Source organism: Lagopus muta, chromosome 1 (assembly GCF_023343835.1).
Source record: "Lagopus muta isolate bLagMut1 chromosome 1, bLagMut1 primary, whole genome shotgun sequence".
NCBI lineage: Eukaryota > Metazoa > Chordata > Aves > Galliformes > Phasianidae > Lagopus > Lagopus muta.
In genome coordinates, this window is record NC_064433.1 from 44982537 (window position 1) to 45200845 (window position 218309).

Sequence of the window (218309 nt, forward strand, 5' to 3'; positions counted from 1 at the left end):
TCTTAAGTCTGGTACGTGTTTTTCCCCATATACCTCAGGGAGCAGAACTATAGTGGTATAAAGGTCACTGTCAGCATGGCCCATGGGAACAGCAGACCTGTGTCCAGCTGAATACCACGTGGTGAACAGCACCGTGGCAGCCAGGCTTCCAGCTGAACATTGCTGCAAAGTAAGCTGAAGAAGGACTGTTCACCTGTGGATTTGATATCCCTTGTTAAATACGTTCTTCCCTGTATCATTTAATCCTCAAAATCACCTTTCCCAATGATAAAGAATGATAACAGGTTCTTTTTGGAGTAATTCAGGAAGAACCCATAAAATCACAGGGGAGCTGAAGCGTTTTACATCCACTTCACAGAAGCATGTAAATCCATAAAGTGTCACAAGTATGAACTAGCCCCTTTCTAATTACATATCTTTAACCATCTGTCAAAACAAGTAGTCACTTGCCTTCTGTGAAGCATCATATAAAAGGACCACAGTATCAGTCCATTGCAATCTACAACTGATCAAACAACCTTAAGGATACTTTCAGAAGTAAAATTTGTCAGAAAATACTTCACATTAAGCATGGATATTGTAAACCTTTGCCTGTTGCACATCAAAAAATGGTACAATTTCACATCTAAGCTAGTGTTCATTACATATAACCCAGATTAAATAGATAAGTTTATTAAGTAAAGTTGGTAATGCTGTTATTAAGTTTTCACTGTTTTCCATTCAAAGCTCCTCTTTTTTAGCTGCTTATAACTTTGGCAGATTTGAGCTGTCTGCATAAACATTTACAGGAGTAGATCTCTAGAAAAGCTTTCCTGGAAAGAAGGAAATCTCTGCCCAGCTAATGTTTTTAAAGAAAATTTCAGCCAACAAGGTCACTTCCAAGAAAGGTTCTTGGGAGGAAAAAAGGTGACTTTCTCATTTAAAAAAAAAAAAAAAAAAGAAAGAAAGAAAGAAGCTTTTTTTTTTCTGGAAAACTTTCAAGGAGCTTTGGAGCAGAGACTTGGATATCAGAATAAATGGTCCTTGCTAAGGGTGTGCCTTTGGAGATGCTTGTGAAAATCTGCTGAGATGCAACCACCACGCTAATCCCTGATTGTACTCTTCTCCAAATAATAAGTCTGCACGTGCTGGTGGGAGCGAGCTGGCTCAGATAGCACAGTCTATTTGTTGGCAGAGAGGCAGGCTTATTTCAATTGTTTTGGTTACCCAAACTAGCTTAAGTATCTCTATCCTGCACTGCAGTAAACAGTGCGTTGGGATCTAATCTCCACACTCCCCTGTCCCTGTAAGTGCATCTGCTGCCACACTCCTGTGCAGAAGTGCTGGTTACTTACTGACCATCTCCAAACCCTGCTTACCTCCTGACCCTTCCCATCACCAATGGAGTTAGCTGTCACAGCATGAATGAGCAGCAAGACAGTGACTGAAAAGCAGCTGAAAATGGGCAGGGGATGACTCATACTTGGAGGCAGAAGCAAGAAGCAACAGGAGGATGTCCACCCAAAGTTTTGCTCTGGAGAAGAAAGACACCACATTGAGGTGAATGTCTGCCTCAACTCGATGCTGCTGAGCCCATTTGTGCTCCAGTGTAGGCAGGTGACAGCAGCTGCTAAATGGGCCATAAAAGACTCCCATGTTGTGACTCCCCATGTTCTTCTCCATCCTTTGTGCCATCCGCCTTGTGTGCTAAGTTCTTGTTCTCTGGCCATTCCCACAGCCAACCCCTTATTCCCATGACCCTTCCTATCTTGGGCAGGCAATGTCTCTGGGGTTTGTAGGGTCTGGGAAAAGCTTGCCCACCTACACAAGCTCGGACTCCTGCCAACTGCAGGATGGCAGCAGGGCTCTCAGGCTGTGCTTTCTAGTTTCTCTATGGAAGCTCTTCCTCCACCCTGCTCCATGGGGATGCACACGCAAACATGCCTGGCACTACAGCGGGCCCTCGGCTCTTCCTAACCCAGACAGGCCCTCTCAAAAGCGCCACCAGATTAGTGAAAAGGCAGAAGGCACTGCTCTCAGAGACACAGCAGTCTGTCTTCCAGCTGAGACATGGGCCCTGGGCTCAAGTTCAAGCCAAACACAAAATGCAGACATAGCCTCTGGAATACTTTCAGAGTCTGGGGGGTTGAGGATTTTTTTGTCTACAGCCCCTCCCTGGAAGGCAGCTTTCTGCTGCCCCAGGACCAGCACCAGCTCCCCTGGGAGAGGCACAAGCAGAGGCTCCCATCCCAAATCCCTCTTCCCTTCAGCTATCACAAGAATAGACATATCTGGCCAAATTAATAAAGCCACACATTCAGAGCGTCGCAATGTCATGGAGGTTGTTCAGAACATATTTGTCCCTGAAGCTGCCAGTCCTTCGTGACTCAAAGGTTTCTTTGGACACTGTGTCCTTATTTCTCTGCCTCACTGCTCCAGAACATCGCTTGGGCTCAGAGTTTTCAAAGAAGTTCAGGGATCCTAGATTTGGCTCCTTCTTTTAATCCAGCAGCACTTCTCTAACTTTCTCCTCTAGAGCAGCTTTCCTTCTGCTGTCTCTAATATGTCAAGGGAACCTCTTGTAAAGCATCTTATCTACCTTGACTATTGGCTCCTGGTGACCCACGCGCTCATCCAACAGTCCCATTGCTTAACCTCTCCTCTCCTCTCCTCTATCCCAAGATGTACTGTTAAAGATGGCTTTCCTCTGTTTGTCAGGGTAACTGTTGGTTTGAGAGGGCTTTGGCATGAATAAAAGATTGTCAAGGTTTAGAAACTACTGGTAGCCTTATATCTACATCACAGGAATTTCAGCCATGGATGGAGGTAAAAAGGACAACAGAAGCAGATAAGCTTTCTTCATACAGTCCATCACCAAACACAGAGTCTCCAGCATCAGACACTTTTGCTGATCCCTGCTCAGATTCCTCAAAACACTACGTGATTTGAAGCCAGCTATTAGTTTCTGTTAAGAAGTCTGTGTGAAAGCAGTTTCCAAATTCCTTCTTCACAATGCTTGGTGTCCCCCTCCCCTTTTTTTCCAGTGCACAGGAGAATTCCATTTTATTATTTATACAGATCACTTTGTTTTCCTCAGTACGTAACCTCCAATTCATTAATGTCAAAACATAAAGGAAACAAAAGCACATAAAGCAACAAAAGTTTTCCCCAAACCAGAAGATAACAGCTGATAATTAAGGAAGTCCCATTATTTCTTGGCAAAGGAGCCCGTGTTTTCAGAAGCACATTCTTAAAAGGCCTCCCTTTAATGTAGCTGCATAATTCACATGAATACTATTTTCACAAACAAATAAAGGTTTTCAATATGCATAAAAGAAGGCTTTAATGTTCTCCTAATTCCTGTACAATACCCATTCCATAGCATCCCCAGTACAGTTTGTCCTGGTGAAAGGTTCACAGCACAGCCACACTAGAAATCTCCACATAGAGAGCAACAGATTTTTATGACTCCCCCGACACGGGCTCTTGTTAGTGCACAACCCCAGCCTCTTAGATTCTGGATACCCACCTCTGAAACACAGTTTGGCTTGGTTTTCAGCGATGGGGGGAGAAAGTACAGGGACAATAAGGACAGCAGCACACTCTTGTACTATTTTGTCAGTTTTAAATCAGTCTCAGGTTCATCCATCATGTGCCAGGGTTAGTTCTGTGCTGCCCTAACACACTGAGTTTATTTTGATGCCAACTTCTCCCTGAAGGTGTTGTCTCCAGGTGAAGACAGCATGGGAGCTTCATCCATGGTGTCTTCAATGTGATGGTTGCAATTCCAGTGGACTCGAACTGTCTGGCATCACAAGTTGCTCAGTGTGGGAGAACAGTGCAGCAGAGCAAAACTCTTTTACACAGGCATCAGGAAAAGGTCTGAGATGTTCAGCCAATGTGCAGTTCAGATGTTGGAACCTGGGATAGCTCTGGAACTTTCCTTAAGTAATGTGCTTATGACAGGGAGCACAGGGTTATCGCAGGGAGCTCCTGAATAGCTCTGGACAGCTCAGTTTTCTCTCAGCAATTTGTGAGAACAGGAGCCAGTCCCCTCTGCTGAGTATTCAGGTGATATGGTGTATTAATGATGTCATTGAGCTTTTGCACTTAGATAATGTCTTTTAGGGTATCCTTCCACCAGACATGCTGCTGCTATCAGATGTCCAGCTGCTCAGCGCATTTCCTTAGGAATAAGTGTGGGCAGTCATGCTAAATTCCCAACCAAGCTGTGTAAGAGAATGCTATTCATCCATCCAAGATCTGAGGTTTGTATTAATCTACTACAAAAGCACTTTCCTGTTCATTTCCCGTTGAGCAACATCCTAAATATCCTGAGCCAAAGGCAGAAAAGAATGCAAACTATTACTTCCCCTATTACGTGAGGAAATACAAAGAGGACAAAAGGTGAAATTCACCCCTCTGCTGAAGGCCACAAGAAGACTCACGTAAGCATACCGTCCTCTGACTCAGAATGATTCAGTCAACAAAGTAAACAGCAAATTCCTCACAGGGGGAAAAAAAGAAAAAGCTATTTTGTTTTCCGATTAACCAAGTTATCCAGTTACCTAAACAAGATGTAGTCATGCGTTCTGTGCTTTCAGTACATCTTTCTACCCTACCAGCAGGCAACACCTCATCTGTAGCTGATGAGGTTACTGACACATGCATTCTTGCACTGATTATGAAACCAGAAGCTGAGCACTTCTGCTCTCAACTATGACTCCAATACTGATACCTATGACTCTGAGAAATGCGTCTATTTTCCAGTGATTTTACAACAATATTTAATCATCATATCACAGAATGGCCTCAGTTGGAAAGGACCACAATGATCATCTAACCACCAGACCAGGCCTCCCAGAGCCACATCCAGCCTGGCCTTGAATGCCTCCAGGGATGGGGCATCCACCATCTCCCTGGACAACCTGTTCCAGTGTGTCATCACCCTCCGTGTGAAAAACTTCCTCCTAATATCTAACCTAAGCCTCCCCTGTCTCAGTTTAAAATCATTCCCCCTTGTCCTACCACCATGCACCCTCATAAACAGCCATTTCCTCTCCTGTTTATACACTCTCTTCAAGGACTACAAGGCCACAATGAGGTCACCCTGGAGCCTTCTCTTCTCCAAGCTAAACAAGCCCAGTTCCCTCAGCCTTTCTTCATAGGAGAGGTGCTCCAGCCCTCTGATCATCTTAGCGGCCCTCCTCTGGACCCACTTCAAGAGCTCCACGTCTTTCTTGTACTGGGGGCCCCAGGCCTGGACACAGTACTGCAGATGGGGCCTCACAAGAGCTGAGTAGATGGGGAGAGGGGGACAATCACCTCCCTCTCCCTGCTGACCCATCCTCTTTCAACGCAGCCCAGAACACAGTTGGCCTTCTGGGCTGCAAGCGCACACTGCTGGCTCATGTCCAGCTTCTCATCCACCAGGACCCCCAAGTCCTTCTCCAACTCATATATTAGAGGAACTGAGTGTATTAAGAAATGAATGTAGCTGGTCCTGTATTTCTCGGCCCAGGGAGCACCTTCTCACTCCGTACAAGGAAGGCGTGCAGCAAGCCGCCCGTTTAAGGCACAATCACCTTGCAAGTTCAGCACTGCCATCTCGTGGAAATCCGTCTGGCGGGAAAGAAACATTAAGAGCTGGCCAGGCTGAAAGCAGTCGTCAAAGCTGCTAAATCCGAAAGCGGAAAATAACGGACATCCTGCTGATGCAGATGTAGCTGCACTCCATCGCTCTCCCTGCGCAGCGCTACGTTTCTCCTCAGCCAGCAGAGCAAGCTGGCGGGGCACTCCTGGCACGTTGCAAAGTCTCCGCTGGCTGCACATGGCACAAACCCCGCCCTCCGGGGCCTGCGGGGATCTGGGGGCTAAGGGAGCCCCAGGTGGAGAGGGAAGGCAGGGAGGGAAGGGCGAAGGCCGAAGTGAGCAGTGCGGTGGCACAGGACCGCGCCGGTACCGCGCGGCCACCACAGACGGCACCGCCGCGCGGACGCCGCGCGAGATGGTGGAACGGCTCGCAGCACGGCTATTGGCTGTAGAAGAACGGGGTGGGGAATCCAGCCCAACCAATGAGAGCGAGCTCTCAGCCCCGCCGAACCAATGGACGGCCTCGCTTTTCCCTTCGCGCGCAGTGGCGACGTAGCCAATCGCAAAGGCGGCGCAGCGGGGCGAGAGGTCAGAGATCGGCGCGGCGCCCCGGAAGTGGAAGCCGGCGGTGCGCTGCCTTCCATTCTCTCGCAGCCCGCGGCGCGCACGAGGTGTTCCCGCGTGGGCCTGCGTTTCTCGGGCCGCCGCCGCGCGCCCCGTCGCCATGGTGAGGGTGGCGCTCGCGCGGCGCGGCTCGGCGCGGGGCGGGCAGGGGGCGGCGCGGGCGGCGCGGGGGCGGTGGCCGTTGTTAACGGTTGGGAGGGGCGGGCGGTGCTGACCTGCGTTCTCCCCGCAGAGCCTGCCCCTCAACCCAAAGCCCTTCCTCAACGGGCTGACGGGGAAACCGGTGATGGTGAAACTGAAGTGGGGGATGGAGTACAAGGGCTACCTCGTCTCCGTTGACGGCTACATGAACATGCAGGTGAGGCACGGTGAGAGAGAGGAGAGGGAGGGACCTGGGCCCTGGGCGCTGCTTGCTGGTGGGGGAAAAGCAGGGCGCTTCTGGGCTGCCCTCAGGTCCGTGTGGCCGGAATTGCTGCGAGTCAAAGTGGCCGTGAGGCTCCCGTTGATGTAATCTTTGTGCTGGTTTTCGTTCCAAGCTTGCGAACACAGAAGAGTATATCGATGGTGCGCTGTCTGGACACCTGGGGGAAGTTTTGATAAGGTAAACGTGGTGTCTGAGCAGGGGAGTGGGGTCTTCTAAGTCTTGTGTTACTGCTTCTGTTAAAGCTTGTGGATCTAGGAGCTGTGCTTCTTGTCTGTACTGGAGTGCTAAACGTCACTGTAACTCTTGTGTAAAGGCTATGGGCTGTAACCTTTAAGCTGGGATCCCTTCTCAGGAGAGAAATAGTTTCAGAAAGAAAAAGTATTTAAAGAAGTATTTATGATCCCTTTCTCAAGTAACGAAACACCTTAGTTCTCCAGCTTATTGCAGGTCTGTAAATCCTCTTGGCAGTAGTAGAATGTATTAGGATGCATGAGTTATTGTTGCAGCTGCTGAAAACATTGTGTGCGTGGAAATAACGCTTGACCATGGCTGTTAATCCACATGAAAAACTTTCTTGTACATCACTGTTAACTGCCTACTGCTTTCATAAACTTGTCTTGTATTTGCAGTGAATCTTTATGGAAAAGCTGAACAATGTCAACAGCGGCCATTTTTTGCACAGGTCTTGAGTGTTGCCAGGTTGCAGTCAAGTAGGAAAATGCTTAAAGCAGTGTATTTTTGAGGGAAACGAAGGCATTTCAACTAAGGGAACTCTTGATTCTATTTACAGGTGCAATAATGTTTTGTACATCAGAGGTGTGGAAGAAGAGGAAGAAGATGGAGAAATGAGAGAATGATGTTTTGTATGTCTGCAAATAAAGTTTTTTCTTTTTTTTTTCTTTTCCACAACTTTGTAATCAGGTGTTATTTTTGTTGTTCTTGTATTTTACTATGGGGGAATTTCACTCTTAAAAAGGTCTTACTGATGTCCAGAAAAAAATGCTGGAAGAATAGGTAATGCTGTCAACTTTAAACTGAAAGTCTTTGAGTGAAAACAAAGTATGAAACAAAAAAAAAGAAAAAACACCACACAACTAAAGCTTGTAATTATTAGGCATTTTCTTTCAAGGGAAGCACTGGAATTTAAATGGTTCCCAGAATGAATTAAATCTTTTAAGGTGTGTTCTCTAAGACAAAACAGATGGCTCACTCTCATATCGCCTCAGTGTGGATCAGTGTCAGAACTCTGCTGTTGCATGGCTGTGCTGTGGTGCAGACTCGCCTACAGTAGAAGATAAAGAACTTTGTGTCTTTAGCATGTAACTCACAGCTACAATGACAACAGAAGAGTCCAGGAGTAGACTGAGGGTGCTGCAGGAATAGAATCAAAGGCAGGAGAATCTTGTGTAGTCTTCATGACTAATATCCATACACAAAGACTCTCAGCAGCTATAAAGATTTGTGAATTTCAGTGGCACTCATAGAGTTAAAACACCCTGTGAATTGGGAATGCTTGATCTCAGTCTGCTATATTATGAAAAAAAAACAGAACACCAAAGTAACAACAACCCACTCTTAGTTATCAGGCATCCAGAACACTATAAAGTTTTGGCAGGAACGCAGTAACTTTCTCAAATGTTAAGAGCAATCATTGACATTAACAGAAGCTGTTCCTTGCCTATCAGCATTTCCTGATGACAACCGTTGCTTTGCTAATGCTGCTAGTCAGAGCCTCCCCATGTGAGGAATCTACCTGCAGCTGTAGGTTGGAGAGGCATTCTGCAAGCCAGAACACAAATGGCTATACCTCATGGATTTGCTGTGTGTAACTTTGTCCCTTCTTGTCAATGACTGCTTGCCATATACATCTGTTGTCAAATACAGATGTATATTTTCCATTTTGCAGATGGAGAAAATAGAGCAAAAGCAGGCAGTGACCCAGCTGTGGAGGTAAAACTCCCTGACACAGAACATGAAACCTGCTCCTGTATCAGTGTAGTTCACTGAACTGTGAGCAAGCCACTGCAACTGAGCTTCAGTTTACTAAGAAGTGGAAATGATACTTAATGCCCTTCTCAAGGTTTTGAAGTGAAAAAGGCCCAATTCTGTTGAAGAAATCTCATGTTCCCATTAGGAAAAGAGCTGATTAAGCTAAAGCCAGTACTAGCAGAATAGATCAGTACTTTTAAATTGGAGCTGGGCTTAGGACACCTCAAAACAAGTAGAGCAAATGTATTCTTAAGTATTTTCAGTAGCAGGAATGAGAGGCAAAACAATATCTGGTTTATGATACAGTATGCACAGTTTAACACATACGATGCAGAATGAGGCCTTTCCCATGTTGCCATTGATAATGTCAGCAGTGTAAGTATTAGGAGAGGTTGGGACTCAGCAGCCAGCTGCTTCTCTTACTGAGAGCTGCTCCTCTGCTCGTAGAGTATGTGGGGCTGGGATGAGCTGGGTGAAGTATAATCTTAGCACTTCATCAGCAAGCGATGCCGTCATTGTGATAACATCTGCGTGATAGTGTTAGCTTTTCAGAATAACTGGGAAGCTCTAATGTATGCCGGGCAGGACTGAACTGCTGTGCTGAGCTTCACCACAGTGTGCTGTGCTGCATGCTTGACATGTCGGCTCGTGCTGTTGCTGTTCTTTAATTTCTGTTTTCATACATATGGTGATACTGCTGGGGAAAGCCAAAATAAGCAGCGGGAACTCCTGAAAGCAGTACAGCACCATCTTCCACCTCTCTTGCTCATTTTTTGCACGCCTGGTGAGGGAGAATGCTCTGAAGGAAGACACACATTGCTTTGTGGTTCAGCACTTGAGCCAACATACCCATCTGTTTCTGCTATATGGGAATATGTGTACGCACTTCAGTGTTGCAAGTGTTATACATTGATCCCTTTTCTAAATGAAAAGAGGATATCTAAAGACTACTGCCACAAAGGCAATTGAGGGACCACCTGGTTAGAAATAAATTCCACTTGCCGACGGGGGATTACTGGAGCCCTATTGCTCACTGTGTCTGAAGAGAGAATTATAGAACCACAGAATCACCTGAGTTAAAAGGGACCCACGAGGATCATCAAGTCCAACTCCTGGCTCCACACAGGACCACCCACAAATCACACACTCAGTCTGAGAATGTTGTCCAAATGCTCCTTGAACTCCGGCAGCTTGGAGCCGCGCACTGCCCTGGGCATTCTGTTCTGCGCCCACCGCCTCCTGCTGAAGCACCATTCCCACTCGACCCGCCCCTCCCCTGCACAGCTCCGTGCCGTTCCCTCGGGCCCTGTCGCTGTCACGCAGAGCAGGGCTCAGCGCCTCCCCTCCGCTCCCTGTGAGGAGTTGCAGCCGCCATCAGGCCTCCTCTCAGCTCCTCTGCTCTGCTCTGAGCTAACTAGGGAAGCTCAGCCGCTTTCATGCGCTTTGTCCTCCGTGCCATTCAGCACCTTCGTAGCCCTGCGCTGGACACTATGGAGTATCTAGAAGAAAACTGAACATCCGTATTTGCTCCCTAGTTTTCCCATCCCTAACTCTGCAGGGGGCAGCAGACTCTAACCGACCTTTTGATCACTGATTTGGACAACCAGTGTCTGCTCCGGTAAAGGAACGCCGCCTGGGTGCCTGGAGCACCGCGAGGCATTACGTTCCCGTGGGGCTGGGACGCGGCGTGCTAAGCACACCATTCGGAAATTCTCCATTCCGTTGTGGGGTTTTGCTGCCCACCTCCAGGGCAGCCCCGGCTGGACAGGAGGGCTTACGCCCCGCCCCGGGGGACTTTGAGCTGAGCGGCAGGCTGCCCTCCTCTCCGACCACCATTTGTGCCAGCGGGGGCATCGTGCTGTCTGCGGCCATGGCGGGCGAGTACCGGCTGCTGCTGGCAAATGCCCGGCAACTGGTGCTGGTGTGCGGCCACGGCGAGCAGTACTTGCTGCGGGAGGGCATGGCGAGGCTGGACGTGCTGCACGATGCCAGCCTGGTAGTGGGGCTGTGAGTGCTGGGAGGAGGGCCGGGAGGAAGCAGAGCGTCCCTGGGTCGGCGCTGGGGCTTAGGTCTGGGCTTAGAGGTGCATCGGTGATATTCTCCAGACCCTGCCCTGGGTTGGAGAGCTGGTGCCTCAGGTGCTCTGCCAGCGGCTCGAAGCTTAATTCGATATCATGCTCAGGCCTTTGTGTGTTGCCTCCTGTTTGCAGAGATGGTTATATAAAAGCTGTGGGCCCGGCAGATGCTATCCGCCGCTGCTTTGCAGGAGCAACATTTGAAAGTCAAATTGACTGCACTGGGAAGTGCGTATTGCCAGGTGGGTGTGTTATGCCTTATTGTTGTCATACAGGAGGTCTGCAAGCCTGAGGGGCTTTGTAGGGAGCTTCTGCTTTGTTAAACTTGTTTGCATGCTCCCACAGCTCTGTCATACAGCTAAATAACAGGAGTGTATGTATGCTGTGTTTCCTTTAGGTCTGGTGGATGCACATACACATCCTGTGTGGGCTGGTGATAGGGTGCATGAGTTTGCAATGAAGGTAACAGCGTGCAATCACAGAGCTGGGGTTTACCTTCCCTTCCACCCCCCTGTTTTTAAAAACTGAATGCATGACCCTTTCTTCTTTCCGGTGACATTTCTTCTGTAGAAAATGGTATAATTTCTGTCAGGTAATCTAATAAAGGGAGGAGGAGTGATGTCTGAGGACTGTAGGCTGTGAGAGCACTGTGAATGTAGCTTTTGCAGCCAGCCTGAGTCTTTGTGCCTTGACTCCTGGCACTCCTTGTGCTAGGAGTGTCAGTTTCTGTTACCATTTTCATCTTAAAGTCTTTTTTTTCCTTCTTGTTTTTCCACATAGAAGAGTCTTTAAGAAGTAGGTTTTCCCCTTAGGTTCAGAGGGAAATAAATCTTCAAAGGAATTTTTAATGCAGCTTTTTACATCATTTCTTTGCTCAGGTGGAGGGGACAGATAGAAGAGGAGGGAGGGTGAATTAATGGGGATTTGTTTTTCCTCTTTCTGTCTATCGCTGCAAAGAGACCTCAGGGCACTTTCCAGAATCTCTGGGATAGAAAATTCACATTTAATGGCTAATTTTAGGTGTGTGGTGGGTGTTTTTCTGCCCCTTTTTTTCCCCAAGCTGGCAGGTGCTTCCTATATGGAAATCCACCAGGCTGGAGGAGGAATACATTTCACCGTGGAACACACCCGGAAGGCCACAGAAGAAGAGCTGTTCACTACTTTCAAACACCGACTTGAACGCATGTGCAGAGCAGGATCTACTTTGGTTGAGTGCAAGAGCGGATATGGCTTGAACTTAGAAACAGAACTCAAAATGCTGAGAGTGATTGAACGTGCTAGGCAGGCCATGGATATGGGCATTTCTTCAACTTACTGTGGAGCTCATTCTGTGCCAAAGTAATATAGCTTATTTTTTCTTGCTATCTTTGTTACTGTTTTGCATTGAAATTTGGCTGTTATTTTGAGAAAAACAACTTCTGACTAACCCTCCTAAAATATAACAGAGTATATTCAAAGCTATACATCTGTGTTACCCAGTTTGGGTCTTCTTAAATCCCCTTTTTTTCATTCATGTGGTCATGTCCAGAATATTTTACTTGGATTTTCTATGACCCATCAAACTTAGATTCTGCCTCAGGCGTTTATTCTGACCAGGAGGAATTTTGCAGCTCTTCCCTAATCTGAGACCTGAGTGTTCAGAGCACAGGCCCTCTGCTGGCTCATGAATGTTTGGGAGAGTTACATACTGAGGGAAGCATCATGAATTGGTGAGCTCAAGTTTTCAGATCTTTATTTCCTTCAGCCTTAGTAACAGTGTAGGATCTCAAGAGAGCATGTTGCCCATGGGTTTGGGGCTGGAAAGTGCTCTGTTTAGGGATTCAGATGCAAATAAGATTATGGGTTTGTTCCCCAGAATGTGAGATCAAGACTTAATGTTTCCCTCTGTTTTGTCTTGGCTCTGGTTCTAATCTTTACATTCAAATTACTCCAAAGACTGCTGAGCCTAAATTAAAAGAGGGAGAAGGCTTGACATGAGCTCAAGCAACCCAGACTGTTTCAGTAAGAGATGAACAAAGGAAGGGCAGTGTACCAGGTTTTACTGTGCTTTGTGACTGTGCAACTGTGTTCATAAATCAGAATAGAATGTGAGTTCTTGAATTTACTGCCACTGTAAAACTGAAAACTCACCCACATTGAAGCTCGTCATGATTTTACAGTGCCTGAAATGAGGATAGAGATGTCACCGATATTTAGCTGCAGTATGTCACTTATCTTTAGATCTTAAAATTGCAGAATACTAACTTTAATTTTGGGGTTGTTAATTCTTTCAGAGGCATTTACTCTCCTGGGTTATCTTTGTGTAATTGAGGGTTCATAAATGATTCTGACATTGGCAGATCTAATCTCAGGAGCTCTGTCTGATTTAGAAATGGTTACCTAGTTATTACTCTGAATGATATCATCAGAGGAGGAGATAATGATTTGTGCTACACGTACCCTTTGAGCTTTGATATTTGCATAAAAATACTGCATGAATATCATTTTAAAATTTAAATAATTATTTACATATTTTAAATAGTTATATGTTAGGATACAATATAAGTAGATCAGACTATATGGATAGGAACGCTGAAGTTTTGGTTCGTAAATGTCCCGTGTCTTGTTTAGCATCCAAAGAAATCAGCCTTATAAAAACAAATTGTAATATTATCTTAATATTCTTTAAATGGAAAGTAAGTCATGTTTGGATCTACGTAAGTTACAGTGCTTTTATTTTTTAATTTGAAGGTTGAATGATTTGTATTTGCATTATTTTCTCAATAATTTAGCAGTTGCATGTATGGTTTGAATGTCTGCCAAGCTTCAAAGTTGTTTTTTTTAAGGCTCTGTAACATTTTCTTTCCCTTAGAGGGAAAACTGCTACTGAAGCCACAGATGACATTATTAACAACCAGCTCCCTAAACTGAAAGAACTCCAACAAAGTGGTGAAATACATGTTAACAATATAGATGTGTTCTGTGAGAAGGGAGTGTTTGATCTGGATTCTACCAGGAGAATTCTTCAAGCTGGAAAAGATACAGGTTTACAGATTAACTTCCATGGTGATGAACTCCATCCGATGAAATCTGCAGAGGTACTTCTATCTTAACGTACAGTGAAGCCACTTTTTGGTTTTGCTTTGCTTTTCTGATACTTGAATCTGTGAATTAATTTCAATTTTCACAGCCAGTTTTTTTCCTAAGATTTTGCAAAGTCCATCATTCATAGGTGGTAGGAAAGTGCAGCCGTTGTGCAATTTTGGAGTGAAGGACATGGAGAGAAATATTGACTTCTGTGACTAACATGCACTGCCTAATCAAATATTGACTTTGCTCATCTTCCACATGCGATATGGATGGGGAACCCAGTGGATATATATGAACACAAAGATGACAAAAGCACAGTTTATATACAACTTGGAAAATGCTTTTTCTTTTAGAGTGTGTCTAGCCCTAGCAAGTTGTACAGTAAGCACACTCAGAGCACGGGTTTAGTCTAGTGTGGGATCAAGGTTATTTTTTAAAGACAGTCTGTCTGATTCAATGTTTTGCCATCATTTAAAGAATCCTTCTTTGCTGTGCGATAGCTATTCTTGTCTTTTTTAAAAAAAGATTTTAAAATCTTTTTTTTTCATTATATAAAGCCTTTTTGCTGCTTTCCTACAGAAAGAAGCAGACACATTATTTGTTCAGCAGCCAGTGCCAGACCTATCACTCTATTTCTTCTGCTTACTTTGTGGGCAGGAGTTAGTAATGATTTTATTCATAGCAGTCCCATAGTTTGCAAGTTTGCTGTTAGAAATGCCACTGAAGGTGTACTGCCAGTCTGTACTTCATATCTTAATGAGCTGTGATTAGCTTTTCATGCAGCAAATTAGAAAGTATCTTGTCTGCATTTCATTGGTTCTTTCAGGCATTCTTTATGATCTTTCTATTAGTAAATTTCACATTAATAATGAATTGTCTATTCCAGTTGCTTGATGACAACTGAATTAACTCTTAACAGTGAGTAATGTTGACTATTCTCTCAGCTTGGAGCTGAGCTAGGAGCCCAAGCTATCAGCCACCTAGAAGAAGTTAGTGATGAAGGAATCGCAGCAATGGCAAAAGCTAAGTGTGCAGCTGTCCTTCTGCCAACCACTGCCTACATGCTAAGGTAAGACCACTAGATTGGAGGAATCAAAAAACCCCACGGTCCTTGTTCTGGCCTCTGGTAATACCAAGTGTAAGCGTGTATCTATCCATTGATGAGCAGGATGGATCAGTGAAGACCATCACAAAGAGCTGAACAAACCTCTTCATTTCTTACTTCTGGTACACATCCTTAAAAATGAGGCAACATTGGGTAGTGGTTACTCAGTTGGTCAAGGTACTTTCTAACTGCCAGGTGACATTCATAATGTAAGTGAATGTTTGGAGGTCAGATTGATGAAGCTGAATTGCTGTGCTACCTTGAAGTTACACCACCGCAGTGAGATATGTATATAGATATCAATGGGGGAATGGGCTTTTATGAAGCAGCTCACCATAGCAATTGTTTGCATTAACATTGCTAAGTGAGAGAAATCCAACATATACAAATGAAATTCACAGCCTCAAGTTCCTGTTCTGAATTACCAGCAGAACTGGGATGAGACAGACTATTGCATTGGTTATGCCACTGCTCGTGTTGGCAAGCCTTCCTTCGAAGCTATACAGATCAGAAAATTACTTCTTTGAGAAATGAAGATTTTCACCATGTAAATCCTGAAGTGGCTGAGGCCTGGATAAACACCAGCATTTCATTGGCCTGCAGCCTGGTGCTTGATAGTGTCTTTTGTCACGTGCTGTTACTGCGGAAACAATGGACCACAGTTCCATTTGTGTTATCCATAGGATGATTGGTAGCCAAGAGGAGAATTTGGCCTTTCATTTCCAAATGGATTGATGTAACTGAATGCATTAATTTAGCCAAACTGAGTGATGACTTTCGCTTTTGTAATTCATCATGTAATAACTAAGTGAATGGTACTGACAAGCGTCTTTTGCCCACTAGACTGAAGCAACCTCAAGCCAGAAAAATGTTAGATGAAGGAGTTATTGTTGCTCTTGGCAGTGATTTTAATCCTAACGCATACTGTTTTTCAATGGTAAGCGATCCCTAATACTTACAAGAACATGAAATAACAAAATTTTCTGCTGGTACAGCTTGTGTATAGATCTTACATGCCTAAAACATTCTTCATATCCACAAAGGGAGCTGCATGCCCAGCTTAGACTTTTGGTCCTGCCTGTTTATGTGGGGTGGTACTATTTGCCAGAAGTTCTTGAAATTTGGAGGGGTTTGATTTTTCAAATGCACCAAGAGTCTTAGAAAACAAGCTTGCAAGTTCCCAATTTCACATTTCTCATGTTGGAATTGGCAAGATTTACATCGTGCAGCACAACTCCATTTGTTGCTTGAGGTGGGAGGACAGTGCTTTGGGATTTGAGACATAAACGGTTTTATTTGCATATTGGTAACTCCCATTTTCTCCTTAATTTTCCCATTAGCCTATGGTGATGCATCTGGCTTGTGTAAATATGAAGATGTCAATGAATGAAGCCCTAGCAGCTGCCACCATTAATGCAGCTTACGCTCTGGGAAAATCAGACACACATGGTTCCATAGAGATTGGCAAGCAGGGGGATCTTGTTATTATAAATTCATCAAGGTATGTTTTCTATTGTTGTTTGTAATGTGATTTAACATAAGGGACTTAGGTTTTCACTGTGTCATGGAGAGTGGAGAGGTTAATGTATTCCTTGGGCTTCAGAAGTTACTTTCATCTATAAAAGGGGACACTGATAACATTTTATATCCACTTTCATTTCCTTTAATCATTCCAGTGGAGGATAAGGCCTAAGACTTTTAGGGTTAATATTATAAGCAACATATGCCTAATTACAAATTATTTGAAGATAACGCTTATTTGTGGAAGGAATTCTGCTGTACTGTACTCTACTTGTAGATGACTTATTGTATTCATGCAACAAGTGATCAACATGTAAACATGGAATTCTGAATTGTCATTAACATGGCATAGAGCTTTCCCATGATTAAATCAAATATGTTATAACTGACAGGAATACTAGGTGTGTGACATGCTTCTGTGCAAGTATGGATATTCTTAAACATCTCGTTGTCTTTTTAGGTGGGAGCACTTGATATACCAGTTTGGGGGACATCAAACATTGATCGACTATGTTATAATTAAAGGAAAAGTTGTCTATAAAAATGACAGCTGTGATATGATGAGCAGTTACTGAAAGAAGACAATCATTTACATGGATTATTTCAAAGTGACAGACAAATCAGATTTGTATTTACTAGTAAATTGTTTCACTGCTTATCTTACCACCCATTTTATTCAAATGAACTCTATCAAGCAAAAAAAAACCCCAAACCATCAATTAGATCTATTTGAATTAAGACAGTTTCCTGAATATTTCAATCTGTAAAATTTGAGATAAATAAATAAAACCACAAAACCAATGACTTCTGAATGAAGAAAGAAGTTTGGGTCCAGGTAAGACATGGAAGTGTGATGTTATGTAACCTGTAGCCTAGGGCTGGGGTCTCAGGCATGCATGTTTGGAATGGCTTTGGCAATACTGGGAGACCACAGCACCTTGAAGAAACTTTCATAGCTCCCAGGTCTGCTGAGTCTTGAACTGAGCAGAAAGCAGGAGCCACTGACCTGGTAGGAAGCACAGTGTCTTACCTTTCTGAGAAGTCAAGTCTCTTGGTTTCTGCAAACTTCTGCAGAAAATCAGTGGGGACCAACAAGGTATCTCTTAGCAGCTGAACTGCAACATCCTGCCACATTTAGGATCTCATAGCAGGCATTAGAAACAGGAAGGGAAAATGCAGTGTACAGCACTCACTGCATTGCTGAAAGTTTGAGTGCAGTGTAGGAGGGGGAATGAAATAAGATCCACTAAACCTTAGAGATTACTCCTGTAGGCAGTTAATGCATTGAGGTTATGGTCTGGTGAGTGCAGCCAGGCTCTGAAAATACCAGCCAACTGAAATCTAAAGGTGACCTGCAGTCTCATATAGATGCTCCAACAAACCACCACCTGAGCTCATTTATTTTAGGCTGAATCTGAAGTGACATGAGACTCATTTGTCTGTATGTGCTTGTGATGACCAGTTAAGTATAATAACTCTCACTAAGACCAATTAGGAACTTCAGAGCTTGTTTTTTTTTTCCAAAGCTCTCTCCTCTCCCTCTCTCTCTCCTCTCTCAATTATTACACTTTTTGTGAGCTTGTACCATCCTCTGGGGAGGTGGTATGTGGAAAGAAGATAACACAGCTTTGGAGTTTAACCTGTTACATTGCTCTAAGCAGAGAATCTTGGATAGGGAGGGTCTCTGTGCACACTGGCTGAAGCTCTTCTTCAGCTTTTCAAGTGGAAGGTGGCTATAGAAACAAAAACACTTACCTTTCTTAAGAAAAAAGTCATTAAACTATACTTCATAAGCATGAAGAGCTTTGCATCAAAGAATTGCCGTCAACAATAGCATCTGACCTGGACTGTGGGCAGAGCTATTAGTGAAGCAGACCCTCAATGAAGGACTGTAGTCTCGTTCTGGTAGGAGCTTTATCATGCCCTTCTGATCTCCCTGAGCCATGAGGTTATTAACATACAAAATGTAAGCCACATGTCTTTGTTCACATTTGGTTTTCCTTGCATTCATGCTGCTTGGGTGCTATTTCCCACATCTGAGGTTATAGCAGCAACCACTGGGGAACTGTGGAGGGCCGCTGGTTTTGCTGTTGGAGAAACTGTTATTCAGCCATATGTTGAGGCTGAAGGCAAATGTTATAACAACCAGATTGTTGTATAACAACCAGACTTGTGTGCTGTAGGGGGTCATCATCACAGCTGGTTTTATTTAACAGCTGGCTGGCTGTGAGATGGAAGAGCTTCAGCAGGAGTTTGAGATAAGCTTGTTGCAGAGTCTGTAGCTGGAAGGGTGGAGACAGATTTGGCACATGGGAGAGAAACAGAGGCCAGAGGAGGGACCTTGCACACCATAGTGTTGTCCTAATTCCCAGGTCTGCTTATTGCTGAGCTGTGGACCGATCACCACACTCATGTTTGTAACTTGGAATGACAGGCCAAAAGTCACCTACCTCTCAGTAGGGCAGGACAGGACCTTGCAACCCTGCACAACTTGTGCTTTCTCCTGGCCAGGTTCAAAGTCTCCCTGCTGGCTTGCCAGTGGGTGTGTGTCCCATTCTCAGGGCATACTTCCCACTGCAGACCCCAAAGACACATATGGGTGGACCCATACCAGTAATTTGGCTGCCCCTTGCAGCATAACTGATGGCCTGGAAGGTTTCCAGCCCACGCTGGACCCCCTGTGGCTGTGATCTTCAGGCCAGTATTGCCGAGGTCACTGGTTTTTAACTGGCCCTTAAATGTCGTCACTGTGCTATGATGGGAAGCCTAAGTCCTGACTCTTTCCTTGCAAAACACACAAAGCCTGTGCCAGAGGTCGATGCTGTAACACAGAGCACATTACAACACAAGTTCCAAAGTGGAACAGGGCAGCCAGCAGCCAACTGGATGCCCAATAAGTAGTGGAAGTGCAGGTCTCCAGTGCTGGTTCACATTCACTGCTCCCACAACTCCTCCTCCTGCTCTCCCAGAAACCATCAGTACCTTTTGCAGGTCTCTTTGTCAACTGGGCTGCTTATTTCTAAGCTAAGCCTTTGCTTTTAACACCTTTCATCATGACAGGAAAACACATTGCTGTAGCCGTATGTGGAACCTTTCTGCATTTATTGCAGGTATGAGACCATAAGTCTTGGAAAGCTGCATTAAGTGTAGTCCATCGTCAGAGTGCAGTGTTTTTGTTCTGGAGCAGTAATCACCACAGCACAGAACTCTTTTGATTTGTGAACCACCTGTCTCCAAAATGCTTTTGTTATACAAGAATCTGTATGCTTTACATAAGATGTGCACAGTGCTGGAGGGACAAAGGGGAAAAGGGTTAAGCGCTGAGATAATTTTGCTCATGGCAAATGGAGAGTACTGCAGCAGTTTTCCAAAGGAAAAAAAAAGAAACAAAAAGAAGTGAGAATAACAAGTCTCAGCTGTTCAGTGTCATTGGCAGAGATACAGAGAATACAAGTGAAGACCTGACAAAAATACAGAAGGCACTGAGTAAAATATCCACTGATTTCAGCAGGACTCTGAATGTTTTGTGTTTGAAAGCTCAGGGTGTTTAATGAGATCCATACTATAATGACCAAGCTGTCTATCCCATGGGAAAGAACAGGGCAGCCGTTTCTTTACTGCTGCTATGTGCTCCCAAGTGAGACAAACGGTTCCTTTGGGCCACCTGAAGAAACCACGTTGAATTTTGGTGAAACAGCCACACTCAGGCCAGGCCCTGGGTCTGCTCTGTATCTGAGGAGAGCAATTGTTACAGTTCGTTGTGATGCCTGTGGTTGTGGCCATTGTGTGCTTTCCTTTCCAGCGATCCCAGGGAGAAGGCTGTTGGTGAACCAGGTCTGGATTCGGGGATGTGTTCTCTCCTATATTTTTCAATGTAAGGTTCAGCTACCTCCCACACCTGTGAAATCAGAGAGTGAAACAGGGGAGTGAGAAGCAAATAAATAAATAAATAAAATTCATACTTGGTCAGACATCAGCACACAACTTCAGGAAACCCTGTGGGAAAGTTAGTGGGATGTAGGTGAGAATTACCGACCTGCATGGATTGGTGGCAGGTAGGTGATCAGCAGAAACAGCAGAGCAGCCAGAGTGAGGGTTGGAGAAGAGCATGAGGATGGAGTTGAGAGGGGATAGAGAAAGATACAGCTCTGGGAGGACAAGGTGAAAGGATGTGAGATGAAAAAGTCGCATCATGTCTTGTGGCCAGGTTAATGCTTGGCGTGTAACACCTGGGAGAGGATCACTGCTATTTGTTACCACATCACTGGGTCATGAGAAGGCCAAGGAAACAAATGGCAGCTGACATGGCCAAAGAGAAAGGGAAGGGGGTGGTGGCTGCTGTTCAAGGCAGAAAAGGAGAGAGTTCTACATTTTCCTTTGTCTCGTCTTTCAGGACAGCAAGACAGCTGCAGATCAAAAGCTTTACAGTGGAGAGACTGGGATTTTCTTCCATTTGGTTAGTCTCCAGAATTGTTTTGTTACGTTTTACAAATAAGAGAGATTCTACAGTCCCACAGCTGTGCAAACACTTGGCCTGGGTTAGCACCTTTGGCTGCTGCTGTTCCCTCACCCCTGTCCCTTTACCATGCCCAGGAGCCTCCTGGCTGGGGAGCTCATGCAGCCCCTTTGAATGGGGATCAGCGCCCAGAGAGAGTCCCCCCTTCCCTGGCACAGGAGCACTGCCTCTGGCTCCAGCAGTGAGCGTAGTGAGGGGCATGTCCTGAGCGGAGCTGCAGCTGCCCCTATGGCCAGGCCACACCGACCTGCCAGAAGCCAGCACTCGCCTTCTGCTCCACCAGCAGCCTCTGAGCAGCTTCGATGTCCGGGGCCATGAAACGGTCCTTCATCCAAGGCCTGCAATGAGTTGGCCAAACATTAACCACCAGCAGCGGACCTCTGAAACAGTGGGTGACCCCCACCTGAGGCATTTATCTGATCTTACCTCACCACCGAGCGCACGAGGTCATAGACCTTCTCCAATGGGGTGGTCGTCTTCAGGGGGCGTAAGAATTCAATGCCCTGGCAGGCAGCGAGCAGCTCTATGGCCAGAACTAGAAATCACAGCAGCAGGAGAGACATTTAGCAGGCACAGCTCAAGGCGAGGCTTCCTTCACCAGTCTCTCTGTGGTGTTTGGTGTAGCTGCTGTGATCTGCACAGCCCAGAGCACTCACACGTATGGGCAAATGAGTGTAGTGTTTGTGTGCTGTGTATTACTGTGTACTTCCACTAAGAGTTACAACTCTATCCAAGCACATCTTCTGCCAAATGAATAAATAAAAGAATAAAAAAGCAAGAGAGCAAGCTGTTGTTCCAACCAAGGGAGGAAAGTTTTGCTGAGAAGCCTGTATTAGCAGTTTTCTTTCATAAGAAACACAGCCCTGGTTTACCTCATCTCTGTATAAAGATCCAACTGTTTGTTAAAGTATATACTTAATAAAACATTTTAAAAGTTATTTCTAATGAATTAAGCCTTTTTCTTTTTCTTTTTTCTTTTTTCTTTTTTTTTTCCCTGAACAACATCTGAATAGAATGGCACTACTATCTTGATCTGGTTATGTGCACAAGGTCTATCTGGAAATCAGCATTTTAATGTTACCTTGTTCCACATGCTCAATGACTCTCAGTGCTTTTCTTGCAGACCATCCTCCCATGGACACGTGGTCCTCCGTAGCAGCACTGGTGGACAGAGAATCCACAGAGGAGGGGTGGCACAAGGCTTTGTTCTCCGAAACTGCAAAAACCCCATGAGGAAATGTAGGGCAGAACAGATAATGACACCAGAAGCATTGGCCAGCCTGGAAAAAAGGGCCCATCCACTACCACAGTCTGTAGGAGAGTCCAACCTTCACTTCTTTTCAGAGAATGCATCAATGTTATAGCTGAGTACTTTGTAAGGAACACCTTGCAAACTGCCATTGCTTTTGAAAAAGGCCACCAATACCAGTCTTTGGGTGTAGGTCACTGACTAGTTTTCTGCAAGGTATTTATCTACTCCAGTGACCTCTATTCCTGGTTGTTTGCATTCCCCACTTGCAGTTTACCATCCGCTTACAGCATGTTTGTCTTCATGTGGACTCCCTGTGAACTCTAATGTCCCACAGGCCAGCATGTTTGTTGTTGCTTTAGTCATGAGTACTAGAGGAAAAATGTACTAGTGCTTATTTTTGGCATGTTCCTCCAACACTCTGCCCTGGGAAATCCAATCTCTCCAAGCTGTAGTTTGATACTGCTGTAAACACCTGGCCATTGGTTGGAGACACCAAGCAATTCAGCCTGGCTTTGAGACAAGCGGTGTCCCTGTGAGAATCTAGGCATAAAGGTTCTCCCATTTAGAGACCAGCTCTATTCAGGCAGAGGCTCTGGGTTATGCAGAGTGGCTCGGACAGTTGTATGTGTTACCTGCAGCATTTATTGTGAGTTTTACAGCCCTGTTTGAGCCAATATGCAGGCTGCTGGTTGCATAACTCTCGCTAATTTCAGCTGGAGCTCATGGGTTGGCAACATCAGAGTGCTCTCTGCCAAGCCCATCAAGATGCAAGCACTCCCAAAGTCCACCTCAGAGCAGTAAGTGCTCTCATGGAGCAGTGGAGAACAAAAAAACCCCAAGCTGAAATAATTGCAGCTGCACCGAATGCTCAGACATCACACCCAGCCAGCTCAAAGCATGTGGAAAAGAGAAGGAAAACAGGAGCAGATCCCTTGACAACTGTGAAATTACAACTGCTTCAATATAAACTGGTCTTTGGTTTGCTCTGTTGATATTGCTTAAGCACTCACCCAGGGCAGCTGCTGTGCAGTGAGCAATCATGAAGCCGGAGTTCAGACCTCCTTCGGTGACTAAAAATGCTGGCAGTTCGCTAAGCGAGGGGTTGCAGAGCCTCTCAATTCTTCTCTCACTAATTGCAGCGAGTTCGTGCACGCCGATTGCCAAGTAGTCCAAAGCCTATAAAAGATCTCCTCATTCAATCAGACGACAGGAAAATTAAACAGAAACAAAGATGTCTTTTTTCTCCATATGCTTAATTACCTTTGCAGGGTATTCACCGTGAAAATTTCCTCCAGAAATGGTCTCTGCTCTTTCAGCAAACACCATCTTGAAGGAGAAATTAAGGCACAAACATAAATGAATGGAGCTTACATGACAGATATGCCATCTTCCTTATCTGAAGGAATATTTCTACTAGTAGGCTTTTATTTGCAGATACACTGTATTACCCAGTCTCAGTTCTCCAAACCTGTGGACAGTTTTGACGTGTTTTTTCAAATGGACTGGATGAAGAGAAGCATTCAGTTAGGGAGTGGAATTACTGGGGCTGTATAGAAACATGTATTTGGATCCTAGCAGAGCTGCTTGGTGCATTCTCTCTGAGGCAGGTAGAGTATTAGGTAACAAGCAGCACTGCTTGGCAGCTCACAGTGGGATGTTAGAGCATCTTTATAGTGCTGAGAAGGACCGAGCCTCGCTGAACCATGAGGAGGCCTACTGATCACACACATTTTGTCTGCCTTCCTTGCTGGAGCACAAATCTTGTCCTCGATTGCAGGTCTCACTAATGCTGCACCACCAGATGTTTCATATGGCAAGCCACCATCCATCCAAGTCCATTTGATTGCTAAGCCCCATCATTCTACATATTCAACATAAGCATATAGAGTACTGTCTTGTACATCTTTAATGTGCACTAAGCTGAAATCACAAGTGATTTCCTTGCCTCAACACACACTTGCATGCACTGATGGCAGCTAGTGATAGCTACTGATTGAAGTCTATAGGACTTTCTTTTTTGCCTCATATGCAAATAATTACTTAGGAAAAAGTCAAACAAACAAACAAAACCCAAAGAAACAACCAACAGATAAAAAAGGACAGACAAGAGTGTGCAAAGAAATAAAATCATGTAAAGATACAGGGTTGTCCGTGGCACTATTGATTTCAGTTGTCATGATGTCCTTCACAAAAGCAATTGTATCATTTACTACTCCGTGGACCTGGAAGAAAAGACATAGTATCTGTGCTGAGTGTCTGCACTTATTTCACCTTGGTGGTGGTGCTGACCCAGTTGCAGGTGCTCTCTTTCCCATTGTCCCAGTCTCTACCTCCACACTTCAAGGCAATCTTGGATTTGCTCTTAAAATCAGTGCTGCTGTGGGACACTACCCACCCTAGACACCTGAAGACTTGGTTTTCTGTTATGATGGCAGTAGCACTAAATAAGTCTTCTTTAGTTGTTTGTGTTTGTTCATCCTAACTGGAAGATAAGATACTTCATCAGTGGCGTAAGTGTTATTAGGGGAAAGTTATTTTAAAATCCCCCACAGAAAATGAGAAGTCTTATTAACCAGCTAATTAGCTGGTAATTCCACTGATTTAATAATTTTGCACATGTTAAAACTCGGGGCATTGAGTTCATCCAGCATGTTTTGAGACTCAACAAATACACAAACATTTTGTCTCTCTGTGTCCTACCAGAAACACCTTTCCCCAGTTCAAGATCTTAGCATCAGTGCAAAAGAAATACTACAACAGCTGCACATGGGGAAACCAGCACCTTCCCTCTGCTTCCAGTGCTGGGTCTTTTTCAGATCCAAACACAGATGTGTGCAGGGGATCAGCAAATTACACATCAACTATTAATAGGAACTCTGAAGTAAGGGAGAAGAAAAATAACATCTCTTCCTCTAGCAGAGTCAGACAAAATGCACAGGTGGCCGTGTTTCTGAGGAGGGAACTCTGATATCATTTTTTCTACTGGTAGGAAAGGAAATAAAAGTTGATTTTTACCTGAGGGCAGCAGCGCATTGTGTATGCATCCTGAACTCGGTCACAAAATCGGTGGCTCTCTAGGAAGAACAAGAGGATAAAAACCAAATATTCCTCACACGAAAGCAAATGTACTACAGTTGTAAGACCCAGCCTGCCTATGCAACCTGGCACAGTGAAGGCTGACATTATTTACCTGCTATTTCTGATGGATGATGGTCAGAATCCAGAAGGGACCTGAACCGAAATGCCACTTCAGCCTGCCCTCGGTGTGGACGCACAGCATGGATGTCTAGCAAAACAAATGAGACTGTTTGGCTCTGCCTCTCTCCAGTGTCTGCCGGCAAACAGAGAAAAGCTCAGCACCCACCAGTATCAAAGGCCTTAGTTGTACCCTTCAGGACTTCAAGTGTAAGGGCAGCCACTATGTCTGCTTGCCTAGCAATGGCTCTGGCTCTTTCAACTGCTTCGCAGCCCAGCGAGGTGATCATTTGTGTCCCATTGATGAGAGCCAGACCCTTCAATGAGAGAACAGATGTTAACCAAGTCCACATGCTGCCATCATTCCCCATCTCTAAGATGATTCTCTTTCTCACATAAGTTATTTGAAGACCTTTGCTGAGCTCCCTGGATTGTCCTGAAGAAAATCATAAGAACAGCTTGACCAAGTATCTTTGCTACACAAACTGTCAGTGTTCATGAGCCCGCTAAGTCATTATAGACGCCCTTGGAATTCCAGTGGTTTCAAGAAGGAGGTTTAGTTCATGCTACTTCAAACTTAAAATGAAAAGCCTTTTCCAAGTGCTTTGGAAGTGGATTTTTTTTTTTTTAAATTTTTTTTTTTTTAAGTCATTAAACCAAAGAAGTTAGGATCATGGGGTGTGCAAAAACAGTCATAACAAGGAAATGGAGAGTTGAAACAGAATTAAAAATTTTAACTGCTTTGAAAGATTTGTTGTGTGCCCTTAAAGTACAGCTTTGCTCTAAACAACCATGAGAGTCTTCTGCCTGCCTGTAGGAGATACTGGATTTGGCTTCCTGCTGCTACTGTTCTTGTTATTTTACAACTTGGGGGCTTCTGAGGCCCCATACCAGAGAACTCCACCTCAAATCTGCAGTGTTCCCAGGCAAACTTGTTACTTCAAGTGAGGTTAATCTCACTTGATTTCAACCACCTAGAAGCCACCTTCAGTGTGGTTCAGGTCTGTCACATGAACTTTAGCTTCAGTCCAAGGGCAGAGAGGTGCCTTCAGAGGACTTCTCAGCTGTTCTGGGATGAGATGAAGTGTTTTTTGGAAGATGGCTGTCTCTCTTCAGTCACCACACAGACAATCTAAACACCACATCTGGGACTGATTTCAAGTCAAGTACGGTGACACAAGGAGAGGTAAATCCCATTTGAGACAGTACTTTATCAAGTACAGCATAATCCACTCATGTTACTACTAGTGGCTGCACACTAAACATCATAAGGTATATTTTAAAAGTGAATTTACGCATTTTTTCTAAAGTCATCCATAGCAAAAGCCTTCAGAATTCTATAACCCACTAGAAGGAGTCATCTTCTTTAAGGATGCAATACAAACCTATTGTTACAAATGTGTAAATTCACATTTGTAACAAATCACAAAGCCTAGGCTGTAAAATGAGGACAGATGTGAATACAAGACCTGTAGGTTTTGACAACAAAGTGAACTGCTGGCTGGCAACCAGGACAGATCTGCAGCGGTGCTGCAAGGAATACATCTGCTACAACTATTGGTATTGCTACTGCAATAACTTCCACTGCTGGTCAGGAGCATTGGAAGTACAGACCCATTACAGTTACTGCTTGCAAAAGGACTGGATTCTATCACTGGCAATGAAATGGGGGCAGGAGGCAGGATGGGACTTATCTGTCTGCTGGCCAGAAGCCTTACAGTCACAGTTTAGCTGTGGTTGTACTGAATCCCACACATGGGAGCTGCAATGGAAATGCTGCCATAAGCTCTGCTGGTGAATGGAGCCTCTGGCATCCCTCCCCGTGGCTGACTTTAAATACCTTTCTGAAGCTTCATCTAAAATGACTGTTGGCTCATGTCAGGCTTTAGTTGCAAGTATAAAGCAACTAGTGATTGACTAAACTTGCTTTTCAACAGCTGACATTACCCTTTATTACCTCTTTTGGTTTCAAGGTAATTGGTTTCAGACCATGGGCTTCGAGGACCTGTGAAGGAGTTCAATGAAAAGAGATATGCATATATATATATATATATTTCAGTAATCCAATACCTCAAACTTTGAAAGCTTAACTGTTTCTGTACATTAATACAAAAAATAAAAAAATAAAAAAAATCCCCAAGCGGAGGACAAAAAAAAAGCTTCATATTACAAAAAATTTAGACTAATTTTTCTTCTGAGCTAAATAAGGAACAGCATTTTTGGGCTTCTAAACTAGCACTTCATTTCCCAATATCATTAAAAGAAGGCAGTAGGAACACTACTATGAGATGTTGACACAGCCCATTAACTTCTACTGTGTATTATCTGGTGGGAAAGAGTAATAGGAGAGAAGGCTGGAAACACCTTGTGATGATAGCTCTGCCTGACATAGGTTCATGAAAGAGTGAGTTGAGGTGTCTCTTACTTCAGAAAATGGGAGGTCTAGGACATGCTGGCCTCCTTCCTCCCTATCTTACTACTTCTACAGCCTACTGTGATGATACAGTTATCAATCTACAAATAAATCTGGTGTTCAAATATTTACAGATAGGACTGATGTGTTTGAAAGAGCAAATTACCATGAAAGATATCAGAGAACCTAGCTTTGGAGGTGTTCAACACCAGATCAATCTGCTGATGTACTGTGATAGGATAACAATTAATTAATTAAAAAAAATTCCATTGTAAGGCATCTTGCTTTAAAGGAGGGTACTGTAAAGTTTCCCTGTGACCCTTGTTAATCATTCTAAAATTGAATGTGCAAATCTGTGTATCTGCTTAAAGCCGTTATAAGTGCACTGATGTTACTGATAAATTCCTGCTTTCAATAAATCTCCAGTTACTCCTTGCAGTTTTGAATTGACCTTGGGTTTGTTGGAACAGTGTTGATGTTTATGGAGTTGAAGATGTACTGATAGCTCTTCACAGCTGGTATCACATCCTGCCCACCTCTAAATGGTGTCACTGCAGTATTTCACACGGTGATAACATAACATGGTATTTCTTTGGACATGCTGCGCATTCATTTCTGCTCCAGGGACACAAGCCAGTTGTCCAATTCTCATCGATCCACCCTCCTTAAGGTAGAGGATGAGCTGCTAAACACACCTAGTCCCAATTAAACCCAGTACAGAAAATCCAAATACTCTTAAATCTTACATATTTAGCGTCAGCCCAGCCACTCTTTGGGGACCACATCTTTCCCTCTCCTGCTAATCCCAACGCAAGATGAGAGAGGGGGGCCAAGTCTCCACTGGCTCCAACTGTTCCCTTCTCAGGGATATAAGGCAGGCAGGAAGCTAGAAATAAAACAAATACAGCTCCTGTTAGAGCTTCCCCTTTATGCAGTTATTCCTTGGAAAACAGTGAAGCCAGAAAGTAGGTGGTCACAGTTATACTCTCTAATTAATGGCTGTGGTCAGTGGCACAAATAGGACTACTCTTCTTGCAGAGAGATTTGTTGCCTACTCCCAGACTAGTTGCAGTTTATAAAGAGATTGATTCCCTTTTGAATTCAGCTCTGTTAGGAGTGAGAGGACCATGGCTAGTGGTGATAGCATCTATAAGCACATGGCACCATCAAAATGTCACTCTTCTCAGATCCCCATCACAGCCTTACCACCAGTCAAAGCTCTAAGTTCATTTCTCAGCCCACTAAATATTGAGTAACTTCTAGAAACCATCTCCAAAGCATTTTTCCCTGCCTCAATCACAATGAATGTGTGGATTTAATGACCTTGAAGGTCTTTTCCAGCCTTCATGATTCCAGGATTCTGCTCAAGACATGGCTTAGTGGACATGGTGGTGCTCACGGTTGGACCTGATGATCTTAGAGGTCTTTTCCAACCTTAATGATTCTATGATTATGTGAAATGAAGAGACCCAGGAAATCCAGGGAAAAGGATGGAAGAGACCATCCTATTTCTTTTCTTTTGAAGTGCTAAGCAGTATAAAGCCTTGTATTCTTCAGGCCTCACATTTATAAACATGGTTCTGTTGTCACAGATGTGTCGCAGCATTAGAGCAATCTTCCATTCTACAGGTTTTGCTAAAAAGAAGGGAAGTTGAACTCGTACAGTGCCGAGCCCTCTCAGTAAGAGTCCCTGTTTATCCCAAAGATAAGTCCTACACAGGAAGAGGAGATGCTCTTTGGTCACAACTATCATATTAGAATGCCTCAGCAGGCATTAAAGCTCGGTGTGAACCAGCATTATCTGGTGATTATCTACTATATGTAGTGAATCTACATTATCCAAGTTCAGCTCCTGCTTCTGCGAGAAGCTTTCTGCTTAATCTTGAGCCGATCAGCTTAGTCGCTAACCTTTCCTGACATTTCTGCTCACACCCAAGTTCTTCAATAAAGCCTCTACCCATGAGCTTGTAGAGGTCTGAGCCCTGGTTCCTCACAACTACCAAGTAAGGAGAACAACAGAACAACACCCACAGCTTGACTCATTGAGCCCATCCTTTAAAGAAACGGTTAGAAATAAATGAAGCATACAAGAACATGAAAACAGAAAACATAAACATAACAACAACAAACGATTTTCGTCAGCTTTCTGTAAACATCTTTTTACCATTAAATGCTTCAATAACTTGCTGGAGGGTTTCTAGGGATATTCCACTGTAGCCTTTTGCTAGGACATTGATCCTCAGTCCTAGCAGCATGCGGGACCTCTCTGGGGTTAAAGGTTTCCCCACACCTGAAACAGCAGTGGGCTCAGTTATTGACCTGCTATCAGCTGCACAAAAAGGGAAAATACTGAGCAATTTCCCATTACCTGCAGAATGCGAACGAATCAAGTTCATTTGAAGCTCCCTACAGAAAATAAGAGAGTTACACAAGAAGCTCTTTCAAAGGCAATTTCTGTTTTGCACAAAACAGAAACAGCAAAGCAGCCCCCTCTCGTCTAGCCACAGATGAATAAGCAGTATGCAGTGTGCAACATGCTTCTCTGCAGTGCTTTGTCTTCTTTCTTTCCCCAAAGGAAAGGAGGGACTAAGCTGCATACGTAACTTACATCAGTTTGCTGTTTGGAATGACAGTTCTGGCAAACTTCCCAAACCCTGTGGTGATTCCATAAACAACTGCAAGAACCATACATTTCTGGTTAAGGAGAGAAAGTTTTCAAAGTGACTGACAAAAACAATTAACAGAGATGAGACTCTTCACCTGTCTGTTCCTTTACAATCCTTTCAATCACTTCTCGCGATTGCTTGACTTTGGCTTCAGCTTCAGGGGTGAGCTAGAAAATGTGCATTTTGAACATTAATGTATGTATCCTCATGTAATTTCTTATTGTAGAAAGATAAACATGTAATTTATAGCCACATCTGTTCAGAATTCTTACCTTTATCTTGTAGAGCCCTTTTCCTAAGTTGACCAAGTCCTGTGTTGTTAAGCTGTTGCCATCTAAAGAGATATACTATACCAAGAAACCTTTTAGTTTGTGATACATATACACATAACATTAATGATCAGAGTTCCAGAACAAAAGAAACAGGCAGAGCTCAGCAGTGATGAGAAGCTCGTGCATACTCTCATCCGTAAGACAAGAACATCATAGCAAAAACATAATAAGGAAACTATAATACATGTTTGTAGGCCCAGCAGAACTGACAGGCACCAGTGTCATGAATACTGCAGTGGTTGAACTCTCAACAAGCTCTGATAAGCAGATCATTACTGAGCTGGGCAATCATTGGCCATTCCTACCTGTTCTGGTTCTCGATATTTGCTATATCTGAAAGTTCTGTAAAGGAAAATGAACGGCAAAAGGGTTGTCACATGCAGTAGTGTCTGACTGGAGCTGGCAAGATGTGTTTAGAATGAAGGAACACTTCAAGAATATGGAAATCTAGAAAACTGTGTATCTGGAAATATAAAATATTCAAAGAAGATTCAAAAAAAGGATACAAATGAACTCCTTCTGGCTGAGATGGTATGAAGTCTGGAGACATTATATCTCCTTCTATAACTAGAAGAGATAGATGCAAAGTGAATAGGAACAGAATCTAACCATATTCTACATATAGATGAATATGTTATTAATTACAGTACATAACCTTAAGTAATGTAACTTGCAGTTGTCAGCACCAGACATGTTTGTATGCCTCCATGACAATAATTAGCATTCATGTAGTTTATTTTATGTACTTCAAAGATGAAAACAGGACAGTCCAACGCCTGGACATGCTCCATACCCCAATCATCAACAGTATATGACATCTGACACACAGATTGTACACAGCATCCCGTAACTTCTAAACCTTAAATAGTTCTTACTAACAAAGGTTGCATTTGGTTGTTTTTCCATACAAATCTTTGACACTGTCTTGGATACAACTTTAGATGAATTAGAGCGCAGCAGCCCACTCAGGCAGCAATGCAATCGTTTTCTGTCACACATCTCCTAAGGTTTCGCTTACCAACTTCAACAAACTCGTTGTCCTCCAGGGCATCCTCCACTGTATCATCAAGATCCAGCAAGCCGAGACCCTTGCACCTCCGAACAAAAAACTTCACTTCTTCCACTGAGGTAAATCCACCGTTATCAGGTTTGTTCTTCATGTACCTCCTCACAGCCTCCTTTCCCAGCCATCCAACTGTGTTCGTGCCATGTGGGCATGGCACTGCCAGCCATTCTCCTCGGACATGCACTGTGTATCTTAGCATGGTTCCTCCTCAGATTGTTCCTCGCCTGAAAGCAGCTGCAGTGAAGCAGCCTTACATTCACACACGGCAGCCTGGAGAGCGATGTCTGGCTGGATTGCAGTGTCCCGATCAGATAAAGGCAAAAATCCTCCCCCAGAGTTCCCCACCTTTGTAAATAAGTGAGATCGATGCATTCAGCTAACTTCATCCAATCAAACCAAATCGAGGGAGCACACCCTTTTCCTGGAAAGGGAAAAGGAAGCCACTGCCGCAGGATTTATTTTTGGCCAAAGACCAGGAATATAAAAGTGAAAATGTAGGAGCTGGAGTTAATGTATCAAGAAGAAATAAATCAGAGTAAGAGGAAATGCAGCTGCTCTGAAAAATTAAGGGTTTAATGAGAGTTAACAGAGCTGTCTGTTAACTAAGAGCATGGCATTAGCTGCACTTGAAAACCTTCATGAAGGACAGGGCTGGAAGGTATTCAGCCCATGATGGACTGGTCATGGCTGTTGGAATTGAAGGAAGACTGGACCCTTAGCTCTTAGTGTAAGACTAAGACTACACTCATAGTCCTAGTGTAAGACACTGCTCGCTCCTGCGCTGAAGTTTTAGGACACAATATTCTATTGCAGGTGAGAAGATTCATGAACTTCCCTCCATTACTCTCTCACATGTGCTTGGGATGATATTGTCAGAATGGTAACAACAAATAACGGGCCACACGTGCACACCATCAGGACTGGTGCTGCTATTCCAAATTTCTTCTGCAGATGCAAAGAAAAAACATGCAGAAATACCAATTAGAATGGTGCTATAACAACGTTTAGCAATGACCGTGCCCACACAGAAGACTGGTGGAAGTCAGTGTGTAGGAACCATCACCTGCAGAGCTGGACACTATTGAAAGCTGCATCTGCCACTGCCTTTTTCCTAGCTCTGCCAGCAAGAAGTCAAGATCAGATGTCAGTATGAACTGCTAAATCACTATGCAGGATATGGACTTTTATGACTAAAAACGTTACCCCAAAAAGCAATGAAAACAAAGGGTTTCATTGCAAGAGAATAGCTTGAATGAGTACCAGATACCCCCTCTTCCTATCAAAACCTTTTCTGAGAAGATCTCCATTCATTCAGGCACAACTGTCACAGGAGACTGATTATATTTTGGAGTGAATGGAAGGGACAGAGTAATCTGACCTAGAGAAAAATTCCTTTCAGTGAAGTTTCCCACTAGAAGTTACCACTCAGAGGGGCAGCAACAAAAGTCTCACTAAGTGTCTCACTTAAGTCCTTAAGGCAGGAAAGTCTTAGCAGTTTTAGTAGTTTCTTTGCTATTCATTTAATGCTATTTTGGTTCCAAAAAAGCCAGTACCTTTAATGACTTTGTTAAAAGATGTCTGACAGAACATTAATTAAAAAGTTAAGCTCATTTTAGTTAACAGATATATGTAGATTAGATCAGAATGAAAGGACCCAGTATATCTTGATTTAATAAAATCTAACAAGATGCATTCAGGCCTTAATTTATGTTAGAGCTGCTAACAGGAAAAGATGAATCTCCTGGTGAAATACCTAGCTTCATCTACTGGAAAGCCTAATTAAAACTCAGAGAGAAATAAATTGAATGAGTCTCCATTTCCCTTCTAATTGCAACTATTCACCATAATTTATGTAGTTTTCTTTCTCCTTTAGAATAGCATTTTCCTGCTGTCTGTCACTCCTTGATATGGGGTCATCTCCACGTCAACGAATTAAAATTATGCCAACTGATCATTTCCAGGAAAAGTTCTTCTCAAACTCAGTTCACAGAGTAACCCATAGATGGCAGCATTCGCAACGGCTTCACCTCAATTAACAACAGTGAGGAGAAACACAGCCAGCCCTCTTCCCGCTTTTAGCCTTATCTCTAAATTGTTACATTAGCATAGAGCAGTTCACAGCCAGAGCTGTTTATAAAATGGAAATACGAAACAAATTCAAAACCATGAAAGAATTAGAAAAGTATCACAGAATCAAAGAACATTGTTGGTAGGGATCACAAGGATCATCGAGTCCAACTCCAGGCTCCACACAGGACTATGCAAAATCAAACTCTGCTGAACAAACCTAAGGACCTCAGCTACTCCTCATCTTGCTCTTAGACCCTTCACCATCTTTGTAGCCCTCCTTTGGTCACTCTTCAATAACTTTATGTCCTTCTTGTATTGTGACACCTAAACACGACCAATTAGGTGGGCAATCATGTCATAGAAGGAGAAGTTCATTAAATAAGACTTTTTCTGCATGAACTCATGAGGACTGTTGACCAATGACTGCACTGTCTGCTATTTTACCACAACTCCCAGAATAATCTTCTCCATAACCCTGCCAGGAACCCAAGCGAGACTGACAGGCCCATAATTAGCAGGCTTGTCTTTTTGTATTTCTTGAAAATTACAACAATGTTTGCCAGCTTCCAGTAAATAAGAAAACTATTATTTTGATACAGATCAATACACAGACAAGCGAGCAATAAAAAGATTTATTTTTCAGTTGTCAGATACTTGAAGTTCTAATTGTATATTGCTATGAAAGAGAAAGCTGTGCACAAAGAGCCACACTCTTTCCAGGTTTTTAAATCCCATGACTGACAAATGACAACATCTCAGAATATTTTTTTTTTGTGTTCTACCAATTGCTTGCAAAGAAACCCTTCTCCTAGTTCCAAAGATTTAGTGATTTTTGCAGTATTACACGGAGTTGCAAAATAGAAAGTACCAAATTTGATCTAAGTAGTACCAAAGCAGCAGAACATTTTACACCATCATCAAGCATGCATACAAACAGTTTGCAGAATCAGCAATAAGAAAATTTCAAATGAATCAATAAGTTTGTCACTGCTCCAGCTTCAAGTCTTTGCCCACAAGCATTGATGTGACTGGGTGCATACAGGCTTTATGCTCCAGGAATGTCTTGACAGCAAGATCTCGAGACTTGTCAAAATTGTAAAGGTCCCTATTAAAAAAACAAAAAACAAAAACCACACTTCATATACTGTTATGAGAAAAGAAAAAAAGACTATGGAAGAAACAAATGACAGTACAATGGCTCAATGAATATTTTCTCAAGGCTTTACTTTCCTCTTGACAGCTTCACATTTAGGGACATACTGGGGCATAAACTTTAACCTATTTAAAAAAAAGCCAGAAAGTGGAGAGTGACTCTGAAGATAATCTTGTTTGCAGCATATAGAAAATTCTGTGCTATATCACTATAAAGCATAACATAATGCATATACAATATCTAGAATTACTTATCCTGTTTTACTAAAAATGCCAACAGCGTGAGCTTCCACAACCTGGACATTACTTCTACCTGAACAAGGGTCGAGTAAACTTCATCCTGCCCTGCTCTGTTGCCATTTTTAGAGCCAGAGGAATCGCTTCTTCCCACTTGGACTGGATGCAGAGGCGCAGCCATCTGGAACAAACAGACAAACAGAACTTTCACTTGCTGCAGTTAGTCAGCTTGATTCTGCTCCTGTAAACGCCCCAAGCGGTGCTGCTCATGGGAATGGAATTCTGGCATAATTTCAGTATAAAATATTTAGTGTCTGTATGGCATGGTACAAAAGCAGACTTTTCTATGTTTTATGAATGAAATGCTTCAACTTTTCTCGAAGATGTCTGATGTTTTTTTCCTGAGGCAATGTATTTCTATTATATTACCGCAGCATCCGCTTGCATCACTCTGAACTGAATTACACAGCACTTGTCACATGGGACCTAGTTATGAAAAAATTCAAAAAATAAAATAAAAAACCTGCAAACAAAGCCTCACTACCAGCTGGCACATATTTGCTTTAAGTATGGGAAAACGATATTGCAAGAAACCAGGGAAATACTGGTTGAAAATAATTAGTTTTTTAATAAGGAACAAAGACCTCTAAGTTAGAGGTAAAGCAGAATAACCATCGCTCCTGCAAACGTACCCAGTACACAACAAAGGCAAAATATGTGAGTCATCATGATATTTGAAAATGACTATGACCTCAAAGATACACTGTTTTTAAAAGCAAGTGGCCTGTTTTAACAATATGTAAATATCAAGTAGAAGTGGTAAGAATTGAGACACACAACTAAAGCCTCTCCTACCTGTTTAGATACTTCTTTTGATATTTACACTTATTTTAAGAGACAGAAGCTCTGTAATAGCAGGTGCTTGCTCTACTAGACTACATTTGCCCAACTGGTAAGTAACAATACCACTTTGGTAAGCATGCTTACAAGCACATACAAAACATAGGAACAGCTGTGTCAGTTCAATGAAACACTATGGCTCAAACCATTTATGAAGCAGGGCAATTTGTTTTATGAAAGCATTTAATGGTAGAAAAAGCATCCATACTAGAACAAACCTGAATCGTATTTCAGAATTGCTTATAGCATTGAAGTCATACACTTGCTGCATTCGTTTGACATGTGACAACGGCACAGGAGCCTGAAAAAGGCAATTGCATAGGCAGAATAAGGCAGAGGCACACCTCAAACCACATACTTCAAAAATAAACAGGATCATTCTAGAGAACTGAAGTTACATGGGATTTAAAAACTTTAGCTGATAAACTTGTTCCTTTCACCTTTTCAGAGCATCAGGGAAGGGGCAATGAGTAACCATTAGCAAATTCCCACATTCAGTACTACCAGCCATTTCAAATCTTCAAGTACATTCTGTTTCATTAGCAGCTTTTATAGCTTATTTGCAGGTCACAAACTTCAATTATAGAACAAATTCAAGCAACTTCTAATATTCTTTTTATCTTTCAATCCAAAATAGCCCGTACATCCCCAGTCAGCTGGAGAACCAAACATAATCAGAGAGGCATGGCTGAATGTTTTAGTGACTATGCACAGTGAGAGCAGGTTATTACAGCAAGACTTAAAAAAGAAAAGAAAAGAAAAGAAAAAAAGACAATTTAATTTCAAAGAACATTTGAGCCTCTATGACTGCCTTAGCGATACCAGAAGCAGTACACTCCAGCCATGCATTTACCTCCAGGAGCAACAGTGCCAAGAACTCAATCAACTGATGAGATGATATTCCCTTCAGGTCTGCTGAGCTGAATGAACCCAGATCACTCTCTTTTGCCTAAAAGCAAATAATTTCTTAAGTTTCTAATAGATATTCCTAAACATAAACAGGTGTAAATTCACGTTTGAACATCTGCATATACATGTCACATAGAGCTGGCTGGATGCTTTATTAAAAATGTACTGCACTTCACATACAGAAGCCATAGCAAATTCACAGATTCCACAATGAAAGGCTATTATGCGTAACGCAAAACCTCTGGCAGCAATACTATCATCATTAACAATCTTTCTAAGCAAGTAACAGATTTCAGAAGAGAATGGTTCACCCTGTATAAAGAAGACTATTTCAATGTACAGAGACCTCAGTTAAATTCTTAAACTACTCACTTTGATCCATCTTTGGCTCAAGGCAACACAGGCATTTGTTAGTGTCATATCATACCTGTCAAAGATTATAAAGAAAGGATCACACCCAGGAAGCAAGACGTTTCTGCAATGTTTTTACAAGATGCTTAGGAATTATTTGATCGTGGCTCCACTTCTTTTTTTTCTTCATTGTAGGCTCCAATTCAATATTGGAATACAATTTACAATTCAATACTGGAATACAATTTACAAACATACTATTCTCATAAAATGTATTTTTGCCTTAGTTACAAGCATTCTATGCATAAGCGATGCAATCTATTGATCCCTGCACTCCTAAAATGATTGGTTATTTGAGCACATGATGCTTTATTATTTGCACATTACACAGTGTAGAAGAAAAAAGAATATTGTCACAACAAACTGTCAAAGAAAAAAAAAAAGCAAAATGAATTTCCAGCAGAATTAAGAAGAAAGCAACTTCAATAATGCTTTTTTTTCTTACATAAAACGTGCATCATTTTTTACATAGCACAAGGTCATTTTCTTATAGTACATTTGTAAGAAGACTTTCACCCTGATTACAAACTGTTTTATTATCATTTGGAATATCAGCAGCTTTGGAAGGAATAGACAAACTGTAACAAAAATGCAGCTTACGTGGGTTTCACTGGTGGCATTCCTGGAGCATGCAGCCAAGAGTTCCAGTCTACTTTATCAAGAATATCTACCTATGAACAACACAAGTTCTTAGTGAATTTTAAGAGTCATTTTGAGACAAAAGCATGCCCTATGAAACCAGTTTCAATTTTTTTTTTAAAGTACCTCCAACTACCATGCAAAACATTCCAGAAATAAAATAGAGAGCAAACCGACCCACAAACATCATAATGCAAACCCATCTCTGTAAGATTGCAGACTGCATAATATTAAGACCCTGAGATAAAAAGGAGAAAGAAAAAAACCTGGTCCTTAAAGAATTTAATTCCTGAGTTGTGCCTTAGCTTGACATAATCAAAAGGTTTTAAATACTACCCAACCTTATCCTTGAAGTAGGAGTACAAGAACGTCTTCCAGTCGTCGGTTACTATGCTCTTATAAGCAAACTGCTGTATATAAGCCTTCAAGAAGCCCATGAAGACATCTAAGAATTAAAAAGAAACAACCCTTTCAGTGTTTGAAATTAACATGGAAAAGAATTATCTGTGAAGCCTAACTAACGCTTACCTGGTCCTCCAAGAAGTTGCTCAAGGTAAAAAAGCAAAGCAAAGCCTTTCTCATATGGAACAGATGAATAGGCAACATCAGGATCTACTTCATTCAGATTGGGGACGAGGTTACTGATGGGATTTTTATCTCCAAGCGTATTTATCTGCAACAAAAATTTAAAAAAAAAAAAAAAAAAAAAATCACAGCTAATCCTATTTATAAAGATAACATCCATCCAAAATAGAGACAGCCCAAATCACTGTGTCAATCTTTAAGTTTTTGTAAAGTTTTGAATCTGTGCAGCTTACTGAACTTCTTCTCATTTTGCTCTGAGAATGTCCAACCACGCGTCAAACAAAAAGACATTAGGATCAATTACCTCATGTTCCCAACATTCCTAAGTAGTTAATTACTGTCACGCATGTTGCAATCATGAGAACTCAGGGATTATTTATTATCAAACTACTTGTTTTAAGTAGGTGGCATAAAAGGTTAAAAGCAAAAAAAGAAGTAGAAATATAATAAAATAGGTAAACTGCATTATCAAACAGAGTGAGAGGCAGCTATTTTGACACAGACTGGAAATCTGAAAACCAAAGTTTACCAATGCTACCTAATCTAACAAAATTTATCATCCTTCCTAGATAGTAATAGATTTGCAAAATGTTCAAGTATAATTCAGTATACAGGAGAAAAGAAACAAAAATCTTGTATTTGTATTTGGCACTGGTGATTCTGATGGTCATGCTTGCAGATAAGCTTGAGGCTCTAAGGGACATAATTCAATGATGGGACCCCGTAGGCTGAATGGATGGTTGGATTGGACGATGTTGAAGGTCTCTGCCAACCTACATGACTCTATAGTTCTTCAATTTTGACAAGCTTTCAGCTGCTTACTAGTAAGTGAACAAGTAACACTACAGTTTATCCATACCCAGTTACAACCAAGAGAAGCTAGCAAGAAGTTCATCCTCATAAAATAGCTCAAAACATTGCAAAAAGCTTTATTTATTTTCTAAGCTAATTACCTTGGGAAGATAACATACCTTAGAATCAAAGTTGGGCATCCTTTAGTAAGAAAATGCTAGGAAAGCTCACATATCTAGACAAGTCTTACTCCTGAGAACAGTGAAATCAGCTTTATTTTAATTACAAGGGCCACTCTGAAAGTAATGCTTCCTACATTTATGTTGGCACACAGCATCAGAGGTGGATGTTGGTGGTGCGGCAGCAGAGGTTGAACCTTCCTGCCAACATTCTGTTACATCTTGTTGCCATGAGACAGATGGCAGCAAAGGGGCAGCGTGACAAAACAGCATCTGACAAAGAAGTGCATAGGAAGCAAAGGTGTGGAACTGAATTCCTCCATGCAGAAACAAACACACTCATTGACATTCACTGATGTTTGCTGAGTGTGTATGGAGACCAAACAGTGGATGTGAGCACAGTGAGGCATTTTTTGGGTGATGTGTTTTAGCAGTAGTGACAGTGGGTCACCTCTACTGGTACAGATTTTTAAGAATGCAGCATGCAGGCTCTTGTTTCTTGCTGCCAAAAATGCACAGCTAATGGTGGTGACTATGCTGAAAAACAGTGTTTTCTAGCTGAGAATTTGGTCCATCCAACAGCGTTATTGTGCTTATGGTATCTCTTGCAGTTTCATAGTCTTACTTTCAGAGCAACCTGTGTAGGTGCACACCTAAAGTTAACAAAATCTTGAAGACATTTACCGTATTCTGCAGTTCCCTCCATCCTCCTAAGGCTTTGAAGTGTCTGAACTGCTCACCAAACAACCGACCACCAATCCTGCGTTCCAGATATACAGTATGCCCCTCATTCAGCCTGGAAACATACTGATAATGTCAGCAGTGATAGGATGACAAAATGAATTTCACTATTCTCTTTGCAGATTTTAATATATATTTTGCCTTGTGCTAAACATCATACCTACCAGAAATGCTCCCATGTTTTGTTTGTTACCAAGTTTCCTGTCCAACTGTGAGAGATTTCATGAGCAATAACCTAAAACAGAAAGAGACAGATTTACCTTTTAGACTCTCTTGAAAACAAATCCCAACAGAAAGGAAAAATCCTAGCAGGATTACTGCACTACATTCCCAAGGTCAACAGATAGTCAAAGATCTGTAAGTTTTTCCATATAAACATCAGTTGGAGGACTAACCCTATGCAATCAAACCATCATGAGAAATAATTCTGAATCTGTAGCTTGCAAATCACAGAGCCACACTGATCAACAAAAATAATTCTTCTGATAGAACTGTTCAGGTACTTGTTTGTGAAATCACATTACAGAGCACTGGACACATGTCAAGTAACGGACTAATATTACTTCCTCACAAACCTGTTTGTCTGCTGCAGGGCTGGGATGTTCTAAAGAAGCAAACAAGAAGAAAACAGTTGCCCCCTTGAAGGATAATGAATGAGACATTAAAAAGTACCCATGTCTAATATTTCAGTGCTCTTGGGACAACCATCACATAAGGATCATATTTATTTTTTAAGGCAGTGTATCAGTCTAGTAGAGAGACCTATCAGGTAAAACAGCTTCCAGAGTACTCAACTTACTGGACAAAATTAGAATTTATTCAATTTGTACTCATGATTTTCACTTTGCAAGTAAGTCATACACAGTGCAAGTTCTAACTCATAGAGGCAGGTATACTGAAGAAGTTGCCTACAAACAATTTAGAAGAAAGCAACTTAGTTGTGATTTTTAAATGTATCCACGTTCCTATATAACACAGGACAGGAAAAAAAAAAAGCTAATGAGCAGCTGACTTCAGTCCTCTATATATTAAGGAGGATAAGTCATTTTCATCTGTTCATCATGCATAATGGTTATTTTAGAATTTATTTAGAACTAAAACACACTGTGTGAGACTTTTTGTATCACTGTTAACTTTTAATTCTCCTGATGAACAAGAGACTAAGTTTTCAGATATTCAATACAAAGCTTAGATGCAAATTCAAGCTATATTCTAATTGAAGACATGAACTTATTTTGCACTTACATTTGATAGAGATCGATCACCTGCCTACAAAAGAAGAAAAAAAGGCAACTGTCATTTCAGGTAAAGCTCAAAATATACCACACAAATCTTTCTGGACAAAAGATGGCCTGCAGATAAACATCCATCATATGATGGATGAGTAAACTCTAAGGAAAGCTTGACTTTCACCATTGTTACACTTACCAATAGGGTTGGAGTTACAAAAGTAAGGCAAGGATTCTCCATACCACCATAAGGAAAAGAAGGTGGTAAGACTAACAAATCATATTGTCCCCATACATAAGGTCCTGCTAAATCTTCAGCTGTCTGCAGCATAGCTTCAGTCTGAAAGAAGAATTCACATTAGTTTATGATATGATTTCTAACTACAAACACTAGAGAAGTTATAAGCTACTGACCACACACTGCATTCTCTCTCATCTCGGAATGTCCCACATGATAAACAAGTGAAACACTGTGTGGCAATAATTATATTTAGTAATAGTTCTGTGTTGTGCTAGAACAGCAGCATTTTTGGGGTAGGAAGAGGAGAAAGCAGGGCTACAGATGAACAAAACTCTAAGCTACATCCTGTTCCTTTTTCAATACTAAGTAAAACAATTAGTTTAGAAGACATTTTTGTTAATTACCTACCTCAGCAAATTCATAGGCTGATTTATCCACCAGCTCCTTTTCAGCCCACACCAGTGTCCTTGGACCAATCTTTCTGTTGGAAGTGAAAATGCCAGTGAGAACACTATGAACTGGAAAACCTTCTATGGGAAACTAACACAGAAAGCACACGTTAATGTGCTCATGGGTAATCCATGATGTTCAAGAACTTTGTTACAGAATCTTCCTCTCCTTTTTCTCTCCAATGCTGAAGTGACACTGGAATCGGCTTCAGAAAACAAAACAAACCACAGCCATCTACAGGACAAACAAATAGGGAATGCATTTACAGACATTAAAATGCTGCTAAGCTCTAATTCGCAGGCATTATTACTGGTTGGATTAACACATCCTGAAGCCTTCATTTTCTGCCTTTTGTACAACAGTAGGCTTATTTGTTACTAGAGAAAAAAATACATTTTTCCTTGAGCTAAAAGAAGCTCTCAGTGGCTCCAATCAGCTCTAAAATCTTCATAGTTGATCTTAATGCAAAAGTATACTGAACAGGAAAATGATGCAAGAGTGAATCAAGATTTCAGTAAGGTGAAGTACTGTAGAACAATTCAGTTTCAGGATGAAGAGAAAGTTCACTTCCTCACAGGTTCACTGAACCTCTCAGACTTTTAAAAACTAGAAATTTGATCAAGTGACCAAAGAAAAACTCATAAAAATAACAACAAAAATAAAACCTGTGAATATTTTTTTTCTTAACCGCTATTAATATTTATACTTTGTGCAGATTCACTCACCTGCTTTCTAAATCTCCAACCACTAAAGCAATTAAGTAGGAAGGTATGGGAACCTAAAGGAGAACATTAAAAAAAAAATTACCTTATTTAATGCGAGCTGCCAACATCATTGATTAAAGCAAAATAAAACAGTGGTACATAAGGTAAGTGTACACGTTTCCTCTATAGCTTTTTGCCTTACATTATTACAAAGGTACTGTTATTTCTCTCCAAATGATATTTCTTCATCTACAAGTACTTGTTCCATTCATCTTTCATACAAAGGACACCATTTTTTTTAAGTGTTATTTCTGCTTGAAAAGGAAAAAAAAAAGAAATCTGTAGCTATAAAGGCATACAAAAAAACCATCACTTCTTTGGTAAGCATTCAAAAGAAAGTCAGTTTTCCAAATGAATTCCAGTACCATTAAGTCATATTTGTTTTCATTTCACATATTAACACAACATATTCTGGAAAAGATTTAAGTCCATTGACTTGTGTTATAGAGAGGTTATTAAAAGATTAACAACAAATTCCCACATTTTGATGCCTGATAAGTTAGGATCAAGTTCTGAAATGACTTCAACTCTCAACAGCTTTTGTGTCATAAATCCATTTTACAGAGATTGCTCTCCACTACGCTTCTCCCAGGCCAGGATCAAAGGAACAAAAAAGTGATTCTAGGTAAGCTCAACATATATACATATCCAAGAATTCGATGAATCTGATGTTATAGGTTGTGCAAGTCCACTTGACTTATCAGCAGCGTATTTCTAGATAACGTACAACGAACACCAAAGCCTTATACATTAGACCAAGAGCATAAAATGTTTTTGGCTCTACAGAGCAGGTACAACACTGTACTGAAGCTCACAGATGAGGAAACTATTTGTTTTCCTCTCTTCTCCCAGGTTTCACACAGCAGCCAAATCAGTCCAACAGCAGCTGCAGTTCAGAGGTTCCACTCCTCTCTCCAGCCACCCAAGCCCATCTCACCATGCCCTTACTCAGACCCTCACTCATCCAGATCATTTCCCTTTGCTTAATTGTTTTTCCTGCCTGTTGAGCAATATGAATGAGGCTCACTAGGAGATCCCACAAACACCAGGACTGTAGCCTATAACGTTGTGAGAACAAAAGCCAGGAGAATAAATTGAGACAGCCACGTTAGGAACAGTGGAATCATTGAACTAGCTGCACTACATAACGAATCCACAACCTTTAATTAGTTGGAGATGCTTTCCATAAAAGCAGTAAGACCTCAGGCAGCCCTTTACTTACTAGCCTGCAGCACTTACATTCTGACTGAATCTGAAAATCTTCCGACTGCTGTCCTCTGGGTCAGGCATCTCTCCATCACGACCAGCACTCATAAGAGCCACCAACTCTTTGGGAACAGATATCTGAAAGAAGGCATTGCAGCCATGAGGAACTCAGCTGGCATACAGTGTTACATAATATACTAGAAGCAGCTGGAGCAAAGACAGTAGTCCAGATGTGTCCTATTGGAAAACTTTCCACCTCAAATTGAAAATGTTGCTTCAGGGGCTGGTAATACTGAATTAACCAAAAGGACAACCTTCAACAAGTGTTCAAGGTTTCACTTTCTTTTGGCTGCTGATCATAGTGCACGTCTCCCTTCTTGCTTCTTTAAAGCAACCAGATTATTTACACCAACACTGCAAAGATACCCCAGCTACGTACCAGAACACGCAATTACTTAATGCATACAGGAAAGCCATTTCAAGTTATTTTTTACTTTGCAGCACTTTCTGTTGTTTTGCTCTCAGATTTAAAAAGATTCTTTTTTCTACTCCAACACTTTTTTCTCTTTTTAGAAATAAAGATACACGTGAATGATGAAAAGATGTATATAAATAAAATGGTAAAGCCAGAGAAGTGTCACAGTGAAGACACACAGTTTTTTGCCTCTTATAGTAAGTTAAAAGTCATTATTCTCTGTTTTCATTTCAAGCCACTGATTTTTTTTTTTTGGCAGCTACCACAAATAAGTAAATAAAAACCACACACTGTAATGTTTGTCTTTATTTAGACAAAACTATCTTAGGGTCACCTACCTCAGCATAGTAAGTTAGTTTCACAGCAGGTGTGTCTTGGCAAGGAAGAATGGCTCTGCAATGGTTAGCCTAGACAAAAAAAAAAAAAAAAAAATTTAGCTAAAATGTAACTATTTTCCCCTGCACAAAGGACTGGAAATAAATCAAATTAATGTATTATACTAGAAATCTGTACATCTTCTGCAGAGAATTAACCACAAACCAATACTTGGTGATTTGTAGCCTATGGCAGTTTTCATAATTAAGGATTTTTTAAGGAAATAATGGTAGGTAAGACATCAGAACCACATGTGTTGGTTGCAAAGGACTGGGAAACCCATTCTAAATGTTCCTGTTTACACAGCAGGCTTGAACCAGCTGACATCCAGGGGTCCCTTCCAACCCTACCATTCTGTAACTAGATGTTTTCCAACAAGAATGCTGGAGGGAATAAATCAGTTCTGGACTTAGTAAATTGCAAACATAATAAACTCCCAGCAATATGCTGACTGCAGTGTTTTTGTTCACAGCCTTTGACACACGCAGTTATAGGCTGCTGTACTTTCCCCTATTAGACCTATTCCCCTGCTCAGAAACTGAGGGAATTACAGGAATACATAACAAACAACTAAGAAACACCAACCTGGCACTGGCTGAAGAGAAATGGGTGTTTCTTCCCGGAAGTTTGCTCTGGAGTAAACCACTGGAGAGCTGAAGACTTTGGAGAGCTTTCAAAGGAGATTTCAATAATTGCTTCTTGTCCCCTGTACAGTAGAGAACATTGTCAGTTTTGACATGACTTGCAATCGCTTCTGAAATTCCTCTACAAAGCTTTCAGGAAAACAGTCTGCCATACTGTCTCAGAAGCACTGAGAACAGTAAGAACAAACAACTTCCCTTTTTTAATTATGACAGTGAAAGTCATTTGTTTTATTTCAATTTTAACACCACACGACGCTTCCATTCTCCTTTTCTATAGTTCATGGAGAATTAAGATGACTTCTTTTGACTCCTTAAACCAGCTAAGTTTGTAGTTTCCCCAAAACTATGTAAATATAAAAAACCTCAATGCAATAAGTAAACAAAAAAGCATAGAAAGCCTATATAAGAACATACACACCATAATAATGAAGAATTTGAACATTCTTCAAATGCAACCCTTAAGAAGAAAATTGCTATAATTAGTAATTTCTGCACAGAGAAGTACTTGCATCTGTTACCTGAAAGTTACAGGCTATACAAACTGCTCTTGGGAATTAACAAACCAAACATATCTCAGCACAAAATCCAGGTAATCAGTGCTGTTGAACACCAGATAAACTGACCAGGTACGCATATTTAATTTATAACTAACATTCCAAAGTACGTATCTGAGAGCAAAAGAAAAAGCAATCTGTACAATCATAAGGCACACATGCTCACTGAACAGTCAGCCTTTCAGTTGTAATTCTTCACTTTCCTATCATCGCTTTATTTTGATTTCCAAGGAAGACTATGCCTAACATGAGATTATAAATGCTTACAAGAAAGATTAGTCTCTATTTGTGACTTTATTGTTGCTACAGTGAAAAAAACCAGATGGAAGCCAAACAAAAGAAACAACTCTCTGTATCTCCACTGTCACCTATTTGTTCAAGGACTTAATTCTTTCAGTTTGACATTCATTCACAAGCATTTCCCCAGAAGGGACAGATGCCTTATTACATTCCCTTTTCTTCCACAATACTACAAATTAAAGATGAGTTCATAGAGACAGGAAGCATTTTGTTTCTTACTGTTTTGTATTCAATTTCCTGGACAATTTAATTCAAACGAAAGGACCTCTCCATAACTCACAGCTTTGGGCTCTAGCAGGTGAGATGGTACAGAGTTGTAACAACACAGCAAACTGCCAAAAATGTATCAACTTGGCAATGATTTTTTATTTCATGCTACTTAGAAGAAGTAGATTACAGTTACAAGCCCCTCTTTTCATTGTACTTGGGATAACACAATAAAGATTTCGATATTTGAGAACACACTGGTATCTAATCCCAGGTGTAACCCGTAGTTTTTAGGTAACATGGGGTCAGTCTTTGCATAAAGGAAAGGAAAACATTCTGTATTTCCGCAGGCTTCATCCTGCAGCAACTCATCCAGAGTGCAGACAGCTGAGCAAGGTGGACTCCTGCAGAGGAGAAGCATTAAAACACTCCACCATCCAGTCATTTGAAACCATGGATGTGGGTACAGACTCCTAAAGGTTTGCCTTTCTACTGAAGGCCAGATATGAATCTCACCTACGAGATCACACAGCAATGAAACTCACCACTCCGACACGTCCCTTTGCAAGCTTTACCCAAAGACTCCACAAGCAGAAAAGCAGCTTATGCAGCATGCTTTGGAAAGCATTTGAAAGAGCAGGCACAGGGCATACCTTCGCATCTCAAAGGGGAGCGTGATTTCCAGGGGGGTCCCCTTGAAGCTGTGCTTTTCCCCAAAAGCAAATTTTGCATCCTGTCCGTTTGCAGTCACTTTAAATATCTGGAGGTCTTTTGTATCCAAAACCTGGAAGGAACTGAGTAGCGTTAAGGACTGGCACGGCCTTCCTCGTACCTTTGTACCTTAAACACGAGTCTGCCTGAAGAGGGAAGCATTTACATTTCTCAGGCAGAAATGGGGAGGCAAAGCAAGCACGCTGAGCGCTGGGAACTGGAATCTGAGGACAGCAGTGCTGAGGTTAAAGGCTGGGAGTCTGCAAGGAAACCAAGCATACAAATCCCAGGAGACCCAAACCTGGCTTTGTTCAACACATATAAAGCTCACGAGGCTCGCACTTTTAATTGCATACTCTGCGAAAATAACTGGCAAAGGACAGAGGAAAGAGCCGTAAGCGCAGCGTTCTAATAGCTTATTCCCACTCCTTCGCCATTTTAAGGTGAAAACACCGCGTCCCCTCGGGGATGACACGAAGGGAAGAGCAGGCAGAGCGGCGAGGCGGCGGCCGGGGCTAAGAAACGGAAGAGCCGCGGCGCTCCGAGCTGACCCCGCACCCCCACGCTGGGTCCGCCCGCAGCGCGGCGGTGGTCGCTCCCTCCCGCCCGCCCGCCGTTACCAGGCAACGCAGCGCGTCCCGCTCGGCGCGCGCGGTGAAAGCCGCCGTGCCCCGCAGCGCGTGCGCGCCGAAGTCTACGCGGCAGCGCAGGTGAAGGTGGCGCGTGAGGCAGCAGGAGGGCGACGCGAAGGAACTTGGGTCCGAAGCCGCCATCGCTCGCACGCGCTCTGCGCCCCGAGCGGCAGTAGCGGGCCATGCCGCCGTCACCGCCCCGCCCACCGAGGGCAGGAGCAGGGCGGCGCGCGGGGCTCTGGGAAGCGTGGTTTTGCGGTCGGTTGGAGGGGGCTTCGGCAGCGCGCGCGGAGAACTACAATTCCCATGGAACATCGCGGGAAAAGGGGGAGAGGGGAGGCGAGTGTGGAAACGTAACCGAACCAATGGAAGCAGAGCACAGCATACGGGAAAAGGATGTAGTGGTTGCTGCGAGAACGCCTCTCGTACAGTTCCTCGTTAGTATAGTGGTAAGTATCCCCGCCTGTCACGCGGGAGACCGGGGTTCGATTCCCCGACGGGGAGGTACGAATTTTTTTTTTCCCCTTCGATGTAAAAAGTAATTCTTCGTGAAATCAAGGCTGCGGCTGCTGAAAAAATAAAAGCCTCCTGGAACAGTACCCCAATTTTAGGAAACAGATATGTACAGAAGAAAATTATTCCAGTCCTCTTTGTCCACCTCTGTCAGGACTGGATGGACTGCCTGATTTGTGGTACAGCCTGCTCAGCTACTTATCTGAACTAGTGTGTGGGAGTGTACTTTTGTACTTAAACAGCTCAAACAGCTTTTGCAGGTGAAAGCCCTTCCCCTGAGAATGCATACAAATATTGAATCAGCGGTGTTATAGTTGTATGTAAATGACTAATTAATAGTAGAGAGGATGGACTTGAAAAATTACTAACTGTGCAAGTTTTGTGTACGGGTACAGCATAGATAGGTAGTGCTGTTTGGTGTGCTTGATTTGTGGGAAACCACCAAGCACCCAGGCTTGTGCAAACGTGAGATAAATAATCACACGCTCAGGAGAAGCATTGCTTATTAACCTATTGCACATGAACAGTGAGTCTGCTTTTTGGACATAAATGTGGTAAGACTGAAGATTAGTTCTGACACAAGGTTTGGCAATGCAGGGTGATTGTTCCTGGCAGGACATTGCAGAACCCACGGGTGTGAAATGCAGGCTGCAGAGCATAACCCTCAAACTGTGGTGCACAGCAAGGCAAAGGCCATGGGGCACCTGGAGCACCTCACAGCCTCAGCTGGGTGCAGCCTTGAGAGGACAATGCAAGCAACATGCAAGGAAGAGGCGAGCATCTTCTTCAAGCACACAGGAGCTTCGCACAAACCTGCTCTAGAGCATCCAAGTAGACCGACTGAGATCAGCCCAGCAGGAGAAGAAGGGGATCTCAGCAGGCCTATTGCTTGCGTGTATTGCAGAAGGAACAAAAACTGATCTCTGTTTTGCAATGTCTAAATATTCTTCCATGCCCTCTTCCCTTTCTCAAAATCTGCACACATGCCATTGGAAGCTGAAAAAAAGTGCTTATCTGTTTATTTCAAAGCTGAGAATGGACCACAAAATAAGATCTAAGAAGCATTTAGTAGCTCATATATGTTGGCATCAAGTTAGGCAATTTCAGCTGTCATAAGGCGATAATGGATTAGAAGAGTAATTCCTTACAAACAGAAATATGCTGATAATGCTTTGCAGGCATAAAAAAATCCTGCAAGCACTTCCAGACCTGCTTAGTCAGGGTTCCTGTGTTCACATTATGCAGGGCACATGCAGAGCTACACAAGAGACAAGCTGCTGTACAAGTGCAGCTTCTACAGTCCTAGAGAACCAGTCTCCTTGAAGCATGGGCAAAGGTAAAAGGAAGGGTGCCGTGAAGGATTTTACAAGGCTGGCCCATTTTCACCTTACCAAACGTTCAGTGCACACTGCTGGCTCATGTCCAGCTTCTCATCCACCAGGACCCCCAAGTCCTTCTCCACAGGGCTGCTCTCAAGGAGATCTTCCCCCAGTTTGTAAAAAAAACCCTGGGATTGTCCCGACCCAAGTGCAGCACCCTGCTCTTGGCCTTATTGAACCTCATTAGGTTTCCGTGGGCCCATTTCTCCAGCCTGTCCAGGTCCCTCTGGATGGCTTCCCTTCCTTCCAATGTATCAACTGCATCGCTCAAGTTGGAGTCAACTGCAAACTCGCTGAGGGTGCACTCCATGCCATCGTCTGTGTCACTGATGAAGATGCTGAAGAGCACTGGTCCCAAGACTGCTCCCTGAGGGACACCGCTTGTGACTGGCCTCTGCCCTGGCACAGAACAACCCTTTGGCTGCGTCGAGCCAGCCAATTCCTAATCCATCGAACAGTCCATCCTTCAAATCCACACCTCTCCAATTTAGGAATGAGAAAACACGGGTTCATGAGAACTAGGGAGTTTTATGTTGTTGGTTTCTCCAAGGGACCTTTTAAACTTGAAAATGAGAGTAATATGTTCATGTTTTAAGCCAAGTTGAAAATAAGTTCTGGCAATTAATTGTTCTAAGAGACACATGAACATAATGAGCTGCCAAAAACATGCTAGTTGCTTTGTCACTCAGAAAGAACCTAATCAATAAAGGGAGATCGGTTAAAGCAGAATAAGAAAAGCATTTCTATAAATGCTCTGCAGGACTGACAGAAAGAACAGACCCAGGAAGACATGCACCACATTGGGTGCCGTTGTACTGTGTTGTGTGGGTGTCAGTCAGGAAAGGTTTGTCTGTTGTTACCAAAACTTCCGAATTTTGCAATGGTCAGAGCTGTGGTTGTTCTGTATTTCTTCATATGTGAGCACATTTAAAGCAAGAAACAAGTAACCCTGAAATAATGGCTTGCTGTTTTTGATAAAATTATTTGGCTTTTATTTCTTTTGATTCAAAAAATGGTTGATAATCACAAAGGCAGAAGGGATGACAAAAATGCCATGAAAGGCAGGAGTTTTTTCTGTAGTGAATGCAGAACAACAGGCCTATTTGAAGGGCATTCCACCCTCTCTTAGTGTTATAAGATGTGCAGCAAAAGGGTTTCTCTGAGGCTGTAAAATTCAGTATTTTCAAAGTCTAATGGGCACTGCAGCCTCCTTGAGCACAAAGAGCCCTGTCTGCCCCCCCACCAGCCCTATGATGGGATTAGCCCTGGATCTGCTCCTGGGAAAACATCTGCATAAGGACAACAGCTGGTCTATGGGCACTGCCACCATCTCTGCTTGCCTCACATGGGACTGTGGGGCTGCACCCATTTGTCTCGCTCTAATTAAGATTAAGAAGCAACAGTTCAAATGTTGGTCCAACCAGTTTATTACAAATCTTAATCAGGGAGATGGGGAAGGAAAGGAGGGTGATGGAAAGGATAGGAAAGAAGCAAGAATTGCATAAAGTGGGGATAGTCACCACCAAGATCCAGCAGCAGTCCCATTGCATGCCATCCCAATGGTCCGAGGCAAAAGTGCAGGGGGAGAGCAGCAGCAGCATGACCAGCTTTGGGCAGCGAGCAAGTAGCAGGAAGAAGCCGCAGGGTGAGACTGGGAGGAAGCAGCAGGACTCAGGTAGCAGGCCCAGGAGAGTCCGTCAGCATGCAGGCATTCTGTAGTGAGAGACCTGATGGCAGACAGCTTTGTTCTGCTTCTTCAGCATGCAGGCATCATGTTGTGAGGAACCTGTTGGGGAAGAGCAACAATAGCATGGCCAGCCCCAGGCAGGAAGATGGTGCAGCACAGAGCAATTCCAGCAGGGAGAGAGGCAGGTCTTCCCATGTCAGAAAACCCCTTCTTCTTCATGAGGAATTTGTTGCCAGAAAACCTACTGTCATGGTTGTAGGTCCTCTATTTATCCTTCTTCTTCTTCCAACGTGGCTTTCCTGGGCACTGGGTAAGAGTAATGTGCAGTACCCCCTGAGGGGGCTGTCTCCCTCAAGATAAGCCCACACAGAAGACTGCTTCCCAGCCACTGATCTGCAGTTTATCTCTCTTTTGTTGCCCCGGCCTTGTCCGTCTGTGTCCCTCAGACAAAGGATTTTGCAACCCTTGCCCAGGACTTGTCTATCAGTGTTCTCCAGACACAGGATTTCTCAACCCTGGTCAAGCACTTGCTTGGACTCGTTCATATGTGTCCCCAGCAAGCTTCGAGGCACTGGCATAAAAAAATAATCTCTTACACCATTGGAGGCAGTGGCAGCAGGGCGTCCCCAGCCTCCAGGAGCAGCCATCTCCCACAGAGCATGATGTGGGGTCTGCAAGCACAACGTGCTGCTGAGGAGTGAATGATCGAACCCTTTCGTGTCCGTTTTCCAGGTCTGGATCTCCAGGTGGTGCACGTTGCTGCAGCCCTGTTCAGATCAGCACAGCAACACTAATGGAAGCCAGGTGCAGTGCTCCCATACCCACCAATCAAAAGCCACCCAGGCCAGCATCAGGCATTCAATCCCAACGCATACTGAAGTTTTATGACTCCTCCAGACTCCTTCAGACTAGCCTGGCCTCTTTCTATGTTAGCTTATAATATGGATAAATTAATTGTCCGCTGTTTCTCCATTAGCTCTTAACGTATTGAGTTATCACTATTCAAGCGTAATGATTTGCAGGGAACTTTATGCTTTTTCTACATGGATAATAATGGAGCCTGAGACAGGTGGGAAATATTTTAAACAACGTTTTATTAATAGTTTATCCTTTATTTATTTTTGAGCAGCTTCAGAAGGCCTAGAAGACCTATTTTACTTCTGCTGGATTATTTTTTTCTGAGGAGTGTTTCTCAGTCCTGTTGTCACCACAGAAGACTTCAAACATTTCATACAGCTGCATTTCCACATTTCAGATGGTCTGTTAAACATAATTGCCCTCATCCTTCCTTTCATACAGAAGGAATCTCTTTTGTAATTTTTTCACTTCCTACTCCTTATCTGATTGTTAAATACTTCTGCAGTCTGTTTTTAAAACCTTCCATGTTTCTAGACATGTGCACAGCTGACACCACCAGGATGAGGAGCTTGAGCTTTTGGATACTCTGCTTAAGGTACCATAGAGTGTCTCAGTTATTTCAGAACTTAAGCATCCAAAAGTCATGATGCACATTTGAAGACATTAACCCAAATTTTGGTATATACTATGAAGTAACTAACATTAAAACTGTAATTTAGAGAGCTTTTATTTGCATTTCAACACACAATTCATTTTTACCCACTCAAGGTGAGAAGTTTATTTTCCTCTCTAGAAGCTGTTATTTAGCTGTGTACAGTTTGACATCCTCAGTGTGCCATCGTGCCGCTAACAGTTTCCAACAGCAATCCATGCAATGCAGTTATCTTTTCTTAATTTGCGCCTGCTCAGCATTTTGTTGTTTGCTTTTCAAACGTTTTCCTTGAAAAAGGTTTTGAAATCTCTTGGATGGCAACACTTCCTCTTTGTATCCATGTTATTCACACTTACCAATGGTGGTTACAGCAACCTTCTCCATCTGAGAATTGTAGTGCACACATAGCTTAAGTTAATGTACAGACAGATTGTAGGATGCAAAGAAATTGCCTGTGTTTTCTAGGTATCTACAGCTATTATTGGCTTCATAATCCTTCCATATTATTCCTTTTAAAGCATCTGCTGCTGAGTGTTTGGCCCCTTTCTGTGGTTTGAGATACCAAGGAAACAAGCTCATGCTAAATCTTAAATATTGGAGAATCACCACTGAAACAAAAGGGATGGTATAGATATTTAACACAAAGCACGTTCGTAAGTGCTTTGCTTGAACAGAACCTGGATGCTATCCTCATGCAGAATAAACTCCATAAGCACAAAAGGGGCTTTTATTTCTGTTATTTAGCATCTGGAGGTTTCCAAGAGGTGGTTTCATGTCTGTTTTTATAGGATTCAGCTTTAAGTGACCTTTTCCCTGGCCATCAATACAAACTGACCTCTGGATAAACTCATGGTGTTGTTTTAGGGGTAAGAGCGATGTTTAATTGTTCCTGGATCTGATGCTGGCTCCCACCCACATGCACAGAAATACATCAATCTCCTCCTGCTTCCGTGTGAAGCAATGGCTTCAGTGTAACATGCAGTAACTAGGCCCTGGAGTTTATTGTCAGCCCAATAGTTTACAACTCTAGATTGCTAGATTGGATTTGCTTCCCCATCCTTTTTCTTTTTACCTGAATTTGCTTCTGTGAGCCTTTTTGATTCCTCTGTAAGATGTGCAATCCTTTTGCATGTAATTATCTAGATGTAATTATCCCTTACATCCAATTTCAGAGCAGAAATGCAAACCAGAGGATGAACATAAGCAGAAACTAAGTAATTGTGCAAGAAAATACCATATTACCCAAAGGCTTTGGCAAAAAACAGAAGTCTTTCCATCTCTTCCAGAGGTGCCTTTACTCAAAAGTAGAGCAGAGAAGAAATATTTACTAAATAGCAAAAGCTACCATTAGGGTTTTGGAAGGAAAATGTAATCACGTACTTCCTTCTTCCTGGTCAGTGTGACAGTATCTCTCTGTACCTCATATATTTACAAGGATGCAGAAGGCTAGCTTACTTCTTCTGCCCAGTTTACTACATTCAGATTTTCTGCAGAATTCTCCTATTAACACAGCACCAAGTAGTGGAAATGTTTATAAACCATTTGATTTTATGCTTCTGTCCCCTCTTATGTGTAGACTTTGAGTGTGATCTGAAGACTTAGACGTTGCGTCAGAGCAATGTTTATATTACTGTACTTGCTTACGTGGTGTAATGAGTCCCTCTGAATTTCAAAGACTTTCTGTCTGGCACTGAAGAATCACACTTTTTTTTTTTTTTTTAATCAGAATTTGTTCCTGTGACCCTTGTGTTAGGCTTTGCCTGGCAGCAACATTGGCTTCAATTTCTAGAGGCCAAGCTGTGAAAATTGAGTTATTTCCGTATTGGGTTATGTCTGTAGTTTCCACAGTAAACAGTGAAAGAGATTTAATTACGTGACACTTTGTTATAGAAGGGAAAAGCAAAAAAGAGAGAGAAAAAGAAACCAAAGATTAGTCAAAAGAGACAAGGAGAAAGTCGTTCTTCTAAATCACTGAATGGTGAGTCTTGCATTGCTTCTCTGTGAAGTACTTCAAAGATGTTTCTTCCTACAGCAATCACTTTATTCATACTTTGTTATTCTACATATTTCTCAAACCCAGGTGTGCCTTTGCCTCTCCTTACTTAGGCTGTTGGTTAACGAGTCTCACAGTTTATTTACTTAGCCATGATGAAATGCTCTCCTCAATGCTTTTCATTAGGCATTTTTGCTATTCCTTCTCCTCTGACCTCTCAGCTTCATGGCAGGCACACCACCATAGCCTGCACAACATTCTTATCATAGACTCCTGTATGGGAACTGCTGAGTCACGGCCTGAACCTCTGATTGATCACCTGAGGTGAGCCATGAGTCAGCCAGAGGAGCACAGGTGAAGGCAATTCACCTGTGCTGCCAGAAGGGGTGGAGCCAGGCTCCACCCCTCCTGGACCTATTTAAGAGCTGGCTACCAGAGGGGAAGGATCTCTTCTGGAGATCCTCCTCTTTGGTATCTTCTAGTGAGCTCAACCCAAGGGTAAGCTCTTCTACTTATTCTCTTTTGTGATCCTTGTTTGCTTTGCCTTACTCTTTTGATTATATTGCAATTATAACATCTTGATATCTATTGATTATACACAATTGTATTGTGATTATAACATCTTGGTTATACAACTCCATAAATAGATGTGCCAGCAAACTTCTCTCTTTGTCTGGAGTGGGGATGCCCCAAACCTAAAAACAGCTGGAGGCAATGACCACAGACATGGTCACATAATTTCACAATGCCAGCAGCAACTTCCATGTTTTTCTCACAGTTGTTTTTTCATGGCAGAAGTGCTTCCTGTCTGTTCCCCAGCTTATTGCATAACATGCAGCATGATTAAGTCTGCTCTTCGTGTGGCACTCTCTTCTCTAAAACCCCATGGAGCACATCATCCATCCAGCTTTCCATAGCTGTGGTGCCCCTAGCAGAAGTGTTGGCCCACCATTCATAACCTCAGCAAAGCAAGATTGGTCCACTAAGATACCTGTAATACAGTAATATCTCCAACTTTGTGAAGTAAGACTTCCTGGGGAAAGGCCATGAATCCAGAAGAAAGGGCTTCTTCAGAAGAAAGAGAGTGTTTGTGCAGAGCTATTCAGGGCTATGAACTGCAGACCTCTCCCTTTTGGCTTCCCTGCCAACATAGGTGGGGCACATCCCTCACTCAAGGGAAAACCTTGTGCTGCATCATTACTGCCTCAGGCTGGTTAAGTTCATATGGCTGAAGGCTGACAGATTATTTGCTGACCTCAGCACATGACCAAAAGGAAGGTCTTTACTGATTTGTCTGGGACCATCTTTAGCAGAGAAAAAGGTTCAAGAAAACTCAAGAGATTAGAGCTGAAAATTTTGGCTGTACCAGAAAAGCATGGAAGGGCAGGAAAGCCCTCAGGCATGTTAGGAAATACTGCTTGTAACTGGTGGAATTCCTGCCCTCACCAGGACGCTTGGGCAGGCACTGCATGGCTTGGACTGAAGAAAAAGGATAGATGGCTCCTTTTGGCAGAAGCTCCTGTCATTTGGCTCAGATGGCCTCGCTCAGGGGAAATAATAAATTTGAGAGGCCTCTTCAGAAGACATACTCAGATACATTTGTCTTGTATGTTCATGACTTCGGCACGTCTCTGGCTGAAGTCCCAGGCAGCCCATCTGTGTGTCAGGATCTGGTTTCAGGCACACCAGAGTGGCCAAGGGGGCTGGTGTCCCTTCTGTACCTTTGAGGGGGCCAAGAGATCTGGGAAGTGTCAAGGCTAGCAGATAGATAGACTTTCCTGCACCCATACCTTCTGCAATCCAGGGGAGCAAACAGTCAGCACTGAAGGATTTTGGATGTGGTAAGAATGCAGCATTCACCCCAGCTCCCGAGCCCAGCACCTTTCCCCTTCCTGCTTCCATTAGCCAGCAAGCTAAGTTTTACACCAGCGTGTGGGTTGCCAGAGGGAGGCTAAACATCCACAAAATACACCCTAGAAATGGGCAAACAAGCAAGCACAGAGGTACTGAGTAGTCCCTATTTCCTCTGGGGCCCAAAACATGTATCATAAAAAAAGAAATCCTGCAGATGTCCTTCACACTGCACAGCCTTGCTCTCAAAATTCAGCAGATACAGCAAGCATTCATTTCAGCTTGCCTTTTAATGTATAATTTTGCCCTGCGCCTATTCCAAGGCAACAAATCTCAGAGCTGGCAATTCTGTGGCTCAAATCCCTGTCCACAGATACCCTGAGTATCTGAGAGAGTCTGGTGAGGGGAGTATTCATCCAGGTTTTCTTTTGAATAAATATTTCCTACTAAGCAGTAAAAAAGCAGTATTGAGAGACAAATGCATAAGACAATGCACGAGGCTTGGCTGGACATATTTACTTTTGTTGCTAAAATATGAATCTGGAGAATAGCCATGGCAGGTTTCAACTGAAGTAATATGAAACAGGTTGTAGGTTTACATGAGGACATCGATGAAAGCTCAGGGAATGCATTTTTAAACATTTTTTAATATAGATGTCTATAAAGTCACAAGTGGTCTGGGAAGATGAACTGGGAATGGTTATTTATCACTCCTCATAAAATGAGAATGAGGAAGAACCCAATGAAATCTTTGGCAAGCAGGCAAGCAAAACAAACAAACAAACAAACAAAAAAACCAACAACAAAAAGCTTTTTTTTTTCATGCAATTGTATGTGTATGAATCAGATGCAGCCAAGAGGACTATGAAACTCATTGTCACAGGATGCTGTGGGCATTGGGAGTATAAACAGAGTATAAACAGACTCAAAAGAGTCTAAGACTGATCTAACAGCACTTTTAAAACATTTGCAAGTGGATGCAACTACCAACTCCTGACATCTACAAACTTCAAATTTCTATAACCTGTGTCAATACACCAGGTGGAAAAATTGCCCCACACTTCATCTTTCTTGCCCTGCTCTCTTTAAACAGGGAATAGGTGCTGAGGCCCTTGGCAAGGTTTGCTCCTGGTTGCCCTTAGTCAGCTATATCCCCAGAGCAGCCCCTGGCAGGCTGCAAACCCCGGAGGACACTTGATGGGGCTCAGTGGTGGCTAGAAGAGACTGGTGGTACTCAGAGCAAGGCTTATCCTAGTTGCTGACTCTATACTGGAGAATGGTATTCACATCCATGCTCAGCCCCAGGCTCCCAGTGGGACTTGGGATTTGTGCCTCATTTCCAAATTTTCACAAGATGGCAGATTCTTTTCCCTTTGTCTTGCTGTGCCAATTTTGACTACAAAGCCTTTGTCATAGAATCTTAGAATCACCAAGGTTGGAAAAGACCTCCAAGATCATCCACTCCAACTGTCCACCTACCACCAATATAATCCCATTAAACCACATCCCTTAGTACCATACCTAAATATTTCTTGAACACCTCCAGGGACAGTGATTCAACCACCTCCCTGGGCAGCCCATTTCTCTGCCTGACCACTCAAGGGCGTACGGACTATACAAATTGTAGGGCCTCTGCAGCTTGTTTTGATACAATTCACTGAAGAAACAAGAAGATGCCAAGAGGACAGTGGTCACTTCAGCTTCCATCTGTGGTGGGAGGCAGGTGGTAGGCAGGATAAGACTGCTGCCATGGGGATCTCACACTTGGCCAGACCAGCACAGCACTCCTAGCACCAAGAAGAGGAAGCTGATGGCATGGCCTCAGGCCATCGTGGCCGCAGTTAGCGTGACAGAGAGTGCACCATCAGCAATGAGGGTTAATATTTTTAACGCCACATTGTGACTCATGTTCTGTCTTCAGCTGCTTGTCTGTGTCCCAAAGCAAACACCAGCTACAAGGTGGCTTCTACCACAGATTTCCTGTGAATCCTGGTGTTTTGAAGGTGTTGGATCAACCTGGTGGGATGTTCCCCCTGTGGGCTGGCCTTTACCTTGCTGAGCTGGGTGCAGGGTCTCGCACAGCCAAAAACCAGCTATGAGCCAGCAGTGTGCAGGGCTTGCTGAAGGTTATGTTAAAAACTGGGCTTGTGCTGGTCTGATGCAGATGGTGTGGATGTTTCAGCCACTGTTTTGTATTCATGGTGAAAAATTTTGAATAAAGTGTTGTTTTGGGGCAAATTACTGGCCAGCCCCAGAATGGGGACCAGTTAACAAATATTGCTGTAGTTTCCAAAATCTGTTTTGCTTGTCCCAAAACTGATCTATTACTAAGTGTTTAATCATTCTCTATAGCATAGTCTCTCCTTGTGGGGAAGTCACAGCATTGTTGTACATCACAAAGAGAAGAGAGAGCATAATTATAGCTGCATTTTAGCCACAAACCAAAGCTAGTAGTGCTAGTGCCATTTTCACTTTGGGCTCTGTGAGCCTGCAGGTGGACTAACTCTGGCCTGGTCAGACATATGTGAGCAACATGGAGCCAAACCATACCATGTGCTGGCTGGTTGCCCAGTGGGGACACTAGTAAAGGTTTAGTCCCAGCCATGAATGAAGGATGAACCAAGGAGCAGGGCCATTGAGGCACCTCAAATGTCAGGCCCTTAATGTGTTGCAGCTGAATGTTCCCAGTAGCTGAACCTCAGTCTTATGAGCCACTAAATCAAAACTGTGGGCTCTGCCCAGTCTCATCCAAGACTATTTCTTTCTGGTGCAGTAGCTTATTCTGCTACCCAGGAAGATGCTTTTGTAGGAGTTGCCAAAGAACGTTTCAGAAAGGAATACCACATTTGCAATATTAGGGCAGACCTTCAGGAGTTATTTCCTCAGGAATCTACTGCTGTGGACTGGTGACACCTAATGGCAGGGACACAGTGCAAGACAGCAGTGGTATAACAGAGCTAACAGAACTCTGTCACTCTCCACGGGTACAAAATGAATATCAGGATAACTTATACAACTTACACACCAAACTGCAGGGTTTTTATCCAATGTCTCATTTTCAGTCTCTACTAACTTGACATAACATATTATTAAGACCTGCTTATGGAGACTTTGTTTCATATTATGGTATTATTATTAGTCCTTTCCCAATCCTGTGCTATCCTCTGCTTTGCTCATTCTGGCCTATCTTTTTTATTAAGCCCTGCAATTTGTAGCTTGTCTCAGAGCAGCTTGTTCATATTAGGCTTGCCTAGGGGCTAGTTTAAATTGCTCACATGATTTCTTGTAAGAAACATTACACACATGTTAAATTCATGAGCCAAGTAGGCTTGTGTATGGAGTGCTCTCCATTTCCCTTTGCCCTTTCCAGGTGGGTTTTTCCTCATCTTTCCACATTCTCCTTTGCATTTCTCCACTCCCTTTCAATGCCTTTGCATGGAAACAAAGAGAATCTCATATCTGTTCAACAAGATATAGCACCCCAGTCTGACTATTTAAATATTCAGGAATGGAATCTGTCCCTATAAAACTCATTTGTATGTAATTGTAATACAGTATACAAACACAGCAGAAATGCAGAAAGAGAGCAGAGGGAACCATCAGCATATCCAGTGCATTAATTCCTGAAGGAATCATTTTTTGCCTCTGGTTCTGGAAAGCAGAAGGCAAATGTGGTTGTTCCCACTTGGATTTTGTTTCAGATTGCTCTGAATTGTTCTTAATGCAGAGAATAGCCATAATGAGGCTTTCTGCAATGCTCAGTGTGACCCCAGTGCTGAGAGCAGGACTCCCACTGTTTTGATTACTGGGGTATATTTCCCGCACAGAGCATCCCTAGAGGGTCACAAATACCCTCTTATGGCTCTGTTACTTTGTTGCATGGGGAACACAGCTTTCTAACTGGGTTCTAGCTCTTTGTTGAAAGGCTAACAACAGGTGATAAGGGTGGATATCATGAAAAGGTTCTTCACTGAGAGGATGGTTGGGCAGTGGAACAGGGAAATGGCATGGCACCAAACTGTATGGAGTTCAGGAAGTGTCTGGACAACATGCTCAGACATGTGGTCTGACTTTTGGGTGGTCCTGTGTGGAGCCAGGAGTTTGACTTGATTATCCTTACAGGTCCCTTCCAATTCAGGATATTCTATGCTTTTATGATCAGTGTGCTGGTATGGGCAGGCAAGTATGTCTGGCTTTTCATCAGACATGAACACATCACTCTCAGAGACTAGTCACAAACAGGGAGATAACAAAAAGCTACACATAACCCTGCTACTATGCCCGGAAGAAATGATGCTCAGTAATTGAAAATAAGTAACTACTTGTTCCCCAACTGAAGTGAAGGCTGTGACACTTTGATCTCTTTAGGCATCATGGAGGAGACCATTCTGAACCATTTCTACTCAACTAGAGGAAGATCATCTGCTAGAGTTCATACGTCCTCAGATGCCCAATAATTCAAATGTGAGATGCTACCAGGCCTTCCTAGTTCCACCTCACACAAATCTATCCCTCCTGCTTCTACTTACTTAACAGGATGTGGCTATTTCAAGTACAAGTAAGTGGCAATACGGCAATGCAATTAAGCCAGTCGTCCGTTCCAGCCAGCAGAGCGCAGGCAGGCAGTTGGGAGACTCAGCTGAAGGAATTACACAGCCACGCCACTTCCCCATCTGGATGTAATCTGAGCTGCTAGCTCTATGTAAAATGGTATGGTAAATGCTTTAGAGCCTGTCCTGAAGGACCACGTTTCCCCACACAGACCTCCATGGAAACTCAGACAATTGAAGGCATTTTTCTTGAAAGCCTATAAATGCATGCCCGGGACATGAGTTATTTTCAGAGGAAGGTCATCAGCTGTGCATCCTCCTCCTCCTAGCAGTTGGCCAGACCTTAGTGGTCTGCAGTAATGTTTACCTAGCTGATATCATGCCTTGATTCTCCATCTGAATCAGTTACTTTACAAAGGCTGTGAAGTTGCTGCTTCCCATTGCTTTCCACTTCTAGATCAATTGCTGGGAATTACGGGAAGTTCTCTAACATAAAACTGGCAAGGGACAAACTTGTACCACAACAACTTGCTGACAAAGATTAAGCCCTCTTGGTTCACAGTGACAGAAGTTCTTACAAATTCTTCAGTGCTTTGTTACACTTTTTTGTTTTGTTTTGTTTAAAAACAGAAAAGTTGCAATCGATTCCTTAGATCATGTATCATGTCACGGAGCAGTGGACGCAGGTATGCACACAGTAGGTAACAGTAAATACCTAGTTACCATTAGTGTGCCTTAAAATATACGTTCACATATATGTTCTGGGCACCTTAGCCATGGTAATGACAGCTGAGTGCTGAGTCTGAGCAACGACAACAGTAGATAGAGCTCTACTGGTACTGGTAATTATTTACTTGGGCTGCACAGTGCTGCTACAAAGCTATCTAGAAAAGACCAAATTCTCTGCTGACATAAATCCCATTAGAAGGATATCACTTCCTTATGCCAATACCCTGCCCAGTCCAGCCATAACCAAGTCTTCCTGATGGCAGCCAAGTGATGCCATGTACATATCACAGTTCTGGATGGATGTATTTAGTATTAAGTAGTTGAGTATTTCACAGGAAACTGTGACTGCATTTGCAAACTACAATGGCAGAAAGAGTGTTTTAAGAATATATTTCTCTGGTTACACAAAAAAGATGACTGAGAATTCAGAAAGATAGTAGGTGTCCATAAGAAAAGAAGTCAGCCATAAATCTTGTACTGAAATATGTGCAAAAATATTCCTAGCATCCTCACTGTGTTATTATTAGATGTCCCTTAATTCACATTTGTGGATATGTGCAATGCTGGTTATTTTGTTTGGACTGTTTATCTACTACATAGCTATTGCACAAGTAACAGAAAAAAAAATCCCTACTTTTCCTTATGGATGCCTCTCTGGAGAAACAAACAATTATATTTTCCAATTCAGCACATGTTGTTGTGTACATCCCAAAGATTTATACTCTGGCCATGTTTTTATTGGATGCACTGATTCATTTGGCTTGGATGCTGCTCTCTGTATAGAAAAGCATTTTGTATTTTGATGTCCTGATGGTGGCAGTAGGAGATTTTACAACAGAGTTCACAGAAAACAGTGATCCAGCAGTAAACAGCCTCATTGTGTCTTGCAGAGGAAAAGCTGCCTTGAGACATCGTACTGTTATTTATTTTGTTCTCTCCATCCAAACACGACCCAAGTGACACACGCTTATTTACGCATGCCAGGTAAACAACTGTGAGTCATGAACTACTCAGGAAGCCCTGGTAGAAGTGAACTACTGCCTGAAGCATACAGAAATTTCCCTCTGTAAAGTTTTCTTACAGAGAAAGGAAGGTGCTTAAAGCGTGGGAAGAGCACTGCAGACAGGGAACCCCCATATGTGCTCTCTGTGCTCTGCAGCTCCCTTCAGGCAGCAGAATCCACCAGACAGCAACTCTCCATGAGTACTTCACCACTTATGTAAAGATGTTCACACTGCCCCTTCTTGCGGAACGGTGGGTGTTTCATCCCCGGTGATCAGAGGATGTTTGTAGGTGAAAGCAGCTGGGCACACATGGGATTGCTGTGGGAGGCAGCAGCAAACCTGCACTGCTATGGATGTGCAGCACCAAGTGTGAACTTCCACAATGTCCTTGACTGCATCGCACAGCTATCTGCTGTGAGAATGAAGCCATTTTTCCCTCTGCCTCCTCTTGCCCTGAGTTCTGGCACAGTTTCCAACCTCACTGACTTTCCACCCTGTACTGCTTCCCATTGGGAACAGGAGATGGCTGGGCCAGCCCCATGACCAGGATGGATGTCCCCAGCAGCACAACCAGTGCCTGGCTGTGGTGGTGACCTCAAGTCCTGGCATGCCACCAGTAGAGCAATGAAAGTCTCAGTCATGCAGACCTAGTGGTACAAACATGCCTGTGATGCAATTGAAAATGGATTAAAAGGGCAAAAAAAGCAGGTACAGGTACAAACATGGCATAAAGGGACACAGGTAGGTAGATGTGTGGTTGCTGCTTCTGCTGTCCTCTCCTTCATTGAGTCTGTGTCTCACATAGCAGCTGTGCTAACCAGGGGTGATTAACGAGACACTTAAGCAGCTCAGCAAGTCTGCTAGACTTTTTGTCTTTAAAAATTAAACTGTAGTAATTAAAAGTGGCTATAGGTCTTTAAGAGAGATTAGATAGAAAAAAAAGTCTCTTTCCACTGAATTGCCAGAGACTCCTTAAAAATTATGTTACAGGAAATGAATGCCTGGAAGCCAAGTAGAATGGATATATTCACTGCCTGTGTCGCAGTCTGCTGCACGAATCCTTGGGAAGAGAAGTTATGAATGCTGACAGCCTGATCCTTATCCTGTGCTTGCCCAGTGTAAAGGAGGAGCAGACCCACAGAGAGCTCAGGGAGCTAAACCCACTCTAAAACCAATTTGTGTGAGCCCTGAAGCCCCATCCTGCCCTTACCCAGCCTGCTGAGCTGAAACCAGTAACACTGTTATTGCAGCTCTTGTTAAAAAAGAGGTCTTGGACAAAACTGAGATAGTACCATAAATGACACCAAAAAAAATGTAGCAGGACCGGAATTACTGGGAATACACACCAGCTATTGTTTCACCGACTGAAATCATAAACCCGTATTAAGGCTATCAGAAAATGAATTTGGAGCATTAAAAATGTATAAAGCTTTTTGAGTCCCTAGAAAGATCATTACTAGGCAACATATTGCTGCAGTTCCCGTCACAAGGCGCTGAGAAGGCACAGACCCGGCTCGTATCAGCCGCACTCCCTCCGCCTTCTCAGCGCAGAAGAGGGGGCCCATTGAGCACGGCGGTGCCATAAAGTGCCTTTGTGCGAGGAGCTCTTGGCTGCCTTAAGGAGCATCGAGTCAGCGGGAGGTTGCTGGGGCACACAGGTGGCAGGTCTGAAGTCTGCCGTTGTCGGCATCCCTCTGGTTGAACTGCAGATAGCCCGGTTGTTTGCCACATTTGCTAATAATAGTGCGGCTGTGACCTTGCCCTTAATGTGAGTTAGCACTCTTTCCCTCTGTTTAGCAGGTTGAATCTGACTGAAAGCGCCCCACAGGAACACTTCACGTGAACAGGTTCCATAACAATTCTTTGAATCTGAAACGGGTTAGCATTCATAGGTAATGCTACCTACTCCATGCCGTGTGACTGCCCTTTTTATGGCGCGTGCAGTTTTCTCGTGTTGCTGCTGGGTGTTACTGTGACAAAGGCACCCAAAGGAATAGCGGGCTCCTCCAGGCTCTGCCTTTCTCTTTCAGCCACTACATCGAATGTGACACTTTCTCTGCTACTTCTGTAGTTCTGAATAAGTAGAGTAATACACCACCTCTCAGAAGTATTAAAAGCTCAGTTCCTTGTATTGATGAAGTGCTTCGTGTTTTCAAGAGAAGGTGCAACGTACTGTAAATGCAATTTATTAGGAGCTATTACTTGTGAAAATAAAAGAGGATTTTTATTTGGCAGGTCTCAGATGGAGAGGAACAGTCATGTCAGACGTGTCCTGTGTCAGTAACAGATGGGAGAAAGAAGAACCAAGACCCAAACTGTCAGGATTGCTACCGAATCCACACACAAATGTTCTGGCAGAGGTCAGCATTAGGTCTAAGCTCTGCTAAAAGTTACATAGGATTCATTAAGCTGTTGCCCTTTCAACAAGATTTATTGCCAAATGTCTGTTTTATTTCTAATGTCCTTATATCCTCAGCTTTATATTGCATCAGTTGTTTAAATATTTGAGTGCATTCAGGAGCAGCAATTTCATCTCTCCAGCATAAAAACGCTGCAGCTGGCAGTGGCTCAGGGCCAGTAACAGGATGTTAGCAGCCCTGTGTTCAGTGTTTCTCTGCCCCAGCAATCTGGATTGTGTTTTTCTAAATTTATTTGATCATGGCATTCATGAAAATTACAAATTAGTGTCAGCAAGTAGGAGCTGACATGGCCTCAGCATATCTTTGCCATAGCTCTCTGTTCAGCTCTGTTCTGGTGCTGATGGTGCAGCATAGAAACTACAGAAACTGAGAGCTGAAGGAGGACGACAAACCTTGTGGAGCTTGAGACCAGAATGAAACCCCATGAAGTTTCCTTTAACGGCAGGAATGTGAAACATTAATACTTCAGTGCTGTAGTAACTAACGAACAGATGAGATTTTCATAAAATCCACAAGCATTTAAGAACAAATTTAATTACAGCCCAGCATTGCAATTCGTGTCAGTTTAACCTCCCCAGATTGCCCAAACTTACTGATTGCCTTCATTTATTCTTCATGGCAAGTTACTCTTGAGTGAAACTGTAAGATATGGTCCTTAGATGTATGCAGCGTTAGTGATTGAAGACTGATACACAGCAGCAAAATGATGCTGTTTAAACCTGCAGAACTAATTTCACACAAACACACACCACATCAATCTGTGTTTTTTAACCACTTTAAAAAGTGACTCGCTCCTGCACTGGGGAAAATATTAGTCATCATCATGGCTTTTAGCAACACCAAAAGAAAAGGACAACAAAAAAATTAGCATCGCGCCACGAGCCATCCACAGCCTACTTTTGCTAGGATGGCATCCTAAATGTGCCCCAGGAGGCAGCAGGAAAACGTGAAGTTGCCTCAGTGATGCCATTTACAGGAGCAAATCGCTACCTCAGAGAGTGCAAGTCCAGACGAAGCTCGCATAGCTAACCTGAGGAGAGCAAAAGAGATCAATAGGATTGGCTTTCACCTGCGCTTTCAGCATGAGAGCTTACAGGAAATTAAGTGGAATTTAATGTAACGCCATAATATCATACTGATATTTAATTGCATGGTAATATAAGACATAAAGCATTCCCCAAAGTTTATCTTGTTAGTTAATTTGGTTAATTAGATATTTAGCACTTGCTCGCCCATCTCCCATTTCCTCATCTCTGAAAGAAATGTTGATCAATTTGTTCATTATTGGCTCCTGCTATGGAATAATTCACTCTCCTTTGCCAGTATCAGAGTATATGTCTGGAAAAGAAAAAGGTGAAATAAAAGATTGAAGACACAAAGATTTTAACAGAAAATCACAAGCTAAAATTGTAACACTTGCAGAGACCAGTGCCCTTCACTAGTGTGATGGGCTAAATAAATCCCTCTATTGGTGTGCTGCCCCATCTTTGAACATCTGCTGGGACACCTCGAGCAGTTCTTACCCACACTCATGGGTGCAGGTGCTGCTGCTTCCTCAGCACCTTAAATGCCTTTTAGCCACCCTCTCTCCCCCCCCCCAAGAAGTCACCATCCTCACAGGTGCTTTGCTTTGGGACCAAAAATTTTGAAATGAAAATCCTAGCGAAGTTTGACACAATATTTATTAGAAGTGCAGAAAAATTAGGAAGAATGAGGATTCATACAGTTGGATTTCCTGAAGGAGTTCCTTATCCTGGACAGAAATTCTACCCAAACAGATGCTAAGGTTTTTTTATGCTAATCTCAGATTTCCAGATCTTTGAAAGGTATGGCTGACTGTGCATCACCATCTCACATGGCCTCCGCTACTGGAAGATTTGCCCGTTCTGTGACCAGGCGCAGTGCCACCAATAGCTGATGGGAACTAGACCTGCTGCTTTGCTCTGTATGGTGCTCTTGGTCTCTGTCCCATCAATGCCTCTACTGGGGAAAAGTCACCTGAGGGGATTCAGAGAACCACAGAATAATCGGAGTTGGAAGGGACCCATAATGATCATGAAGTCCAACTCTTGGAGAGACAGAAAATTCACTGTGCTGTTGTGTACTGCACACAGAATCACAGAATTGCAGGGATTAAAAGGGACCTCAAGAGATCATTAAATCGAACCACCTGCTAAAGCAGATTCCCTACAATAGATCTAGATGGGTCTTGAATATCTCTGTAGAAGCACACTCTACAACCTCTGTGGGCAACCTGTTCCAGTGCTCTGTCACCCTTACCATAAAAATAAGTTCTTCCGTGTGTTTATAGAGAACTTCATATGCATAAGATCAGTGCTTCTCAAATGTTGCCCAATAATTCTTGTGAGGGTGGTCACATGGCCATCAGGTGGAAAACGGAAAACACTGCAAAAATCAGTTCAACACCATAATCATTTTTGTAAGTTGTTACAGAATGTAAGGCCTGCAAACAATGTCCACTCAGCTAACAGTGGGCAGCAGATTCTGGAGCTGCAAGCAAAATATTTCTAAAACCTGATCTGGGATTTTGCCTCAAATTTCATCTGCTTGTGTTGCACTAAAAGGCTCATAAAATGGCAGAAAGAAGAGACCGCAGAAACCACAACCAAAGCTGGTAAAGGAGTGCTTGTTGCAGGCAGCAAGTATGGACGTTGTGTGAGCTTCATAAGCACAACGTGCCGCCTGTCTGATCTTCCTTGAGAACACCGGTCCTGCTATCAAGCAAAGACGTGAAAAAGACATTGCTATGTTGTTCCAGTGGCAGCTCAAGCTGTGAACAGCAACACTTTTTTTCCTTAAAAAGAAGCAACACTTCTTTTCCTTAAAAGACCACAATATATTGTTGCTGAAATGTAAAAATCTGTTGTAGCTTAGCTGTGGCCTCTCTAGGGAGTCTTGGAACAAGACAAAAATGACTCCTCTGTCCACACAGGGCTGAGCGAAAACACACGACTGAAAATTTGGAAGCTGATTCTGACCTCAGGGAGGAAACTCCAAGCTGTGTTTAGCTTTGTGCTCGTTTGTGCTCGTTTTCAGTTTTCTCAGTAGGACATCCACATCACAGACTCCTCCTGCAAGAACCCCATTCAGCCATGCTCTACCTCTGCTGTGGGGTGGAGCATCACTGCAGCAGCTGTGGATGGACAGTCCCCAGTGCTGGGTCCGTGGCCCCTTCCATACAATCAAGCAAGAGGAACAGCAACCTCAAAAAGTCTGTCTTCCTTCTCCTCTAGCTCCTGTAACTAAACTTTTGAATAGGCAATGGGATGCTATTGCTTGAGACTGTCTGTATATTCCCAAAGAGCTATTTAAGGAATGCTGAGCTGAAGAAATGAAATTTGTCTTTGGTTTCCACCCGCAAAGCCTGCAGTGGTTCCTGTCTCTTATGTGAGTAAGGAGTATGGTTAAAGTCCCATTCCTGTGGACTTCCTCCTATTGGTAGTAACATCATTACTCAACGAGGATGCAAATAGATGAGAGGCAGTGGCCTCAAGTAGTGCCAGGGGAGGTTCAGGTTGGTTATTAGAAAACATTTCTTCTCAAAAATAGTGGTGCTGCACTGGCACAGGCTGCAGGAGGTGGTGAGGTCACCATCCCTGGAGGTGTTCCAGAACTGTGTGGATGTGGCAATGAGGGACATGGTCAGTGGGCATGGTGGGGATGGTCTGATGGTTGGACTGGATGAACCTTAATGATTCTATGATTCTATGATTCAAATGTTCAAGGAATGTACCATCATAGACAGAAAGCAGTGACCTGCTCCAGGAAGGGCTATCCTGTCTGCGGACCTGGAACTGTATTTTGCTTGGTGACAGGAGCTGAGATGAGCATTGGCATGATGTGGCTGTGCTGCCTTGCTCGAGAAGCAGAGAACCAAGCAAGCAAAATTGCTATGGAGGGGAATGCTTTGGCTATGAAGGGGTATTTTTGCACCTACAACAAACTACAGCTACTGAATGAATTGCTGCTAAATTGTTAAAGATGCTCTGACACTGAGTCCAAAAGTCCAGTCTGCAGGTTTGCAATTTTCTCAGCAGTTACGAAGTGAAGTTAAATTTTAGCAGTCATGAATATTTGGGTTATTCAGAAGCATTTGGGAGACTAAATAGAACAAAAAATAATAAATGTTTAGATCTTACAAGCAGTATTTTTGGAGATGACGTTGGTGTGGGCAGACATTATCAAGAACTGGGAGATAGGGCTGAATTTTTGTGCTGTGTATTCCGTGTTCACTCACTGAGTTCAGGCTAAAGGGAAGGCCATTTCCTGCTCTTTCTCTTCACCTCAGAGTGTCTCACAGAGAACGTATGCCCAGAACTCTTGCGACTTTCTGCAGGATAGGGCTGGATAGAGATGATCTGACAGAGGTTGTCCACCAGCATGTCAAGTGTTGCTTCTGCACCACAACCTGGCTCGCAGGAATCCAGCAGTGAGCACGATGTGCCCGAGGCTGGGTTTTGCCACCGACAGACCTCTTGGTAGCAAGGCCTTTGCACAAGCAGTTGTAAAACAAAAAGGAAACAGATTTTAGATGTCCCTGAAGGAGAGGGTTTTATGGAAACAGCAGAAGCATACAATGCTCTCATTATGTTTAGGCCCTTTTATCTGTGCAAACTTTATTTTGTTTCCCAGTGGTTAGAGATAAAATCTAATCAGAAATGGCCTGCTGCTGTATTTGTTAAAATAAAATTTAGATCTCCAAAAGGTAGTAGACAAAAATATTTTCACTGTCTGTTTCATGAGAGTAAAGTACTCAGAAGTAAGAGGAAGAAACACAATAGACTAAACCAAAGCTGACGACTGGGAGCAAAGAAGCACTGTAAAGACAAAATGTGCTCATGTTCTGCTGTGTTGACTCGTTTGTCTGTCAGAATCCGTGGTTCTCAGATACGAAAATGTCAGATTGAAGGGTTTGTAAATCAAAGTTTAAAGGGTCTCCTTCGTCTGCCGTGTGATGAATCAAATGCTGTTTAAGCACTAGCTTGTGGCAAAAGGTTAAAACTTGCAGCACTCTGACAGCTGTATCATTATATGTATCAAGAGAAAAAAAATGTGCAGAAGAGCACTTACACTGAATCTGACACTTTGGCAGGGGCAGTTCTTCTATCATAAGGAGATGAAATCCTTGCACGTTATTATTTTTGATGTTTGACAGGAGCTGAATTATTCAGGATTAGGAAACATACCACTGAGCAGTTCTGCAGGTCTGAGTGCCTTTTCACAGTTATAATGTCCTAATTGTTCTTCAAAATCTGCTGTTAGGGAGGGTCGCACTGACTGAATGCTCTGTCTAATCTAAAATGGCCCATGCGAACATTTCCTGTAGCTTGCAAACAAAACGAGGAGGGAAAAAAAAAAAGGCCAAGAGGAGAAACAAGGGAGAAGGAGAAAAGAATGAGAGAAATTTGTTTGTATTTTTAATTGACTTGCTGCTTTTGATGATTACTTCTTGAGAAAAAAAAAAAAAAAGTAAAATGGGGATATGATATATCCTCTCGTGCTTATTTCTAATATGCTTCAGAAACATATGCTGAGGATTCAAGCATCTGTTTCTGCAGCAGAGATGTACTATAAAACAAACTGATGATGTCTTTGTGGCAGAAGAGGTTAAGTCAAAGCCTATTAAAATCAATTTTAAAATGCCCATGGTTTTCAGTGGACGAGGTACAAAGTAAGAGATGGGGAACAAGGAGATCTCTCTGCCCATCTCTATCACAGTCCCCGGGTGAGACCATCAACTAATTTACCTTTTGTACCTCAATTTCCCTACTCCCCTAAGTCCTCTAAAGTGCCTACCCAAAGGTAGAATCAAGCTTAATGGCTTATAAGGTGATTGGAAAGCCTTAGAAAGTGCTATAGAACTGCAAGGTATTCCTGGTACCTAGTAAATGTTTTCATTTAAGGCTGGTTAAACACTTAATGTTTAAGATATGAGGGGCTGCTGAATGTAAGTGTTAATAAAAGGTTCCCATAGATTAGGTTTTCTCCTGGGGGTCTACTTTGAACTTCATTCCTGTGTTTATTTAGCTGTGCCTATGTGTGCGTATTGCCCTGCATGTAGCAAAGGGCCAGGAGGACTGAGCCCCTCCCTGAGGAAGCTCTGACAGAGGATCTGTGCAAATGTGCTTCCTCTTCCTTTCACTCCCCAACCTTAAGGTCAGAGGATCTGGAAAATCCTCCTCCACCCTGTGACTTGATCTGACGATTGTAATAGTACCGCGGTTCCCCCTCGCCTTCCGCTCCCCACCCTTCCCTCTCACAGCCTGGTAACCCTTTCAAGCCTTTCCCATGTTGGGAACACAACCCTGGCCCCAAGCAGGGGGGAAGGGGCACTCAGTGCTCGTGTTGATATGACTGAGCAGCCCCAGCGTTGCGCTGTTTCTGTGACCCTTCCAGGCCAAGACAACACGTGAAAACGGCGTCTCAACAACTATGCTGGGGCGTTGCTTCCTGCTGCCAGACAGACAGACAAGCCTCAAAAACACTTGTTATTAACTCAGTTGAAAAGAGTTAACTGCTTATTTATTTATTTATTTTCATGCTTAATCTCTGACATTTGGATTCAGGTCAGCCAAGTCAGGAATTCCTGCCTTTGGCTTCTAGCTCCACCGTAGCGTGAGGGGCCCCTGTGGTGGCTGACGGCACTGGCACCAGTAGCAGCAGCAGGGCTGGGAGGACACTGATGGAGTGCTCCTGTTCTGGGTGGAGCTCTGCCATCTGGAGGATTTTCCACTGTTCCTGGCACTGCCCTTAAACAATCGCTTTGAGGACTCTCAGAAAAGTCTTCAGGGAGGCCAGAGGGGCTCACAGGAAAAAGGGACAGTTGGCTAGAGGAGTGCCTCCATTTCCGCTGCACGTTTTCCGAGCTGGAAGCCAGGTGAAGCCCTGAGTGTTCCCATTGCTTTGAGCATCCATCAGTCCCAACAGGGCAGCCAGCTTTCCATTGCATGTGGCTCTGCCCACTGCCTTGCTGTCTCAGCACGCAGAGTCAGCAGCTGTATTTCTCCTCAGGGAAGGTGAAAGCCACCTCACCCCATGCATGGTTCACAGTGCGGCCCACCTCACTGTTGTAGAAAACATGCATGCATGAGGCTTCCTTGGGTTTTTCCTTGGGCTGGAGATTTCTTAGGGAAGGGAAAAAAAAAAAAAGAAAAAAAAAAAAGCAGTGTCATTTGGAGTTGCTTTGATTTGCCTTCTGGCTCCTGAACCTTTTTAGTCACACCAGAGTAACATTTTGTTGCACTCATCAGAGCAAGAAAGTGACTCTGTTTTCAGTAGAAGATGTGATTTCCACAACAAAGGGCGATGGTGACAACACCCCATCTATGGGCAGGCAGTAAAACCACCAGAGAGATCTGTGTGCTGGCCATGGCCTGTAGGCCCACACTGTGGCTCTAGATGGAGACCGTACCTCTCCAATGGTGTTCTTGGACTTGCTAACAGAGTGAGACTGAAACATGATGTATTCCCCTTCCCACCTCCCCCAAGCTGAACAAGCTTTCAGATCGTGAAATCCCAGCACTTCACTACATCTGAAAAAGACGAGGTGGAAAAAGGATCATGGTGAAGGCCTGGAGCTGTGAGGGAGTCCCTGGGGGATCCTCTCTGCTGGTCCTCCTGCCTCAGTGTTCCCTGCAGGTTCCTTCAGACTGGCAGGCAGTGGCCTCCTGGCATCACCTATAAGGATACTTCTGATTCCCTCGGCTGCCATCTTTAATGCAAAATAGGAAACCCAGCTTTCTTGCAGAGGTGAGAAGGGTCTCACTGTCCCAGTGGCATGGAGATGTCCTGTGCTGGGGGAGGAGAGGAGCAGCCATCAGTGGAGAGAGGGGAAAGCAGCAGCCAAGCCGTCCCTCTTGCCCCAGCTCCCAGACACCTTGCCTCTGGTGGAGTGAGTTGATGTCCCTCCTCTCACTGCATTTGGCTGCAGGAAGAGGTCTTATGGCAGCAATGTGATCCTCACCAAAGGATTCATGCTGCAGATTTGCTGGATGGCCAGGCGGCTTTTCCTGCACGGCTGTTCTGCCAGAAGCTATGGCACAGGAAAGGATGCTGGGGCCAGCATGACATTGGACCCTGCTTGACACATCTCTAATGGCATCTTCTGCAGCTCTGTGGCCCATTTCATCCAGCAGAGTATCATGTAGGAAGAGACAGGAGAGGCCACAGTGCTGTCCCACCTGCTGCTTTGGCCGGTGGGCTGGCAGTCAGCCTGGCAGTCAGCCTGGCAATTTCAGAGTCTCCCAAACTCCCTGTGGACTTGAAAGCACACACAGAGTCCTGACTACTTTATTCCCAAATTATTTTTAAAGAAGCATTTGGGACAGTTAGCATTTGTTGCTTTTGTATGCAATTAGTTATTTCTGGTGTCATGCATAGACTTTACCTCTCTGGAAGGAGCAGAAAGTAATCCCTGAAGAGACCATGCAGCATGAGCTTCCATTTCCCCATTCAGTCTAGACTGAGTAAAACATTTTAGGTTCTATCAGTGTTTGTGGTCTGCAGTTAAAAAAGCTAAGACAGATACAGGTTAGTCAAGTTCTTCTGCAGAATGATTTATTACACACACATAGGCCAGGGGCTGAGCACTGCAGTAATTCGTCTGACCCACAGAATAAGTACTTTCCAACATTAGCATTGGCCCAGGCGAATTACACAGAGATGCCTGCATAATTATGCCTCTTTGAAAGGCCTTTCAGTAAACATACTTGTATGTATAAAGTGCCTTTCATTTAAAGAACACAAAGTGTTTTGGGTCTTATTCCACTCCATTTACTCTAAGGCCCTATTACCCTTCTGTGGAAGGGAAAATACACCGGGCTTCAGCCTCAGGGAAACCACAGATGTTTGTACCCTGCAAAATATGTTTCTGGGTGCCTACACTAACATTTGTGGAGGTAATCACTAAATGAGTTACCATGGGGCCACAAGCTTGGCTATAAATACATGCACAAATTTCATGTTTCCTGGAGCAGGAACTGCTATTTTTTTGTGTACAGCACCTGACACAATGAAGTCTTGACCTGGTTAAGGTTCCTGTGCTGTCCTGCAGAGAAATAGTAAATAAAATTGTAATAATGAAGTTTTCTCCATCCCTTCTGCACTGTGTTATCGCTGAGGTGTTTTTGCTTAGTGGGTCTAATTAGCAAACTTGTGGAGCTGATACTGAAGGAAAAGGATTTGGAAGAATTCATATTTTTGCCACTTATGAATCCTGTCTACTTTAAAACAGATCACATATTTCTTGAAATTTTCTAAGAAACAAAACCATGTTTTTTTAGAATAGTAATGAATTCTGTGCAGTGCAAAAGGTCATATAAAAAGCAGCAGGAGGACAGGATGTTGGGATAAAACGCTGAGCAGATTTACTTCCTAAATTAACGTTTTTTTCCTCTGTTTTTCCCACTCTCCCTGAGACTTTGTGGAATAACAGCGTCTTGTGCTAGACAAAGGAAATGAAAGAGCATTAAGTACAGGTATACTGCAAACATGGTAGGCAAAATACTGGGACATTTCTTAAGAAAACCAACAGAAGAGCTCAACAAGGAATGCAGATTTAAGTGGAAACATGCAATTCAGCTTATCGGCAGCTTTACATTTTATTCATTGCCAAAAGACATATGTATTGGGAAGACATTAAGTAGACAAGTATATGTAAAAGCTGTCAAATATAATCAACAAGAACGAACTCACTGAATTTATGAGAAACTTGTGTACATTTATCCATACAAGTATGAAGCAGGGTTATTATACCTGGCTACATATTTCATGATTCTGAAGAGACCAGACTGACTTCAACCTTACTGCAGTGTCATCACAGCTGAACTTAAATTTGTCTGGTGTATGTGCCTGAAAATGAAAGCTCTGATAACGAGGCAATCCAACGGATGAATGAAAGGTTGGTTTAATAAATGCAAGGCTCACAAGTTCAATCATCTGATATGTTTGGAAGAAGTTCTAATTAAAGGCAAGTGCAGCTCATGATTTGTTTGTATAAGACATTTGACTCATTGAGAGAAATCTGTGGCAAAGCACAAGGTGTCACTTTGAATACCTCACTAAGTTTACAGAAAGGCACTTATATTTGTTTTGTATTACTGGCTGGGCCTTTCTGCCTATTCCGAGGTTTCAAGAGGACTCTGCTCTCAGGTGTCCCAGCCAGCAGGGGTAAAGGGATACCCTGACAGCAAGTCTTCTTGCCCCCATCCTATCCTCTTGACAACTGGCAGTGGTGGGAGTGAGTTGTCTTACTGGCCATCAGTACCTTCTGGGCAACACAGGAGGGGACCAGCACCACTCCTTGCCTTTCTCTGAGGAGATGTATAAAACAAACTCTTGATATCTCTGCTCATTTTTCTCTTTTAGCCTCTTGTTGAAGCTTGTTGTGTGGGAACTACACGGGACTCTGTTTTTAATTTCTTGCCTCACTGTCACACTTGCTGGGCACACCCATTCATCCTCAGGTTCCTGTGGGAAAAAAGGAGGATTATGTTACCTGTTTTCTATTTCAGGCAGAGTTTCAGAGTCCTGTCCTGTTCCTAGTCCCCAGTATCCTGCAGTGCTCTGCAAGGATAATCTCTTGCAGAAGGGGAAATGCAGAGAAGGCTCCGATAGCAGCAGCAGTCTTTCCTTCCGTCTCTCTCCATCTCTCTGTGTCTCTGCCTGCATCCTCTCAATTTTCATCTGCAGAAAGGAAAAAAAGATAAGATTTGCCCTGTTTTCCTTTCCAACAGGAACTGGAAGATTACCAAGAGAGCTGGGAAGATGTAAAAAGAATAAATATAATTAAGAAAAAAAGAGAAAGAGCTGCAAGATAGAGAAGTATGCAGCTAACAAGAATGAGAAAGAGTGAAGAAGAGGGAGGTACAGAAAAGAAATCACAGTGCCAAGTATCTGAGTAGATGAAGCCTCCACTGTCATGTGCATTTCCTGGACTGGCACATCTGTGCAAAAGCATTTTGTGTTCCGAAACACTAATTTCACACAGGAGCTCCTGAAAGCATCACAGAACCTAAGCTTGAGAAAGCCTCTCTATGAAATGTGCTGGAATAGCTATCTCCAAGTTATGATTTAGGAGACAGTGAGAAAAAGTCAGCAGTAGTAGACTACAGTGTTTCCACATTGTACCTCCTAATGGGATAACTTAAAACTTAGAAGATCTATGAGCTGTGCATACAAGTCACCTCCTCCTTTGCTTTTTCTTTATCATCTTCCTTCCAACCTTCCTCTTAGTCCTGTGGGTCAAAAGGGCACAACTTCCTGTCTGCCTCCTAAACCCTCTGTCTCTTCTTTTCTGAAACAGGAATGAGTTGCAGATGAATTTTATTTTGCAGATAGCTGAACATGAAAATATTTGTAATAAATAGGAACAGAATTTGAGTGCTTTTATAAAGGAAAAAAAAAAAAGTAAGCAAAGCGATTCCCTCAGACTACTTGCAAAAAAAGAAACAGATGTGAAAAAAAAAATCTAAGTGTGAATATAAAATAAAATCCAGACCTTTAAAAGCAATTTTATTTTTTGCAAAGAAAGCCAGACTCATTGATATACCCAGATATCTCCTCAAAATATGGAAAACACGCATTTGAAAAGGGAAAAATAAAGGGAAAATACAGCACCATAGGTCTGAGAAGATCAGAGAAAAGGACCAATAGAACTGCAGAAGCCAAAAAAGTGCTAATACAGCTTGAAAAGAACAACTAAAATAATTCTAGCTGGCAAAATGAGATATCTGCATCACAGCTAAAAAAAAGGCAAAGAAGGCACTTTAAAGATGCTCTATTATCTTCCACAAGATTTGCCATGCTAAGTTCTGACGATAATGAGGCTGTAGTATAAATTTTCTTCAGCTGATCATCATGTTACTTAAAAGGATGTTTGTTTGTTTTTTATAAGTCAGAGATGAAGGCCTCTTTGAGGTTTTCAGAGATTAACACCACATACATCTCACCTAAGTATGTTTCTTCCAGGCTGAAAGTTTTAGGAAAATGTGCAGCTGATCTGCTGAGCATCACATTTCTTCTAGTGAGATCTATAAAGTAATCAGTTTAATGTGGATAACAGAAACTGTTCCATTCTTGCTGTTTGGAGGAAGAGCATAATAAAAGCCACACCTGAAAACCCACATGGAGAAAAACATGTGATTAGAGGCCTCATTCATATCTGATGAGCACTTCACACAAACACCTCCAATTTTTATTCCCAGTAGCAAATTAATCTTCACGCTCAGTGAACTTCGATGTTCAAAATGTAGTCTCACTCAAAAAATCCCAAGTATATATCTGGATAAAACCTGTCAGTTGTTATCTGATTTTTCTTCTTCTTCGCAATTGAAAGACTTACAAGAGGTTGTGCTGCTGGAGATTCTAATTCTTCAATGCATTTGGCTTTATAAACACATGAGATGTCAACTGCTGAAATATCGGGATGAAAATGTGGCAGCAGCTTTGATTTTTTTGGCAGTGATTTCACTGGTGTCCTTGACAAAAAAAGGCTGAGTCCTTTGGTTAGGACATCACTGCAAGGTCTTGATGAAATTATTTCAGCAACAACGACAGCCCAAAGCAACGACTTCTAAACTTTCTTCAGTTCACACCTTGAACATCATCAAATTTCAACAACTCCTAATGTTGGCAGCAGAGGCGTACTGTTATCTTACATAACAATAGCACAGTCAGTACACAGCAGTGTTGTACGTAATTGTAAATGTTAGTGAACAGAGTTCCTATTGTCTGTCTAAGGCCATAAGCAGCTGTATTTGAAGGTGTAACTCCTACTTTGGGATATATTAATATAAGATGTAAGTTATCAGATCTAGCTGAACACATTTTTAAATCCTCTGAATATTCTTTTCCCTTTCTCTTCTCTCTTTTCCTTTTGCTTTACAGCCTTTCTGAGCAGACCTTTTTCATGCTACACACAAGAAAACTGGACATATTAAACAGTTTTCGTGCCCTTTCCATCTTTGGCATTTTCTCTTCCATGTCCTGGAAGAATCCCATCTTCCTCTCAGATACCTCTATAAGTCTTGTATGAAGTCACTCAGCTAGTGCATAACTTATGTAGCAGTAGTGTGATGATATCTTACCACCACCAGAGATCGACTCCCCCTCCCCACTCTTCTAAGCAGTGTAATTGGAAAGGTTAGCATATAACCCCAGAAGCCCTAACTTAGTTTCCCAGGACTCCTTCTATTCCTGATGTACGTACAAATACCTATTTTCAGGCTGATGGCCTTTTCCCACAGACCCAAGGAGACTGACAATACAGTAATTTCCAAATCTCTGCAAAATAATAGATCCTCTTGAAAGTAAGAAATATTTTCCCCATTCAGAAAATACCTCGAAATAGCTAAGTTCTCCACTCCTGAATCAGAGGACCATTACCAACAACTCTCACCAGTTCCTGGCACTCCTCCTATGAGACTCACAACATCACACTTCTTTCTTTCACCTCACTCAGTGATTGTGCAGAACTCTGAAGAGAGGTGATGGGGAAAAAAAGCATTTTGGAAATGAGACACATACTCTGTTTTGGTAGAGCTCTATGGAAATTAAAGAGTTTTGTAAGCAGAAAAACTCATTAAAAAAGACAGAAATGCTACAATTCCAGTTTTGTTTTGTGCACAGGGGTCTCCAAATGGGCAAAACCTGCACTTACCTTAAGACAAGCTGGCAAAGCAAGAAGCAAGACAGAAGCAAGACAGAGGTTATTTTTCCTGGGAGAAAGACAGGCATCATAGAAGCTGCTGTTTCCTCTACTATACTACACATCCTCATGGGCATCTGTTTCTAGATTATTAAATTAATCTTCAGCCTGTTACTAATTTTTGTTTCTTCACAAACATAAACTCCCTTGACAGCTGTTCTGCTCAACTGAGGAGACTGTCGGACCCCAAAGGAAGGTTTTTGCATGTGGCAAAGAAATAGAAGTGGAGACTCTGGAACATGCAAGGGTAGATGCAGCCCTGCTCTGAATATGACTGATGGTCATGATTTAGTGATGTGACCTGTGAGAGTGTGCAGTGTATCAGGCTATGATAATTGGGGAAGTACGAGGAAGAGGAAGGAAACCTTTCCAGCATCATGGTAAATGTCCAACTTGGCTTGCTCCCACAGGAGACCCAAGAAATGATTCTAGCTTTGCTGCTTTCAGAATTAGACAGAGCACTCATCTTTTTGATGTGTCTTTCTCCCAGTAAAATCCTCATAGAAACAAAAATGAGGATTTTTAAAAAAACCTTTTCAAATGGAAAAGCAGCTTTAATTTCTGGGACTGAGAAATAATCAAATAAAACCAGCTGCCTACTCATAACTGCACTTGTACTGATGTAAGTTTAGGAGCACAAAGGTTTGTACTTGTCCTAGAGGAAGCAAGGGCTTCCTCTTCCACTGAGCCTTCAGTGTGTAGGTAATGGGGGGAAGCTAGTTCAGAGAGCCCCTGGCCTCAGCACTGTCAGTCTGGCTGTGCAACAAGAGAACCCTCTGGAGACTAGAGCAAGCTGTTCACTAAACTACTTATTTCTCTATTTTGTTTTTTCTGTAAAACTCAGCTGAGACTTTCTTATCTAATAGAGTTGATCAGAAGGGTAACTGATAAATTAGAGAAAAATACACATTTCTTTTGTTTTCAATGAATTTTCACCTTGTTTTTATCAAACGCTGTTCTTGTTAAAATCAGTAGCACGTGTAATTTTACACAGATGTTTTTGAGAAAGGAAGACTCTTGCAACCTCTGGGGGAAGGTATCAAACAGTTCTGCATTGCTTTTGAGGTTAATCCATGGAGTATCACAGAGTTATCTACATCTTCTGAAATAAGGTCTCATGATGCTCCAATAAACAAACTAAGATTATCTAGAGAACCAGAAAGACCAAAGAGGAGAGAGATGAGGAAGAAGAAACAAAAAAGCCTGTTTGATAATCTGTGTTATACTGGATAGTATAACTGGACAATGTAACAGCCCAGTCTTTCCTTGTAGCCTCTTGTGTGTGTTGAACAAGGAGAGAATTTATGTTTCTGCGGTGCTGTGCAAAAAAAGCCCCCAAGTTCTTGTAGAATAGAAGAGCTAATGAAGTCTGGCTTCACACTGCTTTACATATTGTGACTGAATTTTCTGGTTCCTACTAAATGCAAACTACAACTGACTCTAATCTCAGGATTTTTAAAGTTCTTAACAGCTCACCACGTGGACTCATGGGTGTCCGTGGCTTGTTGAGTCCAGTAATGCATCCTCCTAATCTAGCATTGTTTTCTTTCTAGGAGCTGATATTCATGGAATATTCACGGAACTTAGTGTTGGACTTTCAAGATAATTTCTGTCAATTTGGTTGAAATGGGAAAGCTGAATTATTAAGGAGAAATGGCAGGCATTTCCATGCAAACTTGTTAAAACCTATGAATCAACAGAGAGATATTCAGGCCATCAACTTAAGGTGTATGATCACAAAACCTTATTTCTTTCAGAAAATGTACCAAAGTTATTTCTCTCTTTTTGGGATTGGAAAGTCAGCATTTCCTTCTGTAAAACCAATAAGAGTCTGACATTTTTCATAATCAGATCAGTGAAATTTCTGAGTACTACCAATGAGTTCAGCACAAGTCTGTTCATTTAGACATAAGGGAGCTCGAGCAGAACAGGAACTGGAGTCAAATCCATTAACCACAGAAGCAGAATTCTCTAACACAATCATAATTGATTGTCACATGCAAAAGTATAGTTCCCACTGCTATCTGTGATCTTGCCATTTGCTTGGAAAACTATCGCCCTAATAATTTACAGTATCATTATATTAGTTTTAAACATGCAGATTTTTTGAGACCATTCATGGCTGCACACTGACCTTGCACTAAATTATTTGTAATTAAATAAATAGTTTTTATAGAAATAGAGGTCAAGCAAGAACTTTATAATGTAAACAAATAAATGCAATTAAATATAATAAAGGATAAATTAATATATACTTAACCAGTTCGATGATAAGTAAAGGCACAATTTTTAAATAAATAATTTTGTTGACCACATCCCTATTTTGCTCTTCATACTATTAACTTCCTATAGTCTAAACATTTCTCTTTATTCTATTTATCTGTTCTATTTGTCATGAAAGATAAAGAAATCAGTGAAATATATGTTATCAGAAAAGGTGAAGAGGAAATTAAAAAGCTGGTAAGAAACTTTTAACTCAGATATCATCCATGCAGAGGAATAAATTGTGTTGTACTCTGTTTTTCTAAAGATAATTTTTAAACATCTGCTTTCTATTTGCTATTTCAATAAATTGTCTGAAACATCTACAAAAGACCCTGTCTTTTCACATTACTTGAATTTGACATCTCTGTAGATCATTTATTATTTTACATTCTTAACTTCATTTGAAATGAATAATCGGTCATAGCCGACAAGATTACAGAATAATTCTCTTCAGTGCTGACCACCATCATGCCTTGATGCTACTGCAGGAGAAGGACTGCTGAATGGTCTAAACAAGAAGCGTACACATGTATACATATGTATTTATATTCATGGAGGGTTATAAAACAGGCTTTTGACATTCCTTGGTGTAACACAGTGGTGAAAGACTACCCTGACTTGTCAGGAATATGTTCCATTAACATTAACTAAGCTTTTAAAGTTATAATCCTTTTCTTGTTGTAAGTATTGACTTGTTTAGAATGAATTGAGGCATTGGAACTCAGATCAAAGGCCCTTACTAATTTTCTTATTTATTACTGGGAGTCAAGAAATCTATCCTGTACAATTCCTACAAGGATGCAGACAGAGTCGGGACAGACAGGCAAGTGAGAAGTGGGAACTAATGAATATTGCTCTGGTGTCAGACAGGTAAAGTACTCCCCCCTTCCTGTTAATTCAATCTGAACAATGAAGAGAAAAACCCAACCCACCCTTGTCTTGTTTGACTTAGACATGAACCCTTGATAAGGCTCTGGAAAACAAGAAAGTTTGTAGTAGATTTTAGCTACCTTTGGCTGAGTAACTCGTATGTCATAAAAATATGAAAATAGTGGTGTACTTCTGCAACCAGTGTAGACTCAGCTTGATATGCTGTAGATAACAGAGAATGACTGAGATAAAGAATAATACAACATTCTTACTTGAATATTACATACTTTACACTTCTCTACAGAAAGGATATCCCAGCAGGAAGGAGAAAGGTGGAGCACAATCCCTGTAGCATTTCTGGTTCTGCATTGTACAAAACTTTGTAGGGACACAGGAAGAGGATACGGAAGTCTCTACAGGAAAACGGAGAAAAGTTCAAACGTAAACAGCATCCAAAAAATTTACCAACAGTGTAAAAATGTTTAAAGCCACTCACATTATAGTTCTCTATACATCCTCATGTATATGTATTTTTGCAATTTCTTAATAAGATCTTAATGTGAATTAAACAAGCCACATTCTGTGGACTAAAGTAAGCGACAGTCTGTTTGGGAGAATATTCTTCTTGTAGCAGAATAAGCAAGTGTAGGACTAATAAATTTACACTGCAATCTCTATGAGACTTTGAAGAAACTTGGCATTAAGACATCATCCTAAAAACCACTTGCACAATAGATGCTCAATTGAAATCTCCTGAAGTCAAAGGAAACTTGCTGTAACCTCAACACCTTTTGAACATGGATGGGAAGCCTTTAGCAAAGCCCAAGAATGTGCTTAAATCTATTATTGCATGCAGCTGGAATGTGGATGAGAGCAGTCTGGAGCAGCTGTGCTTCACCAGATGATGCAAATGGTGGGCTACAGCCATGTTAGCTATCCTCATAACATCATTGCTCACATTTGTTTTTGTCTTAAGCACAAAAGTGAGAGCCCATGGTTATCTCTTCAGGGTTTGTTTATGAAGGGTGGGCTTAGACTTGTGTTTATGTCTGGATATCAGAAGCCTACTGCTTGTGTCAAAAAAGGTTTTAATGTAAATGTGGCAGCTGTTGATAGCAGCCAGATAACTGCACGTGACAAAAAGACAGGACAATATTTATATAACTCTAGCTTTTGCTGCATATTGGTAGCCTTCTTAGGATGACAGCTATCACTAGTACGTGGTAAAGGGGGAGCATACAGGCAAATACATGTCAGATTTTCAACATACTTGTTGTGTATGCTTAGAGTACGGGCATGAGAGCTGTCCTGAACTAATACATAGCAAACTGGTATAAGAAAGATTCATAAAATCCCACCATAGACATCTTTCCAACCCCATTCCCTGATTTGTTTTGCCCAGCAAGAAGACGGCTGTTATGGCACACTTCACCAACACAGATCAGGTGCTCCAAAACAGCAAGCTGTTGTACATATGATCTACAGTCACATTATTCTAAGTAAACAACGTATCAGCCTATGATTAATCAGTATTCTGGGGTGGGGAGAAGGAGGTGAATAAGGGTAGGTTGGGTAGGGTTATAGAAATTCCAGGAAAGCTAAGTTAGGGTAGGAAAGGTTATATGACCTGCCTTGTCAACGCATCTGTAGTGAGCTGGGGTCACGTGTCCTGGGGATGTCTCCAGGTGGCTGAAGGGAGCTCTGAAAGCTGTCCTCCATTGTCCTGATTTGATAACATTTTTACATGTGATTTGCCATAATGAGCAAGGAGGACCCAACTGTTAGAAAGTATGCAAACTAAGATATGAGCAAGGGTATGAGTAACACAACCTTTGCAGAACAGCAGAGAAAAGTCTGCTGGTTTCTTAAGACCTCATTTACAGTTCCCAAAAGCATGAAGGCTTGTTTGTATGCTAGTTAATCATCACACGGTTTTATGGTCTCCATGTTTTTACCAAAGGCAGTACTTTCTCTTTTCCTTGACGACTTCTGGTCATAGTTTAGGCCCTTGACATCAGCACTAGGATGCATGTGGTTGGGCATAGATAAGGTGAATGGAGGTGCTTGGAGGTGAGTGGAGTGACAGAAGCATTGCTACAGCCTTATCCGACCTGCACTGCACTTGTTTTCAACAAGAGCATGGCTACCAGACCTACACCCCATCCTGTTCTCCAGTCTTGCATGATTTCTCCCCTTCTTCTTGAGCCACACTCCACAACATTAGACAAGAAAATCCATATTTTAGCTGTACTGAAGGAAAAATATGAAGCTAAAGGGGTATCTGTGTCTCCTACCTTGAAGAACCTCTTTGGGAAGCTGCACAAGCTGGGAAGGCTTCCTATGGCTCCTGTGTGGGAAGCAGGGAGATGTGAGCACCTTCAGACTACTCATGGCAGGAACCTAACCACATTCTTTTAAATGTTTTTCTATCCTTTATTGCACATCAAGAAAAATGAGTGTACAAGGACATGTAGGGTAGAAGTATTAACACATATTCATTTTTTAAATTGTTTTGTGTAATGTGACTGAAAAAATTTCACTTGCTTGCAAGCAATATTATGCTTATGCTAATGGAAATCACGTCCCATAAGAAACACATAATGTATATACTTCATGGTCTGCATCAGTGTCTGGCTAGGGGATAATTTTGACTGTAAAAACTCAAAGATATTTGGAAGATTTATTTGCTTTTCTGAAGCGTCTTTTCTATGAGTTTTATAATTGTGGTGATTGAGTATAAGAACAGGGAAGGCTTTAAAACAATGTTGATTACTTTATTAGAAAATGCACATGACCAAGACCATGGATAATTAACTTTGTAACTACAAACATGACAATACAATCATTGGAACATCATCATCAAACACACGGTAATCAAAAGAGAAACAAACACTGTCACTTGCACCTGACTGAACACTGTTGAGGAGAAATGTCTCCCCAGGAATGGGCCGTACAAGGAAACACAAAAGTTTATAAAGTCACATATTGAAGACAAAATCTGCACATCATTTGCCATCAAAAGCTTTCAGAATTAGTGTGGGCTGAACAGAAGCAGCAGTGAGTTGTGTTCCTCTGGATCAAAACCGCTGAAGAACAGTAAAAGCTGTTCAGTTATATTCAGGTGCTATGGTGATACTGGGCAGCAGCAATGCCTTGGTTAAGTTATATTTAGAGATTAAGTTAGAGTAAAATAGACAGATGGAAGACAGAAGAAAAAAAGGGATAAAATACAACTAAACTTTTAGCTCAGACCTTTAGTTAATTAGCCTGGGAAAAAACCTGCAGTAGAACATATTGAAAGATTTAAGAGACACACAGTGACCTCGCAATTAGTTAATCTTTGCAGCCGGATTTGACCATGGGGATATTCAGAGATTCATGGAATCCTCTTTCCCTGTTTTCAGGGACTGCTGACTTAGGTGCCATGGGCTCCTCCAACACACCACGGCATGACATTCCTGAAATGACAAAAAATCATAGGCAATTACATTGCACACAGGAGGTAATTCCATATAAATCTTTCACTAAGAAGGCAAACCTAATGAAATAGCAGATGTGATGCTTTTAATCTAAACATGTTGGGTCATGTGCTCTCTTCCACGGCAACATACAGGGAACACAAAACATTCAGGGAAGAAAAAATGTGCCAGAGGAAAAGGAATGTAAAAGCAGTAATTTCCCCAAACGCTTCTTCCTGATCCAGCACCACAGCCTTCTTGGGCTGGGTAGAGAACAGGACGAACACCTCAGGGTCTCAAAACATCATTCTCTAAAGACCGAATGCAGACTTCTAATTGCAGCCCAGCAGAAATGCTCATTCACAGCCTCTGCCATGAGGGACTGGAAGGTGCTCCCAGAGGAAGCAGAAGTCCCCAGGGACTCCTTGGTCGAGGTCTGCACAGGATATTTGCTTCATTGTGTGAAGAAGCATTTAGCCTGCCTCCTGCCACTGACAGGAAACTTTTTAGGTTGAAACTTGCAGAATTTGCTCCAGAAAATGTGGCACGAGATTTTTGGTGTAGGGAACCTGCTTTGGCAGGGGGGTTGGACTCGATGATCTCTGGAGGTCCCTTCCAACCCCTACAATTCTGTGATTCTGTGATTCTGCGATTTTCAACCATTTGATGCTGACATGCAATTGTGTTTTTTTCCCCTCTAATCAGATCCAATTTTCAACAGCACGCAGTTTTGTCATTGTCTGCTGTTTAACCCTTTTCTAAAGCTTGCAGTTTTACCTAAGACAGCTCAGCAAAGCCCTGGAAGAAAGAACATTTGAAGGGGAACAATGTAAGTCCATTCTTTTGAGTTTCCAAGGGCTTACAGTCAGCATTACACCCTGGAGGTAGCGCTGTACAGTACTGCAGACAGTGCTCTGCTTGCCAGTGAAGCTGTCTGCAAGATGAGATAAAACCGAGGACCTGGCCATTCTGTGAGCAGAATGGATCCTCTGGGACTTTTTGCAGTATTGAAGTTGTTGGCTCTGAAGCCTGTGTTTGTCCAGCTACGGGGAAGTGTGAAAGAGGAAAGCCAAACCTGCAGGAAGAACGTTCATCAATACTGATGCAACATTTGTAAGGCGTATAAACAGAGTGTTGTGAAGGGCAATCTGAAATCCTGCACAAATTAGGCTGTTGTTCCAACTCTGGTGATCCATTTCTGTACACTCGCTTTCCAAAACCCCCTGGGAATCTCCTTGAAACTGGGCAGGTGGTTCCTCAAGCCAGAACTACGAGGAAATAAGCAAGAACGGTCACTACTGTTTCTGCCTCACAACTTGTGGTGCTATCAGAAACACAGATATAAATCTGAAAGCTCTTCACAGAGCCTGCAATCTGGAAAAAAACACAAAGTATTTAGAGAGGGCAATATAATATATACGTGCATTGAATACACTTGTAGTTAAATTAGTAAATGAAATGACCATTATTTCCATCTACTTTCAACTTCATTTTTGATAATTACACACAACTGTAAACACAGATGTACTTTCAAAGAAGAAGGTGCGCTGCAAAGTGACCTTGTAATTACTTAGATTAAACTAATGTGGGCTCAAGACTGAGCGAATTTACACTAAAGCCTTGGCCAACACAGACATGAACCTCAGCCTGAAGAGCTTAAATGGAGCTCTGCAGAGCAGCAAATCTGCCTATATTTTTTTCTTTCTTTGCTTTAGATAGGTTAATTATAGAAGCACATGAGATTTGTGAACAGTGTAAAGATACAGCAGAAATGACCTGAAAGGACCGAAAAAGCCTGGTTTCTTAATTGATGTAATCTAATGAAAATGAGGCAGAATTGCGGTCACTACGCTTAGGAATGCTTTGGGGCATATTTTTTTCTGCAAAAAGCCAGCTTTATAAACAAGGGCTCCTTCACAGACTGTACAATTGCAGGATGAACAGACCACAGGGACAGCTTGGGTCCACATGTTTGTTCAGGGCTGATCTGAACCCATCAAATTAGGACCCTGAGCTGTGGTGCTGTGCCTTCCTAGAGGAAGAAGAGCTATCTCCAGCCACTCCTCACTCCTTCTGAGTGTGACAGCTGTTGTCTGGACCAACTTTGAGTGACAAATAACAGTTGTGATGTTAAACCCCCAAATCTTCACAGCTTGAAGAATTCTAAAGCTCTTCAGGCTTTAGAATTGACAGTTGTAATAAGTGCTGATGGGTGGCATAGGCAGAAACAAGTTGACTGGAGTCCCTACCAAACACATAACTAGCATTTTTATGATTACATCAACCAACAGGCTTCCTGAATGGAACTGCTTTTGTAGAACAAAAGAGCTCCTATACAGTACAAACCTGCAATTTTCTTCATTCATCATCTTGTATTCTCACATCAGCCAATTCTTAAGGACAGCCATAAGTCTGCATTAATTGAGCTAGGCAGGTATCATGGATGAGAGAATTTTAATAGCAACTCTGTAAAACACAGTATTTTTATCAAGTGCATAGATGCAGCTTCAAAAAAATATTTTCCAGATGACATCCATATTACAAGAATCAGTAGCCAAAAAGTTCACATCTTCTTCCACCTTCAGCAGAGCTTTCTGAATTCTTCATGTTTCCAGCATATCCCAGTGGCTTCTTTCAGTTGAACAGCATCCTCACTTTCCTCACCATCCCCCGGGTGGTACGAAGCTCTCAGATGGTTCCTGCCTAGCCCTGAGCATGGCACCTTCATTTGGGTCTCAGCTTCTCTACGTGGACAAAGAGGGACGAGTGCTGCAGACAGATTCCTAGGGCTCACAGTAAATAAAAAGAACATGTTTATTTGTCAGCTTTCTTTTTGGGGACATAACAGTATTTCTGTAAAAGAAAAGAAGTCACTGACTTGGTTTGAAGAAGTAATACCGGCTGTGAGAGTTTATTATCTCGGATCTCCACACCGCCAGTACTGGCCAAAGAAACTTCAAAATGTCTCTGCTTCTTCTCTGATTCACAATATCAGTGAAGGATGAATGCAGAAGATGAAGGTAGGCACCCCCAGCTGTCGGTCCAACACTGAGTTATTGGTGCTGTGAAAGCCTCTCTGGCTGCCTTGCTGATGGAAATCGGGTCTGCAGTTGCACTCCCCAAAGGAAGGTTGATTCCTGTACCCTGATGACCGAAACACCTAATGCAAGGACTTAGTCCATTGCATGTTTTAATCTAGGTAATGTGCTCCCTAAAGTTAAATGTTCTAATGTTTCTTTGTTTGGGAAACCCGAAGTGAGCAGATTCCACATCTGTATTCTAAGATTCAGAGTGACATCTAAAAGGGCATTATTTAAAGAAAATCATAAAGCAACATCATATGGTGTGCTGGTAGGATGCTATGCTTGGTCCCCCATGCCATGCCAAGACAAGAAGGGAGAACCCACCAACTTCCCTAGAGCCCATTTGCTCTCTGCCAGCTGTTGGAGTGCTGTTGACTCATGACTAGTGGCCAACAGTGGCAATCCTTGCTAGTTTCATCAGAACATGGAGCATACTTTTGTTCCCAGTGACACTGTCTGTAACATTGCCACAGGGCAGTAAAAAATCAGCATAGCTTCTGTGTTGTTTCATGTTGAGAACATTTTTGAGCTGTGATTAGTGTTTGAACGATAAATGGTGTAACTGTTAAAGCACAGCGTAGTACTTACTGATGGTAACACATTCTGTATTTAGTAGCATCACTGCATTTTACACCCTGCAGTCAGAAAGCATGTCCCTCATTTGGAGAATTTCCATATAAATTTAGAAACGGACAGTGTAATCATAGAATCAATAAATCTCCTAAGTTTGGAAAAGAGCACTTACATTATCCAGACCAACCATCAGCCCATCCCCACCATGCCCACTAACCATGTCCCTCAATGCCACGTCTACACTGGTCTTGAGCCCCTCCAGGGTCCACCACCCTCCCTGGGCAGCCTATTCCAATCCCTGAACCTTCCCTGATGCAACTTGAGGCCATTCCCTTTTGTTCTATCACTGTTATGTGGCAGAAAAGGCTGACCCCCGCCTCACCATAACCTCCTTTCAGATCACTGTTGAGGGCAATCTGCTCTCCCCTGAGCCTCCTCTTCTCCAGACCAAACTAGTTCCCCAGTTCCCTCAGCCGCTCCCATCAGACTTGTGCTCCAGACACCTCACAGCTGTGTCCCCCTTCTCTGGACAACACTTCAGGGCCTCCTTGTTTTTCTTGCACTGAGGGACCCAGAACTGAGCGCAGTATTCAATAATGCAGATATAAGAGATAGGAGAGAAGCCACATAAAGATATAAATGCCTTGGGCAACGCGTTCATTCTTACAAATCCAAACACACGGTTGAGAACCGAGGTCTGAAAGTCACCGGTCAAAGCTTAAATCCCGCTCAGTGCCTTTCTGCTGGTCTGTGCTATCTGAAGCGGGAACGCTCTGTTCAGATTCGATGATTTGAGCAGCCCTTGACTTTTAGCGCGTACTTTTCCTCGATTTTGCGCCACATCGTTCTGCCGCCTTCTGTACTTCAGTACCAATTTGAGGTCCACCCCGGGGACATCCACGCACGGCCCCGAGCTCCGCATCCAGACACCGCGATGCCACCTGCGGGGCCGCTCCGGGGCCGCCCCCCGCCGCCGGGCCGGGCCGAGGCTCCTCCCCGGGGGTGTAGCACAGGAAGAGGTGGAGGTCGGGGGAGCTCCTCGTGAGTGCTCGGAGTTCCCGTTAGTGCCGTGCTATGTGTGTGTCTTATGTTACAGCCATGCCGCACATCAGTGGCCAGAGCGAGGGGAGAGGGGAGGAAAAGCCTGTTTACACAGACTGCAAACCGCCTGGGGAATAATGCAGGAAAGGAAGTGAGCCGGCTCTCTGTCTGACTGCTCCGACTTCCTGCTCACACAGACACACACACACACAGACACACACACACACACACCCCGACCGAAAAAAAAAAAAAAAAAAAAAAAAAAAAACGGGGAAAAAAATCAGGATCTCATTACAACAGCAACAGAGCGTTTGCAGAAGGCTGTCAGCATGGGAAAGCGGGGGGTTTTACCCGGCTCCCTCTGAACACCGCGAAGCAGCGGGAGGGACCCGCACGCTCTGGGTAGGTACAGCGCCGCAGCGCCGGGACAACAACCGCAAAGTTTCGGGGGTCTGCGGGGAGCGCGCGGGTCCGGGCGGAGGGCGGGAGGGGGCGGCGAGGAGCCCCGCGCGGATCGGGCTGCTGCCCCGGGTCGGGCGCTGTGAGTGAGGGGAGCGGGGAGCGCCGCCTCGGGGGCTCCGCGGAGCCGGAGGCTGTTCCGGGGGTAGGCGAGCCCCGAGCTCCCCGCGGCTCATCGCGTCCCCCCGGCCTCACGGCTCGTCTCCCCCAGGCAGCGTCGCGCTGGCGGCGGCGGGGCGGTGTCACGGCGGATATGGGGCGCCGGAGGGGTCCCCCGGAGCCTCCGTGAGGGCGAAGGAGGCCGGAGGGGGGATTGGGGGGGAAAAGGCTGCAGCGGGAACTGCACGAGGGGCTTTAAAAAAAAAAAAAAAAAAAGTGTCGGGAGAGTTTCTGGCTCGTCTGGAAACAGCAAGACTAATTGCCATGCGCTTCCGGTTTGAAACTGGCAGCAGACAACATCTTGAAAATGAGTCACTGCTGCTCACAAAGAAACTCTGTGGTTTTCTCCCTCTCAGGTTTATGTATTTGCTCTTTTTACAGTTTCCTTTGTAGTCTTCTGCGTTCTGCCGGCCCTCCCCCTCCTGCTCTGTCCCGAGACCCCTTGGCCGCCGTCGGTAGTTTCCACCACCAGCCTAAAAACACTGCTAATGTTTGTGAGGAGAAAGAGAGAGAGAGAGAGAGAGAAAGGGAGAGAAAGTGGAGAGTTGTTTTTGGATCTGGCTGTGCTGAAGGTTAGAGGGACTCTGATGCTGCAGGGGGAAAAAGTTCCCTGAATTTTCCACTGGCTGCAGGAAGAGAGCCCATTTAGTCATGGCTAAGTAATGTCTGCACACACACCAACTAATCTCATTAGGAGTTTCCGTTCCCTAACACAGGAGGGTTTTGTGAAGCCCTGACAGCCCTTCTAGCGTTGCAGTTGAAAGGGAGACAAGTTACATCTTTATTTACTCAGGGGCGCAGTGCTGAGACAAGTATGCACGGTGCGGCGTCTTTTCAGTCATGGGGACTTGAAAAGTCAGTGGTTGCGTCCCATTTCAAGCAGAAGGTCGTGGTTCGTGTTGTGTTTTGCTCTTACAGACTTCCCGATCAGTTTGGATTGGATACGATGCAGTAAATGCTTGCAGAAGGCATAGTGCAAGAAGTGGGATCCATGCAATGCAGCTCAAGGCAGACGCACTCTGCATCCATGACAGTCAGTGTGGCTGCGCTGTGAAAAGACACTCGTGTGCCCAGGTGCTGAGGCCTGAGCACGTCTGAACTGAGCATTCAGTCCTATAAGATCACCCTATCGGCACGTTGCACGTTGCATTGTCAGGCGGTATTTATTTTGTACACATCGCTTTTGAGTCGGTGCTTTGCATAATCAGTTTGTGGTCATTTATTTCCATGGTAGTTATGAAAAAGTGCCTGTGTTCAGAATTAGAAAGGATTTTGCTATGTCCCAGTGGTCTTCAGTTTTAGCCTTTCGGGGGGGTGGGGAATGGTCTGGAGCAAACAGAAAATGGAGTCTCGCTTGTGTTTTTTTTCCTTCATGTCCAAAAAATGTGACTAAAATTGCAAGTAATAGGAAATAGTACTCAACTACTTAATTGAATTATCATGTGATACCATTAAACCTAGCAAGTGTTGTGCGAAGAAGCCATGGCTGGATGGAGAATAATTGCTGTGCACCACGTGTTTACCTTTGAGGATCTTCAGTGTTTCCTGTACTTTCTGTATCCAAGCTGCACAAAACAGTTCTTCATTACTGTTGCTATACGGAGCAGTTCTATTAGTAGATTGGTGTCACAGCCTTCAGACTTGGATGCCTCTTGGTTTCATGGTTAAGCAGGGAAAAATTTAAGAAGAATACATGAAACAGAAAACGCCTAAACTCTTCCAGGTGAATGCAGTCATTGGGTAGTGAGGGCTGTGTTCTGTTTTTTTTTTTGTTTGTTTATTTCTTCTGTAAGGTTTTTGAGAGGGAGAGAGGAGCATTAATAGGCAGAATATTAAAAGCAATTTTGGGATATGTGATGGAGCAGTCAGCAGACAGCACCAAGACTTCTAGTGAAGAGGCTTTCCTTGAAATACTGCCTCTGTAATAGGCACGTTTATTGTCCACTGCTGTGTTAAATGTTGGTGGGATTTCAGTGTGCCGTCTGCTGAATCAGTGTGGATGAACCACTCACATTTGTCCAGACAGATAGGAAATTTATGTAGTGTTCATATACAGTATCACTCAGCATACGTTCTGTTCAGAAGAGAAAAAAGTCCCAATATCCAATAGAGCACGATGGTTTTTGACTCAAATAATTCAAGTGCCGTAGAGGTTTTTCACTAAAAGTATGATTTTATTCTTTCCCTGTTTTAATTTATGAAGTCTATCATGTGTGAAAGGATTACATGCTACTGGCTTAGGGGTGAGATAGGGGTGTCATAATTGCTTATATCTCAGTTTTCTCATCACCTCTGTGAGTTGTTCCTAAGAATAAAAACTGACAGGCCTTTATCGTTTTAGATACCACCAACTCTTATGTGCAGCAGCTAAAACAGGCGCAGGGGGAGAAACTCAGCACAGCTTTCCTTGTAACTGTGTTTACAAAACACAACGCACACGGATGCTTTCATATGCAGGAATAAAACTTTGCCTTTACCTATGATCAATTCTCACTGCTTACTGGTGTCCCTATTACTTAATATTTTGTTCAGCTTAAATCATGAAAACAAATCAAGTGTCTCACTCTGAAGGCCAAAGAATTCCCCTTTGCTGTGTTCTAGGTCTGATGGTCTAAACTTCACTTTCTTATAACGTTGTTCTTGGGACAGAGGCCAACTTCAGGGTGTGTTACAGTCAAGGTATTCCTATAGGAAAGTATTACTGATGGAGTGACAGTGTGACAGAAGCTGAAACCTGCTTTCATTAACAAATCTGTTTCAGAGGACTTGCTGTAGAAGGGAGGTCTCCTGGCAGGTTCACCAAGGTGCACTGGAGCTCAAGGCTTGCCCTGCAGGCCATACTCTTACATGTACTCATAGTGCTTATGGACACAGGGTTTCCGCAGCTGCATAACAAATGTGAATCTTAGCTTTAGGAGTGCAATTACATGACATTAAGTTGCTTCAGCAAATCAAAGGAAAAAAGTAATGTTGAAATGAAAAGACATTTGGCCACTGAAGATTGGAGCGAGTGGAATGGGACTGGGAGAACCAACGTCTGGCTATTTGTGATGTGTGTATGTGGTGCACCATGGTGACGTCGTGCAAAGCCTGTATGTTCGTGTAGTTGCAGTTATCTCTGTTTGGTGGCTCCAGTGTGCAGTGCGTCCAAAGGCAGCTTTTTGCATCCCTCGTAGAGCTGTGAGTCTGATTACAGGAAGGGACACTGATTATAGGATGTGTCGAGCCCGGGCTGGTTTCAAAGGGTGCTGTTGGTTTTGAGCTGCTGTCTTTGTAACCACACCCAATGGTTCCTGCAGAGGCTGTCACTTCTGGGCCCTTGGAAGCCATCCTGTGCCGTACATGCAAGGGGTGATTCGTCACCACTCTCCCCTCCGTGCTGTCCGCAAGAGGGAATCTTGCAGTCTTGAATCATGAGGCAGATGTTTACTTGTGCGGCTTCTGAAGTGAATCAACTAATATTCTGGAAGCTGTTGAGAGCTCTTGAAAGACTGAATGTATCTGTTCTCATGTTGAAGTGTTTTGTTGAGTAAGGAATGATTAAAGAGTTAGTCATGATTTTCAGGAGAATGTCAAGGTGTGGGTACAGGAAGGCCAGCTCACTGCTCTGCAAGGGGCCAGGCCACGTGTCTGCAGACAAAGCAGATGGAGCACGGAGTGCTCCCCGTCACTGCGCTCCATGCAAAGAAAGTGCACCATTGTCTTTACACCTTTTGTAAGCTGCTTGTGCATTTAGATATACCAGCAATCAGACCACAGTTCACGTTCTGAAGGGTTTGCTTTTAAGAGTGGATTTTAACCCGCGAGCTTTTGGAGGGAGAGTTGCTTCCTTTCTAATAGCAAGAACTAAACAAAATCCCTGCTGTAAGCATTGGCACGGAAATATATTGATATGAAAGTATCACATGCCAGTTAATTCAGCACCAATTGGTAACTGCAGGCATTCTGCATGTTTAATTTTACATGGATACTGTGGTGGTTTCTGCAATACCAAAAAGTGCTCTGCCGGTGTGTCTGATCAATGTAATTCATGGTCAGTATCTCACAGGTTACTGAATAACTAAATATTCAGGTCATTATTTCAAGTTGTATTATACTTACGAACACTGCACCGAATTCTGTAATGCCATTAGCAAATGCAGCTCCACTGAAACTTTTTCTCTTCTCTGGCGTTACGGTTAGCAGCACCACCTCTGCCTTTGCCCTGCGGCAACCGTTGTGGTGGTTTGGGCATCCACAGTTGTCTTTGAGCAGTGGTGTGGGGCAGTCTGTAGCAATGCCTTGGTGCCTGCATTCTGCCCCTCCTTTGGGAGGAGTCTGCTGATGCCTACATGCATGAACTGCGTGTTGGAAACTGCTCACCTGCAAGGATCACACCTATGAACTTCCAAGATGAATGTCTCTAAACCATGTGAAGAAAGTTTCCTAAACTCTGTCACATTCTCTTCCTACATGTGGGGAGTTAGATACAGCTTAGACCATTCAGGAGAAGAATTTCTGTAGGAAGCCACAGGCTGTGTTTTGGTTCTTTAAAGCACTTAGATGTGTCTTTATTTTTGAGTATGTCAGTGCTTCCGTGAATGCACGTTGCAAGCACTGATATGCATTGCTAGGCTGGGCCTTGAGTGTCACTAGGGCATTAGCGTTTGGCTCCTGCTAGCTTTGTGCCATTTGCCTGCTCTGAGCAAGTCCTTCTGCTCTGTCATAACCTTGCTTTAAATTTGGCAGTGTCTACATGTACTAAGCATGCAAATGATGCTGCCTGCTCTGTGAGATTTCCCCCAGACTCATTTCAGAATCATTTCAGTCGTGTCTGAGTCTCTGCTTGCCAATTTACTCTGCTGTCATTGAAGACTGAAAATGTAGCTGGGATAATCTTATACTGATTACTACACTTTAACATATTTGCGAACAACACTTAGTTTGTTCAGTTTTAAAGGATACTTTTTATATTTTAAATCTTGTGGATCCTAACTGAATCAATGGTGTGGGGTGCAATTTTTCCTCTTCTCATTCTCTCCCTATTTTAACTGTCTTTAAATTATATAGTGAATCATTTGATTGTAATTTTTTTGATTCTTACCAGTCATTCCAAATTGGTAAGGGCTTTTTAAGCACTAACCTAAGTATAAAATCCTGATAGTGTGATTTTACCAGATGGGTCTTCCTCCAAAAATGCTGGTGAAGCAGCAAAGAAATCCGTGTAAAATAACACTTCTGCAGTTGTACCAATAAGAATAGACTTGTGTTATAGAACTCATGGAATCATAGAATGGCCTGAGTTGAAAAGGACCACAAAGATCATCTAGTTTCAACCCCCTTGCTATATGCAGGGTTGCAAACCAGCAGACCAGGCTGCCCAGAGCCACATCCAGCCTGGCCTTGAATGCCTCCAGGGATGGGGCATCCACAGCCTCCTTGGGCAACCTGTTGCAGTGCTTCTACACATGTAAAGAACTCATCTAAAGAATCAAAATATCTACAGTTGAATGTCCTCCTGTATGTTTCCCACTGCCATCTTGCAGAACAGTTTACAGCTCATCTGGAAAACATTTCTATTACACACCCGTTTGCCTCTAATGTGGTGACAACACCTCTTCACTGTGTCTCTGTCTCCCTCTTTGTCTTTTTTTTTGTAGCAAATTGAGCAGATATATTTTACAGTGAGCTTTTGGGGAAGGATGCTAATGAGAGTTATTGTTGTAAATGCTTATCTTGTGGTAACGTTGAGTGGCCTCTGTTGTATCAAGACATGGTACAGCATAAACAAAAAGTTTAGAGACTCGAGCACTACTATTATCTCTTCTCAGCAATTTACGGTAATTCACGAGAAGAAATAATCTTTAAAAAGCACTTTAAGAGCAGATTCCTATTGGTGCTGTTAGCAATATCTGAAGAAAGTTGTCTATGTTCAGAGCATTTCTTTTGTGATATGCTAATATGGCTGAGATGGGAATTGGGATTAACATAGAAGCCCATGAAGCCTGGTGACTCACCGTGTGGTTTGGTGCACTCTGCAGGTGTCATGTGGGGCTGGTACAGGCAGTGTGTCTGTCCTGCCCTCCTTGCTCCCAACAGTGCTTTCATTTGGAGGCTCGCTGGTGCACATAGTCCACCAAAGAGTATCAAAGCAGGACTGGTTGCTGCTCTTTCCTGGGAGTGGGATGCATTAAAACAGGTGCAGTCTGGTCCAAGTTGAGGAGGGGGGATATCATCTTTATTTAAATGTGAACTCTCATCCTGGAATCAGTGTGCAGGTCAAAATCGTGGCTGTTGTTGGTTCTCCAGAGCAGCAGAGACACAAACAGACCAGTTGGTTTATTGATGTCATTTCTAAACACAGGCAGTCTAGGCTGTCCTTCTGAAGTTTGCTGTAGTTATTGAAATACTCTCTTGTTTCCCTCTCTCCTTCATGGCAGTTAGTTCAGATAGACAGGACATGGACAGTACAGGAGGCCAGCAGCGAAACCTTCTGTTGGCTGACATCTCATGTATTCTAAGGTACATTCTGTTGGGTATTCCAGTGGCTGATGGGTGATGATAGGGGAAGTGTGTGGGTGTGACCTTCAAGTTCTTGCTGGTGTTCTAGACAAGTGAGTAATCTTAGAAGCTAAAATAGTCTTTCAATTGGGTTTCAGTTTAGCTTAGCGCATGGTAAACATGCATAACAGAATTTTGATTAGCACTGAGAAGGGAGGAGAATACCAGATTATTGAGATTTTGACATGTAAGAGAAATTCTTAATTTGTGTTCTCATTATGAGACCTTTCAGAATTAATACCACTTAAAATGAAAAATAATAAGCCTTTACTGGCATTGCAACTAGTTGCTCATTAGTTATGATTAAGGAACTTGCACTGTGGCTCGTGCTCTGTGAACTGTTAAGATAGTGCTATTTGGAAAGGGATTGGGTAAAATGTCTGTATATGCACATATGTTACCATCTGCCCAGTTGCATGACACCACTTTCAGTATAATGCTGTGACTGAATCCTCTTGCAATGTGAGAATGTATGGGCGAGCTGGTTATGTTACTGACTAGTTCAGTGACTCCTTGTGCTAATCCTGTGTGTTCTGACAACTCAGTGCACATAGGAAGGGGAGCTCTGGCTGTAACCTTGCTGAGCTGCGGGTCTTGCAGAGACGGCCAGCTGCCTCAGTGAGCCTGAGCAGAGCTTGCATTTCCTTTCATTTTGACCAGCCTCCCCTGTCAGCACAGCATTATGACATGCTTGTCCAAATGTCAGAAAAATCCATTCACAGGGGAAGATGATTTAAAAAACTGAAATATAAAATCTTTTAAAAGCACCGTTTGATCCAGCTGATAATATTAATACACCATCTAATATGTTACAGCCACTATAACTCACAGAGCATTTGGTCTGCCGTTGCAGCACTGGAAATTTTGGTACTTTGGTTTAAGATAGGAGTACTGACAAGGAAAAAGCATTCAGGAATGATCATGGCTTGGGATGTCAAGTAGACTTCTGGGATAGCCGCTGTTCCCGAAGGCTGCATCATCTTAGGGACATGGTTAGTGGGCATGGTGCTGGTGGGCTGACAGTTGGACGAGGTGCTCTAGTAGTCTTTTCCAGTCTTAGTGATATTATGATTCTGTCAGCCCTCTTGTTTTAGCTGTTTTTTGTTGCTGTTTTTCATTGTTTCTCTGTACGTATTGTCTCTGCATTTATCAAAGAGACTTCAGAAATTTTATATTGGACAGTCCAGTAACCGTGGGCTGCATCCTACCAATTTCAGCTGAAATCTAAGAGGAAGTCCTGTGGGGAAAATAAACACATAGAGCTGGCTTTGGAACCAGAAGTCCCTCTGATTGCAGCGTAGTGTGTTGCCAGCGTGCCACAGATGTGCGCCACATGAGGAGACAGAAAGCAATGCGAGGAGCCTGCACTCATTTTACATCTTTCCCAAGGTGCATGGCTGGGGCCACTGTAGATTTATGTTGTTCTGTTTTTGGCTAGCTTTACAAATAGTTGAGCAGGTTGTTTTTCAAGCCTTTCATAGAGAGGCTGCTAGCCTAGCTGTATTTCCTCCTGCTGTGGGCTTCTGCTCACTCTGATTCAAATAGTTTCTTGCATCCTTATGTAAGGAACTGGAGAACTGCATCCTTGTGGGGACTGCAAACAGCCCTGTTTTAGGGGCAGCATCATCACACCTCCTTGGCAGGCGACCAGTCCTTCCTGGTATTATTGTGTAGGCAGTGGAACTGAACTCCTTTGGATGCCCGCCTCAGCTTCCTTTGATTAATTAAGAAAATGAAAAACTGAAAACACTGTATTTCCAAATATGCCTACTAGAACCATTTCTAGATGTGTGTTACAACACCGGTGCTTTCTTTTCTGCAGTGTCACTTATGTTAGCATGTTGCATTTTGCTGGGTCTCGCCGCTGTCTCTCGTGTTGCTCTTAGCTGCAGGACTCTGTTTATTTTTTTTAAATGTACTGAGGATGTAGCAGTGGGAATTCTTGCTTGAGTAGGAGACCCCATAACTTGCTACACTTTACTGTCAATAATCTCTTAAACTATCACGTAGAAAGGACTATTACACAGGAGTGGTAGAGCAGGCATAGCTTGTATGGCTTTGCTGAGGACATCACCAGCAAAACCCTTTGCTTTTCTGGCACATCTTTAGACCAGTTTGGATTGATGTGGCAGTATTACTGTAGTGCAGATCGGAACTTCTGTGCTGGGGCACTCTCCAACTTTTTCTAACGTTTCCACTGGGTGGTGCTGCAGGAATTCCTATTTTTTTTTTCTTTTTTTTTCTTTTTTTTTCAGTTGAATCTGCATTTCCCAGAAAGACGCCTCTAAAGTATAATAGGAGGAAGTCCTGATTTAGAAAGTTTTTGCAGTTTCAACACAATAGATGAACTTAGAGGATGCTCTGGCAGGAAATGTCCTGGTTGCTGGATGTGGAAAATTGACCAGCGCTCTGTCTCATGCACCCAGCCAGGTCCCTCAAGTGCCTTGGATGCAGATCATACTTTTGGTTTGATTTATTAACCTTTAACAGAGAAAGTTCTGCATCATGTTAAAACAGGTATATTTACACACTTAGATGTGAGCTTATTTTTTCCAGGCCAATTAAATTAGCGGCAGGATCTCCTTGGATGATGAATAGTTGAAAACTTCCTAAGTAAACAAACCGATATTTGTTTTTCCTCCTTTCTGGCAGAATCATCGACTTTTCACCAACCACATCCTATTTATCACTCTGGAGGCATCTCTGTTGAGAAACAAAGTGTGAGGACTGACTCAGGCTTTTGCCTTGTGCTTTCAAATGTTTCTTAGCAGAAGTTTGGACAGACTTGGCAGCGCTCCGTAACCTCCCATGGTATATGTGTTGCTCTGCAGACTGATCTTCAATGGATTCTTGATTTCTTGATTATTCTGGGCTTGTTCAGACTGGAGAAAAGAAAGCTGTGGGGTGACCTAATTGCAGGTACCTTTCAGCACCTAAAGGGAGCCTGTAAAGAGGAGGGGAGTGAACTCTTAGAAAGGGTAGATAGCAGCAGGGCAAGGGGAAATGGTTTTAAATTGAAGGAGGGAAGATTTAGGTTGGATGTCAGGGGGAAGTTCTTTACAGAGAGAGTGGTGAGGTGCTGGAACAGGCTGCCCAGAGAGGTTGTGGGTGCCCCATCCTGGAGGTGTTCAAGGCCGGATTGGATGGGGCCCTGGGCAGCCTGGTCTAGTATGAAATGGGGAGGTTGGTGGCCCTTTTCCTTTCTTTTTTCTTTTTTCTTTTTTCTTTTTTCTTTTTTCTTTTTTCTTTTTTCTTTTTTCTTTTTTCTTTTTTTCTTTTTCTTTTTTTTTTTCTTTTTCTTTTTCTTTTTCTTTTTCTTTTTCTCTTTTTCTTTTCTTTTCTTTTCTTTTCTTTTCTTTTCTTTTCTTTTCTTTTCTTTTCTTTTCTTTTCTTTTCTTTTCTTTTCTTTTCTTTTCTTTTCTTTTCTTTTCTTTTCTTTTCTTTTCTTTTCTTTTCTTTTCTTTTCTTTCCTTTTCTTTCCTTTTCTTTCCTTTTCTTTCCTTTTCTTTCCTTTTCTTTCCTTTTCTCTTCTTTTCTCTTCTTTTCTCTTCTTTTCTTTCTCTCTCTCTTTTTTTTTTTTTTAGAAACTAAAACGTAAAGGGAAAAAGTCAGCGTAGAGCATTTGTAAGGAGTTCAGACTTCCATACAAATATTAATCGTAGAGCAATGTGTAAAATATATATGGCTGAAGCAGCTAGAGGTGGCCTTACTCAGTGGTTTTACTCCCTAAACACATTATTTCATCTTTGATATGCGCCCTTGCGGAATTGAATTATTTTGGTAATTTCTAATGAAGTTTTTTAAAACTCACTTAACTGCTTATAAATATTACCACATTTTAAAAATGAGAATAGATTAGCAACATCTCAATTTCTAATACTGAGAATTAGAAATTGAAAAAGAGAGTGGGCATGTTCTTTCACATGTTGTTGCAGTCCTCTCAAGGGTTAAAACGAACCTGAGACAGTTAGAAAAATAAAACCAGAGCTGCTATTACAAACTGGGACAGATGTAGGAGGCCAGGTTTCCTGTGGCCCATTTTCCAGTTTCCTGGCTGCAACCTGCAGAAATAAAGGAAGCTGAATGCGAACGTGAATGAGAACCTAACAATGCCCCACGTCGCACTGCTCCAAAAAATGTTCTGCTCGCCAGAATTAGGGTACAAAAGCAGTAAATGGATGCACAAAAAATATACACGCGTTTCCTGGACTGGTTGAGAATGAAAAATTCGGCATTTGTTATGGAGAAATGCTGCGTGCTTGCAGGAGCACTGACTTCCCTGTGAGAGCAGTGTAAATGGAGGTGTGTGCCTGCTATGGCCGAGTGTAAGAAAAGGAGCTGGATCTTCCACAGCTGCTTTGGCTGCAGAAGGAAAAGGCTGTGTTTTTCAGACGTCAAGTGACATTCATTTCCGTGCCCTGAGTCTGCGTCTTAATCCTTTTCACATACACGTCTGATCACCAGCTCTCTGTGACTACCTAAAGTGCATAATGCTGGCTGACACCTTCCTCATTTAATTGATCCCCAACTGAATTTTTTCTGCTCCCAGGCTCCCCTTGCCCCCTCCCACCCATCCATCCCCCCTCTACCCCAAGTGCCGTGCCCTGCTTTATGGCTTGGAGCACCAGGTGTATTCTGCAAGCCCTCTGAAGTCCCAAGGAGCTGGTTATGATCCTCATGCTTGGAATGATCTCTGGTTTTAGGCTTCAGAGCTTGTTTGTATAGATTGTCCAGGATCAGCAGAATGTCTCTTAGGCCGCAGAGGAGCTAAATGTTGAGTGGGGATAAAGGATTTCAGTTAGGAGGCCTGGCATGTCTGTGGGGAGTGAAGGACGAGTGTGCAGCTGTAAGGTGCTCTTTCTTCATGTGGAAGCTGAGGAACTGTGCAGGCATCCATAATGCTACAGGGCTGCTTTCTGGCTTCCTTGCCTTCATCTAGCTTTTCTTATGCAATAGTCTTTCAAAACTTAATGCTTCAAAGAGTGTTCTGCTTATCTCACTGCTCATGTCATTAATCTGATAGGGAACTCCTTCTTTAGCTAGCTTTGTCTCTGAGCCTCCTGGTTTTCTGATGCCTGAAGATGGCTTGCATATTTGTTTAACTTTTTCCCAGTAGATAAATGACTTAATTTTGAAGCCTTAATGCCACCTTACTGACATCTTATCCCATAGAATTTGATGTGTATTGTCATGGTCAGGAAGTAGCAACGCAGCCCATCAGCACGCACGTTTCTTTTGTATGTCTGAACCATTTCTAGTGTGACTTAGATAAAGTTTTCACCGTTCTTGCTGGTACTGGTAGAAGCCGGTCTCCTTACACTGAGCAGAGAGGCAGGCTTTGGCTTCCCTCGCTCCCACCTATCACTGTGTAGGAAAATGAGATCTTGGGTAGGATGCCCTGTGGATGCCTGCCCTTCAGGGAGGCCTTTCAGTGCTGACTTTGTTGCTGCTCCAAGTTCATGCATATCAGTCAGGAAACTGAGGAGTTTGTTTGAAACAAACAGGGGCAGTGTTGGCAGCACAGGTATCTCGAGTTGCCTTCTTCACACACCGGTCCTGAACGTAACATCTGACTCACGGAGCTCACGTTGTGTCACACTGGCCATGCAGTTGGTAGGACTCGTACAGGGGTACATTGGAAAGCATGCACCTTAGGAATGCAGACAGGGTGTTAACATGGTTGGCTGTCACCGTGTCCTGAGAAATGGATTTTCAGACCTGAAACATCCTTTGGACGTTGTATGCACTTCCAAGTGTAATTCATTTCAGCTCAGCCTCTGATTTTGTTTGCATCAGTGATAGTGAAACGGATGACAAAGTAAAATTACCATACTATTACAAGTCCAGTAGATTTTGTTTCCTGAGCCTCAAATTCACTGTATAACTATACAAAAAAGAGCAAAGTTGCAAAACCACGGTAAAAATAACATGAAGAAATAAATTCTGACTCTGTTGTCTATATGAGGTTAGTCTTTCCGTGGCACAGAATGTATGTTTCTGTTCCATAGGTTGCCTGTTTCATTCTGTACCATAAATGAACGCCACTAAGTAACTGCTTTTTAAAAACTATTTTTCTTTCAGCCCATGTAAACTCAGTGTATAATTCTGTGTATTATTTTTTTGCCCAGCATTCAAATCCTGTACAGAGCACAGAAGTAAGAGGATTATTTATTGTTACATTTCAATACTAATAGTTGAATGAAATATGAAATACATGCCTCATAGGAAGTGACCACATTCCTATACGCATTATGCATATTAAGGAGAAATACAGGATTCCTTTTCAATCAGTAGAAGTTCAAAAGAAGTAAAAAATATATAAATGATACACAAAGTTTTCTGATGATTTCTGATTCTTCCCAGTTACAATTTATAATAGCTTAGTGGTTAAATTACATGGCCTGTAATGCTTCTTTCAGATAATTGTACTAATCCACCACTCAAATCGGGTGCACGTGCACTGTGGGGCCATGTTGTCCTCCTAGGGGGAGAATTAATAATTTGTGAAACCCCAAAATGGTGCCCAGAAAGAAAGGAGAGCTTCATATTGTGGTTGAGCTGATTGGAAATCAAGAATTTTGGACCATTTGAAGAAGAGGACGAGAGTTTTTATTAATCCCCTACAAATTGTTTTAGGGAATGAAAGCAGGGCACCAACATTAACACCAGTTTACCACCTACAAAGTAGTTCATTTGAAATGCCAAAGCCTCTTTTGTCATAATACTTAAGGTTTTACATCATCATTTATGCTGACCACAAAGTTTCCATTTAAGGTGGTTACAGCTGGGAATATTCAGTGCTCAGCACTTCAGAACTGATGGCATCAAGTTGGATGCTTGGAAGAAAAGGGGCATATGAGTAATGATCATCTGAAAATGTAATTTACCTGATTTGCTTCATGCAGGAATTATGCATATATAGTTGCTGTAAGCTTGTGAGCAATATGGGAAGCTTTACATAGGAACTCTGTAGCAGACAGGGGTTGGAGTGCATTGCTGCACAGAGCTCTTTTAATCTCATTTCAGTATGCACAAGCTTGGCTTGCATCCAAGAGCAGACTTATACAGGTACCAATTACGCACACAGATACCGAATTTTTAGGTGTGCAGGTTCTGTATGAAGTCTACTCAGAGCCATAAGCATGGAGACCTGACTCACAACTTTCACTGGGCAAAAGATAAGTCAAACAGGTTGGTGAGGAGCTGACTAAATTGATGCCCTGGATCATCTGGATGCACCTGGATTGCCCCCAGAGGTCATGCATGCTTCCCAGGTGGTTGAAGAACTGATCAGGACCCACCTTTTCCTTTAACAATGGTTGCAGTCACCTTTTATAGATGTTGCTCATTGGAAGAAGCCTCTCCTTTGTTACCAGGATGGTGGCACTGAGTGGGTGCCTGTGTGGGATGTTCTGCTCACACAGCCTTGTGCTGATCCGCCCACAGCTGAGTCACCCTGAGGCCCACACTTGGTGAATACAGAGGAATCCAAAACTGTTTACATTTGGAGAGGTGATAAGCATCGAGAAATTGGCTCATAATGGTAAGTGTAGTGCAGTGTTAGCTGTAGGTTACCCAGTGAGGTTACCTTCTTAGCCAGAGGTGAGTGGGGATGAGAGAATCTGCAGCAAAGCATGCTTTACTGTGAGATCAGTGCCACCTGAACTCTCTGAAGAGACATGATTGCTGATCATCTGAAAGAAGATGTGATTAATAGTCTGGAAGGGAAGGATCGCATCTCTGAGGACTGTTTTGAGTAATGTCATGGAGGTGGAGCTGTTGGTGATTGTGTAACTCTCCCATCTTTAATTTCCTCAGTAGCAAAAGAGCCTGGGCAGTGACAGGACAAGGGACGATGGACACAAGCTGGTACATGGGAAGTTCCATATGATGCTCAGGAAGAGCCTCTTTCCAGTGAGGGTGACCGAGCGCTGGAACAGACTGCCCAGAGAGCTTGTGGAGGCTCCATCTCTGGAGATACTAAAGACCTGCCTGGATGCTTTCATGTGTAAAGTATTGTAGGGAACTTGCTTCAGTGGGGTGGTTGATGATCTCCAGAGGTCCCTACCATCCCCTTCCATTCTGTGACATTACTTACACAAGTCTGTAGCCTAGGACACTTGTAAGCATTTTTAAAAAAATTTTAAAGGAAGTTATTTACCACTACTAACAATTTTCTGGAGTAAAAAAAGTTCTGTTTACGATTTCTTGTTCAAGTAAGGCAATATGATTCAAGCTGAAATGATGCAAGTATCTCTGTATAATATATAGTGTATAGAAACTGATCGTTTTAGAGTCATGTGTCTGCATATACCTACTGTGTGTGGTAATGTACATATTTTTTATTAATATTTAAAGCTTTATAATGTATGTGTGTGCCAGATGAATAGGGCCACTTCAATAATTATGACGTTAGAGATGAATGATCTATAAAGGATGTTAACACTTGCACAGATGGTGTAATTTAGAAGAACTTAATACTAAAGGTTGTAAAGCAAATATGTAACTTCCAGGTATATTTCTAGCTGAATTCTAGCTGAATATATCTTTCTTGCCTTACCCTGGCTATAAAGTGATAAAAATAATTCAACAAAGCAAATGTAAACCCTTTGAAAGTGCCAAAGCAGCCATAAGAGGCAGTTTTGTTTCAAGAATACCTAACAGCCCTGTGAGGCTTTGCTATCTTGTGAAGGTGCTGTGAAGTTGTGTTACGCAGCTGGCTGTTGTAGATGTTTGTCCTTCTGTCATTCCCACTGCATTCTCAGTCATGTAGAGAAATGAGGCTTTTGTAAAGATAGTAACACCATAATTAATTCTGCAAAACCTTGTTTGGCCAGTGGAAATTGCTTGGAGCAAAACTCCAAATTCTGTTTTTCTGCAACACTGCGACCTTTTCGAGTATCTTTACCTTGTTTTTACCAAGTGAAGCGTATGTCATTTATTTTCCTTTTCAACTAGTGCGTGGTGAAGACAAGCATACAGCAGCATCTAGTGAGTTAGCGAGAGAAATAAAGGGTTTCTGTAGCTCTGGGGCAGACTGAAGAGGGAAAGCAGTCCCCTGCTGCCTGCAGGGATAGCTGGAGGTCTCCTGCCCTCTGGTGGTCAGCACACCAAAGGCAAGGTGAGGCAGGGATCCTGATATGTGAGGGTAATATACTGGGAACCAAAATGAACAGGGAGATTAAAAATCAAGAGTTTGTTTCGATAAAGACAAAAATAGCTGTTGTTACACAAAGTTAAGTAATAACTGACCCCATTCACAGCGGCGTGAATTGACCCAGTAGTGCTGGCATCTCTGAATCTGCATTAGTTAGAGATAATGTAGTGTCATAGAGTGGTTGGAAGGGACCTTAAATATCATCTGGTTCCAGTCCTCTGCCATGAGCAAGGACACCTCCCACCAAGGTCCCATCCACCCCGGCCTTGAGAACCTCCAGGGATGGGGAATCTACGATGTTCCAGTGCCTCACCACCCTTATAGTTAAGAACTTCGTCCTTATACTTGATCAGAACCTGTCCTTTTTCTGTTTAAAACTGTTACTCCTTGTGCTATCACTGTTCTCTCTGATAAAGAGTCCCTCTCCAGCTTTGCTGTAGGCTCTTTAGGTACTGGAAGGCCACAGTGAGGTCTCCTTGGAGTTTTCTATGATTCAGGCTGAGCAACCCCAGCTCTTTCAGCCTGTGTTCATAGGGGTACTCCAGCCCTCTGATCATCCTTATTGCTTTCCTCTGGACCCACTTGAACAAGTCCATGTCCTCCACGTGCTGCAAGCCCCAGAGCTGAACAGTGTTCCCAGTAGGGCTTTATGATGGCAGAGTAAAGGAGGAGAATCAGCACCCCCCACATATCTGAATTAAAAGTCAGAAGCGGACAAGAAAAAATGATTTAAGATAGTATTAAACGTGCTGAGGCTGTCAGTGTTGTTGAAAGTGAGGGGAAATATTTTCTAGTTCTGTAGTTCAAAAAGCCAGTTGCAGCTCTATCTTTATTGCAATAATAAGTTGTCTTCAGTGCTAAGAGGCTTAGGTTCAGTTGTATATGTGCCTGTGCTGAACTAGGATTTATTTATTCTTACATTTATTCTTCTCTTGCAGTGTCTGAAAAAAACTTTCATCATGCCTGCAGAATAGGTTGTAGCTTTAGAGCTGTTTAAATTGGCTGACAGGAACAGCAAGAACCATTTGAGGCACTGCAACAAGCAAAAGGTATAAAGGCTGTATGAAATAGGGAAGGTAGGCTGTGGTGGGAAGGGGAAGTGTGGTTTCTGGTCCTCAAAACAAAGGAACTTCTCCATTTTTTCCTCATCTTTCTGTTCTTCTTGGATGGGGGAACATCCAAGTTTAGTATGCCTGTCATGACAGTAAGTAGCAGTTTTGCAGTTGCTTCCAGCATGGGTTATATAAAATCTGTTTTGTTTGTTTGTTGTGCATTCTTTTCAAAGGTAGCTACATGCACTATGGTGTAGACCTTGACTGAAGATGACCCTGTACCATCTAAACTAAGTGGGCAGTGCTTTGCTGAGTATTTGTTGTATTCTTATATGTCTCATCATAGCAGTGCAAAAAATACCGAAACGGGAGTTTGAGACTTGCTGGTCTTATGGAAGTTTGGTTGTGAACAGTGTGGTTTCCTTTGCTAAATTATGTCAGATGATTCTTACCCAGAGCTTATCACTGAACTGAGTGTTGGCTGAAACACCTGCTCCCAAATGTTTTTCACACCGTTGCTCTCCTTTGTCCCTTGTAGGTATGGAGAGTGCAATCACACTGTGGCAGTTCCTTTTGCAGTTGCTGCTAGACCAGAAACATGAGCACCTGATTTGCTGGACGTCTAATGATGGCGAATTCAAGCTACTCAAGGCAGAAGAAGTGGCTAAGCTGTGGGGACTCAGAAAAAACAAAACTAATATGAACTATGACAAGCTGAGCCGAGCGCTCAGATACTATTATGACAAGGTAAATTTTGTTCTTCTCATGCAGACTAAGAAAGTAGAAACACTACCGTTTAACATTTCAACCCTGTTGTGGATACTTTTTAAAGTTCTCCCAATTAGTTTTTACAGCAGACACTACTTCCAGAGGCAATTGTGGAGGTAAGAAGGCAGCCAAGATGGACAGGAAAGCACTGCATGCCCATTTCTGGGGGCAGGGGTGGGGCGAGGTTTTGATTTAGGCTTACACTTACTGCTGCTTTCGTATGCTTCTGTGTTTGGCTACCTGTTATTTTCTGTAGCTTTTGACAATAATAAAATAACTGTTGATAACAGAGAGCTGTTTGATTATTGCAGCCTGCACAGGATCTTCAGAATGCAGGGAGGTGGTAGAAAGCAGTGATGCTCCAGTGCAGCAGGTAGTGGCAGCTATGCCAGCAGGTACCCCCTATGCTAGAGCAAGGAAAGAACACACAGACAACCCAACAGCATAGAGGGTGGGCATGAGTTTTCAAAGTTTTTGTGGGACACAACTTTTGGAACCTGGATGCTGTTGGCCTGTGCTTTAACTTGCTTGAGCTTTGTAGTAGATTTTCTGTTTTATAATTGTATTGGATCATAATAATGTTAATCTGGGAACACAGCATTGAAAAACTTTTAGAAATATTTTGACAGAGCAGCATTACCTTGCGTGAATCTCTGTGTAGCTCATCAGTTGTTAATGCTAAGCACTTCCACTATATTATTTTAGGACACAATCCACATTAGCTTCCGCAGTAGTCTATTTTATATGTTGTTGTTATTTAATTAGCATTAATATATGTGAATGAGCAGTGATGTGGTGTTTAACTGGATGAAAGTGCAGAGTAAGAGTAGCAAACAGAAAGACAAGCAACCGATCAGATGGTGGGTGTCAGAGCAGGGCAGCGTTTGGGTATATGTGCCAGGTAGCAGTTTCATGCTGAGCTCATTACAGTTGAAGACTATGCTTGCAGTAGGATGTTAGATTTACTCTGACTTGTGAATTTATCTTCAGGATATCTGAACTCAAAATAACGGGGTGTATGCTTTATTGTCTAATTTATTTGCCCTTGCAGAACCTGTTGAATTTTGCCCCTTCTTCATGCTGACAAAAAGGCTCAGAAATACATCTGTGGAGGTTTGATAGAACTAATCAGACCCTAAGGGGTCAGCATTGTTCCAGCAGCAACCTTGTAACTGGCAAGCTGTGTTTATTTGCCCCTCTCAGAAGCTGGTGACAGATGGGTGGTGTAGGCACGTCCATTTTCAACCTGTTTTTAAAAAACTGAAATCTGGAAGAAAAACTTGACCATACTAATCTGGAAGTATTTAGATCAACCAGCTTGCTTCTGATTTTCAGGGATTGTGACCATGCTTGTAATCTAGAAGAAGTCAGTAGAGGGTACTGTTGGCTGGCACGTGTGAAAATCAAACTTGTGCAGAATAGTGGGAGTTGGTAAGATGACTCTCACTCTCTTGAAACCATCCTTCACTTGGACATTAAGTCCTTGATCTTACTCTTTGACAGCAGCATGGTGGCAACAGAATGCAAAGATGAGAACAGGGAATAAGCAGAATTTGTGTTAGATTGCTGCAACAGAAAGATGTTTGAAGGCAGTCTGAGATGTGGCAGGGTAATAAAAAGACAGAATTACAGAGCACAACTTTTGAGCTGGTAAAATAACTAGCATATTCACCTTATGCAATTTCAGATTTTACCAAATTCAAGGAGTTCACAAATTGTTTCCAACCTTTTTTGGATGACATTTTATTGTTTCTATTAATATTAAATCATTTTGGAATTATTTCCCCTTAAATGCATGCTTTTAGCAGTATGTCTGAATTTTTTGTTTTGACTGTTCCTTGTTATTCTTGAAGATTACATTAAAAAGAAGAACCATTAGATTTTGTGTATTAGAAAGGAATACTTCATAGCCATGCTTAGCGGTCTGTTCTCATCTTGGTTTAGAGAAAGGACAGTGAGGTGAGATTATATGGTGAGTAAAACTGATGTTCAACACAGTTATGGCATGTGTGCTACCTGCACGTGGTAGGGGAGCTTGATGCTGCAGGACTGAACTCAGAATACTGTTCTCATGCATTATTTGTAGTGCACTAAATCTTGGAGGCACAGTGTGACTGGGCAGCCAGTCCAACACAGCAACCAAAACCCATGTTGATTGCAAATTAACTTTGTGCAATTTTCTGACCAGCCTTTTTGTTCCTCACATTGGAATTTGAAAGACTGTATGAAACTGTAGGAATTTTTTAGATGCAGATTTAGAGCTCTAAGTATTACAGTAAAATGTTTTTAGTATTCTGTCTGCCAGAAGTCGGATTTTTCCACTTAACATCTTTCAAAGGTGGCCTGGCTTAGAAGGCACAAAGGGATTCAGAGGACACCGCAGCGGCTGTTCCAAGCAGCTGCTATGATGAATTCCCCTTCACAAAGTGCTAAAAAGGCTTCTGCTCAGCATGGGGAAATTCACTTCACTATTTGACTCCAGCCTCTCCAATTATAAACTTAACTGGGATCAGTGGGGACAGAGAGCCTGCTGGTGGATGAGCAGCACATGCAAAGTACAAATACACCATTATTGACTGAGCAGGCACTGCTTGAAAATAGGGGACAAGATATTTGTAGCACTCGTCCTCTAAGATCTCTCTGATCTCTTCAAATCAAAGGAATGTAATGGCTCTTTACTTGAGCCTCCCTTTCTCCTTATTCTGTTTCTGGTTGCTTGCTCGCTGCCACCCCCTTCATGCACACACCTTTGTCATCTCTACTGTCTCCACTACTCACCATCTGCCAGAGAAGTGGCTGTATGGTCTTCAGCATGGTATGGTTGTTGCTCACTGTTCTTACTGCTGCTTTCTTGACCTGTGTGCTCTCCTCCATTTGCTAATTTTATCTAGGTGTAGCACAGGGATTTGGGCCATTTTTTTGAGTTCTGTAGCCCAGTGGAGTTCATAGCTCCTTGGTGGAGAGAAGAATAAGCTCTTCTTTCTCCATATATTATGGCCTTGTGTATCTACAGGGTCTTCTCCACCTTGAACTCCAATGATGTGGCAGCATGTGAGTTTGAGGCAAGTGCATTGATCTTTGAGAGATGATGGTGGCCCATGGGCTGGGCCTTCCTTTCTTGGGCCACCCTCTGCTGCTGTATGCGGCTGACACCAAGTGAGTTTGTCTTTGAAATTATTCACTGTGGAGAAATAAAAGCTGATCACTGGATAAGTGGGGGTTTATAAGCTCTGCCATTGTGCTTGGGGGGAATGCTCGCTTGTTAAAATTCATCATCTGATTCATCTGAAGTTAAAAGTAAATTAATTCCAGTGCTGGAGAAAAATAACACAATTAGGGCAAGTTCCTTAGCTTGGCTTTGAAGCAGATGATGTGCTGTTGAGGCTGATGGCTGGGTTTATGTTAAATTTACATATAAAGCACCCCAGGAAATGTATGGTGTGGCATGTCTCCTTTGCTGCTGAAATTCTGGTTGCTAAAGGTTTGTAGATAATCTGAAGACTTTCCATTTCCTGCTTCATTTGTTACCCAAATTTCCCTTCACTCTTTGTGTTTAATGCATTTCCTGTGTTGCCTTAACAGAGCAATACACAGATGACAAATAGCACTAAGGGGTGAATCCTGCACAACCTACAATCTGAGCATGTTCGGTTCCCAAGCAGAGTACTTTTTCTTGGTGTGTAGAAACAAAATCCCAATTTAAGAAGGATTAGTACTTTTATTATTGTTGAAGTTGCCCAGTTGCTTTCTTTTTTGCTGATAACTGAAATGATGGATACTTTTTGGGATTCTCTGTAGAGGTTTCCAGACTGCTAAAGTTCCCAATGAATATTTCAAGATGACACCATGTGATAAAAGTTTTGAGGGACAAATCCAGGGAACTGCATCCAGATATCCACATCAATAGGATGTTAGAGTTGTGGAAGTCACGTCTTCAGAAGTTAGGCAATGCAGAAGTCATAGTTCCCTGCATAATGTTTGCATGAGTTATGCTGCTTTAATTACACAATCGTATACCATTGCAACAAGCAACTATTCAATATTTTTGAGTCCTCTCTGAAGAGCATGTGCCCTCAGGCTTTACTCAGCGACTGCTATTCAGTCTGTCTTCTAAAGACAGAATAAATCATTTTAACTTCAGTTAATGGCTGCCCTCTTTTTAGTTATAGAAGGCAGCACAATGTGTAGGACATAAATAACATGTGTTCTTGTTTGTGCTTGCTGCAGCAGAGGGGACAGTGCTTCTCAGGTACTCAGAGGCTTCTGAGGTGCCCTCAGCCCTCCCTCCCTGCCTGTAAGAACACGTCAGATACCATACCCTGGTTACCAGTTCTGGTATTTAATGCCCAAGTGTGTGTGGCAGCGTGGAACAATTCTCTTGGGAAAAGGTCCATTGCTTGGTCTGCTTCCAAAATTTCAGGATATAGAGTGAGAGCAGAAATTATTATTCTGCTTTTGTTGAAGTCTTGAGTTTTATTCATGGAAAGATGGAAGACAGCAGTGAAAGTATAGCAGTATGATGGCACTAGGTTACCAGCTGTATGCTTTGTAGTGGTACAGGTGAGAGGGGTCTTAAGGAAGTATTTGAAGGAGCATTAGGAAGTAGCTTTTTGGAGAATTGAAAAGAGCTTCTTTTGAGAGTGGGGAGTGGAAGTCAAGTAATACTTTATCTGAAATAGCATAAAGGTAGTTAGTTGATGTTGTCCTTACTGAAAGATGTGAGTAAAGAGTATGGCACTGAGATAATGGGTAGAGGAGAAAACCCAAGAAACTCACAAAAAACTGTGGTGAACAGTGGCCTGGCCAAAGCCGGCTGGCAAGAGAGCGGTCTGTGTGTCCCTGGTGGAGGTGGGTGAGGAAGGGCGGATGTCCAGCTGCTGAGAGCCTTGCTCTGCCAAAGGTCAGAACAGGTGCATGATTTAGTAATACCTGTGCCTCTGTCACAAACTTTACAGAATTTGGCATGTACACATGCAGCGTAATAAGCACAAAGGCATGAAGTGTGATGTTAACAGTCTGCCTGCCTGCACATGCTGATGTCCTGTGTTTTGGAGCGTTTCAGCCACAGCTGCCTTCTGCCAGCTTACATTCTTCAGACATGGGAGTGTGAATATTTCCTCCTGCCTTGTTTTTGTAAAGGTCACAGTAATTTTACCATTTGGAAAGAGGAGGCGATTATTTCATCTGCAGGTTCTGGTAGAATCCTATTCAAGTGGAAGACAGGGTGGAGAACTCACAGCCAGAGTGTTGCCGTGGATGTTGCATCCCTGGATACTCTCAGAGCTTGGGAACTTGCCACACGTTAAAGTGGGAACAAAGTGCAGCAGCTACAGATCTTGGCCCTTCTTTCCCAAGCAGGGTCCTTTCAGTGCCTAGGGGCAAGTTCGTCCCATTCTGTCACAGGTTTGGGGATTCTAGGCACCCTGATTATAGGCGTTTTCCTGGGGGGGAGGAAAAATGTCCCAGTCTGTCTTCTTGTCCCTTGACCTCCTTCGTCTGAAGTTCTGCTGGGAAGCAGGTCTCAGTTCCAGCTGATGCTCCAAGTGGCTCCTGCATACTTGTGAGCTAACAGGCTTGAGCCAAGCTGCTAAAATCCTGATGTCGTGTTGAGAGATATTTACACCTTAGCTCTAAATGACTCGATCAGGAAGTGTGGACATAAGTCAATGTAAAAACCTCAGACACATTACAGCTTGGTTTCAGGTGCAGGAGGAGCCAGGCCACCAAGCCTTTGGCATCCAGCTCACCTGCTCTGTGGAGGAGGACAATCCCTATCCCTCCAGGTTGGAGCACGTGGGGCCCACCTGCTCTGAACTGGTCTTTGGAGTGCTGTGGGCAGAGTGCCCGAAGCGCTGTGGTGCAGATATGCCTGAGCTCCCAACACACTGGTGGGGGCAGTGCAGCCGTCAGACAGCAGCACCCAGCTGGCATCGGAGCCTTCAAAGAGCGGTGTGATGCCAGGTAGGATACCTAGAAAATCCAACCAACGGCACAAAGGGGCTGGAGGAGCACGTACACCCACTGGCCTGCCACTGAGAGGCCTATTCTGCCTGCAGAAGCAGTCAGTATCAGGAAACCTCCTTTGCTCTTTGAAACTGAGCCCTGCTTGTCATGGTGCCTGTCGCTGTCCTCCCTGGTTGGAACCATCTTCTGCAGCTCAGAATAATTCTGACAGATCACCAAAGTGATGTAAAAATAAGCTGCTTCTTAACCTTCACATCAGTCGTTCATCAAAAAATGCTTGAAGTGACAGCGTCATTTGAGAGGCAGTTAATTAATTTGTGTCCTTATTTTCTCTTAAATGCTGATGGAGATTTCCTGGGGCTCTTCATTTGAGAGAAGCCTGCAAAGTGCTCGAGGGGCCTACACTTGAATCCTTTTCATCTGCAGCCATCATTAAGTAGGCTTGCTGCAGGCATATGGAGACAGAGGAGCTGCACTCAGAGACCTTCTGAAAATATGTTTAATAATGATGGAGGATATATAAACTCTTCGTTTGGCTGCCTCTTATAGCAGTGGTTCCCTGCTTTAAGTCTGCGTCCATCTACAAGTTGCTCTGGTGCTTGGTGGAACAATAACTCTTAAGAGGAGAGATTATTTTGAACTAAAATGTATATATTAAAAGAAAGAGACAAAACAAAATCCAGTTGGGATGTTTCTTCTCATATGTGAATAGTTAGAGGGTTCTGTGTTTATGATAGTACGCAAATGAAACAGTACAGAAGAAGTGCATTCATCTAATGTTTCACCCAATTAACAGAAAAATCTAGGCCAAGGCCAAAGTCATGGGAATTAAAACTATGCAGGTATATTCCATGGGCTAAATATACGTCCTGAACTTTAGGACTGCAAAAATAGGCACTGAGGGATCAGCCAGGTGGGCAGAACATGCATTCAGCTCAGCCTGGGAGAGAGCAGCTCTGTGCTTCCAGCCTGAGCTTGCCAAAGTTGGTTCTCCTCCTGCACCGTGCGTCCGTGCTGCAAACTTGAGAAGAAACTTTCTCTGTGCTGCAGCTCTGAGCTGGGGAACAGATCTCTTCCTGAGATTCATTTTGTATTCAAGAAGGTGTCTGAATGAAGTGCCAGCCAAGGAGCGTTTAGATGTGGTACTGAGGGACGTGATTTGTGGGGAAATACTGGTGGTAGGTGGACAGTTGGACTCGATGGTGTTGGAGGTCTTTTCCAACCTTAGTGATTCTGTGACCCAATACAGAAGTGCATACTCCTCTCTCCCCAGATCAACCCTGCTTTTGTGGCAGAAAAAAGATGTTGTTCAGGCTCTGCGAGCACCCAGGATTGAGCCCTGTCCATATATAAATAGGGAGGACGCTTATGTTCCTTTTTTTTTTTTTTTTTTTTTTTTTAAATGTGTGTTTTCTCAACTGTTCTGAGAATCTGTGCCTGAATGAAAAACAAATAGCATTTTAGGAATAATGTAAATGTTCACATTCCCTTGTGTATAGCAGGGCAGGTCTGGTTGTAGAGTGCAGGCAGGAGAGGCTGCAGGCGTGTGCCCCGCAACAGGATCACTGCCTGGGGAGAGTTTTTAAGAGGAGGCTTCCAGACAAACCCTCTACCAGGGGCTTCAGGAAAAGTGAGATCACTTGAAATCTCAGGAAATAGTGCCCTTTGTTTCTCTGAAGGCCCTGAGCGGGTGGAGGAAGCCTCTGCTCCTTTGCTCTTTGTGTTTGCTGTACTCCGTGCCTCCATGATACTGATCTTCCTAGCGTCTGCTTTTGTATTTGCAGAACATCATCAAGAAGGTGATTGGACAAAAATTTGTGTACAAGTTTGTGTCCTTCCCTGACATTTTAAAGATGGATCCACACGCCGTGGAAATCAGCAGAGAGAGCCTTTTGCTGCAGGACAGCGACTGTAAGATGGCCGCCGAGAGCAGGGACGTGCACAAGCACAGCTTGTCGGCTCTGAAGAGCACAAGCCGCAACGAGTACATCCACTCCGGCCTGTACTCCTCCTTCACCATCAACTCTCTGCAGAACCAGCCAGACCCTTACAAGCCAATCAAAACAGAAAAACCGGAGGAGAAGTCGGAAGGAAGCACGCCGGTCGAGGAAGTGCGGACTGTTATAAGATTTGTGACAAACAAAACAGACAAACAAGTCATGAGGCCCATGGTGTCATTGCCTTCCACCTCCGAAACAGCAGCTGCTTCTGCTTTTCTCAGCTCACCCGTATCAGCCAAAATCTCTTCCTTAATGCTACCCAACAGTGCCAGCATCTCATCTCCATCATCATCCTCCTCCAGGTCGCCGTCGCTGTCTCCCACCTCACCCCTCCCCTCTGAGCACAGGAGCCTCTTCTTTGAGTCCAGTTGCCACGACTCAGATTCCCTCGAGCCGCTGAACCTCTCCTCGGGCTCCAAGGCGAAGTCGCCATCTCTTCCCCCAAAAGCTAAGAAACCCAAAGGCTTGGAAATCTCAGCCCCACCTATGGTTCTTTCCAGCACCGATATCGGTTCCATTGCCCTCAACAGCCCTGCTCTTCCTTCGGGATCTCTGACTCCAGCTTTCTTCACTGCACAGGTATGGCTGGCCAGCCTCACGTGCTCTTTCCATAGCCAGCTCTCTCTCAGTTTGGCCAAGGGTTTTAGTGCTCGGGGCATGTTGTCAGCAACTGCCAGAGCGATGTGAGGACAGAGGGTTCCTTGTGGCACTGCACCACTGGGGTTTCCATGTGGTTGTGGGGAGAATGAAAGAAAGGGAGGACAGGGTTCTTGTAGGTTGGAAACTGAGCATAGGTACTGTGAGGTGCTTGGTCAGAGCTCTGTGCTAGGTGTTGCAGCCCTTGAAACTGTGATATTAGGTTTCAAACAGGGAGTAAGTAAAAAATCTGGTGGATGTCCCACCAGACCAGGCTGTAGGGGCTCTGAGGACCCTGATCAGCTGTAAGTGTCCCTGCTTGCTGCAGGGGTGTAGGACCAGATGGCCCTTAAGAGTCCCAACTCAAACAATTTTATAATTCTGATTGGTGTCTACGACAGGCTTTTAAGCCAGCTTTGATTTGCAAAGTTTTGCAGGTCCAGAAAGTACTTGGCGGAGCTCCCTTTCAGTACAGACCTGAATAACTGGTAGGTTCTTCTGTTCTCTATAAAATAACTGCCAGTTAATCACATCTGTGGTAATGTCGATGTACAGTTCTGATTTTTAAGCAAGTCTGTGGAAAAAAATCTATTTATTCAGAGGTTAAGAGAAAAAATCACATAACAGAAAATGATCCAATGTGTTCATCGGTGAGTTTTGTTCTGTGCTGCCACTGCATCAAAAAAATCCTGGAAGGGAAAAAAAAATATTGAAGAAAGTTGGTGCAAACACTGGCATTGAATGAGACAGTTCAACCAGTCATCTGTCGGGGATCAAACCGTGCCCAGAGGGACCCGCAGGCCTTCCCATGAGGCACGGCCCAGCTGGGATGCCCAGGGCACGTGCTGTGCCTGCTCAGCTTGGAGTCCTCATGGGAACAGGGGAGCAGAACACGTGCTTAGCCAGCATGGTGCTTGCTCTCCCTGTGCCTTTCAGCAGGATGCAGAAGTTTGTGCAAAGCCACTGGGACTCGGGCACACCTGCAGGCCACTGAGATACAGGGCTGTGCCACAAAGAAAGAGGAAATCTGTGGTCTGCTATCAGTCATTTTGTGCACCGTAAAGCCTCTGAGTGATTTGATGAATGGCAGGAAGAACGGGAGTGTGGCAAACCAAAGATGAGGTGCATTGGCAGGCCCATACAGCCTCTATCTGTGCTATAACCACAGTAAGTGTTTTGCTTGTAGGCAGCAAATTTGACAAATCCTATCAGATGCCAGCTAGACAGAATGACAGCGTGAGTTATTACAGGCTTGCTTTAATCTACTGCTGCCACAGAACTCAGGATAAAGAACAATTTCTCTCCTCATTTTGTAATCATTTCTTTGAACACTTCATTTTCTCATTCATCTCTGAATCAGAGTCCTTCCTACCCTGAAAGTCATAGAAGGGAATTAGAGGTGTCCAACCTTTTGGCTTGCCTGGGACATGCTGAGTGAAGAGGAATTGTCTTGGGCCAAGTGAAAAATATACAGGGCACTTGTATGAAAGCTACAAAACCTCATTTTTATTTTTTTCATTAAAATATATATAAAAAAGAGGGCAACAAAATATAAACCTTGCAGGCTGGACATGTGTGACCCCCTTCAGTAGGATGCCTCACTATGGCACTGATGGCCATCATCCAACTGAATGCCATTACACGGCTTTTTTGGCAGGTTGTCCCATCTCAGAGGAGGCAGATGGCACCCTCATAGGGTAGCCCTGGGTCTGTTTATTTTAATGTTTGGTTATGCAGCAGTGTGGCTTTGACTGTCTGTTTCCAGTGTGGATAAGAAGCATCCTGCAACGTAAAGAATTAAATAAAAACTGTACAGCAGCTGTGTGCATCTAACTGTAAAACCTCGGCATGACAGCTGTAACATAGGCTGGAAATGGGCTCAGGTGCTGCCCCTTCCCTGAGCATCACTGCAGTGAGCTGCCCCAGTTCAGACTTGCTGTGCTTAGGTCATAAGGAAGGTTTTTCACATCCAGCACCAGCTGTATAGTGGCGTGAGGGCAGAAAATGAGGATACATGAATTTCCGCATGTAACGTGAGGCCAGCCTACACTGTTTGCACTTAGGTTTCCTCGAGTGGTTCTGATGCTTGTCTGATGGTGATACTGCTCTATTTGCATGAAATAAATATGAAGAGGTTGAGAGGTTTGCTCTGGCTGGCACTTGGCTGTGTCACAGCTCACAGGTACAAGCGCCAGCCATCGGGATGCGAGCTTTGGCTCAGCACTGGCATCGAGCACACATTTGCACACCTGCAGATCTGAATGGAGCGCAGGTCAGCCTCAAATCCTCTCGCTGTGGCTGTACCTATGTATGAAAGAGCACGTCCAGGTTTTCTTTAGTATTTCCTTATTCTTTCCTTATGCTTTACCTCAGCAGAGGTAAAACCACTCTGCATATGACAGAATATTGACCTTTTCTGTCTTGCAGACCCCAAGTGGATTATTGCTGACCCCGAGCCCGCTGCTGTCCAGCATCCATTTCTGGAGCAGCCTCAGCCCCGTTGCTCCTCTGAGTCCTGCCAGGCTGCAGGGACCCAACACTCTGTTCCAGGTAGGTCTGTGTAACACACAGGTTTCACTTCTGGAAGTGCATGTGGAAGCTGTGTCAGGGGAACATCTCATGTTGGACTGGAGCTTTTCAAATGGTTTGAGGAAACACAGGAGTTGATGAGCATTTCTAAGAGAAGTGTGTTTGCCTGCACCACCTTTAGAGCACTGGCAGCACAGCCAGACTCTCCTGGGCAGTATCTGCTCTGAGGTAGAAACATACACATTGCATGAAGGAAATAGAGTAAGTGCTGTGCACTGGTAAGGAATAAGAGAGCCCTCAGAGCTCTGAGGAGAGAGTGCAGAGCAGGAGAGCATGGGAGAACCAAGAGCAGTTCCACACCACCTTGCTATGCAAGGCCCAGCTCATCCTCTCTCAAGAAGGTGCTTCTCACTCAGAAGACAGGATACAGTTGTATTTAACTTAAGGGCACTCTGAAGGTCATGTTTCCAGATCTGCCTGGGTGGTTGCAGACAGGTCGCTTACCCCTCTGAGCACCACCTCTGTATTTACTGGGAGAAAAGCAGCGCTGTCCTCTTGTATGGATACTGGTTGTGAAAATCTGTTTTATGGAGATGTCATAAATATCAAAGGCATGAAGCAAACAGCAATGGCTATGGAGCTCAGGGGCAGTGCTCTGATGGTGGGCATGGCCTGAGCAGCTCCAGCTGCAGTTGACTGAGTGAGTCACAGGAGGAACGAGGCTGAGCAGCTAATTGGCAGCAATCAGAAGAAGCCTACAGTCAGCCAAGCAGCTGAAGAACACAGGGAAAGTCTGGGAGTGAAGGCCCTGAGTGCTGTGGCTGGCACCAACATCGGAGGGTGCTCTGAACCCTCAGGGGGTGGCTGCACTGGGTTGGTTGGCAGTCCTTCCACTTCCAGATGCAAAGCATGGAGCCCCGGGGCTGTTTGGTTTTCACCTGAGTTGAAATGAACGTTTACTTGCTGATAAAGGAGCCAAAACGCTGCCGGCAGCCAGAGGCCAGCACCGCTCTGCGACTGCCTGCCTCATCCCCTTGCCTGCTGACTCACAGGGAGGTGGGAGCAGGCTCTGTACATCATCTTTCAGGCCTGTGCTGCTTTCTCAGCAGTGCTGTGCTCAGCCCTGGCTCTAGCTTTACAGTGTTAGCGTTTTTATAGGACCAGGAATTCATCAACAGAGCGAGACCAGGATGAGCCTATGGGAGTAGTGCAGTCCCTGCTTTGGTGAGCTCGTGGCACAGCTGGGCCTGGCTGTTGGGATGCTCATTACCTGGTGAAAGCTCTCCTTCCATGCCTACGAGTTGAAAGCAGCTCCCACACACCGGCGCCCATGCACCCTCACAGCCTCCTTCCGCACAGATGGCCTCGATACGCGGGCCTACCTGGAAGGTCTTCCCTTTGAAGTCGTGCCGTTGCACAGTTAATTGCAGCAGGGCTGATGTTGTGCAACGGGGGCCTGGTGCCGCAGCCCCACCCTGCTGCTGGCCTGGGCGTGTTAGGAAGGCGTCAGCGCCCGCGTGGCAGGGCGTGGGCATGGGCCGGGCACAGGGCAGCTGGTGAGTAAGCACTCTTTGCACAGCAGTGCAGAAAGCCTTTGTTAGGACAGACTGCCGCAGAAGACCCTGCTTCAAGGACTAAATGATCTGGCATAGCAACTGGGCTGTTTCTTGGATGAACTGTAACTGCTCGAGCGTCCTTTTCCCAGTGCTCTGTGCTCACAGTTGTGCTTTTTCGATCCTAAAACTGCACCCTGACTTTCACTTTTGCGAGGATCTTCCCTGCGCGGTTTTAATCAGATGAAAAGCGTGGGTTGTAATTAATGTTCTGTAGGCTGAGAAAGATATTTGGAAACGGAACGGAGGGCACCCATTTCTCCACGTTGTTCACTTCTCCAGTGTGATTACAGCTGCCGTGTGTCAGCTTTTATATAAAATACAGCCAACAATAGGCTCACCCATCCCCGTACGTTTAGAAGTGATTCAAGGTTTCACCCCTTGCTTCGCATTCCTGGTGTCTGACGCAGGCATGTGGTATCCATCCTACTGCACAGAAATCAGCTCTCAAAAACATCTGGGCTCGGCTGCTAGCGGGAAAGGCGCGTGCTTTGGGGCTGAGCACTGCGAGATAAGAGAGTGATTTTTCCCTTTTGGCCTCTTGCAGTTTCCAACTCTGCTAAATGGTCACATCCCAGTGCCACTCCCCAGTCTGGACGGAGCCTCTTCTCCAGTACTGCTTTCACCGAACGCCCAGAAATCCTGATGGTGCCTCACGCGTTAAGGACGTTTGGTGGATTTAACACTTCATTCCTATGGGCTAGTTTATTCCTGTGTCATGAGAAGGACATCGTGAAACCCTCTATTACTTTGGTTTGCACTTTTCATTACATGGATAGTCTACTTTTATTACGTTAGTGTTTTTAAACAGTGTTTATATATAAAAGTATATATAAATCTGTTTTGCATTAAATGAATTATAATTTTTTTATATCATAGCTCTCAAGTGTTGAACACTTCTGTTGTTGATGAAGTACTTTTCTGTAATGGATTGCAACAATGTATCTAATAAGGATGTGAAGCTTCTTTTTAATACCTTTTTCTGCCTATTACGCATTGTGCTTGTGTAAACTATAACCGGCTGTGCCTTCTTTTGCATAATGTCATGTAAATGATTTATATATTTTCTAGTATTAAGATGAAAAGTTGAAAGACAAAACTAGTATTGAGCAGCCCTACGGTAGGATGTCAGTATTTTCTCCACGGATAGGCCATACGACGCAGCGTATTCATGTAACTTTGTATTAAGTGCTTTCAAGTTGTATAAAAATAGCCTTATAATTTTTCTTTGCTGAAGTGAAAAACGTAATACACGTTACAGTCAGGAGATGTGTTCGGGAGTAACAAAGCCACATTTACACGAGTTCTTCTGTGGAGTTGCAGCAGGGAAGAATCAGGCCGTGTGTACTCGTGAGACGTCGCCAGCATTTGAAAGTCCTTCTGTCGGAAAGGAGACGTGGCTCAGAATCTGTCTGGCCCATATGTCTTACGAAGCATCAGTGCTACGGCTGGAAAGCCTGCAGGTAGTCTCTGTCCTCCCTCAGTAAGGATCACTGCCACCAGTTCCCCGGTGCTTTGTTTCCACGTGCCAAGTGCCTTCTACCACTTCCCTGAAGGATCCTTCTTGCTAACGGCTCAAGGGTCGCACTTCCCCTTCCCCCGCAGCTGAAGAAGTTAGAGGACTGCAAATGTCTGCTGCTTGTTAAGAGGCGTATTATAATACTGCACACGTCTGGCGTGTTTATGTAGAAACATCTCAATTCTGGACGAAGAAAAGCAGCACTGTGTTACCATAGACTTGCAGTTTGAACTTAGTAGGTATGTCCTCTGCCTTGAGGTGATGGCTGAGTCATCTAAATGCCAGGTTAGGATGAGGCCAGACTCCCTGGCACCGCAGATACTAATCTTGGCAGGGCTTGTGCAAATCATCCCGTTTTCTGAGGCGGCTAAATTGGGTTGAATGCTGTTTTGCTACTTGGGTCTTTCAGATGAGACCTCCCGAAACCAAACCAAAATGAGAATCACGTTTGCTCCAGGTCAGTAGAGCCTCTGCCTTATTTCTTGGCCAAGCAGCTGGTTGCAAGCCTGTGCGTTTTGAAACCTATGCAGTGAGTTGTCTGCTGATTCTCTGCTTGGATGCATTTCATTGATGATGTGTGTAGCTAATTGTAAAGTGCTTTTGGATCCTTCAAACTGAAAGGTGCTAAATAAACATTTTATTACTGCAGCTCTGATGTTGAAAAGCCATTTTTGGGGCAGAGGAATTCTGGCAAGAGTAAGCAGGAATTTTCCTGGGGCTCCTCAGTTTCACGCAGAATAATTATGTGAATCAGAAACCTCTGCATCTACATGCAACACCAGTGCTGATAACCAGGGCAATTAGATGCCAGATGTAAGGAAAAAGAACAAAACAACAGCGCTGTCATTTGCTTGATTCAGTGGTGTAAGAGCTCCTAGACGAACCATCCCAAAACCAGAAGATGCAGCATGTATGTGCGAAGGGTGATTTTACACTAACTAAAACCAGAACAGATTGGAAGAAAAGGCAGCGTATAAGTAATGGGGTTGGCTGGTCTAGCACAGATTACATCACAAAGGTTTGCAGATCAGACATTCCCCTTTCAACAGCAGCTAGGTGGAATATTTTGCAGGAACTGAAAGTTACACGGAAGCAGCTGTTCACACTCCAGAGCCAACTCTCTTTCTCAATTTTAGAAAAGCAGAAAAGCCTACTTCAGTACTCTCACCTGACATATACCAGTACAGTTAATAGGTGAGCAAGGCATAAAGATGAAGCTCTTCTCACTGCTCAGTTATTCATGAAATTTTAGTCTTTCAATCAATAAAGATACTGAATACCACACTGAGAAAAAGAAACTGATTAAAAATGAAGAGAAAGTAGGTAACAGAAAAGATTCTTGAAAGATGAAGCATCCAGGTTCTTATTGCTTTACTCCTTCCAAGGTTTTACTGTTAATGAGGCAAAATTATTCTTTCAAAAAAGCTCAACATGAAATGAAACTACATGCAGCACCAGCCCTACTCTCAGCCTGCAGCTCTGTGGCACTGGGGGATGCATCAGGTCTTCCAAGGAGTACTGCCAAGGCAGGGAAAACAGTGATGGGTGCTAAAGTACAGGAAGATTGGAAATGCGTCCGTTACATCAACACAGAACAATTTGTTTTGTCTGAGTAAAAGTAGTTCCATGAGGCAGATGCTTGCCAACCTGGAAACAATCTACAAGATGAGTGTTTAAAGGTGAGACAGCCATTAGAACAAGCAATGGGATTTAAATCGAGTTTCTACATTGAGAGGCTGTGTGATCCTGTGCCTGTAGGAAGTATCTTCCAAAGTCATCGTGGCCAGCAAATAAATGTAGAAAAGGCACAGTAAGTACAGATGTTTTTGTATATAAAGGCATCATTGATCCCTTGTCATCTTGAAGTTGTCTACATATCTTTTATGATACACACAGGTCACTCAGATGTAAGCATACCTCTACAAAGCTACAACGTTTGAAATCCCTTTTTGCCTCTTTTACTTTAATTGTAGCTGCTCTTTCCAACTAATACATAAGTGCTCAGCCTACACAGATGGAGCACAAGCTTATTGCTTGAGGGCAAAGAGATTGACAGCATTAGTGAGGAGGAACATAAATTTATTTAAATGAGAAAAGGAGAATGAACCTGAGGCAGCAGCTCTGGAGCAAGCAGTGCCACAGCTTGCCCAGCGGGGTATCTGCAAACAGCTTCTTACAGGAGAGGTCTCTAGGAGGTACGACTGCAATTTCTTCCCCTGAGAGATTCCCGTCAGTTCATTTTGCGTTCACTCTGCAGTAAGTGCACAGGGATAAATGCAACCTTAATTATTCCTAATCTAGCTCCAGGCCAGCTCCCACCTTTTTCAGATTAAGGAAAAGGACCTGGAAAAGCAGGAAAAAAATTAAGCCTTTGGAAAAATGAGCTTGAGGGGTGAAGAGGAGGAGTGAGCAGCGTTGGCACTGCTGTGCGGGACATGGAGGGAGGTGTTCTGCAAGAGCGGGTTGGAAAGGAGATAGAGAAGTGTATCCTCCCAGGTTTGCAATCCACAGCATCTCCGTCAGCAAGATCCCACTGCAACAATGAAGGAGGAATAATTTGTTTTGAGGTATGGCCTGAGAGCCAAGCAAGACTTGCATTTCATTAGGAGGACCATAAAAGTAATCTGCTTCGGCAGGACTGCTTAACTGATTTTGGAGGATGCAGCCAGGATGAGAAATGGAGCAGTTACTTACATCAGTAAGTCTGTGCACGTGCGTGTATCCACATCTTAAAGTTGGCTCAGAAATCACAGGACTTGAATGAGCTACAGCATTTCAGAGAGCACGTGAAAATAATGGAAAAATGTATGTATGTGCTTTTCCACTGACATCAATCTTCCTGGTTAATGAAGGAAAGGCAGCACAGGCTAGTGAAAAACATGGAAGATTAAAAAAATCTGGAATAGCTGAACTCTAAACCCAGTCCTGCCAACAAAAACTTCCACAGCAGCCTACAACAAGAGATTGGTCTCTGCAACTAAACTGCACAGGCAAGGCCATGCATCTTCCTAGTCTATCAGACTTTCCAAAATCAAACCTGAGCTAATTAGCTAAACACCCGTACAGTGTTTCCATTCTGTTTTACAGCCCGTGCTTGTTCTCATGTCAAGCTATTAAATTAGTTGCTGGTGAGATACAAGTGCTGATCCTTGTGGGCCACAAAGCAGCAGTAGATCTCTATCAGTCCAATCTGTGGAAGGGGGGGAAAAAGTGTAGAAAGGAAACCCAAAGTTAAATTCATACAGATCCTGCATTTGTTTCATAAAGACCCAAACATCACGGAAGGGAAAAAATGGAACTGAAATGCATGAACAAGGTACAAAAAATAATTTAATCTCTGCCTTTCAGTGACCAGACAAAATGAACACATCCGGGACACGTTGTCCAACTAAGGTGTGATTTTTCTCAGTGTTGCCATAGGCTACAGTTCTGCATTTCCATACCCTAATTTATTTGGACTTCTTTTCAAGTCTTACTTGCATTCTGGGTATTTCTTGGCTCTGTAATAGTTAGCTTGTGGATATTTACAACATGCCTTTCATATATTTTGTCCTCAATAACTGAATGTATTCTTAACCTTAATTCCATCTTAACATTGCAAAACAGAAACAGTGTGCTTTTATTGAATCGAAAAACTCACGCAAACAAGCAAGCAGCCCCAAGAATGCTACCTTGCAGCTTTTCAAATGATTTGCAGATACAAAGTACGCTGATTCTTTAATAATTGTTTATTTTAACTTTTATTGCCCAATTCAGGGATACACTCTGGCTACTTAATGCTGTGGTAAAGCAGCACAAAAATAACACAGCTGTGCTGAGATGCATGTTTCACTAGAGCATTGCCGTGCAGCTGGGTTGTTCCCTTCCATTTCTCACTCTTTCCCAGCCTGTAAATCCCCATCCTCCACCCACCCTTTCTCCCCTCACCTGCCATGAGCACACGACCTCCTACCATCTGCTTCTTTCTGGTCTCCACAGCCACCTTCTTCCTACACACCCCTAGACGCACACCTCACCCTTTCTACCTCTGGGTAGATGGGATACAACGGGTATCTTCTACAGATGATTATTTTAGATCAGCGACAACTCGCAGGCCATTTCTCCTTAACCGATCACCCATCTTCAGGCAGAGGATGACACACCAAATCTTGACAGTCAACTACTTTTACAGAGCATCTGCCTGGCTCTCATTGTGGCTGAGGTTCTCCCCAAATGATCAGCACTCCTTGCATTCCCAGCGACAGCGGAACCAAGCCTGTAGTGCCTGATGCTGTCAGACAGAACAAATTACACCAAAACAATGTCAGAGAAGTGCCCAGTGACTTCACACTCACTCACTATTGCCCCAAACAGGCATCTGCCACACAACTGTCTCTGCCGATGCAGGAATTACGGACCACAAATAAAGACTCCAACAAAACTGCCTTGACCGCAGCCACCAAGTTGCATTCTTTAAAGCTACTTCCCAACGAAGCAAACCAATTCACTTGTAGGTCCTTTGAAAAATCTCTATGTATGCAGAATGCTCTAATTTTATGGAATATCTTTTCACCTGCAACAACAAACCTGAATGCCTACTTAAAATGGACACCTCCTTCTGTTAGCTGCAGCTGATCCCCTTCCAAATTTGTTAATGCACTTCATTTTACCAGTTAAACCTTTAAGTCCTTTTCTCATTAGCATCACATTATCGTTGTTCTTTTATGACCTAGAAAATATTATTGTGTTCTAGAAATGCTAAACCCCACATTTATTCACAATGAACATTTACTCTATATCTTCACTACTTCCGTAGAAAAAAAAAGCTGTTTTTCGGACACTTCTTCCTTCAACACCATCACATCTACAGCGTATCTCCTACAAAGTTAATCAGTATAAAATCTAGATCAGATCCGTATCAACTATAAAAAATATATTAACAACTATTTCAGGACAAAGGTTTCTCATTGGTGCCAAATCTGCCTCTGACACACACACACACGACGCTCCCACTGCTATCAGCGAGACCAATCCATGTATCCCAGACACGTATCACCTCCCTAGAGCTAGGCAAGACTTACGAACCCAGGTGACATGCAGGACTTGACTGCTAGTAATTAGACTATGGACCATGATTACGGTACGATCCTGAACGGCCTCAATTGCAGGTGAGTCATGCCACCTTCACTGCCACTGCTTCTTTGTTGCAACAGTTCGTAAGCAGCTCAAGTTAAACCGCTGACTCCCAAAGCACGTGGATCTAGCTGTTTCCAACAATGCCCCAGGAACTGCAAGTTCACTTAGTCTGTATTTTTAACAACGCAGGGCCTTTGTTATTATAAATTTCAAAACAAAACCAAAGAATTCCACATAATATTTATACTTCCAAAAGTACAATATTAATACAGGTCGGTCAGTTAGAAATAACAGCAGTTTGTTAGGTCTACAAGATTTAACGTAAAACCGGTTTACAAATGCTGAAAAGCAGTAGTGGTCCAATAGTCACCATTACACGTGAGTTCCTCTCTTTCAGAAAATAAAAAAATCCCAATTCAAATTTACCAGTATCGATGAAATATTAATAAAACACCCCCAAACATGCCACGATCACTATTCACAAATAAAGTTAAAATGAAATATACAAAAATTCACTTAATACTGTTAAATAACAATAAACTACAAGATTTCCTGAACAGAAATGGTAGGACCCCTGAATGTTTTACAGTGAATGTCAGGAAAAATTAAGTTACCTATGACAATTTTCATGATATACCAGCCAAAGATTTACATGACCATTTCAAAATATACCAATAAAGATTTACAGTCTCTTTAAGATGCACTAAACAAATAGGTTCAGAAAGGTGAACACAAATGCTTAAAAATACTGTAACCATCACCAAGGGTGTACTTATGATACTCACTGAGATGCATAAGCATAGTAGTAACATGTTTACTATCTCTGGTAAACAGATAACACCTAAGATCTGAAAAACTCTCTAAGTTCCCATTTTAAAAGTTTTCTAGCATAGTGAGTTCTTATCAAGTACAAACTTGCATCTTTCCAGTTGATTTCAAGTGAATAATGCACAAATGGGAGAGAAACGAGGTGGGAAAGCATCACACTGTTCCCATATTCTTGTAATTAGTCGTCCCGTTCCTCTGTAATAAAAGATTCAAAATTTCAAAAGTAAGTCAGGGTCCAACATGTATGAATCTTTTTTTTTTTCTTCTTTTTTTTTTCTTCTTTTTTTTTTTTTTTCTACTATTTGTATTCCTAAGTTAAAAACAAGGTAAAAAAAGTCATTGCTTCTGCAAGTCATTGCTCCTGCCAGGCCCAATATGCACAACAACGTGCAAATACCTTATACTGGAGTAAGCCTGACAAAATGTATCATCCAGTCTCCATGCTCTAATTCATCAATAACTAGTATAGGATCTGAGAGCAAATAACAGTTACTTTTCACTTGTTTGAATCAACTTTCACACCGTGTGCTTTTCAAAAACATAATATGCATTATAATTTTTCAACTATTTCAACACATACTTTCAATGTTAAATAAGGAATTAAGTGCCATGAACTCAGAGCATTAAAGATGGTTCACCTATAGCCAAGCAAAGCTATGCTTACATTCCAGGAAACACTGCAGTTTACGAAATACAAAAAAACCCCGCAGCAGTAGAACATTTTATGAAGAGAAACAGATGCATTCACATATTATAAAGCCACTGCAACTTCTTCAGGCATGGAACTGTTGTGTTAACTATACAGACAGTAGTTATTTAGCAGCAATGATTCCGCAATAAATAATGCACTGTGTTTCTCAGTCCTGCACAAAAATTGCAGCTACAGTTACATCAACAGCTGTAACCTACTGGCTCTAGTGGCAGAGGAGACCTTAAAACCAACTGTACAAAAAATTGTCACACTGTGACAACAAATATAAAAACATAATCTGCAGGTTGGAAATAAAAAGACTCCACTGTGAAGAGGACAGTGTAGACAAACTGCGATTCCAAGTCCACCAAAGAGAGCACTGCCTTCAGATCCGAGTCCTTGATTGAGAGGATAGGCTTGGGCTTCGCTCTGGACCGCCCTCTTTAAAAAAGCATGCTCTGCCTTCTGTTCTTCCCATGTCCTACAACAGAACATGGACCATGGTGAGAAACAAATGTTCGCACAGCAGAGTTCAATCACTATTCTTCTGTCTTTCTGTATCAAGACAACAGCCTTTCCTTCTGCCTTGTGCAACCACTGCAGGATCTTTTTTCATTTTTATTTATTTATTTTTCCTCCTACCTGCATTCGTTGAACTAGCAAGCAACTTGCAAGTACGAGAAAATATTCATCTTTCCATACCTGTCTCTGGGTAAGTGGAATTTCGAAAGCCAGGGTCTTTCTGCAGCTGAATCTCTTTTAGACTGAATATTGAAACACCTAGAATGTAAGAAATAAATTAATTTACATTCAAGTGCTTTAACTGAGCAAATTCTATTCTTAATTTAGCAGCTTGTGTGAAAAAAAATCCCTTTTCTATTTGCATATTTAAGTCAATATACACTGGTCATCTGTAACAGATAAGGAGTTTTCCATTAAGTTCTTGTGAGTTAATTCTGATTGATAGCTAGGGTTCATAGAGCTGCTTGCTCAGTTCCCCACACCTCCACTCTGAGGATGAGGAAAGATAAGAAGCAAGAAAACTTGTGGACTGAGGTCAGAATTGTTTAATAAGGGAAGGAGAAGCTGAGGAAGAGGGAAAGAAAGGAGAACAAAACAAGATATGCAAAGGCAATCACTTCCAACTCTCGTGCAGACCATTGCCTGGCCAGTTCCTTTGCAGGAGATGTTTAACTTCCCTAACAACGTTCTATGGCATGGAATATCTCCTTATTGAATTGAAGTAATCTGTCTCTCATGTCTCCTCACTTTTTACCCATCTTCCCAGCCACCAATCATGGAGAAATTAAGAAACAGAAAAGGCCTCAATGCTGTGGAAACATCATTTAGCTACAGGTAAAACACTGGTGTGTTATATGCAATGTTTCTGTGACAAAAACATAAAACATAACACCATACAGGCCGCTGTGATAAAAACTAATTCCACCCCACCAAGATCCAGTACAGTAATACAGGCAGCTTTCACGTACTATCTCAACAATATTCTGCTACTTTACTACTCTTCTTACTTTCAGGCAAAGTGTGTATCCTTGTTCCAAGACTCCTGAAGTATGCATGTTTCATGGCCTCTTCTGCTGAAATTCTCTTCTTTGACTCATACTATTAACATAAAAGGATGTGTGTTGGTTTGCATTAAAGAATTCTTTGCATTAAGTCATTTGACCAAAGGAAGAGTTGAACTTGCTCAAATCTTTCCTACCAACTCACTGGGACACCTTTGTTTTCTTCACTGTTATATCACACATGAAACACCTAGCGTATGCTGTCTACTTTAGAATTGTCAACATGCATGCATGGTTGACAAAATACTTTAAAAAACAAATTGCTATAAATGGATACAAATAATTTTTTTTTATTTTTATATTTATAAAAAAATATGTACAACTTTTTTAGAGTTGTAACACTGATTAGGTTATATATTAAATGGCAGTGAAATGCTATTGCAAGAGATCACAAAAGTTTTCTACTTCAGATGGACTATGCTACAGCATTTTGCATAAGAAGAAACTCTAGACAACATGGTCTTATATGTGCACTGAAACTTTGTGTCTGGCACACTTGGACAAAGATGCAGACATTAAAAAAGGTGCACACAAGTAAGAACAAAGTTCAAGCAGCAACTGCAAGTGCTGTTCAACACAACGTGCAAATAGATGAAGATCTGATATAGAATGGCTGCAAAACAAAGTAACCAAACTCCTAATACACTAATGCTTTTTAACACAGTGAAGATACAGGACTTCTCCAACTACTCAAACACTTAAGAGTCAGTCCTCCATCTTGCTTCCCCTTCTTTTGCTTCAGGCTCTTTTCTAATGCAGATTAAAAGATTAAAGCCACATACTACTTTACCTTTTGAGTACAGACAGTTTGAAAGATCAAAGAGTATCTTTACACCTTAGTATCTGCTTCTCTAGTGGTAAGCTAAATCTGTCTTTACAGAAACATAGCATCTGTATTCGAAAATCCTGTTCAAATGTAAGTTCAAAAGTGCTTCAGTTTTTCAGAGAATGGCTAATACAGAATTATGCAGATTTTATGTTTTTACTAACAGTAATCAGAGAAAAAATTGCCTCTGGCAAAAGCAGAAAAAAATCCCACCACCACCAAAAGCTACAACCAAAATCATCAGCTTTTAAATTCCTGCAACATACATTCCTGCCTAACACTCATTCTTCCCATGTCTGTATCCACCCCAGACTCAGCAGAATGCTTCACTTCAACTTACATCTGTCAGTTGCTATGTTTGCAATACATTTTTTTAAAAATATATTAACATTCTAAACTTGCACATATATAAAGTAAAGTCACAAACACATCTTACTTGAAGGAACTTTGCTATCAATTCAATTCCTTCAGTGTCTAACCTAAAAAGAAAAATATAAAAAAAAACAGATTACAACAGTTGTTGAACTATATTTGCAAAAGCCAATCTGCAAAGTAACTAATTTCATTAAAGGATATTAAAACTAAAATTAAATTTAAACACACGAATGTTTTCATCTGAACAACTTCTTTGCTTGTGAAAATGTATACACACAAGTAGCAGTATCTCAGAAGAAGGCTATCTGGAAAACACTGGGCACAGAAAACTCTTGAGCTCTGCATTGTGGTTTAGTAGGTCAACCCAGGTCATTTACTGGAAGGACACAATGTTAGATCTTTTTCTTCTGAGTCACTAAGAATGTGTTAGGCTTTGTTATACAGTTTATTTATAATCTCTGTGCTGTTAACAATACTGATGCAGACCCTGCAAATTCTTCATAACGTTTTAGAATGATTTCAAGAGACTGCTCAAGGAAACCTTGCCATTCTAACAATGAGCCTATTATATAGCAGAGGAGAATTTGGAAGTGCTGAGTGAATACTCCCACTATGCAGGCATTATTAACGGGATTTTATAGTTCTATAGGTCATTATGGAGCCTTGAATGATATTTGACAAAGTAAGCACAGAGTACCAGCAGTATGCTTTGCATTAATATCTGCCCACAGTAATGCAACTGATGTATCATACTTGGAAATTTGTCCACACATTTAAAAATATTCAAAGACATTGGGATGCATATATTCTGTTAGTAAAACACAAAGTACCTTGGTGCATGGTTGATTAGGGGTTGTGGTTTGTATTTGGGAAAGTTGTAGTTTCTAAATTCATCACTGGAAGAAATGCCTGGCCATGTTTCTTGACACGGGGTTCCTGTATTTAAAAGAAGTAACAAATTCAACTTAGAAAATGAAACACACCAAACTGTAAAAGAAACCCCTTCTACATAAATAAGCACTTAATCCTGTAATCTGAACAGGAAAAGAGAAGGCAATTCTGTACAAGCTCATCTATGCACTCAACTTGATAATTTTCATCAAGAATACAGTCATTCACCTTAAATGCAATGGAACGTAGAATACCATTTTTTTACAGATGTACAGTTCTCACAGAAAGAGCATTTAGAAGAATAAACTTACAGCCCTGACAGTATTGCTAGAAATACATATTTACCCAGAAGCCTGAAAATTAAGTGCAGTTCGTCTTCAACAGTCGAACCTGGGAAGAGAGGCCTTCCTGATGCCATTTCAAAAAATATGCATCCAACACCCCTTTACAGAAACACAAACAAATCAGAAAAAAACAGCAATTTTAGGTTTTTAAAGTCTTCTGTAACTTACATCTTAAATATAAGCAAATTATTAACTAACCACATATTGCTATTAAAAATATAGTTTTGAAAGAAGAGATACATCAACCAAAGAACTGCCAAAGACCAAATATACCTTCAGATGTCAAGTTAGTCAACTGTATTGTAGCTCACAGTAAACACCATGCATTATGTGTGATTTTTTTTCCCTAGAGATGTCAGCCTGATGCATGTTAACTGGAAGTAATAAAAAGTTATTCAGCATTCAGAATTTCTCTGAAACCTAACTTGGTTGTAGGCTTCTAAAATTCAAAGAATTAGTATTTGAATGCTACTATACAGTAATGAAGAGTTGGCATCTTTTCAGCTGGAGTGAGAAGAAAACTTGAAACTTGACAAAATTGCACAAACCACATGTCAATTTGAGTTGAATACTCTGAAGATCCGAGGAGAACATCAGGTGGTCTGTACCATAACGTGACAACTTCGTTGGAATAGGTCTTCGTAGGAACAGATTTCGCTCTAGCCAATCCTTGATAAAAAAGAAAATAAGGGGTAATGTGCTGCTTTTATGCAATGCTGCTTTGCTTAAATCTTATTCCACATGGAATTAACAAAGGATTTTTATGAGAAATCAACCTTAACATACCCGTTAAATACCTTCCGAACTATATTCAATTAAAGAGTCCTAATTTCTATCATTTGTCTCCCACTATGTGCATTAACATAACGGGAAGTGTTTTTAAGCATAGAAGGTAAGTAAGCAGATCAAAACCTGCACTAATTCTATACATTACATCAAAACAACAAAGCATTATATCAACACAGTATCATCCCTCATGATCTGTGAAACCCCTTGTAGCACACAACTTTTTAAGGACTTTCCTGACATAAAAAATAAAAGTGTGAAGGTCATGTTCTACTGCAAGCGCTCACTGGAAATCCCAAAAGAACTTGGTGCCCTACTCAAGTGATAGAGCAACATCTAACAATACTGTATGAAGACAGAGCTTTTCTCTTGCTCACTTTGGTTACTCCTATGCTTTGGAGCTACCATGGAACATGACGAAAAAGAACTTGAGCTCCAACTTAAGGATGTGACTAAGTGACAATTTCAAAGCAGTAACACTAATTTCAAACCTCAAGCAGCAGTCTGATCTATAAGTACACTTTCTAATACCCTGTAGAAGTCTGACTTTCACTTTTTGAGAACACACACATTTACTACAGACTTGATGTTCTGTTTTTTCTTTGTGAGTGCAATTGCACACTCTTCTCTCCTTTGCCCCATTCAAATGAATTCCAGCAACCACGATGACTGTTTCCACTAACTTATTCAAAGGAAAGACAGGAACTAAAACAACAGTTTGTGGAATATCTGTATTCACGACTGAAGTAATAAACAGACTAAGTACCAACTTCTAAAGAACAGTAAAACTGACAGAATCTTGGGTAGCAACCATATACATCAATGCTGATCTCACAGCTACAGTTCAGAAGCTACTACAAGGAACACAGTGCAGCTACTTTACATCACAAACAGCAAATTTCTTCCCTACTGATTCTGACAAGGGAACATGCCTTTTTCTGGATTCTGAGATACAGCAACAGCAATAAGGACAAGGTCCTGAATCCCAGCCTTCTAAATTGACAGGGATGTTCAAAGAAGATTAATTAATACACTTCCTAGTTCATATTCCCAGCGTTCACAGTGCAAATGTGCAAATACACATTCCCAGTTTCAAAAGATTCCAAAGTTCTATATAGTTTACATTCAGTATTTTCCCAATGCTAAACAAAGAGAATATTTATTCCAGAAGAATTCCAGTCCATACCAAAGTCTGCTAGCTTCAGTTCTCCTTTCTCATTAATTAGTAGATTTTGTGGCTTCAGATCTCGATGTAGCACCTTTCTCCTATGACAGTATGCCAAACCACGAAGAATTTGGTATAAAAATAGCTACAAAAGAGAACGTTTAAATAAGTAAGACCATAAACATTAATCTTCAGATTACATTAACTATAGAAGTCTACTTGGGCACTGCAGAGTTAAGTCACTGTACTGTAAGCAAGACAAAAATACTTCACAAGAAGTGAATTAACTTTCCATACGAGCACACTCTTGAGTATCAGATTTAAAATCCCTTCATGCTAATGCACTGCTTTTCCACGATACTTTACAACAAAGATTTTGAGAGATTTGTTCTGCATAAGAGAACCACAGGGCTATTTATTTTTTTAAGCATTTACCACTGCTGTTTCCCACACTAATGTCTTTAAAGGTAACCGCCTCTGACTGTACTCAAGTTACTTTCTGCCACAGGATCCCTTATTAAAATGCAGCTCAGCACTCTTTCCATCCAACTGTGCAACACTGTGTAAAGAATATTTTGGCAGGCTACTGGAAAAATACAACAGGATTCACAAGCTCATGAAATGTAGAAAAATGAAGATTACCAACACAACCCCACTGCCTCTGGCATTTATATTCATCCCCTCACCTTGATACACACAGGTTTGTTCTGGTCCTTTGCAAAAGCCAGCCAGCCAGGCAACTCCAGTCATACATATTAATGCTGCATGTATGTAAACTTAGAAGTACTAAGGGATGAAGAAAGGTTTAGCAGTGGTAGCCAAAGCAGTTTACTTTATCATTACAGTTTCTGTAGGTATAAAAAGTCTGAATTTGAACATGAGACTTTTGGGTAGCTTTTGCCAGCCTCAATTATTATATGACCATTTCCTAACATTTCAGCTTATTTTTGTACCAGGTAACACTAACAATTATTTTTTCTCTAAGCTGGACAAATACACAGCAGGTGTAGTTTACATGCATCTGTTCTCAGTTTGCTTACCTCAGATCTATCTACATGAGAAAAAATGAAATTTGTAGTGATTTGTAGGATTTCTCTTCCTTTTTTTGAAGAGAAATCAAACATCTTTGTTCAACCTACTTAAGCCTATATTGTTGCAAGGGTAGCCATTCCCACGTGGTATTACCAGACCTGCAGTAGGCATCGATAGCCATTCCTAGTGTGCACTGAGACAGCAAGGGCTGGTCAAGAAATGCAGATTATTTTACAGAAATTGTGGATCTTCCTGACAGTTGGCATGGATTTTTCTTTAAAGTCCCAGGAAAATACACACAAGCTCATAATTTTGTTTCAAACAGCAGTATCTGCTGAGACCTAACCAGAGACCAGTGTCTAAGCTAAACCCCATATGCAATTCAACAAAGTACAGATTTCTCAACATGCATCTAAGCCAAAAACAAGGATGACAACTCTACTGGTAAGTAAAAGAAATCCATCACTTCTCATTATTTGGAATATTGAAATCTGTGCTGTGTACTGCTGTCTAAGAATAAAAGTAGCTTTCCCATCTCATCTGCGAACTCATGGTTCAGTTCAGTAGGATTCACAGATTACAATCAATATTTCTCAAGAGGCATGAAAGACTTTCTCAGGTATGCTTATTATACAAGTAATAACCCTTATATGAATTACATACAGCTTAATTAAGCTGCTTTGAAGGTACAGTACAGCAGAGGTTGCAAGACAGGAAGTCAATACTGTGTTAATCCAGCCTTCACTGAAATTTAATTGATTTCAAGTTAGTATTTTCCTCTCTTTGGAATCTTGCTCATAAAGCTGTAGTATTAAAAAACATAAACAGATATCCTAGATTTCCAAATGACAGACTGCTTTTAGAAGAGACATTTGAAACTGTGTCAGTCTCACCAGGCCAGATTTGGAACTGAGTCATGGGACCCAGCCACAGCTACAGTTAAAAGTGACCGTCAATTAAATCTTAAATAAAATAATTTGTTTTATTACTAATGGAGAGGAGAATTTATTGTTAAATACAAATTAAAGCATCTTTCTTGTGTTACAGACAGTAACACAAGCAATCCAAACCCACAATCATGACTGAGGTCACATTTTCCTTGCTGAGTACACAGACTTTGAGGACCAAAATAAGGACTTACCTCAATGAGTACACAATAATGGAAAGATGTCAGTACAGTTATAGATATATTGATTTTAAGAAAATTTTTGTTTTAAATATGTAATGTCAAAGAGAATGAAATCCTATATAAAGTTATATAAATTCTTTTTATTGCTTTAAGCACTTGAAGGTTATCAAAAGCAAAAAGAAAGACTCCACTTGATTAAATGTAGTTGAGTCAGGTCCAATAGTCAAAATAAAGGTGGTTTTTGTTTTTTTTGAAAGCTCTAAATCTCAGATCTTACATCTCCTGATTATTAAGATATCCAAAATTCTTCAGTCAGAACAGAGAAACTTGGAACGCTCACTAGAATACTCACCTTTACATTGTGCATACTCATGATATTACCACAGTCATCCATGTACTGCTTCAGATCCTTGTCCTGTCAAAAGATCATTACTTTTCAGTAAAATTATGGACAACATAATGTGAGCATTATTTTTTATTACAAGAAATCATTCATCAGAAAACTTGAATTTTTGAAGTTCAGTATTTGGTAAAAAAAACCAAAAACCAAGCCAAACCAAAACAAAAAAACCCAAACCAAACAAAAAACAAAACAACAACCAAACCACAGAAGTCTGAACATGCAGAAAACTGTCTTTTCCAGAGGGCAAAACCACCCAAGCTTTCCATCAAGTTGCATTATCCTATACAATGTTAGTTGTTATTTCTTTACCTTCCACCCAGTGAGTGTCACAATTTGTTTTTTGGTGGGTTTTTTTTTTCTTTTAAGTGAAACTGCTACATTCTCCACTTACACTGGAAGTAAGCTTTTTTCAATCCTCTTACAATGCCTACATATATATATAATGTTACATAAAAATACCATTAAAACTTCAGTGAGAAAGCAAAAAGTATACAATGGAAAAGTAAACTGTGAAGTGAGAGATGTAACTGTGGATATTTGCTTTAGAAGAGTGCTACAGAAAGATGGAATGCGAAACTGTTTACTCCAAAGTATGGTTTTTTCCTAATTATAGAATCACAGAATATCCTGACTTGAAAGGGACCCAAAAGGTTCACTGAGTCCACACAGGACCACTCAAAATTCAAACCCTATGTCAAGAAGTGTTGGACAACTCACTCTGAACTCCATCAGGTCCGTGACCACTGCTGTGATCACTGCCCTGGGGAGCCTACTCCAGTGCCTGATCATCCTCTGGTGAAGAGCCTTTTCCTGAAATACAGCCTTACTCTCACTGACTCAGCTCCATGGTGTTTCCTTGCGTCCTGTTGCTGTCACTAGAAAGCAGAGCTCAGAGCTGTCCCCTCCACCCACCTTGTGAGGAGCTGTAGGCTGCCATAAAGGCCTCCCCTCACCTCCTCTTCTCTGGGCTCAACAAACCAAGGAACCTAACCTGCTCCCCATTTGAACTGCCCTCTAGACCTTTCACCACCTTTCACCTCCTCTGGAGGCTCTCTAATAGCTTTATGTCCTTATAAGTGTGGTGCCCAAACCTGCACCAGTACTCGAGGTCTGCCTGGCTGACAGTGCTGTGCCTGGCGCACCCAGCATACTGTTGGCCCTTTCAGCTGCCAGGGCACCCTGCTGAACCCTCATGTTCAACCACAGCCCACATACCCCCCTTTTGCAGGGTTGCTCTCCAGCCTTTCATCCCTCACCCTGTAAATGTATATTCAGGGTTGTTCCATCCCAGGTACAGAATCCAGCACTTGCTCTTGTTAATCTTCATGAGTTGGTGATTGTCCAACACTTGAATTTGTCAACATCACTCTTTACCCTCAAGGGTGTCAAAAGCTCCACCTAATTTAGTATCATCTATCTTAAGAGACTAAGACCATTTGCAAAAGTTGTGAAAAAATCCCTGTGAGATAACGGCATAATTATCCTTTAATAGTTACTGAATTTGGTATGAGTTGGTATGAATCAGAATATTATCTGCCAATTTACAGTGCTCTGAGAACTGAACACAGCTGTATAATTTTCAGTCTAGTAAGTCTATATGCAGGATAAAAATAGAGTATTAAAAAAAAATAATTTTCTGTGTTTGTTACTCAGTATTTTTAAGGAAATAAATGGAATATAAAGCTCACTAGTTGTTTTAAAAGCTTACCAGATATTCGAAAACAAGAGTCAAAGACTTGTCTGTGTGAACAATGTCATGTAATGTAACGATGTTTGCATGCTTCAGGTCTTTTAATAATGACACTGCAAAGAAGAATTTGAAATATAAAGCAAATTAATACAAAAGATGCAGTAAAAGCATTTCTAGTAAGTCCACACGTAAGTTAATTTTTCAAAAAAAATTAAAAAGCTATTTTTGAGACCATAACATTTATATAGAATTAAGTTAATCCAAGTAAAGGAAATGTACTTAATCAAAATACCGGGCACATCTAGGTAAAAACCAAAATAAAATTATTTCCTATACAGTACTGTTTGAGCAGAAGCAGTCATTTCATACAATGTATTCAGAATCCCTGAAAATGACAGTATTAGTCTAATTCAGTATAAACTCATCCATTTATAATATTATGCTTGAAAACACAAACATCTCCCATATTGTTTGAAACATTAACTCTTAACATGGCTAAGATTAAAATTTTCCTCATCAAAACAAGTATCAGTTTTTTAATGTCCCATATAGATGATATATTTCCAAGCCCTAACAATGCTTAAGTCAAAAAGAAAGCTGGAAGTATCTGATATTCTAAAGAGTGACAGAAGTTATCACCTTCTCTTATGGCTGTACAAGGTGCTCCCTCTTCGTGTTCCAAGCGAATTTCTTTCAGAGCCACCAGGTTCTCTGTCAATTTACTTCTCCCCTTATAAACTGTTGCATAAGTACCCTACAAAATGGAAAAAGAAGTTGCTTCTTCATCGAAAGATCAAAAAGAAAAGAAACTTCCATCTAAGTTTGAAATAGCTTTCATTTGGCCTAAGACTAGCTTTTCCTTCTTTTTTCTTTCTTTCTTTTTTTTTTTTTTAATAGCGGTTAAACTAGAAAAATATTTTGGAAACATCTGAGCACACAGAAGACAACAAGGGATGCACATGCTTACTAACTCTGAAATTACACAAATAGATGTACACCATATACCTATCAAAGAAGTTTGATCAACTTGTATTGAGTTCACTGCTGTTATGATTTATCACCTTAAGCAGCCAGAATTATGATTCTGCAGCTCTGAGTTTATAGTCAGGAGGGAGACTGATGTTTTACAGTCTGACAGTGATAGCATAAGGAGTAATGGCCTTAAACTAAAAGGTGGTAGCTTCAGATGAGAAATAAGGAAGAAATTCCTTAGTCACAGGGTTGTGAGGCACTGGAACAGAGAAAAGGTTGCACAGAGAAGCTGTGGATGTCCCATCCCTGGAGATGTCCCAAGGCCACACTGAATGGGGCCCTAGGCAACCTGTTCTGGTGTCTGATTTAGTTGGTTGGCAACACTGTCCAGAGGAGCTGGAACTAGATGGTGTTTATGATCTCTTCCAGCACAAGCCATTCTATGAGTCTATGATTAAAACTATCTCAGGTATGGCTATACTGTGCTTCAGTGAAGTTTCCAATGGCAGCTGACAAATTCTACCACTATTTTTAGAAAAACATAATTCCTTCTGGTCACCGTTTTTTGTCTTTGCTATGTGTTTTACATGAGAATGTTTTGGGAAGAGAACAAGTCAAAGTTTTGTTTTTGCTGACATCCTGAACGTGAATATCATGAAGCTCATCTTTTTCAGTTTTTGCAGACACTAAAAGACTCAAACACAACAAGAAATTCCAACAGAACAGTGAGTAAGCATAACTAACATCATGAATTGCAAGAGGAAGAAACAAGTTAGGGAAAGTGCCCTACATTACCACAGATACATCCTGTACTTTCCATTACACTTTGTAACACGAGTGGGATAAAATGCACAATTAGGACTTGATAGCTACTAGATTAATAATTCTCCAAAGCTGGACAGCATTATGTCTAGTGAGGCATCTAACAAGTACTAGAGAAAAAATGGGGAATGAGAATGCTGCAAATGGAGGACTAACTGCAATATTCACACTATGGTTACTTCTGCAACGTTCTGTGCGTCCCATCGGTATCCTTTTTTGATACTACTGGTCACTCTCAAACTGGTCCCTCCTGAATCCTCTATTTTCTCTGAAAATCACTGGCTGGTTGGAGTAGAGATAAGCCATATTACTGCCCTCCCAAAAGAAAAGGCAAATAAAACTCAGTATTACTTAAATCTTGCCCTTTTCCAACTCAGTGATGTTTTTCCTGCTTGTTTTATTATTATATATGCACAGAACATTTCTGTGATAGTGGTGCTTGTATGCAATGTCAAATGTTTGATTTACTGCAAAGAGAAATTGAACAGGTATCTCCAAGGTTATAGAGAATTTCAGTTAACGTTTATATCAATTTCACATAAATCACTGCTATCAGACCACAGAATCACAAAATGGCTGAGACTGGATGGGACCTCTGGAAGTCATCTGGTCCAACCCCCTTAATCCAAGCAGAGATACCCAGAGGAGACAGCTTAGGACCACATCCAGATGGGTTTTTGGAGATCTCCGAAGAAGGGGACTCCACAATCTGTCTGGGTACCCTCTGCAAGTGCTCAGCTACCCAATAATGAAATGCAAGCAAAGAAGGAGTCATTTCAAAAGAAATCTATACATACCTCTCCAAGTTTTTCTAACTTGATATAGGTTTCCATTTTTCCAAATCCAATTTCTGACTGCAAAGAAAATAAATGAAGATTGAAAAAAAAAAAAAAAATTGACACCTTTATTCATTTAACCATCTGCCATTTACATAATTTAATCAATGAACTGAATTTTCTTTCAGAAAAATATCTGACAGTTCTACAGCAAACTTCAAGAAATCCAGTTATTTTAAAAATGATTCAGCATATTATGATACAAAAGCATCCCAGTATCCAAGCCTAATATTCAGACAGTCAGTCAGCCTACTGCATATCCTGGAAAAACTACCTCCAGTTTACCTACCTGTAAATTGTCCTCACTCTTCTGATCTGATTACTAATGAGCCTTACTTAAGGCACAGAAGTCATCCCAATTCCATCTTTTCTCTTGGTTATTATATCCATGTGCAGCTGCTTCTTTCAAACTAATTTTCATTATTTATTTTCTCTCTTCAAATACATGGAACACACTGAAGATCTCTGCTGCTGGTCTCCTCTTCCATTCTGACCTCTCAAAGCCTTTTCAGTCTAACACTCCACCAGTAAAATCCTTAAACATCATCCCTCCTTAGACGTCAGCTTTTTTCCCAGCAATTTACATTTCATGACTCATAATTTCAAGTCTTAAAGTATTTTATTGGGATCTATTCACCTTCTTTATCTTTGGTCAACGACTTACCTCTATAGCACATGTCAAGACAGCTTATCTGTCTATGCCTTTGGAAGACAGCCTCAAAGATCATTATTTTTTTTTCCATTTAAACCTATTGCCACTCTCATATTTAATAGTTGTCTATTAAAGTTCTGTTTAAGACCATTCTCAGTTACTACAAACTTTTATATTGCTCTTACAGCATAAGAATGTTGAAATCAGATATAAAACATGACACTTTTTAAACTGATTTACAAAGCGTGTGTAGCCTGTAGCATGCCAAAATCCCAAACTCACTGGTTTCATAAGGATTTGCCTTACAGACAAACAAACATACTGTAACACACAAAAAAACAAGTTTTCTAGCATCACTTCCTCCATCCACTTCCACACATAGTATTTCTTTCTAAGGAAAGATACTCTGACCCCTGACTGGTTTCAGCAATTATATCTGCAGGTCAGAGAAAGCTGATTTGCTCCTAAAATCCAAAGGATGTTACAATTCTATGTTATATCACTGTGTGCAACACAAATACTGTTGACTGGACTAAGACTTGACAGCAACATACCACAACAGTATACTAACACAAATACCCCTGTTCATTTTCAGAACATGAAAACACAAAGTAAATTTAAGACCTTGTCTACAAATTCTTCTGACATATCTAAGAGAAAAAATGGGCACATTTAATTTAGTTAACATGAAAGTACAAAGAGTAATTCTAGTTTCTTATATTAGTGTTAAGATTGAACTGTTTTAGCATCAAGCTTATTTAGAAGCTTGGTGTGAAGCTTTAGAAGCTTGGTGTGAAGCCCGTTTATCTCAAAATACAAGCAAAGTTGATACTGACAATTCTTACTACTCCAGTGAGATTCTAAATGTACCATATAACGCAGGAATAATGTTAGCAAAGTAAACATTATGTTTCCGAAGTGTATTTTGACCTACAGATATACTGTGAAGTGGTATCTGAATTAAAAGATAGGACTCTGAATAGAAAGGAGAAAATAAATGAGACCTTGAACCCATCAGTCTTATTATTACTAGAAAATTGGAAATACAACTTCAAAGCCTAATTTCTTAGAATCTTTAATGCTAATAACTTCTGGAAAAAAAAATTTCTCATGTAAAAATCATCTATTCATCTTGATCTACCCAGAAACACTGACAGATTCTATTTACGATCTCTTATTTAAAGAGGTTGGTGCATAAGAGAAGCATCTTTACTGCTGTGAATGCAATACTGTACCAGTATACACAAAATAAAATTACCATAGAAGCTCATTTTTCCAAAGACCTAAAGCATAACAAGTTCTCAATAATTTTTACTGTTTTTCTATTTTGATACCTACTAAGCGTTGAAGAGAGCAGTACATTTTAAAGCAGCAAGTTATATTTATATATTGTAAATACTAACTTGATAGCAAGCTTTCAGTGACAATCTCAGAATAATGATTCTAGGTTCTCTCATTATTTCAAAATAACAATGCAGAGAATCCAGCATTGCTGGCACATTTAACTTTGACCTTCAAGCCCCGAAAACCATTTTCAAAATTCAAAACAAAACAACCTTGTGACAGGAAGTTGATTCCATACTCACATCACATTCATTAGAGGGCAGTGTTTTTCTTTCATTCTTCTAGAATGGAAAGAGGAGGGGACTCCAATTGCTCAGTGTTAAAAGAGCAACAAAAATAAAATACGCAGGGAACTCCCCTAGCCTTCAAATATTACATTCTACCACCAAAAGGACTCTACTGAAAGGTCTTTAATACAGTAACATCTGAGAAGAGAAGATTCTGGAAAATACAGTCCCCTTTTCAATGCTACATCAGTAAGTAAGTAGTTTTAAGCTTGCTACATTACTATTACTTCCAGTGCTTTGATCCAATCAGCCCTTCTTTTAATAATGTTCTTCCAAATGATAACATGCAGATCAGGGCTTTAGTCTACCACAACAATTATAATCAAATAATGGCTAAAATTTAATGGCCTTTGCAAAAAGAAGAAAAAGCTAGTTTTTGGACTATTTCAGGGTTGTGCATATTTAACACTTAACCAGGATTTCTGGTATTTTTATCAGTATATAGGAATCCTTCTGCTGTTCCCAAAGAAAGACTTATTATTTGAAACAACCCAATAAAAAGATACACCTGAAAAGGTAAATATGAATTTATTTATTAATATTCTTATGAATTCATATATGCTTCCCAAAAAATATAATCATTTCAACAGCAAATTTGAGAAAGAAAATTTGTTTAAAAATACAGAAAGAAAAGTGAATAGCTGTCTTCACATTATGCTACTTTAGAGCTCTCCTACTCTGTGACAAGACACACGGTGTGGACCTAAGACTAGAGAGGCTCTTGGATCAAATGATCATCACTGTTCAAAACAGTACAAGGATGTACTATGGGAGTAAAATTTAGCCACAGATTTCAACAGCTCAAGACCCTCACTAAGAAGTGACAGGGAAAAGTCTGCAGAAGAGAGAAGGGGAAGAGAATGAAAGGAAAGCGTGTTGTTTAAATGGATTTTAAAGGTGCTCAGTACACACCAATCTCTGTCCTTCAGGACATACAACTCAAGGTGCAAATGAAGTTGAACCACATTTCTAGTACAGGGACATCTGCATTAAATGGAATCTTAAGACCCAGGAGGTCAAGAAGATGCATTACACTTACTAGAGATGCTCTACGAGATCGTCTGCTCATGGGCTGATCAAACGGCGGGCTGTTAATCTGTAACTTTTCAAGATAACCATCGGGTATCCTGATATCAGCAGGCAGGGACAAACGCTTGTTCAAATCCTGCAGTAAGTAACATTAAAAAGAGAAGCGTCAAGTATAATTCAGGATTTCCTAAAGCTGGTTGGTGTTATCGTTACTATCCCGTTACCGTTACCGAAATGAAATTGTTTTTTAAAACCACACTCTCTTCTAATAATACTTCAAATTGTTTAATACAAAATCAAATTTATTTTAACAAGAACAATGAAATACTAAAATGTAATTAACTGCATTGTGGACACATCCGTTGACTTTATTAGAATACTTATAAATACCTGGCATGCTGGACAATGAGAATTCAAAGAGTAGTTAACACATTTATTTTGATATTACAATTACAGTAACAAGATACTGCCACAATTCAAACTACATTACTTTCTCTGATTACTGAAGGTTATAAACTTCTAGATTCTAATGACAGTGACAAGCCTGTTCTGTTCCCCTAGGCCTTGGCCATGTGTTTCCACTCGTGTCTTTGCAGCAGCTTTGAACTATTTCAGCATGCTAAATCATTGAGAAACTATCTCACACAAAGTGCGTAGCTTCCTGCCAACTCTGTGCTCAAAAAAGGTTCAGTGTAAGGTCAGACAAGCTCACAGCCTGAACACAGGGCAAAGGAGGCAGCAGGGCAATCCCAGGAAGCCAGCAGCTAAATTGGCTTAGGCTGCCAAAGAAGTGGATCATCAGACTTCTGAGGTCTTGAGATCTGAGTAGACAACTTGCTAAGCTTTCAGCGTTGGCTCTGTATGTGATCCACGTCTATGTATGATCAATATGTATACCTATAACAACAGCTGAGTAAAAAATGTAATTTAAAATATATTAAAGAATAAATTTATTTTTGCATTTAACTGAATTTCAGGCAGGACAGAAGTGCTAACTCACAACCCCTTCAACCTCCAAATTAATTGACCTACATGTGCTATTTCACAACAGCCACCGCATACAGACAAATTTTTGGAGAGCTGTCAAGAAAGGTTTAACTTCTGACATTCGACCCTCTTGTTTTCTTCTCAGCCCTCATACCTGCTTCAGCATGGAGCACAAAGTCTCTGTTAGCTTCTGCTTTGTTGCTCAACAGCAGCCTCTCTGCAAAACTGGAAAATTCAGTGTCTGTATTTCGTACTCTGTACAAAATTTTCAAATTGGAACCACAGTATTCAAACAAAAGGAGTACTGTTCACAGAATGGTAGCTTTGACCAACATTTTGAAGATCAATTAAAAGAAAACAAAAAGATCCCTCACTTCTGGCAGCTTACCGTTTCTTTACTAATATTCAACTTTGGCATTTCAAAAATGTTAAAACATTGGCAATGTTAAAAGTGCCTATGTGGTTTGGGGAATAGCGGAGGAACTAATTAATTATAATGAGAGCAAGCTGTAATCCTTCAGTAAAACTGTATTTTCCACTAAAGAACTTTCCTTCTTCTCGAATAGCTCTGCTATTTTTTTTATAACAGGCAACTGAAATTCAGTAGAACTAGAGTCATCTGAAGAGAGAACTGCCCTACTCCCCTATTTCAGAGGGTTTCAGATTATTAAAAAAAAAATTAAAAATTCACAAAAAAGCATTTCACCCTAATATTCATTGTATTCCTCAGAAAATTCAGGTAGCTCATCAAAACAGGTGAGCACAAAGGAAAAAACTGGATCATCTCACTGTAGTGGGAACCCTTGCAACTGCTGGAACAGACAGGAATGCCAAGAAGAGGACCAGTATCAGCCTCTACTCCACCTTCTTATGATTCCAGATCAAACTGTGGACAATGTCCTAATTTTCTTTTTCCTGTTGCTGAGGGTCATAAACTGAAACAGAAATTCCAAGCCAAGAAAAGGAAAGAACACTGGGTTGTTTTTAATGTAACTTGCTGAACACAGTACATATCATCATTATCCTATATGCCCCACAGCAAAATAGCTCTCCCCTACTCCTAGCTATTATCACTACAACAATCTGTTGCAGTGTTCTTATTACTGTTCTTGTTGAGCTTACTTGATAATAAGAATTTTAAAAGCATCTGTTTGTAGGAGTACTCAAATTATGGGCCACAGAATTCAAATGCCTCATGGAATACCAAACTGACTGTACCCAGAGCTCTCAGTCTGTATCTTCGCCCATAGCGCTCATCTTTGAGGTAACAAAAGTGGTGTTTCACAGCTAGATCCACAGCCCTGAAGAAGCATTTCCAAGCATACAAAGTTGATCAGTGTGTGGGAAGAACAAAGCCAAGGTATCTTTAAGCTCTGACAACAACTTGAAAATACGCCCATACTGTACACAAGGCCTGCTGTCAATAAACACATGTTTATTTTCCAAGTGGAGAGAAAAGGAAAGGAAACAAATCTAAGGTTCTTTGTAGCTCTTACAAATTTGTTAGTTTGGAGTTCAGCCACTATAAAAACTGGAGACAACATTTTAAGTACCAGAAAATATTATAATGGCAGCTAGCACTTACACATGAGCACTCTCCCTTCATTGTTTGTAAAGCTCCAGCAGTGGCACTCCTGCAATAAGTAATTGCAAAACTCCCCATGACTTACTCCAGAGATGTGACATCCTCAGTTCTCAATTGACCTTAAGCTGCAACCTTGTGCTTTGTGCTCCACAGTGCGTAACACAAATACTGTTTTGAATATAAGGACTCAATGACATAAAGGCCAAAACTTGATCCAGTTACCAAAAAAACCCTCATCAACAACAATCTACTTTAGGCACACAACAGCCCCTTGTGAGCTTCTTTAAAAAACATTAACAGAACCTTATGGAAACAGCAGAGAGAAGATTTCATCAAGAGAAAGGTACCTGTTTTTAAATATAATTTCAGTGCTTCTGATACATAGCTTTAAAACTCTCTTCCCCCCTCAGTCTACTGTTTTTTGCTAGAGGCGTAACATTTTGGCATATCATATATATACACAAAAAAAACCCCAACAACCCTATCTGTTCTCCTTAACTTTGTAGAGGTGAAGAAAGTCTCTTTTCTACATGGAAACATAATGACTTCATGGAAACTACAGGAGGCACTTCACAGCTATTTTCCCTCTAACAATCTGCACTCTACTTCTATTTGTTATACACATATTTGGCTGTGTTGAAACGTCTACTAAGCCACAACGTTTTTTTAAACCTTATATTAAAATCGTTACCTACCACAGTCAGAAGCCTTTTATGGCACCAATGTTTGAAAGATCATATATATAGTTCGACAGAGAAAGTCTTTTCAGCAATGTAATTATCCTTTACTTAACTACCTAATATAGACAAAATTAAAGAAAGTCACTTAGATTGCAAACCCAAATGGCTGAAAGGAATTAATGCATTTTTTCTGCCTGTGTCACCTTAATCCTCCCAGCTTTTGTAATAATTGAAGCAATCACCTCATTAGGGGAAAAAAAAAGCCATCATAATTAAATGCTGCAGTGCAACATAAGTGGGATCCATCAGATGCGCAAATGAGCACGTTTCCTACTGGCTCAGTAGCAAAGCTGAAAACTGAAATTTATCATTTCAATACAGCTAAAAAACTCACTTAACTTAAGAGATGATAAAAAGAAGTCCAAGAGCAACCCTACCAGTCAAGTGCAAGCCTTTATAGCTCACAGACAGGAATGTGATGTGAAGGCAACTTGCTGTCTGCCAGCAGCCAGACATGCCCACTGCCCTTGGCAGGATGTGTGCCAGCCACACAGTCACCACCCACACCAGCAGGATGGAGAGAAAACAGAAGGAAGGTGAGCAGACTTGTGGATCGCGGGACTGCTGCTTTAATAAGGGAAGCAAAAGCTGTGCGTACAAACAAAATGAAAGAAGTAATTCATTTGCTGCTGTCTACTGGCAGGCAGATGTCCAGCCACTTCCTGGAAAGCTGGGCCTCAGCTTGCCCAGTGGCTGCTGGAGAGCAAAAGACAAACACCGTGACCACAAACATCCCCTTTCCTCCTTCTTTCCCCCACCATTTTTCAGAGAGCACAATGTAAACAGCACAGAAAATCCGCACAGTCAGCTGTCCCACCATGCCCCATCCCAGCTCTCACCTGCCCAGTGCTGCTTTGATGTAAGGGGCAGCGTGGGGAACTGACAAAGTCCTGAGATCGTGCCAGCAGGGCTCAGCACCTGCCCCAAACCCCCCGGGTTATTGCCTGCACATCAGCCAGTGGCAAAGCTACTGTGCAGCTCCACAGACAGGGGCTGCTCTGATGGAAGTGGCCTCCGCTCATCCCGACCCAGCACACCCACAAGGCAGCATTATGTACCAGGCAGAGAGTGCTGCTGAGGGAAGGCAGCCTGTTCCCCTCTCATGGGGCTGTACGGAACAGGGCAGCCAAAGCTCGAGCCTCAGTGTGTGCAGGCTGTGCATTAGACACAGTCGCCATCTTCACTCCCTCATGCCACTCCTGCAGCTGTGCCCAGACGTGCCCATTAACAGCCCTAACTGTTACTTCAGCTGCAGCCAAACCTGCCCTCTCCAGCTGGGCTGCTTGCTGTCACTTTGGTACGACGCCAGGCTGCACCCGTGGAATGCAAGCAACAGTAGGAAATGGTGATTTTTAGGAATTTCTAATTCTCTTAAACTTCTGCGGAATTCCATGAAGCAATAAAAAAGGACACTTTTCAGAAAGAGGACTTTGTCCAGACTAATTTCAGTGGCCAACTGAACTTAATGACATGGTAACATTTCTCAGAAGAGGAAAAAAAGCCCTAAAACACAAAGACTATAACCAAAAATCCCTTTTAGAATGAAAATTATCAGCAGGCTGTTAAATATGTAGGCTGTTACAAGATCCTGTCACAGTGCTGTTTAAAGTATTAATAAGGAAGCGCATAAAATTAATTGCAGGATTATTTTCCCAACATTAATTTTTGATACTTCAGACTTTTAAACTTGTCTGTTTAGCACTCTAATACTGGTATCCCCTAAGAATATTTTAAATTTGTTTCATTTTTAAGGTAGGAAACTGGAATGACTCCCTGTCTTATGTACATTTATATACCTCCGCAGCTATGCAGGGGAATCTGCATGCAGTCCTTTGTAACTCCAGCAACTGAAGGACTACCAGAATGCTAAACATTTGCTTTCAGAGGCAACAAAGTGCTTCAGGTAAAATAAACAATCTTCTAGAAAACTCAAATGATAGCATTTACCGGTATGCATGTCTGATTTATGAAAAAGCTGTTGTCAATCTGTATATTCTCTAGTTTAATTTTTTTTTTAAATTGTTGTCTTTAAGGCCAACTTGCAACAGTATAAATCAGAACTGAGTAAAAATACAACTGCTAAATGTTCTAAAGCCTAAAGTAAACTATATGCTACTAGTGAGCTATTTTTTGATCCATCTTCAGAATATATTCTGGAAAACACATTCAAGCATCAGTTGCTTTGCTACGTTAAGCAGAATGCCAATGGCGTTTCCCCCTCCCTCTATATTTTAGAAACACATTTTCTATCCTCATGTGCAATGCTTATTTCTCAGTTTTGCTTTATTGCTGGCATACTACTTTTATAATTTGCCTGAAATGTGAAACACATTTGTTCCACTCTGCGTGATGGGAGATAAACATATAAGCACTTGTGACATTAGTATTACTGCGTTGTCTACAGAGATAAACTACCCCAAATTGTGCTTATCTTTACTATTTCCAGCACCAGATACATCAAATGCTCTGAGAAGAGCTACACAGTGTGGAGTCTTTTCTTGTGTCTGGCTAGTACTGCATTTATGTCTTATGACTTACACAGCACGTTCAGACATTAAAGGTGAAAATTTAGCACAAAATAGAATACCAACAATCAAACCCATCCAAACAGAAGGTTGGAAGAACATGTTGAGGTATTTGTAAGTTCAATTCTCACTACCCTGCAGTGTAGCGTATCTTAGCTGGAAAACCAGAAAAACAGAGACCTTTACTATTCATGGTTGTGCCAATTTGTAGACTGTTTCTTTCTAGCAACAAGAATTCTTTCCCAAATTTATCAGACTACAAACGCTGCCAATCTTTCAACTTCTGGACAGTTTCCTTCAGGCTGACAGTCTACTCACAAACAGCAGTGAGAGAAAAGAGATTTGGCCTTCTGCCAGTGAAGCAGAAGGAAGTAGGAAAAAAAAAAAAGACAGTCCTATATGATCAAGAAATAGGTCAAAAAAGCCAGAAGCAAAACCTATGATATGTTGTCTGATCCTCAGTTATTTCTTGAATGCTTCATTTAGACAATCTAACAGCCAACTATCTCCAGGACTGCTATTCCACTGCCTGTGGCCACACGTTCCTTGGAGAATAGGCTCAAAGCTAATGACTCAGCAATGTGGTTTTGAGCAACTCAACTGGCAGAAAACTACTACCCCTTTCAAACAACGTGAGTCACTACCTGCTGATTCAGGTTTAGGAGCCAAGACAAGAAGGAAGTTAGCTCTGTCAGGAATAGCTAGTCAGCGGAGTAGCCTAATACTGCCAAGCTGCACTATTATATGAAAATCCTTCTCGGTTTGGTTCTTCAGCTCATTCTTGATAGTTACGTTTCCAGAACACAATTACTATATTCTAACAGCCAACTCTCCCTAAGATTTTAGCTTATCTTTCAGGAGTTGATTTTTCTAAATAACATCACTGAAAAAATATAATTCATCTTCTGAGTCTACAGACATCACTCTGATATCCCAAACAATCTATTACAGATCAAACAAGTACAATTTGCTCTTGTGTAAGCATCAGTTTGAATTAGCCCCCTCAGTGGTTTTAGCAAGCAATAGCAAGACGTGTCAGCTGCAACCACAAGATGTTTACTAATAAGTTACAATGCTTTTTTGCTTTTTTTTTTTTTTTTTTTGATTTTTACGAGGGAATGCTTAATGAAATCTAAAATGCTACATCATATAATCCTCTATGCAACACAGTTCAGCTTCAAGCTCACTATGAAAAAACCTACTTTTACAGTACATTCTCCTTGCAGATTTTAAACAAAAAATGGGCATGGTATATACTACATGCTACGCAAAGCAAACAAGTTGAAACACATTTGCTTATGCCTATGAGAATGTAAACATGCTACACCACTTCAGTTTTGAATACCACGTAGATTTTTTCCCCCCCGAATGCTGCTTTATCAAATTTCAGTGCTTTTTTTTTTTTCTCCAAATGACAGCACAGTTCAAGCCAACTTTATCCTGTACTGTATTATGACATACTGCAAGACTGCTAGAGGCAAAAGCAAATGGAAAAAAACAGCCTCTAATCACAGAATAAATTTGTACAGATTTTTCTCATTTGGTGACAGCACTGCAGACTTAAGAGACTGGCAAGGTCCTGAAGCAATACACCAGCATACACAGCCACCAAAAAACCTGACATCATTCATGCAGCATGCTATTTTCTCAACTTCATAAATAATTACTCAATTACTATAACCACAGCCACTCTTCTAACAGCTGACATGAGTTTTCCTACTACCTTTATAAAAACCTAATTACTTATCCTTTTTTTTTTAAAATGATTGTTTTAATATTACGTACTGTGAGCTGACGAACAGCTTACTAGGATTTCTTCTTCCAATTATTCATAACCTCACATAAAAGATGGCTTTGCACATCTTTAGTGCTTAAGAGAATTAAGAGCGCAACTTTCTAAGTATGCCTGTAATACAAACAATTGTCTTAATATACCACCATCTATCAGAGCTGATAGAGACAGCAAACATAAGGACAAAAGATTTAACTAGTCTATACTATCTGAAGTATGCAGAAACAGGCTACTGTTTCTGTTCTACTTCCACAGCACATTGTGAGCAAAAACTCTTCTAACAAATTTTAATTTTTTTTTTAAAAGCACCACTCAAAAATGTACAAATAGCTGGATGAGTACCTGACTCTCAGTCTCAAAAAATCCTCTGTGCAAAAACATGGACTACATAGCAATGAACACGTGCAACTGATTCCACTGCAATGCAGAAAGTGAGTCTTTTCTGTCTCCTGCAGCATTTTGCACTTGAATACTATGTGTCTCCTTTACATGTGAGTGCTATTATTGATACATATTTTTCCCCTAAAAACATTAAGCAAGGGATCAATTTCTATGCTGTTAAATTTGCGGAAAGGGTCAAAGTATCCTTTCTTCTGTTAGAAGAATAATTAGCCAATTAATTAACAAATTAATTAGCCAATTAAATAACAAAGATTTTTCTTTATTTTCCTCAGATCAAGAACTCAAAACATCCTCAGGAATATCATCACATCAGGAAGACCACATGCAGCTACATACTCAGAATACCAATGACCACAGACATTTCTTAGTCCCTGCTTCCACTCCCAGCGTAACAAAATGTATCAGTTTTTAAGGTGGGTTGCTAGGCAAAGATGAACATACAATTGTAATCAACGAAATATCAGTATTACTAAAAATGCAAAGATTAGTCTCTATTTTGGGACTGGGAGTCACAGTTTCCCAGCACATCTATTTTCATCAATCAACAGAGCAAGGACTTCACTGCCAGTTCAAGAAAGTTATCACCAACTTCCACAGTAGCTACAGCCACTGAAATAAAAATATGTAATGGATTTTCAAAGACCAGAAACCAGAAGTGCTAGCAGCTAGTTTTGCTTTTATTTCCTTCAGTGCAGTGAAATTGTATACATATTTTACAAGTAATGTTTGTAGTGTTTAGTGTTTCTGAAATAATGGAATTAGCTACCTAGATCAAAAAGCAGATTTTTTTCCCACACAATCAAAGATATGCATTCTGAACCGTTTCCTCACCAAAATAATTTTAAAAAGAATCTTTATTCCATGGATGCACACTTCAGACTACTGATAAGATGAATAGATATTGGCTTTAAACAAACAACACAAGGAAGTTTCTGATTTATTTCACACCTCAGATGTCAGTGAAGCAGTTTATGGTGAAAGGCTGAAACTACTTAGCACTAATACAGCATTCAGAAAGTGCATTCCAGGAGCTTCCATTCACAACTAATGAAATGAAACAGATAAGTGTGATAAAAAACCTGAAGATAAATAAAATACAGATGCGAGATATTACTTCATTTTAGTCAAGTGTATAAATACACAAAAATTCCTCTCTTGTAGATTTTTGTCACTAATTCAAAGTACTCATGAAAAAGTGAACTTGGAGCATAGGGGAGAATAAAGAATAACAATAAAAAAGCCAATCTTCTGAGTTTGTGTGTCTGCCTTTATCACCTAACAAGATACCATGTCAGCCTGTTAACATAAACCCTGCTGATGCCTAGGGTCTAGTGGCTATTTGACTCAGTGGTAGGTGCTGGGAGGTAACAGATGCTAATAAAGCAAGCTCTGCTCCTTTTACTCCTTAATCTTCTTGATTGTTAAGAGTAGTTTTCTGTATGTTTTGATCTATTTCTCTAACAGAGCAGTAGGACAAAGTGCCCCAAAGAAAAAGATAAGCTGATGAGGCTCGCAAAGCGAGGAAACGGCACTGGAAAAAATACAGTGAGAAACAGATCACTATAAAAATCAAGCTTGGAGCCTTGATGGCACAAGTCAAAATTCTGAGAGGTAAGAGTATCTTTTCCTTCAAATGCAACTCTTCCTGCAAAACTCTCATTTCTAAATTGCAAGAGTCTCAAGAAATACCAAAAGAAGAACCAGCATACCAAAGGAAGTCACAGCAAAAGCAGTAATGTATTTAATGTTAACCTGAGCAGTCTAACAGAGTAACTTTCTATTGTTAACCCCTATCACCAAACATTCGTGTCAAGATAAAGCAGCAACTATCAGAGGAAAGTCGCATAGGAAATTCAATTATTCAAAATAAATTGAAATCAGGAACTGAACATTTGACTTTCCTGGACATAACAGTGAGGCTGAAGTGCAGGGTAGGAAGCTGCATCCAAATTCTAACTTTTTATCTGCTATGTACCCATAATCCAAGTGAGATCTGATTTGTAGATGGCTAAATACATCTAATACAATATCAAATTACTTGCAAAGGGAACTCAGAAAGGAAGGAACTTAAAAGGTCAGCCAAGTTATTGGTGAGAAAAAGCAAAAAAGCAGATATTCCATCCTTATAAAACAGGTATCGCAAAATGAAGTAACTTTTCTAAGGAAACAGCATTTGTAAGGGGAATGCCAGGACTTCTGGGATTACAGAGACTCCTAACAGAAGGGCAAAAAGATATTTTCTGCTGTTACCCGACAGTAATCCCTATTACTAGAAAAATCTATTAAAAGGAAAGTTCCAGAAGTCCCAGCTGAAATTATTTTTCTTGTAGCAGTGACTGTTTTTGACAGGAGAAGAAATGAAAGTCAGCTAATCAAACAGATCAAAAGGAGCCCCATCACTTTCATCAATGCCATGCAAGTCATTTAGCATGTGGACTTGCATTTTTTGAAGCGGGATTTCCAATGAATCAAGTTTTATGTGAGCTTCAAAGTAGGAGCCTACAAACATAACAGCACATTTTCTTGTGTAATGCTGCATAACATCAGACAGTTTCCAAGTGCAACTGAGAACAGATAATGCAGTGACCATGCTACAGGAAGTAAACATCTTAATGGTAGTCAGCTTCATGTTATTTTTTTCCTCTACCTACTGGTAGGTGATCACATAGACTCATGGAAGAGTTGAGCAGGAGATCTCTATCATCTCAGAACGCACAGAGGACATTAAACAAAATCCAGTAAATAAGGCAGAAAGGATTATAGAGCTAACAAGAAGTGGGAAGAATCTTTGCTCACTGAAGCCTTACCCAAGAGGCACTGTTGCGGGGATCCACAGCACCCTGCCAAGTAGTAAGAGAAGCTGGGATGAATGCTCATGCTCTGCAATGCTTCCTGCAGTTTTTTTTCCTGCTCCCAAAACTAATGACAGGACAAAATACTGTACTGCCTCTAACTTAAAGCCTGAATCAGTACTGCCATCCAGTCTACTGTTTAAGAATTTAAAATGAATGGAGGCTGATTGTTCCCTATTTACAACACATTGGAATGGGAACCTCTGAACCATGTTCTAACTTGAAGCCTACAAAGAGAAAACTGTAGCACTACGTCTGCTTACAGGTCAATTTATTTTGTGGGTTTCTCTCTAAAGCAGGTGCATTTCCCTAACCAGGACCAGGAGCCAACTCAGTTATTCAAGCTGTATCAGTCAAGACTTGTGCAGCAGTCATAACCCTGGTAAAAGCGTAGACTCACCAAAACCTTATTTTTCAACTACGTGCATTCTTTTTTCTGAAAGTAATCAGTATAACTCACACCTAACTATAAGATTGCTTTACGGCCTTTCTGTTCATCTTCTGAGTTAAAAGCATTAAATCTGCAGCTAATCCTCCCAGGGGAAAATTATACCCTGCAGCAACATGGTAGGAGCAGTCTGATCTGGAACAAACTCCTGCCACTAATGTGACAGTCAGATGGATAAGAACTGTTTCACAGGATAAAGTATCTGGGAAACAGGCTGGTGAACAGTGGGTTATGGCCCTCTGCCAGTTCACATAGGAAGACAGCTTACAGACTCTGGATTTCTGGGAAAGGAAAACAGATGTTTCAATTTGCACAGACTGTATCTCCCTGTTTTTTACCCAGTATTGTACTTAACGAAGAATTCACTATCCAATGCATGGGCACAGGGCCTCCAATGAACACTTGCTGTTGGAAGTCGAATTCCCCACACAATATATGTTTGCAACTACTGTCAGTATGATTACTGAAAGGGGGGAAGCAACTGCACTATGGATCTCTAGTAGTTTATAGGTTACCTGCAAAATACTTTTTATCTAGACAACAAAATGAGATTCTGGCATGTTCTCTTCCAAATACCCTCGACAAGGGAATCCCGCAATGGTTTGGTTTTACTCTGGCTCAGAATTATTTAACAATTACAGAGAAAACAGTAACATGGTGGACACTAAAGATCAGAATGTATATTCTGACATGCAAAAAACATCCCAGGAACGCTAGGACACAGACTTGGTAATCAGCACCAATTACTGAATGTTTTTAGCAAACATTTATTATTATTATTATTTTTAATGGGCCACTGCTTTGCAGAATTGTAAGGAAGTTGTGCAATAAATCTTGCTTGTATAAAGTTCTTAAATATAAAAAAAGATTTTCTCCAGAGTTTCAGTTTTACCTGATTAATTTCCTTAAAAACAAAACAAAAACCAAAAAACCCAGGACTTCTGCCAATTCAGTAGAAACAAAGATATACAAGAAATTATATTAAAAAATATTACTAATACAGTAAATATTAGCCAAAATAAGCACAAGGATATAATGATATTGAGACTGGCACATTCATTCTTACACAGAAAAATAAAGAATATTAGTTTGTTGAGTTTAGCCAACTCTGTATATTTCAAATATATTTTGCAATGGATTTAATATATGATTAATGACTTCAGCAGACTACAGCAAATAAAAAACTATCACACATACTAATTAACTTGTGTGTGCAGCATAGTGTGTATGTATATCTATGTATACACATATACAGAATATAAAGGGAATACAGCCTCAAGCTTCCTAATTGTGTTCTAAAAATGACAGATTTCCACACACTAACAAAACAAAATTGAAATAACAGACACTTCTGAGCAAAGATCATTTCTTTATATAATGACATTACTAGTAGTGAACTAGGCAGCTCCATGATGCAAACCACTCAAGGCAGGGCAGGCAATACTTGGACTAAGAAGGAAACCCATTATTTGGCTCCCGTGAAGACCAAGGAAGCAACTGTTGCTATTTGATGGGCAGCAAAACCAGGAAAAAACTGTGGATTCTGCAGTATTTAAAAGAGGCTGCATCTTTCCCAGGAGTGCATAGATTAGTAGTCTATCCTAATTCAGAAGGCTTTTTTTCCCCTCAGAAACGAGCAGAAAATTATCATCTGAGATTCTCATCCGTCAAAACTGACTGAAAAAAGCCCATGGGAAAAACTGGATGAGGGAATGACAGGCAGACGATATCATCACTTAAGGCTTTTTGCTTAAGAAACCAGATAAATTGCACTGAAATGATTACAATTAGAAAGGCTTTTTAATCAAGGATATAAAGATGGTTACAGCTCCTTTTCTGTGGCATGTACAAACAGGTTTAAAACTGCACCTACCATGCTACAGACCACTTCAAAAGTGTAAACTTACGTCAGCTAAAAATATCCACCAGTGACAGCATTCCTAAAATTCAGATGTGCATTTTAGTGAAGAAGTGAATTCATTATCTTGAAACCTTGTTTTAAAAGCTGCTAAATTAACACTGAAGTAATTTGGGGGAAACATTAAAATCCTCATAGAACATACAGGAATAGCTGCCAGAAACTTAATGCTCTCATTGACTGGGTGAATCAACTGAAAAAAAACATAATGTCCAGGAACTACAAACAAGCACTTGGACTGTGGAGCAAAATGAGAATAACAGCACCGAATAAACCAAACTGAAATAAAAACTTCTGAAAGCCACTGGAAGCGTAATATTGGAACTTCTTCACAATGTTGGGAGTCCACTAAAAGGCTGCTTTTATTTGATATCTCTTGAAAAAATTACACACGGATTTCCTAAATTTCTATGACTTTTCCTGAGTTCTTTTATAGTTTCTTTTAGAGATACATTAATCCTAATTTAAGTGAGAACCCTTTGGCGGCTCTTTCTCTGTAAGTCTCAGCATCTTTCCATTTCAGTTCATTAATTTCATGATCTGCCATTAACTTTCTTATTTCTTTCCTGATCTAAATGTGTATTTCAGATGAAATGCAGAGGAAATAGATATTAAGCAAAAAAAAGTAAATAAACTCGTCTGAAAATTTCTTCAGTTTTGACTTTATCCAGAATACATTCTGATATTCAAGCTTTAAAGATATTTTGAAAGCCTCCTGCATAGATCAACATACCTAAATTAGTTCTCCCATGTAAAAGGTGCAGCTTTAACAGTATTTAGATTAAACCTGAGATTAATATAAAAAAAAAAATAATCAGGAATTTCTAGAGAAAAAAAAAAAAGCAGCAGAAGATATAAATAATACAAATAGTTTGTAAGTTCTTGGAATCAGACCAGCATTACATGCTTGGAGTCCTGGAATTCCAAGCATAGCAGAATGCCTCACCAATCAAAATTTTTTGGCATTTTCTCCCTACTGCAAGTTACACAGATCTGCTTCCCTAGTCCTGTACATCGTTTCATGCTTTGAAAGAAGATCTAAAATCTTACAAACTATTCAGATTGGTATACAAGCTGCTATGGAGAAACTGCAAAATTTTGCATGCTTCTGTAACAAAGGGACCATTATCACTTTTACACACTCGAGAAACAGGGAAGCATTTTGTTTTTCTTTGCCAAGGGAAATGACAAAGCAAGCACAAGGGTGGCTAGTGTTCATAATGAGACTCATAAATAAAGGAAATTATGTGCACAGTTATTTGTAAGGTACTTTTTCCTCCTTTTGTTTACCATCATGTAAAGTTCCGTTCATTAAAAAACAGGAAGAGAGAGAAAGGCTCAAGCAGTCTGGACCACTGCTTCTGCAAGATTTGTTTTAGAAAGGTTACACAACAGTTTTAAGAAAAAAAATATCTGAACACCACTCCTTCAACATACTTAATGAATGTATAGAATGTGCAGATATTCTAAAAACTACACATAATAAATTCTACCTGGATTCAAGTTTCAAAACATATTGCAAAATAAGCAGCTCATAAAAATGCAAGCAAGACAACTGTCTTATTTGTGTGTGACAAATGGACATTTAAGCACTATTATATTAACTCTCTCCACACTAAGTATGTCAAAATGTTTAAAGATGTTTGAGAAGACAACCAGTTACAAAGAACGAGAACAACTCCATTCTCTCTTGTCAATTTAAACAATCCTTATATGAAAAGTAAATTACCTCCATTGAGATTCGTCTATGTATTCGGTTTCTGAGACAAACACCCGTGGGAGACTGAACTTCATCAGATGATGTTCCAGAAGCTTGGTCACTTTCACCATCTGACCCCATTTTCAGATTTTCATGAACAATGTCTTAAAGATAGTTAAAAAACAAACAAACAAAAAAACAGTCAGTCAGTTTTCCACTGAATGATCTCTCTTGTGCAGGCAGAAAACAACTGTGCAATGATTTTTATTCCAAAGGCTCACCACAGTAATAATAGTCTCAATGCACTTTCCATGGCTCAGGGATCCCAAAATGAAAAAGGAATACTTCATAAAATTCACACACAAACTTTAACATTACTTTTCTTAGTTTTCAGCAGAACAAAATTTTCCAAAACAAAAGACTGTCAAATTCCTATTTTAATTCCTACAAGCCACCTTCCCATCAGGATTTCAGCTCCTGACTTTCCTCATTATCTCTTCCCTCTACTATTGGATTAGAAAAACTTGTGTTTGCAATAAGAAGCTGAGATTCACTAGAAAATATATAAAATATGAAAATACTTAAGATTTTCAGACTACTTGCCTGGCAAGTGCCTTTAAATAGAAAACTTTAAATAAATCAACACACAAAACAACTGAAAAGTATAGGTATCATTTTCAGAAGTGCCAAATGTGGAAACTCTAGCTGTAGAAAACACACTCATGTCTGCAATGTGTAACTAGATTCAGAAAAGGACTTGAGATTCAGAAGCTTTTCTGTGAAATTTATGTTTCTATGTGAGAAGATTAGGTAATAGTCCTGTTGGGTTACATGCTGTTGTAGGATCGTTATGAAAACTGTAATTAGTACTTTTAATATAATCCTGTAGATTCATCCACATAAAACAGTTCACATGTCATGTATGTACCAAACACATCACTTTTCTTTACTGCCACAGAATGTGCCAGACTTTGAAAGACTATTACTGTAAAAAATGAGAAGAACTGAAGTGGCATCATTAATAGCATGAAGAGACAAATGATATGCAAAAATACACGCAGCGTGAAATTGGTCATACAAGCAAGTTACTCTGAGTAATGTTCCATTCTCACCTCCAAAATATTTGAGCTCCAAATTGCTACATAGTCTTGGGTTGGAAGGGATCTAAAAGATCGTCTAGTTCCAACTCCCTATTGTGGGCAAGGCTGCAGAATAAATACATACACATATCTAAGAGGTGACAAAAGACATGAATTTCCTCGTGTAGGGAACGTGCTTTGGCAGGGAGGGTGGACTCAATGATCTCTGGAGGTTCCTTCCAACCCCTATGATTCTGTGATTCCCTGACCTCTTCTGTTCCTATTACTACGCATTATCTTGGACAGTGTAAAAGAGAACCTGACAAACAAACCCAACCCTGAAAAAAAAACTTACATAAACAAAACATGCAAAGTTCAATATAACTCAAAATATTTAGCATTTGCTCAGAACAACAGCAATTAAAACAAAAACAAACAAATACCACACAGCACACAGAGAGAGAGGGGGTGGGAGGGAGAGAGAGATAGAATGTGCATGTTTTATCACTACCAACAAGAAAGAAAACTGGCTTTTCAAGAATAAAAAACCCTTCAAGCAAAAGTTTGGATATCAACACATCTTCTAAAACATTTGTCCTGTTTAGCTCATGCAGGATCACATAAACTTCAAAGGACTAAATTCTTTCTTAGTACTATGAATTTCTTTTTACAGAAAGCATAAAGGATATAAAAAGAGTAACTCTACTCATAAGGTACTTCCACTTATTTTAACTTAAAGAATTGTAATTAAACACAAATTAAGTACAAATCCCATAGACAAAGCACAGTTTTCAGCAGTAGCGTGGGTCTAAACTGGATTTTAATTAAAGTCCACAGTGTATCAGAATTTCCTCAGGAAGACATGCTCAGATTTGAACGAGAGAAAAAAAGTAAACTGCATTCCTTGCAGCTTGGTTTCAAACCAAAGGTTCATCAGTACTTCTAGAGACATGTTAGTTTGAACACGAGGGAAAGACTTAGAAATTAACTCCCAAATATCAGCTTTAACCTTAGGCTAAAATGATAAAACATTACTCCTTTTTGTCAAATCTTTGTAAACTTCATCTCCTTTTATGACAGGCTGACCGACATACTTGACCAAGCTGATGAGACCTTATGGATTTCAGCAAAGCCTTTGCTACTGTTTCTGATGGTACCCTTCTGCACACAATGTCTAGCATACAGCTAGGCAAAAACACAAAGCAATGAGTGAGCAACTGGCTGATGAGCTATGCTTAAAGGGTTCTAGTTAAAGGAAAGTGTGCAGACCATACTAAACTGTGAGGAGTTGCTGACTCCCCTAAGAAGAGATAAGGCTAAGCAATCACCAATGGCATGAAGTTTTAACGGCAAGTGCCAGACTACATCTGGGATGAAACACTGATGCACAGCCGGAGAATGAGAAGCTGAAGAGCAGCCTCACAATACAAGAAGGACATAGAACTATCAGAAAGTGTTCAAAGGAGGATTACAAAGATGGTTGGAGGGCCCAGAAAGCAAGAGACTTAAAGAGAGGCTGAGGTCCCCTGGTTTGCTCCCATGAGGGGAGGCCTCATGGCGGCCGCAGCTCCTCACAGGGAGTGGAGGGGCAGCGCTGAGCTCTGCATTGTGGGGACAGCAACAGATGCTAGACAAGAGACAGTTCTTTGGACAGCTTCCATGAAACTAAAGAACTACTGAATTTCATGCTGTGAAGCAATTACATCATTAAAAAGAAAGGAAAAAAACCTAAACCTGTTACATGAAAGTAATCATATGATTGATACTGTCATACATTTAAAATACACAACGTTCCACTTGTGAAAGAGAATGTATCATGAAATTGTTTTAAAAAACTTTACACTTCAAAAAGCAACATTCACAATTATGAAGAGTACTCTAATTGACAAAGATAAAACTTCTACTTAAAAGAATACCTACCAAAAAGAATGCAGTAATACACAGCTAAGGAATATTTCAAGAACACGTAGTAGAGAACCCTGCATTTGGGACAGATAATAGAGATGCAAGAAGACTGTGCTTTTTACAAATCAATAATGAGAAGACAAAGTGAGTCTGTCTCATTTAAGCCTAAAATGGAGCATTTCAGACTTACATAAGGTAATGATAACCAATCCGTGTTCAAAATTACTGTGACGTGACTAATTCTGGTATGTCTGGAGAAACTACATACCCATGATGGACCAAAATGTTCTAAGTAGACTATTTACTGATGTTACAGAAAGTATCCTATCATGAAACACGTGACTGAATTTCTGATATGCTGACTATCCAACTGCTCCTATTCAGAAAGGTCTGCATATGTTTTAATTGTATTCTAAAGAGGGATACTTCAAGGTTGTTTTTTATATTTATATTCTTTATACTAGTATATTCTATATACTTTACATTCATATTTTAATAGCATAAGAATCAGAATGAAGCATTCTGATATTTTTATACAGGTGTGCATGATGATAATATTTGATTAGCAAAGCTGAAAATCATGCAAATACTTATTTAATTGCACTTAGCTTTTCTAAGACAAGTTCATCTGCATCAAAACCAACCTGCATGGTCTTCAGAGGTTTTAATAATGTTTAATAATAATGTTTAATAATGTATTCAACTGCCATCATTTAACAACACAGCTGTTCTCCTACAAAGATGTTTTAGTGTACTCTACGTACCTAAGTGAATACCCAGCATGGCTGTGTTATGAAAAGGTGTAGATCACTACAATATAACAAGAAAACCATGGAAGCATATTTTAAAAGAAAAGGCTATCTTCATTTCAGTTTCCTCATTTCACCAAAAGAAACTGCATGTGGGGGAACCTTTAGAGCAGCAAATGAAAATTCGTCTGTGTGAACTAAAGCAATATCCACAAATTAGTCTGTAGTCAGATTCCACGATCTTTATATCTTATAACTGTTAAAAAAAATTTGTGCACTTCCAAGATGTACTTTTCTAAAGCCTACTTTGCTAATTTTTTAAATTAAATTTTAAAATGGCTAAATTTTATTATTAATTTCCCTAGTAATTCAAAGTGAGGAAGGCAATATTGAGAAATTACTTCTGCTGTTGACAATAACAAACTATGGAAACACTGTGAAAACCTAATTCCTTCCAATTCAGATATTTATGACAAAGAAACAGATCCTCATTACTGTATTGTGACAACTGGCTAAAGCAAGGGAGAGTTGCTGCTCCTGTTGAAGATGACCAGCTTGAGGCTCCTGCTGGTCAGAATTCGTTTTGGGTATCCCAAGCACCTCTTCAGTATTCCCAGTAATATAAATATAGATCAAGGACACCTGAAGTTGGCCCTGTACTAAGCCAAACAAGGTATGCAAACTGTTTATTAATTCTGGCTCTTTAAGGGTCTACACGAATTAAATATTTCTGGAGGTGCAGGACTGCAGGAGCTCTATAGTTATGAGTTATTTGCAAGTAAGACAAACTCATCTGGACCTGCATCAGTGGCACTGATAAGTCACAGCTTGCCATGAGGGTCATCTCTACTATTGAAAAAAACATAAAAATAACTGAATGCAAAACATTAAACGAAGACAATTCTGTCTTTACAATTCCTCAAGTTAACCAAAATATTTTCATGTACAAAGGTCTTAAAAAAATGTTTTGGACTTTACATGTTACCACAACAGCAGGAACTCCGCAGCATGTTCAGTGCTCAGAAAACAAACAAGAAATCCCCCCCAAGTCTCTCAGTGAATTCTCATAGTGATAATCTCATTCAAAAGCAAGCTGTTTGAAGCTGTACTTGTGGCAGATCTAGTTTTATTCTGTGATTATTTTTTTTTAACCAACTCATCCTTTTACTACTACCACTTTGTGCTATTTCAAGAATCGAATAGCATGTTCCCACATCAGAATAGAAAAAAAATGAAAGAAAATAGAAGGAATAAAAACACGCACACAAAAGCCTCAGGTAGCATGGGATATTTGACTATTTCGTTTCTGATCTCATCCCAATGGAGAGAATACTTCAGCATCCTGCTGAGTAATAACCATTCCCATATGCCAGGAACAAAGGGAGAAAAGATGCAAAGAAGCAGCAGAGAGGACATTAGTAATTTTGCTTGCACAAACGGAAAAATGCTACTAAATAAGAAGTAGGTTAAATTTTCATTAAATGAGATGATAAATAAGTGAAATATCAAGCTTTGAGTGACTAATCATTCTAGAGAGAAAGAGGGAAAACGTGATGAATAAGTAGCACACTCACTAAATCTATTCTGTACACCTTCAATGAAATGACAATTCTACAGAAATCTGTAGATATTTAACATGTGGCATTACAACATTTTCTACAAATTGTGAGTATTAAACAGGCAAAACTTGATCACCTTAAGAAGAAAATAGATGCTATTCTTTGTATTACTCATGTACAGTATTTTTTTTTATATGTGAAAAATTGAGAAAACTGGAAGATCATTAAAAAAACAAAACATGTTCAGGATTTTTTTTTTCCCCCTCAAAGTTGAATTTTGTACTGAAACCTGACAAGGAAAATCTGACAAGGAACAACTTATCAAAAAGTCTGACCTTAAAAAAGGCTACCGCATCATTTAAAGGCAACACACAATAGAAAACTATACTCTGCTGCTCTTTCTGTACACGTTTCACATATACCTGATTTAACAAATCGCCCATAAAAGACGAAATACTCCTAATCAGAGATCTTTACACACAGACGCTTTGCTTAACAAAACAAATCAAACAAACAAACCCAACAACTTTGTCTTCCTATTACATAAATGTCAGGAAAAGAAAAAAAAAAAAAAAGAGAAAAAGTACCATGAAGTAGCTGAGTGAAATCAGGAATTAATACTGCAGTCAAAATTTGCATGAGTGATAACAAGGAAGGGAGGATGTAAGATGTAAGTGGTTTGATGAGTATCTTGAAAACTCATAGCTTAATCTTGAACATGATCAGTTTAAGTGTCACACACTTTGAAACAAATTCATAAAATTCTAATTAAACTGACTTGTTCTCATTCAATTAATTACACAGAATTTAAAACAACATAAAAGCAGGGTAAAACATTAACGGTGACTGAAGGCAGCAACATGACAAATTAATTGAAAGAGAACAAAACGTATTTGTAATTCATCTGTCCCACAAATATAGCACAAGACACCAACAAAAGACAGTTATTGTTGATTAGCCTTATTTTATCATTGAAAAACATTTTTTTTCTTGTATTACTGAAAGGTCTAAGTAATGCATCACATTTTTCAATTCCAGATACAGGGATTATCTTCCATTTTTATATATTCAGTTATAGTTCTCATCAATGCTTTTAACTGAGCTGGACACAAGCTTCCCAGTAAAGTATTAAGAGTACTTTGCAGCTTTTGTAACTTTGTAACTTGTCAAAAATTCCTGGGTTCTTTTAATTGCTCTCTTTCTAAAATTCTTTGAGATATTCAGTACCTTAAAAGAAAGTTTTCCCAGCAACCCCAGACAAAAAAAAAAGACAAAAAAAAAAAAGCATTCCCTGAGATTTATTAAAGCATTAGAATAACTGTGTCCCTTGCTAAGAATCAATACAGACATTATTTTTCCACAGGAAAAAAAAAAAAAAAAAAAAAGAATGTAAGCAAATGATGTAGTAAATTACCTAGTCTGCTCCCATTTCTGGGCATTGCCATGAAAGAGCCGAGGCTGCCCCCTATGACGCTATGTGGTCTTCGTAAAGGGGGCTTCTTGAAAGATCCTGTGTATTGGTGGAGAAATGAGTGCATACTGTGAGACGTTGGAGGCCTGCCATTCTTCACAATAGGCTCTAGAATTCACAAGGATCAAAATATTCATTCCCACAAGCAAGTAGGAGTGTCAGGAACATGCCAGAAGGAAAAACAGAAAAAAAAAAAAACAAAAAAAGAAAAAAAACAGTTACTAGACAGGAAATCATCATTCTGGTAAGACTGTTGTTCATACTAACAGTAGAGCACAACACTATAGCCATTTCTCTATTAACAGATTAATACTAAACATGGCATTCAATGTTTCCCAAATTTCATCTATTAAATTCTGTCATTCTATACAGGATCAGTAAACAATCTGAACATAAAAGTCTGAACATGTAAATAAGAGCAGAAAGTAGCCTTTAATATCTGTTTTTTTTTTCTTCTGAATTATTTGTTTGATTGCACAATGTCTCATCTTCACTACAATATAAATAAACCAGCTGTTAGATCAACTCTCGTGATAAGCAAATTCAACAGCAAGCCTTTAGAAATACTCACGCTCTCTATACTCTTGAGAGTCACTCGTAGTGAGGTTTTTTGTTACTGGAATTCCTTAGAAAGAAAAATACCTGTCCATACACACACCACAGGGGGTTATGCCATAATTAAGGTTATTTGTTATTCTGACATCATTTAAGTATTAAAACAGTTATTTTGGCTTTCTTGGATTATGTCTTTAACAGCCCACTGCACTCAGACTCAAAACCAGGATTATAAGATGTGTTTTTTTATTATAATTACTGATAATTACACTTTCTAGAAGAGAGGTAACAGGAGAAATTTTAAAATTTGATACACAAATGCACACACAAATCAAATGTTCATGTTCTCCCAGTATCCTGATGGCACACGTGAACTGGATGCAAAGGACGGCTCAGGATCTGAAAAGCACTCCTCTAAAAACAGGGAGGCTTTCCTACTCCAGCAAGAAGCAGAACAGAAAGCAACTCACATTGCCTGGTCACAAAACCAGACCCATCAGCCACTAATGAAGCCACTCATACAAGATCTTAACACTGTCACTGCAGAAAAAGTGCACAGGGGAAAGGAAGCTACCGACAAGCATAGGGAAATGCTCAAAAACAAAGAATTTGAGACTAAATGTGTCAAAAGGACACTTCAGATTCAAACGATTTTATTTTTCTACCATTTGATTCTTGCCACCATTACATATACAGCTGGTTTGGTGTTACCTGGAGAACAGAAAAGCCAGCAACCCTGCACAGAGCAACTGCAGGTGACTGCTGCTGTGCAGAGCCTCCCAGGTGCTTCTGGGGCCACTGCTGTGACAAGGAGCAACCTGAGATGCTATTTCATCAGCGTGACTTATATCTGTACACACAGGCCTTCTTTTTCCTTCCAAAATAAGCAACATATAGCTAGGAGACAGAATTTTATAGCAAGCAGAATTTCAATGAGGAAGGAACACAACAACAAATAATTCACAACCTAAGCAATTAAAATGGGACTCTGAAGGGAGTCCCGTCCCTCCCCCACAACTGCCACACATGTACAAAAACCTTGCAGATAATTACCAAGATTGGTCTGAAGGAAGAGACTAAAGTACAGACAAAAAGGCCAGCGACTTTCAGAAAAAATTATGCAAGAAATGTTTGCATATAACATGAATAATACATTAAGACAAAAACAGCTTTAACCCAGCTGCTGCAGGAAACCAAACTGAAAAAAGGCTTCAGTCAGAAAATTTGAAAGGACATTCAGCACGTCTTACACACAGAAGTGTAAACTTTGCATCAAAACAATGGAATTTCTCATTACATGGAGAAAGTTAAGACGCTAGGATGCACCTCATGAAGGACCCAGAAAGTACTGCAGAAGTGACAAGGAAGGGGCACGGCTACATGACTGGAGGCAAAAATGTGTACAAGCAAGACAGTGCATCATCTCAGTCTTGTCAAATCGCAACCAGCATCACTACATTTGCATTCACTGATGATTCTGCTATCATTAATCACGTTGCAGTGTACCCACGCATGCAGACTACATTTGCATTCATGTATGTGCAGAGTCAGTAATCTCCACTGTATATTACGGTTTTGTTTACTTGTACTAAAATTAATCTGCAGGAACCATGGAGCACAAGCGAGCTCCAAAAAAGGTCAGAATTTACAAATACACCACATGGCGTTAAGTAGAGATTAAGTTTTATGCTCATTACAAGCATGAAAGTGTGATGAACGTGATATGTTTATATCAACAATGTGCTTTTGTCACGGCACTGGTAACTTTGCGTATATCTGACAGTTTAAAACAAAGCTAGCATCCTAACATATAAAAACTCTGCTTGATGATAAACTCTGCTTGAAGACAAAACTAACAAACTGCAAATTATACAGAAATAACTTTTCTCATCATAGACAACTATTATCTTTCTGTGTAATAATTTAGTACTGTTCTAAACCATGGAGCCTGCTATAAAATTTAGCAAAATTAATTTAAGTCATGTGGTAGGCCAGATGTAACTACCCTCAAACAATGAAATGAACTATTAGTATTATCATGACTAAAAAAAGCGTTAATAGTACCTAACTACAAGATTTTGGTTAGTTTTTGTTTGTTTGTTTGTTTTTACAGTCCCAACAACATTAATTTAGGAAAAAGGAAGGATCATAGGGAGTTTTCTTCTTACAAAGGTATAACAAATATTTGCAGTCCGATAAGTATTTTGTTACAGATAACATATGTAGTGTAATCTGCATTGTGGTATGATGTCAAATCTAGAATAATGTCCATGTGAATTCACCACTGTGTGCTGCTTCCTCCACACAAAATTGACAGTAACATGTAAGAACTGGAATAAATACTGAAAATGAAATGCTGGAAATTAATTTACAAGTCTGTTACTTATAATTTTTGCATATTTTTAAGATACCAGCACTTAAAGGAAGTGCTTTCAAAAAACATATTAGCTTTCTCCAACAGTCACAAAGATCATAACGTAATACTAAATTTCATCTACTCTGATAATTCATTTTTTGTACAGCTATTAATATTTTGAATCATTACATTTCAAGGGTAACACTGCAGCTTTTATGGTGAGAATTTAGTGTAACTGATTCTTTTTGAATTAGATGAGACAAAACTATCTGTAAAAGTTATATGCTTTTATTACACACATTTATAAACTGCCTCATATAACTTTATCGCTGTGGTTATAGGTTTGGTTTGTCTTTAAAAAAGTGCTTCACTATATAAAACTCATATTCCTTAAGTTAGCATCACTGTACTCAATAAATGTAACTCAGTAACTCCCCAGAGGCTTAGCTGACATGAATTTCTGGTAGGAGAAATTTTCACAGCACTGTCGGTTTAATATTTTGAATAATCAAAATAATAAGGGAGTAGAGAAACAGAATAAAAATCACCATGAAAATGTACAGATCTATTGCACTCTGAGTATCATACGCTCTCAAATAAATTAAAACTATAAAGAGAGGGCTCTCAGAACAGCAACAAGGATGACCAAAGGCGGAAAACAGTTGCTGTGTGAATGCTTGCGCAGCCTAGGACTCCTCCTCCTCAAAAAGTGACAACTGGAGAAGACGTGGCACAACCTTCAGACTCGTCGGAAAGCAACTTCATCAGCTGTACCCACCTTCTCCAGCACAAGAGCAGGCCTCTGCAAAAGCTGATGTAAAACACACGGAAGTGGTTCTTCACCACAACACGTCTCTGGAAACTCCTCACCACACAGGATGTGACGAGTACCAAGGCTTACAAGACACCAGGGGAGACTGAGACCTTCTCAACATTACTAAGCACACAGAAACACGCCTGGTTCAGGAAGCTTAATCTCAAACTCTTCCTCAAACATCAACTCCAGAGGCTAGAGGACAGCAATCCACAACTCCGTCCATCCTCACACAGCATGACCTCTGCTGCAAGGGTACAGCTGTGAGGGTGCAGCTGTCCTCCTGCCACAGCCATTCCTGCATAGGCCCAAGTAATCATCTCCAGCACTCTTTCCTCACTTGACTCTGTAAACTTTAATTCCAAACTGATAAACCTCCTAATGTGAAAAGCAAGCTGAAACAGAGACGGCTAAGTAGTTCTTTTTGAATCATGTTTTCTCAGTAAGTACTATATACTCTTCGTATTCTGGTCACAAAATCACTCCAGTTTCAGCTAGCCTTTCAAGAAGCAATGACAAAATTCAGTTCAACTCTTAAATTTCTTAATAAGAAATTTCATTAAGAAATGTACTACCTGTACATTACACTAATCATGCAAACATTTTATTTAAATAAGAACAAAGTTAACTGAATCATCCTCAATAATACTTCTTGAAACATGAGTGTAGCTGCTTTTGAAAAACATATGTATAAAATATATGTACAATATGTGCATTCATATATCTACATATAAATACATAATAGTATATTTGTATTTATACACACACAATTTTTTTTATAAAGCCATATGCATGCTATTGTGTTAGGTGTCCATCTCAGAAAGTCTCTCAGTTAAAAATTGGGCAACACAATGCCTATATACTATTGTACTACTTGATTTTCAAGTTTGGTTTACGCTGAGCAGTTCTATGCAATTTGGATTATTTCTGTCGTACTGCTTGCATCCTATCACTCAAACTTCTGTTACTACTGGCACAGCACAAATCAACTACAACAGCACTATCAAAAGTAAATACTCTTCCACACACCAGCAGTCTGGCTTACTGATGTTTTGAGAGCTGCTAAACCACGCAGCTGACTTGGTGTAGAGCACATGCATATATTTTAAGAACATGCAGAACCCAGAAAGGTACCGCTGTCTTGCTACATGAAATTACGTAAGCGCTAACAAACATCTGAGAACAGAAAATAACTCAAGTTGTTCAAAATTTTCAATTACAAAGCAATATAAATTTATGCTCATAATGATGAGCATTGCCAGTGTAGAGTAGAACAATAGACTATATAATCAAGAACGCCATCCAAGGAATTAATTAAAACCAACTATTTTATGAGGCTATAAAGATGTCTCGTCTTTTTCCTTTAACTGTAATTTAAAGAAACCACAAATTCTGCCCTGAAATTACTCTCAAATTCAGTATTTTTTCAATAAAACCTCAATTTTTCTTCTTGTTATCCATCTGTCTTAACAAAGGGCTGTACCACTTCTTTCTTTCCTGTGCTGGATTTATTTAACTGGATTTATTTAATCTGAGCTCCAGAGAGACTGCAAATTGCTTGGCATTTTTCTGTGCAAGACCTCAGCCACTGTCACATGCCACTCAGTTCGTGGATTAAAGAAGGAAAGTGTTTTCATTAGGAATGTAAATGCATTTTAAAATACATTTTATGAATATCTAATAGCAGATATTCAACTGTCTCTTTTTATTTTTTTCATGTCCCATGAGTATCTCTATTGTGTGACTGAAAGACCAGGCTGGCTTTCATATTCCGCTGTCTAAGTTTTGGAATATTTTCTTCAGCTAGCTTTATAAAAGAATCAAAATCACCTGTCATACACGATGACATCTTCTCATTAAATCAGGCATCACCAATAGAGCTGAATTAGTCTACAGGAAAATGCATTATTCAGTAACTGCTCTCCATTCTGGAGATAAAAAAATATACTAATGAATAAACATATATTTTAATTTCATACGAATAAAGTAAACAATTGGAGTTTCTGCTAATAAAAATAAGTTAGATGCTGGAAACCCAGACTCAAGGACCTCTGAATTTGGTTTATACTGAGGAATGAACCCAGGTGTGCTCCGTATTGTAAGTAAAGATAAACTTACGTGACAGCGAGCATGACACAATTCACTGATGCTACCAAAAAGATTGTCCTAGATCCTCCTCTGGCAAACAGAAGAATAACTTTGATTTAGACTTCTGAACTAGGCCATTGCAGTGCTAGCTAACACAGGGGAGAAGGCAGAACCTCACTCGTCACTTTTAGCTGTGGAGCCTGACTCGGGATTGGCTCAACTACAGCAAGGGCTCACTAAATGCCCTGAGAATCAGCTACTGGTTTTTGTAGGACAATACGCATTCTTTTCCACCCACCTTGACCTTACCCTTGCCCCAGAAAATTTCTAGGTTCTTTTCTTTGGGTTTTTTTTTTTTTTTTTTTTTTTCCCTTCCCATTTTAACAAAGAGCAGAGAAGCATCAGAACTCTACAAAAGCAAAATGATATTTTCAATCTCTAGACAGCTCTGCTTTCATGAAGCCTGATCTACCACAACCTTTAAAAAATGTTACCAACTGATTCAAAGTCGTAACTGCTACTGCTGTATACCTGAATTATATTTCAGCATTATCTAGTACATGTTCATTTAACTAATCTGAATGTATTCTGTATTAATGACCACACAATTTTTATGTATTTGTTGGCAATAGTGACCTATTTTTAAGACTCACAATATGAAATATTACGAATAAACTGCTTTTCTGAAGAAAATAAGTCTGGAATGTAAGCACGAGAATTTCTGATATTGTAGAGCTGGTATTCTGCACGATACAATACTTAATTATACTGCTGGAAGGTTGTCAGACTCACTTAGTAAAATTAGTTGATTGCAGGTGATGGCTGTTACAGAAGTATTTAGATAACTTGAAGTAGCTGTACATTTCCTGTTATCTGCACTCTCGTAGAGCAGTGTAAAAACTCATGTAAACTTACGCATTATTTTATGGGACTGATTCTACAGACTCCATTATGTGATAACTAGGAAAACATTAGAGAGCTCTAAAAATAGAAGAGTCACTCAAAAATAATCAAAACCGCATTTATTCTTTAAATAACAAAACGAAAGCTTCAAATGTGACTATAACAACATCACAAACTAAGCATAACTCTACAAGGATTCCTCCCATTGCTCAAAGTTAATCCATTTGACTACAGAAGTCGAGTTTAGAGCAAGTTTTGTCGCTTGGAGCATATGTGGCAAAAAATATAAAACTTTTGAAATGTTTTCTAATGCTGACAGAAGGCTAGCCTTTGAGTTTCTCCTGGAAATGAAGATAAAGTACATTAATAAAATGGCACATAAGGATCCTGTTTGCTTTTATTTTTATTTTTTGCGATGAAAATGGTCAATTTTACCATGGACTTTTTTAAACCACAAAAACAACAGACCACATACAAGGCAAAAATAAGATCAGGACACCTAAAATACACAAGAAAAAGTATTTAAAAGGTGAATTTATGTACAATAAGTTTTTGCCTTCAGTCTAGATGAAGGAGATCACAATCAAATGAAAAGATACTCAAAGCTGAAAATCTGCCTTTTCAGATTTATTTCTTTTTGTTTAAAAAACACTTCTCAAGAAAATACTTGTGGCTACCAGAATTTGAACACAAGCATGGTAGCACTGCACCTTCCTACCATATGTGCATGACCTATCACAAGTACTAATCTTCCCTTTAAAACACAGTTCCAGAAGGCATCACATAACAAGAAATCCCTCACACTCTGTTTCAGGTACAATTTAAATCAACATGTCAGCACTCAGTCAAGATAAAAGCATCCCTTGCCTCCGTTCTTGCCTTCCCACACACAGCTACCCTCCCTGTAGCTCCCAACACAAATACCTGTGAGGCCACACTGCCAAACAAATCAGGAAAGAGAGGATCTAGTTGCCTACTTGTCCTACTTTCAGGAAAAAAACAACCACCACACATTCATTTCATTTTTCCATACTCCACAAATCCATCTGAATGCCATTTAAGGAGAAATTTCTACCTATTCATCAGTGAGACTACGCTAGCAGAAATGTGCCATATATACACAGAGTCCACTTCTGCATTCACACACCACATTCTTCTGCCAAACCTGTTCTCCAGTTGCGAAGGAAGAGATGAGTGGACAAAAAACCCCCAAGTCTACAGGTCTCTGAAGCATGCTTTCAGGTACTCAATGTTCCTGCTGATTTCTACTTATATGCACTTCCACGTATGAACAGAACCTCCAGGTTTTGTGGGATGAAGCAGATGAAAACAGAAGGGAGGAAAGAACACTATGCTGTGTGGCATATGTGAGATGTGAAAAACATACTGATCAGTAGTAACAAAAACTGATGTATGCAACAGCACAAAAGGGTAGATACAGATAAAATAAAACCACTGTCAGAACAGTGTAAGGAAAAGTTTGTGGTTCAGAATTTAGCTGTGACAACTCCCAGTTATTCGCAGTAATCTGTAGCTCTAGAATGAGCTCTATCACTTTGGTGTTCCCTCCCTCCCCCACTTGAGATGCTTATATTGATTCTTTCCTCCAAAACGAACAAAAAAAATGTACTGATTTATTACTGGGAAGTATTTTTGTGCTCATATTTTCAACTCAAGCACACTGTTTTGAAAATACATTGCAACACACTGTTTTCCTTACATGCAAGGAATCACACACACCAGATGGGAACTTCTCAGCTGTACTGAAGATGATATGAAATGATGACAGCTACGTAAAGATTTGGGTGCTCTACAACAGTACTGCAATGTGTCAGTTTTTACAAACATTGATTCTTTTTATCAGAGCAGAAACTAGTCATTAATGCCTTAAACCTAAGAAACACTTACGCACTTTACTGTAGCTGATCCTTCCATTATTACTCACACCTGTAAAATTACAAAAAAATTATGGAAGTGTTTGTGAAACTGTATCCTATGATCATATCACTGAGCTAAGGCAGATTAAATGGAGATAAATGTTACTCTATGATACTCAGGAAGTCAATTATATCAGAACCTCCTTTGTTTTGTTTTAGCAGGTATGTATACATATACATAAAGAACAAGTTGGCATTATATAGTGGCATTTCAACTGAATTGTTACTTATATATTAACATGAGCCATGGATGTATTTATGAATATATCTTATAATTAATCTTAAGAGCTTATAATAATGCATTTTATAATTTTAGACAATACAGCCCCATTTTTCACTTTCATTAGAGAGCATACTCATATGTATTTACAGCATTTGCATAAATTTTACACTTAATTGAGCTCTAAATATGCATGATTTGGATGTTACTTCTGGCCAATTTTCATTAGTATGACATTGGCAACGAAAAATTTCAGAAGCAAATTTAGTTCTTATGTGCTACAAATTACCACTTAGTATTTTTAATATTAATCTGAATAAATATATATTAATGAACCTAGAATTAAAAGAAATAGGCAGCAAATTGTTATTGTGCTAGAATCAAGACAGAATTAAAAAATACACAGCAAATCCAACTAGTTAGTTTTATATGTTGAAGCATGAGAGACCACAAAAAAAGATTCTGTTTCAGCCCACAGTAAGGCTTCAGATTCATATTAGGTATTTCATTGGTCAATCTACTTTTACGGCTTATGCATCTGATTATGTGATGCTTTCTCACCCAAAAGCCAATTATTATGAATGTAATTTGTAAGGCAGATTTAATCATATATAGGTTTCAGGTCACAAAGTAATTTGATGGTGTTCTAGAAAGAATACTGTTGATTATTCTATGTTCAGTGCAATACCTCTGTGCTCTGACATTGCTATTGCACTGAACAATGTGGGTTGATCCGTGCAAATCCCATTTTGCTGCTGCTGATGGGTAAGTGCTGCATGCTGAGACTGTACTGACATAACACGATGAAGGAGGCTGCGTGTGAAATGGAACTGCATACAAAAAAGGTCAGCTGACTCTGTGGTATCAATGCATTGCAAAGAAATCAAAAGTTACGTTTCTAATTTTACATTTGTGAACTACAAATGGGACGATTTGTTCTGCATAGCAGTAATGTTCTTTTAAACCAGCTTTCAAACAACCCACTCAGAAGTTGGAGTTAATGACAAGGTAGGTCTACAGAGTGCTGCAGCTATTTGGAATCAGAGGCAATTGTTCTAGGAGAGGACAGGTTTGATGGTGGGCTGAATAGGCCAGTCTACTGCAAAAGGGGACCATGGTGAAAGGTCCGTGGTACGGTATGCGTGTCATCTACATTCAGAAACAAAGCTGAACTGGAACTTTCTAATAAAGATTTCATAGAACAATATTATGAAAAAACATATGGATGAGTGTGGATTGTAGGTCAGCAGTTAAGTGGATTTTTATGGATGTAGCCTCAGCAGCCCCCAAGGTGCGGTAAACCAGACTTTTTTTCAGGAAGGAAAAAAGCTAGCTTGTACAACAATATACGTGTTCCAGTGAGTATGGTATCAGAAGGGAATGACAAGAGACAAGACAGGTTATTCTAAAAAACAAAACAAAACAAAAAACTGCACACCAGCAGTGGAAGAAAATTCTGTAGAGCCTTCAGTATTGGGGCAGTACCTTGCTTTTTGGCATAAGAAATATAGCTGAAGAGACACATAAAACTTTCTGAAGACTGGCTGTATGCTTGACTTTGATTCTCTGTAGCTCAAAATATTGGTTTGCCTTTGATTTACTTGACAGAGCTTTTAAAGTTCTATTAAGAAGAAATCCAGAGCCTGCAAACTAGCCACATTTGTGTTTCTCTGTACATAGGGTTAAAGAGCTGTTTGTTCTTTTCAAAAGTTGACCTGGCATAGAAGGCTACTTCTATCTTCTGGGATCAGCACTCCCACAGCAAAAGATCCACTTTTCATGATCTTAATGTATCTACCGACTCATAAGCTGTTCTTTAAGACACTACATTCTCTCGTGTTTCAATTTGATATTTACAACCAGTACAGGCTTTTTTACACTATATACATATATATATATATTGTGTATATATGTGTATATATATATATATAAACACACATACACTACATATATATGTATATACACACACACATATATAAAGAGATTGAGGCAAATCTCTCCCATTATATTTGCATATATATCATATATATACACACATATATATGACAGCATTTGTTCAAATCTTGACTCCTATGATCTGCATGAAAACCAAGATCTCCTAAATCGTGCAGCAAATATTTTTCCAATTTTCTAGTTTTCAAAGGAAAATAAAAATACCCCAAATAGTATCCTGTTCATCTCTGCAATTTCAGAGTTTGAACTGATACTAATATAAGCACTCTAAAACTGTCAGAGAAGAAAATGGGGGTGTAACTTTGTAAAATAATTAAAAGTTATGAGTTAAAGATAACATAGCAACAGTACAATTGTATTTGCTATTCTTCCTCTTTGGAAAGGATCGACAATACTTAAATGTATCCAAAGGAATTTTACAATAGCATTAACATCTTGCAGTTCTAAGCATTGTACCACACAACATTAGCATATATGCTTCCTTTGAACCAATGAAATAACGCGGAAAGCAAAGTAAAATGAGCGCTGAAAGCCAAGTCCTTCATTTGCAATTAGAAACATTTAAAATACCTACAGACAAGTTAAGTTTGTCAAGGTTTGATGATAAACATGCAGAAGACATCTAAGTTGCTGGTTGAGATAATTCTCAAATATTAAAAACTGCCAATACATGGTCTAGGATGGCATAAGCTCACACCTTCATGAACTAGTTACTGTGTCTTCTCTCCCTTGAGCTAGCATCCAGAATGTCACACAGATGAAACTTTCTGGATCCAGTTTTCAAGTGAATCACTTCAGCAACCCAGTTCAGTACACTCAGTGATGATGGTGCAGTTTCCCAGCATGAACGTAATATTTCCTAACATTTACTTGCACAAAGCAATCAACCTATCAGAAGTATATACAGGTCTGAAGAAAATATGCTTCAGTAAAGGCTAATACAAATGAAACCATGAGGGACAACTACTTAGAATGTTTCAGAAAGTGTTTTATACACATTAGTGAGAAAATACTACAATTCTAGTTTTGGAGTACATCTGCTGAATAAACACAAAAAGTTATAATAGACATAGTTTCCAAAACTCTCAGGCATGGCCTATGATGAAGACAACAGCCATGAATAAACCAAGGATTAAGTGTAAAAATGAAAAATATGAATTGTTTTGTTTTGTCAAAGGTAAATTCAGCTTGGTATGAAACAGATCTTGGATGGAGCTTACAAGTCTCCAGGGCAAATTCCACTGCCTCTACTTCTGTTCAAACTTCCTGCCAATTCTGAATATTCAACAGGAATATTAAGAATCATTTACTGGTGTGAGGGGAAAAAAAATAAATCAGATCTCTTGATACTTGAGAAAATCTTAGATGTCAGTAGAGCAATAAATAATACTAACCAGCACAGAAAATGCAATGTGACTTCAATGCCACAGCCAAGAAAACAGAACAAAGCAAATAAAATCTCCTCTAGTCATTATTATTGCAACGCGGGTTCAGAAGCAGTACTATCACTACTGCAGACTTCACAGCAGCCAATATGCTTATGGGATCAGACAAAGACTTGCATAAGAATACACAGACAAGCTAGTTATCTCTGATACTTCTAAATGCCTTCCCATTGCAGAAAAGTAGTACTTATTCCGAGTAATAGTTAGACTACCATGCTACATCACCAATGATAAGGTAAACAGTTACATTTATAGTACCTAGGCAATTATTATCAACATATTACAGAATACAGAATTTGGGGAAATAAACTTAATTTGTAGCAATAAGAGGTTGTTGCAAGACCCACTAAATTCATACAATAATGGGTTTGTTTACTGTTAGACCATCTACAATCCTTGCTGCTTAACACATTAAAAAAGCAATTCAGGTAATTCTTGAAAAATATGTATAATAATTTGATATTAAAGTAAACCAGTATGTGACAAGATATTAGCCTGTTACAAGAACCAGTCTAGTCAAATGTAAGGTAAATTAGAAGAACAGCTTGACAAAGATGTCCATGCAATTATGAAACTTTTAATAAAACTCAACATCACTCTCTCATGCGAGATCTGATCAAAATTCTTACATTTCAGTGAAAGACAAGCTTACCATTATCTTTGCTGCTGTTTTCTTCAATTGTCATTTGCTCTGCTAGCTCAGACAGCGACTCATCAATGGTCTGACTTCCACGCAAGGTTAAGGAAAGTCTCCTCTTAAACTTTTTCATTCTATCAATATTACGCTGGCTTAAGGAAGCCTAAAAAGAAAGATTAAAAAGCAAGAACAAAATTATTTAATCAGAAAACAAATTAACTTACATCAAAATGAAGCAAGAAGCACAGAAATTATAGTCACTATGCAAGTTATCCACAAAACATTCACCATCCTTAGACCAAGGTTTCTCCGCTGGTCTGAAGAAGAATGTCAAGACATTGTTTTGCAATGAGACATACACTTCTGCTATTTTGATTTATTTTAGAGAAAGTAAGAATCACTGCTTAAGAAAAACCACAACAGTTGATTCAAACAGTACTTAATTTTACAATAATAAAAATAGCAGTTATTTGAAAACTTGATGACACTCTTGTTACCTACTTTACTGCACCCCTGCTGCAGTCTCTCTCCAAATCTGCAGGAGACAGTGACATTGGAACCTTCTGTCTCTTTCAGCCCACCTGTTTAAGGACGACAGGCTACTGACCTCTCTATTTTGCCCTTTTCACCAAATGAGGAGGAAGACAACATTAGGACTCTTAAAACACAAAAACAATTCCCAAATTCCCAAGTTGACAGCCAAGGCCTGATAACAACATCTCGAATGGATGCCTCTCTCCAACCAGGCAACAGGAATAAACTGAGAACAAAGCAGGAGGCGCTTTCTCTGTGGGAAGTGGTAAGCAAACAAAGAAGCAATAATATCGAAAGAATAGGCAGATAAACAGGTTGCCACAAGTCTAAGCTGGTAAGTGAACTTTGTCACGTAAGGGCAAACACATGGTGCGCTGCAGTAAGCACACTGCTGCCTTTCATTTCCCCATATGGACGGCTCGCCCTAGATGTTACTTCTGAGCAGCTCCTTCATCTCTTCAGAGCCTCCAAGACTCACACACAAGCACAACGTACTTTGATTGCTGAGCTGCTCATATATTTTGTCCTGCTTCTATCAGCCTCTTCACACTCCTAAATCCGCAATTCACACAGAAAAATAGAAAACCAGATTCTCCTCGATATCCACCTCCAAATAGAGAAATACAAGAAAAGCAGCACTCTAAATATCTACACTGAATAACAAATTGTGAATATGACTTCTTTTATTACATTGACAGAACCACTCAAAATATACACTTTTCAAGTGCATAGCTTACTCTTTATTTAGATGTTAGATTACAAAAAGGAGAAGAAATTAGTGGCAGAGGTTGGATGTGGCAATTGACCATAGGAGAATGCAGATATAGCCTAAGTCAACGTAAGAGCCCACTGCTCATTGCAGTAAGTAACAATAGATTAAAAAAATGACCTTTTTCAAGGCCAGATCAGATGAGGCCCTGGGCAGCCTGGTCTAGTATTAAATGTGGAGGTTGGTGGCCCTGCATGTGGCAGGGGGTTGGAGATTCATGATCCTTGAGGTCCCTTCCAAACCTGGCCATTCTGTGATTCTTTGGGATTTGAGTCTAATGGCAAATGAATACAAAAAAGTGACAAAGAAGGAATGGTGTCTAAGGGGAAAAAGGTAGGTTACAACAGAGGATTAACACTTTAGGCAACCATAGCTCCTATAGGAGTAGGGGTAGGAAATATGTAGGAAATAAAAATAGAACTTCTGGAGATTCAGTTAGATCAGCAAAAAGAGTTCTGTTCTTTTAAATGCATTTCTGCCCATGCAATAAAACCACACCTTAGCATGAATAATGTCATCTCTTCTCACTCAACAGCACGATATTCTGATTGTTAAGGAACCAAACACACAGAATGTTCCAAGGGGAATATTTACTTTTCCTGTTCAGGACTTGCTCTGAAAAAGTTATCTGAGAACGTTATGCTTAACTTTTCCAAAATGACAGCCTATGATTCTTCTTAAAAACTAAAGAAAAAATAAAAATAAAATAAATCAGGACACATCCTTTTATTTTGGTTTTATTCAACTCTCCTTCAGTGTTTTTGAAGCCTGCATCTTCCTACATGTACTACTCTCAAAAAGGATAGATGGAATTTTTAGCTATGTAATGCCCTAAAGCTAAGGGAAAGCACAACAATTTCTTTCCAATTTTCCACTTGGGCAGTACTGCAAAAACAGATGCTTTTATATGGAAACAGGCCATTCCTGGCTTTTAATCTTGCAAATATTTAAGCCTACACATTTTTTTAATTGAAAAGGTCTACCGCAAAGGAATATCACATACAAATTAAGAGACACAGATTAGAGAATTTTATACTTCAAGATAGCATAGAAGTAAATATTTTGTTAACTACAGTTTCAAAATTCTCCCTGTTACATGAGGCTTTCATGGGATGTTGAAGCACCATTATTATCAAGATTCTGAGTAAGTTCAGGATTGATTTTGAAATAATTTAGAAGAAGAATGAGGAGTGCAAATCCACATGTGCGTAAATGCTTTCTTCCTGCGAAATAACTCAGATTTTTTTTTAAGGATGCTCATTTACATGAAACCAAATTTTCCTGCTTTAAGTACCAATATTCTTGCTATTTCAGTCATGAAGAAATATGTACTACACATATATCTAGAAGTGGAAGGCAATGTATAAGGATTGACTGTCTCCAGCATTTGGGAATGTCCTGACTCTCTGACTCCACATTCTCACTTCTGCAGCCAAAGCTGCAGAACCAGTTAAATCTTGCTATCTTGAGAAAAGGTCCCAAAGTACAAAATTCCAAACACCCCCCCCCCCCCCCCCCCCCAAAACTATAATCCAAAGCTAGAACTGGTTCTCCAAAATGTGTAAAATGACAGAAATATCAGAGAAAGGCTGATTTTAAGTCACTTGAATTAAAATTAGAGGGAAACAGTTTGAATTCGCTTTAAACAGCTCATAACAGGTACATATTTATTTCCTCTTTTTAATATGTAGCCTGATCCAAACCTGAAATGGAGCTATTTAATTAGTAATATACAAGTAGCAGCTATAATTAGATGAAGCAAGACTCATTATTTTCTCCTAGGTTCTTACTATGAGATGAATGTGCACAGTTATGTTTATTTTGAAACTTTAGAAAGGAACTGAGGACCTCACTTCTCTGTTCTGTAGATTAATCTACTCTGAATTTCAAAGATGTATCCAAAGCAACTATTTTAGATGTCAAGACGTATAGATGCATACAGCTGAATGCAACTAATGCAAATTCTAGTCTTCTGCAGACAGAATGAGGACAAGCAATCTGACACGATACTATCTGTTACAAGTCAGAAAAACTGGCAGAGACATATTTGTTCTGTCCTTAAACTGATAGGAAATGAAGGAAAAACAACATATAAAAAGAGCTGCTGCTTCTTATGAATGATCTCTAGTCTAACCCAGAATAGTTGGTACGTTTGTCGTTGGAAGCAGCACAACTAAATCCTCAGAAATGATACTAAAATTAATCTTTCATACACCATATTTTTCTCCCTACAATAAAAAAGCCGTTTTCAATAATCACTGTCACTGACTGTTTGCTTCAACAGCCTCAAGCTCCCACTTCACTCTCCACGTCATTTAAAAGCAATCTCCACAATGCAGGTTTAAAAACATCATATTTTTAAAATCACCTAGGTGAAATCAGATTTAAACACGTGGGTTCTGGCTCCCTTATTCTGTATCAGACCAATCCCTCTCGTATCATCCGTAATATGGCACCTTTGCTTTGGCTAAACCAGATTCAAGGCAACACCTTGGATATACTGCAGGCACACATCAAAGCGTATTCATTCTAAAGTAATACCTCAACTAGATTCTGCACTCATCTACTCAGTAAAAATCAAGGCCTTATAATGCTGATCATCGAAATCCTTGAAATAAACCCTCACTACTTCCCTTAAGCTCCCAGCCCCCTGACATGTTGAAGTAAAGAAAAGGAATTAAGGTCTTTATTTGCAATTAACATACACTGCGCGCTTAATCTTTGTAAGCTTAACCAAATTCAGATAAAGTTTTCAGAAGTGCTGAAGTTTAATTTAATTGCTTACATGTTAGCCATTTATTTCAGGAGGGTCACAGATTCTGGCGGCTGATTTGGCTGATTCAAAGTCCTTTGAAGCCAATGGGAACCTGCCTTTCCACTTCAGTAAGTTTTGGATCAGACTAAATGCTGACTCTCCAGTTTCCATATGTTAAATTGCATTAAAGTGCATCTACAGTGACATTAAGCATTTTAACATTTACTTTCCTACTAAGGCGCAAAATGAAGTTACTACTTGACTATTTTTACAAGCTGCTTTACAAGAGGGAGAGGTGTTTCCCAAACATCTGAAGGTGGAAAGAAAAACTCATTATCCAAGGAGAACAGCTGAAGTGGAAGGGAAAGACAAGCCCAGAAACTTCGTGTAACAACAGCCTGAGAACAGCATGAACATGGGACAGGCCTTACTGAGGTGCTCAGGAGCCGCAGGTGGGGAACATCAGGGCAAGAAGGAACCACCACAGGGCTAGCTGTCCACCCTGGAGCTCAGGATGAGCTCTTGGGACTTCCATTTTTTTTGTTAGGAAAAATCGAGCACAGTATTACTAGCTGAGAAATAGAAATATTCCTAGAAAAAAAGAATAGCAAGAACCATGAAAATCCCTCTGGTGTGATCCTCAGTGTCTCAGCGACTCTCAACACGCAGTGCCATTCAGTCTATCTTTCAAATCTGAGCAGCTCATCATTTAACCTTCCACTAGTGTCTTAATTACACCAGTTAAATGTCTTATTTTCAAGCAGGCAATAAGCTGCGTGTCATTTGTTTGACTGCACGAATAACTTTAGATGCTTATCTTTCATGAGCATTTCTGCAGGTGATAACCCCTGCTTGTGTCAGAAAGAAAAACCTGGACTAATGTAAATGATGTTAATTAAAAACACAAACAAGGAAAAGTCTGTCAAGGATATCATTCTCTTAATCTAAAAAACAGCTTTCTGTAGTGTATGCATCTATTATTCTCAATTTATATGAATTAAAAAAAAGGAAAAAGAAGATAGAGAAAAGCTACTGATGATACAAGCATCTTGCACATCAAATACAAAACAAACTAAACTACACTAATGAAAAATATATTGCTAATTTATCTAGGATCATAAACCAACAGTTCTATAATTGTAAAATTCACATATAATACTTCCTTATAATCACAAGTCTACTTTAAAATAATAATTATAAATATGGCATCTTACTGCATCTTTTGGTTTTTTTCAACTCACATTTGTTCACGTCTGTGAAAAAAAACTACAGCATTTTTCCTTGCCTTTAGAACAACATGACTGGCCAACTACTCTTGTTAGGAACAGAACCACTTCAGAGGTTATCTCTTATGCTGCACTTGGTCAAATACATGACACAGCAAAGATCCAAGTGATAGATCTGAAAAACAAGAGCCTTGTTACTGACTAAAAAACAATAATTACAGAGTCAAATTTAACAGCCCAGTTGAACTCCCAGCAATAATAAGGGCAAAAGGACTCTCGCCGCCTTTTCCTTATTAACAAAACAATATTCCACATGAAATTAATCTTCTGAGGTGAGGCCCTTTTATATATTTACAGACACAGAAAATTAATTACTGAAAACTGCAAGCAGAAACGTATTCACAAAGCTGTACTTCTTATCAAAGGTTTGTAATATAGGCAAAGACGCTCCTCCCAAAGAGAGTAACAGCATATCTACATTCAGTTCCTGATCTACATCAACTGGAAGAACATTTGCATACAGAGGAAATGCATGGAAATTAGCTGAATTGAAATTGAATTTATATTTGCAATGCATTTCCTCTTCTGCCTCCTCCTAATTCCTTTACCTTTAAAATGTAATGAAGAATGGAAATAAAAAGAAATTAAAAAAATAAATCACAAAATCTTTAATTAAAAAATAAAACAAAACTTGAGAGTCACTGCTATACGTGTATTTAACTACACCATCGGTAGAGAAAATAATGGAACAAACCTCCTAGGTTTTCCAAAAGGGTTAACCCTGGCAGTCCTCTTTCATATCATATACTTACCTTTCTCCTGGATTCAGCTTTCCTTAGTCTATCACAGCAAGTTTACATATTTTCAAATGTACACACACATTTTCCCCACAGAGATACAAGCGATATCAAATAGCAAAAGAATCATTAAAGACATTGTATTTTATATCTCCCTAGATTAGATACATTGTACTAATGAATAGCTTCGTGTTAATTATCAAAGGTTCTGTTCTCTCACCAGCCAAGTGAAAAAACATAGTACGACTCTGGTTAAACTAGCTGACATTTAAGCCAACAAAATGAATGAGCTGACAGGCAAAGCTTCTTGCATTTGCTGTTGGACCCATAAACTGAAAATCCTTTTTCCTCTTGGACAAAAAGGCAAAAACCAGAATGCTACCTGAATGCAACATATTACCAACGACCAATGGAACTTTCCACCTCAAACGATGTAAGGAACACTGGAAAACAAGATGTATGCAGTTTTACAGGATTTTGATTAATACACATAAATTGCCTTAACGTGGCTTCAGAAAAAAAGTATCTTCAAAATTGTGCACAGAAAGCATTCTATCCCCTAATACAGAGATTGATTTAGTAACTGATCTACAATGGTGCGCTCATCTCTTCCAGGACCACCTTCTTCAGCCTCGTAATGAGCCAGTCTTGGGCAGAAAACTGAGCAGAAATCCTCTACTAAGCTCAAGAATGCTAATTCTAAGATTGTAAAAGAAGTGCACTCTTCTGAGGACCCAAACAACGTTATCTGTAGAAGGCACAGACTTTCAAATGCCGAAGGTATCCTTTATTACCAAGATTCAAGTACAAAAGGAGGACCTTTGCTTCATCTCCACAGCTCTCAATCTACCATCACCTGTCCTTCAAGCATCTGGCCTCTCATCACCAGGCCTCAACATTTGGCTTTTGCTGTGCACACACAAAAACGCATATTTACAACTCAAGGCTTGGGATGATGAAGAGCTTTCAACTTATTTTGATATTATTGAATCAAGTATGTTGAAACATAGCATTGATATAAAATGAAGATAAAAACCAAAGAAAACACTGATATGGCTAAGTAACTAACTGTAGCACAAATTTCTAACCAAATCTAAAAATGTTTTGGTCTTTTGCTCTTAAATCAGAAATTAATTAAGTTTGGGTTCGTTATGTGCTGAACCTCAGTACACATTTTCAGTGTCTGTACGATGTGAATATACACACACAAACACACCCAGAAAGACTTCGCATTCAAACCCATAACAAATGAAGTAAAAACAAACTATCTCATAATTATTGTATGCATTCCTTTCTACACGAGTAATATCAGAAAGTCAGGAATGATTTTAAGACAAATTTGGAAGCATTCCTCTCACTTCTATACGCATGCAGAAGGCAACTCAAAAAAAACCCCCAACACGTAGCTGTTTCAATGTAATTTATGAGTTGTTTTGTTGTTTTTTCTTTTTTTAAAAGAAAGCACAGCATAAAAACACAGGAATGATCTTCCATTAGTGAAAAAGAGACAACACAGGCAGCACATTCTACAGTACTGCCAACATCTGTGATATTTTCCCTACTAAGAACAGCAGGCCACATTTAATATCGAATGCACTGATGCATTACAATGAGACACAAAGCAAGATATTAAGAAAACGCTGGCGTAACAGAACTGACTGTATGGAGTCTTATTTAACACAGAAGAAGTGTTCTGTGTTTTTCTAGAGCCTTCTGACAACAGCAAACTGTGGTAAAATTTCTATTTCTGAAACAATACAGTGACAGAATACCTTGGCTAAAACAAAATAAGTCACTCCTGACAGAAACAATGACTAAAAGAGTTTCTCACAGTCAAGTTGAGTATGTGCAACAACTCCACAGAGGTATTGTAAAGACAATTCCAAAGAGAGAGTAAATAAACTCATTCTGGCAATGCACTCTCTCTCAACTACGGCCCCAAAATGCATTTGAGTTAATGTGTATTACCTAAATAAATTTATAATTTTTTTTTTCTTTTTTATGGGTTGAAAAGGACCACAATGATCATCCAGTTTCAAACCCCCTGCTATGTGCAGGGTTGCCAACCACTAGACCAGGCTGCCCAGAGCCACATCCAGCCTGGTTACTGTCTTTTCTTCCCTTCTCCAGTCCTGTAATTGATACAGCTCCCAAAATTCCTCACTAACAGCAAAGCTCTGAACAACAAGTCAATTACAATTTTTTCTGCTGTATTAATTTTTACACAGCAGTCACGTTGTCCCAGCATGGGACCAATTTGTTCTGTTACAACATTCAGACAAATGCTGTTACATCTGCCTGATGTTCACGCTGCCATTTAAGGGTCAACTGGATATGCACACAGGGACTTGGAGTGCTCACTCATTTCAGCACCCAGTGCCAAAGATACTGAACACACAAAGCACTATGCAAATGATGATCTAGCTGACAACCTGGGAAAGAAAGAAGAGTTTTGACGTATGTTTGTGGAGTGGATTCACAAATAGTTATATTAGCAACAGCAAGGTGGTGGTAATACGTAGTGCAAGGCAGAGGAGAAAGAGCAAGAATGTGCTTAAGCCATCTTAATACCTTCTTGGAGGTAGAGCACTGATCACTGATGTGCATCAAATGCAATGTCATACCGTCTGCACCAGGAGTACCGTGGCATTACTGTTGAGTACTAGAAAAACAGACTGAAAAACTCAAAGATTTTTACCTTCAGCTAATTTAGCCTAGTTAAAGAAAAACTGAGAGATGACATAAATGGAATTTGTGAATAAAATAAAGGACAACGGCAAACGTTGTTAAGGAAAGATGACATCTGATAAGAACAAATGCACATGAACTGAAAAACAAGCACTCAGCATGCACCTCTACTCTCCGATAGTTCAGACTGTTCCTACCATGTAATAACCACATGCAGGTTTTTCCCTTTCAGACTCTGTGCTTCTCCTGCAGTTACATCCCACTCTCTCATTAAGCCATCCTACCACATCTCACAACAGTTACTTCCCAGGGTACTTTCCAGGAACAGATAAAGAAGAGTACCTCTTCATTTAAGCACACAAACCAAGGCAATTGCCATGGATCAAGCTGTCACAGCTGTCACCATTGGTGTAAAGACAAGATGCCTAAATGGAGACTAACAGATCCCATGCAGACAAGGATTTCCAAATTCTGGAACAGAGCAGAACTACAACTTTGTAATTTGGGTGAATCTGGCAATCCAGCTGGAGAAGCCTCCCCTGCTCCAGGCAGGGCAGACAGCACAGCAGAGGACACTGCTTACATTTCTTGTCACTCTCTCAGTACAGGCCATTCTCTGCCTGATGGCAGCAAGTCCTCAGGGCCTGCAGCAAAGCCAGGACTACAGAATATGTCCCTTGGCACTGACAAGAAGTCAGCCAGGCTCAGGGAAGTGGAGACATGGCAACAACCAGTCACATGGAAACAGGCTAATCTGTAAGTAAATGATGGGTCAATAAGGTGGTTATTAGGATATGGGGAAACTGGGAGAGTAGCAACTATTAACATTAACAAATAATACTAAACTAGACATGAGTAATTAGCAAACAAAAACGGAGTGACAGTTACTCCCCAGAAAATGTTTTAAACAGAACTGAAACAGATAAAGTCAACAAAAGCAGGCACACACATTGGTGACTGGAATCTCTCTGGGATCCTTTAAGCCTGCGTAAACATAACCAGGTATTTTATTACGAAAAGAAAGCAGTAAAAGGATCCCCTCGTCCATACAGAGAGCTGCTAACAAATGCATCACTGTGCTGAGCAGACCCATTTGCTCTCTTTTGTTTGCCTGGCAGAAGGAGGAAGTGCAATTTTATATTTGTCTTCAAAATAATTTGCCCACTAGCATGATCACTCTGCTGTTAGAGCCCAGCTGTGAGGCAGCCTTATCCTGCCACAGCCTAGCAGAAGGTGAGCACCTCCCCCAGCAAACTGATTCACATTCTCCATCTCAATTGCCTTGCAGAGGCTGAGATTGCTGCCTGCTGTCAGTGACCTGGGTAATGCTGTCAAGCTGCAAGATTTGTCTCACAAAGAGAAAATCCTTTGTGAAAAGGAAAATCTGAACTGCTGCCTATACAGAGAGATACTCAGCATTCCCTAGAGAATATTACTTCAGAAATATTTAATGTCAGAGTCGAATACAGATCCACCTTGAAAGCAACTTTCTCTCTCAGAGAAATACCAAACCTGTTTTGCTGTAAAACTCCAGGGCAGAAAATAAAGGAGCCCTAACCATTTTTAAAATGTTACCAAATGACAAAGGCCTCAGAACACTCCAGCAGAGTTGCTTGAGGACATGTAGCATCTCTATTTTGCTACACCAAAAGAGCAGTCCAAGTTCCTCTAACTCCTTCGCCCTTTCTCCAAAAATGCTCTTGAAGCAACCTGGCACCCATACTGCTATTTTCTGTCTGCAGTCTCTGTGCCAGGAGATGCACATACTATAAAATCTGTTTTAGCAGCCAAGTATGCTACTGCTGAAGAGCAACCAGAAGAAACCCCTCCACTGCAGTTCACTTTGTTTAATGACTAGGATTAATAAGTCTGAAATTAAATACTTTCAGAAGTTTCTAAGGAGCAACACAGTTTTCATTCTCAGTGCTTGTACTTCTGCAGTTTCATCTTCTTCAAAAGCAGTTTACATTTCTGTTTAATAAAAGGGAACCCAAGAGAAGGTCTTCAAAAGGAATCGTCATCTATGCCTCGTTAGCAATTTGTAAAAGCCCCAAATAATCAAGTTATGATACCATTCCTCCAGTGTCTGTTTCTGATTGTAACAGAGGACTCAGTGAACACTTTTTGAAGGGATTTTGACCAGAGTATCACAAAAGTGGTATTTACATAAGATAACCTGATATAATCTGGAAGCTTCCTGGCTCTTGTAGATGATCATCACCACCTCAGCAATTCTTTCACCATAAAGGTATGGTGCCCAGACTGTAAGACTCCTTGTGAGAGAAGGGCTGTGGGGTGACAGGATCATCTTCCCTTTATTTGAACAGGCAAACATTCTGCATGACAACTGATCCCACCAAAGGGGTTTTAAAGATTTTCTTCTTTTACTACAATCAAGAACTCCTCATTTTGGATCTTCAACAGAATCACTTGAACCTAATTGTCTCTGCTGCCCTCAAAACACTAGTGAGACAACGTCAAGACTTCTAAGGAGGTAATTACAGATACTCCTACAATAAGTTTTGTTAATTCTTGAGACTGTCCCAATAACTACTTTTTCCACCTTTTTGAATTGATTCTTATTTGAGGGTAGGGGCTCCAATAAAAAGCTGATGAAAAGCTCAGGATATTGGCTAAATTATGAGAACCTAAAAGCAGGCAATAAAATCGACTGCAGAACTATAAAGATGTCATAATGTAATAATGAAAAGACAAATGTTTACAGAATTATTTCATAAATTAAGAGAACCATGTTCTTCACAACACAGCTATCCCAGCTACTTGAAACAGTGTAAAAAATGTAGTTATTGAATATGAAGGAAGAAGGCAGACAGCAATTTTTATCTGATTATAAAAGACTTCCCTTCTTAATTCATTAACATTGAGAAAAGAGCTCTAACAGGAAACTGTTGACGGCAGCAAATATGGTACATATGAAGTGCCCTCTGACTGCAGAACTGCAATCACTTTTGCATTACACACACACAAATATATATGTGTGTGTATATATATATATATAAATATATATAAAGCGCACTCAATTATTGAAAACAAAGGTGATTTTTGAGAATTGAAGCTGATTTTGCTAAATTACATGTTGTTAAATAGTGATTTAATCCATTTCAATGTCCAGAGAAATAACAAGCCCAAATACATACTATCTTGGTGTACTGTTACTGAAATCAAACAAAGATAAAAGAACACTGATAAAGAAATCTGATACAGAAATCTATGGAAGTGGCAAGCAACCAAGTGAGCATACAAAAACCACACAGGTTACAAAGACCAAAACAAAACACTAACCCCATTTCAAAGATTAGTGTTTAACAGCTCTAATTTGTTCTTCACTGCCCACATTACAATTTATGTAAAAGCTACTTCACTGCCCATTCTGCTCATTGGTATTCAATTAAAGCCTATGAGCTGCTAAAGAGAAATGTACTTCTATGGTCATGCAGCCCTAGGGGAAAAAAAAAGTATCAGTTATTGTCATTTCATCTGACCAGTACTATTTCTACAAAAGGAAAAAAAAGAAGAAAAAAATTGGAAGCAGTACAGAAAAGCTTGCTTTTGTTGGGGAAGTCACTCCAGAATACGCAGGTTTAAAAAAAAAAAAAAGAAAAAGTTGCAACAAAAGAATTTTTATGGCTAAAAATAAATTGATGCTTCCATTATGAAGGAACTAAATCCACTGGAGAACGTTTCAGCACTGAACTGCAATTGGCAATGAATGGAAGACACATACAAACATTAAGAAGTCAAGAGAGGAGAAAGTAGAGACGATTCACAAAGTAATTAGAAACAAAAGAGAGAAAGGACTAAAGTAAGCTACGTGCATCAAGTTCTCTCACCCACAAAAGCAGAAAACTATGACAGAGACTTGGTGTAAATCTTAAGGCTATTGGTTATTAGGCTGTTTAATTACTAGATCAAAGCCCCATACATTCACATGATACAGAGCACCAGAGCTGAAAAGCAACAAGATGGTGTGTTCTGATCAAGTCAACAGAAGTGCTATCATTTGCTGATGCTTGATCTAGATGAAATTGGCACTGATGTGCGATCCTGCAGTGAGCATTAAGAACAAATCTGCTATCACTAGAGGTGGAGCTGTGACCCAAGGTACAGGCAGCTGGTGTAGGACTGGCTGTACAGAGCTCTGGAGCACAAACAAGAACAAAACAATTTCACTACAGACATCACAGAAATGAAGTGTTTCCACTTCAGCCAATTACAGCTAAATATCCTTACTTTTTAATCTGCATAAAGAAATCTTTACACCATTATTTGATTTAGTAAGTGCTTTATGCTTTTTTTATTATTATTACTATTTAAATGTCCTATTATCGATCTAACTATTTTTCCACTGAAGACATAAGAACTCCACCAAATCCCATGAGCACCATTATTCCAACATAACACACCTCAGAGACTGAAAGGCTTGCTTCAAATTTCATCTGTGAATGGAAGTTTTCTGAAATTTGCATATACTCACATAGATTTATAGTAAAATAAGAAATGTTTTTTACTTTCCAAACCTGTATATTGCAGTTTTCACAAATTTAAAAGAAAGAAATGTTTAAAAATGGCGCTTATTATTTCACAGGACTATCCTGCAACTAAAGCTTTGTCGTAGCGAAAATTCATGCATTCAATGAAGACATCATTCTCTCCTCCATTCACTGTGAAGATTACGACTTTTTACATAACTGCCAACATTAGTTGTGTATCTGTAAAATGTACAGCTTGAAGAGGTTGTTAATTCAGAGGTACTTGAGAGGAGCTTATAAACAGGAGCAGGACAGACTTTCAACACCGTCTGATAGTGACAGGACAAGGCAGAATGGTTTTAATCTAAACAAGGGGAGAGTTGGGTTAGGTGTCAGGCAGAAATTCTCTACTCACAGGATGGTGAGGCACTGGGATATGCCGCTCAGAGAAGCTGTGGGTGCTCAATCCCTGGAGGTGCTCAAGGCCAGGTTGGACAGGGCCTTGTGCAGCCTGAGCTGGTGGGTCGCAGCCCTGCCCATGGAAGGGGGTTGGAACTGGATGATCTTTAAGATCCCTTCCAGCCCAGGCCATTCTGTGAGTCCATGATAAGTGATTCTTAAGGACACATAAGAGTGATGAATAAAATCGCCACTGTGAAATCTTCTTATTAAAAAAAATCTGAGAAAGGCTGAAGATTGATTATCACTTTTGCTCTATCACAAAATACGCTAGTGATTTTCAACATCCAATTAGAGAACACTCACGTGCACACGTCAGTTTTCAATCTCTAAAGACGAGAGACGAGACCTCTGGAGCTTAAAAAAAATCTCTAGTTTCCTTTATTACACATAGGAAACTATGTCAAGGAAGAGTTACCGTCTGAAAATCTTTTTAGCAAAGGAATACTATCTGAAATTGGTCTCATTCTTCAGACACACAAATTCAACATGCAAGTCGTAGTTCTCTGTCCACTTATCCAATCCTCAGAGACAGAGGGAGCAGAAGTATGATGAAACCAGAAGTTGGGCCACGGAGACTGATATAAATAATAAACAAAATCTAAGAACAACTTCCCAAAAGTCATCCAAACCAAAACAGAAATCTTGTTTTATTCAGAAATAAGGTAATATGCAAAGCAGTTGAACATTCATCTTTACTGATCCCCTGCAGGTAAATTGATAATTCCTTTACTTTTCAGGAAGAACAAAAGAAATGCCATAATTTCCATGAGGAAGCATAGGAAGACAACTCCTGCACAGAATGAGGAACACAAACTTCTTTCTTCCACAGTCTAGCTCACATTTTCAACATGCTGTACAAAATTGTATTGCATTGTTCTACTTATTAAATCTGACATATTCAAAAGCTATGAACTCAGTTTCACTGACCCAAACTTCTTCATTATAATGTATTCTACTGTTATAAACAGTTTGCTAGAAAAAAATTTTGAACTGCTCTCATCTACATTTTTTAAACTCTGTTTCCTTTTGCACATGAAATTAAGCTAGTTCTCTCAGCTCTGAAGAAGATCACTAGACAGCCATTAAATGACTCCAGCACATGCATTCAGCTCCTTAAACTGGATGGCCAATTTAAAATTCAGGCAGCTGAAACTTGAAATTCAAGTAAAAATACTGAAGTGTGCTATTATTTCTAATTATCTCTGCATAGGAGTTTCTTCAATTTCAAATACCTTCAAAAAAATAAAATTAAAAAAATGAGTGAAATATGTGACTCAGCCAGTTTGACAGGAAAATTTGATATTTTACATAATTCAGTTGTCACGATGCATGCTCGTATTTTGTTCTGCAGCAATTGTAATTAAAATTTCAAATATTATAAATTACTAACCTGCAGCAATTTTTAAAAATCCTTAAAATAAGAGAAATACACTTAGTAGCTTCACACGGTCCTTAAGCTCAAATGAGAAGTTTTTGTGGAGCTGGAACATGAGATATGTTCAGGACAGTTAAGCATAATAATCAAACACATACATTATAGCATTACAACATGTACGTATAGTATATCGTCGTGTGTAAGCCAGTACCATCAAAACTACTTTTGTCTTATTTTAGCACAGCTTATAATGATTTCAGTTCAACTAAAATCCCAACATTAAAATGTAACACATGAACTTGGGCTTAGGATCTATTTTTTCCACCTTCTGTTATCTCACTTATAATTATTTTACCTTGTATAACCGAGTAATCAAACACTAAAGCCATACCTAGAAGTTACCATTTTGCTATTCCAACAATGGAAGCACATCAAAACACTTTTCAGTTGCCTCTGCTCAGATCCAGATTCTACTAAGCAAGCTTGCAGAATCTTGATTATGCCTTCAAGGTAGAGCGACTTTCTGTGCTGTTTCTCCTTCTCACTTCCCTTTTTTTTCTTTTTTTTCTTCTTTTTTTTTTGAAGCTGCCCTATTACAGCATTCAAAAAGGAAAACCATAAAGCTCCTCCAAACCACGTGCAAGTATAGCTTGACTTTCTGCAGTAAAAACAATGACAACAAAAAACCCAAAATCTTTCAAGCAAAATTAGAAAAAAACACTGACAATGGATTTAAATCTCTCATCTGTTCAAGATCTCTACAGAATCAGAAGGTTCACATTCAAGATAAGACCATGTTGTTTTCTTAACTGCGTATGTTTGTAAGATGATGTAAGAATGCCTATACAAAATCCACATCACTAAGCCAGAATAGTTTTAAAATGAGTGTACTTCAACACGCATTTCTGTTCTTCAGTTTACTCTTCCTTCTGTGTGAGAGCTGATCTGCCATTGCACAAAATACGTGAAATACCAGTTTTCCAGCTCTGCCCAGAATCAAATATCTGTATGTAAAAAAAAAAAAAAAAAGTATCTACAGCCAAGCAGATAAAGGCAAGGCAAATAAAGACCTGAGATCCAAAGAACCACGCAATACTTAGTGACTGAGGATTTGACTGAAAGCATTAAGAATGGTCTACTATATGGCAGAAACCTTTTAACAAATACTTTTAGAGCTGTTTTTTTTTCAAAGAACTGCACAGATTTGTCTTTAACAGAGATGCTAAGTGAGTTACATAGGAAACATTATCCTTTCCAGGACATACAGAAAATACATAAAACCCCATATTATTCTTCTTAAGTTCTTGAACTTGAAACAAGTAAACTGTCTTTGACAACAGTTGAAGACATGAACACGGATCACAGCAAAGATGCACAAAATGAAGTTGTTTGAAGAATAAAGATTGGCTGTAAAAACTAAAGCACAGTTTAATTTAACTCTGCAGTTTGAACATAAATAGCAAATCTGAATTACTGAATCAATTTATCAGCCACCATTCCTATGAATCAACATATATCTACTGAATAAATTGGAGAGTCAAAAGAAATTTATTAGCATTAAATCTTAACATGAAAATGTTTTAGAAGTCATTTGATTGCAAATAAGTAGTAGTCCTATTCTGCACACTTGGACAGTGCTCCTTCTGGTGAGCACTACTTGTCTTCTCTGTATTAGCTTTCATCTCAGCACTGCCATCTAACTGACAACAAAGCAGTCAATTCACGTTAACTGTCCATGTACTTATGGACACTCAGTATCTATAAAATAGGCAAAATAATCAAATTATTAAAGAAAAAAAGTGAATTGTTGAGAACCAGAGACTTGATTTTCCAGATGCTGAAAAAGGAAGGCTTGGTCTGAAGGCAAGAATTCACAAGCAATTTTCTAGCTCAATAGAATTAAGTGTCAGTAATGCCACATAACCTGTTTTATAACATAAGTCTCACTGATGATTCAAACAGATTATGACCACTTAAGCACATATATTCACCTGAATATATAAGGAAGTTACAAGCTGTCTACTCCCACAAGAATATAAGCACTACACACAATGGAAGGAAAGGAATATTACAAGGATCATCAAATATTATTTCCCATAAATCATACGGTTATTCTTTCTTTCAATATGACAGTAGAATACATTCATAATAGTTCTGAACAACCATGATAACAGGTGACCACATCCAATAAAACCCATGGTTTCAAAATAAGACACTGCTTCACAAAGCTTCCACCACAACATGCCAGTCAAACACCCAAACTTGAATTCTATATGTGTTAGTTTAATTCTGCATGCATATATTGTATTCTACAGTTAAAGCAGCAAATTGACAGGCAGGGGGAATAACTATTCACTGATCAGTCGCAGACACAGACTGAGGATCATATTAATTGTTGAAAAAACAAAAACATTTGCCACAGTCACTGAACGCTAAAGTTAAATGGAATGTGAAAAAGTGTAAGGGAAATGCTTTCAATCTGCAGGGAATAAAAAAATTCAAGTAATGGAGGGAAAGACTGGAAGACTTCGCAGAAAGATTTATAACATTTTTCACAACTAATTTCAAGGAACTGCTGCTGTGGGTAGCAGCATGCAAACCAATACTCAACAGCTATCATCGTATTTTCGCTGCTGTGACTGCAGTGCAGACAGAATCTGAGATGATGAAAAAGATGCATGAGTCATCACAGCGGAGTTTTGACAAACTTTCCTCTCTCATGTTTTTGTTTGAAGTGTCATTGCCTATACTGTCCCAGTGCCAAAGCACAAACATCCACAAGCTTTCACAGCTTATGCTCTTCCTAAAGTTCAGAAGCGCCTTCCCCTCTTTCTGTGAGGCAATCAGGTATCATGCGCAACTGCTTCCGAACTGCAGAAAGCTTTCCAATTCAAAAAGCCTTAATCAAATATGGAATGCCAACACGCATTAGCAAAATCAACCTATTTGGAAATGTTCTCTGCCCGTTAACACGGGAGTTGCCTGGACCCCCAAAGACACCACAGAAGTGAAAATGATGGGCTCGGTTTTTTTGTGAGTTTTTTTTGTTTTGTTTTGTTTTCCATTTAGTACGTACAGAAAGAATTGCTCTCTTGCAGAGTTAAAAGATTAGCCTGGCCTATTTCTTCTCAAAATTCTTTTAAATTTAGCCTCTATCACAATCTAGTTTTCAAGGGGTTTTTTTTGTTTTTTTTTCTTCCTTGGGTGTAGGAGGCAATCCTACCCCCTGCTGACAAGAGAGTAGGAGGTCGAAATTACTAATGAGCTAACAAGACAGGCTTTTTATTATAAAGCAACAATTTAAAGAGAATCTGTAACAAGAGAAGTATGAGCACTTTCCTTTGGTAGCACAGTAAGGAAGGAAACTCATTTTGGCCTCCCAAGAGACCTAACTGCATTCCCAGAATGATGCTCCTGTTGTCACATATCTCACACCCTGGAAATCTGGATGAGAATACACAAATGCTTGTACTTGTATTCAGAACATGTTTTCCAGACTAATACCAATTAGTTCCTTCCCGTCTGTTTCCTATCAGTAAAATGAAAACATTGGGAAAGATCCAAATAGTGACATTTTGACAGCAAAAAAAAAAGCAAAGGCATTCAAACGTTACCAAGGCAAATCTGAAATAAGTGAAGCATGAAGATACCTTTTTTTCCCTGTACCTAATTTCCCCATGATATGCTTCCATCAACTCTAATTAACTCCATAAGAAGAATCTCACTTACACTTCCCCTGCGCAACATCAGTTCTGTATAAATAGATTGAGTGCCTTCCCAAGAAGCAGTCTGTACCTGCAATAAGCTTAAGAGAGCTCCAAGAAGCCGTTAGTGACTAGACAAAAATATACACTGAATATGCAAAGACAACTCTAGACAGCTTGCATGCCTCCCCAGTTGCTAGGTCTTCAGCTAGATCCACATAGAGAGGAGGATTTGCGTCAATACATTCATACCACACTTGGAAAAGCGATGCCTGAAGAGCACCTGCTCTCTTGAGCAGGGCTCAGAACAAATTAAGGTGTTTGCAAACTTGACTTCTGAGTTGAAGTAGCTAAGCATGCAGCTCTCTTCATACAGATAGCCCGTTAGAAAAAAATCTAAATAGTAAGCTTGAAAAATTTGAAAATTAGCACAAAACTTATTACTTATCCCCCATGTACCATGTATCAGAGGAAGAAAAAATGCTAAGTTCACAGGCTGAATGTCAGACAGACACAATGTCATCCCAGGGCTCCTCATAGGAGCTGTTCTTTTTCCCCTGTGTACACTGTCTACAACTCTTGCTCACTCAGTGACTATACACAATAAAGATCTTAGTATCCCCTTAAAGAATCTGCAGTTATTGGGGTTAATAACATTACCACCGATTTATTGTTCAAATACATCTTACTACTAAATTTTTATAATAAACATTACAATCTGATTCACAAAGGAAGAAACACCAGGTCCAACAAATTTAAAGTCTATTCTTGCTACACATACTTTCTGCATGTTGCACCTATCTATTATAATAAAGTTACATAAACCACATATCCAGTTTCCTACCAGACTAGGTTTGCTCATACTTACCATTCAACATGAGAGCGTAACAGATGAGTATAAACGTCAAGCAAAAGAGACATTCAGTGGATTAAAGGTTTCAATACAAAGCAAATTAACCTTTCAAAAGGCAAATATATATATCACTGCAACACGATACAAAATATCAAAAATATAGCAGATCAAATTAAACTATTTTTGGTAGAATGAACAAAGTTTTGGAGGAAAAAAGTATCAGATTGGAATCTAAAGGTTATTAAATTAAACTACACAGACACAGGACACCAGTGTATACTAAAGTATACACTGAAGTCAAGCAGACGTTTTAAGCCAAATCTGATGATTTCTGAACACTTGAAATATACTCTACATTCTGTATCCCTTTTTCAAAATATACAATGTATTTTCCTCAATATAACACAGAGCAAAGTGAACATAAAAAACTAAAAATAAAAAAAACAAGGAGAGAAATATCCTGAGGACAGACAGTGGCTTTCATACCAGCAAAAGTCTGGCTGAGCTTCCCATTTCTCACACACAGTTTAACCACTGTGCTACACCCCCTATGCCAGGATGTTCACAACAAAGCAAAAACAAGAATAAGGATCAAAGTCTCTCCAGCACTACCAAAACAAACAGAAGGTATTATTCTATCTACTGCTCAACAAACTATTCCTGGAAATCCATTGCTATTGCAGTTCACCAGCAAAAACTCATATTGAATGAATTTGCCCAAGAAGCTCAAAAATCAACAAGTTTTGCTATAGCACACAGGGTTGGCACTTTGTTTTTCACAGCTTACTATGATACTTGAGAAATCATTCAAAATGCTCCAATCACATATTGTTCTGACATTTAGTGAAACACAATGAGAGTATGATGGGTAAGTACAGAATAAAGACTTCTTATTAATTAGGCTTTTAATTAACCAATTCCAATGACTTATCACTATTAACTTCAGTATCCTCCCTCTGAATTACCAACTTACCAAGACTACTGAAAGACTTAGCCATCTCCCATTCATTATATTAACAGCACAGACACATTGTAGCTTATCACTGAGAATAAATCAAAACCACACAATTCTTTTGAAGGTACACGTTTGATGAACAACAGACAGTTCAACACATCAACATTCAGGTCTATGAGCACAAACAGCAGATACTTTCCAAGCAAATAACTAAGGTAAGAGTGAGAAATCCTATTTACTCAGCATGCTGTGTGCAGTTCTACCCCAGGACAGCTCCTCCAGTGAAGTTAAGATAGAAGGGAAGTGTCTGGGGACAGCAGTGCCATCCTTCTACTGCAGTCTCACAACTGAACCCCATGGAAAGCGAAGCATTTGGGATAAGGCTAAAGAAAGCAGAGTCAGTGCCACACACGGCCACTTCCAATTTACATTCCTAAAAATCTACCTTCATGTTCAAACTCTAGTAGAGTCCAGTAGGGAAAAAATAATAATTAATCGAGTTTGTTCAGCTTCAGAACAGCGTGGTACTGCACTCTCACAAACTAACTCACATTTTCTCCAAAAAACATTTATGTGTGCCTCCACAGCTGGCTTACAATCAAATTTCCCCATGGATCTGCACAGGATAATGGCACATATAAATCTTCTATTCAAGATCCCTTTCTAACACAGCAAAGGCAAGCACTTGTTCGTGTATCCTTTAACAACTTTATGAATAAAGTAAGTATCAGAACACCACAAATGTACTAGCTTTTATTCTACATTTGGATTTAATTAAGGAAATGTCTTAGCATAACAAGAGCCACTTCATATTGGTATATAAAGCACATGGGAAACTTCTCTGACTTTTTCCAGACAGCATTATATCACGTTGGTCTATAAAGAACGCTGCAAGAAGACAAGGTTTATGTTTGACTTTTTAGCAGTCTACATATAATGTTTGCCAGCATCTTAATTATACAATATTTCCAAAGTTGTTAATGAGAATATTATTAGTGTTAACTTTTAATATGTTACACTAATAATATTTTAACTTTTACATGTACCATATGTATTCTGCAATGTTTTTATTGGGTATGGCCTCCAAAGTGTCATGCAAAATATTCCTGTATAGCAAGCTACCAATTACATACATACAAGCAAGGCTTTTGGAGGCTGCAGTAAACAGGCACTCACCTCAAAGCATTTTTACTCTCAAACTACAGCCTGTTCCGGGCATGGCGCTCCTGGCACAGCTATCACACAAGAGGCCTGCTCCCAGCAACAGGCCTGCCCAGCTGCCACAGCACGACAGCTGCCACCAGCCAGTCCATGACCTTGTGTAACAAGGCCTCTGCCTTTGCTTTCAGTTCCAGCGATCATCCCAATCTGACTTTGTATCTGTACAAATAAAAACACCTTAAAGACACACTACTTCATTCAGCTGCACTGAATTTTAGAAGCTGATCATATTATGCTGCACCGTTGTGATAAAACAGTGCATCCCACGCTACGGAACACGGCAGGTTAATTTCAGCATGCCAATTCATACAAAGAAAGTTCTCTTCCGCCTTTAAACTCAACTGACTTTGAATAATTACGAACTGTCAGAAAGCAACCCCCTCTTTTAGCCCTACTAAATTATTAATAATGCTGTTTTGAAACAAGATGTTTAAGTTCCAGAGGCTGTTTCACTAAGGAAAAAAAAAAAAAGAACAGCATTTTTACTTGATTTAGTACTTCTAATAAACTTCAGCTCGACAAAGACATGAATATTCTTTATTCATGCAGTGGATTATTCCTTCAAAAAGCACCCCGTGTACAGCCCATACAAAATGTAAACAGGTAGATATCACTGATGACAGCATTTAAGTCTTGAGAGAATTCATTTACCCTCTCAAGTCCCACTAGAAGAGTCTGTGTAATGAGCAGTGAAAACACTGAATGAAGTATTTATGATGTACATAGTATAAATCATATTCTGATATGCCAGACATGTATTTATAACGTGCCCAATGTACATTAACTAACCATGGAGTGCACAACAAATGGAAGTGCAGAAACTGCATACAGAGGAGGCCTTGCACATGCGAAGAAAATGTGGTTATCTTTCTTTACATCTCATTTGCTACATACAAATTTCACTCAGCCATAAAATGACAATTATAATCTTTTTCTCTCAATATGTGAATGCATCTCTTCAGAGAAGCCCAAAACTTTCCTCACATCTTTAAAGTAAGAAAGGTTTCATATACATCACATACAGGATTTTCAATTGTCCAAAAGACACAACAAGCCTAAGAGTAGATCACAATTATTAATGTTACTTCAAGATATCATAAACAAAACAGAAAGGCCTATGGTATAGAAATGCTACCAGTGCTTATAAGAATCCTAAATACCTTCTGTTTTCCAAAAAGGTCATAACAGCCTTCTATTCATCATCTGCCTATTTTCCATGAATTTAATTAACATTTAAAATAGAACATACTTCCCATTTTTAAGTTAAATTGCACATCACCTGTAAAATAAAATTTATTTGTAAAAACCCCAGTATAATAGATACACTGTCTCCAAGTAGTGTCCCAAAATTACACTCACATAAATCATTCCTTAGGGCAATTTTCTATTTTTTTTTTCCTTTCCAAACATTACCTTGATCTTCATATCTTACAGTAGGAGAAATACACATAATCAGTATTAAATTTAATTAAAAATATATCATTTTCAGAAGAAGACTCCAGCATTCATCAATACTTACAGAAAGTATATCTGGCTTTCAACTACTGCTATGTATCTAGGAAAAAAATTAAGCCTGCATTAGCCATAAAAAAGCAAAGATGTATAAACACTGTATTGCTGCATACAGAAATGCCAATATTTTTAAATTAATAAAAAATAAACTAGTAAAATTATATATCAGAAACTACAAGTCTCAATTATAGCAATACAAATTCTTACAGCTATTCTCTGTTTTTATTTTGAAATCTCCATGATTTTCTTTAATTTTACTCACTAAATATTAGCAAAATTATTTGAGTAAATAAATTTCTGAACTACACACATAAGAATTTCCAGGACAGAAAATAACAATAAAACCCTGAGCTGGGCATTAGGCTGATTTTGCTACTTAGTGACTTTGGGTGTTTGAAGCAATATCAACTTGCCATCTGAAGAGCAATGCAAACTAAAATTATTCTATGAACTTCAAAAGGAGTTTAAAACTTGAGGTAAAATATAAATAATTCCTAGTAGCATCCAAATTAGTTAAAAACAAACAAACAAAAAAACTTGTGAAGATTTATGCATACAAAGAACAACACTGCATGCATCTTGCGACGTTGGGATGTTCCCTGCAGATTGCTTTTTAAACAGCATTTCCCACAATACTGATGGACAAAATGAAATGAAACTATGAAGTGAAACTATATTGGAAGCTAAGGATAATAGTTGCTTCTTGTCTGTGGGAAGTTTAAACCTTATTCAGGGCATTGCCTGTGTATAACACACATATTTAAAGATCCAAGGTGCTCAACGAAAAGAAAAAAAGTACAAGTAGAAAAGTAGTAAGAGGCATTTCATGGCCCTGAAATTCTGAAGACAGCAATCCATTTATGAGCACAAAGGCGCAGAAGCAAACAGTGTTCAGAGGTGCTGATCAAAGAAAAACTGTTTCTGAACCAGGTAGAGCAACAAAGCAGTGACACCAGAATACAATGTGCCAGGGCATTCCAAACACCTCTTAGCTTCAGTTCAATCTCCTTTATTGTAATACTTATGACCCTTCAGCATCAACCAGTAATCATCTCCACGTTGTCTGCAACACCACTGCATTCAGCCTACAGCATTTCAAGACAGATTTGAAAGAGCTGAGACATTCCCATGACCTACGAAGAGCTGAAAGCATTTCATTATCCACGGCACACGTAATAAGCACGTACCGTGAGCAATGCTGTATGCAGCAGCTCAGGGGCAGATCTGCATACATGGTGTGTCAGTGGATAAACACGACTGAGCTTTTACACCAAAATACTGCTGACAGCACATTCAGCAAAGCCCTACAACAACCCCTAGACTCTCCTCTTTGGCTTAAAACAAACCAAAAGCAGCAGACCTGCGCTGTCCCACAAGAACAGATTTCACTCCATCTCCAGTCTGACACACAGCTTGCTGAAGTGACACACCCAGGCTGTAAAGCTCTCGTTTGGTCACTGCTACAGACTCAATCACTCACTTGTGAAATCTGTATTCATTGCCCTTCCTACCCAACAAAACTACTGCTAACCCCAAGGTTTGGCTCAGAAATTGGGCTTAAGAAAGCTGCTCAGTCACACAGATGGGGAGGGAAGAGGAACAGTTCTGTAAAAAAGGCTCACCTCTCCTCTGACACAGGGCACAGCTTCCCCTTATTCCACGCTGTGCAGCAAAAAGCTTGCTCAGCTCTAAGACTCACAAACATTAATCCCACTGGAATAGTAGAATAACACTATTATCCAACAAAAAAAGCAAGGCTGGTGCACACTGCAGAAGGAGCAGAAGGAAAAAAGAACGAACCATCAGAAACACCTACCATTTTTTAAACAAAATGGAACGCAGCTTTCTGAAGTCTCTTGAGAAAATATTTATAAATTAGAATAATATAGCAACTACCATAAATAAATTAGTGAAAGTTACATTGTTTAATATTCTTTCAACCTCCATTAAATCTCAGAATACAAGGGAAAAAATATTTGTCATTGGGATCCACTAACAGTTAAATGCATTACCTTTGGGGTGGGGCTCTTCTCATAAAAGTGACGATACAGAAAAGGAATTTTCTCCGTCAACAATTTTGCTTCCTGTGCTTTATCAGAGAGTTTTGTTGGTTTAGTTTTTGGAGAGTTTTTTTTTTAAACCTCCTGAAGTGACAAAGACTTGTTACTGCAGTCTGGTACTGGGAGCTCTGTACACCCAATACAGACTAGGGAGGGTACTTCCCTCTGCAAGGTTATGTGTGCATTAGCTCTGTCTGATGTGCAGCTGGAAAAGGCACCAGTACAATCACCTAGACTGCGACGTAAAGCAGTAATGTGGATTAAGCAGTTCAGGACAGATCCACTTACCTAGGTATAAAAATACTGGCAGCAAGACACCAGCTAGCCCCAAATGTGGGGAAAGCCATCCCATCGTGTCAGCACAAAGCTGGCCCAAAAGTACTTATTTTACAGATGCACCACCTCTGTACTTCTCATCCACATGTTTCTAAGAAAAGTCTAAATGCTTACCAACAAGTCTATACCACAAGATTTTTCCAAGCCTACAGGGGCATTACTTCTCTTAGCAGCTGTCTGCAGCAGACCCTGCTAAGTCTGATTTACAAAATGCCCTGACGGTCACACCTTGAAGATTACCATCTTAAATGAGCCTCCAATTAAGAACACAAAACTCAACATACATTATCTTTCCCTACATACCTTTTTAACTATTGATGTATTGCTTCCCATGAAAACTGGCTGATGTTAACAGCAGCTACTACAATAACCTTCAACAAGTTATTTAAGATGTATAAAAAAAAAAAACAAGAAATATCCTTTGCAAATAATGAATCTCAAGAAAATCGTTCTCAATATACTAGTAAAATACAGATATATCTTCCAAGCAAAAAATCTCTGGAATGAGCTGCAACTGCAGTTGCCATGAGCAACTACAGCAACCCCATCACAGAAAGATCCAAATTGAGTACTGACTATACATTGCAGTGCCATTAAGTTTGTAATGAGCATCAAAAGCAAGTTAAGTATACGTTCACATCTTGAGTAGGCTTGTTTTATCTTGGACCACACACATCTAAAAAATAGTTTCTGAAATACAAAAAAGATTATTTTCATCTTTTCCTGCAACCTTCATTTCTGAAATTACCATGAGACATAAAATGAAAACAGATTGTTCAGTCATCTATCTCAATATTCAAATATAATGGCATTATCACTACTACTGACACTGCTGGAATTTTAATTTCTTCTAGGCATATGTAAGTAGAAGGGAAGAATAAAGAGAAATCAGTGTTTCTTGCTTACATGTTAAAGACCCAACTGTATGAATAGCAAGGCGGAAGGGGGAGGGAGCACATTATTTGTCTCCAGGCGCTTTGCAGACAGTTTCATATCAATTGTGGAGTCAAATATCAGCTTTACAGCACCAGTAAGAAAATGCTTTGCTCCCTAGCCACCCTCTCTTCTTCACCAACAGCCATGTAAGCCTTCCCTCTTCCTCCAACTCTCTTCCCCTCCCACACATAAAGTGGAAACCTACTCAGTAAGAGTAAGAACTTCTGAAGCAAGCGCTCAATTCAGCTCAAACTGGGATGCTGTAATACCATAACAAGGACTGCAGTGGGCTCCAGTAATGTCGAAGGAGAGGCAGTTCTGTATTAAGATGTTAGTACTGCCTTTGAAAGCATTACTCTACTGATTATAGATAGAAGTAGTAGAAAACAAATGAACAAACACCAGCACTCAAATCAGCCAATCTGGCACAAATCATATTTTAGATAAGATTATTTGATAAAATAGTTTCCAAGTTTCAACAACTCATTTTAGAAACAGATGATAAAAGAGAATGTGGGCATTTTGCTATGACACAGGTCACAGTCACAGGTGCAAATTGCCACTGCCCATTCATTCACCCCCAAAATAACTTCACAATGACAAACAATGTACAACTTAAATCCTTCAACTAACGTCCACCTCTTCCACCAACAGAAACAATCCTAAATAGCAGGAAAACAAAACTCCTATTAGGTAAGAATACAAAACAAAATCCCATTTTAAAGGAAGCAGGTTCAGAATACTTCCTTATCATCACAGTACGTTTCATACACAAAGTAAAAACACATTTTGAAATGCAACAGCTAAGGTTAGTATAAAAACACATCACGTCCATAACTTCAGAACTCATAATCTACTTGGCACTGTTCCTAAAATAGGAAAATTGCAAAATTCAAGAAGAAAAGCATATAGCTATGGAATCTATTTACTACTGTACGCAGCTATGCTGTATTTCCCAAGCTGTCCAGGAAAAAGGGAGTATGCTTAGTACCAAAATGACTTCCTCTCCCTAAATACATTTTAGAAGTTATTTTTTGGCTTACAGATCAAACGTTTTGCTTTTGAGAATTATATCCAGATGAATCAGAAAGAAGCCACAATACAACATTCAGGTTAACTGCATTCCCTGATAAACAACACAGTATTATAGGCAGCAGGTTTAAAAATACTGTGACTTGTGCAAATGGGAACACTGTAAGCTGTTTATCTTGTTTAATCCTGAAGGTAAATAACATAAGCTTTCAAATATTTTGCGTTGCCATAACCTACTGAATCATGCTGGCAAAGCTAATGAAATACTATGGAGAATCTTAAAGTTCTGGAATTGTCTCTGAAATTGTATTATTGTACAGATAAGAAATAGAGGAAATCATTGTCAAGAACACTCAGCAGCAATACCAGCAATGTAAATCCAAGCTGTAGCTTCAGTAAAGCCAAAGATCTCATCTTCCCAGGTGACCAATTCTTCAGAAAGGATGTGGATTCTGCACAAATGTCCTAATGAAGTCCCTTTCAAATATGACCACCATGGCCATCCACTTTTTGTTGCTGTCTACTCAAGACATTTGTTCTGAACTCAATTTCAGATTAAATCGTTCAATTTTTAAACATTATTTTCAAGAAAAAAAATTTTCAACTTCAAATTTTTGTCCTGCAATACTAAGAACCTCACAGCTCCCATCTCAAAGATGTACCTGTATTCAAAACAAATAATATGTATGATTTACCAGTAACTATTTGCCACCATCTCTTTTTTTCCATTACCAAAATAAAGTCTGAGCTGCCATTTTGCACCACGCTTTCAAAAGACTTTAATAAAAGCATTACACACTCGATATATTTAGCAGTCAAGGACCTCCTTTCCTCTCCGTGCAAGAGGAAGTTTCCCCTCCCATCTGCTCAGGATATTTAAAAAAATAAATAATTGCAAACTGCTATTTTTCCACGATCCTGCAGAAGGTGACTCTTACATATGTGAAAAAAACACCAAAACAACTCAACCAACAAACCTGAGTTTGCACCCCAGTGTCTGTTTTAACCTCCACTGCCATCCCAGAGCAGCCACAAGCAGCACAGCCCATAGCACTCAATTCCACCTTCTAACAGCGGGAGCTGCTGGTGCTGGGCAGCACAGGGCCAAGCGCAGCCTCCTGCAGCCATCTGAGCTTTGCATTTGGTTTTCAATGAGCCTATAAATAAGGTAAATTATTATAAAATACTTCTGCGAGGAGGCACTTAAACTGTTTAGTTAGATATTTATGCCAAGGCTTTTAAGACTGAGTGGTAGTTAAGAAGGAAACAACCTTCCTGCACTTTTAAACACCCCGCTGCTGTTTATGACAACTGGATCTTCACGGACAGAGAAAAAACAGAGGACGTGGCTCTTGCAACAAGCTAGGAACAGACAAAAAACAGGGATCTTGATGCTCCTCAGTTAAAACTCACAGCCACCACTGCTTTGGCCTATGTAGAGTGTTCATGAATTCTACGATCAGAAATTCAGCTTTCAGCTGTACTGAAAGTCCAGTAAAATGTAATATATTATGTTAAACTTGATTTTAAACCTCTCACGTATGAGTTATGATCACTGAAACTTCCAAACCTGCGCCAACGACCCATTCTGGCGAAGTTCTCTGGGCTCTATGTACAAAAAGGGTGAGCAATTTTCACTTTCTCTTGCTCCCCTGACAAACACTCCTGATAGCCAGCACTGAGCAGCCTCCCTCGGACACCCTGACATTGCTGAGCCCACACGGCACACCGTGACCTAACTGCGGTATTTATAGGGACTGCTTGGCTCGTGCCATCGGTCAGCCAGGTTTTACTCTGTCATACACAGACACGTGAACAACCACTGTTGTTCCTTAAACAAAACGTCACGCAACAACCAACCAAAGGTTTTTACAGGTCTGTTCTGCAGTATCAACAGTCACGTATCACAAAGTTTGTCTCTTATCAAGAGACTCGGAAGTTATTTTCACAAGATCAACTTTCCATAAACTTGTGATGGATCACTGTAATTTTCACCTCAACTTTAACTTTAGCCCAGTAAATAGCCTTTACAATGCTCATTACCAACTCTTAGCACACTTCAATTGCGCTCATCACAAATTTCCTCAGTATTCTAAGACCTCCTGACAAACACCAACTGTACCAATACCTCAGAAAATGCCCCGTCAACATTTTGCAATTCTTACCATACAACTCCAGGGGCTGCTGTTCAACATCTTCAAGCTATTTTAAGAAGCACTTCAAAGCATCATGTGTATGACTATCATCTGGTTTTACTTATGAACATAAGAGTATTTAATGAACATCACTGACCTCTTCTGAATAGCAACAAATACTACCATTTTCTTTAGTGTTTTCACGGGCTAATAGCCTTGTTAGAATTCATTTGCTTTCCAAAACGCATCCTGCCCTTTGGTCACAGTTTTTTCCTCATCACAGTCTTTGACTTTGCTGATCAACCACATGCACTTCAACTTCTATACATTTTTGTGAACAGGCTTCTATAGAGAGAAACTCAAACAAGTTTCTCTCAGTTACCAGAAAACCCATTGTCTTTTATGAATGTTCTTTGATCAGTCTTGGTAATTCCCATCTCCAAAAGATCTTTATTTTCATGAATATATACATATTATTTTCATGAATGCCAATCAGCTCCATTACTGTAAACGTCACTAAAAATATCTTTAATACTTGCTGTATAAAAACATCTTCCACGTATCTGAACAAATCAAGATACTCCACACTAGTAATATGTGAATAAGGAGTCAAAAACACTTGCAAAGGGATGTTCCTGAAAGAAGACTTCTGGTTATGAAAGCTCAGGTGAAGATGCGATGTCCACAGAGGGGAAAGCCAGGATCCTGCCAGCTCCAGCACGAACAGACAGTGAGGCTGACAAGGCACAGCTGCTAAAAATCAGAGACCGTCGTGCAACTCCAGCACGCCTTGAAAACAGCAGCAGAAGGCGTACAATTATAAGGAATAGGCTATAATTAAATCAAATATGATTAGACAGCATGCAGTAACTTTCACTTACACAAGATATCTAGCAAGCCCAACCTAAAATATGAAAACAAGTGAGAACTGTGTCTAGGAGGATAAACAAGACATTTCTCTTTGTTGTGGTATAATAACACAGCTTCGTTCATCATAATATATGCAGAATTCATTGTTCCAGAGAATATTAAAAAAAAAAAAGGGGGGGATGGGATGATAGTCAAACACTTGGCTAACACTGTGTTCTTCAACTTACTACGTTTTCAAGGCATTAGAGAAAGAACACTCACAAATTTACCCTTACATTCACTGAAGCCTTCACGTACTTAGAAAGCATTCAGAAAGTACTTTATCTCTTTTTTCTAATTTGCCCCATCATACAAAGAACAAAAATACTTTCACTGCTGTGTTTTTCTGGCCATGCTATTCACGTTTTTTCTCTGTATTGAACACAGAACCCCCCGAAAACCTGATGGTCCCAATAATAGAAATTTCTGATCTTTTAAAAACAGGCACTAGACCTCAAAAGCCCAAACATGTCAGTAACGATGATTTCCAGAATTGGTGCATTTAAAGGATTTTATAATACAGTCATTCATGGGGTTTAATGATCTCCATTAAGAAGTGGCAAAAGCCTTATTGTTTGAGGATTTACAACGGATCAGAAAACACATTAGGAAATATAAAATAAGAATTCTTCCTTGGCATGGAAATGACCAAATTAATCTCTCTTTCTAATTTTATGTTGTCAGCATAAATTGCATGATTCCAGAAAGTGCTCAAATCCTAAACATGGATCTGTATTCCTGCATGACTTCATGCTTTCTTCGATAACTATGGCTTTCCAACAATATACGAATATGAAAATACTGTAAAACTTGCACAAGAAATCACCTTTTCAAGGCAACATTCTTTCTTCATGCTGTCATAATCAAAGCCCAAACTTGCCATTTCAATTACAGATATACCATTCACTGGTTCTTCCATTGGAACTTAGCATTTTTTAAAATACATGCAGGATATTGTATTATGCAAAAAGAAAAAAACAAACAAACAAACCAAAAGCTAGTTAATGCAAGTTACTTGACTTATGCAGCCTTTAAAGTTACCATTCTCCATATAACTGGATCAGAGAACAGAAGCTGAACCACTGCAGTTAGATATCCGAGTAAGGCAGCTCAGCTGAACGCCACAGCTGATACTTCTGCTAAAACAAGGCCAGGAAACCACCAGCTCTATAGGAAGTACCAATCCACAGTCAGTTAACAGTGCAGTATCAGCACACTGCAGTATCCCTACATTAAGTAGGGATTTGTATTTGATACAGTTATTGCTAGTCATTTAGCTAAATGAGTATTAACTCTCACTCTGCAGAGAAACACCTACCAAAACTGGAATCACAATTCTCCACAAAATACATGGAAAAAAGAAAACACCTCTTGTCATTGATGACATTTCTGTGAAATTACTATTTCTGGAAGTATTATCTGTTATTCGTGTTTCTAGGGGAAAAACATGACTAGGCTCTGAAAGGGTATAACACATTTACTAAGTTTATTAACATAACATGTAGCCTCAGATTTCTTAAATGTTTCTAAGAATTCGATTAAAATTACTGCCTAGTAATTAGAGCATTCAAATATAAAACGCTTTTAGTTTTAACAACCAAGTACAATGATCTCCGTATCAGCGTGTGAACTGGCACCAAAATAATTCAAGTTCTACATTCAGAATGAGAATGTCATCACTACAGTGACATGCACTGCAAAAAAGACAATGGTCACCAGCAGTACAGCGTGTCAGTCTGTTCTTTAAATGAGAAGCACAGCACTGGGCAGCACAAACAGAACGAAGACTGTGGAACCGTCGAGCAAACATCTGGCGTTTTGAAAGCATTTCTACAGCACAAGTTGTGGAGGAGAGTTTTGTATCAGATTCTGAAGTGTCACCAATGACAGCGGTGTGCAGCTGAGTCATGAGACACATAACTGAAACTTGCTGCCAAAAAAATAAAAACTTAAAAACCACGCAGCGGAGATCTTAAGAATTGTAACCAATAGTCAGCATGTTTACAAATACCAAACATACACTAGAAAAGCCTGGTTTTTAGACGGTTTTTGGATTTTAAGACTATTTTTCCCCCCTAGCTACAAATAAAAGCAGACCAGTCCACAGATCACCCACTTCTTCCACTCCACATGGAAGCAGCAATTCTCAGGAAAGGTTTTAATGCAGCGCTCATAGAATGAGTCTCCAGCGAAGCCCTTCCTGACGGTACTTAGGTTGGCTTACTCAAATACACTGCATTGAACCAGAACTTACTAAGATTAGTGAAACCTTTTTTTTTTTTCCCCTCCAAGCAGCAGAATCCTATTTAAGAAATTGGAAGAATGCGTATGTTAACAATCCAGCCAGAAATCTTGGCATATTATTAGTTGTTGGTACTATGTGGCACACCAGGCATACGGGATATCTATGCCATAAGCAATCTCCTATTTTTATGCTGCAGCGCTATGCAGAAATTGAAGATGTTTTTCCCATTCAGGGGAAAAACAGCTGGTTTTCAGTTACTCTAAGTCTATACTGGAATTATATATTATTTCTCTACACGCCAGGGGTGCTTTCTATATTAAATTGATGAATTAATGCACAACATCCTTGGCCAAGCTAAAAATAAATGACCTCGTGCTTCCCAACTACCATTTGCTGCAGACAACACAGGCTCCGATTCGAAAGAAGCATGGATGCAGGCAGACCCCTACTGATCTGTGTGGAATTCCATCCTGGGAGGACACCAGGATGCACCAACACGCAAAGCCCAGGTCTGAGCAGTCCCACGCTATCCAATTAAAGGTGCTGTAAGCCAGACTGCTCATTGACAGGCAGGATTTACATAATGCCATCAAAAAGGGATGCTTTCATCTCTCAAATTCAAGCGGCCTTTTTAACGCCAAGTTAACACTGTAATGACTTCTCTGTTGGAGGAGGAGATTGGGTTTGTTCTTTCAAGTATAAATAATTTTAAGGAAAATTTTTCACTCTGCATTTCAAACATATGATTCCATGTTTTTGTATCTGTTACTTCTGCGTTAATTATTCAAAACAGGCCTTTCTCACATCACATCAAGTGCAGATATAAATAACAAGGGCTGTGCAATGAGCACCCAGGATTCCTACAACAAAGCAATATGGCAATTTTTTTAGTATCTTATGCACACAAAATACCAGGTCACCTCCTTCACTTTTACATAGTTCTAACATGAAAACAAACCCGAATCTGGCACTGTCTGATTTGATAAGTTTTCTTCTGACCCATGTCTTCCACATATTTAACCTCTGCTCATCTAGTCTGCAGCTCAATTAGTACCATTCAAGAAGGAAAGGAAAGGAAGAATATCAAATCCGGCTTCCTCTCCTCATATATAAGCCACAATAGATATGAGCAAGTTTTTATTGATCTTCTGTTAAATTATAAAAGGAAGAAACCACACACACGTAAGTTATTTACTGAAATAAAATGAAGGAAATAGAGGTCTTTGACATGAAGTAATTTGGAGTATGATGCACTTCAGCCCTGTTTTCCTCACCATACCCATAATACCAGTAGCCATCATTATAAAAGTGCCAAAGACAGCTTAGAGCAGAACACAACTCTGTTTTGCAGCTGAAATTGGTGCAGAAAAGAGACAAAGAGGTCTGTCAGCACACAGCTCAGCAGCAGATTCACAGCAGCAGAACCAGAGCATGGGTACAGTTCCAGGGGATTCACAGGGCACCAAAGGCACCCATGGGCATCCACCCCACCTTCCTGGGGAGGGAAGCACCGCTCTGCTCCCGCTGGCCTCGTGCCATCACATATCTGGCAGAGGAAGGGGAAGAAGAAGAGGAGTTCACCGAAGTTCACGGTCAGCCAATGTTCACGTATCCTGTCATGCAGCAACACGGAGGGGCGCAGGGCACAAAAGCCCTTATGCCACACACACAACCGACAGATTTTGGGTGTGCGTGCGTGCGTGTGGGGGGAGGGAGGGCCGCAACAGGATCGAATGTGTCATCTGTGCGGAGGCTGCGAAGCGCGGAGCTGTCAGAAGAAAGCAGCCTCGCTAGCAGAGGGGGCGGCGGGGAGGGAGGGAGTCTACAAGCGCGGCCGGGACCGCAAGCACCGCCGGGGCCGCCCCGCCGCCCCCAGGCCTCGCGTTCTGGCCAGGGCCGAGGAGCGACGGCAGCCCCCGGGAGCCGCCCCCGCTCGGGCCCCGGGGCCGCCCGCGGACGGCGGAAATCCCCCGCAGCCCCTCCGCGGCGTCTGCGGGTCCTCGGGCGGCCCCGGCCCCGCCGGGAGCCCCCGGCCCGGCTCCCGAGCCTCCCGAGCCCCCGCAGGCCGAGGCCCCGCTCCGGCGGCCGGCCCCGCAGCCCGGGCACGCAGACAATGAGCGGCCCCAACTCACCAGTAGCGCCGGGGCTCCGCGGGTCCGGGGGCGGATCTCCTGCCCCTTCTCCTTTCTCTCCTCCTCCGCCCAGGAGCGATATCCGGACGCGCTGGGAGCCGAGCCCCCTCCTCCCCTCGCCGCCCCGAGAGCCGCCGGCCGCGCCACCTCCTCGAGCGAAGTCACTTTATTCCCCGCTCCAACATGGCTGCTTTCCCCGCCGTCGCCTTTCCGCGGCTCCCCAGCGGAACGCGGCCGCGGGCCGTGCCGGGAGCCGAACGCTACCGGTGCCGAGCGCGGAGCCTCGCGTCAGCCGGTCCGGGCCGAGCGCCGCGCGCGGACGGGCCGAGCCGGGCTACGCGTCTCCGCTGCGGGCTGCCGTCTCCGCCCGCTCGCAGCGCACTGAGCCAGCCCCGCCGGCAGCCCGAGCGCAGGAGGGGCCGCGGGGGAGGCCGGACGCCGGCGACACCTAGCGGCTGCGGAGAGCGCTGAGTGAGGGGGGGCGGACAGAGAGAGCCGGGCGCCGGGCCGCGGCCTCGGGAAATGCCCTCGAGCGGCGGAGGGGAGCTCGGGCCGCCTTCCCTGGGCCGGGGGAGCCGGGCCCAGCCGGACGCAGGGGGCGCTGCTGCTCCCCGCGCGGCGGTGCGCGGCCTGGCCTGCGGGGCGCGGCCTGCGGGGCTCCCCCCGGGCTGTGCCAGCTTGGGGAGGGGCTTCCGCTCGCTCCAGGTGTAGCGGCCGCCGGCGGCTACCCCTGTGGTGCTTGGCGTGCGGCTTGCGGGAGGGTGGAGGCCGTCTGTGAGGGAGCAGCCGCCCCCCTCGCCTGTTAGGGGTGGCCATGTAGCTTCTGCAGGTTTCTTGCTCAGTAGCGATGAAAACGTCCTTTCCATTATGCCTTGGTATTTTCTTACTAATGCTGCATTCACAGTCCGTGTGCCATCCCTGTGCTCATCCTGCCCGCAACAACCATGCTTCCTCCTCGCTCTTCCATTCATAATCTTTTTTTTCTTGTTCAAAATGATCCAGTTTGCATTCCCTCACTTCTCAGTCCTTTCTGCCCCAAAATGTCTCAACCTTCCTGTACGGAGCAAAATCTACAAGTTACCCTTACAAGCAATTTATTTTGCACTGTATCTTCTTGACATGTTTCCACCAAACGAAGAACAAAATAGAACAATATGTCCAAATCTGAAGTGATCTCAGTGATGTGTGTTTGAGCTTCAAGTACCAGGTCACAGATACACTTATGGCACACTCTGCCCAATTGTTTGTTTTTTGTTTTTTCATTTTGGACACTTTCTGATTTTTGCTTTTATTTTGTTGGCCAAAGTTCAGAGTCACAGCCACAAGGCCTTTTGTCCAAGCAGACCTGCAGTCCTCTGGCTGAATATGTGAAACCAAACCGTGGTCTCCTCAGGAAAGCTGATAGGACATCCATGTTCGTGCTTTGTGGTACACCCAGGCACCCTGAGGGAGACCTACCTGAGGGAGATCTGCAGGCAGCTCTGTGCTAAGGTGGAGGCTGCAGTGCAAGCTCCTGAGCTTAAGGAGCTCCATGTGCAGCTCATTCCAGCCAGTCTTTCTCCACAGTGGGGCCAAGAGGGAGCTGTACTTGCAAAAGCAGTGCCAGCAAAAATTTCCCTTGCTTTCAGCTCAGTTGCAACCTTCCAGCAGTGCAAATGAACCAGAACACTGACGAACGTTTCCCAGTAAACAGAAGTAACTTGCTCTTGCCTAAAAAGGAATGCAAGCATCAAGCCACTTATTAGTGCATACAGATTCACTTTGCTCATGCTGATATATGCTCCTAGTGAAATCAGTTGAGGATAAAAAGCAGTAAATATGACTCAGAAGCATGCTTGAAGTCTACGTAGACAAAACATGATTATTGAGCTCATTCTGAATGTGTTCAAGACATAGGATAGCAGACTTACTTTTGCAAAATATGTGGGATTTTTAATGACAGAGAAAGCAGACATTTGTGCTTTGAACTTCTGACAATGCAAAGATATCCCTTACTGATCTCTTCTGCAGCTCAGGACCTACCAGTTCTTGCTAGACCTGCCAGTTCTTCTCATCTCTGAATGCTAACGAGATGATCTGTGCTTTGTTTTTATCTTACTCAATTTGAAGGCTATTTTGGCTAAGTAATATCATTATAAATGATTGTGTGCAGGTTTGTTATTACATACATGAATTGTAGAACAAGTTCCTGAGACAGCAACAAGTGCGCTTACTGCAGCACACCCAATAAACTACGTTTAAAAGGAGGTGGGCTGGAAGTTCATGAAGCTGTGCTTTATTTTCAAGTACTAAAATATTAGTAAGATAGTAATGCTTCTGCTGTGCTTATTTTATTTTATACACATTCATGACTGTCACTTACAATTCAGTTGTGACAGCATAAGTAGTCGTGACAAGATGAGAAACTAAAAACTGAGTGGTTAGGATGAACTACCCAAAAACCAAGGTGTGAACAGTACCAAAGCAAGAAAGATTGACAGACTAAAGTTTGAAAT

General features: G+C 40.9%; 6 protein-coding genes and 1 non-coding gene across 13 annotated transcripts; 4 read left to right on the forward strand and 3 right to left on the reverse strand.

The window, feature by feature from the left end:
• Positions 1–6149: 6149 nt before the first annotated feature.
• On the forward strand, positions 6150–7522 carry SNRPF (small nuclear ribonucleoprotein polypeptide F). The gene is made up of 4 exons (XM_048933283.1): positions 6150–6298; positions 6428–6553; positions 6732–6796; positions 7410–7522. The coding sequence occupies exons 1-4, from the start codon at positions 6296–6298 to the stop codon at positions 7474–7476; spliced, it is 261 nt and encodes an 86-aa protein (XP_048789240.1). The 5' UTR covers positions 6150–6295; the 3' UTR covers positions 7477–7522.
• Positions 7523–10205: 2683 nt separating this feature from the next.
• On the forward strand, positions 10206–17179 carry AMDHD1 (amidohydrolase domain containing 1). Of its 5 annotated transcripts, XM_048961202.1 has the most exons (9): positions 10377–10615; positions 10819–10925; positions 11081–11145; positions 11744–12021; positions 13535–13760; positions 14697–14821; positions 15701–15794; positions 16198–16358; positions 16839–17179. In XM_048961202.1, the coding sequence occupies exons 1-9, from the start codon at positions 10479–10481 to the stop codon at positions 16951–16953; spliced, it is 1308 nt and encodes a 435-aa protein (XP_048817159.1). In that variant the 5' UTR covers positions 10377–10478; the 3' UTR covers positions 16954–17179. The 5 variants fall into 5 exon arrangements, with proteins under 5 accessions (XP_048817195.1, XP_048817159.1, XP_048817188.1 ...); XM_048961238.1 differs by lacking the exons at positions 10377–10615; positions 11081–11145 and adding an exon at positions 10206–10226; XM_048961231.1 differs by lacking the exon at positions 11081–11145 and having other exon boundaries at positions 10389–10485.
• Positions 17180–19529: 2350 nt separating this feature from the next.
• On the reverse strand, positions 19530–32134 carry HAL (histidine ammonia-lyase). The gene is made up of 20 exons (XM_048961187.1): positions 31771–32134; positions 31259–31319; positions 31058–31085; positions 30693–30767; positions 30515–30587; positions 30363–30429; positions 30123–30160; positions 29919–30044; positions 28501–28640; positions 27299–27346; positions 25511–25658; positions 25337–25432; positions 25162–25220; positions 24288–24368; positions 23407–23472; positions 23157–23322; positions 21976–22110; positions 21321–21429; positions 21163–21232; positions 19530–20276 (listed from the first exon to the last, which is right to left on the reverse strand). Exons 1-20 carry the CDS (start codon positions 32015–32017, stop codon positions 20127–20129), a joined length of 1983 nt encoding a protein of 660 aa, XP_048817144.1. The 5' UTR covers positions 32018–32134; the 3' UTR covers positions 19530–20126.
• A 2372-nt stretch (positions 32135–34506) lies between these two features.
• Positions 34507–48416, reverse strand: LTA4H (leukotriene A4 hydrolase). Its single transcript, XM_048926700.1, has 19 exons — positions 48210–48416; positions 47532–47662; positions 45759–45879; positions 45137–45205; positions 44357–44461; positions 43079–43131; positions 42312–42384; positions 41862–42002; positions 41679–41702; positions 40598–40668; positions 40377–40488; positions 38665–38809; positions 38478–38581; positions 38098–38168; positions 37459–37513; positions 37031–37126; positions 36396–36478; positions 35354–35458; positions 34507–34993 (listed from the first exon to the last, which is right to left on the reverse strand). The coding sequence occupies exons 1-19, from the start codon at positions 48360–48362 to the stop codon at positions 34873–34875; spliced, it is 1833 nt and encodes a 610-aa protein (XP_048782657.1). The 5' UTR covers positions 48363–48416; the 3' UTR covers positions 34507–34872.
• A 237-nt stretch (positions 48417–48653) lies between these two features.
• TRNAD-GUC (transfer RNA aspartic acid (anticodon GUC)) lies at positions 48654–48725 on the forward strand. The gene has a single exon. It is a non-coding gene; the product is annotated as a tRNA-Asp (tRNA).
• A 42133-nt stretch (positions 48726–90858) lies between these two features.
• On the forward strand, positions 90859–124647 carry ELK3 (ETS transcription factor ELK3). Of its 2 annotated transcripts, XM_048926611.1 has the most exons (6): positions 90859–91275; positions 108127–108237; positions 108779–108987; positions 116757–117551; positions 120036–120158; positions 122298–124647. In XM_048926611.1, the coding sequence occupies exons 3-6, from the start codon at positions 108781–108783 to the stop codon at positions 122394–122396; spliced, it is 1224 nt and encodes a 407-aa protein (XP_048782568.1). In that variant the 5' UTR covers positions 90859–91275; positions 108127–108237; positions 108779–108780; the 3' UTR covers positions 122397–124647. The 2 variants fall into 2 exon arrangements, with proteins under 2 accessions (XP_048782568.1, XP_048782492.1); XM_048926535.1 differs by lacking the exon at positions 108127–108237 and having other exon boundaries at positions 122298–124645.
• Positions 124648–128612: 3965 nt separating this feature from the next.
• On the reverse strand, positions 128613–216096 carry CDK17 (cyclin dependent kinase 17). 2 transcript variants are annotated; one of them, XM_048926363.1, is made up of 18 exons: positions 215815–216096; positions 180704–180851; positions 176405–176443; positions 167724–167888; positions 161048–161181; positions 146080–146205; positions 142719–142775; positions 140767–140881; positions 140146–140240; positions 138387–138449; positions 135895–136018; positions 134471–134591; positions 133924–134021; positions 133518–133623; positions 132749–132791; positions 131433–131523; positions 130606–130683; positions 128613–130384 (listed from the first exon to the last, which is right to left on the reverse strand). In XM_048926363.1, exons 2-18 carry the CDS (start codon positions 180819–180821, stop codon positions 130347–130349), a joined length of 1611 nt encoding a protein of 536 aa, XP_048782320.1. In that variant the 5' UTR covers positions 180822–180851; positions 215815–216096; the 3' UTR covers positions 128613–130346. The 2 variants fall into 2 exon arrangements, with proteins under 2 accessions (XP_048782320.1, XP_048782402.1); XM_048926445.1 differs by lacking the exon at positions 176405–176443.
• Between the last annotated feature and the right edge of the window lie 2213 nt (positions 216097–218309).

Bases quoted from the DNA above. Each gene is read 5' to 3' on its own strand.
- AMDHD1 (XM_048961202.1), top strand. From the start codon at position 10,479: ATGGCGGGCGAGTACCGGCTGCTGCTGGCAAATGCCCGGCAACTGGTG. The intron at 10,616-10,818 runs GTGAGTGCTGGG...TCCTGTTTGCAG, and splicing joins GCCAGCCTGGTAGTGGGGCT to AGATGGTTATATAAAAGCTG. The intron at 15,795-16,197 runs GTAAGCGATCCC...TTTTCCCATTAG, and splicing joins ACGCATACTGTTTTTCAATG to CCTATGGTGATGCATCTGGC.
- LTA4H (XM_048926700.1), bottom strand. From the start codon at position 48,362: ATGGCGGCTTCGGACCCAAGTTCCTTCGCGTCGCCCTCCTGCTGCCTC. The intron at 40,489-40,597 runs GTAGGTATGATG...GTATGTTTCCAG, and splicing joins AAAACATGGGAGCATTTCTG to GCTGAATGAGGGGCATACTG. The intron at 37,514-38,097 runs GTAAGCTGCATT...AATCTTTGACAG, and splicing joins ATGCCACCAGTGAAACCCAC to GTATGATATGACACTAACAA.
- ELK3 (XM_048926611.1), top strand. From the start codon at position 108,781: ATGGAGAGTGCAATCACACTGTGGCAGTTCCTTTTGCAGTTGCTGCTA. The intron at 108,988-116,756 runs GTAAATTTTGTT...TTGTATTTGCAG, and splicing joins TCAGATACTATTATGACAAG to AACATCATCAAGAAGGTGAT. The intron at 117,552-120,035 runs GTATGGCTGGCC...TCTGTCTTGCAG, and splicing joins CAGCTTTCTTCACTGCACAG to ACCCCAAGTGGATTATTGCT.
- CDK17 (XM_048926363.1), bottom strand. From the start codon at position 180,821: ATGAAAAAGTTTAAGAGGAGACTTTCCTTAACCTTGCGTGGAAGTCAG. The intron at 167,889-176,404 runs GTAAGTGTTTCT...TGTGAATTCTAG, and splicing joins GATCAGCTACAGTAAAGTGC to AGCCTATTGTGAAGAATGGC. The intron at 140,882-142,718 runs GTATGTATAGAT...TCCATTTTGTAG, and splicing joins AGTTAGAAAAACTTGGAGAG to GGTACTTATGCAACAGTTTA.
- HAL (XM_048961187.1), bottom strand. From the start codon at position 32,017: ATGCTAAGATACACAGTGCATGTCCGAGGAGAATGGCTGGCAGTGCCA. The intron at 30,045-30,122 runs GTAATGGGAAAT...CTGCTGTTTCAG, and splicing joins GATTCGTTCGCATTCTGCAG to GTGTGGGGAAACCTTTAACC. The intron at 27,347-28,500 runs GTAAGATTTAAG...ACTCCTTCACAG, and splicing joins GCTGGGCTGACGCTAAATAT to GTCCTCGAAGCCCATGGTCT.
- SNRPF (XM_048933283.1), top strand. The intron at 6,554-6,731 runs GTGAGGCACGGT...TTTCGTTCCAAG, and splicing joins ACGGCTACATGAACATGCAG to CTTGCGAACACAGAAGAGTA. The intron at 6,797-7,409 runs GTAAACGTGGTG...TTCTATTTACAG, and splicing joins CTGGGGGAAGTTTTGATAAG to GTGCAATAATGTTTTGTACA.